This window comes from Trachypithecus francoisi, unplaced genomic scaffold (assembly GCF_009764315.1).
Source record: "Trachypithecus francoisi isolate TF-2019V2 unplaced genomic scaffold, Tfra_2.0 Lachesis_group5, whole genome shotgun sequence".
NCBI classification, from domain to species: domain Eukaryota; kingdom Metazoa; phylum Chordata; class Mammalia; order Primates; family Cercopithecidae; genus Trachypithecus; species Trachypithecus francoisi.
The window spans coordinates 146,257,136-146,534,714 of record NW_022681470.1 but is presented as its reverse complement, the minus strand read 5'-3'; the positions used below and the strand labels follow the sequence as shown (position 1 = coordinate 146,534,714).

Genomic DNA, 277,579 nt, shown 5'->3' with positions numbered 1-277,579 from the left:
CCAACTACTTGGGAGGCTGAGGCAGGAGAAAGGCGTGAACCTGGGAGGCGGAGCTTGCAGTGAGCCAAGATCACGCCACTGCACTCCAGCCTGGGTGACAGAGGAAGACGCCATCTCAATAAATAAATAAATAAATATAAAAATTAGCTAGGCGCCTGTGATCCCAGCTACTTGGCTGTGGCAGGAGAATTGCTTGAACCTGTGAGGCTGAGATTGCATTGAGCCAAGATTGTGCCATTGCACGCCAGCCTAGACAACAGAGCAAGACTCCATCTCAAATAAATAAATAAATATAAAAAAATAAAATAAAATACACCAATTCTACCACTGAATGTCTCCTTAAGAATGAGCGAGGATGTGCTTAGGACAGAGGAACACTAGCTGTGCTGTAAGTGCTCATCTGAGGCATAGACTAAGTGACATACAGGGTGCGTTAGTTAGCTGTTGCTGCATAACGATTTACCCACTCCCCAGTCTGCCAGCTTAAAACACACATTATTATCTGACCTACACCATTTCTGTGGGTCAGGAGTCCAGGACTGATTTAGCTGGGTGGTTCTGGCTCAGGGTCTCTCATGAGGCTGCAAACTGTCTGCCAGGGCTGCTGCATCTGAAGGTTCGACTGGGTCTGGAAGAGCCACTCCCACGCTGGCTCCCTCACATGGCTGTTGGTGGGAGGCCTCAGCTCTCTGCCATGTGTGAATCTCCATAGTGGTGCTTGAGCATCCTCACAACATGGTGGCTGGTTTTTCCTGGAGTGTGATCCAAAAGAGAGAGAGAGAGAGACTGCACTGATTTTTTGTTTGTTTGTTTGTTTGGAGACAGGGTCTCGCTCTGCCACCCAGGCTGGAGTGCAGTGGCACAATCCTAGTTCAGTCCAGCCTTGAAATCCTGGGCTCAGCCAGGCGCGGTGGCTCAAGCCTGTACTCCCAGCACTTTGGGAGGCCGAGACGGGCGGATCACGAGGTCAGGAGATCGAGACCATCCTGGCTAACACAGTGAAACCCCGTCTCTACTAAAAAAATACAAAAAACTAGCCAGGCGAGGTGGTGGGCGCCTGTAGTCCCAGCTACTCTGGAGGCTGAGGCAGGAGAATGGCGTGAACCCGGGAGGCGGATCTTGCAGTGAGCTGAGATCCGGCCACTGCACTCCAGTCTGGGCGACAGAGCGAGACTCCGTCTCAAAAAAAAAAAAAAGAAAGAAATCCTGGGCTCAAGAGATCTCTCCGAGTAGCTGGGACTACAAATGTGTGCGTCACCACATCTAGCTTATTCTTTTATTTTTTATTTTTTTGTAGTGATGGGGTCTCACTCTATTGCCCAGGCTGGTCTTGAACTCCTCGGCTCAAGCAAGCCTCCCCCACTGGGCCTTCCAAAGTGCTGGGATTAGAGGCGTGAGCCACTGTGCCCAATGCATACATTTACTCTTTACAACTCTGGTAGCTTCCTTTCCCCCAAAGCACGCTACAGCCACACAGTAACGCCTTACGTCTATTGACCACCCGCTATGTGCAGCTTGTGATCAACTCTTTTGGTCCTCATCACAACCAACCAGCCAACAATGTAGGTTTCAATTATAATTCTCACTTTGCTGATGAGAAAACAGAGGGGCAGGTTTGTGCAGAGGTGAACCCAAGGCCACACAGTTGGTACATGGTGGAGCCAGGATTTGAACTTGTGCCCCGTTAATCCCTGCCTCGGTTCCCCTCCCTTCTCATTCACTGCAGGGATCACAGTTATAACCCACTGCTTATGTATGGGCTGGCTTGTTTGATGTCTGTCTACCGGACACAACCTTGCGGGTTTCATGACGGGATGGGATGAGTGCACAGTGTGTTTGGTTTTGTTTTAATGTTGTGTTTTTTCCTCCAAAATTGTTTATTATTATTAATATTATTATTAGTTATATTTATTAATTGTTATATTATTTATAATCATTATTTATTATTTATTTTGAAACAGAGTCTCACTCTGTCGCCCAGGCTGGAGTGCAGTGATGCGATATCGGCTCACTGCCACCTCCTCCTCTAGGGTTCAAGCAATTCTCCTGCCTAAGCCTCCTGAGTAGCTGAAAAATACAGGCATGGGTCACCAGGCCCAGCTAATTTGTGTGTGTGTGTGTGTGTGTGTATTTTTTTAGTAGAGACAAGGTTTCACCATACTGGCCAGATTGGTCTCGAATCCCTGACCTCAGCTGATCCACCAGCCTCAGCCTCCCAAATGCTGGAATTACAGGCTTCAGTCACTGCGCCCAGCCTGTTTTTATGTTGAGACAGGGCCTCCTTCTGTCACCCAGGCTGGAGTGCAGTGGCACAATCATAGCTCACTGAAGCCTCCAACTCCTAGGCTCAAGCAATCGTCCTGCTTCAGCCTCCCAAGTGTCTGGGACTACAGATGCATGCCATCACACCTGGCTAATTTTTTTTTTTGATATTTTTTGTAGAGACGGGGCCTCATTCTGTTGCCCAGGCTGGTCTCAAACTCCTGGGCTCAAACGATCCTCCTGCCTTGGCCTCCCAAAGTGCTGGGATTACAGGCATGAGCCCTTACGCCTGGCCGAGTTTTGTTTTTCTGTTCCCTGTTGTCCAGCACATCATACCTGCTTACTCTTAATAAATGCACTAAAAGCATAATGATTGAGTTTAGAACCAGACTGTCCCAGGTTTGAAACCGGGTTATAACATTTAATGGCTGTGTGACTTTGAACCAGCAGCTGAATCCTCTGGGGGTCAGTTTCTCTCTCTCTGGAAAATGAGGCCAATCCAGCCCACAAAGCGTTAATATTTATAAAGTCCTTTCTGGACTGGAGAAAGCACTGCAGAAGTTTTAAAATAAATCAACCCTTAAAAATTCACTTTCCTGGCCGGGAGCGGTGGCTCAAGCCTGTAATCCCAGCACTTTGGGAGGCCGAGACGGGCGGATCATGAGGTCAGGAGATCGAGACCATCCTGGCTAACACGGTGAAACCCCGTCTCTACTAAAAAATACAAAAACTAGCCGGGCGAGGTGGCGGGCGCCTGTAGTCACAACTACTCGGGAGGCTGAGGCAGGAGAATGGCATAAACCTGGGAGGCGGAGCTTGCAGTGAGCTGAGATCTGGTCACTGCACTCCAGTCCGGGCGACAGAGCGAGACTCCGCCTCAAAAAAAAAAAAAAAAAAAAAAAATCACTTTCCGGCCAGGAGCGGTGGCTCATGCCTGCAATCCCAGCACTTTGGGAGGCCAAGGCGGGCGGATCACTTGAGATCAGGAGTTCGAGACCAGCCTGGACAATATGGCAAAACCCCATCTCTACTAAAAATGCAAAAAAATAGCCGGGTGTGGTGGTGCGCACCCGTAATCCCTCGAGAGGCTGAGGCAGGAGAATCGCTTGAACCCGGGAGGCGGCGGTTGCCGTGAGCCGAGTTCCCACCAATGCACTGGAGCCTGGGAGACAGAACGAGACTCTTGGTTTTTTTGGGGTTTTTTTGTTTTTTTAAATCACTTTCCAGATGCTTTCTCCCCAGCGACCAGCAGGGGACAGCAAAGGCCCATGTCTTCGTTCAGGCTCGGTGCCTTGACTTGGAATGTGCAAGCATTTATTGAGCCCGGAGGGAGATGGTAAGGGGACTCCCTGTCTTCTCTCCTGGGACGCAAAAGTTGCCCAGTGCAAACCTTCTAGCCTGCAGGGTGGGCCCCGCGCCTCCTCCCCTATTCTCCCCAGTAACTGAATGTGGTTCGACTGCCAGGGTTTTTTGCATGTGTGGTTTCCCCAGCCTGAAACCCTCTGTTCCCACCCTGGAGGTGGGAGATGCTGGGTTGGGATGGAGACACTCCTGACCTGCTAGGCACAGGGTATAGCGTGACCAAAGACGGGTGTAGAAGTAGGAATCACCGGCCGGGCGCGGTGGCTTATGCCTGTAATCCTTGCACTTTGGGAGGCCAAGGTGAGCGGATCACCTGAGGTCGGGAGTTCGAGACTGGCTAGACCAACATGGAGAAACCCCGTCTCTACTAAAAATACAAAATTAGCCAGGTGTGGTGGTGCATGCCTGTAATCCCAGCTACTAGGGAGGCTGAGGCAAGAAAATAGCTTGAACCCGGGAGATGGAGATTGCGGTGAGCCGAGATGGTGCCACTGCTCTCCAGCCTGGGCGACAAGAGCAAAACTCCATCTCAAAAAAATAATAATAATAATAAATAAAAAAGAAGTAGGAATTACCTAGAATCCAAGTTAGAAAACAGACAGCCCTTCAATCATGGCCTCGAAAACCACACAAAGGACTGAAGCAGGTTGTGTGGGAGTAAAACTGAGGGCCAAATAGAAGCTGAATCCCACGACCAAGGGAGCTGGAGTCACTCACCTCTGGGTCCTCAATATTTGCTGATTGACCTAAGACGTGCGTGCCCTTAAGCCTTGCAGTCTCTCTCCAAGCCTCAGTTTCCTCATCTGTAAGATGGGGCTCATGATATATATATGTGTGTGTGTGTGTGTGTATATATACATATGTGTGTGTATATACATGTGTGTGTGTATGTATATATGTACATATATACATAATTTTTGGTTGGTTGTTTGAGATGGAGTCTCACTCTGTCGCCCAGGCTGGAGTGCAGTGGCATGATCTCGGTTCACTGCAACCTCCACCTCCCAGGTTCAAGCAATTCTCCTGCCTCAGCCTCCCAAGTAGCTGGGATTACAGGTGCGTGCCACCACACCCGGCTAATTCTTGTATTTTTAGTAGAGACGAGGTTTTACCATATTGGTCAGGCTGGTCTCGAACCCTGACCTCGTCATCCGTCTGCCTCGGCCTCCCAAAGTTCTGGGATTACAGGCGTGAGCCACCGTGCGCGGCCGGGGCTCAGGTTATTATGCAAATATCCAGAACTAGGCAGATCAAGATGAAAGATACCAATGATCCTGTCACGTTATAAGGCAAAATAGGATCTCCTCCCCAGTCAGAAAAGTGAACTCTCAGGCGTCACTCCTACTGGATTCCAGGTTTGTTAAACATTTATGAAGCACCTACTGGGTACTAGGAGCTGTTGTAGAAAAGTACTGGGGAGAAAGCGGGGAATGAAATATACAAAAATTCTGACCACGTCCACGGTGCCTCGCCCGCCCCACTACTTGCCCCAATCCTCGCAGAAACCGTTTCCAGCCCCGCCCCCAGCCCCGCCTTCTCTCCCCGCCCTCTCTTTTCTGAACCTACCAGAGCGAGGCGAAGGTGAGGGTAATCTACATATTCATGAAGGATCAGCCAATCCACAGCCTGAACTCGGATCTGTCTTCAGAGCCTAGTTGATTGTGACGTCAAAAGTGATGCATTACGTAGCCGGGCACGGTGGCTCACGCCTGTAATCCCAGCACTTTGGGAAACCGAGGCGGGCAGATCACCTGAGGTCAGGAGTTCGGGACCAGCCTGGCCAACATGGTGAAACCCCGTCTGTACTAAAAATACAAAAATTAGCCAGGTGTGGTGGCAGACGCCAGTAATCCCAGTTACTCAGGAGGCTGAGGCAGGAGGATCGCTTGAATCCGGGAGGCGGAGGTGGCAGTGAGCCGAGATCGTGCCATTGCACTCCAGCCTGGGCCACAGAGCCAGACTTCATCTGAAAAAAAAAAATAATAATAAAAACGTGATGCCTTGTGTGATTTTTAAAGGTGCAGCAGCCTCTCATGGTCTTAGTTTGCATATCTGTAAAATGCAGGTTGGGTCGTCAGGGACATAGAAACCAGTGCAGAACAGTGACGCTGAAATCGCTTTGCCACCCTGGGTGAAATCCAGGGATCCGTTTTGAGCGTTCACTCCATGCCAGGCACTTTACTCCAGCGGGGGCGCCCGAGCTCCTGCTTAGAATGGGAGCTTCAGCACCGGGGGTCGCGGACAGCTCCCGGCTCTGGTCCGAGGGGCTTCCGTGCAGGGATCACTGGGGACAAGGGCCTGAGCTTTTTCTGCCTGTCTGTCCTCCATCAAAGCCTCAAATGAACCCAACCCTAATCTCTGACAGCTAAGGGGTTGCTACTCAGGACAACACTGTCCTTCGTCCCCAATCCTGCTCCTCCCTCGTCGTCTGCATCTCAGCTGATGGCAGTTCCATTCTTCCTGGTGCTGGATCCGAACCTTGATGTTCTCCTGGCTCTTTTGTTTCTTGCTCAACTCCAATCTATCAGCAGGTCCTATCGCCCCTGCCCTCACTATTCCATCCTCAAACGCTCACTTCTTCCTGCTCCTCTGCCTGGGTCCAGCTCCATGGTTGCCCACCTGGACCTGTGCAATTGTCTCTTCCTTGGTCCTAGGCTCCACCCTCTTCCCCACAGTCTATCCTCCCTGCAGCAGCCACCAGAGGGGGGCTGTGAGCACCCGAGTTAGGGCCTGTCCCTCCTCTGCCCACAGCACTCCATGGCTCCCACCTTCCTCTGGGTCAAAGCCTCCCTGTGACCTCTAAGGCCCAAAAGACCTTCCCGGTCTCCTCCCTGCCCTGCCCTCCTCCTCTCCCCTCCTTACTCAATCTGTTGAAGCCACACGGGCCTCCTTGTTTTTCCTCAAAACCTGCAAACTTCTTCCCATCCCCTTTCCACTCACAGGACAGTCAGGGGTGAACAGAGGTGGGAAGTTAGCAGAGGTCTGACTGCACAGGTGTCATAGGCTGCAGGTACCAGGTGAAGACATTGGTCTTTATCTCAAAGGCACTAGGGAGTCATAAGAGGTTTTTTGTTTGTTTGTTTGTTTAGATAAAGTCTCACTCTGTCATGTGGGCTGGAGTGCAGGTGCAGTGGTGTGATCTTGGCTCACTGCAACCTCTGCCTCCCAGGTTCAAGTGATTCTTCTGGTTCAGCCTCCCAAGTAGCTGGGACTACAGGTGCGCACCACCACACCCGGCTAAATTTTTTTGTATTTTTAGTAGAGACAGGGTTTCACCATGTTAGCCAGGATGATCTCAATCTCCTGACTTCATGATCCACCCGCCTTGGCCTCCCAAAGTGCTGGGATTACAGGTGTGAGGCACCACATCTGGCCCATAAAAGAGTTTTTAATTGGAGCAGAGGGGGCAATCACATTTGCATTTTAAATTTTCTTTTAATTTTTTTTTTTATGTTTTAAAGAGATGAGGCCTTACTATGTTGCCCAGGCTGGTCTCAAACTCCTGGGCTCAAGCGATCCTCTTGCCTTGGCCTCCCAAAGTGCTGGGATTACAGGCGTGAGCCACCGTGCCTGGCCACTTTTCTAGTTTATTAAGGTGGAAGTTTAGATTATTGATTTGAGACTTTAAAAAATAAGCATTTAATGCTATAATTTTTCTTCTAAACACTGTTTTAACTGCATCTCACAAATTTTGATGTATAATATTTAATTTATTATCATTGAATTTTAAATATTTTCTTGTTTCTCTTATGAGTTCTTTGATCTAGGTTATTAAGAATTATTTGTTTAATTCCCAAATATTTGGAGATTTTTAAAAACATATATGTATGTAAGTGTGTGTGTGCATGTGTGTGTGTGTGTATATATATATATATATTTGTGTTGTTTGTTTTGAGACAGAATCTCTCTCTGTCACCCAGACTGGAGTGCAGTGGCACAACCTTGGCTCACTACAACCTCCACCTCCTGGGTTCAAGTGATTCTCCAGCCTCAGTCAGACTCCCAAGTAGCTGGGATTACAGGCATGCACCACCACGTCCAGCTAATTTTTGTATTTTTAGTAGAGACGGGGTTTCACAGTGTTGGCCAGGCTGGTCTCAAACTCCTGACCTCAAGTGATCCACCTGCCTCAACCTCCCAAAGTGCTGGGATTGCAGGCATGAGCCACCACACCTGGCCTTTTTACATAATATTTTTGTGATTTTCTTCTTCTTTTTTGGGAGGGCAAGGGGGAGATGAGAGAGAGGACAGAGAGGGTGGGAAGCAGGTGGGTGGGGGAAGAGGGGAGAGGCAAGGGGGCAAGTGGAAGGGGAGGTAGCAAAAGAGAGGATGGAGATGAGGGAGAAGTGGGTGGGAGGGACCAGGAGGATGAAGTGAGGGAGCAGGTGAAGGGAGAAATGGGAGAGTAAGAAAGAGAATGGGATATCTAATTTAATTTTATTTTGGTGGCCGGGCGCGGTGGCTCAAGCCTGTAATCCCAGCACTTTGGGAGGCCAAGACAGGCGGATCACGAGGTCAGGAGATCGAGACCATCCTGGCTAACATGGTGAAACCCCGTCTCTACTAAAAAATACAAAAAACTAGCCGGGCGAGGTGGCGGGCGCCTGTAGTCCCAGCTACTCGGGAGGCTGAGACAGGAGAATGGCGGGAACCCAGGAGGCGGAGCTTGCAGTGAGCTGAGATCCGGCCACTGCACTCCAGCCTGGGCAACAGAGCGAGACTCTGTCTCAAAAAAAAAAAAAAAAAATTTTATTTTGGTTAGAGAACAAAATTTGGATGATTTGAATGCTCTTAAATGTATTAAGGTTTGTTTTCTGGCTTATTTTGGTGAATATAATTAAAGAATATGAACTGGGTACCCATATGGGAGGGCACCCATGGGGAGGTTTCACCTTATTGGCCAGGATGGTCTCAAGCTCCTGACCTCATGATTCTCCTGCCATGGCCTCTCAAAGTGCTGGGATTACAGGTGTGAGCCACCATGCCTGGCCATTTCTTTTACTTTTAACTTATAGTTATCTTTATATTTAAAGTGAGTTTCTTGCTAATCATAAATTTTCTGTTTTTGTTTGCTAAAAAAAGGTCTCCATTTTTCTTTCATTTGTGAATGATTTCATTGGGTATAGAATTCTGAGTTGACAGTGTTTTTCTGCCAATACTTTAAAGATGTTACTCCATTGTCTACTTACTGGCATGGTTTCAGATGAGAATTCTGCTGTTATTCTTTTTCTTTTTTCCTTTCTTTCTTTTTTTTTTTCCCCTTCTTTTTTGGCATTTTAGCATTTTTAGTGTTATAGGAACCAGGGTGGGCAGGGTGGGGGGTGTGGTGCAGACAGAGGATCCTCACAAAGATCCAGGTGCTGGCCCAGCTCAGTGGCTGCTGCAGTTTTGATCACTGAAGTGACCCTCTTGGACCTCAGTTCTCAGAGTGGAAAATGTGGCTGGTCAACTGGGCATCTCTGGTGGGGGCATAGGTTGTGCTACACAGTGGATGGTCCACAGCCCAACCCATTGACTGGGCATGGCTGGGGGTCTTGTTTTTTCCCATCTGTCTTTGTCACTGTCTCTCTAATTCTCTCCAGTTATCCAGTTACTCTAATTCTTGCTCTGTTACCCAGGCTGAAGTGCAGTGGTATGATCACGGCTCACTGCAGCCTCGACCTCCTGGACTCAAGTGATCCTCCCACCTCAGCCTCCCAAGTAGCTGGGACTATATAGGTGCACATCACCATGCCCAGATGATTTTAAAACTTTTTGTAGAGGTGGGGTCTTGCCATGGTGCCCAGGCTGGTCTCAAACTCCTGACCTCAAGCAATCCTCCCACTTCTGCCACCCAAAGTGTTGTTAGAATTACAGCACACCTAACCTGTTATTCTCTCCCAACTCTCTGTTCCTTTTCTGAATGCAGTGGGTCTTTTCTTAGCCCCCCTCTGCTGCCTTCAACAATTTTCTTTTGGCCAGGTGAGGTGGCTCATGCCTGTAATCCCAGCACTTTGGGAGGCTGAGGTGGGCAGATCATGAGGTCAGGAGTTCGAGACCAGCCTGGCCAACATGGTGCAACCCCATCTCTACTAAAAATACAAAAATTAGCTGGCCATGGTAACCAGGCAGGCACCTGTAATCCCAGCTACTCAGGATGCTGACACAGGAGAATCACTTGAATCCGGGAGGTGGAGGTTGCAGTGAGCTGAGGTTATGCCACTGCACTCCAGTCTGCATGACAGAGTGAGACTCCATTTCAAAAACTATTTTTTTCTTTATTTTTAATTTTCTGCATTTTGAATATATGTCTGGGTAGTCTCTTAGAGGATATTTATTCTGTTTGGTGTTTTCTGAGCCTCCTGGATCTGTGAAAATTATTGACCATTCTCTGTGAAAACATTCAGCTGCCCTCCCTATTCTTCCTTCTCCTCTGGGATTCCAATTACACCTGTGTTAGATCACCCACTCTTCACCTGCAGCTCCTGGATGCTCCTAACCTGTCTTTAACACCTCTCTAATTCTTGCTTATCTTTTTTACAAACAGAGCAGGCTTTGGGCTTGGTATTTGGTTAGCGTATGATAAGGTTGAGGAGGTTTTTACTGCATTTATCTTTGGACCTGCCCTCGACTCATGGCAGACTATAGTGCTGGGGAGGCGTTATTCTTTTCTCTTTACATATATCTAAGTCTTTGAAAACGAACAGTTTAATCCAAAGAAAAATCTTCACTAATACTTGGACACAGACAAAATGAGAAGGGTGGTCTGCGAGTGACAGCCTTGACAGGCTGCCCTAATCTGGACTTTGGTTTTTCAGCTAGGGAAACTGGCATGGAGTGGGTAAAGACTTGTAGACCAGGCCAGGTGCCGTGGCTCATGCCTGTAATCCCAGTACTTTGGGAGGCTGAGGTGGGTGGATCACCTGAGGTCAGGGTTTCCAGACCAGCCTTGCCAACAAGGTGAAATCTCGCCTCTACTAAAAATACAAAAGTTATCCACGCATGGTGGCAGGTGCCTGTAATCCCAGCTACTCAGGAGGCTGAGGCAGGAGAATCGCTTGAACCCGGGAGGCGGAGGTTGTGGTGAGCCGAGATCACATCATTGCACTCTAGCCTGGGCATCAAGAGTGAAACTCCATCTTAAAAAAAAAAAAAAAAAAAGATGTGTAGACCTGGGTCCTCTGTCTTTGGTATTGGGGGATAGGACCCAGGGTAGGGGGTACGGCGCAGACAGAGGGTCCTCACGAAGATCCACGTGCTGGCCCAGCTCAGCAGCTGCTGCAGTTTTGATCACTGGGTTGACCCTCTTGGGCCTCAGTTCTCGGAGTGGAAAATGTGGCTGATCAGTTGGGCGTCTCTGGTAGGGGCATAGGCTGAGCTACACAGTGGACAGTCCACAGCCCACCCCATTGACCGGGCACGGCTGGGGGTCTTATCTTTCCCATCTGTCTTTCTCACTGTCTTTCTCTCTCTCTAACTCTCTCCCTGTCTGTCTCATTATCTTTATATCTCTGTCTTTCTCCATCTCTGTTTATCTCCCTCTAAATCTCAGTGTCTCTCCTTGCCTGTGTCTTTGTCTCTGTCTCTCTCTCCTTTGTCTCTCTCTTGCATTCTTTCTGCATGTCTCTGTATCTCTGTCTTTCCCTGCCTCTCTGTGCATGTCTCTGTTTCTCCGCCTCTCATCTCTCTCTTTCCGTGATGTCTCTCTCTGTTTCTTTCTCTTCCTCCCTCCCTCTCTCCTCCTTCTCTCTCTTCCTCCCTCTCTCCCTTTCTCCCTCTCCCTCTTTCCCTCTTCTCCCTCCCTCCATCCCTCTCTCCCTCCCTCCATCTCTCTCTCCTTCCTTCTCACTCTCCCTCCCCCCTCCATCTCTCTCTCCTTCCCTCCCTCCATCTCTCTCTCCCTCTCTCCATCTCTCTCTCATTCTCTCTCCCCCTTCTCCCTCCCTCCTTTCATCTCTCTCTCCCCTTTCCTCCCTTTATATCTCTCTCCCTTTCTCCATCTCCCTCTCTCTCATTCTCTCTCCCTCCCTCCATCTCTCTCTTTCCATCTCTCTCTCCATCTCTTTCTCTCTCCATCTCTCCATCTCTCTCTCATCTCTCTCCATCTCTCCATTTCTCTCTCCATCTCTCTCTCTCCATCTCCCTCTCTCTCACTCTCTCTCCCTCCCTCCATCTCTCTCCATCTCTCCATTTCTCTCTCTCCATCTCTCTCTCTCCATCTCTCTCCATCTCTCTCATCTCTCTCCCCCTTCTCCCTCCTCCTTTCATCTCTCTCTCCCCTTCCCTCCCTCCCTTTGCCTCCCCTCCCTCCCTTTATCTCTCTCCCTCTCTCCATCTCCCTCTCTCATTCTCTCTCCCTCCTTCCCTCCATCTCTCTCTCCCTCCCTCTCTCCATCTCTCTCTGCCTGTCTCCATCTCTTTCTCTCTCCATCTCTCCATCTCTCTATCTCCCTCTCTCTGTCTGTCTCCCCCTCCTTCCCTCCATCTCTCTCTCCCTCCTTCCCTCCATCTCTCTCTCCCTCCCTCTCTCCATCTCTCTCTCTCCCTCTCTCCATCTCTCTCTCCATCTCTCTCTCTCTCCCTCTCTCCATCTCTCTCCCTCTCTCTCTCTCTCTCTCTCTCTCTCTCTCTCCCTTCCCGTTTGAAGGTTGCCTCCCACATCTGCCTTCCGCCAAGGCCCGGGCTCTGACCCGCCGTCTGAATGCCTGACTCCAACCACACATCTGTGGGGTAATTGTCTCCTACAACCACAAGGTACTGAGGCAAATTATAGTGACGAGGCGGGGGCCTCCATGTGGGCGAACTGCGTCCGCTGGGCCGGGCTTTGCTGGCCTCAGCTGGGCAGGATGGCCGAGGCATGGCCCCACTAGGGCCAGGAAAGCTCACGCCAGGCCCTTCCCCTCGCCCCTCCCCACACACGAGCCCATCCTTTGCCAGGCCTCCATCTTTAGTGCCAGGATGAAAATGCCTTTTGTGAAAATCAGCAGGAAACTCCAATATTTGCAAAACCCTGACTTTCTATTCATGCATACATTCGTGCATTCAACAGATCTGTTACTGAGTGCCTACTCTGAGCCAGGCACTGTTCCGGGCACTGAGGCCAAAGCAGTGAATGAGATCAACACAATTCTTGACCCTCCTGAAATCAACACCCCACTGGGGGAGACAGGCAGGAAATAGGCAATGATCATCAGTGCTTGGAAGAAAAAGCAGGAAAGAGATCTCAGGGGCCCGGGGGGGGTATTTTATTTTATTCATTTATTTATTTGTTTGTTTGAGACGGAGTCTCATGCTGACGCAAAGGCTGGAGTGCAATGGCATGATCTCGGCTCACTGCAACCTCCGCCTCCTGGGTTCAAGTGATTCTCCTGCCTCAGCCTCCTGAGTAGCTGAGACTACAGGTGCGCACCACCATGCCTGGCTAATTTTTTTTTTTTTTTTTTTTTTTGAGACGGAGTCTCGCTCTGTCACCCAGGCTGGAGTGCAGTGGCCGGACCTCAGCTCACTGCAAGCTCTGCCTCCCGGGTTTATGCCATTCTCCTGCCTCAGCCTCCCAAGTAGCTGGGACTACAGGCGCCCGCCACCTCGCCCGGCTAGTTTTTTGTATTTTTTTTTTTTTTTAGTAGAGACGGGGTTTCACCGTGTTAGCCAGGATGGTCTCGATCTCCTGACCTCGTGATCCGCCCGTCTCGGCCTCCCAAAGTGCTGGGATTACAGGCTTGAGCCACCGCGCCCAGCCTAATTTTTGTATTATTAGTAGAGATGGGGTTTCACCATGTTGTCCAGGTTGGTCTCTATCTCTTGACTTCGTGATCCACCTTCCCCGGCCTCCCAAAGTGCTAGGATTACAGGTTTGAACCACCATGCCCAGCTATTTTATTTTATTTTTATTTTGAGATAGAGTCTCGCGCTGTCACCCAGGCTCACTGCAACTTCTGCTTCCTGGATTCCAACAATTCTCCTGCCTCAGCCTCCTGAGTAGCTGGGATTACAGGTGTGCACCACCACGCCCGGCTAAGTTTTGTATTTTTAGTAGAGATGGGGTCTTGCCATGTTTGCCAGGCTGGTCTCGAACTCCTGGCCTCAAGTGACCCACCCACCTCGGCTTCCCAAAGTGCTGGGATTATAGGTGTGAGCCACTGCAGCCACCAAGCCACTGCTATTAATATCGATGATTCAAATGATAGGGTCTCTCCCATACACCTGCCCTGTCAAGCATTGTGGGTGCATACTGTGTGCATGGCTGAGTCCCAGGGGACGCTGGGGTCCCGGTGAGGGTTCAGACCTGGGTCCTGCCCTCCAGGAGCTCCCCCAGGCTGGGGGAGGCCATATTGGATCTCAATTCCTCGGGGTTAGGGCTGGGTCTTATGGAAACCTTCCTATCGAGCAGAATGTGGCTGCTAACCCAGGCTTTTCAGGGTGGGAACTCAGAGCCTGTGGTCCAGACAGCGGGTGTGGCTGGGTGTCTTGTCTTCCTCTGTCTGTCTCTCTCCAACTTTCTCCCCATCTCTCTCCCTCTATCTCTGTCCCTCCATTTGTCTCCGTATCTCTGTTTCCCTTAGTCTCTGTCCTCAAGGGTGGGGGCAAGGTCGGGGCTGGGTTTTGATGTATGCATAGGAGTTGCTAGGTTGTGCAAAGAGGAAAGGCGTACCAGGCAGAGGCAAAGGTCCAGAGCTGTAGAAGAACATGGCATTGTTAGGAAGTGGGAAAGTGAGATGCATTAGCGAGAGAGCGGGGATGAGCGGGAAGCTGGGTCCAGTCTCCATTGGGTTCTTATGTTGGAGACCATGAAGGGAGGCTGAGAGAGGAGGGAACCAGCCACAGCTAGCACTTTAGGAAGATCCCCCCCACAGTGCCGGGGACTGAGCAGAGGAGACGAGACTGGGGCGGCCACGTTCCCCAGCACTCCACCCCTTCCTCAGCCCCAACTCCACAGCGAGGCACCTGGTCCTCATTCACGTCCTGTAGCAGCTGCTCTGCCTCCATTTCCCTGCGAGCACTCAGAGTGGACACGGAAAAGCAGAGGCCAGAGGAGTTCTGGGCACGCCCTGTCACTGCCGTTTCAGAGCTAAGGGGCAGTCCCTCCCCAGGGAAGTTCTTCCTGTAGTCTATCTACAGCCCCTCCTGCTGCCTGCGGGCCAGGACATCCAGCCCACACACACACACTGGTGACCAGCCCCTTCTCACCTCGCTTGGGCATACACTTTGTGCTCCATAAATGCACAGCGACTGTTACCTTATGAAATACAAGGAGCTCCCCCGCCCCCCGCCACCCAAACCCCCCAACTTGTCTCTGCTTGGAGGCTGGGAGAACAAAGGAGAAGATAAAATGCCGCCGGGCGCGGTGGCTTGCGCCTGTAATCCCAGCACTTTGGGAGGCCGAGGCAGGTGGATCACGAGGTCAGGAGTTCAAGACCAGCCTGGCCAAGATGACGAACCCCTGTCTCTACTAAAAATACAAAAATTAGCCGGGTGTGGTGGCACACACCTGTAGTCCCAGCTACTTGGGAGGCTGAGGCAGGAGAATTGCTTGAACCTGGGAGGCAGAGGTTGCAGTGAGCCGAGATCATGCCACTGCACTCCAGCCTGGGTGACAGAGTGAGACTCCATCTCAGGAAAAAGCAAAAAAAATAGTGACAGTCACATCCCCTTCTGTGAGGTTTACATCTTGTCCCACCCTTGTTCTCAGCGACTATTTGGTGTTTTCTTTTTTAAATTATTTATACTTTTATTTTATTTATTATTATTTTTTTTATTTTTTATTTTATTTATTTTTTTTTTTTTGAGACGGAGTCTCGCTCTGTCGCCCAGGCTGGAGTGCAGTGGCCGGATCTCAGCTCACTGCAAGCTCCACCCCCCGGGTTTACGCTATTCTCCTGCCTCAGCCTCCCGAGTAGCTGGGACTACAGGCGCCCGCCACCTCGCCCGCCTAGTTTTTTGTATTTTTTAGTAGAGACGGGGTTTCACCATATTAGCCAGGATGGTTTCGATCTCCTGACCTCGTGATCCGCCCAGCTCGGCCTCCCAAAGTGCTGGGATTACAGGCTTGAGCTACTGCGCCCGGCCTATTTTATTTTATTTTTTTTGAGACAGAGTCTCACTCTTGTCACCCGGGCTGCAGTGCAGTGGTGCAATCTCAGCTCATTGCAACCTCCACCTCCCAGGTTCAAGTGATTTTCGAGCCACAGCCTCCCAAGTAACTGGGATTACAGGCGAGTGCCATCATGCCCAACTAATTATTTTGTATTTTTATAGAGATGGGTTGGCAAGGCTGGTCTCGAACTCCTGATCTCAAATGATCTGCTCGCTTCGGCTGCCCCGAAGTGTTGGGATTACAGGCGTGAGCCACCGTGCCCAGGTATACATTTATTTTTTGTAGAGACAGGGGTCTTGCTTTGTTGCCCAGGCTGGTCTCAAACTCCTGAGCTCAAGTGATCCTCCCGCCTTGGCCTCCCAAAGTGCTGGGATTACAGGCGTGAGCCACTGCACCCAGCCTTCTTGTCATTTTCAAGAGAGAGACTGAAGCCCAGAGAGATCTAGCAATTCATCCAAGATCACACAGCCAGAACACCAACACCAGGCCTCCTCTTTCCAAAGCCAGGGGCGTCCTACCTCACCCCCTTCCTGCATGCAGAGAGACCCTTTCCTATCTTCTCTCTCAAGACTTATCCTTTGTACCTTCATTTGACCAGGCACAGTGGCTCACACCTGTAATCCCAGCACTTTGGGAGGCCGAGGCGGGCGGATCACCTGAGGTCAGGAGGTTGAGATCAGCCTGGCGAACATGGCAAAACCCCATCTCTACTAAAAATACAAAAATTAGCCGGGTGTGGTGCCAGGTGCCTGTAATCCCAGCTACCCGGGCGGCTGAGGCAGGAGAATCACTTGAACCTGGGAGGCAGGAGAATTGCTTGAACCTGGGAGGCGGAGGTTGCAGTGAGCCGAGATCGCGCCATTGCACTCCAGCCTGGGTGACAAGAGTGAAACTCTGTCTCAAAAAAAAAAGACTTACCCCTCCAGGGTCCCATGGAGACAGCCGAGCCCTTCCCGGAGCTAACGGAGGCCTTGAAGCATGCTCACAAGGGCACCCTCCCGGCTGGCATCTGGGAAGCGGAGGTGGGTGAGGGGGGGTGTCGGTGGGAGGGGTCCCCCTCCCGCCCCAGGCTGCCGGGTCCTGCGCATCCGTCTGTCCCTGATGGAGGTGGTGGGCAGGCGGGAGAAGCCACGCTCCTTCCGGGGAGGCGGGAGGGGGGATTTTCCAATCAGAGCTTGAGCTTCATTCACAAATCCATGGTCCCGTCTGATTGCACCAACGGCTGCTGCACACACACACACATGCACACACACACACACACACACACGGCCTGTGACAGCCTCCCCGGGCTGTGGGTGGTCACTTAGTTGAGAGTGGCCTGGTGTGTCTCAGATTAACGCATCCCAAGCCCTCCTGCCTCTCTCTCTCTCTCTCTGTCTCTGTCTGTCTGTCTGTCTCTCTCTCTCTCTCTTACTCTCTCGTCTATGCTCTCCAGCTCCCAGTGTCCCTGGCACCCTCCTCCGACTCCCCAGAGAAAAGCCCCTTGTGTGACGGCATCATGGAAGCCTGGTGGCCAGACCTGCATCCCAGGCGGACGGCCCAGCCCACACTCCGATCCCCATAAGGCGATTCGGGGCTGCCCTCGCCGTCCGCGCCAGCATGGAGGTGCCCGGGCCCCCCGTGTCCAGCAAGCCAGGAGAGACTTCGGTCAAATGGCAACTGTGCTACGACACGACGGCTAAAATGTGGTGGATGGTGAGTGGAGCGGGGCCCGCTGTGGCCCGGGGCCGGGGACAGGAGGGGGCGGCCGGCCGAGGAGGCTTCTCCAGCCAGGCCTGGTTGGGTGCGGGGGTGACCCCCTCACTGGGGAGCTGTGAAGTCAGGGAAGGTGGTCAGAGATGGTGAAACCAAGCCCAGACCATGGAAAGGACAATAATTCCTGCTTCTTCCACCTGGAGACGAGTCCGGGGCTGCCCAGGCATGGCCCCCACGAGGGCACCAGGGTGGCCGTTTCCTTGGATGGTTTTGCAGAGGATCAGGGGTCCTGGAGATGCTTGTGCTGGGCCCAGGGCCTATGATGGGATGTTTTGAGGGTGGGGGGGGGCTGGGGAGTGTGAGGCCCAGGGTCTGGGCTGCTGTGTGACCCCAGCCAAGGCCCCGCCTGCCTCTGTGCCCTGTGGTCCCAGAAAACTGGGTGGACACCCTCCCCACTCTGGCTGGATGATGGCCAAGGGCCAAGGGAAGGTAGGGTGGGGCTGTTGCCTGCTTTGGCCCAGAGGAGGACTATGGCATCACCCTTACCAGATTGGGCACCCTTCCGGAAGCTTCCAGTGGTGGTGGTGGGGGGTGGTTAAGGCCACGTCCCTTGAAACTGGGACCCAGCCGGATGGGGTAAGAAGCAATTCCGGGCCAGCTCTGGGTGTAAGACAGGGCACAGGTATGGAGCCTGGCTGGGGGCCAGTGTCCACGGCTCTTGGGGTCCACGCGAGACTGTCACACTGTCTGCCTCTCGGTTCGTCGGTCCGTCCAGCTGTCTGGGAGCTGGCCTGTCATCCATGGGGAACCTAAAAACCTGTCAACACGGTTCTGCATCACACAGACGCGGGTTTGAATCTGGGCTTGCTGTGTGACCTTGGGACAGTGGCTTACCCTCTCTGGTCCGCAAGTTCTCCCACGAGGGAAATGGTGTGCAGCCTAGACTTATCGGGTTTCACGGGCAGGTGCTCTGTGGGTTGCCAAGGAAAGTTAGGCCTCGAGGTGGGACATGGCACCTCATGACCTGCTGTGACCTCTCATAGCTGCTGTCTCTGGGGTGTGTCTGCTTCAGGTGGGGTCAGAGCATCTGTGGCCGTTTCCTTAGTCTCTGAGCACCAAAGTCTTGGGGTTTACAAGGACAGAGAGACCTTTCCCACAGCCCTGCGGATGTCACGCATTGCTTTCACTTTTCATTCCTCATACAACCAACATCTGAGTACTCGCTGTACCCCAGGCCGCATTTCTCCATACAGGGGACACAGCAGTGACCCAGATGGAAAAATGTCCCTGCCTTCTTGGGGCAAATGTCCCAGGGCGGGAGACAGAGGATAAAAATATTTGTGCATGGGCCAGGCGCAGTGGCTCACGCCTGTAATCCCAGCACTTTGGGAGGCCGAGGCGGGTGGATCATGAGGTCAGGAGATCGAGACCATCCTGGCTAACACGGTGAAACCCCGTCTCTACTAAAAATACAAAAAAAGTAGCCGGGTGTGGTGGTGGGCGCCTGTAGTCCCAGCTGCTCGGGAGGCTGAGGCAGGAGAATGGCGTGAACCCGGGAGGCGGAGCTTGCAGTGAGCCGAGATCGTGCCACCGCACTCCAGCCTGGGTGACAAAGTGAGATTCCGTCTCAAAAAAATATATATATATATATTTGTGCACAAAGTAGGAGTGAACTACGATTATAGGAAGAAGCAGTGAGAAGGTGCTGGGGGCCTGAGTGAGCCCAGGCAATCTGGGAGGGCTTTCCTGAGGAGGTGACATCTGAACTGAGATCTGGTGGATGACAGAATTCATTCAGAAAAGACAAATGGGAAGAGAGTTCCAGGCATGGGGCATGGCATGTGGAAAGGCCCTGGGGCAGGACCGCGCCTGGCCTGTTGGAGGAACAGTGAGGAGGCCTGTGTGGCTGGACCAGAGTGAGCGGGGGGAGAAAGGGAGGAGGAGAGGGCAGGGAAGGGATGGGGCAGGTCGTGCAGACCTGATGGCCTCTCGGAGGACTTGAGCTATGATGCCGAGGAAGGTGGGAGCCATGGAGGGCTGCAGGCAGAGGAAGGACGGGACCTATTTTATATTTTTAAAGCTTCTTTGGGCTTCTGTGGGGAAAAGGGGTGGGCTGGGGGCTGATGTGGCAGCCAGAGACCAGGGGAGGCTGGGGCGACTTCTAGAGAGGGATGATGGGGACTTGGAGGTGCAGGGAAGGGAGCAGGTTTCAGATGAAAAGTCTGGGACTTGGCAATTAAACTGAAGGCCTAGAGAAGTTGAGTGATTTGCTCAAAGTCACCCAGCAAGTGAAGAACAGCTGGGAGTGGGAGAAGGGCCTGAGGGCAGAGGGCAGAGGCAGAGGAGGTGCTCCTTAGTGAGCCGAGTGGAACTGGCGTTTGAGAAAAGGAGAACATTCTGTGCAAACTTGAGGTCTTATCAATAAAGGTAGAAGCTCCGGTATAGGGGAAGCTATGGACCCGCTGATTAGTCAAGGGGAGGTATCAAACCAGAGTATGTCTAGACAGGGAAAGTGGATAGGGCGGCCTTCAGGGAAAGCCTGAGAGACTCAGGGCTTTAGCCCAAGAAAAGAAGATGCCTAGGGGTGGAAATCAGTTCAGCTCTCCAAGCTCTCCCTGACACGTCTCTGGCATTGGTTCAGAGCTGGGCCCTCCCACAGCATCAACTGCACATGCAGGGGGTTCCCAAACACAAGAGTGGAAGCAGCAGGACCCAAGATTCAGGTCTCAAAATCTCCCTAGGCAGGGCTGCCCTAGGGCAGAGGATGCTAAAGAGGGCAGAGGGCAGACCAGGCACAGTGGCTCACGCCTGTAATCCCAGCACTTTGGGAGGCTGAGGTGGGCGGATCACGAGGTCAGGAGATCGAGACCATCCTGGCTAACACAGTGAAACCCCGTTTCTACTAAAAAGAGTACAAAACATTAGCCAGGTGTGGTGGTGGGCACCTGTAGTCCCAGCTACTTGGGAGGCTGAGGCAGGAGAATGGCGTGAACTTGGGAGGCAGAGCTTGCAGTGAGCCGAGATTGTGCCACTGCACTCCAGCCTGGGCGACAGAGCGAGATTCTGTCTTAAAAAAAAAAAAAAAAAAAAGAGGGGCAGAGCTGGGCGTCGTCAGGGATCAGCTTGACCTCTGTAAGTACTTTCTCTCAAGTACGTAAAGGTAATGAGGCATCCGTCACAGGAAGCATGCAAGCCTCTGTTGGTGGAAATTCCTTTCTTTTTTTTTTTTTTTTGAGATAAAGTATCACTCTGTTGCCCAGGCTGGAGTGCAGTGGCGTGATCTCAGCTCACTGTAACCTCCACCTCCTGTGTTCAAGCAATTCTCCTACCTCAGCCTCCCGAGTAGCTGGGATTACATGCATGCACCACCATGCCTGGCTAATTTTTGTATTTTTAGTAGAGACAAGGTTTCACCATGTTGGCCAGGCTGGTCTTAAACTCCTGGCCTCAGGTGATCTGCCCACCTTGGCCTCCCAAAGTGCTAATATTGCAGGTGTGAGTCACTGTGCCCAGTCACCATTCTTTTTTTTTTTTTGAGATGGAGTTTTGCTCTTGTCGCCCAAGCTGGAGTGCAAGGGCACGATCTCAACTCACTGCACCCTCCGCCTCCCGCGTTCAAGCAATTCTACTGCCTCAGCCTCCCAAGTAGCTGGGATTACAGGAACCCTCCACCATGCCTGCCTACTGTTTTTGTATTTTTAGTAGAAACGGGGTTTCACCATGTTAGCCAGGCTGGTCTCGAACTCTTGACCTCAGGTGATCCGCCCACCTCAGCCTCCCAAAGTGCTGGGATTACAGGTGTGAGCCACCGCGCCCCGCCCCAGCCTCCATTATTTTAAATAGAGTGAACCAGGTGATTTTCAAAAGATGCCTTGACACTCAGCACAGCCAGGCTTCCAAGAGGAATGAAGGATCCACAGAGGGTTCAAAATGTGGAACTGGACGGAGAGAGAGGATACCGGGCAGGCGTTCAGCCTCAGCCTCCAAATCCCAAGGCAGAGTTAACATCTCCCAGAGCCACAGGAGGCACAGCACAGGGCACCTGAGACCTTTAGCACTCATGGAAATATTTCAAGTTTAATTCCTTGTATAACTATGATAATAATGAATATACGGTTATGCATCCAGCCTGGATTCTATGCATCTGTGTGCCTATGCAGCCATGAAAGATAAGTTTTTTTTATAATTAATTAATTAATTAATTAATTAATGGGTTTTTTTTTTTTTTTTTTGAGACAGAGTCTCGCTCTGTCGCCCAGGCTGGAGTGCAGTGGTGTGATCTCAGCTCACTGCAAGCTCCGCCTCCCGGGTTCACGCCATTCTCCTGCCTCAGCCTCTTGAGTAGCTGGGACTACAGGCACCCGCTACCACGCCTGGCTAATTTTTGTATTTTTAGTAGAGATGGGGTTTCACCGTGTTAGCCAGGATGGTCTCGATCTCCTGACCTCGTGATCTGCCCGTCTCGGCCTCCCAAAGTGCTGGGATTACAGGCGTGAGCCACCGCGCCCGGCCAAGTTTTTTTTTTTTTTCTGAGACAGAGTCTCGCTCTGTCGCCCAGGCTGGAATACATTAGTACAATCTTGGCCCACTGCAAACTCTGTCTCCTGAGTTCAAGCAATTCTCCTGCCTCAGCCTCCTCAGTAGCTGGGATTACAGGCGTGCACCACCACGCCCAGGTAATTTTTGTGTTTTTAGTAGAGATGGTTTCTCGCCATGTTGGCCAGGCTGGTCTCGAACTCCTGACCTCAGGTGATCCACCTGCCTTAGTCTCCCAAAGTGCTGGGATTACACACATGAGCCACTGCACCCAGCCCATAAAAGATCATTTTAAACAATTCTATGTTTTATGAAGGAAAGAGCCCACAGGGCCGGGCGCGGTGGCTCACGCCTGTAATCCCAGGACTTTGGGAGGGCGAGGCGGGCAGATCACGAGGTCAGGAGATGGAGGCCATCCTGGCTAACACAGTGAAACCCCGTCTATACTAGAAATACAAATAAATAGCTGGGTGTGGTGGCAGGTGCCTGTAGTCCCAGCTACTCTGGAGATTGAGGCAGGAGAGTGACGTGAACCCGGGAGGTGGAAGTTGCAGTGAGCCGAGATCGCGCCACTACACTCCAGCCTGGGGAGAGTAAGACTCTGTCTCAAAAAAAAAAAAAAAAAGGCCGGGCGCGGTGGCTCAAGCCTGTAATCCCAGCACTTTGGGAGGCCGAGATGGGGGATCACGAGGTCAGGAGATCGAAACCATCCTGGCTAACACGGTGAAACCCCGTCTCTACTAAAAACTACAAAAAACTAGCCGGGCGAGGTGGCAGGCGCCTGTAGTCCCAGCTACTCGGAGGCTGAGGCAGGAGAATGGCGTAAACCCGGGAGGCGGAGCTTACAGTGAGCTGAGATCTGGCCACAGCACTCCAGCCTGGGTGACAGAGCGAGACTCGGTCTCAAAAAAAAAAAAAAAAAAAGAGCCATAAAAACACAATTTCCCGGGCCTGGGAAAATCATAATGTAGTGAAGGTCATTCATTTATCCGTTCATTCATTCCAAGAACAAGTGGTGGCAGGGTAGCCTCACAATGTAATCCTAACACTGTGGGAGGCTGGAGATGGGAGGACGTTTGAGCCCAGGAGTTTGAGACCAGCCTGGGCAACATGACAAAACCCCATCTCTACAAAAAATACAAAAATTAGCCAGGCATGATGGTGCATGCATGTAATCAAGGCTACTCAGGAGGCTGAGGTGGGAGAATCGCCTGAACTCAGCAGTTCGAGGCCACAGTGGGCTGTGATTGTGCCACTGCACTCCAGCCTGGGCAACACAGTGAGACCCTGCCTCTAGAAACAGACAAAAGCAAAAACAAAAACAAGCCAACAAACAAAAAACAAAAACAAAAAACACACACACAAAGAAGCCAGGCATGGAGTCTCATGCCTGTAATTCTAGCACTTTCAGAGGCCGAGGCAGGTGGATCATGAGGTCAGGAGTTCTAGACTAGCCTGGCCAACATGGTGAAATCCCATCTCTACTAAAAATACAAAAATTAGCTGGGCGTGGTGGTAGGTGTCTGTAATCCCAGCTACTCAGGAGGCTGAGGCAGGAGACTCACTTGAACCCAGGAGGCAGAGGGTGCAGTGGGCCGAGATCCCACCACTGCACTCCAGCCTGGGCGATAGAGCGAGACTCCATCTCAAAACAAAACAAAACAACAGAGGCCGAGCACAGTGGCTCAAGCCTGTAATCCCAGCACTTTGGGAGGCCAAGGCTGGTGGATCACAAGGTCAGGAGATCGAGACCATCCTGGCTAACACGGTGAAACCCCGTCTCTACTAAATACAAAAAACTAGCCGGGCGAGGTGGCGGGCGCCTGTAGTCCCAGCTACTTGGGAGGCTGAGGCAGGAGAATGGTGTGAATCTGGGAGGCGGAGCTTGCAGTGAGCTAAGATCCGGCCACTGCACTCCAGCCTGGGGGACAGAGTGAGACTCCATCTCAAAAAAAAAAAAAAAACAGAAAAAGAACAAGTCACGTCAGCTCTCCATGCCTCAGTTTCCTCATCTGTAAAGCAGGCGGAGGTATACACTGCAGAGTCCCCCCTCCCCCCCATAGGGTCTTTGTTGGAAATCCAATGTGCTGATGACCACGGAGGTATCTTGCAAACGGTGAAGGGCCCTGCCCAGGTCAGGAACTGAGTAATGGTCACAAAGATAAAGCAGGAGAGATTGTGGTTAGATTCCAGAAGGACGTCCGTGGAGGTTCCGCATATGCCCTGAGTGCCTATTACCAGTGCGCGGTGAACCAGAGAGACCCAGCCCTGCCCTTCCTGGGCTTCTGGCCCGGCACGGAGAACCGTAAAAGAGAAAATGAATAATGCATGAGATAATTTTAAATTGGGAGGAGGATGGTGAAGAAATTAGAAGAGGCAGCCAGTGGGCCGGGAAGGTGACGTTGCAGCCTGAGCCATGTCAACTGACCCGAAGTCTTGGGGGCAGAGGGCACAGCCCATGCAAAGGCCCTGAGGCAGGACTGTGCTGGTGCGTTAGAGGAATGGCCAGGAGGCTCTTGTGACTGGAGCAGAGTGAGGAGGGAGAGAGAGGGAGGAGGGAGGGCAGGGAGGGGATGGGCAGGTTGTACAGGGCGCTGTGGGCTCCGGGGTGGATGTGGCATTTGGGACAAGAAACCCTAGGGAGCCATGGAGGGTTGTGGGCAGACAAGGCCTCCCCCATCCACCGAACGGTTCCCTTTGCCCGTCCGTGAGTGCCACCCGCCACCTCCCCTTCTGTGTGCCTGGCGCTGGTGGGGGGCCGCGGGATGCTTCCTCTCCCCAGCCCCCTGGCCTGCGCCCGCCCGGCCGCCGCCCACTCTGCCCACATCTGAGGCGCCTAGGAGCCGGACAGTCTGCCGCAAACCACGGAATGTTTCCCGGAGCGCCGGGCCGGGAATGTCGGCGGTGAGAGGGGAAGGGTGGGGAGGCCCAGAGAGATGGGCCGGGGCGGTGGGCACCGCCACATGAGGGACGCAGAATCATTGTCACCCTCAACTCCAGAGAGGGGCCGCCACGATGCCGCCGCTTTACAGATGGGGAAACTGAGGCACGGAGTGGCGACGCACCTTTCTATGTCCACAGGGTTTGGGAGAGGCAGCGCTGGGATTTGAACCCAGGCTTCCTGGCCGCAGACCTCAGGGGCTTGCCCACTAACCCGCAGCAAAGAGGTCAGCGGGAACTCTCAGTGAACCAATGAATGAATGAATTAATGAATGGGTTTTGTAAGTGAATGAATGAAGCCTCATTCACTCCGCCCAGACAGGCCTCCCATCCTCAGCCACAGACCAAGCAGAACATGTTGAAGCCCACCAGCCCCCATCCTCCAGTTCCCACCACTCCCACTACCATCTGGAAGTCCCTCCTCGTATCTGATCTAGGTCTTTCCTCACTCTTTTCTTTCCCAGGGCAGATAAATGGTAAGGCGTTCACACCCTCCCCTGCAAGCTGCTGAGTCTGTCCCTCCAGGAGAAGGGCAGAGCCCAGCCACTGCTCACCCCAGAAGTCACTGGAGAAGGGATAGTTGAGGCTCAGAGAGGGGCAGTACTTTTCCCAAGGTCACACAGCAAATTCCTGTGACGCCAGAGCCCTGAACAATTCCTGAACTGACTCCCAGTTAGAGTCACAGCCGGCTGAGCCTCCCATGTTGTATCTCCTTCAATCCTCCCAACAAGTTGATGGGGAAGGAACCATTAGTATCGCCATTTTATAGATGGGGAAACTGAGGCTTGGCAAGGGGCAGACACTGCAGGAGGTGGCTGGGAAGTGAGCAGGGTAACGTGGCCACTCTCTGGATTGGCTGAGTAGAGGGACCAGCTTGTTACTCTGCCACCTGTGACGGGGGGTGAGATGAAGCCATGCTGCCGGGGGTCACATCACCTAGGTGTCCTGTGTCCACCCCAGCCACACCCTAAGTCCTCATAGCAGCCTGGCCACGTGGTTTTGCCCACCTTTGCGCCTGGTGGCTTTGCAAGGTTCCGTGAACTCCCTAGCAGGCGGAGATACCTTGTCCTTTGATAGAAACCCATGGGGCAGGGAGAAGCCACTGGCTAGGGGCTCCCTGGAGATGGTAGCATTTGAGCCAGGCCCAGAGGGATGCTAAGCCTTTCAACACAAGAAGGTAGCAGGGAGAGCATTCCTGGCAGAAGGAACTGCTCAGACAAAGGTGTGGTGGTGTGAATGTGCCCGGGTGTGACCGAGCTAAAACGGGGGGCTGGGGTGGGGGGGCAGGTAAGAGAGACATGCAAAGCCAGGCTGTGATGGGTGGGCCTCAAATGCCAGGCTGTGGAGGTCGAGATTTCTCTCCAGGGCAATAGGGAGCCATGGGAGGTGTTTGAGTGAGCAGGACCGGGGGACAGATGGGAGAGAGGATCTAAGGGGAGAGTGAGCAGATGTGGAGATGGACAGACCATGGGGAGCCAGGAGGAGGGAGAAGATGGGGCTGATGGCAGCGATCCCTACCTCAGGGATGGGGAGTAATGGTAGAATTGTCCCTGAGATGGGGACATGGAAGGAGGAGGGGGTTTAAGGAAGATGCTGAGTCTGGAGACCTTGAGGAATGTCCTGGAAGAAGCTGAATAAGGGAGCGAGATCGCTGGAGTCTAAGATAATGACTAGAACATCTGCAATCAGTGACTGCTTGTGAGTTGGATGGAGGGAGGGAGGGAAGAGTAGATAGGTGGGTGGGTTGATGGGTGGACAGATGAATGAGTGGATGGCTAGGTGAGGGGATGGATGGGTGGGTGGGTGGGTGGATGGATGGATGGATGTGGATGGATGGATGGGAGGGAGGTGGATGGATGGATGGATGGATGGATGGATGGGAGGGAGGTGGATGGATTCATGGATTGATATGTAGATGGATGGATGGATGGATGGTTGGATGGATAGAGGGATGGATGGATGGGTGAATGGGAGGGAGGTTGATGGATTGATGGAAGAGTGAGTGGATGGATGGATGGATAAGTGAATAGATGAGTGGAGAGATGAATCAATGGCTGGCTGGCTGGATGGATGGATAAATGGGCAAACAGATGGGTAGGTGGATGGTTGCATGGATGAACGGATGGACGACTGCATGGTGCATGGATGGATGGATGGATAGATGGATAAATGGATGAATGGAAGGATGGATGAGTGTATGGTTGAGTGAGTGAATGGATGAGTGGAGAGATGAATGGATGGGCTGATGAATGGATGCATGGATGGATGGATGCATGGATGGATGGATGGATGGATGGATGGATGGATAGATAGAGGGATGGATGGGTGGACGGGTGAATGGATGGGAAGGTGGATGGATAGATGGATAAAGGGATGAAGGGAGTGGTGGATAGATGGATAGATGGTTGGCTGCATGTGTGGGTGGATCAATGGGTAGGGGGAGCCTGAAGACAGAAGTGGCTGCCCTGAGTGTGAAGGCAAAGGTATAGCCCTGGGAAACCCCCAGGTCAAGGCCAGGAAGAGGAGATCTGGGGAGGGGGCAGGAACTGTGCCAGTTGCCTCCGTAACTGCCTCTCTGTAAGGTCTCTCCACCCAAGTCCTTTCCTCTGCCCCTCTTCCCCATAAATGGCTTTGGGACTTGAAATCCCCGCCCCCCCCGTACCCCACCACACACACACACACACATGGCTCAGCTCTGGGGGGGTCTACCGCAGACAAATCAGTGGAAAATTAAAATAGTGCCTGTGCACTGGTGATCGGCGGCTTCAGCCGGGCACTTAATGACCCCTTTCTGGGGATTGTTACCAGCTGGAGGCGGCGGGGGGGTGAGGGTCTTCACCAGCCACCCAATCTGAGCAGGAGAGGGTGGTCCCTGGGAGAGGGGGTGCAGCCCATGAAGCCAGAGGGTGGCAGTGATGACAAGGCTGGGAAGGGCTTAGGCAGGGACAGGGATGACCTTGAGCTCTGGGGATGAACCCACCTGGACCCCTGCACCCCTGTGGCCCCTGCTGGGACGTTCTTTCTCCCTCAGTTTGGCTAGATGGCTCCAGCTCATCTTGTAGGTCTCAGGTCCAAAGTCACCACCTCCAGGAAGCCCTCCTGGACTAGGTCAAATGCCCTCAGAGGTATCTGACCACCCTTATCTATAATCCTATTTGCCTGGAGGCCTTGAGAGCAAAACCTCACTTTGCCACATTAACTGTGTGTCCTCGGGGAAGTCACTTTCCCTCTCTGTGCCTTATTTTCCTCATTTGTAAAATAAGGCTGTTAAGTGAATTTTTTTTCTTTTTAGAGACAGGGTGTGACTCTGTCATCCAGGCTGCAGTGCAGTGGTGCGATCACAGTTCACTGCAGCCTCAAATTCCCTGGGTTCAAGCAATCTTCCCACCTCAGCCTCCCAAGTAGCTGAGACTACTAGTGCATGCCACCATGCTTGGCTGATTTTTTAGTAGAGATGGGGGGTCTCACTATGTTGCCCAGGCTGGTCTTGAACTCCTGACCCCAAGTGATCCTCCCGCCTCAGCCTCCCAAAGGGCTGGGGTTACAGGCATGAGCCAGATTAAATGAGCAATTGTGAGTAAACTGGTATTTACTAAGCCTTTATTATGTGCTGGGCACAGGGCTGAATCTGGTCCTCAAATTCTCAAAATAAGCCAATCAATGTCAGCAAGATGTTCATCCCCATTTTAGGGAGGGGGTCACTGAGGCCCCCGGGAACGAGGTAAATTCACTTAATACCGTCATCGTGTGCCTGGACCAGTCCAGTCCCCTCTGCTGTCACCTCCACAGTCTGTCCTCCCCATAGCAGCCACCAGAGGATGCCTGTGAGCACCATGATCAGGTCCTGTCCCTCCTCTACCTACAACCCTCCATGGCTCCCACCTCCCTCAGGATCAAAGCCCAAGTCCTCCCCATGGTCCATATGACCTGCCCCGTCCTCTCCCTGCCCTCCCTTCTTTCCTCTCTCCCTACTAACTCTGTCTGCTCCAGTCACACAGGCCTCCTTGCTGTTACTACAACATGCCAGGCAAGGTCCTGCCCCAGGGCCTTTGCACAGACTGTGCCTTCTGCTCAAGATGCCCTTCCACCTCCCCTTAGACAAACTGGCTGTGCCTCCTCCATCTGGCCTCAACTCAAATGGCATCCAGGACACCCCTTCCCCAGCTAAAGGTCCTCCTGCTGTAGTGTCTGCCCCAGCCCCATTCTTGTGAACGTAACAGACACACACACACGCATTGCAATAATTCTGTATGTGACTTTGCAGGCGTCTCTGTTCCCCACTCAACTGCAGGGAGGGAGATACTTCTGTCCTAGCCTTCTTGGGGCCTCCAGCACCCCACATCAGAGGGCATGGCTCATAATTGGCACTGAAGGGCCGGGTGCAATAGCTCACGCCTGTAGTCCCAGCACTTTGGGAGGCCGAGGCAGGAGGATCACCTGAGGTCAGGAGTTTGAGACCAGCCTGACCAACATGGTGAAACCCCATCTCTACTAAAAATACAAAAATTAGCTGGTGTGGTGGTGCATGCCTGTAATCCCGTCTACTCCTGCTGAAGCAGGAGAATCGCTTGAATCTGTGAGGTGAAGCTTGCAGTGAGCCAAGATTATGCTACTGCACTCTAGCCTGGGTGACAAGAGCGAGACTCCATCTAAAAAAAAAAAAAAAAAAAAAAACTCTATCAGTATGGATTTGTACAGATTAATGTTATACTTTGTTTTCTAATCCAATTCTGTGTATACACACACACATAATATATATATATATATATATACCCTAAACAACAGCAAACATTAGAGAAATATTTGCGATGTACTTGCAAAAGAATTGTACTGGGTAACAAATATGTAAAGAGTTCCTACAAATCAATAAGAAAAGATCAACTGAAAAAATATGCAAAGGATATGAACACATCACAGAAAATACCTAAAAGAAATCAAAATGGACTTTAAATCTGTGAGAAAATGGCCAGGCACAGTGCCTTGCACCTGTAATCCCAGCACTTTGGGAGGCCGAGTTGGGAAGACTGCTTGAGCTCAGGAGTTTGAGATCAGCCTGGGCAACATGGTGAAACCCTGTCTCCACAAAAAATACAGGGATTAGCCAGCGTATAGTGACTCATGACTGTAGTCCCAGCTGCTTGGGAGGCTGACGCAGGAGAATCACTAAACTCGGGAGGCGGAGGTTACAGTGAGTTGAGATCATACCATTACACTCCAACCTGGGCAACAGAGAGACACCGTGTCTCAAAAATAAATAATAAAAAATAGATAAGTGAATTAATTAAATTAATTAAAATATATGAGAAAATGTTCACCCTGATTCATAGGAAGGTAAATTCAAGTTAAAACTACAATAAGGTGAGGCGTGGTGGTTCATACCTATTATCCCAGCACTTTGGAAGACTTGACACAGGAAAACTGCCTGGGGCAAAGAGCCGAAGACCAGCCAGGGCAACATAGTGACATCGTGGCTTTATAAATATGGGGCGCAGTGGCTCACGCCTGTCATCCCAGCACTTTGGGAGGCCAAGGTGGGTGGATCACCTGAGATCAGGAATTTGAGACCAGCCTGGTCAACATGGTGAAACCCCGTCTCTACTAAAGATACAAAAATTAGCTGGGCATAGTGGCGGGCACCTGTAATCCCAACTACTCGGGAGGCTGGGGCAGGAGAATCACTTGAACCTGGGAGGCAGAGGTTGCAGGGAGCTATGATTATGCCATTGAACTCCAGCCTGGGTGACAAGAGCGACACTCTGTCTCAAAAAAAATATATATATACACACACACACACACACACACATATGTTATATATATACATATATGTATATATTTATATATTATGTATATATATGTATATATATTAAGGCTGAGTGTGGTGGCTCACACCTGTAATCCCAGCACTTTGGGAGGCCGAGGTGGGCAGATCACCTGAGGTCAGGAGTTCGAGACCAGCCTGGACAAAGTGACGAAACCCCGTCTCTACTAAAAACACAAAAATTATCTGGGTGTGGTGTCAGGCGCCTGTAATCCCAGCTACTCGGAAGGCTGAGGCAGGAGAATCGCTTGAACCTGGGAGGTGGAGGTTGCAGTGAGCTGAGATCGCACCACTGCACTCCATCCAGCCTGGGCAGAGCCAGACTCCATCAAAAAAAAGAAAAAAGAAAAAAGAATATTCAGTGCCACCTAGTTTGTGGTGGCAAAAGACTGCAAATAAGTAGAATAAGCATTGAGAGTTACTTTTCTTTTCTTTTTTTTTTTTTTTTTTGAGGTGGAGTCTCGCTCTGTCGCCCAGGCTGGAGTGCAGTGGCGCGATCTCGGCTCACTGCAAGCTCCGCCTCCCGGGTTCACACCATTCTCCTGCCTCAGCCTCCCGAGTAGCTGGGACTACAGGCGCCCGCCACGTCGCCCGGCTAGTTTTTTGTATTTTTTAGTAGAGACGGGGTTTCACCGTGTTAGTCAGGATGGTCTCGATCTCCTGACCTCGTGATCCGCCCGTCTCGGCCTCCCAAAGTGCTGGGATTACAGGCGTGAGCCACCGCGCCCAGCCTCTTTTTTTTGTAAGTGATGCATCCGTGCAATAAATCGCTGCAGCATTTAAACGCGCTTGAGTATTAGCCATTCTGATGGGCAACCCTCTGAGATTTAAGTGATGAACGGTCGCGATGCCTGTGGTTGTCACTAGAGGGAAGCACATGACCATGAAAACTTCTTCCACGACCGTCTCAAATTATTGAAGGGTTTTATCCTGTTTCATTCTTCGGTTTCTTTTCTCTTTGATTTACCCCATGCATTTCTATCTGTTTTCTTTTTCTTTTTTCTTTTTCTTTTTTTTTTTTTTTTGAGACCGAGTCTCGCTCTGTCGCCCAGGCTGGAGTGCAGTGGTGCGATCTCAGTTCACTGCAAGCTCCGCCTCTCGGGTTTACGCCATTCTCCTGCCTCAGCCTCCCGAGTAGCTGGGAGTAAAGGCGCCTGCCACCACACCCGGCTAGTTTTTTTTTTTTTGCATTTTTTTTAGTAGAGACAGGGTTTCACCGTGTTAGCCAGGATGGTCTCGATCTCCTGACCTAGTGATCCGCCCGTCTTGGCCTCCCAAAGTGCTGGGATTACAGGCTTGAGCCACTGCGCCGGCCTCTTTTTTTTTTTTTTTTGCAATGGAGTCTCACTCTGTCTCCCAGGCTGGAGTGCAGTGGCCTGATCTTGGCTCATTGCAACCCCCACCTCCCGTGTTCAAGTGATTCTCCTGCCTCAGCCTCCCAAGTAGCTGGGATTACAGGTGCGCGCCACCACGCCCAGCTTATATATATATATATATATGTACACACACACATATATATACATACACACATATATATTTATATATACACACACACACACACACACACTTTTTTTTTTTTTTGAGATGGAGTCTTGCTCTGTTGCCCAGGCTGGAGTGCAGTGGTGCGATCTCGGCTCACTGCAAGCTCCACCTCCCAGGTTCACGCCGTTCTCCTGCCTCAGCCTCCCAAGTAGCTGGGACTACAGGCGCCTGCCACCACGCCCGGCTAATTTTTTTTTGTTTTTTAGTAGAGACGGGGTTTCACCGTGTTAGCCAGGATGGTCTCGATCTCCCAACCTTGTGATCTGCCCACCTTGGCCTCCCAAAGTGCTGGGATTACAGGCGTGAGCCACCATGCCCGGCCCACGCCTGACTGATTTCTGTATTTTCACTAGAGACAGGGTTTTGTCATGTTGTGCAGGCTGGTCACAAACTCCTGAGCTCAGGTGATCCGCCAGCCTCGGGCTCCCAAGTGCTGAGATTATAGGCGTCAGGCACCGCGCACAACATATTTATTTATATATTTAGTTTGGACGGGGTATTGCTCTGTAGCCCGGACTGGAGTGCAGTGGCGTGATCATGGCTCACTGAAGCCTTGACTTCCTGGGCTCAAGCGGTCCACCTCAGCTTCCAGAGTAGCTGTGACTACAGGCTTGTGCCACCTCGCCCGGTTAATTTTTGTTTTGGGTTTTTGTTTATGTTTTCTTTAGATACAGGGTTTTGCCATGTTGCCCAGGCTGGTCTCAAACTCCTGACCTCAAGTGATCCCCCCGTCTCAGCCTCCCAAAGTGCTGGCATTACAGGTGCGAGCCACTGTGCCCAGTCCCATATTAATTGTTTTGTTTTGTTTTGTTTTTTGAGACGGAGTCTTGCTCGCCCGGGCTGGAGTGCAGTGGCCGGATCTCAGCTCACTGCAAGCTCCGCCTCCCGGGTTTACCGCCATTCTCCTGCCTCAGCCTCCGAGTAGCTGGGACTACAGGCGCCCGCCACCTCGCCCGGCTAGTTTTTTGTATTTTTTAGTAGAGACGGGGTTTCACAGTGTTAGCCAGGATGGTCTCGATCTCCTGACCTCGTGATCCGCCCGTCTTGGCCTCCCAAAGTGCTGGGATTACAGGCTTGAGCCACCGCGCCCGGCCTTGTTTTGTTTTTTTTAAGATGGAGTCTGGCTCTGTCGCCCAGGCTGGAGTACAGTGGCGCAATCTCAGCTTGCTGAAACCTCCGTCTCCCAGGTTCAAGCACTTCGTAGCTGGGACTACATGCGTGCACCACCAAGCCTGGCTAATTTTTATATTTTTTTAGTACAGACGGGGTTTCACCATTTTGCCCAGGCTGGTCTCGAACTCCTGACCTCAAGTGATCCACCCACCTTGGCCTCCCAAAGTGCTGGGAGTACAGGTGTGAGCCACTGCACCCGGTCCTGTATTAACTTATGGTAGACATTCAACCTACAAATAGGAAAGTGTATCTAGTATAAATGTATAGCTCAAAAATTCTCCCAAACCAAACACATTTATGATTTGTATAATCAGGTCCCTGAACTCATCAAGAAAAATGATATTTCTCCTTCCCCCACCACCCTCATAGTCACCCTGATCTTCCCCCTTGGTCTCTAACTTTCTCATGGTTAAGCACCAGCCCGATTTCTCTCTTCATAAATTAGTACAGGGTACAGTGGCTTACATCTCTAATCCCTGCACTTTGGGAGGCTGAAGCAGGAGGATCACTTGAGGCCAGGAGTTAAAGATCAACCTGGGCAACACAGGGTGACCCCAAAACATAAACATATGTTTATCTCAAACATAAGTAACAAAGTAAATGAATCAATCAGTACTGCCCACGGTGAACTCCATGTACACGAAATCACCATAATGACAGGCCTTTTGTCCTCAACATAAAGCTTGTAAGATTCATCTGTGTTGTTAAAAGTTTTTGTAGATTGAGTGGCAACACATTTTTTCTTGTAAAAGGCCATATCGTAAATATTTTAGGCTTTGTGGACCAGGCAGTCCCTGTTGCAGCTAGTCACCTCTGTCCCTGTAGTCAATGGGCAGCCATAGACTATATGTAAGTGAGTGGGTGTGGCCGTGTGTACCAATAAAACTTTATGTATAAAAGTAAGTGGTGGGCTGTGTATTAATCAGGCTTCTCAAACAGAACCAATGCAGGGTGTTTGTGTGAGAGAGAGAGACAGAGAGAGAGTGATTTTAAGGAATCACTTAAAATTGGGCGTGGTGGCTCAAGCCTATAATCCCAGCACTTTGGGAGGCTGAGGCAGGAGGATCTCTTGAGCTCAAGAGTTTGAGACCAGACTGGGCAACATGGTATCCCCATCTCTACAAAATAGATAAATAAATAAATAAAATAAAATAAATTTGCCAGTTACAGTGGTACACACCTGTAGTCCCAGCTAGTTGGGAAGCTGAGACAGAGTTGAACCCAGAAGCTCAAGGCTGCAGTGAGCTGTGATCACGCCATTGCACTCAAGCCTGGGTGATAGCATGAGATCACGTCTCAAAAAAAAAAAAGAAAGAAAGAAAGAAAGAAAAGACAAAGAAAACAAAATTGGTTCACTTGATTTGGGGGCCAGCCAGTCTAAAATTTATAGAACAGGGCAGCAGCTAGACATTCAGATAAGAGTCAATGTTGCAGCCTGGGCACAGTGGCTCACGCCTGTAATCCCAGCACTTCGGGAGGCCGAGGCGGGCGGATCACCTGAGGTCAGGAGTTCAACACCAGCCTGGCCAACATGGCAAAACCCCATCTCTACTAAAAATACAAAAGTTAACTGGGTGGCTGAGGCACAAGAATCATTTGAACCAGGGAGGCGGAGGTTGCAGTGAGCCGAGATTGCACCACTGAACTCCACCCTGGGCAACAGAGAGAGTCCCTGTCTCCAAAAAAGAAAAAAAAACAGAAAGAGAGTCAGTGTTGCAGCCTTGGGTCCAAAAACTGTAGGGCATTCCTTGCAGGCTGGAAATGAGGACTTTTTTTTTTTTTTTTTTTTGATGGAGTCTCGCTCTGTTGCCCAGGCTGGAGTGCAGTGGCACGATCTCTGCTCACTGCAAGCTCCACCTCCTGGGTTCAAGTGATTCTCCAGCTCAGCCTCCCGAGTAGCTGAGACTACAGGCACCCGCCACCACGCCTGGCTAATTTTTTTGTATTTTAGTAGAGACGGGATTTCACTGTGTTGCCCAGGCTGGTCTCCAACTCCTGAGCTCAGGCAATCACCCGCCTCAGCCTCCCAAAGTGCTGGGATTACTTTGTGAGCCACCGTGCCTGGGAAAATGAGGATTTTTATGTTCCGGTCTTGAGGCAGAATTCCTTCTTCTCTGGGAAACCCTGAATGTTGCTCTTACATCCTTCAACTGATTGGACGAGGCCCACCTATATTACAGAGGGTCATTTTCTTCACTTAAAGGCAACTGACTCTAGGCATTTACCACATCTGCAGAATACCTTCAGAGCAACATGCAGATGCCTGTTGGAGCAAACAACCAGTCACCATGGTCTCTCCCCGAAGCCCCATACAATCAACCATCACAGGCTGGATCTGATTTGGAGCCGTGGTTTGACAGTTCCAGTGTTCACGTGCTCCTTGGCTTATGATGGGACCATGTCCTGATAAACTCATTATATGTTAAAAATATCATAAGTCGGCCGGGTGCGGTGGCTCATGCCTGTAATCCCAGCACTTTGGGAGGCTGAGACAGTTGGATTACCTGAGCTCGGGAGTTCAAGACCACCCCAGGCAACATAGTGCAACCCTGCCTCTCCTAAAATACAAAAAATTAGCCAGGCATGGTGGTGTGCACCTATAGTCCCAGTTACTCAGGAGGTTGAACCGGGAGAATCACTTGAACCTGGGAGGCAGAGGTTACAGTGAGCCGAGATCGTGCCACTGCACTCTAGCCGGGGTAACAGAGTGAGACTCCGTCTCAAAAAAAAAAAAAAATTAGTAACTCAAAAATGCATTTAAGCCAGGTGCAGTGGCTCATACTTATAATCCCAGCATTTTGGGAGGCTGAGGTGGGAGGATCACTTGAGGCCAGGAGTTCATGAGCAGCCTGAATAACATAATAAAATCCCATCTTGGCTGGTAGAGTGGCTCATGTCTGTAATCGCAGCACTTTGGGGGGCCGAGGCGGGCAGATCACCTGAGGTCAGGAGTTTGAGACTAGCCTGGCCAACATGGTGAAACCCTGTCTCTACTAAAAATACAAAAATTAGCCAGGTGTGGTGGTGCACACCTGTAATCCAGGCAACTTGGGGGGCTGAAGCAGGAGAATCACTTGAACCCCAGAGGCAGAGGCTGCAGTGAGCCAGGATCGTCCTGCTTCACTCCAGCCTGGGCGACAGAGTGAGACCCTTTTTTTTTTTTTTTTTTGAGGCGGAGTCTCATTCTGTCGCCCAGGCTGGAGTGCAGTGGCCGGATATCAGCTCACTGCAAGCTCCGCCTCCCGGGTTTATGCCATTCTCCTGCCTCAGCCTCCCGAGTAGCTGGGACTACAGGCGCCCGCCACCTCGCCCGGCTAGTTTTTTGTATTTTTTAGTAGAGACAGGGTTTCACCGTGTTAGGCAGGATGGTCTCGATCTCCTGACCTTGTGATCCGCCCATCTCGGCCTCCCAAAGTGCTGGGATTACAGGCTTGAGCCACCGTGCCCAGCCTTCTATTTTTAAAAAAAACAAAAAAGGAAAAACGTATGTTGGAATCATTGGTCTTCGTTTCCTGGGCCTTCCTTAACAAAGTAGCACAGCAGGAAGGGCTCAAACAACAGAAATGTGTTTCCTGACGGTTCTAGGGGCTGGAAGTTCAAATTCAGCATTGATTCCTTCTGAGGGCTGGCAGGGAGAGTCTGTCGCACCCTTCTCTGTCCTTGACCTGTAAGATGACGCCTTCGTGTACACATGACGGTCTCCCTAAGTGCATGTATGTGTCCAAGTTTTCCCTCTTTTTGTAAGGACACCAGTCAGGTTAGATTAGGATCTGGACTAATGGCCTCATTTTATTTTGATTCCCCCTGTAAAGACCCTGCCTCCTAATAAAGTCACCTTCTGAGGTCCTGGGGGTTAGGACTTCAACATATGAATTTGGGGGGCAGCACAATTCAATGTATAATCACCCTGTTGTCCACGTCGGTTTTTTGTTTTGTTTTTTGTTTGTTGTTTGTTTTTTTCATTGCTGTTTCCACTCATTCTAGTGTGGATGTTCATTTCAATTAGTTCCAGTTCTGGGCTCTTACAAATAAAACCGCTATGAACATTTCCATGCACGTCTTTCAGTATATAGATGTGCCCGTCCTTCCTTCCTTCCTTCCTTCCTTCCTTCCTTCCTTCCTTCCTTCCTTCCTCTCCTTCCTTCCTTCCCTTCTCTCTCTCTCTCCTTCCTTCCTCTCTCTCTCCTTCCTTCCTTTTCCTTCCTTCTTTCCTTCCTTCCTTTCTCTCTCTCTCCTTCCTTCCTCCCTTCCTTTTTTCTTTCTCTCTCTCTTTCCTTCTTTCCTTTCTTTCTTTCTCTCCTTTCTTTCTTTTCTCTCCTTTTCTTTTTCCTTCCTTCCTTCCTTCGTTCCTTCCTTCGTTCCTTCCTTCCTTCCTTCCTTCCTTCCTTTCTCTCTTTCCTTCTTTCCTTTCTTTCTTTCTCTCCTTTCTTTCTTTTCTCTCCTTTTCTTTTCCCTTCCTTCCTTCCTTCCTTCCTTCCTTCCCTCCCTCCCTCTCTCTGTCTCTGTCTTCTTTTTTGAAATAGGGTCTTGCTCTGTTGCCCAGGCTGCAGTACACTGGTATGACCATGGTTCATTGTAGCCTCAAACCCGGGAGTTCAAGTTATCCTCCCTCCTCAGCCTTGCCTCAGCCTCCCAAGTAGCTGAGACCACAGGCATGTGCTACCATGCCTGGCTAATTTTTTTCTTTTTTTTATAGAGCCGGGGTCTCACTCACTATGTTGCCCAGGCTGGTCTGGAACCCCTGGGCTCAAGCAATCCTCCCGGTGGCCTCAGCCTCCCAAAGTGCTGGGATGATAGGCGTGAGCCACCGCACCCAGCCAAATGTCCCCTTTTCATTAGGACACTGGTTTTTGGACTAGGGTCCCACCCTACTCAGGGATGATGTCATCTTAACTAACTCCATCTGCAAAGACATTATTTCCAAATAAGGTCACCTTCTGAGGTCCTAGATGTTAGGACTTCACCATATGAATTTAGGGAGGCGCAGTCCAACTCGTAACCACCCTGTTGTCAATGTAGGCGGTTCTTTTTCTTTTTCTTTTCTTTTTTTTTTTTGAGACGGATTCTCTGTCACCCAGGTTGGAGTGCAGTGGCGCAATCTCAGCTCACTGCAACCTCTGCCTCCCCAGTTCAAGCAATTCTCCTGCCTCAGCCTCCTGAGTAGCTGGGATTACAGGTGCCCGCCACCACGCCCGGCTGATTTTTGTATTTTTAGTAGAGACAGGGTTTCTCCATGTTGGCCAGGCTGGTCTCGTACTCCTGACCTTGTGATCCACCCACCTGGGCCTCCCAAAGTGCTGGGATTACAGGCGTGAGCCCGGCCAGGGGATTCTTTTCCATTGCATCCATCCTCGTGCAGATCTTCATTAAGTTGGTTCCAATCTGGGGCTTTTATGAATAAAGTGGCTATGAACATTTCCATGCATATCTTTTGCTATATAGATGTGCCATTTCTTCTTCTTTTTTTTTTTTTTTTTTTTGACACGGTCTCAATCTGTCACCCAGACTGGAGTGCAGTGGCTCAATCACAGCTCAATGCAGCCTCAACTTCCCAGGCTCAAGCAATCCTCCCACCCCAGCCTCCTGAGTAGCTGGGACTACAGACGCTTGCCATGCATGGCCAATTTTCTTCCCTTCCCTTCCCTTCCCTTCCCTTTCCTTCCCTTTCCTTCCCTTCCCTCCCCTCCCCTCCCGTCCCCTCCCCTTCCTTCCCTTCCTTCCCTTCCCTTCCCTCCCTTCCCTTCCCTCACCCTCCCCTCCCCTCCCGTTCCTTTCCCTTCCCTTCCCTTCCTTCTCTTCTCTTCTTTTTTTAGACATGGGGTCTCTCTATGTTACCCAGGCTGGTCTCGAACTCCTGGGCTCAAGTGATCCTCCAGCTCTGGCCTCCCAACGTGCTGGGGTTACAGGCGTGAGCCACCGTGCCCAGCCCAAGCATTGTCGATAGGGATATATACAACAGAGGTGAAGTTGCTGCACATAGTAGGGCCACAGAGACGCTGTCATCATTTGTGACTGGCGCAGGGAATCAGGCAAGGAATTGCCCATCAGAAGGAATAGAAGAGAGGGAAGAGAGAGATTAAAGGTTAAAAGCCCTGGCGCCGTGGCTTACGCCTGTCATCCCAGCACTTTGGGAGGCCGAGGCAGGCAGATCACCTGAGGTCAGGAGTTGAAGACCAGCCTGGCCAATATAGTGAAACCCTGTCTCTATTAAAAATACAACAATTATCTGGGCGTGGTGGCGGGTGCCTGTAGTCCCGGCTACTCGGGAGGCTGAGGCAGGACAATCACTTGAACCCAGGAGGTGGAGGCTGCAGTGAGCCGAGATTGTACCACTGCACTCCACCCTGGGTGACAGAATGAGACTCCATCTCAAAAAAAAAAAAAAGGCTGGAGGGAGCTGTATGTTGCCTGGCAGGTGCGCGGGGGGCAGAGATCCCTCCTACCCACCTGTTTCCCCCCAGTTCTGTGCCAGTGGGGTTAGCAGGGACATCAGGAGAAGGAGCTGCTGGTGGGTTTAGTTGCTTTCAGTGTGCTGGAGACAGGTGGCTGCAGGGAGAGTGAGTGAACTATGAGATGGACCAATACAAGGGCCACCTTGTGGGGTAGTCTGGGGGCTATCTGGGTTCAGGGAGCCTCCACAGCCCCGTCCCTGCCTCCCAGAGCAGCAGGTACCTGCCAGGGGACAGCAGGCAGCCAGGCCTGGAGCTAGGGGTTTGGGGAATCCAGCTACTCTCTCATCCAATCCCAGCTACTGCTGCTGGCCAAGGCCGTGACCTTTCTCCCAGATCCTGGAGCTGAGTAACAGTTACTGGAAAAATAAGTCGGCCATCTGGGGGTGGCCGCAGCCCCATCCTGTTGGGTCCCCAGCCTGGCTGCTAGAAGTGAGGGTGCCAGGGCTGGGCTGTCTGTCCCATACAGCAGTACCATAGCCACCGATGTGACCAGGCCAGGTACCTCCTCCCTGTCACACTCTATCCCCGCCATGCCACACTTCCCCTGGTGCAAGGACCTGAAGTGACAGCCCCACTCCCATACCCAGACACCCAGGAAGGCCTGATGGGTGGGTGGAGAAAGAGTCCCGGGCATCCCTGGCAGCCCTGAATGTTTCCTCTGGCCCTGGTCTCAGAGACGCCCATGTCTGGGAAAAGCAAGTCAGCAGCTCAGCCCAGAAGGAGGCTTTGACAGTGAGGAGGGCTGCGTTCGAATTTCAGCTCTGTCATTTTTTTTTTTTTTGCAGGGTGACTCTGAGTGGGTCACTCCTTTTCTCTGAGCCTCAGTTTCCCCCTCTGGAAAAAGGGGAATAATGGAGCACCCTACTGGCCGGTTTCGCAATGCTCAAATGTAATACGGTTGTGCTGAGCGCAGAGCGTGGTCCTGAGAGGGTAGTCAATACACACGAACGGTTTAGCCCTCAGCTGCCGAAATATGTTCAAGGCACCCGCTGTGGGTCCAGCTCTGTCCTAGACACAGGAGATCCAGCAGCAAACAAAAGTGACACAGACACCTGTCCTTCTCGAGGGATTGGGACTCCACGGAGAGACACAAACCATGAATTAAAATGTTAATGTCGGCCGGGCGCGGTGGCTCAAGCCTGTAATCCCAGCACTTTGGGAGGCCGAGACGGGCAGATCACGAGGTCAGGAGATCGAGACCATCCTGGCTAACACGGTGAAACCCCGTCTCTACTAAAAAATACAAAAAAACTAGCCGGGCGAGGTGGCGGGCGCCTGTAGTCCCAGCTACTCAGGAGGCTGAGGCAGGAGAATGGTGTGAACCCGGGAGGCGGAGCTTGTAGTGAGCTGAGATCCGGCCACTGCACTCCAGCCTGGGCGACAGAACGAGACTCCGTCTCAAAAAAAAAAAAAAAAAAAAAAAAAAAAAAATGTTAATGTCCAAGAAGGATGAATGCTACAGAGAAATGAAACTATCATTAGATCTTATTACTGTTGTGACTGTTACTGTGGACGCCAAGTTGATCGTGATTATAGCCCCGATTCCAGCTTCCACGGGTATCAGAGGCATGCGATTATTTAGCGCCAACTGCGTACCAGGCTCCAAACACCTATAACCCCACAAATTCATTTCCCAGAAGAGAAACCAAGGTCTCAGGTCTGTCCAAGGTTGTGAGCCGGTTGTGTAGGCAAGCCTGGAAGTGGATTTGCCAGATGGCATGAGTCCCAGACCTGCCCCCACCTCCCAGGGAGAGCTGGCATCCTTCCAGCTGGACCTGGCCCCCCCCTTGGAGCTTCCCCAACCTGGGGATACAACAGGGCCCCCACGGGGAGGGAGGCAGCCAGGGCAGGCAGTGGCACAGACCAAGGAGGGAGCAGAGTGTCTGCCACCCGCCCCCACGGCTGCCTGGGAAACGCCAGGGCCTAATCCTGGCTCAAGAGGACACGTTGTACCAGAGATTATATAAACCGACCTCTCCCTTTGTTTGTTTAATTCTTTCAGGCTTTTCCCCTCATCCTTCTCTCTTTAATCGCTCTGCCAGTGGGGCCAGGGGTGGGGTGCTCCGGGCTAGGCCTCCTCTAGGAGGGAGGGGGCTGCAGACCCAGCACCCCCCCACTCTGGCCACACCCCTACCTGGCTTCCCAGCCACCCTCCCCCTGCTCCTCCCCCCACCACACACACCAAGTCCTGCCAGTGGCAGGGGCATGGGGCTGGACAGGCTTGGCCAGTGGAGTGAGTCTGAGAGGCCAAGGCCAAGGGCACTGAGTCAGGCTCAGACTCTGCTGGGCCCCTGGGATGTGGCTTCTCCACTCAGCACTCAGCTTCCTCTTCCAAAAAAATGGGATCCCTGTGGTCCCAACCCCCAGGTTGTTGAGAACACGCCCATGCAAGGAGTGAGCGTGGCCCATGGTGGATGCCACGTGAGAGCTGCTGCCTGTCCCCAGCCCACACTGCAGACACCCAGGCAACAGTTTCGCCCTCAGACTGGCCCTGGAGCACCGTGACCGTGGTGGCCCATCGGGCCTCCCAGATGTCCATAATACCCAGTGGGTGCTCTGATGTGGAAGGCTGGGCACCATCACCCAGAGAGGGCAACCAGGGGTGTCTGGCTCTGTGCCCACCCACCGCTGACTCTGAGCCAGGCCCTGGACCTCACCAAGACCCGGTATTTCCGTCTGTGTCCTGGGGAGGCCAACATGAACCTCCCACCATCAGGGCAGTCCACCCACAGAGGGGCCTGGGTTCCCCTCCTGGCCCCTCCTTTACCACCTCTGCCACCTGTGCTGCTTGGTTGCTCTGTGCCTCAGTTTCCCCATCTGTAAAGTGGAGATCATCATAGCAGTCAGACCTCCCAAGAGGATTAATCATATTAATCCTTATAATGTATTTATTCTTAATTTATATGAGTTTTTTTTTTTTTTGTAGAGATGGGGTTTTCCCATGTTGCCCAAGCTGGTCTTGAACTCCTGGGCTCACGTGATCCACCTGCCTCGGCCTCCCAAAGTGCTGGGATTACAGGCATGAGCCACCACACCTGGCTATGCATTTTAGAACAGGCCCTGACATACATTAACATGAAAGTATCTGCTAACTAAAGGAAAATAAAATAAATAAAAAATGACCAGGCATGGTGGCTCACGCCTGTAATCCCAGCACTTCAGGAGGCCGAGGCAGGTGGATCACCTAAGGTCAGGAGTTCAAGACCAGCCTAACCAATATGGTGAAACCCCATCTCTACTAAAAATACAAAAATTAGCCAGGCATGGTGGTGTGAACCTGTAGTCCCAGCTACTCGGGAGGCTGAGACAGAAGAATTGCTTGAACCCAGGAGGAGGAGTGAGCTGAGATCATACCACTACACTCCAACCTGGGCGACAAAGTGAGACTCAGTCTAAAAAAGAAAAAAAATAAAAATTAGGCCGGGCGCGGTGGCTCACACCTGTAATCCCAGCACTTTGGTAGGCTAAGGCGGGTGGATCACGAAGTCAGGAGATGGAGACCATCCTGGCTAACACAGTGAAACCCCATCTCTACTAAAAATACAAAAAAATTAGCCGGGCGCAGTGGCAGGCGCCTGTAATCTCAGCTACTCGGGAGGCTGAGGCAGGAGAATGGCGTGAACCCGGGAGGCGGAGCTTGCAGTGAGCCGAGATCGCGCCGCTGCACTCCAGCCTGGGAGACAGAGCGAGATTCTGTCTCAAAAAAAATAAATTAATTAATTAAAAAAAAAAATAAGTAAAGAAAGAAAACCAGGCCCATTGCACACATGGGAAATTGATGTTGATGTTCCCAAAGCAAGTCAGAGGCAGGGCTGGGAGCTGAGAAACCAGGCTGGGAACCCTGCACTCCCATGAAGCCCAGTGGAGGGAGGTTGGGGGTGGGGAACAGAGAACTGAGGTCATGGTGCCAGGTCCCAAGGGGCCCAGGCTCACGTTCCTGCCTGATGGCCACAAGCTCCCAAACATCCCACTCCGAGCCTCTGCTTCCCTTCTCTGTAAGACAAGCCCCGGGGTGGCACAGGGTGGGCGGGGTGCCGGGGTGTCCGGCCACTCCCAGCCCTTTACATAACCTGCGGCATGGCAGGAAATCAAAGTGCCAACAACTGCCTCCTCAGTAACCGACGGGCTCCCTCTGTAACCGACTTCCTGTCTTTACCCACCCACCTTGGGTACCAGCTGCCTGCTCCCTACCTCCAGTGGCAGAGGGATCCCATCCCTGATCCCAGGGCTTCCTCCCCAAGGAAGGGCCCCCGTACCCTACCTAGGCTGTTCCACCATGCCACCCTGAGTGTCCAGCCAGCTCTGGCCTCAGTTCCCCCATCCAGATATGTCCCTGGGCTGCCAGGACCATCACCCTGCTTCTTTCGGCCACTGGCTGGGAGACTGCGTACTGGCTGCCCCCAAACTGAGGCTAGAGGTCAGAGGGCAAAGGGCAAAGGCCAAGGAATTCCCTCTTTTTTTTTTTTTTCTGAGACAGAGTCTCGCTCTGTTGTCCAGGCTGGAGTGCAGTGGCACTATCTTGGCTCACTGCAACCTCCACCTCCCAAATTCAAGCGATTCTCCTGCCTCAGCCTCCCCAATAGCTGGGATTACAGGCATGCGCCACCACGCCCGGCTAATTTTTTTTTTTTTTTTTTTGGTATTTTTAGTAGAGACGGGGTTTCACCATGTTGGCCAGGCTGTTCTTGAACTCCTGACCTCAACTGATTTGCCTGCCTCAGTCTCCCAAAGTGTTAGGATTACAGGTGTGAGCCACCATGCCTGGCTAGAATTCCCTTTTTTAATTAATTTAATTAATTAATTAATTAATTAATTTTGAGACAGAGTATCACTCTGTTGCCCAGGCTGGAGTGCGGTGGTGCGATCTTGGCTCATTGCAGCCTCTGCCCCCCAGGTTCAAGCAACTCTCCTGACTCAGCCTCCTGAGTAGCTGGGATTACAGGCGTGCGTCACCACGCCCGGCTAACTTTCGTATTTTTAGTAGAGATGGGGTTTCACCATGTTGGCCAGGGTGGTCTCGAACTCCTGGCTTCAGGTGATCCACCCGCTTCGGCCTCCCAAAGTGCTGGGATTACAAGCACGAGCCACTGCACCCGGCCAGAATTCCATTTTTTTTTTTTTTGAGACGGAGTCTCGCTCTGTCGCCCAGGCTGGAGTGCAGTGGCCGGATCTCAGCTCACTGCAAGCTCCGCCTCCCGGGTTCACGCCATTCTCCTGCCTCAGCCTCCGGAGTAGCTGGGACTACAGGCGCCCGCCACCGCGCCCGGCTAGTTTTTTGTATTTTTTTTTAGTAGAGACGGGGTTTCACCGTGTTAGCCAGGATGGTCTCGATCTCCTGACCTCGTGATCCGCCCGTCTCGGCCTCCCAAAGTGCTGGGATTACAGGCTTGAGCCACCGCGCCCAGCCAGAATTCCATTTTTAGAGCGAGAAAAGCAGGAGTTGCCTCTCATTTTGAGGGAGGGAGACTCTGGTTTTTCAGGGCTTTTCAAAGCTGTGGGTGGGGGGTGGAGGGTGCCCCCGCAATGGTGCAAAGAGGAGACCCCAGCCCTGCCCTGGAAGGGAGTGTGGGCTTGTGGGGAAAGTCTCTGGGGCAAACTTAGTGACAGCCACAGTCAAGACTGTCCCCATTTTGTAGATGGGGAAACTGAGGCATTAAGCAAGGCCGCCATCTGCCCAAGGTCCCGTGGTCTATAAGTGGCAGAGCCTAGATTTGAACCTCTGAAGACATGACTGCCGGGATGTGGGTGGAGGGGTCAGGCAATGGGACCTCTGTGGACTCTGCAGGGCTGGAAATCACAACATCTCTGCACAGACATGGGTGACTTTCTCTTCCGTGCCGTGACCCCTGCCAGGCATGTTAGCAGTTCCTCTTGGACAGATGGAGAAACTGAGGCTCGGAAAACAGGAGCAGCTTGGGCAAGTTCATTCATGGGATACGGTGAGAGAGGCTGGGCCGGGGAAATACCCTCCGCTGGGAGGACTCCAGAAACCTGTAGACAGCATCGCCACCCTTCATATCGCCCACCTTGTGAGGCCTAGCACCCCAGGCCTCAGTTTCTCCATCTGTGAAGGGATAGAGGCCGGAAGGCTGTGACTGCGACCTCAGAGGCTGGCTGGCTTCCTGGGGCTCTGCCAGGCTGGGCATGAGGGCGTGGAGTGTGTGGGCAGGCTCTGGAGAGCCAGGTGATGTCTGTGCCCACACCCACGGTGCCAGGCCCACGGGGCAGAGGGGCTGGGGTTGACTCTTCTGCCATGCTCTGTGGTCTCCTTCCCCTACTGGGCAGGGCCAAGTTTGGTTCCACGTCTTCATCCAAAGCTGCATAGCACACGAGTGGGAAAACCAGGGCCAGCTCAGCCAGCCTCCAAAGTCCAGCTCTTTCCACAGGATCCAGAGGGTTTCAGAGAACTCAGGGCACCAGCTCCCCGGCCTGAAACTCCAAGGCCCATGGGCAAAGGGCTGAGCCTCAGTTTCCCTGTCTACTCCACAGGGTCCATCATCCGCCTGCTCATTGCCCTGTGTCTTTTTTTTTTTTTTTTTTTTTTTGAGACAGAGTCTTGCTCTGTCACCCAGGCTGGAGTGCAGTGGTGTGATCTCGGCTCACTGCAACCTCCCCCTCCCAGGTTCAAGCGACAATCCTGCCTCAGCCTCCCCGGTAGCTGAGATTACAGGCACCTGCCACCACGCCCGGCTAATTTTTGTATTTTTAATAGAGACAGGGTTTCGCCATGTTGGCCAGGCTGGTCTCAAACTCCTGACCTCAGGTGATCTTCCCGCCTTGGCCTCCCAAAGTACTTCACTTTTAAGAACATGTAATGTGTCCAGTGAGGGAGAAACATTGGGTAGCTGTCCTGCCCCATGGATCGCCACACCCAGGAAGTGTTAGCAGCTGTCTATCCCTCATCCCTCTTTCTGCTGGGCTTCTCCTCCCTACCTGTGTGGAAGATCGAAAGGGAGGGTTCTAGGGGTGAGCCCAAACAGACCCTGAACCACATCCTGAGCAAGTCCCACCTCCTGGGAGGGCTACAGGAGGGGTTGGGGGCTTGAATCAGCAGAAACAGAAGCAGCAGCCTCCACACTTGGGCTCTGAGTCCCACCATGGTGCCCTGCACAGCCTGGGTGCGAGTGTGAGGGGACCTAGAAGCCTGTGTGTTGCATGTGGCCATGGATCCCTGGGACAGACCCCTTTCTTTCTCAGCCTCAGTTTCCCTATCTGTAAAATGGGACAGGCCGGGCGCGGTGGCTCATGCCTGTAATCCCAGCACTTTGGGAGGCCAAGGCGGGCGGATCATGAGGTTAGGAGATCGAGACCATCCTGGCTAATAACGGTGAAACCCCGTCTCTACTAAAAATACAAAAAATTAGCTGAGCATGGTGGCAGGCGCCTGTAGTCCCAGCTACTCCGGAGGCTGAGGCAGGAGAATGGCGTGAACCCAGGAGGCGGAGCTTGCAGAGAGCCGAGATTGCGCCACTGCACTCCAGCCTGGGCGACAGGGTGAGACTCCGTCTCAAAAAAAAACAAAACAAAACAAACAAAAAAACACTGTCTTTGGGGGCTGTGTGTGAACAGGTGGCAAGGACAATCAATCCAGGCTAGCCATGGGGGGCTGAACCAAGGAGGCTATCCCTGCATCCAACCCAGACGCATTGATCAGGTGCCTACCATGGCCTCTTGTCGAACCCAGGGCAGCCTGGAGAGGTGGATACAGGGGTTGCCAGGCAGAGGACAGAGAGCCTGGGGCAGGACAGAGACACTGAAGTAGAGGGAGCCTCAGTTGGCCTCGGACTCAATGTACGACTGTGAGCTGGTGCCTCAGTTTACATATCTGTAAAATGGGGTGAGAAGTGGCTGTCAGGAGTCATAAGATTGGACTCATCTGTGAAAGTGCCTGGCACATGGTAGGTGCACAATAAACCTGTCATTGTCCTCATCTCCCAACACTGTAACGAGGATATTTATTTATTTATTTCAAAACAAGAGTCTCACTCTGTCACCCATGCTGGAGTGCAGTGGCACGATCTTGGCTCACTGCAATCTCTGCCTCCTGGGTTCAGGCCATTTACCTGCCTCAGCCTCCCAAGTAGCTGGTACGACAGGAACCCGCCACCGTGCCCAGCTAATTTTTGTGTTTTTAGTAGAGATGGGATTTCACCTTGTTGGCCAGGCTGGTGTCAAACTCCTGACCTCAGGTGATCCACCCACCTCAGCCCCCCAAAGTGCTAGGATTACTGGCATGGCCACCGCACCCGGCCATGAGGTTAAATGAAGCCTATCCTATACTCAGGAGACTGAGGTGGGAGGATCACTTGAGCCCATGAATTTGAGGCTGCAGGAAGCTATGATCGTATCACCGCACTCCAGCCCAGGTGACAGAGCAAAACCCTGTCTTTACAAAAATTAAAAAATTAGTCAGGCGGGGTGGTGCATTCCTGCACTCCTAGCTACTTGGGAGGCTGAGTTGGGAAGATGTCTTGAACCCAGGAGTTCAAGGCTGAAGTGAGCCATGATTGCACCACTGCACTCCAGCTAGGGCAAGAGAGTGAAACCCTGTCTCTAAAAAAGGCCAGGCACGGTAGCTTACGCCTGTAATCCCAGCACTTTGGGAGGCCGAGGCGGGCAGATCACCTGAGGTCAGGAGTTCAAGACAGCCTGGCCAACATGGCAAAACCTCATCTCTACTAAAAAGACAAAAATTAGCCTGTAATCCCAGCTACTCGGGAGGCTGAGGTAGGAGGATTGTTTGAACCCAGGAGGCAGAGGTTGCAGCAAGCCGAGATCACGCCACTGCACTCCATCCTGGGCGACAGAGTGAGACTCTGTCTCAAATAAATAAATAAATATTAAAATTAAAACATTTAAAAAATGTAATAAAAAGCCAGCCTTCTAAAGGACTGGCCCATTGTAGCAAGTCAATAAATGTATGTTGAGTAAATAACAAAAAAAAATGACGCAGCTCCTTTCCTTCCATGGGCATGTCTTCCCGTTTCCAAAACTGCTAGATTTCTGCAGCTGGGTTCTCAGTACTGTGGACATCTGAGCCAGATCGGCATGTGTGTGCTGGGGAATGCGCTGTGCATGGCAGGAGGTTGCGTAACATCCCTGCCTCCACCTACTGCATGCTAGCAGCAAATCCCCCCACCCACCCACCCCGTCCCAGTCATAACAACCAAATATGTCCCCAGACATTGCCAAGTGTCCCCTGGGGGGCAGAATTACCCCGTTGAAAATCACTGCCCAGCATCGTGGTTACTGTTCAAAGTTCGCGTTTAGCAGAAGAGAATAAAGGCTCAGAGAGGGGCAGGTCTAGCGCAGGGTCACACAGCACAGTGGGGTGGAGCTAGCTTCTGCGCTGGGCATGACTCCGGGCACAGCCAAGCAGGGGTGGAGGCCAACAGCTCTGGCCATGCCAGGATTCCAGGAACTGCCAGCAGTGGCCCAGGACATGCCACTGTTGCAAAATCTGAGGGCGGCATGCCGGCAAGCCTGAGCAGTTGCCACGGCCTCAGCCCCGCAGGCACCGCCAGGAAAGGAAAATGCAACTCACACCTGGGTACCAGGACAACCAGAGGAACCCCAGGCGTGGGACGGCTACCGGAAAGCAGGGCCCAATCAGAGACGGCTGCCTTGCTGTGTGGCCTATCAGAAGATGGCTGCATATGTTCTGGCCAATGAGAATGTCCCAGTGAGGAAGGCCACGCCCCCCAAGTGAAGTCCATTGGCCCCGTGAAACAGCTTTGGTCCTAAAATCCCTTCTTCACTCTGTTGGTTGCAGACGCAGGTCAGCTGATGCTTCCTGATACGTGGGCACTGTGGCTCCATCTGGGAGAGCAACCTTCTCAGAGGTGTGCCCCCAGACTGTTACCACCTAACCAGAGCCAGGATTCTCCTTAACATTTCAATGCCACTTATTAACCCTTTATGTATTTATTTATTAAACAGAGACAGGGGTCTCGCTATGTTGCCCAGGCTGGTCTCAAACTCCTGGCCTCAAGTGGAATTCTCACCTTGGCCTCAAATTCCCAAATGCTGGAAAATTATGGGTGTAAGCCACCACGACTGGCCTCATTAAACATTTATTGAGGCCGGGCGCAGTGGCTCATGCCTGTAATCCCAGCACTTTGGGAGGCTGAAGCAGGCGGATCATGAGGTCAGGAGATCGAGACCATCCTGGCTAACATGATGAAACCCCACCTCTACTAAAAATACAAAAAAATTAGCCGGGCGTGGTGGTGGGCACCTATAGTCCCAGCTACTCGCGCGGCTGAGGCAGGAGAATGGCGTGAACCCAGGAGGTGGAGCTTGCAGTGAGCCGAGATCGTGCCACTGCACTCCAGCCTGGGCGACAGAGAGAGACTCCGTCTCAAAAGCAAAAAAACAAAAAAACAAAAACAAAAACAATTTATTGAGCCTCTGTTATGTGCTAGTCACTGAGGATGTGAAGATGAACAAGGTGGATGTAGAATGTAGAGAAACAGCCACATTGGAGGAAGGGCCTTCAGGCAGAGGGAACAGCCCATGCAAACAGCCTGGGGCAGGACGGCACCTGATGTGTCGGAGGAACAGCGAGGAGGCCCCTGTGGCTGCAGTGCAGGGAGGAGAGGGAGAGAGGGAGTAGGCGAGGGCAGGGAGGGACAGGGCAGGTCAGGCAGGGCTTTGTGGCCCTCAGGGAGGACTCTGTTGCCTGGAGGGCGGTGAGGAGCCATGGAGGGCTTTAGGCAGTGGAGGGATGTGATGTGGGACTGGAGCCAGGTCCTGTCCCTCTCTGAGCCTCAGTCTCCTCATCCGTCAAACAGGGGAATGAGAATGCCTACCTGGGGGCCCGATGCAGAGGGGAGCGAAGGACCTCGCACAGTGGCCGGTACATGCCAGGAACACAGCTCCCACCAAGGTCCAGCCCCATTATAGCCCCCCTGGGCCTGTGACCTTCCCTCAGCCCGGATGCTCCCACTCCCACCCTCACCCCTGCAAGGCCTGTCCTACCTGAAGCAGCCAGAGGGTGCCTGTGAGTCAGGGTCCAACCCTCCTCTGCCCGCAGCCCTCCATGGCTCCCACCTCCGGCAGGATCAAAGCCCAAGTCCTCCTTGTAGCCTACAAAGCCCTGCACAACCTGTTCTGTCCTCTCCCTGCCCTCCCCTCCCCGCTTACTCCCTGTCGCTCACTTTGCTCCAGCCACACAGGCCTCCTTGCTGTTCCTCCACACCAGGCATCATCCTGTCCCAGGGCCTTTGCACAGACCTGGAATGCTCTTCCCCTCATGCTCCCCATGGTCCTCCCTTTCCTCCTTCAATTCTCAGCTTCTTAAAATTGCACCCTCGGCCGGGCGTGGTAGTTCACACCTGTAATCCCAACAGTTTGGGAGGCTGAGGGGGATGGAGCACCTGAGGTCAGGAGTTCGAGGCCAGCCTGGCCAACATGGCAAAACCCCATCTCTACTAAAAACACAAAACATTAGCCGGGTGTGGTGGCGGGGGCCTATAATCCAGCTGCTTGGGAGGCTGAGGCAGAATTGCTTGAACCCAGGAGGCAGAGGTTGCAGTGAACTGACATTGCACCATTGTGCTCCAGCGGCCTGGGTAAGAGAATGAGACTCTGTCTTAAAAAAAAAAAAAAAAAAAATTGCACCCTTAAGCCTGCCCCACCCGCCTCCTTCTTTCCCTGGCCTCCTTTTCCTCAGTAGGACTCAGCAGCACGCTGTCCACTTTCCCTCCATGTCCTGGTCACTGCCTGTGTCCCCCATCTGATTATCAGAGCCATGAGGGCAGGAACTTTGTTTTGTTCTTAGTAGCAGTAACCCCAGAACCCAGAACAGGGCCTGGCACACAGCAGGTGCCCAATAAATGTAGGTACATGAATTGTTGAAAGGTGGTTGTCATTATCCTTATCCCCTCTGTGTTCCGGATCAGTCCCTGTCCCCCTTTTTGGCCTCCTTCTCCCACTCCAGCCACCCTCCCCAGCCCTGGGGGAACCGGGGGGGTGGGAGAGGGAAGAGCGGGTAGGACCAGCCACCTCCAGCAGCCTTCAGCCCCTCATCACGCTGATGGCCAAGCAGGAGTCCTGGTGATTTTCTTGTTGAATCAGAGGAGGGGTCGTAAGCCTGGCAGTGGCCACACTTGTGTAGGGGGACTTCATGCCACAAGGTTGCCTGAGCTCGGTTCTGGCCAGGGGCTGTCCTGTGGGATGGCTTCCCTGGAGATGGTGGGGATGGGTCTATGTGGGTGGGTACAGAAATGCCACGGGGTCCCGACCCCCGGCTCAGCCTGTAAACCCAGCTCAGACCATCTTGGTGGGGGTGGTAGGCAAGGCCCGGCGAGCCCCCTCTTACCCTATTTCTGGCCCAGGGTCCCCGCCTTTAGCTCTGGACTCTCCACCAGCAAAACCCCAAAACTCCACGAGGTTTTCAACGATGAACAGATGGTCACAGGCGGCGGGGGCCGAGCCGAGTCTGAGAGGACCCAGGGTCTCTGGAGCAGTCCGGCTGCCCTCCCAGTGAGGAAACTGAGGCAGGGAGCCCCCCTCCATGCCCCTGTGCCCGGGGCTGGGAAGCCGGTGCCATCCTCGGAAGATCCCCAGAGCGGCCACGTCATAGCTGGCGAGGACAGCTCCGGGGAGGGCGAGGACCGGGCCCACTGCCATGTCAAATTCCTCCCGGAGCGGTGGGGGAAGAAGGAGACGGAGTGCTTTTTTCGTCTTCCCTTCATCCTCACCCCCCCCCCCACCCCAACTCCACAACAGAATCAAAAGGAGGAGAGAGAGCGCTGTTGGCAGGAAGAAGGAATTGGAGCCAAGCCGAGGCTGGGCTCACCCTGAGAAATCACACTCGGGGCGGGAAGAGAGGACAGAGGCTCTTCCACCCCTTCCCAGCATTTTGTAAAAGCAGAGAGGGGGTGGCCCGCTCAAAGGGCATCAGACGTGGCCTTCATGGCCCGCAGCTGGCAGCTGCCACCTCTCCCACGAGTGGCTCGACAGGCTTTCTACCGCCAGACCTTAGCTCGGGCCGTCCTCTCCTCCTGAAATGCCTTTCTCGTCTACCTCAGTCTCCTTCCAGGCACCACCTGGGATCTGGACTTCAAGCCCCATGGACCTACAGGGCCAAGAAGAGTCGTGTTGCAGCCTAAGGCCAAAATAAACCCCAAAATCAGTAATACATAATCCATCTTTTTGTTTGTTTGCTTGTTTTTTTTGAGACAGAGTCTCACTCTGTCGCCCAGGCTGGAGTGCAGTGGCGCAATCTCGGCTCACTGCAAGCTCCGCCTCCCAGGTTCATGCCATTCTCTTGCCTCAGCCTCCCGAGTAGCTGGGACTACAGGCACCTGCCACCACGCCCAGCTAATTTTTTTTGTATTTTTAGTAGAGATGGGGTTTCACCGTGTTAGCCAGGATGGTCTCGATCTCCTGACCTTGTGATCTGCCCATCTCAGCCTCCCAAAGTGCTAGGATTACAGGCGTGAGCCACTGCACCTGGCCTGTAATCAATTTTTATTTAAATATTGGTATTTCATTCATTCTAGATCTTCTGCAGTCACTTTTATTCTTAGAAAGTTTGTGTTAAAACATGAGTTATCAGTTGGGTAAGGTGGCCCCACCCACCCAGCACCCAATGTGAACCCAGCATTTTGGGAGGCCAAGGCAGGAGGATTGCTTGGGGCCAGGAGTTCAAGACCAGCCTGGGCAACATAGCAAGACCCCATGTCTACAAAAATTTAAAAATTAGGCCAGGCGCAGTGACTCACGCCTGTCATCCCACCACTTTGGGAGGCCGAGGCAGGAGGATCACTTGAGGTCAGGAGTTCGAGACCAGCCTGGCCAACATGGCGAAACCCTGTCTCTACTAAAAATACAAAAATTAGCCGGGTATGGTGGTGGGCACCTGTAATCCCAGCTACTCAGGAGGCAGGAGAATAGCTTGAATCCAGAGGCGGAGGTTGCAGTAAGCCAAGATTGCACTGCTGCATTCCAGCCTGGGAGACAGAGAGAGACTCCATCTCGAAAAAACAAAACAAAAAAAGACAGAGAGAGAAAATAAAATAAAAGAACTCCAGGGAGGGGAAAGGGCTATGCATGTCTGAACTCTGGCCCAGACTGTGGAGCTGTGCAGGGACGGAGGGGCCCCAGGCACAGTGGGGCCGGCTGGACTAACCTGGTCATCATTCTTTGCTCCAGGAGCTTCGGACTGAGTTTTCAGGGAAGGCACGGCTGCCTGGGTTCCTTCCTAGTGCCAGAGCCCGCTCTCGGGGGCATGACCCCAGCAGATCCGGCCACGCCAGCGGTCCCATTGTGTGACCCTGGGTAACCCATTTCCTTCATCTGACGCCTCCTCTATCAAACGAGGTAATAAGGGCTCCCCTGCCTGGCCTGGGGCTGTCTGTGCATGAAATGGGATAATTGCCGGAAACCGCGGCCTGACTACCTAAGCTGTTATTAAGGTTGCAGACCTACCTGTGGGCCTCAATTTCCTCATCTATAAAATGGTCTCATACCTGCTGCTGTTAACCTCTCAGGGCTCTGGAGGATCAAGGGGCACTAAGGATGCCTCGCAGAAGAAACATCTGAAGGCCAAGCAAATTCTGCAAAAGTGGCCACAGTGGCTTTTCTTGTGGGGTTGCTTTCCCCCCACCCTCAATTTGTATAATGTCCCTTGCAGAAGTATGGAGAAAGAGGAAAAAATATAACAAACGAACAAGCAAAAAACAGGCAACACAGCCGTTGTTGCATTTTTTTTTTTTTTTTTTTAAACAGAGTGTCACTGTGCTGCCCAGGCTGGAGTGCAGTGGCCAGATCTCAGCTCACTGCAAGCTCCGCCTCCCGAGTTCAAGCAATTCTCTTGCCTCAGCCTCCCAAGTAGCTGGAATTACAAGTGCGTGCCACCACGCCAGGCTAATTTTCGTGGTTTTTTTTTTAGTAGAGAGGGGGTTTCACCATGTTGGTCAGGCTGGTCTCGAATTCCTGACCTCAGGTGATCCACCTGCCTCGGCTTCCCAAAGTGCTGGGATTACAGGTGTGAGCCACTGTGCCCGGCCCATTGTTGCAATTTTAACCTCTTTTCTCCTGTTCCCGAACCCCATCCCTCAGTTTCTTTTTTCTTTCTTTTTTCTTTTTTTTTTTGAGACAGAATCTTGCTCTGTCGCCCGGGCTGGAGCACAGTGGTGCAATCTCAGCTCACTGCAACCTCCACCTCCTGGGTTCAAGCTATTCTCCTGCCTCAGCCTCCCAAGTAGCTGGGACTACAGGCACATGCCACCATGCACAGCTAATTTTTGTATTTTTAGTAGAGACGGGGTTTCACCATATTGGCCAGGCTGGTCTCGAACTCCTGACCCCAGGTGATCCACCCGCCTCGGCCTCCCAGAGTGCTGGGATTACAGGCATAAGCCACTGCACCTGGCCATCCCTCACTTTCTTTTCCTGCCCTTTTTTGCTGCTAAGAGATAGAAGGTAGAGCCATTGGACCTGAAGGAGATGTGCTCTGTGAGTCTACCTGCCCAAATGCAAATCCCAGACTTGATGTTGGCTGTGTGGCATTGAGAAAGTGCCTCAACTTCTCTGTGCCTCAACTTCCTCATCTGTAGACTGGGAATGATACTATTAGTTTGGTGCCAAAGTAATTGCAGTTTTGGTCAGGCATGGTGGCTCACGCCTGTAATCCCAGCACTTTGAGAGGCCGAGGTGGGTGAATTACAAGGTCTGGAGCTCAAGATCAGCCTGGCCAACATGGGGAAACCCCATCTCTACTAAAAATACAAAAATGAGCCCACCGTGGTGGCACGCGCTTATAATCCCAGCTACTTGGGAGGCTGAGGCAGGAGAATCACTTGAGCCCTGGGGGTGGAGGCTGCAGTGAGCCAAGCTCACGCCACTGCACTCCAGGCTGGGCAACAGAGTGAGACTCCATCTCAAAAAAATAAGTAAATAAATAATTTTTGGTAGAGACGAGGTTTTCTCATGTTGGCCAGGGTGGTCTCAAACTCCTGGCCTCAAGTCACCTGCCTGCCTTGGCCTAGTTTTTGTATTTTTAGTAGAGATGAGGTTTCACTATGTTGGCCAGCTGGTCTCAAACTCCTGACCTCAAATGATCCGCCCTTCTTGGCCTCTCAAAGTTTTTCCTTTTTTTTAGTGATGAGTTCTGCCTCTGTGGCCCAGGTTGGAGTGTAGTGGTGTCATCATAGCTCACTGGAGCCTCAGCCTCCCTGGGCTCAAGTGATCCTCCCTCCTCAGCCTTCCAAGTAGCTGGGACAACAGGTGTGCTCCACACCCACAGCTAATTTTTAAAATTTTTGTAAAGATGGGATCTCTCTAGATTGCCCAAGCTGATCTCAAACTCCTGGGCTCTAGCAATCCTCCTGTTTCAGCCTCCCAAAGTGCTCAAATTACAACTATGATCCACCCTGCTGGGTTTTGTTTTTTTACATTGTTTAGTGATTGAAAGAAGTCAAAAGAACACTTTGTGACACATGAAAAGTACGTGTGATTCACATTTCAGTGTGTGTAAAGTTTTATTGGCACATAGCCACGTTTATTCATGACTATGCCGTCTATGGTAGCTTTTGTGCACTAGGGCACAGCTGAGCAGGTGCAATGGGGATGATATGTCCTGCGAAGATGAAAATATTTACTCTCTGGCTCTTTACAGAAAAAGTTTGCACACCCCTGAGTTAATGTATCATGAGCACTTTGAACAATGCTGGGCATAAAATGTGCTGGTATTGTTATTCAAAATGTGTTTCAGGTCAGGCATGGTGGTTCAAGCCTGTAATCCCAGCACTTTGGGAGACTGAGGAGGGCAGATCACCTGAGGTCAGGAGTTTGAGACCAACCTGGCCAACATGGCGAAACCCATTTTAATCTCTACTAAAAATACAAAAATTAGTCAGGTGTGATGGTACGTGCCTGTAATCCCAGCTACTCAGGAGGCTGAGGCAGGAGAATCACTTGAACCCACGAGGCAGAGGTTTCTGTGAGCTGAGATCGTGCCGCTGCACTCCAGCCTGGGCGACAGAGCGAGACTCCATCTCAAAAAAGAAAAATTGTGTTTCAGGTTGGGCGAGGTGGCTCATGCCTGTAAACCCAACACTTTGGGAAGCCAAAGCAAGAGGATCATTTGAGCCCTGGAGTTCAAGATCACCTTGGGCCACAGAGCAGATCCCATCTCTACAAAAAATTTTTAAAAAATTAGCCAGGTGTGGTGGTGCACTCCTGTAGCCCTAGCTGGTCAGGAGGCTGAGGTAGGAGGATCCCTTGAGCCCAGGAAGACAACGCTGTAGTGAACTATTAATGCACCACTGCACTCCAGTCTGGGTGACAGAGCAAGACCCTGTGTCAAAAAAGAAATGCACAAAGGTAAAAAAAATTATATATGGTTCATACAAAAATTATATCCTATGTTGTCCCCTATAAACATCCCATCATCATTATGTCTCCCAGACCACTGACAATTTTTGGAAGCCTCACTGTGCCATCTCGTGAAATGTCCTCCACAGTCCCCTACTGCTGGACACTTAAGCTGTTCCCAGTTGCTAAGATGGAGCTACAGGGACAGCCTCACATTTTAAGCTAGATTTGCTTTTATGTAACAATCACTTTTATGTCATTCACTATGTGTTAAGTCCTGTCTCTGGGCACTTTGCAAATATCAACTTATTTCATGCTCTCTCCAACTCCCATAAACTCCCCATTTTGCAGATGGGAAAACAGAGGTTCTGTAGGTTGAGGTGACTTGCCCAGGATATGAACTCAGGCTGGACAGCTCCTGTCAATGCCCTGAGACGCCTGTCTCCTTCCCTACAGTGGAGACCCAGGAGCCAAATCACTCTGTCAAAGGGGAGCAAAAATTCCTGCTGGGCGCGGTGGCTCACACCTGTCATCCCAGCACTCTGAGAGGCCGAGATGGGTGAGTTACTTGAGCCCAGGAGTTTGAGACCAGCCTGGGCAACATGGTGAAACACCATCTCTACTAAAAATACAAATATTAGCTGGGTATGGTGGTGCATGCCTGTAGTCCCAGCTGCTCAGGAGGCTGAGGTGGGAGGATCGCTTGAGCCCAGGAGTTGGAGGCTGCAGTGAGCCATGATCATGCCACTGCACTCCAGCTTGGGAGACAGAATAAGACCCTATCTCAAAAAGTAATAATAATAATAATTATATATGTACATATAATATGTAATACATACACGAGATTTTTGAAAATTACGTTGTTTTTGCCTAGGCTAGAGTGCAGCAGTATTCATAGCCATAGCCATGATCATAGCACACTATAGCCTGGAACTCCTGCGCTCAGGTGATCCTCCTGCCTCGGCCTCCTGAATAGGTGGGACTACAGGCCTCTGAATTAGGTTATTTATTTATTTAAGACAGAGTCTCGGCCGGGCGCGGTGGCTCAAGCCTGTAATCCCAGCACTTTGGGAGGCCGAGGCGGGTGGATCACGAGGTCAGGAGATCGAGACCCTCCTGGCTAACACGGTGAAACCCCGTCTCTACTAAAAATACAAAAAACTAGCCGGGCGCGGTGGCGGGCGCCTGTAGTCCCAGCTACTTGGAGGCTGAGGCGGGAGAATGGCGGGAACCCGGGAGGCGGAGCTTGCAGTGAGCCGAGATCGCGCCACTGCACTCTAGCCTGGGCGACACAGCGAGACTCCGTCCCAAAAAAAAAAAAAAAAAAAAAAAAAAAAAAAAAAAAAAAAAAAAAGACAGAGTCTCACTCTGTTGCCCAGGGGGGAGCGCAGTGGCACAATCTCGGTTCACTGCAATCTCTACCTGCCAGGTTTAAGAGATTCTCCAGCCTCAGCCTCCCAAGTAGCTGGGATTACAGGCACCTGCCACCATGCCGGCTAATTTTTTTTTGTACTTTTAATAGAGACAGGGTTTTGCCAGGTTGGCCAGCCTGGTTTCGAACTCCTGACCTCAAGTTATCTGCCTGCCTCATCCTCCCAGAGTGCTAGTAGTATAGGCAGGAGCCACTGTGCCCAACTGTTTTTGCCTTTTGCATAGCACAGTCATGAATATCCTGGGTCATGTTTCCTGTGGATATTTATCTAGGAGAGCAAAGGCTATGTTATTTGGCACATGTATGTTCAGTGTTGTGGCTAATGTCAGTCTGTTTTGCAGAGAGACTGCAGTGTGGAAGAGCTTTGTGTACCCGTGGCTTCTAACACTCGGTATTGTTGGACATTTTATACTAGGGGACAGTGAAATGGGAGTAAAATGGGGCCTGTGACTTTATCATACATGTCCTGGATTCCTAACAACGTTGGACATCTCTTCATGTATTTGTCAGATGCTTGTGTTTCCTCTTTTGTAAAATGCCTTCTCAGGCTTTGCACTTTTTTTTTTTTTTTTTTTTTGAGGCAGAGTCTCGCTCTGTTGCCCAGGCTGGAGTGCAGTGGTGCAATCTCTGCTCACTGAAAGCTCCACCTCCCGGGTTCACGCCATTCTCCTGCCTCAGCCTCCTGAGTAGCTGGGACTACAGGCACCCGCCACCAAGCCCGGCTAATTTTTTGTATTTTTTAGTAGAGACGGGGTTTCACTGTGTTAGCCAGGATGGTCTTGATGTCCTGACCTCGTGATCCGCCTGCCTCAGCCTCCCAAAGTGCTGGGATTGCAGGCTTGAGCCACCGCGCCCGGCCTGCACATTTTTCTTTTGAGTGATTGTCTTTTTCTTATTGGAACTTCATTCTTTTTTTTAAGTGATGGGGGAGTGGGGGGGTCTCACTATGTTGCCCAGGCTGGTTTCGAACTCCTGGCCTCAAATGATCCTCCTGCCTCACCCTTCTAAGTAAGGAACTTGATTCTTTTTAAAAGACTGTATGAGATTCCATCGGAAGGTTTTCCTTTTCTTTATGGCATGCATTCTTTTTTTTTTTTTTTTTTTTTTTTGAGATGGAGTCTTGCTCTGTTGCCCGGGCTGGAGTGCAGTGGTGTGATATCAGCTCACCTCAAGCTCCGCCTCCCAGGTTCACGCCATTCTCCTGCCTCAGCCTCCCGAGTAGCTGGGACTACAGGTGCCCACCACCTCACCCGGCTAGTTTTTATTTATTTATTTATTTATTTATTTATTTATTTATTTATTTTTGAGACAGAGTCTAGCTCTGTCGCCCAGGCTGGAGTGCAGTGGTGCGATCTCGGCTCACTGCAAGCTCCGCCTCCCGGGTTTAGGCCATTCTCCTGCCTCAGCCTCCCGAGTAGCTGGGACTACAGGCGCCCGCCATCTCGCCCGGCTAGTTTTTTGTATTTTTTAGTAGAGACCGGGTTTCACCATGTAGACCAGGATGGTCTCGATCTCCTGACCTCATGATCCACCCGTCTCGGCCTCCCAAAGTGCTGGGATTACAGGCTTGAGCCACCGCGCCCGGCCTTTTTTTTTTTTTTTTTTGTATTTTTTAGTAGAGACAGGGTTTCACCATGTTAGCCAGGATGGTCTCGATCTCCTGACTTCGTGATCCACCCGTCTCGGCCTCCCAAAGTGCTGGGATTACAGGCTTGAGCCACCACGCCCGGTCATATGGCATGCATTCTTAACAAAGGCAAAATTGGTTCTTGGCGGGGGAGGGTGTGAAAAAATCTTACTCTTTTAATATACTAAACACAGCAAAACAGAGATATACATATAGTATATAAGCAAATATACAGGATATCTATGTTACTAAATTTTCATGTGGGGTGATGAGGAAAAAATGTCTGAAAAGATCTATAGGTGATAATGACAAACAAGGTTTTTTTTTTTTTTTTCTGGAGACAGAGTTTTGCTCTGTCGCCCAGGCTGGAGTGCAGTGGCATGATCTCGGCTCACTGCAAGTTCTGCCTCCCGGGTTCACGCCATTCTCCCTGCCTCAGCCTCCAGAGTAGCTGGGACTACAGGCACCCACCACCACGCCCAGCTAATTTTTTTGTAGTTTTAGTAGAGACGGGGTTTCACCGTGTTAGCCAGGATGGTCTCAATCTCCTGACCTTGTGATCTGCCTGCCTCGGCCTCCCAAAGTGCTGGGATTACAGGCGTGAGCCACCGTGCCCGACCAACAGACAAGGTATTTTTATACTAATTTTCATGAGTATATGGCAACAAACATTTTTAGGGGCATACATACCTTTTCTTTTTTGTTTTTTGTTCTTATTTGTTTGGTTGGTTTTGGGTTTGCTGGGATTTTTATCTAGTTTATTTCTTTATTTTGAGAAAGAGTCTCACTCTGTTACCCAGGCTGGAGTGCAGTGTTGTGCTCTCAGCTCACTGCAAGCTCTGCCTCCCGGATTCAAGCGATTCTCCTGCCTCAGCCTCCCGAGTAGCTGGGACTACAGGCACCCGCCACCACACCTGCCTAATTTTTATATTTTTCATAGTGAAGGGGTTTAGCCATGTTGGCCAGGCTGGTCTCGAACTCCTGACCTCAAGTGATCCACCCACCTCAGCCTCCCAAAGTGCTGTGATTACAGGCGTGAGCCACCACACCCAGCCCCTGTTGGTTTTTTGAGACAGGATCTCACTCTGGCGCCCAGGCTGGAGTGCAGTGGCGTGATCACAACTCACTGCAGCCTCAATCCCAAGGCTCAAGCAATCCACCCACCTCAGTCTCCCACGTAACTGGGACTACAGGTGTGTGCCACCATGCCCAGCTAATTTTTAAAATGTTTTGTAGAGATGAGTTCTCACTATGTTGCCCAGGCTGGTCTCAAACTCCTAGCCTCAAGTGACCCTCCCACCTCTGCCTTCCAAAGCACAGGGATTACAGGTGAGCCACTGAGCCTGGCCCATATATGTGTTTTCTTAAGTTTAGAATAAGCTCCCAAAATTTAGACAGTAAAATCTGAGCCTGTCTTAGGCCTGTGCCACACAAGCCAAACTGCTTTTACAATTCATACACCCATTCAAGCAATGATGAAAATGCTTGTTTCAACACATCCTCACCAGCACTGGTGACTTTGAGGAGTGCCAAAACATGGTCGATTCTTACTGTTTTTCCACCTTTCTTTGGTCTCTGTAAGGCTGAACCTTTTCAATATGTTTGCTAATCACGCTGTCCCTGGGGAACGTTCTAGAATAGAACATCGTGTTGACTCCTATGAAAAAAAGGGGGTCCCTTCATGTGGAGGGGCAGAAATTTAGCTGTGATGTAGCCTATGGTTATGCAGAAAGCAGAATTTGCAAGCAGTGAACTTGGATATGTAGCCTAGGGGAATTTCCAGCAAAGTGTTGAAAGCGCAGGCTGGTTTCTTCTCTCTGCTTGTTATAAAATGTGAGAGGAAATAGACAGATTGAGGGAAGAAGTGTGAAGTAAAAAGGAACCAGGACTTGATAATCTGGGAAATTCTAAGCCCATTGAGATCACAAAAGATGCTAAAATTAGATGCTCCCGACCATCACCACTTCTCAGCTCGGTGACCTCAGGCAAGTGTCTAAACCTCTCTGAGATTCAGTTTCCTCATCTGTAAAATGGGCTTGATGGTAATAGCACCCACTTCAGAGGGCTGTGGTGAGGGGTAAGTGAGTAGGTTCATGTCAAGCACTTCACGCAATGCCGGGCAGGTGCAGGGGTGATTTCGTAGGGAAAATGATAGGTGAGAGGCGCTGCGTCAGTGCTCCACTGTCTCTACGCCCCTCTTTACTTCCTGGCTGCTATCAACCCATCCCTCCTCTCCTCTCCTCACCCACAGGTACCTAATTCCCCGAGGCAGGGGAGGGGGTGAGAATTCAAGCTGAGGATTAGTAGAGGCCGATTAGAGACGGGCGGGAGCAGGAGGGAGGAGGGAGGGTCTCTAACCCACTAATCCTTCCCTTGCCGGTCCTGCCTCAGGTTTGCGGGAGGGATGGGGGCCTGCAGAACCTTGGTACCTGCCACACCCCTGGATAAAGCATTAGGGTCCCTGCTGGTTGACCCCAGGTTGACCCCTCTCTGGGCCTCATTGGTTCCTTCTGAACTATGGGGTGAAGACTGCAGAAATGAAATGGGAAAGCCTCAGCGTCTGAAGATGAGGGCACAGGGTAAATGCCTCGGGGCTGGCTGAGACATCCTTCGGGTAGACAACACTTACTGAGCACCTACCATGTGGGCAGAGCTGCTGGCATCACTGTCGCCTAGAACTGCTCAGCTCCCAGAGTGCCAGACTCAACTTCCAGAACCCCCAGACTCAGCCATGGCTCCGGAGGGGCGCTCCGGGGCCTGGTTCCCCTCCTGGGGTGCCGCCTGCTCCCACCCTCACCCTGGGCGTCCTCCCTGGGGGAGTAGGGAACCACTCCCCCAAAGGGGTCCCTGAAATCCTGGATCCTCAGTGTGTGTGTGTGGGGGGGGAACTGGGGAAAGACAGAAGGACCACAGCAGAACCCCTTTCACCAGTCACCCCCTGCAACCTCCCCCAGCTGCGCCAGACGCAGAGCCGGTGGGGGGGAGGGGGCGGTGCCTACTCTGCGGCTGTCAGAGGAGGGGGACTGCGGGAGAGCGCTTGGGGGGGCGCTGCGGCAGGCGGTCCCAACCCGCAGCGACTCGCGCGGCAGGGGCGGGGGCGCTGACCCACCTCGGCCCGGCCCCTCCCCCGCTGCGGAGGCCTCGCCATTAATCCTGATCGGGGGAGGGGGCGCCCCCACTTCCTACGGGGGCCGCTGCGAGCACTCCCCTGCCGCCCCCCGCCTGGAGCCCCTGCGGGACCCCCAGGGGACCCCCGCCCCCAGGTCTGTCGCCCTCGGTGTCGGAGTCTCTGTCTGTGTCCCTGTCTGTCCCGTTTCCCTGCTGTGCGTGTGTGTAGCCGCGTGTCCCCCGAACACCTGCAGTCACCGGCCAGGGCGGCTGGGGGAGGGGTCCTGGGGGTCGCGCGTGGGTCCCTCTGAGGTCTGGGTGTCTTTCTGGGACTGTGCGCCGGTGTGATCTCGGGGTGGCAGCCCCACAGGCTGCGAGTGTGCGTCCGTGTTGGCCTCCTGCAGAAGGTGTGTGTCCCAGATGCCTCCCCGGCTTCAAGCGTGGGTCCCCGTGTGCCCGGCGGACACCCACGGGCGGTGTGTCCGTCACACGCTGTAGGTGCCGCGCGTGGGGATCTCTGCGCGTGTCCGTGTGTGGTGTGTATGTGTCCGCGGCTGAGTCGAGGAGGCCCGGCCCGCCGGTGTCCCCGAGTCGCCTGCGCGCGAGTGTGTGTGTGCGCGTGTGTGTGCGCGCGCGCAGCGGCGAAGGTGGATCCGCTCGCTCCGCAGCGAGCCCGGCCGGGGCCCCTCGACCTGCAACAGCCGCCGCCGCCGCCGTTCCCCGGGCCTCCCCTCGCGCGGGCCGGGCCGGGGATGGAGCCGCAGCCAGAGCCGCTACAGCCGGAGCCGCGGCGCGGAGCAGCCTGAGGCGCGGGCGGCGCGCGGGACCGGGGGGAGGGCGGGCCGAGGGGTGGGTCCTGCGGGCCGGGGGGGCGGGCGCGGCGCGCCCCCTCCCTGGCGCGCTCGCTCCCTCCCCCGCGCGCCCTCCCTCGCCGCCTCCTCCCGCCGCCTGCGGCCCCCCCTCGCCGGGGACCGAGCGCGCTCGCTTCGGCGCCGGCCTCGCCTCCTCGCAGCAGCGCCATGGTACGTCGCCGCACCCACTTTCGTTTTCGCCCGGGGACTTTTTGGGGTGGTGCGTGGGCTCCGGGCGAAAGTTACAAGGTCTGGGGGGACAGGGGGCGGGGGCCACCCGGAGGAGGGGCTCAAGGCGGGGACCCCCAGTAGCCCGTCGCCACGGGACCCCTACCCACGATCCCCCCGACCCCGGCTGGGGGCGGAGCTGGCGCGCGGGGCGCCGCGAGAGACCCCAAGTGGGGGGCCCCTAGCGGGCGCCGCGGAGTTGGCGGGGAGGGCGGGGCTCCCCGGAGAAGGCCCCTGCAACCCCAGGCCGGGCCCCCGCCCCCTCCCCGGGCCAGACCCCAGGCGGGAGGGCGCGGCTCTGGGCGCACGACCCCCGAGCGCGCAGTCCATAGGGGAGCCCAGGCCAAGGAAGGGGCGCACGGCGGGGCGGCGCGGGGGGCGGGGGTCGCGGCGGCCCCCGCGGGGTGCCCCGGCCCGGGCGAGCGCGGCGCGCCAGCTAGCGGAAAATGGCCGCTGCGGAGAGGGGCGGAGAGCGCGCCGCGGCCGCCGCCGGGCGCCTTGAACTTGGAGCCGGGCGGGCGGCCGCGCTCGGCGCCGCGCAGGAGCAGCCGCCCCTCCTGCTCTCGCACCGCCCCCGCCCCGCCCCTCGGCAGACCCCGGCCCGGCTGCCGCGCGCGCGGGGTCCCCAGCTGGGAGGGACCCCCGGGTCTCGGCCGAGCGCGCCCCAGGCCCGGGAGCAGCGGTGGCTGCACTTGGGGTTCCGGTGTCCGGTCGACTGGCGTCTGTGTCGTGCGCACCTCTAGGGGTGCGTGGGAGCCCCTGCGCTCCTTAACGGGCCGGCACTGGCGCCTGGGGGAGCGTCCGGGGTGCGCGCGACTCGGTGGTCGCGTACCTGCCGTGGGGCCGCGGGTCCTGGCGCGTCGGTTCCGCCGCTTTCTGTGTCCGCGTGTGTCTGCACATCCACGTGCTGGCGTGTGTTGTTGTGAGCGCCGCCCGCATTGTGAGGCTGCGGGACACTCTTGTGTCTTTGGATAACTGGGCGACTGTGCGCGCGTCCCTGCGGGGCGGTGTCGTGAAACTATGGCTGGGCTGTGTGTCCGCGGGGCCGCGTGTCCCTGGGTGACCGTGGGGTGTCCCCGTGTGGGTGTGTGGCGGTTGAGGGGGGTCGCCAGGGAGTGGAGAACTGTCGAGTGGCCGCGTTCCAGGGGACAGTTGGGTGCCGCTCGCTGTGTGCGAGTGACTGGCGCTGAGTGACCCCCCAGGGAAGGGTCTGCCTTCCACTCCTGGCCGCGCCTCCCCCAGTTCCTTTTATCCTGTAACTGGGGACTGCCTGAGCGGCGGGGGAAGAGCGCTCCCTCTACCTTTTCAAAACTGTGTCCCTTTACCTCCCCCCTAAGTCCCCTCCACTTCCCCCAGCCTTCGGGGTCCCCCATCCGCTTGACCTAGGGGGTCCTGGCTGGAGGTTCGGGCGCGAGGTGGCGCCGGGACGCGATCACTCGGCGCGCAGACGTCGCTCGCCAGGGGTTGCGCTTGCGCGGGGACCTGCCCCAAGGGGGGCGGGGCGGCAGGGGTTCCCCCCTCCCTGCGCGGCCGTGGAAGTCCCGAGGGGTGGGTGGTTACAGCAGAACAGGGGTTAGGAGGGGCCCGGTAGGTGGCTAAAGAGACCCCTCTTATCCTATGCTGGGGAGAGCCCAGGGACACCCGGACTGGTCCCGCAGTCCCGCAGTGCCGCCTCTAGCACTTGCCCCCAATGGACCAGAGGCTGTGGGCACAGAGAGCTGTTTTCTCACCTCCAGGGGAATCCCCGCCGCTCCCCACCCCCACCCCGCCCCCAGTGTGTTTGATATAATTTTCTAAATAGAAAAACCCCAAGGCCGGGCTGGTGTCTCTCCTGTTCTTCTTGGCGTCCCATCATGGGGGGCTGTTTGGGGTTTGAAGAAGGAGAGAAAACTCATCCCACAAAGACACGGAGACCTCCCCCCACAACACTCAAGGTCACACTTGGGTTGTCACCATCCCCCACACCCACTCCCAGTCTCAGACTCAGCGCTCTCCCTCCGCACTCCCGGATCGGACAGTGGGATGCCCTGGCCTTCAGCATGCGGCATGCACCTCTGTCCCCATTTTCTGTCCTGTGCACAGTGGGACACACGTGCATGCAGTCATAATTACACACACACACCCCCACAGCACTCCCTCACGGTGCCTGTGTCTGTATGACTATGCACACACAACCACACAGAGACTCATGTAGACACACAGGCCTGTCTAGAGACAGATGTCACACACACAGGCGTGCACGGACACACACGGGCAGACGCACTCACGGACACAAACACCGCACTTGTGGGGGGGAGGGGAGGACAACCATGTCGCCCTCCTGCCCTTCCCTGTCCCCACTGTGCTTCTGCAGGGCCAAGAGCCCAGCCCCGGGGAAGAGCTGGTGTGGGAGAAGCAGGGAGGTGGCGTGCTGTGTGTCATTGTGATGGTGCGTATGTGACTCTGTGTGTGCCTGTGTGGGAATACCAGGAGGGTTCCACTTGTGGGTGTGTGTGTGCTTGTAAGAGTGTGTGGTCTGTGCGGAGTGTGTGTGTGATTGTGGACAAGTGCCCACATGTTTGTGGTTGTGTCTGCCCTTGTGTGGGGGCAGCCGTGTCCCTGTGTTGTGCTTGTAAAGGAGCGTCCTGTGGGCAGTTGGGAGGGTGTGTTTGTGACTGTGTGTGCCATGTGGGCCTGTGTGTTTGTGTGTCTCTGCTCGCCCCTCTTTGAGGAGGTATTTGAGGTCAGGTGTGGGGAAGGCTGTGATCATGTATGTATGGGTCTGTTTTTGTGTGAATCTGTGTGCGTATGTTTGTGTCTTTGTGTGTAGGTGTATGTCGTGTGGAGTCTGTGTCTGCAACTGAGTCTGCACAGTGTGTGTCTGTGTGTCTCTGTGGGTTGTAGTGTGTGGTGTGTGTGACTCTGTGTGGTATGTGTCTTTATCTGTACCAGCCTCAATGGCCTATCTGACTTTTAACTCACTTGACCTTAACATCCCTTTCTACAGCCTCAGTTTCTCATCTGTAAAATGGGACCATATGGGACACTTGCAAGGTTCATGGGGAGCTGACATTGTGGGCCCCTTGCTGAGCAGGTGCGGGGCAGGGGGAGGCTGAGTGCACACTGCACTGCTGTATAATCATTTGCCTGCAAGATTTATGTCCTTTATTCTCTGGGTGTGGTGGCTGTGGGGTTACCATGGGGGGCTGGGGTTCCTATCTACCCTGCCTGAGCTGCTCTATGAATTGCATTCAACTTTTTAAAAGTTTTCCTTTAATTACTGAAGCCATTAGTGATCATATGAAGACGACACAACTGTATCCAGAGGAAAAAAATGCAGTCTTTCTGATGACCCCCATTTCTGGGTGGAACCCCTCTCCAGAATGTTGCCATCTATAGTTGGAGCATTTGCAGGTGTCAGAAATAATACATTCTTACAGAGGATACATGTGCATATGTGTATATTTCCATAAAGGATGTACTTGTGGAAATACTTGTGTATTTCCATAAAGGAGATATGTGTGTGTGTGTGTGTGTGTGTGTGTGTATTTTTTTTTTTTTTTGAGACGGAGTCTCACTCTGTTGTCCAGGCTGAAGTGCAATGGCACGATCCCAGCTCACTGCAACCTCTGCCTCCCGGGTTCAAGCGACTCTCCAGTCTCAGCCTCCTGTGTGGCTGACATTACAGGCACCCTCCACCATGCCCGGCTAATTTTTGTATTTTTAGTAGAGACAGAGTTTTGCCATGTTGGCCAGGCTGGTTTCGAACTCCTGACCTCAAGTGATCTGCCTGCCTCGGCCTTCCAAGGTGTTGGGATTACAGGCATGAGCCACTACACTCGGCCAAAGGATATATATACGTATGTGTGTGTGTGTGTGTGTGTGTATATATATGGATACTGTATATATTTTTATAAATACATGTGTACTCTTTAAAACCCTAAATGAGATCTTGAGTTTCCTTGCTGGGTCTACAGCAGTGGGGTCTCAGCCAGGGGTGATTCTGTCCCCAGGGGACACTTAGCTATGTTTAAGGACATTTGTGGTTGTCACGACTGGGGGGTGCTCCTGGCATGGAGTGGGTTGAGGCCATGGACACTGCTCAGCACCCTGCAATGCCCTGGATCGCCCCAACCCAGAGAGTGATCCAGCTCCAGTGTCACAGTGCCAAGGGGGAGAGCCTGGTCTACAGCTTCCTGTCTCCCCGCTTGTCGCTTGGAGACATCACCAGTTGGGAGCCACTGGTTTTACTCAGCTGCATAGTGTCCCGGCCTGTGCCAGGATTACTAAACTGGTCCCCCACACATGGACAGCATGGCGGCTTCCAAACTGTAGGCATTAGTTTTATAGGTGGCAGTCAACTCTTTTGTGCTTCTGTATCTGGGACAGTTGCAGAGATGCCGAAGAGTGAAATAACTGTAGAGAGAGTGCTTTAAAAAAAAAAAAAAAAGAGCCAGATTGTGCTGGAAAGTACCAGGAGCTAAATCGTGCACCCATCTTCCAGGCCCTCCACACACAGGTCTAAATCCACCAACTGCCTTTTTAAAGAAACTACGATGTACGGTTCCCTGCTGTAACCAGGGGCAGGTATTTGCTGACTCGCCTACAACCCAGAGAGTTAGAAGCTGGCGTCGCCCCATTTCACAGAGGGGAAAGCCGAGGTGCAGAGAGATGAAGCTGCTGGCTGGAGGAGACATAGACCCAAGTATGGAGCCCGAGCTGCATTGGCCTGCTGTGTGGATTTAGGGAACCAACTGTGTGTGCTGCGGGGGGGGGGGGGGGGGTCCCTTCCCACTCAAACTGGGATATAGGCTGCTGTTCATACACTTGCAGAAGCTGCTCCCTGCAGCCACCACTAATAGTGTTAACACACCCTTCCCACAGGCTATCTAAAGACTCCAACCTTCCCCACCTTCCGAGATGCGTCCTGTTGCCATAGCCATTTTACAGATGAGGAAACCCAGGTTCCTAGAGGGGCAGTCTGTGGTCTCTAAACGTCACCTTCCAAAGGATTCTAAGCTGCTGAATGAAGGTGGCAGGCAGGGTGGGCTGTGCAGGGGAGGGAGGGTGGAAGGCACGGGGTCTGGAAGTCTAGGAGGATTGTCTGAAGTCAACCGCAACTTTTAAATGTCTGTGAATTTTAGATTTCACCCTATACGTGTCCCTAGCGTGTTTTAATAAAATACTGCTTCACGTTATATTGGTAATGTGGATTTCCAGATACACTTCTCACCATTTAATTCAAATGCTCCCCACAGCTGCACGGTGGGTTTAAAACACAGACACACACACACACACACACACACACACACACACACACACACATTTATGGCGTGTTCGTGATGTGCTAAGCACTGTTTAAATAATGTCACCCTCACGCAGAGAGGAGTCTGGGGGGGGGGGCCAGGGAACCTATGCTCCAGGAATTCTGCTGCCTCCTAGTCTACCTGTCGGACCCTGGGCAAGTGGCTTCCATTCTCTGGGCCTCAGTTTCCTCTCCTGCAACACCTGAGGATAATGGGTGCTGGTATCTTCTGTGCCCCTGGTCCTGGGGCACCTGCCCCAGCTTGGTGAGAGGGTATCATTTGTCCTTGGGAAGCTCAGAGAGATGAAGCGAAATGGCCAAGCTTTCTAAGAATGTCTTTAGTGGACATTTGACTGAAGGTCAAGGCTCTGCTAAGGTCATTGTCCTTATCCCCAGCAGTCCTACAGGATGGGCACCTGTAAGCCACTTTATAGGGGAGAGAACCCTTGGGGTGGGAATGAGAGACACAGTAACCTCTGAACAAGCCTGGGAGGATCCAGGGAGTGAACCGGGGGAGTGTTGGGGCCCTGTCATCAGATGCCCTAGGGGCTCAGACCCAGGCAGGCCAGGTCTCTGCCCTGTTATTCTAGAAGGAGAACAGAATGTGGGCTCGGGGGCCAGATGGCCTAGCTCCAAGCCCCCCTCGCCATACCTCAGTCTTGAGATCTGTGAAAAGGGCACACCCCTGAGGCAGGTGGAAATTATTGGATACCCAGGGGGAGGCTACAAGGGTTTATCTGGCCAGCTGGAGAATCCGCCTGGGCTCCGTCCTCCTGGGGTGCTGGAGAGACACGCAGGCGAGGCCACCCCGTCCCTGCCCCTTGGGTGCTGAAGAGAGCAAATTCTGGAGCCTCCTGTGTTAGCCTGGGCCCTTCTCGCCAAGGAAAGGACGGCTGCACAGAAGCCCCTCTAGCTGGGAACCCGCAGTCCCTGCCTGGCTCTGAGGGGAGAAGGGAGCGAGGGTGCTGTGGGACCAGCAGCTCACCGTGCACCCAGAGTCGTACATCTTTAAGGGGAAAGAGGCGCGCTGGCCGGCCCCTGCGCACGTCACTTCTTCATTCCTTCCCTCCCCCCTGGCTCGTTCATCCAACTTCCCGGCCAGCTCGGGGGTGATGGGGGGGGGTGGGGAGGGGGGGGCCTTAAAAATCCACCTCTGGCCCCTCAATGTCCAGAAACAGCCCAGTACCCCCTCTCCGCTTGATCCGAGTGGGGGTCGCCCTGCAGTCCCGGGGTCCGGTCTAGTGCTCCGGGGCACTGCGTAAATACGGGAGTGGGGGGTCCTGAGACGTCGGGGGAGGCTCTCCTTTCTCGCTCGCGCCCTTTTTTCCCTCGTTTCTTTGAAAGTTGGGTGTTGAGAAGTGGGAGGTTCGGGGTGGGAGGGGAGATAAATGGGGGGTGGGAGGGGAGATAAATGGAGGAGGGAGGGGGAGGGTGTCAGAGGGTGGAGAGAGAGAGACAGAGACGGGGGAGAGAGGAAGAGAGACACCGAGAGAGACAGAGGGAGAGAGGGACAGCGAGCGAGGCGGGCGGCGCGAGAGAGGGAGAGCGGGAGGGAGGAGGAGGGAGACCGAGGGAGGAGGCGGCGAGGAGAGCGCGCCGGCCGCGGGAGGGGGGGCGGGGGGGGTGGTTTGGAAAAATGACTCAGTAACTTCAGCGCGCCCGCTCCGGCCGGCCCTGCGCCTCCCGCCGCGCCCGGGATGTATTCGTCCCCGCTCTGCCTCACCCAGGTACGGTCCTCGCCCGGCCCCCGCCCGCGCCCCCCGCGCCCTGGGCCCTGCGCGCCCCCCACATCCCAGCCCCGGAGTTTTGAAGCCGGAGGAGGCGGGACGAAAAAGGCGCGCGTCCCTCCCGCCATCCCTGCCCGGGATGCCCCCGGCGCCAAGGGCTGGGGTCCGGTGGGGGGATGGGTCAGGCTGAGGGACCCCCCCACACACACCCCTACCTACCCTGAACCCCCTACGCGGGACTCTCGCCCAGCCTCCCCACCCTCGACTCTTGGGACCTCTCCCGGATGTGGGGGCTTGGTCTGCCGATTTGCGCTCCCCCCTACTCCGACGTACTCCCCCCTGACACTCGGAAAGGTCGAGGTGGGGGCTGGTTCCCCTCCAGCAAGGGCTCTGCGGGAAGCCCCCCGCCTGCCTCTGAGAGGAATCTAGGGGGTCATGATTGGACCCTGGGTCTCCCCAGCTGGAGAGAAGGGGACCTCTCATGTGTCTCCTCTATGTCCCCCCACCAAGGTTGTACGGCCGCCCTGGCCCTGGGCCGCCTTTCCCCCGTTATTGGCCCACGTGTGCGTGGAGGGGGAGGGGGCACGAGAAGTTGGAGGCCCAGGAGGGGGAAGGGTGCTCTGGCGGCCCGGCTCGGTCCCCCGCTTTGCAATCCCCCCAGCACCATCCCGGTATTTTCGCTGCATCGATTCTGGATTCTGTAGCCGCCGCCGGGAGGAGCGGGAGGCCCGGCGCTCCGGGTCTGGCCTGGGCACTGCAGCGCTGCGGACGCCCTCGCCAGCCCGGCACCTGCCCCTGCCCCCTCCCCCTCCGTAGCCTCTCACCCCTGGCCGCACTCCCAGACTGCCCCGGGGCCCAGCCTTGTGCAATGGCTGAGGGGGTGTATGGGGAGGGGGCGGCCCCCCCCAACTCCTTCCAGCCCCAGACTCCCCGGGGACCCCGAGGTCTGCAGGTTCCGTTTTCTAGATGGCTGCTTTCCTCCTTATGCAGTGTGTCTTTAGGCTGGAGAGGTTCTGGCCTCAGTTTCCCCTGAAGTGATGTGCGGCTAAGGCTGGTTCTGGAGAGAGGGGCGGTATGGCGGGCAAACTGTCAAGTCTGGGCATGTGGGGGGTGCGAGTCCAGCGAGGGCCAGGCCAGTCTTAAGGAGCACTGTGTGGGGAGTCTGTGAGTGCCCGGCTTCCGCCCCAGGGCATGGTGCAGTGAGGGACCCCCCACGCCAGGCATGGCTCTTGTTAGGGTGTTCCTCTCCAGCCCCCTGCAGCCGACAGGGAATGTGGGGGCTGGTGCTGAGGGGGTCTGAGGCCTGTCCTACCTATGATCCCCTGAGTGACCTTGGGTAAGTCCCTGTCCCTCTCCCAGCCTCAGTTTCCCTTTCTGAGCAGCTTTGGGGAGGGGTTCCCGAAGACGGCATCTCTTTGAAGCTCTCCAAGAACAACCAGGGTTGAGTGGGCATGCTGTGTGACCTTGGGCAGGCTTTGAAGTCTCTGGGCTTATGGGGAGACCGAGGTGTCCCCGCTTTGTCCTCGCCAGCTGGAAGGAGCCATTTGGGAGGGCTGAGCGGAGGGGAGGCTGTTCCAGGCTGGGGAGGTTGGAAGGCTGCCTGTGCACCCTGGAATTCCCCCATCAGGGCTGGTTGGGAGCCATCCTGGTTGCTGGGATTGGGGGTAGTGAGAACCCCAGTCCAGGCGTTGCTTCAGAGAATTGCTAACTCGGCCTCAGTTTCTCCAGGAACAGGGCAAGGACCAGCCAGGAGGGCTGTCTGTGGAAACCGAAAAATGGAGAGGCTAAAAGCTAAAAACAAAAGCTCTCCAGGGTTGCTGCGTGTAAGAGACAGAGATGAGAAGACAGAGAGGGGCAGAGAGACAGAGGCAGAGAACTCCTAGGCCAGGGTGGGGACAGCAAGTCCCAAGTGCAGGGGGCTCCCTCCTCTCCTGTGATTCTCCTCTCTGCCCCTCCCTCCACCCCAGCCCCAGAGTGGAGCTGGGGACCCCCTTTCGGGTTTCTCTTCAGCCTGAATGTAATCCCCACTGCTCCCCCAAGGCCCAGCCTGGTCTGGGGTAGCCAGCGGGGCGGGCTGAGGGACTCAGAAGGACCCTGAGTGTCCCATGCAGGACCCTCCCACCCAAGTCCTGGCTGCCTGACTCAGTTTCCCAAATCATATCCCCTCCGTTTCTGTCATCTTGGTCTATTTTTGTCTGTCTCTATCTCTATCTTTCTTTCTCTCTGTCTCGCTCTGACACTCTCTCTGTGTCTCTGTTTCTCCCTGTCTCTCCATCTGTGTTTCTCCCCGCCTCTGTTTCACTCCCAGTCACTATTGGTCTCTTTCTGTCTCTCTTTCTCATCCTCTGTCTCTGATGTCTCAGTCTCTCCCTCTGTCTCTATCTCTTCATGTCTATCTCACCATCCCTTTCTCCTCTCTTTGCCTCTGCATGTATCTCTGATGTGTCTCTGTCTCTGTTTCTCTGTCTCTGTCTCTCTGCCCCCTTCCTCTCTGTCTCTGTGTGTCTCTCCCATATGTCTGTCTGTCTCTTCATCTCTGTCTCTCCATCCCTTTCCCCTCTCTCTGTCTCTGCGTGTCTCCCCTTGCCCCCTCTCTCCCTGTCTCTGCATGTCTCTCCTTACTCCTATCTCTCTGTCTCTCTCTGTCTCTGGGCCTCCCTCTCCCCCCTTTTCCCAGCTAATTTTACAACCTGAGCCCAACCGAAAATAGCTCCCTTTTAGCTGATCCGACCCGGATCCTTCTCGGGAGCCGAGGCTGGTGGAGGGTGGGGGGGCGCCTCGGTGCCAGCCCGCTCTGTGCCACCCAGGCCCTGCCCGCTGAGGGGGGAGCGGGTGCTGGCGGCCCTGGGGCATTCTGGGAGCCCCGGGCCAGGCTCAGCGGTGACTCAAGCTCTTTTTCACTTTTACTCTTAAGAGGAACTGTGTGGAGCCCGTGGCTCCCATAAATCCTGCCGGCGGGAAGGCCGGCCTCCCCGTGTCTGCTCTGGGCCTCCCTCCCTGCCTCCCTCCCGTCGGCGCCACCGCCACGTTATTCTGGGTTTGGGGCCAAGTCCCTCTTGGCTGCAGCGTGGAGGATTCCCCGGGCCACCTCCACCCTGCCACCCGGTCCCTGCCTCATTCATTCATTCTTTCCTTCATTCCCTCGTCCCATGCCCTCTCAGAGTAGAGCATGCTTTGCTGCCATTTCTCCAGTGGGGAAACTGAGGCTGGGAGGGGCTGTCCTCCCACCCCAGACCCCCGACCTTTGTTGGATTTTCTAGATCTTCCTTAAGCATCTCCTGGGCCCCGGGGATAGGAGAGGGTGGGGGAGGCAGCAGGGCGCAGGCCGAGTGTGGGTTCTTAGAGGGAGCTTGGGGGGTGCCTACCAGGAGCAGGGAGCCTGCAGCCCCTCAGGGCTGGCAGAGGGGCTAAGAGTCAGAGAGGGCCAGGGCCTGCCTGAAGCGGCACAGCGGAGCTGGCAGAGCTGAGGTTCAGGCCATTGTCCATCTGGCGGCTTGGGCAGGTGGGTGCTGTCTCCCTGTGTGCCCCCGACCTGGGGCCTGGTGCCCCCTGATTTACTCTCTACAAGGCGCCACCTCTCTCCTGGTGTCTCTCCCTGTCTCGATTTCTCTGTGTGTCTCTCTCTGTTTCTCCCCCTCCCCTCTCTGCGACGGAGGTGCCTCTGCGTGCCAGGGCCAAGCGCCCTGTAAATCACCAAAGCTGGGCTTCTGGCAGAGTCAGCATTCTGTCTCTCTCTCTCTCTCTCTCTCCCCACCCATTTCGTTCTCTTCTCCTCTCTCCTTCTCTCTCCCTCTCCTCCTCTCTCCCTCCTCCTCTCTCCCCACTTCTATCTCCCTCTCTCCTTCTCTCTCCCTTTCCATCTTTCCCTCTTCCTCGCTGTGTCTCTCCCCCCTCCCCCTCTCCCTCTCTCTTTCTTCTCTCTCTCTGTCTCTCTATTTCTCCCTCCCTCCCTCCTTCTCTCTCTCTTCCTCTTCCTCTTTCTCTCTCTCTGAGCTGGCCTCCCTCCCTGTCTCACACCAAATGGATGGGAAGCACTGCCTGGGCCTCCTGCCCCTGGCCACGGCCTGCCCCCCACTCTCCTGCCTGTGTCCACACCCACCTCACCTGGGTGCCGGTCTGCCTTGCAACACTTAGTGTGCAGGCACCCGTGTCCTGACCAGGACATATCCATGACCACACGCTGGGCGCACACGCGTGCACACTCCCTGACACCCACATGGACGAGGACACAGCTCTGCCTGCCTCGGATCTGCCCTAACGGGGGTCACCAACACATAGATCTAGAGTGCCCCTCAGATCTGCCTGAAAATCTTGCTCAGGAGGCTCCAAACCCAATATAGTACCTGGTATACAGTAGGTGCCAAATAACTGCTATAGAGTGGTGCCAAATAAGTGTTGCTGTGCTTGTGATTGTTGCTAAACTAATTCTCCTCTTCCCTGACTCTGGGTGGGTGACCTGCCCCCACCCCCCGCCCGACCCCAGACTGTTTCTCGCCCTGAAATGAAGTCAGCAGAAACCCCCACTTCCTCAGGACTGCTGCAGATTCAGGGAGGCAACGCAGTTCTTTTCGTCTGTTTTTTTTTTTCTTTTTGAGATAGAGTCTCGCTCTGTTGCCCAGGCTGGAGTGCAGCGGCGCGATCTTGGCTCGCTGCAACCTCCGGGGAGGCAGAACATTTCTGAGGTCCACGGTGCAGGGCTTGGTACTCAGTCGGTGCCCAATAAATACCTGTTTCATGAATTAATGAATGAATGCTTTTGGTTGAGAGGCGGGACTTTGGTCTTCCCCAGCCTCCCGTTTCTCTGCCAACATAAAATAAGAAACATAATGGCACTTTCCTCAGAGACATCACCTTAGTTCAACGCCTGGTACACAGTAGGTGCCAAATAAGCATTGCTGTGCCTGTGGTTGTTGCTAAACTAGTAATTGCATTAAACACCCCAGAGGCATTTTCCAATTTCCCTCCCTTCCCTCTGTGTGTATTTACGCAGCGTAAGCCGGGCTTTGGGTTGGGTGACAAGGACAACGGTGACTTGGAAAGGCACAGGCTTGGACCCTTCTCTACTGTGGCATTTCTGTTAGTCTTTCTTTCTTTTTTCTTTCTTTTTCCTCCTTCCTTCCTCCCTTCCTCCCTCCCTCCTTCCTTCCTTCCTTCCTTCTCTCTCTCTGCCCCTCTCTCTCTCGGAATCTTGCACTGTCTCCAGGCTGGAGTGCAGTGGCGTGATCTCAGCTCACTGCAACCTCCGCCTCCTGGGCTCAGGTGATTCTCCTACCTCAGCCTCCCAAGTAGCTGGGATTACAGGTACGGGCCACCACGCCCGGCTAACTTTTGTATTTTTGGTAGAGACGGGGTTTCACCATGTTGGCCAGTCTGGTCTCAAACTCCTGACCTCAGATGATCCACCTGCCTAGGCCTCCCAAAGTGCTGGGATTACAGGCGTGAGCCACCGCGCCCAGCTAATTCTGGTGTTTTTAGTAGAGATGGGGTTTCACCACGAGCCCGGCCTCTGTTAGTCTTTTCTCCCTGCCCAGCCCTGTCCAGGGTCTCCCTGAGTATGACCAGCCCTGCATGGGTACCAGCCTTCTTTACACATGGGGGTGCATGGACTTGGCGGGGGGGATCCCAGAGGCAGAGGATGAGAGCATTGCTTCAGTGGTCTGGATGCTGGAGATGCTAACAGATCAAAGCTATGCCCTCGTGGGACCGACAGTCTAGGCCGGGTTGGGGGCAGGCAGGAAATGAGGTGACCAGGACTCCTTGAGGATGTGGCGTGCAACAAACAAGGGGAAGGGAACCACGTGGGACTTGCAGAGTGTGCACAGTGCAGACCAGGTGTCACTGGACACTCTGGCCTCAGACTGTTTGCTCAAGGGGCCCAGGAGTGGGGTGGGGTGTCAGGAGGCCCAAGGACCGGTCCCAGCTCAGTTCCTTCCCGACTGTCTAGAGGATTTCATGCCTCAGTCTCCTCCTCCAGGCAGTGGGCGCAGTGATAGTCCCCACTTCATAGTAGGCTTTTTTTTTTTAATGGAGTCTTGCTCTGTCGCCCAGGCTGGAGTGCAGTAGCATCATCTGGGCTCACTGCAATCTCCACCTCCCGGGTTCATGCGATTCTCCCACCTCAGCCTCCCAGGTAGCTGGGATTACAGGTGTGCGCCACCGTGCCCGGCTACTTTTGGTGTTTTTAGTAGAGACGGGGTTTCACCATGTTGGCCAGGCTGGTCTCCAACTCCTGACGTCAGGTGATCTGCCCGCCTCGGCCTCCCAAAGTGCTGGGATGACAGACATGAGCCACCGCGCCCAGCCCCCATTTCATGGTAGACTTGATAGCTCATCAAATGCTAGCTCATAAAATGCTCAGCCTCTAAGAGGCACAGCCTTGCTCCCTGCCCCTCTCCCCCACCTCCTGGGCCCTGTGGCTCAGCCCTCATTGTCCTCCCAGAACATCAATGCACAGAGGGAAGTAGGGGACCCAGGGTTCATTTTGCTGACTCATTACCTTGGCAGGGAGTTTGAACCCTGTGGACTCAGTTTACCCAGATTCCTCACTGTGGCCCACAAGGCCCTGCCCAGCCTGTCCTTGTCCCCTCCCCAACTCTCCCCTCCTCTCTCTTTCCCCCTTGCTCATTCTGCTCCAGCCACATGGGCCTCCTCGCTGTTCCTCTGACACACCAGGGGTGGTCCTGCCCCAGGGCCTTTGCATGACCCATTTCTCCCTCAGAAAATTTCCTGGCCTGGAGTGCCGTCTCTCAAGACTTTGTTCAGGTGTCTGCTCCTGCAAGAGACCTTCCTGGACCACCCCAAGCTAAAAATCACCCCCCACCCCAGAGATTCTCTGGTCCCTCAAACTCTTTTAAATTTCTTCAGAGCACTTTGCCCAATTTGACGTTTTATTACATATTTTGCTGCTTTTAACCATCCGTCCCTGCCTCAGATCTGGATCCAGGTGAGGGCCGAGGCCAGGTCCCTGCCAAGTCCTCAGCACCATGCCTGGGGCAGGCATGCAGCAGGCACTCGCTAAATGTTTGTTGAGATAGTTGAACGGCCTCTCTGGGAGCTGCTCACATGTCCACAGGCTGTGATTCTCTGAGCTGGGGGAAGGAACGGCCCAAGGTTAGAGCCTGATGCTGCTGCCAGATGGGCCTGGGATGGTCTGTGTGACCACGGACGAGTCATCTGACCTGGAGAAGAGGGCATTAGAACTAGGGCTTTGAAGGATGCATAGGAATTTGGGATAAGTGCTAAGTACGTAATGAGCAGATTCTCACAAAGGATTGTTGCGTCACTTTCACCTGGAAACTTTTGGTTTGGAAATTGGAGTTTCATGTCCTGGTTTGCTGGCCTGGACTTTCAGAGTGGGAGGAGCACAGGGAGGTGAGTGAGGGGCATCGCCCAGTGGATGGCGTGGTCGTTCACCAAGGGCTTGGATCCAGATGTCTCCCTCCCAGCTGCTGCTGCTCTCTTTGGCCAGGAAGTCCCAGTGGACTAAGCTGGGGTTTCCAGGAAAGACCTGGCCTTGTTCCCCTTCTCCCCATCACCTTGCAAGGAACAAGGTCACCAGGGCAAGGAACGAGCTCCCCTTTCTCCAGCAGGCTGCAATATCCCTTTCTGCCCATCGTACAGAATAAGAGACTGAGGCCTATCTGAGGTGATCTGTTCCCTAGCCATTCAGACAATGAAAACAGACATTACTGTCACCCAGCCACCTTCTCTGACAGTGGGTGCCTCAACCATGGGCCTCAGGATTGGAGATGGGGAGGTGATAGAGCTGGATGGTCCTGGCTAGATCTGGGAAACCCTGGGTTGAGAAGGAAAGGCTGCTTGAAGGAGGGGACACTGGAGATAGGGTGTTGAGGGATGTGTAGGAGTTTGGGAGGATTTTCAGCATCTAGCTTGCCTTGGTTATCTCTTTTGCTGGTTTGGGCCTCTGAGGGCAGTGGGAGGTCCCTGGGGAAGAAGCCCTGGTTATTGCAGGTCACGTGGGACAAACAGAGTGACAACCGGCCAACCGGGCCCTGCCTCTCACCTGGTCTGATCCCCTGGGGAGGACAAGGGAGGATGGGGCAGCAGGTCCATGACCCAGTTACAAGCTGTTTGTCTTCCTGCCTCTGTAACTAGCCGGGGTCACCACTGACGTGGGCCCCCACCCCTGCCCGCCTCCCTGGCACCTGTCCCCGGAAAGGGCACGGAGAGGGGGAGGAACATAGAGAGGGGAGGGGCAGTTAGGGAGGAGGAAGGGAACTCAGATCTAGGAGGGGCCAGAATGAGAAAAGGAATTCGCAGGAGGGGGGCTCGGAAGTGGGAAGAACTCAGAGAGAGACAGACGTTGGGGAGAGAAGGAGTTGGGGGGGCAGTGATCCCTGCCCCCCTGGCGGACGCCTCCCCTGTCCCTTCCAGCAACCTCTTATCACCGAGCCCCAGTAAGCGCCAGAGCTTGGGTGGCAGCCATGGCCCAGCTGGACACCATTGTCCGGGCCTCCTGCCCTCCTGGCATCCCCTCCACGGGCAGGTCCTGTGCCTCCATGGATCCTCTCTGCCGCGTCCCACTGTCACCCCACACACCGCCCCCACCGCCCGGCTTCCCTGGCCAGACCATCTGGGCTCTGGTCCCGGCTCTGCTGACCGGCTGTGTGACCCTGTACAAACCGCTCTGCATCTCTGGGTCTCATCCAGGCAGGGGCAGGGACGAGGTTGGACAGGGCCTGGGCCGGGCCCCCTCCATCTCCCCTTTGCCTTAGCAGGTTGGCTGGGGAAGCGGGGGCAGCGGAAAAGGGCCCTGAGGTCCGGTCCCTGCTGCAGCTGTTATGGTGACTCACGCTTCGGGGGACACTGGGGTGGGGGAACTTCGCTGGTACAAGCTGACTCTGGTCTTGCTGGGTGGGAGGCTATTTTCAGAGCTTCAGTAATAGGTGAAATCTGATGTCCCGCCCCTCCCCCAAAGCACCCCATGGCCGGAGGTGGCCCAAGGGGATGTGGAGCACAGAGCAGGGAGGGTGATCTGGAAGCGGCTGCTCTGCCCATCCTGGCCTGGAAATGGGACCGAGTCCAGCCACATCCGCTGGCGCACACAGTGGGAGTGCAGGGTGAACATCTCCCTAACTTCCTGAGACCCCAGCCTCACAGAGAACAGGCTGTTCTGAGAAAGGGACCCATGGCCTTCCAGGGGGTCAGGGTCCTGGTTCTTATCCTCACACCGGCCCTGAGACCCTGTGGGACCTCAGCCAGGTCTCCACCCCTCTCTGAGCCTTAGTTTCCATGCCACAGAACACGCGGCGGGGCCTCAGGCTGTTCCCTGCTTCCTGGAAGATTGTCTGCAATCAAATGATCACGGCAATCGTGTCTGTAGTAATGAAAACACTCCAGTGTCTTGGAGAGGCTGAGGTGGGAGGATCGCTTGAGCCCAGGAATTTGAGACCAGCCTGGGTAACATAGCAAGACCCCCATCTCTAGTAAAAGTACAAAAATTAGCTGGGCATGGTGGCGCTCCTGGAATCCCAGTTACTCGGGAGGCTGAGATACGAGAATTGCCTGAACCCAGGAGGTGGAGGTTGCAGTGAGCTGAGATCATGCCACCACCTTCCAGCCTGGGCAACAGAGTGAGACATTGTCTCAAAACAGAAAAAAAAAAAGAAAGAAAGAAAATACCCCAGTGCCTTGAGAGGCCGAGGTGGGAGGATCACTTGAGCCTAGGAGTTTGAGACCAGCCAGGGCAACATAGTGAGTGAGACCCCATCTCTGCAAAAATAAAAATAAAAATTAGCCAGGCATACTGGTTTGTGCCTATAGTCTCGGCTACTTGGGAAGCTGATGTGGGAGAATCGCTTGAGCCTGGGAGTTCAGGGCCCAAGTGGCCTAAGATTGCGCTACTGCACTCCAGTGAGACTCCCATCTTTTTTTGTTTTGTTTTGTTTTGTTTTGAGATGGAGTCTCGCTCTTGTCTTCCAGGCTGGAGTGCAGTGGCGCGACCTCGGCTCACGGCAACCTCCGTCTCCCAGGTTCAAGTGATTCTCCTGCCTCAGCCTCCCGAGAAGCTGGGATTACAGGTGCCGCCACCACGCCTGGCTAATATTTTGTATTTTTAGGAGAGATGGGGTTTCAACATGTTGGCCAGGCTGATCTCAAACTCCGGACCTCAGATGATCCACGCGCCTCAGCCTCCCAAAGGGCTGGGATTACAGGCATGAGATGCCCATCTCTTACACCAGGCTGAGATGCCCATCTCTTAAAAAGATTTTTAAAAAGTAATAAAAATCACAATAGCCCCAGCACTTTTTGGGAGGCTGAGGCGGGCGGATCACAAGGTCAGGAGATCGAGACCATCCTGGCTAACGCAGTGAACCCCTGCCTTTGCTAAAAAAAAAAAAAAAATACAAAAAATTAGTCGGTCGTGGTGGCAGGTGCCTGTAGTCCCAGCTGTTCGGGAGGCTGACGCAGAATGTCATGAACCCTGGAGGCGGAGTTTGCAGTGAGCTGAGATCGCGCCACAGCACTCCAGCCTGGGTGACAGCGAGACTCCCGTCTCAAAAAAAAAAAAAAAATCCCAATAGCAATGTAAATTGTAATGACAACAATAATCGCAGCATTAATAACAATGTAGCCCTTTGAGAGCTAGTGGGAGGAGCTAGGTTTCTGTGCTAGGAAGGGATCACCCCTGTCCGAAATGCCCAGCCCAGCCTGGTCAAGGCAGGGAGATGGCAAGTCAGTTTTGCTTTTCTTTCACTTCTTTCTCCCTGAATTTATTCCACCTTGAGGCTGAGAAACCAGGTCCCAGATGTTTTACATTTATTTTATTTTTTATTTTTTTAGAGACAGGGTCTTACTCTACCCCTAGGCTGGAGTGCAGTGGCACAATCACAGCTCACTGCAGCCTCAACCTCTGAGGCTCAAGTGATCCTCCCACCTCAGCCTCCTAAGTAGCTGGGATTACAGATGTGCACAGCAGCAATTACGCCCAGCTAATTATTTTTGTAATTTTCAGTAGAGACGGGGTTTTAACATGTTGCCCAGGCTGGTCTGAAACTCTTGGGCTCAAGTGATCCATCTACCTTGGCCTCCCAAGTAGCTGGCACTACAGGCACGCACCACAAAAATTATGCCCAGTTAATTTTTGTAATTTTTGTAAAGATAGGGTTTTGACTGCTGGGCACAATGACTCACACCTGTAATCCCAGCACTTTGGGAGGCTGAGGCAGGTGGATCACCTGAGGTCAGGAGTTCAAGACCAGCCTGGCCAGCATGGCAAAACCCCATCTCTACTAAAAATACAAAAATTAGCTGGGCATAATGGTGCGTACCTGTAGTCCCAGCTACTTGGGAGGCTGAGGCAGGTGGATCACCTGAGGTCAGGAGTTCAAGACCAGCCTGGCCAGCATGGCAAAACCCCATCTCTACTAAAAATACAAAAATTAGCTGGGCATAATGGTGCGTACCTGTAGTCCCAGCTACTTGGGAGGCTGAGGCAGGAGAATCGTTTGAACCCGGGAGGCGGAGGTTGCAGTGAGCCGCAATTGTGCCACTGCACTCCAGCCTGGGTGATAAGAGTGAAACTCCATCTCAAAAAAAAAGAAAAAAGAGATGGTTTTTTGCCATGTTGCCTAGACTGAGAGTGAACTAGACTCAAGTGATCTGCCCACCTCTGCCTTCCAAAGTTCTGGGATTACAGGCATTAGCCACCGTGTCCAGCAGAGATCCCAAATGCCATGCAGACTCAATTTCCCTTGCTGGAAAATGGGAAGAATGGGAAGGGTCTCTCCACACCCAGACAGGGAGCCGGGGGCCTCCCACTGCCCCACATTGCTCTCCAAGAGGCTGCCGTTTTTTTCGTGGGGAAGTCAGATGAGTGCAGGTTCCAGTCCACCTCTGCCCCCCAATGGCCAGGTTCCCCCTCAAGGCCTCAGTTTCCTCATCTGTAGCATGGATTTTGTGGCTGCCGTCAGACACCGATTCATCATGATTTGGGAGTAGGTTGAAGTCCCAGCTCTGGCCTGGTCTCAGCGTCTCCCCAGCCCTCAGACTTTCTGTCTCCAGAATGGGTCTGCAGGGAACGGGGTGGCCCCTCTCCCAGCTCTGAACCTTCGTGGCAGAGTCTCTGCTTCTCTGGTCTCTGTTTCTGTATCAGCACAGTGGGTTCATGGAAAGGGGAAAGGAGGGAGAGGACTCCACCTGGGATCTCTCCTCCCTCTGATTAATCCTGGTACCCTTTAATCTCGTATCTTTTGATGCAGAAATCCCCCATCCTTCCATCAGGCCCTGACCTCCAGGCGGGCCTCGTGTCTGCCTGTGGACCTCAGCCAGGCCTGTCTGTACATCTGCTCTATAGGAATAAACTTTTGTATTCATTTTTTGTTTTCCCAAGACGGAGTCTTGCTCTGTCACCCAGGCTGGAGTACAGTGGCATGATCATCTCGGTTCACTGCAACCTCCGCCTCCCAAGTTGAAGCAATTCTCCTGCCTCAGCCTCCCAAGCAACTGGGATTACAGGCATGGCACCACCATGCCTGGCAAATTTTTGTATTTTTAGTAGAGACAGAGTTTTACCATGTTGGCCAGGCTGGTCTTGAACTCCTGACTTTGTGATCTGCCTCCCTCGGTCTCCCAAAGTGCTAGGATTTTTTTTTTTTTTTTTTTTTTTTTTTGAGACGGAGTCTCGCTCTGTCGCCGGGCTGGAGTGCAGTGGCCGGATCTCAGCTCACTGCAAGCTCCGCCTCCCGGGTTTACGCCATTCTCCTGCCTCAGCCTCCCGAGTAGCTGGGACTACAGGCGCCCGCCACCTCGCCCGGCTCGTTTTTTTGTATTTTTAGTAGAGATGGGGTTTCACTGTTAGCCAGGATGGTCTCGATCTCCTGACCTCGTGATCCGCCCGTCTTGGCCTCCCAAAGTGCTGGGATTACAGGCTTGAGCCACCGTGCCCGGCCTTTTTTTTTTTTTTTTTTGAGACAGAGTCTCACTCTGTCACCCAGGCTGGAATGTAGTGGCGAGATCTCGGCTCACTGCAACCTCTGCCTCCTGGGTTCAAGCAATTCTCCTGCCTCAGCCTCCTGAGTAGCTGGGACTGCAGGCATGAGCCACCATACCCGGCTAATTTTTTGTATTTTTAGTAGAGATGAGGTTTTACTATGTTGGCCAAGCTGGTCTCAAACTCTTGACCTCAAGTGATCCGCCTACCTCAGCCTCCCAAAGTGCTGGGATTACCGGCATGAGCCACCGTGCCTGGCCTCTTTTTTTTTTTTTTTTTTTTTTGAGTCAGGGGTCTCACTTTGTCACCCACTGGAGTGCAATGGTGTAATCTTGGCTTAGTGCAGCCTTGACCTCCTGGGCTCAATCGATTCTCCCACCTCAGTCTCCCAAGTAGCTGGGACTACAGGTGTGTATCACCATGCCCAACTAAGTTTTGATTTTGTAGAAATGAGGCCTCACTGTGTCATCCAGGCTGGTCTTGAACTCCTGGGCTCAAGCAGTCCACCCACTGTGGCCTCCCAAAGTGCTGGGATTACAGGTGTGAGCCACCATGCTTGACCACCTACCCTAGTTCTTTTTTTTTTTTTTTGAGACAGAGTTTCACTCTTGGCACCCAAACTGGAGTGCAGTGGCATGATCTTGGCCCACTGCAACCTCTGCCTCCTGGGTTCAAGCAATTCTCCTGTCTCAGCCTCCTGAGTAGCTGGGATTACAGGTGTGCTCCACTATGCCTGGCTACATTTTTTTGTATTTTTAGTAGGGATGGAGTTTTGCCATGTTGGCCAGGCTGGTCTTAAGCTCCTAACCTCAGGTGATCCACCAGCCTTGGCTTCCCAAAGTGCTGGGATTACAGGTGTGAGCCACTGCACCCAGCCTTTTTTTTTTTTTTTGTGACAGTGTCTCACTCTGTCGCCCAGGCTGGGGTGCAGTGGCACCATCACAGCTCACTGAAGCATTAAACTCCTGGGCTCAAGTGATCCTCCCAGCTCAGCCTCCTGACGAGTTGGGACTACAGGTGCAAACCACGCCTGGCTAATTTTTGTTTTTTGTTTTGTTTTGTTTTGTTTTGTTTGTTTGGGGTTTCACCATATGGCTCAGACTGGGTCTCAAACTCCTGGACTCAAGCAATCTTCCCTCCTCGGCCTCCTCAAGCGCTGGGATTACAAGTGTGAGCCATTACACCCAGCCCAAGCCTAGTTGCAATAGGTGGAGAATAGGTCCACGACATCTTTGTTCTCCCAACCTCAGTTTTACCCGTCTGTACAATGGGTCCTCCAGGAGCTTCCACTTGGCCCCCTTAGCTTGCTCTGTCTATGTACTGGGGTTCAAGATAGGTCCTCCGTGGTCGGGCAGGGTGGCTCACACCTGTAATCCCAGCACTTTGGGAGGCTGAGAGCCAAGGTGGGCGGATCGTGAGGTCAGGAGATCGTGACCATCCCGGTCAACGTGGTGAAACCCCATCTCTCCTAAAAATACAAAAATTAGCTGAGTGTGGTGGTGGGCACCTGTCATCCCAGCTACTCGGGAGGCTGAGGCAGGAGAATTGCTTGAACCCGGGAGGTGGAGGTTGCAGTGAGCCGAGATTGTGCCACTGCACTCTAGCCTTGGCGATAAGAGCAATACTCTGTCTCAAAAATAAAAAAATAAAAATAAAAAAGATGGTCCTCCACAAACTTCCGCCTTGATTTGTGCCTCTCACGTAGTCTAAGTCTCAGTTTGCTCATCTGGGCGATGGGTTCTTGCAGGTCCCTGATAAACTTCTCCTGGGTCCTCCTGGCCTTCTGTGTGCCCCCGGTGGCGTGCACTGGTCTGCAGCAACCCCCTGCCCACTTCTGCCCAGCCCCTCCCACTCTGCGGGTCTGTCCAGGGCCCCTCCGACCTCAGGCTTTGGGGCCGGGCAGTGGGTCCGCCCTCCGCGTCCCTGGCACCCCTGACCTCTCGCCTCTCTGGCCTGCAGGATGAGTTCCACCCGTTCATCGAGGCCCTGCTGCCTCACGTCCGCGCCTTCGCCTACACCTGGTTCAACCTGCAGGCGCGGAAGCGCAAGTACTTCAAGAAGCACGAGAAGCGGATGTCGAAGGACGAGGAGCGCGCGGTCAAGGACGAGCTGCTGGGCGAGAAGCCCGAGGTCAAGCAGAAGTGGGCGTCGCGGCTGCTGGCCAAGCTGCGCAAGGACATCCGGCCCGAGTGCCGCGAGGACTTCGTGCTGAGCATCACCGGCAAGAAGGCGCCGGGCTGCGTGCTCTCCAACCCCGACCAGAAGGGCAAGATGCGGCGCATCGACTGTCTCCGGCAGGCGGACAAGGTGTGGCGGCTGGACCTGGTCATGGTCATCCTGTTCAAGGGCATCCCGCTGGAGAGCACCGACGGCGAGCGCCTGGTCAAGGCCGCGCAGTGTGGCCACCCGGTCCTGTGCGTGCAGCCGCACCACATCGGCGTGGCCGTCAAGGAGCTGGACCTCTACCTGGCCTACTTCGTGCGTGAGCGAGGTGAGGTGCAGCGGCCTGAGCGGGGCGGCCAGCGGGGAGGGGGTCTGATGGCAGTGACGCGGCGTGAGGAGGGTCTGAGGGAGGAGGCCAGTGCCTGTGGAGGTGATGTGGTGGTCTGAGAGGGGACGTGGGCCTTGGAGAGCGTCTGATGGGGGTGACACGGGGCCAGGAGGGTCTGAGGGAGGAGGCTGGTGGGTATAGGTGTGATGTGGTCTGAGAGGGGAGGCGAGTCTAGGAGAGTATCTAAAGTAGGTGATATGGCACAAGGAGAGTCGGAGAGAGGAGGCCGGTGCATATAGATGTGATCTGGTGGTCCAGGCGGGGCAGCAGGCCTGGGAGAGCGTCTGAGGGGGGTGACATGGTGCAAGGAGAGTCTGTAGGAGGAGGCTGGTGCATATGCCTATGATGTGGTGGTCCAAGCGGGGAAGCGGGCCTAGGAGAGCATCTGATGGCGGTAACATGGTGCAAGGAGGGTCTGTGCGAGGAGGCTGGTGCGTGTAGATGTGATGTGGTCCAAGGGGAGAGACAGGCCTGGGAGAGCGTCTGACGGGGGTGACACGGTGCAAGGAGTGTCTGAGGGAGGAGGCCAGTGCATGCAGGGCCCAGGTAACTGCTGATGGGATGTGGAGGTCAGATGGGGGAGGCAGGCCTAGCAGAGGTCTCAAGTGAGAGGGTACAAGGAGGTTTTTTTTGACGGAGGAGGCAGGTGGGCTATGGTGCTCCAGTGGTAGAGGCAGGGTCTCACCCTCACGTCTGAGGGAGGAAGCAGGAAGGCCCTTGAGGTCTTGGGGGTGAGAATGTCCTGGAGGGTCTTGGGTGCAACTGACGGCCTTGCTGGAAGCAGGGATGAGGAGAGGAGCGGGACAGGCCATGCCAGCCCTCCAGGGAGAGCCGGGAGAGTCCAGGCACTGCTTCCTGTGAATGTTTGTTGGTTGATCAACTCTCAGACCACGCCAGCAGAGAGGCCTGATGAGGCAGGCCCTGCCAGCGGGCTGTTTGCCGGTGGTCAAATGCCTGATGTTGAGACCAGCAAGCTTTGCAGGGGTGAGGAAATCCAAGGCGGCTTCCCAGAGGAGGAGGCGCAGCTGAGCTCAGCTCTGCAGGATAGCCAGGCTGCAGTGAACAAGGGGATGCCCCAGGGGGCCTGGCAGGATCGTGGAGATGGGAGGCCTGACGCCTGTGCCTCTGGTCCCGGTGCTAAGAGCAGGGTTGGTCCTGTAGCTTCTTGGCTGTGTGGCCCGCTTGGACTTCAGTTTCTCCTGCCTGCCAAATGGTGGAGATGATCAGAGTCCATAGCTGGATGGGGCTATGGGAGGTTCCAGAAGATCATGCGTGTAGCCACGTGCAGGGTGTCAGCTGCACCCCAAGACCTGAGTGGGTGCACAGCACCCCTGCCATGCCCACCCAGGCTGTGTCTGGAGCACGCGTGAGCACCCACGTACCCAGGGGCTGCCAGAGCATGTGGGATGGGTGACGCCAGACGCAGACCCATGCAGGTCACCAGCCCAACCCCAGCCCAGGCCTCACTCTATAGAAAGAGGCAATTGCACAGCCTGAGAGGGAGGGGCATTTGCCAGAACAAGGGGGCCTCTGGGACCAGACTGCCTGTGCTCCAGACAAAGCCCTTCTTTTCCCCAGCTGTATAGACACAACCCTTTTCTGTGCCTCAGTTTCCTCCTTGGTGCAATGGGAGTAACAGCCATGCCACCTTCTAGAGCTGGTGCAAGAGTGAGACAGGGTCATGGGCTCCCAGGCTCTATGGTGTGTGGAAGGAGAGCAGGGCAGAGTTACCCAGTGTTTTTTTTTTTGTTTTTTTTTTTCCTGGAGACAGGGTCTCGCTCTGTCCCCCAGGCTGGAGTGCAGTGGTGTCATCTCGGCTCACTGTAGCCTCAACCTCCCAGGCTCAAGCGATCCTCCTGCCTCATCCTCCCAAGTAGCTGGGACTACAGGTGCACACCACCATGCCCAGCTAATTTTTTATATTTTTTTAGAGATGGAGTCTTGCTATATTGCCCAGGCTGGCCTCAAACTCCTGGGCTCAAGCCATCCTCCCGCCTTGGCCTCCCAAAGTGTTAGGATTATAGCAGGCAAGAGCCACTGCACCACACCAGTTACCCAGTCTTTTTTTTTTTTTTGGGAGATGGAGTTTCACTCTTGTTGCCCAGGCTGGAGTGCAGTGGTGCGATCTCGGCTCGCTGCAACCTCCGCCTTCCGAGTTCAAGCGATTCTCCTGCCTCAGCCTCCCCAGTAGCTGAGATTACAGGCACCCGCCACCACGCCTGGCTAATTTTTGTATTTTTAGTAGAGACAGCGTTTCACCATGTTGGCCAGGCTGGTGTTGAACTCCTGACCTTAAATGATCCACTGGCCTCATCCTCCCAAAGTGCTGGGATTACAGGCGTGAGCCACCATGCCCGGCAGTTACCCAGTCTTGATCTTGATTCTTTGACCTTGACTTTAGCATCTTTCTCCTCCCCCACCCCCACCAATGAGCAACAAACCTACTGGGGCTGGCTGTGAGGGGGCATTGGGGACGGTGGGGGGCAGAGAGGTGGGCCGGGCGACTGCCTGTTGGGGGCAGGAGGCAGGGGCCACCGTGGGGGCGGGGGTGCTCATCGCCACGCAGGGCCAGACCTCTCTGCCACCACACATCTTCCTCGCCCGGCCCCGCCCCCACCTCCTCCACGCTGAGCTGATAAAATTTTGAAGCGAGCTTTCTGCTGCAGTCAGCACAACCTCTGGGCACCTCCCCACCCCCACCCGGCCCCTCCCGCCTCTGCTCAGCAGGCAGGCCTGTGCCCCGGGTCAGGTTGGCCTCTTTGAGTGAGGGCTGCACCCTCCCTCGCCCCCAGCCTGCCCCCTTCATCCCCAAGGGAATCCCTGCTTCAGTTGACTCCAGCAGGCCACACACCCCCCAAATTGGCCCCAGCAGGCCACAACCCGCCCCCAGTCATACCATCTGCCCACTGCGAGTGCTCCAGCTCCTCATGGGGGCGAGAGCTGGGCCTGGACTCCAACCCCAGCTCAGCTGCCCACTGGCTGGGTGATCTGGGGCCAGTCACTCACCCTCTCTGTGCTTCATTTTCTTGTCTATAAACTGGGGGGCTCAAAAATGGTTGCCTTGTGGGAAATGTCACGTGCCCAGGGTGAGGGCTCAGTAAACCACCAGGAGGCACCGTGAAGACCAGGCATTAGGCATGGGGCTAGGGCCTTCCATGGTTATCGTTACTAACGTTATCCTCTTCAGGATTGGTTTGTTTATTTGTTTTTGTTTTTGTTTTGAGATGGACTCTTGCTCTGTCGCCCAGGCTGGAGTGCAGTGGCACGATCTCGGCTCACTGCAAGCTCCGCCTCCCAGGTTTAAGCAATTCTCCCGCCTCAGCCTCCCGAGTAGCTGGGACTACACATGCCCACCACCACGTCCGGCTAATTTTTGTATTTTTAGTACAGACGGGGTTTTGCCATGTTGGTCAGGCTGGTCTCCAGCTCCTAACCTCAGGTGACCCACCCACCTCGGCCTCCCAAAGTGCTGGGATTACAGGCGTGAGCCGCCACAAGTGGTCTTTTTTAGTTTTTGCAGAGATAGGGTTTCGTCATGTTGGCCAGGCTGATCTCGAACTCCTGGGCTCAAGTGATCCTCCTGCCTCGGCCTCCCAAAGTACTGGGATTACAGGCGTGACCCCCTGCGCCTGGCCCATCCTCCTCATTCTGATTATCATCTCCCACTGCCAGGCCTTTCCTTATGCTGTTCCTTGAACATACAATGTCTTTCCCATATGGAAAACCCCAACTCTGGCTGGGTGTGGTGGCTCACGCCTATAATCCCAGCACTTTGGGAGGCCATGGCAGGTGACTCTCCTGAGCTCAGGAGCTCGAGACCAGCCTGGCCAACATGGCAAAACCCCATCCCTACCAAAAATACAAAAAATTAGCCACCTCCCTGGCTAGAAATTCTTTCCCATTCTCACAGCTGCCCTGTGAGGCAGGGATCATTGCTGTATGCTTTTTTTTTTTTTAGATGGGGTTTCACTCTGTCACCCAGGCTGGAGTGCAGTGGCACGATCTCGGCTCACTGCAACTGCTGCTTCCTGGGTTCAAGCGATTCTTGTGCCTCTGCCTTCCGAGTAGCTGGGATTACAGGCAAGTGCCACCACACCTGGTCAGTTTTCGTGGTTTTAGTAGAGACTGGGTTTTACCATGTTGGCCAGGCTGCTCTCGAACTCCTGGCCTCAAGTGATCTGCCCGCCTCGGTCTCCCAAAGTCCTGGGATGACAGGCGTGAGCCACCATGCCCGGCCTGCTGTATGCATTTTACAGAGGAGGAAACAGAGGCTCAGAGGAGGGATCTGACCTGCTGAGGTCACACAGCCGAGAGTGGGCCAGGTGGGATTTGGACTCAAGCAGCGTCTACCTCTGCCCTGTCCTTGACACCAGGCTCATCCTCTGTTAATGTCGGAAGAGGATGGGCAGAAATTGTGGTGCGTGAGGGGGCAGTCTGCTGGCATGATGTGGTCACCTTCTGGCACGGTTGTGTGAGGATCCCACAGGCTGAGGTCTTACATAGGGTCCCCAGGCTGTGGCTGGCCTCAAGGCCTCCACGCTGATCCGGGCGATTGTCACCTTGACAGCAGGAGGACTGGCCACCAGCTTCCTTTTCCGAACCGAGAGTCCCCTTGGCTGTGGAGCGTCCTGGCCCAGCCAGAGTGCAGCGTCTGGCTTTCATCAGCCCTGCTGGGCAGCTGAGGCCCTGGGATAGATGCGGAGGGAGGGGTGGGCATAGAGCCTTGGTTGGCCTCTTGGGGTATGCAGGGTGGATGTTGGTGGAGGGGCACCTGCCACGGGGCTGAAAGCAGCCACCACTTGCAGTGTCACAAGCGAGAGAGGGAGTCAGGCGAAGTGGCTCTCTCCTGTCATTCCAGCACTTTGGGAGGCTGAGGCGGGTGGATCACCTGAGGTCAGGAGTTCGAGGCCAGCCTGGCCAACATGGTGAAACCCCATCTCTACAAAAAATACAAAAATTAGCCAGGCGTGGTGGTGGGCATCTGTAGTCCCAGCTACTCGGGAGGCTGAGGCAGGAGAATGGCTAGAACCCCAGAGGTTGCAGTGAGCCGAGATCACGATACCGCACTCCAGCCTGAGTGACAGAGTGAGACTCTGTCTCAAAAAATAAAAATTAAAATTAATAGGAAGAGGGTGTCAGGGAGCAGCAGGAAAACAAAGCAGGGAGGGGCGTGGAGAGGGGCTGGGGGCCACTCTGGATGGGGAGGGCTTCTCTGAGGAGGCATCTTTGAGGTGAGGCTTGAAGGGGGTGAGGGAGCCTGGAGAGGCTGGAGGGAGGGGCACTGGGTGGGTTGTAGCCAGTACGAAGGCCTGGAGCCCAGGAACAGCGTGTGGAGCTGGCTGGATGTTCAGGGGGTAGTGAGTGGCGAGGGCTGCTCTGTGGCCTCCCGGTGAGGGTGACCAGCCGGGGGTGGGGCGGGAGAGGGTGACCCGGGTGCTCTCTGACCTGCCACGTGCTGGTGAAGGAGGCTGCAGGAACCAGGGCCCAGAGAGGGAAGCCGCCTGCCCGCCCAGGGACTAAACCCAGCCAGGCCTCCCCGCCCCCTCTGGCAGCCCAAGAAACCTGAGGCGCGGGCGGGCACCATGCCAGGGCTGGGTGGAGGAGGGGCTGCCAGGCCCGCCCGCCCCAGCAGCTGCCAGCCCGCCCCAAGCCGCCAGCCCAGATGGTGCCCATCTGCTGACGCCGCCATGGGCCAGCCTCCCATTCCCGCCTTGCATCGTGCCAAGCTCCTGCAGTCCAGCGCCCGGAATGGCGCGGTGGGCAGAGCCCGGCCTGGGAAGCTCACAGCATGCCAGAGAGGCTGCCCTGGGTGCCCTGGAGAGGGTGGCAGGAGAAACGTAGAAAGGGGACGTCCCCATCACTTCCTGGGTGGAACTGGGGAGCAAGGACCCTAACGGGGATGATGATGGCGGCAAACATACATGGAGTTCCCTCTGTGTGCCAGGCTCCAAAGCCACTGTCACCCTAACTGGTTTAATTCTCTCCCCCATCCAAGGAGGAAGGGACTTTGACCTTCTGTCGTGTTCTAGTGGAGGAAGCAGAGACCCAGAGATGGTCAGTCACTTGTCCAAGGTCACACAGCTCCTCAGGGGCAGAGCCGGATTGAGTATCCAGAACCCCTGTGAAAAAGGGATTGCGGCCAGGCGAGGCAGCTCACACCTGTAATCCCAGCACTTTGGGAAGCTGAGGCAGGAGGATCACTTGAGGCCAGGAGTTTGAGACCAGCCTGGGCAACACAGCGAGACCCCCCCAACACACAACTTTTTTTTTTTTTTTTGAGACGGAGTCTTGCTCTGTCGCCCAGGCTGGAGTGCAGTGGCCGGATCTCAGCTCACTGCAAGCTCCGCCTCCCAGGTTCACGCCATTCTCCTGGCTCAGCCTCCCGAGTAGCTGGGACTACAGGCACCCGCCACCTCTCCCGGCTAGTTTTTTTTTTTTTTTTTGTATTTTTTAGTAGAGACAGGGTTTCACCTTGTTCGCCAGGATGGTCTCGATCTCCTGACCTCGTGATCCACCCGTCTCGGCCTCCCAAAATGCTGGGATTACAGGCTTGAGCCACCGCGCCCGGCCTACAACTTTTTAAAAAATGAACCAGGTGTGGTGGTGTATACCTGTAGTCCCAGCTACTCGGGAGGCTGAGAAGGGAGGATGGCTTGAGCCCAGGAGTTGGAGGTTGCAGTGAGCTGTGATCCCATCACTGCACTCCAGCCTGGGTGACAAAGCAAGACCTCATCCCTAAAAACTGTGTGTTTATTTTTTTAAGGGGTGATTGAGGCCAGTTGTGGTGGTTCACACATGTAATCCCAGCTACACAGGAGGCTGAGGCAGGAGAGTCGCTTGAACCTGGGAGGTGGAAGTTGCAGTGAGCTGGGATCGCGCCACTGCGCTCCAGCCTGGGTGACAGAGTGAGACCCTGTCTCAAAAAACGGAGGGGGGGGATTGAAAACCCTTAAACCTCTTTTCAAAAACAAACTGAAAGTGCCCTTTGAGGTTATCTCGTGGAAGCCACAGCCTCTGAGTCATCTGGATCATACAGTACAGGCCGTGCACACCCAGGGAGTGAAGCAATGAATGAGTGAAGGAAGGAATGAATGAAGGAATGAATGAATGAATGAGGTGAACCCTATGGAAGGGGACCAAGCCCGGGGCCACGGTGTCCATGAAACTCACTCTGAGCTTGACGACAGGAGAAAAGGGTCTCAACCTGGGAGTGAGGGGCCTGGGTTAGCCACAGTGCCGCCCTGGCTTGCTGTGTGGCTTTGAGAAAAATCCTGCCCTCTCTGGCCTGGGGTCGAGGGGAGTGGAGGGTAGGAATGGGCAGCCTTGTGGGCCACGGACAGGAGCAAGCCGGGTCCTCACGGAAAGCCTCCCGGCCTCTTCCGCTTTTATTGATCTTCATCCCGGCTGTGGGTTGCCGCGCTGGGGAGACAGAGAGGCCATGAGCGTGGGTGACAGTGCCTGTTTATTTGTACAGTGGACAGAATTTGTGTTTTCGTGTGCTCCAGGCGGCGTGGGGCACATTTCTCCTCTTTGAGCCTCTGTAGAATGGAGAGAATCAGAGCTGTGCCCAGTGCATTAAGGATTGGAGTCAGTGGGCCGGCGCGGTGGCTCACGCCTGTAATCCCAGCACTTTGGGAGGCTGAGGTGAGCGGATCACAAGGTCAGGAGATCGAGACCATCCTGGCTAACACGGTGAAACCCCATCTCTACTAAAAATACAAAAAAATTAGCCGGGCGCGGTGGCGGGCGCCTGTAGTCCCAGCTACTCGGGAAGCTGAGGCAGGAGAATGGCGTGAACCCGGGAGGTGGAGCTTGCAGTGAGCCAAGATCACGCCACTGCACTCCAGCCTGGGCGACAGAGACAGACTCTGTCTCAAAAAAAAAAAAAAAAAAAAAAGGATTGGAGTCAGTGGTCTCTGAGAAGCATACAGAAGGCACTCAATAAATGCTCATTTCCTCCCTGGATCCTCTCCCCAACCCCAGGAGGGAAGGAGGGAGGCCCTGGTGCTGCCGCGAAACCCTAGGCCTCCTTTTACCACCCCAGTGAGCCAGTGGGGGTTGTTGCCAGAAGCTGTCACCCTCTCCAGGTGTCTGGACAGCAGAGGGGTTCCTGGCAGCAGCAATCTGGTATCCCCCCAGGGCCGGACAGCCAGGTGTGCCAGCCGTCTGTCTTTGCAGAGAAGGTGGCTGCCGGGTGTGAGTCGCAGACACCAGCTGATGGTATATTTATAGCGATGGCAGGAGTCCGTGGGGCACACGTCAGTGGTAAAGAGGGGCGGGCAGGTGGGGTCCAGCTCCCACAGCAGACGAGAGCCCACTAGGACTGGCCAGGGAGCTGAGCAGAGTGTCAGGGAGAATGAGGGGTACACTCTCCAGTTGGGAGGCCCAGGCTCACACCCCTCTGCTCAGGAACTGCGTGATGTTTGCCAAGCGGCGTTGTAGCCGCAGGCCTCAGTTTCCTCCCCCATCGAATGGGGATGATAATAGTGCTGCCCACCTAATAGGGTGGCATAGGATCCAGTTAGTGCATGAAAAGCGTGAGGACAGGGCCAGGTATACAGTTAGCACTCAAAAGTGATTTGTTGCCTGGAAAAGGGAGGGAATCCCGACATGGGCTATAATGTGGATGCACCTTGAGGATGTCACACTCAATTAAATAAGCCAGACACAGAAGGATAAATCCTGTGTGGTTCCACTCCTAGGAGGTCCCTGGAGTTACCAGATTCACAGAGACAGAAAGTAGGATGGGGGATGCCAGGGGCTGGGGAGGGGGCTGACGAGACAGAATGTTTCATGGACACAGAGTTTCAGTTTGGGAAGATGAGAAGGTTCTGGAGAGGATGGTGGTAATGGTTGTACAACCCGGTGAATACACTTAATGCAGGGTTAATGCCGCTGAACTTAGAAATGGTTAAAAGAGAGGCAGGAGGATTGCTTAAGGCCAGGAGTTCGAGACCAGCCTGGGCAACGCAGCGAGACCTCATCTCTACAAAAAATGTAAAAATTATCTAGGCGTGGTTGCACACACTTGTGGTCCGATCTACTCAGGAGGTTGAGGCAGGAGGATCGCTTGAGCCCAGGAGTTTGAGGCTGCAGTGAGCTATGATCATACCACTGCATTCCAGCCTGGGCCACAGAGCAAGACCTTGTCTCAAAACCAGAACCAGTCCCCACAAAAAAATGGTAAATTGATGTTATCTAGATTTTACCGCAATCTAAAAATGTAGCTCTAGTTGTGAATAAGGACAATAACAAGTAATAATGTTATATATATGGCCAGCTGCAGTGGCTCTACTAAAAATACCAAAATTAGCTGGGCATGGTGACGCAAGCTTGTAATCCCAGCTACTCGGGAGGCTGAGGCAGGAGAATCATTTGAACTCGAGAGGTGGAGGTTGCAGTGAGCCGAGATCGTGCCACTGCATGTCAGCCTGGGGGACAGACCAAGACTCCATCTCAAAAAAAAAAAAAAAAAGAGAGAGAGAGATATTATCTCATTTAAATTGCTAGGCACCCCCTATGCTCAATTCACAGATGAGGCAGTAAAGCACAGAGTTGGCAAGAAACTCACCCAGGGTTACACAGCTGCAGGGCAGAGCTGGACGAGAACCACAGTGATGATGGTCATGATAATGACAATTATAACTACTGTGCTGTCACTGCAGACACTATTTTTTTGTATTTATTGTTGCATGATTATATATGACATGTTGCTAATTATTACATTGTAACATATGTAACTTTTTTTTTTTTTTTTGAAACCGAGTCTCACTCTGTTGCCCAGGCTGGAGTGCAGTGGCGCAATCTCAGCTCACCACAACCTCCGCCTCCCGTGTTCAAGTGATTCTCCTGCCTCAGCCTCCCAAGTAATTGGTACTACAGGTGCCCACCACTACGCCTGGCTAATTTTTGTATTTTTAGTAGAGACTGGTTTTCGGTATGTTGGCCAGGCTGGTCTCGAACTCCTGACCTCGTAGTCCACCTGCCTTGGCCTCCCAAAGTGCTGGGATTACAGGTGTGAGCCACCGTGCCCGGCCTACGCCTGGCTAATTTTTGTATTTTTATTAGAGACAGGGTTTTACCATGTTGGCCAGTTTGGTCTCGAACTCCTGACCTCAGGTGATCTACCTGCCTTGGCCTCCCAAAATGCTGGGATTACAGGCGTGAGCCACCGTGCCCGGCCTAAATGAGATAATATCTATGAAAAAACTAACCCTTTGCACGTGATGAGTGCTGGGAACTGGTGGGCTCTTTGAGGAGTAGGTCCTTCCACCACCCCGCAGATGCCCTCACCCAGCAGAATGCTGGTTTCTGCATGAATGCATTTGTGTGGAGACTCCTGAGATAGCCCCTGAGGGGCCCTCATTCACCCGGGTGGGGCCCAGCCCTCCCAGAGCCAGTGGGAGGGGGAGGCGCCTCGTTGCACCTGTGATACCCCCCGTTGTGACTGGGCTGCAGTTGTCACCCTGGCCCCGTGCCCGGGAAGCCAAGGGGAGGCTGAGGGCAGCTAGGGACAGCTCCGTGCCCATGGCCCCTCCAGCCAGCTGCCAGGCCAGCCCCCTCCCTCCAGCTGGGTGTGGGCAGGAAGTCACAGGTGGTCAGGGTTGGTAAGGGGTGAAGCAGGGGGCAATTGGGGACACCGGATGTCTTGTCCAGATGGGGAAACTGAGGCCCAGAGAGGGGCAAGGCATTGCCCAGGGTTGCCCAGGAAGGGTCTTGGCTCTTATCCCTTCTAAGTCCCATCTTTATTTTTATTTTTTATTTTTTTTGGAGACGGAGTTTTGCCCCGTTGCCCAGTCTGGAGTGTAGTGGTGTGATCTCGGCTTGCTACAACCTCCGCCTCCTCAGTTCAAGCGATTCTCCCACCTCAGCCTCCCAAGTAGCTGGGATTACAGGTGCCCGCCACCACGCCCGGCTAATTTTTGTATTTTTGGTAGAGATGGAGTTTCACCATGTTGGCCAGGCTGGTCTTGAACTCCTGACCTCATGATCCACCCGACCTAGCCTCCCAAAGTGCTGGGGTTACAGGTGTGAGCCACCACACCCAGCCTAAGTCCCATCTTTAGGTCCACTTGGCTGTTCCAAGGCCACCTGGAGGGGTGGTAGGGACAGCAAGGAGGGACCCCAGTGTCTTAAGGCAGAGGATCTGCCGGAGGGGAGGGAGAAGCAGATTCTGAGGGGAGGGAGGCGTGAGAATCCTGATGCTGAAGTGGTTTCCAGATTCTCCAGGGCATGAGTCCTGAAATCCCCAAGGCCTGAGTTCTAGAGTTTCTTCTACTGGGGTCCTGACCACACAGGCGATTCTAGAATACTCCTAGGTGAGTTCCAGACCCAGGGGTCCAGGAGAAATAGAATGTTGGCCGGGCGCGGTGGTTCACACCTGTAATCCCAGCACTTTGGGAGACCAAGGGGGGTGGATCACTTGAGGTCAGGATTTCGAGCCCAGACTGGCCAACATAATGAAACCCGGTCTCTACTAAAAATACAAAAATGAGCCGGGCGTGGTGGCACGAACCTGTAATCCCAGCTACTCGCCGGAGGCTGAGACAGAAGAATTGCTTAAACCAAGGAGGCAGAGGTTGCAGTGAGCTGAGATCGCGCCACTGCACTCCAGCCTGGGCAACAGAGTGAGACTCTGTCTCAAAAAAAAAAAAGAATTGCAACCACACATATAATTTAACATTTTTCTGGTCCTCACACTTAAGCATGTAAATTTAAATATACTGGGAGAATTCATTTTAACATTATTTTTTAACATTATTTTAAATAACGTTAATTTTTTTTTTTCTTGAGATGGAGTCTCGCTCTGTCACCCAGGCTGGAGTGCAGTGGTGCAATCTCGGCTCACTGTAACCTCCACCTCCTGGGTACAAGCAATTCTCCGGCCTCAGCCTCCCGAGTAGTAACATTAAAATGTTTAATTTTAACATTATTTTATTTAACGTAGGGCATCCGGAATATTACCATTGCAATCCGTAAACAATAGGACAAATTATTAACCAGGCACAGTAGCTCATGCCTGGAATCCCAGCACTTTGGGAGGCTGAGGTGGGAGGATTGCTTGAGGTCAGGAGTTCGAGACCAGCCTGGCCAACATAGTTAAGACCTTGTCTCTACAAAAAAATTTAAAAATTAGCCAGGCGTGGGGCCGGGCGCGGTGGCTCAAGCCTGTAATCCCAGCACTTTGGGAGGCCGAGACGGGCGGATCACGAGGTCAGGAGATCGAGACCATCCTGGCTAACACGGTGAAACCCCGTCTCTACTAAAAAAATACAAAAAATTAGCCGGGCGAGATGGCGGGCGCCTGTAGTCCCAGCTACTCGGGAGGCTGAGGCGAGAGAATGGCGTAAACTCGGGAGGCGGAGCTTGCAGTGAGCTGAGATCCGGCCACTGCACTCCAGCCTGGGCGACAGAGCGAGACTCCGTCTCAACAAAAAAAAAAAAAAAAAAAAAAAAAAAAAAAAAAAAAAAATTAGCCAGGCGTGGTGGCGTGAACCTGCAGTCCCAGCTACTCAGGAGGCTGAGGTGGGAGGATCGCTTGAGCCCAGGAATTGGAGGTTCCAGTGAGCTGTGATTGCGCCACTGCACTCCAGCCTGGGTGACAGAGCAAGACTTCAACTCAAAACAAAGTTACCGAGGTATTTTATGGTCTTCTCTTTTTTTTCCCCCTACACGAAGTCTGAAATTTGGACAGACCACATTTCAAGCACTGGATGGCACATGTGGCCAGTGGCTGTTGCATTAGGCAGGCTGTGCTAAGACATCTGAGTTCTAGAGCAGGGGTTCTCGACCTCCGGGCCACAGACGGGTACCAGGCCTGTGAGGAACCCGGCCACACAGCAGGAGCTGAGCTTCCGGCAAGCGACCATTCTCACCTGGGCTCTGCTTCCCGTCAGATCAGCGGGTGGCTTTAGATGTCATAGGAGCGTGAACCCCATTGTGAACTGCACGTAGGAGGGATCTAGGTTGTGTGCTCCTTATGTGAGTCTGACTAATGTCTGATAATCTGAGGTGAGGCAGATTCATCCCAGAACCATCTCCCCACTCACCCCGTCCCTGGAAAAAAATTGTCTTCCATGGAATCGGTTCCTGGGGCCAAAAAAGGTTGGAGGCTGCTGTTCTAGAGAATTCGGAAGCAGATCTCCAATCTCCCAAGTTGGGTTCTTGAAAATGTGAGGGCAGGTTCTAAACCTTCCAAACTGGTTGCTTGAAAATCCAAGGAGGCCAGGCGCGGTGGCTCACGCCTGTCATCCCAGCACTTTGGGAAGCCGAGGCAGGCAGATCTCTTGAGGTCGGGAGTTTGAGACCAGCCTGTCCAACATGATGAAACCCCATCTCTACTAAAAATACAAAAATCAGCCAGGTGTGGTGGTGGGCGCCTGTAATCCCAGCTCCTGGGGAGGCTGAGGCAGGAGAATCACTTGAACCCAGGAGGTAGAGGCTGCAGTCAGCCAAGATCACACCACTGTACTCCAGCCTGGGCAACAGAGTGAGACTCTTAACTCTTTTGCCCAGGCTGGAGTGTAGCAGTGCGATCACAGCTCACTGCAGCCTTCAACTTCCAGGTTCAAGCGATCCTCCCACCTTAGCCTCCCAAGTCACTGGGATTACAGGCGCACACCACCACAGTGGAATTTTTTTTCTCTTTTTTTTTCAGTAGAGATAAGGTCTCACTATGTTGCCCAGGCTGGAGTGCAGTGGTGGAATCATAGCTCACTGCAGCCTCAATCTCCCAGGCTCAAGTGATCCTCCTGCTTTAGCCTCCCAGGTAGCTGGTAGTACAGGTGTGCACCACTATGCCTGGCTGATTTTTTATTTTATTTTATTTTATTTTATTTATTTATTTATTTATTTATTTAATGAGATGGAGTCTCACTCTGTTGCCCAGGCTGGATGGAGTGCAGTGGCGCGATCTCGGCTCACTGCAACCTCCACCTCCCAGGTTCAAGCGATTCTCCTGCCTCAGCCTCCGGAGTAGCTGGGATTACAGGCACTCGCCACCACGCCCAGCTAATTTTTGTATTTTTAGTAGAGACAGGGTTTCTCTATGTTAACCAGGCTGGTCTGGAACTCCTGACCTCAGGTGACCTGCCTGCCTCAGCCTCCCAAAGTGCTGGGATGACAGGTGTGAGCCACTGCGCTCGGCCTTATTTTTATTTTTCATAGATAGGAGGTCTCACTATGTGGCCCATGCTGGGATTTCAGGCTCTTTGAGGTTTCTTCCATATTGGCTGGGGCTGGAGCAGGACTCCACTGTGGCGGGAAGTATTTGGGCGCAAGGGGAGCAGTCGTGGGGACTGGTAGTGACCCCAGTTACTGTCTGTTGTGCTTTGGATGCCAGGCACGGGAAGCCTGGCTGTGTGTGTTTCCAAAAGGTTGTTATGGGGCCTCAGGCACACCCTCACTGGGTCTGGATCCCAGCCCGTCTACCACCAGGCATCCCTTCCGGTGGGCAGAGCTACGTGAGAACTTCCCACAGGGATGCCATGGCTGCTCGTAGCCCAGAGCTTGCGAGCTTTGTTTAAAGGCAGTGGCTGGGGCTGAGTGCAGTGGCTCATGCCTGGAATCCCAGTACTTGTGGAGGCCAAGGTCGGCGGATCACCTGAGATCAGGAGATCGAGACCAGCCTGGTCAGTGGCTCAAGCCTATAATCCCAGCACTTTGGGAGGCCGAGACGGGCGGATCACGAGGTCAGGAGATCAAGACCATCCTGGCTAACATGGTGAAACCCCGTCTCTACTAAAAAAATACAAAAAAAACAAAACAAAAAAAAAAACTAGCCGGGCGAGGTGGCGGGCGCCTGTAGTCCCAGCTACTCGGGAGGCTGAGGCAGGAGAATGGCGTAAACCCGGGAGGTGGAGCTTGCAGTGAGCCGAGATCCGGTCACTGCACTCCAGCCTGGGTGATAGAGCGAGACTCCACTTTAAAAAAAAAAAGAGACCAGCCTGGCCAACATGGCGAAACCCTGTCTCTACTAACCATACAAAAATTAGTTGGGTGGTGGTGGCACACACTTGTAGTCCCAGCTACTCGGGAGGCTGAGGCAGGAGAACTGCTTGAACCCGGGGGGCGGAGGTTGCAGTGAGCCGAGATCATGTCATTGCACTCCAGCCTGGTCACAGAGTGAGACTCCATCTCAAAAAAAAAAAAGCAGTGGCTGTCATGATCGGTTGTGGCATCTAGTGGGAGGCGGGGCTGTTTGCGTGTGTGTTTGGGGTACACTGCGGAGGGATTGCAGGCATATTGAGGGCTTACCAAGTGCCTGGCTCATCTGAGCCCTCAGGAAACTACACTGTTGGAAGCTGCTTCACCGTCTCACAACGACCCACTGAGGTTGGAGTGATCATTAACGGCATTTAACAGATGGGGAAACTGAGGCCCAGAGAGGCAAAGTCACTGGCCCAAGGTCACATAGCTAAGGAGTAGAGTCAGGATTTAAATCCAAGTCTGGGAAATCCCAGGGCCCGCAGTGGGCACCAGATAAAGGAGCTGTTTGGGGTATGGCAGGGACTGCCCTGGAGCATTCTGGATCCTGCCTTTGGGCCTACAGGGCTTTGGTGCCGGTGAGCAGGCCGCAGGTTCAGCTGGCTCAAGGAGCAGCTTCGGGGCTGTAGCTGGGCTGGGGGCTGGGCGGGCCTCAAACCCCTGGACCTGGGGAATCAGGGAGGTGTGAGCTGCATCTGAGGTCGGGTATCTCTTTGTCTCTGTCTCTGTCTCTCTCTCTCTACCTCTGATTCTCCCCAAGCTGCTTTGTCTCAGTCCCTGTCTATTCCCACCCCACCCCACTGTCTCTCCCGGCCTGGCCAGTCTCCTCCCAGCCCCCCATCCCACCCAGTGGGCTGCCCGGAGGTGGAGGCAACAGGCAGCTGAATGGGTTTCTTGTTCCTGGCCACACCCGCCCCTCGGGGTCACCCTGGGACATGCCCAGGCAGCGTGGCTGCCTTAAAGGGCCAGTGCCCAGAAAGCATGCGGGCAGGGGAGGCTGTGTCCACTCCCAAATCCCACCGGCTCCCAAAGGTGGACCACTCATGTGTCTGATGGTGGTGGGGAGCTCTGTACCTAGACACCCTCATGGCTTGGGGGAGGCCTGTCTGGAGAAGGAGACGTGATGGGGTTTGGGTTTGACCTTGGATAAATCTCTTCGTCGCTCTGTGCCTCAGTTTCCCTATCTGGATCAGGGGGCTCCTTGGAGCCACCCCTGTGGGCTGCTGGGCAGATGGCATATTATCCGGGATTCTGCACACAGTTGACGCTCTTCCTGTGCCCACCGTGCCTTGATAGAGCACCTGCTGTTTCAGCCCAGCATTCATCCGCTGTGCAGACTTGGCAATTCCTTCTTCACTTTGCTCCGTGCCTCAGTTTCCCCAAATGTAGAATGAGGCGATGGCTGTCTTAGCTTCACAGAGAGCTACGCAAGGATTTAGTCGGTTCATGGAATTAGAAGGTATTAGAGAGAAGGGCCTGAAACACTGCTGAGTGTCACCTCCACTGGTGCACTTATTGAGCACCAGCTGCATACCAGACCTTGCTGAGGAAGCTTCAATGCAGAGGTTGCAGTGAGCTGAGAGGGGAAGGCCACCCAGCCTGGATCTCACTCTGGTGTCATCGCCTCCTGCTTCTGCTCGGGGCTGTGCAGCCTCAGGCTGCTCCCCTGCCCTCTCTGGGCCTCAGTTTCACCTTCAGAGCAATGGGAACAGCCCCATCCCTTCACACACTGGAAACCATCACCTTCTGCCTGGGAGGGGGTTGTGTTGTCTGTGGGAATCGCAGGCATCCCCTAGACAGGAGCCAACCCAGAGGCCCTCGGACCTGGGCTGCACCCTGTGACCGCTCCTGGTGGCTGCGGCGCTCCCATGCTCCAGGCCGGCCCCACAGACAGCCTGGGACAGGTTGCTGCCGGACGGACAAGCCTGTGCCTCACTGCCTTATGTAACCAGTTTATGCAAGGGCAGCCGGCCCGCTTACATAAGGGGAGGCCGGGCCAGCGCCCAGCTGGGGAGGGGGAGGCTCTTAAAGGGACCGGCGTCCCCCGCGGCTCCCTCCACGGGCACTGGTGTGAATTCATGGGCGAGCTGTGGACTCCGCTCTCAGTAAGGCCGCCATTAATGTCATTATGATTATCTTTGTGGATGTTGTTTATCATTACTATATTCTTTCCCCAGGGCGGGGGTTCAGCTGAGCGGGGGATCACGCCCAGCCCTTGGGCAGAGGGCTTGGACCGTGACGCTGGCTCTGGGTGCCACTTGGTTAAGTCCCTCTCTCTGAGCCTCAGCCTCCCCTTCTGCACAGTGGGGCAGTGCAGGAAGGCATGGGGTCCTGGAAGGTCCTGGCCCTGCTGCCTGTTTACTGTGTGGCCTCAGGCAGGTGGCGTCCCCTCTCTGGGCCTCAGTTTCCCCATCTATAAAATAGCACCTGCTCCGTGGAGATGCTGAGGGAGAGTTGATAAGACACATTAAGAGTTTACATGCCCGCCAGGCATGGTGGCTCACACCTGTAATCCCAGCGCTTTGCGTGGCTGAGACGGGAGGATCGCTTGAGGCCAGGAGTTCAAGACCAGCCTGGGCAACATAGTGAGACCCCCATCTCTACAAAAAATAAAACTTAGCCAGGTGTGGTGATGTGTGCCTGTAGCTCCAGCCACTCAAGAGGCCAGGGCAGGAGGATTGCTCAAGTCTGGGAGGTTGAGGCTGCAGTGAGCTGTGATTGGGCCACTGCACTCCAGCCTGGGTGACACAGCAAGACCTTGTCTCAAAAGATAAAAATAGGCCAGGCATGGTGGCTCATGCCTGTAATCCCAGCACTTTGGGAGGCCGAGGCAGGTGGATCACTTGAGGTCAAGAGTTCCAGACCAGCCTGGCCAACAAGGGGAGACTCTGTCTCTACTAAAAATACAAAAATTAGCTGGGCATGTGGTGGGAGCCTGTAATCCAGCTACTGGGGAGGCTGAGGCAGGAGAATCACTTAAACCTGGGAGGCGGAGATTGCAGTGAGCCAAGATCGTGCCACCGCACTCAAGCCTGGGTGACAGAGCAAGACTCCATCTCAAAAAATAAATAAGTAAATAAAAATAAAAATAGGCTGGGCACAGTGACTCACACCTCTAATCCCAGCCCTTTGGGAGGCTGAGGTGGGAGGATTGCTTGAGCCCAGGAGTTTGAGACTCGCCTGGGCAAATCCCTGTCTCAAAAATTTTTAAAAACATAAAGAGTTTAGGACAGCATGGAGCACAGACGCTGTCAGCACTCATCCAGTGGAACCATTTTGCAGCCAATAAATATTTAGTAAGCTCCTACTGTATGCCAGGCACTGCTCCAAGTGCTGGGATACTGCAGTGAACAGCACAGATAAAAATTCGGCCCTGGCCAGGCGCGGTAGCTCATGCCTGTCATCCCAGCACTTTGGGAGGCCGAGACGGGCGGATCACGAGGTCAGGAGATTGAGGCCATCCTGGCTAACACGGTGAAACCCTGTCTCTCCTAAAAATACAAAAAATTAGCCAGGCGTGGTGGCAAGCGCCGAGGCTGAGGCAGGAGAATGGCGTGAACCTGGGAGGCAGAGCTTGCGGTGAGCCGAGATCACGCCACTGCACTCCAGCCTGAGCGACAGAGTGATGTCTCAAAAAAAAAGGCCGGGCTCGGTGGCTCATGCCTGTAATCCCAGCACTTTGGGAGGCCGAGGCGGGTGGATCACGAGGTCAGGAGATCGAGACCATCCTAACACGATGAAACCCCGTCTCTACTAAAAAATACAAAAAATTAGCTGGGCGTGGTGGTGGGCGCCTGTAGTGCCAGATGCTTGGGAGGCTGAGGCAGGAGAATGGCGTGAACCTGGGAGGCGGAGCTTGCAGTGAGCTAAGATCACGCCACTGCACTCCAGTCTGGGCAACAGAGCGAGACTCTGTCTCAAAAACAAACAAACAAAAAATTCCGCCTTGGTGGAACTCACAGTTTGGTTGAGGTGATGGGCAAAGAACAAGAAATAAATGTCAGTTTAGGCCGGGTGCGGTGGCTCACGCATGTAATCCCAGCACTGTGGGAGGCCGAGGCGGGCCAATCACCTGAGATCAGGAATTTGAGACTAGCCTGGCCAACATGGTGAAATCCCGTTCCTACTAAAAATATAAAAAATTAGCCAGGCATGGCGGTATGGACCTGTAATCCCAGCTACTGGCAGGGGCTGAGGCAGGAGAATCACTTGAATCCGGAAGGTGGAGGTTGCAGTGAGCCGAGATTGTGCCATTGCACTCCATCCAGGGCCACAGAGCGAGACTCTGTCTCAAAAAAAAAAAAAAAAAAAAGATAATAAAAAGAAATAAATGTCAGTTTAGTGATAAGGACTATCAAAAAAATAAAGGTCAGAGGAAAAGAGAGGAATGGGCTGTGCTGGGGAGGTCCCTGAAAGGCTGTCTGAGGACCTGCCATTTGAACTGAGACCTGAGGGGTGAGGAGGGACCAGTTATATGAAGAACTGGGGGAAGGCGTTCCAGGCAGAGGGCACAGCCTGTGCAAAGGCCCTGTGGCAGGACACACCTGGCACTTTGGAGGAACAGTGAGGAGGCCTGTGTGGCTGCAGCAGAGTGAGGAGAAGGAGAGGAGGAGGACGGGAAGTCAGGGAGGGTACAGGGCAGTTTGTGCAAGGCCTGGTGGGCAGTAGGAAGGACTTGGGCTTTGACCGCAAAGCAAATGGGAGTCATAGAGGGCAATGGGCAGAGGAGGGACCGGCCTTGACTCACGTGCTCACAGGCGCCCTCTGGCTGCTGCAGGGAGGACAGACTGGGGGGCGAGGGCGGCAGCTGGGGACCAGAGCAGAGTGGACCGCCCTGGTGCAAGCAGGCAGCAGCAGGGGCAGAGGCAGAGGAGGGGGCAGAACCCAGATCAGCTCCGGCGGTGTGAGGATTCAGTTGCTCACCTGGGTCGTTTATACCTGATCTGAGTCTGGCTCTTGCTCTCCTTGCCCCATCTCCTGCCTGCAAGCCGCACCTGCCTGGGCACATGCAGAGAAGGGACGGGGTTCTGGGCTCCTGCCAGGGTCCCAGCCCCAACCCAGGCACACCACCCACATGGCAGGGTTATTCTCATTATTTTTTTTTCCTTTTTTTAGACAGTCTTGCTCTGTCGCCCAGGCTGGAGTGCAGTGGCGCGATCTCAGCTCACTACACCCTCTGCCTCATGGGTTTAAGTGATTCTCCTGCCTCAGCCTCCTGAGTAGCTTGGACTACAGGTGTGCACCACCTCATCCAGCTAAGTTTTGTATTTTTAGTAGAGACAGGGTTTCGCCATGTTGGCCAGGCTGGTCTGAAACTCCTGAACTCAAGTGATCCAACCGCCTTGACCACCCAAAGTTCTAGGATTACAGGTGTGAACCACCGCGCCCAGCCTGTTCTCATTTATTTTCTTTCTTATTTCTTTCTTTTTTTTCTTTTTTTGAGACAAAGTCACCCAGGCTGAAGTGCAGTGGCACAATCTCAGCTCACTGCAACCTCCGCCTCCAGGGTTCAAGCAATTCTCGTGCCTCAGCCTCCCTAGTAGCTGGGACTACAGGTGTGTGCCACCATAGCCAGCTAATTTTTGTATTTTTAGTAGAGATGGGGCTTCGTCATGTTGACAACCAGGCAAGTCTCGAATGCCTGAGCTCAGGTGATCCGCCCGGCCTCAGCCTCCCACAGTGCTGGGATTACAGGCGGGAGCCACTGCGCCCAGACGTTCCTTCCTTTTCACGTCTCCTGCTTCCACTCTCCCATGTACCATCTCTCTCTCTTTTTCTCTCTGCTTCATCCCTCCCTCTCAACTTTCTGTCTACAAATGTTCATTGAGCACCTAGTCTATATCAGGCCTTATTCTAGCCACTGAGGGCACAACAGAGATCTAGACAGACAAAGCCTCTGCCCTTGAAGAGGTGACGTTCCACTGGGGAGATGAGCAAACACCCATGCAGTCACTAAGCAACTCAGCAAATCCATAGGCAATCACTAACTTCCTCTGAAGGAAAGAAAACAGAAGACTGAACTGGCCGGGGGCGGTGGCTCAAGCCTGTAATCCCAGCACTTTGGGAGGCCGAGACGGGCGGATCACAAGGTCAGGAGATCAAGACCATCCTGGCTAACACGGTGAAACCCCGTCTCTACTAAAAAATACAAAAAACTAGCCGGGCGAGGTGGCGGGCACCTGTAGCCCCAGCTACTTGGGAGGCTGAGGCAGGAGAATGGCATAAACCCAGGAGGCGGAGCTTGTAGTGAGCTGAGATCCGGCCACTGCACTCCAGCCCGGGCAACAGAGCAAGACTCCGTCTCAAAAAAAAAAAAAAAAGAAAAAAGAAGACTGAGATTGAGGGTGGCCAGAGGCTGCGTGAGGTGAAGGAGCTCCGGGTAGACCTCTCTGAGAAGGGAGCATTTGAGCTGAGACCAGGAGAGATCCCAAGAGAGAGAGCGAGCAGTTAGCTGTTTAGACAGCGGGAACAGAATGTACAAAGGCCCTGAGGCAGGACTGGGCCAGGTGCATTGGAGGGACAGCGAGGAGGCCCCTGTGGCTACAGCAGAGTGAGTGAGGGGGAGAGAGGGAAGAGGGGAGGGCAGAAAGGGGACAGGACAGGTTGTACTGGGCCTGTGGTCCTAGGACTTCACTTTGAATACTCCCCCAAATCTCTTAAGGTTCCTCAGGTTCCTTTCCCTGACAAGCATTTATTTTGCACCTGCTGTATACCAGATCCTATCAGGAGAATCCCAAATATTCATGCAACAAGTTCATATTGGGTACCTACCATAGCCCAGGCTCTGCTGGAGTAATCACACTCATTTGACTGCAAGCTTTCATTGAGTGTCAGCTGTGTACAAGCATTTATCAAGCACCACCTGTGTACTAGGCTGTGGGGAGCGAGGCCACATGAAAGCTTGGGAAGGAGAAAAGGTTTCCTTCCACTCCCTTTCAGGTTCGTGCCCTCTGGTTTCCAGCCCCCTCCCACGTTCAAGGCAACACTTAAACCTCTGGGTTCCAAGTTCTGTTGTCCACTGCGTGGCCGTGAGACCCAGGGCAAGCCCCTTCCCCTCTTGGATCTTCCGTTTCCCCCTCTGTAAAGCAGGGCACTCCACAATCTGATGTGTTTACAACTCAACATCTACTTTTTTGCAGCAAGGGAAACTGAGGCACAGCAGAGTAGAGATGTGTCTGTATCTCTTCCTCCCCAAGCAAGACTGGCATGGAGCCCATTCTCCTGACCCACGCCAAAGCCAGGGCGTTTAGCATTTTGTTCTTGGAGGCCCAGAGAGGGGCAGGGCTTGCCTGAAGCCACACAGCACCGGGCAGGCCTCAGGATTGCGGAGAGCCCTCCCCTCGGTGCCTGCCCGGGCTCCCGTGGCTTCCTCCTGCCTCCTTTGGCTGGGCCGCCAGCCTTGCCTCCTGTCCTCCAGACTCCCCAGGGGCTGCCCAGTTGGAGACGCGGCCCAAGAAATATCAGAAGGAAGGGGAAGCCAGGAGGGGCCCCCGCCTCCTCCCGCCACCCCCCGCCGCGCCCAGCTGCCCCCACCCGGTGCCCGACATTGGCAGAGTGTCCTCGGGCGCTTCCGCCTGGCCCTGCCTGCCTCGTGTGGCCACTGATCCCTTCCGGAGCCTCTCCATGGGGACGCCCGTGTGTGCGCTCAGCCCGTGGGCACATGTGGTTCCCGGGGCTCCCCCCTCCACCCCCTAACCCCCTGCCTGCCCCTCTCCCCCCAACCTTTCCGGAGCCTCTCCATGGGGACGCGTGCGTGTGCGCTCAGCCCGTGGGCACATGTGGCTCCCGGGGCTCCCCACCCAGGCCTGCCCTTCTCCCCCCTACACAGCCGCCCAGCCAGGCCTGCCAGGAAGATGTTGGGGGGGGGTGCGCGGGGAGGCCTCGGCTTGGCTGCTGGAGAAGCCAAGAATTTGCTCCAAATGTAAACAGCGAGTTATTTTCAGTCCACTCCCCCCCACCCCGGGTGGCGTTGACACATTTGACATTGGCGGGACCGGGAGGGGGTGGGGGTGAGGGTGTGCGTGCGGGTATTTTTAACCTTGCTCCTCACATCCCTGGAGTTTGGCTGGTGCCGAGTGGCGTTTAATGGGGAGGGGGCGCGGAGGCGTGGGGAGCCCTGGGTGGCCGTGCGCGGGTGGGCGCTTGGCAAGGCCGCCCTGCTGTTGGTGCCACGTGTTTAACCCCTGAGAGGCTGCAGAGGGGCTGGGGGAGGCGGCCCAGGGTCCAGGGGTGCCCCCGAGGCTCCCTCGTCACCTTCTCCTGGTGTCCCCCCCTCAATGCCACCCAGGAGGGCAGGGCCGGGTGCCTGAGCCGGTGCCAGCCCGCGCCACCCAGACCCACAAAATGGCCGCCAAGGCCGGAGAAACATCTGGAACAGGGGAAGGGAGAGGCGAGAAAATGGCCGCCAGAGGGATGATGTCATGGGCGGCGTGGCCTCCCAGAGCGTCCCCAGCGCGGGGCGAGTCCCTGCCCTCAGGCCTCTGAGCAGGGCCCTGCGGCCTCCAGGGGCCTCCGGACCCACTGCCCAGGCCGGACACCCTCAAAGAGTGACACCGGGGTCCCCAGGGGTCCCCAAAGGCGGCCCTGAGACCTGGGGGAGGGTGAGGCCAGCACTGGGCCTCCAGTCCCAGCAGCCCGATGCTGGGGACGGTCCGGGGGCGGTGGTGGCCGCTGACCTGACCCGCAGGACACGGAGGCGTCCACTAGCGCCCGGGAGGGCCCGGAGCCAGGCCATGGAGCTGGCGGGGGCCGGGTGGAAAGAAAAAAGAAACTTTTCTTTGAAAGTGATTCCGAAGCAGGTTGGCTCGGGCCCAGGCGGCCCGGCGGCAGGGGAGAGGGAGATGGAAAGTATGGGCCAGACTTGAGGAATGCAGGAAGGACGAGGACGGGGAGGCCCGGGGTGGAGGCCGGCATCCCGAAGGCCACCCCGTCCACGCCTCTCTGCCTCTGGGGGCCCCCCAGGTCTCATCCAGATTTTCCTCCCTGTCCCTGGGGTGGGCGCGGAGTGTGGAGAACATCTATGGGCTTGTGTTTTCTCTTCCTTTGATTTATCCAGACAGGCTCCGGACAAGGGCTGGGCAGGGGTTTTAGGTCATCTGTACTGCCAGGATGTGGAGGCTCAGAGAGGGAGAGTGCTTTTAGTGAGGTCACACAGCACTGACAAAACTGACAGTTGCTTCTCTCCTTTGAGCACCTTGGGGAGGAGGAAGTTCTCTCTGGAGGCTCAGGGTCTGTATTGGAATTCCTTTCTATTTTTATTTTATTTAATTAATTAATTTATTTATTTTTGAGGCAGAGTTTCACTGTTGTTGCCCAGGCTGGAGTGCAATGGCGTGATCTCGGCTCACTGCAACCTCCGCCTCCTGGATTCAAGCGATTTTCCTGTCTCAGCCTCTTGAGTAACTGGGATTACAGGCGTGCTCCACCATGCCCAGCTAATTTTTTTCTTTTTAGTAGAGATGGGGTTTCACTGTGTTGGCCAGGCTGGTTTCGAACTCCTGACCTCAGGTGATCCACCTGCCTCAGCCTCCCAAAGTGCTGGGATTATAGGCTTGAGCCACTGCACCCGGACCCTTTTTCTTTCTTTCTTTCTTTCTTCTCTTCTTCTTCTTCTTTTTTTTTTTTTTTTTTTTTAAACAGAGTCCTGCTCTGTCACCCAGGCTGGAGTGCAGTGACTCGAGGCTTACTGTAGCCTCGACCTCCTGGGCTCAAGCAGTCCTCTCACTTCAGCCTCCTGAGTAGCCGGGACCACAGGCATGCATCACCATGCCCAGCTAGTTTTTGGGTTTTTTGTTTGTTTGAGACAGAGTCTTACTCTGTTGCCCAGGCTGGAGTGCAATGGCACGATCTTGGCTCACTGAAACCCCCGCCTCCCGGGTTCAAACAATTCTCCTCCCTCAGCCTCCCAAGTAGCTGGGATTACAGACACCCGCCACGATGCCCTGCTAATTTTTTGTGTTTTTAGTAGGGACAAGGTTTTGCCATATTGCCCAGGTTGGTCTCGAACTCCTGACCTCAAGTGATCCGCCTGCCTCAGCCTCCCAAAGTGCTGGGATTACAGGTGTGAGCCACCATGCCTGGCCTATTTTTTTTTATTTTTTGTAGAGATGGGGTCTCACTATGTTGTCCAAGCTGGTCTTGAACTCCTGACCTCAGGTGATCCACCCACCTTGGCCTCCCAAAGTGCTGGGATTACAGGCATGAGCCACCGTGCCCTGCCTATTTTTTTTTGTAGAAATAGGGTCTCGCTATGTTGCTCAGGCTGGTCTGGAACTCCTGGGCTCAAGTGATCCTCTTGCCTTGGCCTCCCAAAGTGTTGGGATTACAGGCATGAGCCACTGCATCCAGCCAATGTCTATGTGTTTTTCACTGCTCTGTCCCCAGTACCTGGGACAGGGCCTGGTACACAGTAGGTGCTCAAAATGTGTGTTGGATGAAAGCATCACAGTTTTCTCCTGAGACTGGGGTTTGCACAGATGCTGGCACAGGATGGGGGCAGAGGCTCAGGAAACGCAAAGCAGGTTGCAATGTAACTGGATGCACACGGGAACCCTGTGGTCACATTTCTCAGGAGGGACATGAGGAGGCGAAAACTCAAACTTGCCTCACTTCAAGCGCAGATTCTGTGCCAGGAGCTGTGGACGATAAACCACATTTGAACAGAAGTCTCAGTAAAGCGGAAGAGTGAGCCAGGCAGGCATTTGCAGGGATGGTGTTCCAGGCAGTGCTCACAGCCTGTGCAAAGGCCCTGAGGCAGGACCATGCCTGGTGCATTGGTGGAACAGCAAGGAGGCCTGTGTGGCTGCAGCAGAGTGAGCGAGGGGGAGAGAGGGATGAGGAGAGAGGAGAGAGGGGGCAGAGGCAGGCTGTGCAGGGCCTTGAGCACTGTGGGGAGATGGGGAGAACTTGGACTTTTACATATTTGTTTGTTTTTGTTTTTGTTTTTTGTTTGTTTTGTTTTTGAGACGGAGTCTCCCTCTGTTGCCCAGGCTATAGTGCAGTGGCACAATCTCGGCCCACCACCTTGAACCCTCTGCCTCCTGGGTTCAAGCAATTCTCCTGCTTCAGCCTCCTGAGTATCTGGGATGACAGGCGTGCGCCACCACGCCTGGCTAATTTTTGTGTTTTTTTTTTTTTTTTTTTTTTTTTTTGAGGCAGAGTCTCGCTCTGTCGCCCGGATTGGAGTGCAGTGGCCAGATCTCAGCTCACTGCAAGCTCCGCCTCCCGGGTTTACGCCATTCTCCTGCCTCAGCCTCCCGAGTAGCTGGGACTACAGGCGCCCGCCACCTCGCCCAGCTAGTTTTCGTATTTTTAGTAGAGACGGGGTTTCACCATGTTAGCCAGGATGGTCTCGATCTCCTGACCTCGTGATCCGCCTGTCTCGGCCTCCCAAAGTGCTGGGATTACAGGCTTGAGCCACCGCGCCCGGCCAATTTTTGTGTTTTTAGCAGAGATGAGGTTTCACCATGTTGGTCAGGCTGAGCTCGAACTCCTGACCTCAAGTGATCTGCCCGCCTTGGCCTCCCAAAGTGCTGGCATTACAGAGGTGAGCCACCGTGCCCGGCCGAACTTTTACGTATCTGTAGACCCAGACACAGTCCAGGGTGCTGGGGACTAGAACAAAGGTTTGGAGAAAGGGCTGGGGAGGGTGTTCCAGAGAAGGAGACGTCAGAGCTGGGCTGTGAAGTATGGCTGGAGGTTTCCTGAGAGAGAGAGGGGCAGGGAAGACGGCAAAGCCGGAGCTCAGGGGACTCAGGCCCAGGTCACGTGTATATTCCATTGCCTTCCAGGACAGAGAAAGTGGAACCTTTACCGGGTAATGTTTAAAAATGGCCGGTGACGCCCAGTAGCTGGGAATTCCAGGCCCTGGCTTTGGTTTTCTCTTTAGCTGGCTGAGGTTAGGAGGCGGACGTGGCAGACGGCAGAGCCAGCAAAATTTGGAAGCTGGCTAACATTGGAAAATCAACCAGGCGAACTCACGGTGGCAGCCGATGCTGGAAACCTGGGCTCCGTGAGGTCCAGCAGATGCCCTGCTGGGGCCCAAGTGGACATCCTAGGCCTTCTGACAACCCGCCAGGTTTTTAAATAAGTGTGATTATGGTTTCAGCAAGTCCTGTCCTTTCTACAGCCAAAAGATCAATTCAATATGGCCACTCTGTGCAATGCCGGGCCACCCTGCTGGGCCAGGGTATTGTGTTCAAGCCAAGATTCGCAACACCCGAGAGTCCAGAAGTCACTCAGCAGCCAGAAATTACTTTAAAAATTGCTTTAACTGTGGTAAGACACACATCACACAATTTTTTTTTTTTCTTGAGACACGGTTTCACTTTTTCACCCAGGCTGGAGTACAGTGGCACTATCTATTATAGCTCATTGCAGCCTCAAACTCCCAGGCTCAAGCAATCCTCCCACCTCAGCCTCCTGAGTATCTGGGACCACAGGTGCAGTACACACCACAACACCCGGCTTATATATATATGTGTGTGTGTATATATATATATGTGTGTATATATATGTATATATATATTTTTTGATACGGAATCTCGCTGTGTTGCGTCATCCCGGCTCACTGCAACCTCCACTTCCCGGGTTCAAGCAGTTCTGCCTCAGCCTCCTGAGTAGCTGGGACTATAGGTGCACACCACCACACCTGGCTAATTTTTGTATTTTTAGTAGAGACGGGGTTTCACCATGTTGACCAGGCTGGTCTCAAACTACTGACCCTGCGATCCCCCTGCCTCGGCCTCCCAAAGTGCTGGGATTACAGGCGTGAGCCACTGTGCCTGGCTGACACCCAGCTAATTTAAAAAAATATTTTGTAGAGATGGGGTCTTGCTCTGTGGTCCAGGCTGGTCTCGAACTCCTTGCCTCAGGCGATCCTCCCATCTCAGCCTCCCAAAGTGCTGGGATTCCAGGCGTGAGCCACTGTGCCCAGCCCAGAGACTTTTGAAAGTCTAAAATGGATTGTATCATAGGCCACATCACTCGTCGTCAGGCTGTAGGATAAAACCCAGGCTTCTCACTGCAATGCACATGGCCCTGAGTGGTCCCGCTCCCCTCGTCATCCCTTCCTCTTTCCTTTGCCTACCACGCTGCAGCCTGGGGTCTGTCGCTGCCCCTCTCACGTCCATCTTCATTCCTGCCCTGTGGACCTTGCCCTTGTCACCGAATCTGCCTGGAACGATTTCACCCCAGCTCTCCACACTGCTGGGCTCCTTCTGCTGGACAGCCACTGTCACATCCTCGGAGAGGTTCTCCCTGAGTCCTCCCTCCAACGCCGCCCCCAAAGCCATTCCCCCTTCGGCCGGCCTCATCGCTCCCGTAGCACCTAGAACCGTGTGAAATGATCTGAGGCATCCTCTGTGTGCTGGTTCTGCCCTTCTCCCTCCTCACTTGCTTCTCTGCCATCCCCCCAAGGTCTGGCGAGTAGTAGGTGGTCGTAAACACCTGCTTCGTGAATGCCGGGTGTGCGTTGACCTCCTAGTCACCAACGGCGGAAGCTTCAGCCACCGGACGCAGGGAGTTGTCCCTCGCAAAGCGGGTGGGTGCTCCCGGGCGGGAAGGGTGGGGCCGGAGCCCACGGCGATGCCTTTGTCATGAGCTAGGACGGACCGAAATTGGGCTCGTGGCCACGGACAGGAGAGAACAGTTTGTCCGCACGGTCAGTGCCATCCAGCGTGCATGGCTGTTGTTGTGCCTCGTGTGTTTGCTTGAGCAAAGGCTACAGGGTGCAGTGACATTCCTGGCTGTCCTTGACACCCCATGGACTGGGAAGTCAAGAGAACTGGCTCTCGGCCAAATGAGGGTGTCATTCGAAATACAGTTTGCTGGCTGGGTGCGGTGGCTCACACCTGTGGTTCCTCCAATTTGGGAGGCAGAGGTGGGAGGATTGCTTGAGCCCAGGAGTTTGAGACCAGCCTGGGCAACATAGCAAGATTGCATCTCTAATTTTTTATTTTTATTTTTATTTTTTTGAGATGGAGTCTCGCTCTGTCGCCCAGGCTGGAGTGCAGTGGTGCGATCTCGGTTCACTGCAAGCTCTGCCTCCCGGGTTCACTCCATTCTCCTGCGTCAGCCTCCCGAGTAGCTAGGACTACAGGTGACCACCATCACATCTGGCTAATTTTTTGTATTTTTAGTAGAGATGGGATTTCACCGTGTTAGCCAGGATGGTCTCAATCTCCTGACCTTGTGATCTACCTGCCTCGGCCTCCCAAAGTGCTGGGATTACAGGCGTGAGCCGCTGCGCCTGGCTGCATCTCTGTTTTTTTTGTTTGTTTGTTTTTTTAAAAAAAAGGCAGCCAGGCAGTGTGGCTCATGCCTGTAATCCCAGCACTTAGGGAGGCCAAGGCAGGTGAATCACTTTGAGCTCAGGAGTTTGAGACCAGGCTGGGCAACCTGGCAAAATCTCATCTCCTGAAAATACCAAAATTAGCCAAGTGTGGCGGGCACCTGTAATCTCCACTACTTGGGAGGCTGAGTCAGGAGAATCGCTTGAACCTGGCAGTCAGAGGTTGCAGTGAGCCGAGATCACATCACTGGACTCCATCCTGGGCAAGAGAGTGAGACTCTGTCTCAAAATAAATAAATAAATAAATAAAAAGTAAAGTAAAGAAAGAAATACAATTTGCTTTCCAGAAGCAGGGCCTCTCTTACACTAGCATGTGTGTGGTTATCCATGCTAAATGGTGCTGAAAGAGCCGTTTGTGTCTCTCTGAGGAGATATTTGAGGAAAGTCCTGAATGAAGGGAGAGGATGAGCCATGTAGATAGCTGAGGGAACAGTGTTCCAAGCAGAGGCACAGCCTGGGCAAAGGCCCTGAGGCAGGACCATGCCTAGTATGTTGGAGGAACAGTGAGGAGGCCCTCGTGACTGGAGCAGAGTGAGGAAGGGGAGAGAGGAAGGAGGGGAGGGCAGGGAGGGGACCGATCGGGCCACGCAGTGCCTTGTGGGCCACGGGGAGAAGACGGGATTTTCCCCGCAAAGAAGGTGGGAGCCATGGAGGGCTACGGGCGGGGGTGGGGGGGCAATGGTCATTTAACTCCTGGAGCTTGGCAAAATGCTATCATCAAAACAGACTTTAACACAAAACCTATAGCTATCCCCTTCCCCTCCGCAAGCTCCTCTGAGCATAGCCACAGAACTGTAAAGTAAGGCAGCGATTGGAAATGCCCGCTTTATAGATGGGGAAAACCAAGGCTCTGGCAGAGGAGGTGACTGGTCCAGGGCCACATGGCCAGATTTGTGCTGGGGCTGGGCTCCATCGAACTCAGGTTTCAGGGTGCAGCCCTCGTTTCCATGAGATACTTTGAAATCAGACAAGTCTGAGACTTGCCACCTCTTCTTTAAAACCCCAGTGCTTTTTTTTTTTTTTTTTTTGAGATAAGGTCTTGCTCTGCTGCCTGGGCTGGGGTGCAGTGGCACAATCATAGCTTACCCACTGCAGCCTCGACCTCCTGGGCTCAAGCAATCCTCCTGCCTCAGCCTCTTGAGTAGCTGAGACTACAGGTGTGCACCACCACACCCAGCTAACTTTTTTTTTTTTTAAGTAAAGATGGGGTCTCCTGTGTTGCCCAGGCTTGTCTCGAACTCCTGAGCTCAAGTAATCCTCCCGCCTCGACCTCCCAAAGTGCAGGAATTACAGTTGTGCGCCACCACGCCCAGCCCTCCAGTGCTTTTTTATTATTATTTTTATTTATTATTATTATTATTATTATTATTATTATTTGAGACAGAGTCTTGCTCTATTGCCCAGGCTGGAGTGCAGTGGTGCGATCTCAGCTCACTGTAACCTCCGTCTCCCAGGTTCAAGCGATTCTCCTGCCTCAGCCTCCCGAGTAGCTGAGACCACAGACACCCACCACCACGCTCGGCTAATTTTTGTATTTTTAGTAGAGACGAGGTTTCACCATGTTGGTTAGGCTGGTCTCGAACTCCTGACCTCCAGTGATCTGCCTCCTTGACCTCTGGGGATTACAGGCGTGAGCCACTACTCCCGGCCCTCCAGTGCATTTTTTTTTTTTTTTTTTGAGACGGAGTCTCGCTCTGTCGCCCAGGCTGGAGTGCAGTGGCCGGATCTCAGCTCACTGCAAGCTCCACCTCCCGGGTTTACGCCATTCTCCTGCCTCAGCCTCCCGAGTAGCTGGGACTACAGGCGCCGCCACCTCACCTGGCTAGTTTTTTGTATTTTTAGTAGAGACAGGGTTTCACCGTGTTAGCCAGGATGGTCTCAATCTCCTGACCTCGTGATCCGCCCGTCTCGGCCTCCCAAAGTGCTGGGATTACAGGCTTGAGCCACCACGCCCGGCCCCTCCATCCAGTGCATTTTAAAGGTTCTGAAAAGTCCTACGTTGTCCTGAAAACTCCTCCGCGATGCTGAACCTTTTTGACCTGCGAACCCCAGGTTTGGGTAAAGTCTGCTCACGTCTGGCGGCACACCCATAGGAAACCCCCAGCCCGGCTGTGAGAAGCGTGAACTTTATTCACCAGGTCCTTGGCCTGGCTGTAGTTTCTCCGGTGTCTGTGTTTGCTTGTGCAATCATGAATGTATATTGACCAGCACCAGGTGCCAAATTGAACGTCTGGACTGAGCTCAACTGCAGAAAGCAACAAATTGGAAAGAGTGTCTACCAGGCCAGGAGAAAACACACACAAAACGCAAACATTTGAAAGCTTGCAGTCGACATCGTATAAAATTTGAAAAGATGTTCATTTGTATGTTTTGTTTTTGTTTTCTTTTTTTTTCTTTGAGACGGAGTCTCTATCTGTCACCCAGGCTGGAGTGTAGTGGTGCGATCTCAACTCACTGCAACCTCCGCCTCCCGGGTTCACTCCATTCTCCTGCCGAGGAGCTGGGACTACAGGCGCCCGCCACCACACCCGGCTAATTTTTTGTGTTTTTGGTAGACGGGGTTTCACCATATTAGCCAGGATGGTCTCGATCTCCTGACCTCGTGATCCGCCCGCCTTAGCCTCCCAAAGTGCTGGGATTACAGGCATGAGCCACTACGCCCAGCCTGTTTTTGTTTTCTTAAGACAGGGTCTCAGTCTGTCACCCAGGCTGGAATGCAGTGGTGCGATCATAGCTCACTGCAGCCTCGAGTTCCTGGGCTCAGACAATCCACCCTCCTCAGCCCCCAGAGTAGCTGGGACTGCAGGCACAGGCCACCACGCCGGGCTAATTTTTACATTTTTGTAGAGACAGGGTCTTGCTCTGTTGCCCAGGCTGGAGTGCAGTGGTGTGATCTCAGCTCACTGCAGACTCCTGGGTTCAAGTGATTCCGCACCTCAGCCTCCCAAGTAGCTGCAACTATAGGCACGTGCCACCATGCCCAGCTAATTTTATTTTTATTTTTATTTTTGGTAGAGAGGGTGTCTCTTTATGTTGCCCAGGCTGAATTCCTGAAGCCAAGCAGTCCTCCCACCTCGGCATCTCAAAATGCAGGGATTACAGATGTGAGCCACTGTGTCCAGCCCATTCAGATGTTTTAAAGATAGGTGCAGACAAAACTGGGTTGGTGCCTCCACGTCCCTCTCTGTGTGACGTTGGGTAATTTTCTTACCCTCTCTGGGCATCCTGGAGATTGTTGGCCCCAGCCAAGGATGGTTATAAGGCATTAAACAAGACCTAGGGCACAGCCTGACATCTGGAGCTCGTTAAACCATCTGTACATGCAGGTGTCGTTGTATTATTATCAGTGCTATTCTCTCAGTCCACACCCCGACTCACACCTCAGTGGCCCCAGGTCGGGGTGCTCTGAAATTTCTCTGACCTGGGCAGTAGCTGAGCAGGAGGGGCCGGGGGTTCTGCTGGTATAAAGCACAGAGGAGGAAGCTTTGAAGGATTTGTTCTGTCCCAGCTGTCCCCAGTATCACAGTTAGCCACGTGGATGGCAGAAGAGACCTTTGACAGTGGGCACAGGGGCCGGAAGGTCCCAGCCTGGGGCTCACTGCAATCTCCGCCTTCCAGGTTCAAATGATTCTCCTACCTCAGCCTTCCGAGTAGCTGGGATTACAGGCGTGCGCCACCACGCCCGGCTAATTTTTGTATTTTTAGTAGAGATGGGGTTTCACCGTGTTAGCCAGGCTGGTCTTGAACTCCCGACCTCAGGTGATCCACTCACCTCGGCCTCCCAAAGTGCTGGGATTACAGGCATGAGCCACCGCGCCTGGCCTTGGGGCTTTATCTAACCGGCCAGAGAATGGGATTCAAACACCGGGAATCATCCCAAACCGCCAACAAGGAGGAGTCCTGGAGTGAGGGGAACCGAGACCCTCCTAAAAGGATTCGCGAGGTGTCACAGAATCAATATTACGGCAAGGATTCCTGTGAGACCCCAGGGTGCCCGCTCATTGGTTCTAGACCCACCAGCTGTTGTTCTGTGAATTTGACGCCATTGCTGTCTCGCTTTGTGCCTCAGTTTCCCCAGCTGGCGATTACCGTCCCCATATGGGGACGTGTCTGCTGCAGAGGAGTTAACGAAGATTTGTGAGGCAATGGAGGCAACATTTGCAGCCCAACCTAGTCAAAGGAATTACTCACTGTGCATTAATGTGTTGTTGTTGTTTGAGACGGAGTCTTGTTCTGTCGCCCAGGCTGGAGTACAATGGCACGATCTCGGCTCGCTGAAACCATCCCCCAGGTTCAAGCAATTCTCCCATCTCAGCCTCCGGAGTAGCTGGGGTTACAGGCGCGCACCACCACGCCTGGCTAATTTTTGTATTTTTAGTAGAGACAGGGTTTCGCTATGTTTTCCAGGCTGGTCTCAAACTCCCGGCCTCAGGTGATCCTCCCGCCTCGGCCTCCCAACCTCCCTAGCACTTCGACGATCCGAAATGACCCTCTTGATTTATTTGCTGACTTGTTCATTTCCTGTCGTGTTCCCATTAGAACATCAGTGCCTCGAGGGGAGGGATTCTTGTGCGTCTCTGTCACCCGGCGTCTGGCATCCGGGTGGCTCTCTGCAATCCGTTTGCTGAGTGATCAAAGGAAAGAACTAATGGCAATGTAGTGCAGCTCCAATGTACAGATGAAGAAATCCAGCCTCAGAGATGTGGAAGTACTTGCCCAAGGCCACACAGCCGGAAGCCCAGCCAACTCTTTTAGTAAACGCCCAGTGACACTGTAAACATTTTAGGCTTTTAGGCAGGTCACACGTGGTCTCTGTTGCATCTTTTTTCTTTTGTTTATAACCCTTTAAAAATGGAAAAGACAGGCTGGGCGCCATGGCTCACGCTTGTAATCCCAGCACTTTGGGAGACCGAGGCGGGCGGACCACGAGGTCAGGAGTTTGAGATGAGCCTGACCAACATGGCAATACCCTGTCTCTACTAAAAATACAAAAATTAGCCAGGCGTGGTAGCGGGCACCTGTAGTCCCAGCTACTCGGGAGGCTGAGGGAGGAGAATCACTTGAACCCGGGAGGCAGCAGTTGCAGTGAGCCGAGATCGCACCACTGCACTCCAGTCTAGGAGACGGAGCGAGGCTGCGTTTCAAACAGAAAATTTAAATAAATAAAATAAAATAAAATAAATAAAAATCTTCTAGTTTACCCATCTTTTTTTTTTTTTTTTTTTGAAACGGAGTCTCGCTCTGTCGCCTGGGCGGGAGTGCAGTGGCCGGATCTCAGCTCACTGCAAGCTCCGCCTCCTGGGTTTACGCCATTCTCCTGCCTCAGCCTCCCGAGTAGCTGGGACTACAGGCGCCCACCACCACGCCCGGCTAGTTTTTTGTATTTTTTAGTAGAGACGGGGGTTTCACCGTATTAGCCAGGATGGTCTCGATCTCCTGACCTCGTGATCCGCCCGTCTCGGCCTCTCAAAGTGCTGGGATTACAGGCGTGAGCCACCACACCCGACCTAGTTTGCCCATCTAATGTCAGTACTCACAGACTGATTCCAAAACCCTGCACCGAGAATCTAAAATGCTGCCAACCCCAACTCTGATGCTGGGGAGCTAAGGTGCTTGGTTTTTTGTTTTTTGTGTTTTTTGTTTTTGTGTTTTTTGAGACAGAGTCTCGCTCTGTGGAGTGCGAGGCTGGAGGGCAGTGGCGTGATCTCAGCTCACTATAACCTCCGTCTCCTGGGTTCAAGTGATTCTCCTGCCTCAACCTCCCAAGTAGCTGGGACTACAGGTGCCCGCCACCACACCCGGCTAATTTTTGTATTTTTAGTAGAGATGGGGTTTCTCCATGTTGGCCAGGCTGGTCTGGAACTCCTGACCTCATGTGATCCACCCGCCTCTGCCTCCCAAAGTGCTGGGATTACAGGTGTGAGCCACTACGCCCCGCCAAGTGCTTGGTTCTTTAGGCTGGAGTGCAGTGGTGCGATCTTGGCTCACTGCAGCCTCCAGCTCCCAGGTTCAAACAATTCTCCTGCCTCAGCCTCCCGAGTAGCTGGGACTATGGGCGCACGGCAGCACACCCAGCTAAATTTTTTTTTTTTGGTATTTTTGGAGAGACAGGGTTTCACCCTATTGTCCAGCCTGGTTTTGAACTCCTGACCTCAAGTGATCCGCCTGCCTCGGCTTCCCAAAGTGCTGGGATTACAGGTGTGAGCCACCGCGCCCCACCGAGTGCTTGGTTCTTTCTCGACTCAATCCCGTTTTCTTCTACACAGATCGGGTCTGCCTCTACTCCCCCCACCCCATGCCCCATTTCACCCATTGACCTCTGAAGCCCAGAGATGGGCAGGGGTTTGTCTGAGACCACACAGCAAGAGGGGCAGCAGAGGAGGATGGGAACCCAGATCTGCTTCCCTCCCAGCCTACACCCCTGCAATCCCCTGGCCCCTGCAAACTTGTATTTAAGCCTCCTCATTACAGGGGTTTGGAGCCGAGGAAACCCTACTGTCTTCTAGTAAATGCTCTCCCTAGACGGCAATCTTTGATGGAGGCTCTGGGAGAAGTTGTTCAGGCCCGTGCATTTATTGAGCGCCTACTGTATACCTGGTGCAGGTATAGGGTTGGGTGGAAGGGTCTTGTCCACTACAGTGTTTCAGAACCCTTTTTTCTCCCCCATTATTGCCTTCCCTGGCCAGGCAAGGTGGCTCACACACCTGTAATCCCAGTCCTTTGGGTGGCTGAGGCAGGAGGATCGCTTCAGCCTTGGAATTTGAGTTCAGCCTGGGCAACATAGTGAGACCTCATCACTACAAAAAAATGTTTTTAAAAAATTAGCTGGATGTAGTGCCACAAGCCTGCAGTCCCAGCTACTTGGGAAGCGAAGGCGAGAGAATCGCTTGGGCCCAGGAGGTCGAGCCTGCAGTGAGCTGTGATGATGCCACTGTGCTCCACCCTGGGCCACAGAGTGAGGCCCTGTCTCAAAAAAAAAAAAAAAAAAAATCAAGACCATAATTTCCTCCCCCTAAAGAGCCCTTTTAAATATTTTTTTCCCTAATCACTCCCCTGTGAAATTTTAATGGCATAGGTACATTTTATATACCTCTCTATATATAATGTACATACGCCATTAAATATATATTATATATAATATATAGGTATATAAAGTATACCTATTTGCCATATAGGTAGGTATATAAAATGTACCTGTATGGCATGTAGATATGTAAAATATGCCATATAGGTATATAAAATATGCTTATGGCATTAAATATGTATATATAAGATACAAATATACTATATATGTTCTCTTCTATACTGTAACTGTATGTCTGTACATTATTATTATTATTATTATTATTATTATTATTATTACTGAGATGGAGTTTCACTCTTGTTGCCCAGGCTGGAGTGCAGTGGTTCGATCTCGGCTCACCTCAACCTCCGCCTCCTGGGTTCAAGCGATTTTCCTGCCTCAGCCTCCCGAGTAGCTGGAATTACTGGCATGAGCCACCACGCCCGGCTAATTTTGTATTTTTAGTAGAGACAGGGTTTCTCCATGTTGGTCAGGCTGCTTTCGAACTCCCGACCTCAGGTGATTCACTCACTTCGGCCTCCCAAAGTTCTGGAATTACAGGTGTGAGCCACCGTGCCCAGTCTGCATTTTTTTAAAAACACAAAATTCTGGCCAGACATGGTGGCTCACACCTGTAATCCCAGTGCTTTTGGAGGCCTAGGCAGGAGGGTCACTTGAGAGACCGGCCTGGGCAATATAGTGAGACCCCCATCTCAAAACAAAACAACAACAGAACTTCTGAGCTAGGCAGACAACTTTCCTTTGAATCTGACACCAGCTTTGGGAAATACGCTCTGTGCACTGGGCCTGGGTTGACCAATCTCACAAATTGAGCAGATTTAATCAGATGGGGCCAGGAAGTGCTATTTCAGCACAGTAAAAACTCAGCAGATGGAAGCTGCCCGCTGGGGTCTGGGGAATCTTGGGGCCTTGGAAGTTAGCCAGCCTGAGACAATATGCACTTATGCACATCTGCTCAGACCGAAAGAAGGTCCATTTTAAGGCTGGGTGTCTACTAAGTAGGTGGAGGAGGAGGAGGAATTATCTGTGCCTCTTTTTTTCTTTTCTTTTCTTTTTTGTTTTTGTTTTGTTTTTTGAGATGGAGTCTTGCTCAGTCGCTCAGGCTGGGGTGCAGTGGTGCGATCTCGGCTCACTGCAAACTCTGCCTCCCGGGTTCACGCCATTCTCCTGCCTCAGCCTCCCCAGTAGCTGGGACTACAGGCGCCCGCCACCACGCCCGGCTAATTTTTTGTATTTTTCGTAGAGACGGGGTTTCACCGTGTTAGCCAGGATGGTCTCGATCTCCTGACCTCGTGATCCACCCGCCTCGGCCTCCCAAACTGCTGGGATTACAGGCGTGAGCCACTGCGCCCGGCCCCTCTTTTCTTTTCATGGAAGCAGCCAGGGCAACACAGTGCGCTAGAATGTTCCTTGCTGATGGCAAAATATTCTGTGCTGTCCAACTTGGTCACCACCAGCCACATGTGGCTCTTTGGTGCTTGAAATGTGATTTGTGCAACTGAGCAACTTAAAATTTAATTTTCTTTCTTTCTTTTTTTTTTTTTTTTTTGAGACATAGTCTTGCTCTGTCACCCAAGCTGGAATGCGGTGGCTCCATCATAGCTCACTGCAACCTCCACCTCCCAGGCTTAAGCAATCCTCCCACCTCAGCTCCCCGAGTGGCTGGAGCTACAGGCATGCCGCTACACCCAGCTAACTTTTGTATTTTTTGTAGAGATGGGGTCTCGCCATGGTGCCCAGGCTGGTCTGGAACTCCTGGGCTCAAGTGATCCTCCTGCCTCGGCCTTTCAAAGCACTGGGATTACAGGCATGTGCCACCACGCCCCGCCTAATTTTATTTCAGTGTAGCTGACTTAAATGTAAAAAGTCATATGTGGCTGTGACGCTCATACCAAGGGCGCTAGAACATGGGGAGTTTTCAGGAGCCAAGTGATGGAAGAACGGTCAGCAGGTGGTTGGGAAATATTCCCAGGTTTTAGAGATGATTTAAAATGAGACGGCCGGCTGGGCGCAGTGGCTCACGCCTGTCATCCCAGCACTTTGGGAGGCCAAGGCAGGAGGATCACTTGAGGTCGGGAATTCAACACCAGCCTGGCCAACATGGCAAAATCCCGTCTCTACTACAAATACAAAAATTAGCTAGGTGTGATGGTGGGAGCCTGTAGTCCCAGCTACTCAAGAGGGTGAGGCAGGAGATTTGGTTGAACCCGAGAGGCGGAGGTTGCAGTGAGCTGAGATCGTCCCACTGCACTCTAGCCTGGGCGACGGAGCGAGATTCCATCTAAATAAATAAATGCATATATACATAAAGTGAGACAGCCAAATAAAAAGGAAGGAGATTCTGACCAGGCTGCCACACGGATGAACCTTAAGGGTATTAAGCTCAGTTGAGAAACGCTGGACACGGAAGAGCAAATCCCGTGTGGTTCCACTCCTAGGAGGTCCCTAGAGTCATCAGATGCGTAGAGACAGAAAGGAGGTTGGGGGGTGGGGGTGTCGGGGCTGGGGAGGGGACGGGACTAAGTGTTTCATGGGGACAGAGTTTCAGTTCGGGAAGATGAGAAAGTTCTGGAGAGGATGGTGGTGATGGCAGCATAGCTGTTGGAATGCATTTAATGCCACTAAGCTGTGTGTAAAGATGGAATGGTAGGCCGGGCGCGGTGGCTCACACCTGTAATCCCAGCACTTTGGGAGGCCAAAGCGGGTGGATCATGAGGTCAGGAGATCGAGACCATCCTGGCTAACACGGTGAAACCCCGTCTCTACTAAAAATACAAAAAACTAGCCGGGCGAGGTGGTGGGCGCCTGTAGTCCCAGCTACTCGGGAGGCTGAGGCAGGAGAATGGCGTGAACCCGGGAGGCGGAGTTTGCAGTGAGCGGAGATCACACCACTGCACTCCAGCCTGGGCGACAGAGCAAAACTCCGTTTCAAAAAAAAGATGGAATGGTAAATATTATGTATATTTTACCACAGTAAGAAATTAAATTAAAAATTAAAATGCGATGGCATATATTTATAGCATATTATTTTAAAACTACACTAATTTTGCCCAGGCATGGTGGTGCTCACCCATGGTTCCAATTACTCAACAGGCTGAGGCGGGGGGACTGCTTGAGCCCAGGAGGTCCAGGCTGCAATGAGCGGTGATTGTGCCACTGCACTGCAGCCTGGGTGACAGAGCAAGACCCTGTCTCAAAAACAAACAAACAAAATTAGGCCGGGGGCAGTGGCTTACACCTGTAATCCTGGTACTTTAGGAGGCTGAGGCACGTGGATCACTTGAGGTCAGAAGTTCAAGACCAGCCTGGACAACTTGGTGAAGCCCCATCTCTACTAAAAATACAAAAATTAGCCGGGTGTGGTGGCAGGTGCCTGTCATCCCAGCTACTCAGGAGGCTGAGGCAGGAGAATCGCTTGAACCCAGGAGGCAGAGGCTGCAGTGAGCTGAGATCGTGCCATTGCACTCCAGCCTGGGCAACAGAGCAAGACTCCGTCCCCCCTCCAAAAAAAATTAAATTTAAAAACACATAAATTCCTAGGACTGTAGGAAAAGAAGAAAACTTCCTTAACCCAAGAAAGGGAGCTACAAAACCCCACAGCTAACCCTGTACTTAGTGGTGAGAGACTGGATGTTTTCTCCTGAGATCGGGAACAAGATAAGGACACCACTCTCACCATTTCTATTGAACATTGTACTGGAAGTTCTGCCAGACCAATAAGGCAAGAAAAGAGGTGGGACGTGGTAGCTCACACCTGTAATCCCAGCACTCTGAGAGACCAAACCAGTGGATCGCTTGAGCCCAGGAATCCCAGACCACCCAGGGCAACATTGCGAAAACCTGTTTCTACAAATAATACAAAAATTAGCCAGATGTGGTGGCGTGCACCTGGGGGCCCAGCTACTCAGGAACCTCAGATAGAAGGATGGCTGGATCTCAGCAGTTTAAAACTGCAGTTAGCTGTGATTGTGCCACTGCACTCCAGCCTGGGTGACAGAGCAAGATCCTGTCTCAAAAACAAAGAAGAAAAAGAGATCATCCTGGCTAACATGGTGAAATCCCATCTCTACTAAAAATACAACAAAAATTAGCTGGGCGTGTGGGTGTGGTGGTGGGCGCCTGTTATCCCAGCTACTCGGGAGGCTGAGGCAGGAGAATTGCTTGAACCTGGAAGGCGGAGATTGCAGTGAGCTGGATCGTGCCACTGCACTCCAGCCTGGGCAACGGGAGAACAAGAGCGAGATTCCATCTCAAAAAAAAAAAAAAAAGATACAAAATAACACCATGGAAGACAGTAACAACAGGGATATTAATCAAATAGCTATAGTAGTGAAGCCACCCTCTGCCTGGTGAAGCGCTGACTATGGCAACCATGGTTCTGGGAGTTTTATTAATAATTCATTTATTGGCCGGGCGCGGTGGCTCACGCCTGTAATCCCAGCACTTTGGGAGGCCAAGACGGGCGGATCACGAGGTCAGGAGATCGAGACCATCCTGGCTAACACGGTGAAACCCCGTCTCTACTAAAAAAAAATACAAAAAACTAGCCGGGCGACGTGGCGGGCGCCTGTAGTCCCAGCTACTCGGAGGCTGAGGCAGGAGAATTGCTTGAACCTGGAAGGCGGAGATTGCAGTGAGCTGGATCGTGCCACTGCACTCCAGCCTGGGCAACGGGAGAACAAGAGCGAGATTCCATCTCAAAAAAAAAAAAAAAAGATACAAAATAACACCATGGAAGACAGTAACAACAGGGATATTAATCAAATAGCTATAGTAGTGAAGCCACCCTCTGCCTGGTGAAGCGCTGACTATGGCAACCATGGTTCTGGGAGTTTTATTAATAATTCATTTATTGGCCGGGCGCGGTGGCTCACGCCTGTAATCCCAGCACTTTGGGAGGCCAAGACGGGCGGATCACGAGGTCAGGAGATCGAGACCATCCTGGCTAACACGGTGAAACCCCGTCTCTACTAAAAAAAAATACAAAAAACTAGCCGGGCGACGTGGCGGGCGCCTGTAGTCCCAGCTACTCGGGAGGCTGAGGCAGGAGAATGGCGTAAACCCGGGAGGCAGAGCTTGCAGTGAGCTGAGATCCGGCCACTGCACTCCAGCCTGGGCGACAGAGCGAGACTCCGTCTCAAAAATAAATAAATAAATAAATAATAATAATAATAATAATAATAAACCATTTATCACCTTTTTTTCCTTTTTTTTTTTTGAGATGGAGTCTCCCTCTGTCACCCAAACTAGAGTGCAGTTGGTCCGATCTCGGCTCACTGCAACCTCCGCCTCCTGAGTAGCTGGGACTATAGGCATGCACCACCACACCCAACTAATTTTTTTTTTTTTTAAAGACAGAGTCTCACTCTGTCACCCAGGCTGGAGTGCAGTGGCGCAGTCTCGGCTCACTGCAAGCTCCGCCTCCCGGGTTCACACCATTCTCCTGCCTCAGCCTCCCCAGCAACTGGGACTACAGGCGTCCGCCACCACGCCCAGCTAATTTTTTTGTATTTTTAGTAGAGACGGGGTTTCATTGTGTTAGCCAGGATGGTCTCGACCTCCTGACCTCATGATCCACCCGACTCAGCCTCCCAAAGTGCTGGAATTACAGGTGTGAGCCACCACGTCCGGCCCCAACTAATTTTTTTATTTTTAGTAGAGGTGAGGTTTCACCACGTTGGTCAGGATGGTCTCGAACTCCTGACCTCTTGATCCACCCACGTGGGCCTCCCATAGTGCTGGGAATACAGGCGTGAGCCACTGCGCCTGGCCAATGTTTCATTCATTACCATCTTGTCCCTCATAAATAGCTTCCAAGAGAGGGTGCTATAGCTGTGTCCATTTCACAGATGAGTAGAGTGAGGCGTGGATGCATCTGAGACCCCACTCCCTGGCTGCCCAAATTGGAAGCTCATGCTGGGAGCCACCGTGGGGGCCTGGCACTTAGTAGGTACCCAAGAAACATTCTCGCTTCCCAGGGAAACATCCGGACGCCAGCTGGACACTGCAGCCTGCTGAGTCCATGTGGGCTCTGGTTCCAGAAGAGGGTCCTGTGCCCACAGCCTGGAGCCCAGACGGCCGGCTGCCCAGGCTGGGCCCTTCCCAACATCATGGCCACCGGTGCCCAGCCTTGAGGCAGTCCAAACGGAACTGGCCAGCTCCGAGGGGCCGCTGGCTGCCCCAGCCTGGGATCGGCTGCAGGGCTTGGGGCCGAGCTGGGCACACTCCCCTCGGCTGCTGTCTGGCCCAGTTGGCCACGGCTAGGGCAGCCTCGCTGGAGGAAGGGCTTCTCATCTGCTCCTGTTTCCTGATGAGGAAACTGAGGCACCGGGCCTTGCTCCTGTGCTGTTTATGGCACCTTTGGTCGTGGCAATAGTGGGTGCTGGACACACAGTGTGTGCAGAGCCATTAGCACAGTGCCAAGCTAACTCCAGAGGCTCCGTGCACCAGGAAATATCATTGCTTTGATCATTCCCACGGCAACCCTGAGAGTGGTCTCCATGTATTTTCTTTCATTTATTTATTTATTTATTTATTTTTGAGACGGAGTCTCGCTCTGTCACCCAGGCTGGAGTGCAGTGGCACGATCTCGGCTCACTGCAAGCTCCGCCTCCTGGGTTCACGCCATTCTCCTGCCTCAGCCTCCTGAGTAGCTGGGACTACAGGCGCCTGCCACCACGCCCAGCTAATTTTTTGTATTTTTAGTAGAGACGGGGTTTTACCGTTTTAGCCACGATGGTCTCGATCTCCTGACCTCGTGATCCGCCCGCCTCAGCCTCCCAAAGTGCTGGGATTACAGGCGTGAGCCACCGCCCCCAGCCGATTTATTTTTTTAAAACAAGGTCTTGCTCTGTCACTCAGGCTGGAGTGCAGTGGCATGATCACAGCTCACTGCACCGTCGACCTCCCAGGCTCAAGTGATCCTCCTGAGTAGCTGGGACTACAGGCATCTGCCACCATGTCCAGCTAATTTTTTTCTTTTTCTTTTTTTATGAGATGGAGTTTTGCTCTTGTCGCCCAGACTGGAGTGCAGTAATGGCACGATCTCAGCTCACCGCAACCTCCACCTCCCAGGTTCAAGCAATTCTCCTGCCTCAGCCTCCCAAGTAACTGGGATTACAGGCATGCGCCACTATGCCCAGCTAATTTTGTATTTTTAGTATAGACAGGGTTTCACCATGTCAGTCAGGCTGTTCTCGAACTCCTGACCTCCAGTGAACTGCCCGCCTCGGCCTCCCAACATGCAGAGATTACAGGAGTGAGCCACCGTGCCTGGCCTATTTTGTGTGTGTGTGTGTGTGTTTTGTAAAAACGGGGTCTCACTGTGTTGCCCTGGCTGGTCTCGAACTCCTGGGCTCAAGCGATCCTCCTGCTTCGGCCTCCCAACGTGCAGAGATTACAGGCGTGAGCCACTGTGCCACTACCCCTGGCTTAATCATCATCTCATTTTGTGGATGAGGAAACTCAGGCCTTGAAAGGAAAGTGACCTGCTCAGGAACACAGAGACCCGGGGGGCTCTCAGAGACAGTACTGGGCTCAGGGGTCTGATCCCAGCACAAAACTGGATAAAATAACCCTGGTGAAGAAGCCCATCACAGGGCCTGGGAGGGAGAACACTGCTCATGGTTCTCACCCGTAGCTTTCCTTGTCTATGAAATGGATACAGCCAGGCACGGCGGCTCCCACCTGTAATCCCAGCACTTTGGGAGGCCGAGGCAGGTGGATCACTTGAGGTCAGGAGTTCAAGACCAGCCTGACCAACATGGTGAAACCCCGTGTCTACTAAAAATACAAACGTTAGCCGGGCGTGATGGCAAATGCCTGTAATCCCAGCTACTCTGGAGGCTGAGGCAGGAAAATCACTTGAACCAGGGAGGCAGAGGTTACAGCCAGCTGCGATCGCACCACTGCACTCCAGCCTGGCAGACAGAGTGAGACCCTGTCTCAAAAAAATTATCAAAAAATAAAAGAAATAGAAGAAAGTAATAACAGGGCGGATTCTCTCGTGATTGAAGTCTCCAAATGCCCTCAAGTGCCTCAGGAGTATGCTCTCCTCACTACCTCCCAGCTCTGATAAGGCCTGGGCAATGTTTGTGCCATGTGGAAGATGAGAAACAGGCTCAGGACAGTTAGGCAACTTGCCTGAGGTCACACAGCAATTGCATCCTGGCCTTGGGGTCTGGGTGGTGGGCCGGAGGAGCATGTCACTTCCTGCGGCCTTCGATGTTGGTTCCTGCCACCTTTGTCTTTGACCTGGCTGATGCATGAGTGGGGCTGGGGAAGGGGGTCTGCCTGGCTGGGCTTGTCCACCTGCCCCCCAGCTTCAGCCCTCCATGGAGGGGTCAGGGCTCCAGAGGGGGCGGATGTGACTCGTCCTGCATCCAGGCTGCCAGAGCTGATAACGCTGAGCTCAGCGTCTGTCTGCCTGCGCGTCTGCCAAGGAACCTGATTATTTTTAGATAAGATGGAGGGGCAGGCGCCGGGGCAGAGGGACACCCAAGCCGGGCGGGCAGTGGGGGCGTCGCCATCACAGAGACCACCCCTCAGCCTCTTCTCTCCGGGGTCTCTGAATGGCAACCCAGAACTAACAGTCGGGTCCCTGGGACTACAGGGGCAGAGGCTGAGGCTAAGGGACCTGACGTCTCCAGGACTCACCTCTCTGGTCCTCAGTTTCCCCATCTGTAAAACGGGCACAGTGATAGACCTCCTGCATAGGGCTGAGGCGGAGCTGAATGACTGAACCTCATTTTATTTTATTTATTTATTTATTTATTTTGAGATGGAACCTTGCTCTTGTCACCCAGACTGGAGTGCAGCAGCATGATCTCCACTTGCTGCAACCTCTGCTTCCCGGGTTCAAGTGATTCTCCTGACTCAGCCTCCGCAGTAGCTGGGATTACAGGACCGTGCTACCACGCCCAGCTAATTTTTGTATTTTTAGTAGAGACGGGGTTTCGCCATGTTGGCCAGGCTGGTCTCGAACTCCTGACCTCAAGTGATTTTCCTGCCTTGGCCTTCCAAAGTGCTGGGATTACAGGTGTGAGCCACTGTGCCTGGCCATTTTGTTTTTTGTTTGTTTGTTTGTTTAATTTTATTTTCTGAGATGGGGTCTTGCTATGTTACCCAGGCTGGCCTCCAACTGCAGTCGCCGAGACTAGAGTGCAGTGGTGCAATCTTGGCTCACTGCAACCTCCGCCTCTGAGGTTAAAGTGATTCTTCTGCCTCAGCCTCCCGAGTAGCTGGGATTACAGGTCTGTGCCACCACACCTGGCTAGTTTTTGCACTTTTAGTAGAGATGGGGTTTCACCATGTTGGATAGTTTGGTCTCAAACTACTGACCCCGACCTCGGGTGATCCGCCTCCCTTGGCCTCCCAAAGTGCTGGGAATACAGGCATGAGCCACCATGCCTGTACTGAACTTCATTTTACAGATGAGGCTCAGAGAGGGCAAGTGACTTGCTCAGGGTCACACAGCAAGAAAGCAGCAGAGCGGGGATTTGAACGTCGGTCTGTTAAGACTCCAGGTGTCTAAGTTCTTACCCATGACTGAGCCACCCCTGCAGAAGCAGAGGGCTCACCCCAGCATACAGGGGCCTGGCTGGTGTCTGCAGGGTGCCTGGCCAGATGTCCGTGACCCTCTAGGGCAGCAGCCAAGGGAAGGGCCCAAGCAGAGACCCCGGGGCCTGGGCATGTTTCAGGGCCACTGTCTGCACAGCACTGGCCCAGCCCAGGACTGGAGCACCGGCATCAACACCTCATCTGCTCCTGGGGTGGGGTCTCTGTGACGTCACCAATGTTTCTTCCCTCTCTTTGCAGATGCAGAGCAGAGCGGCAGTCCCCGGGCGGGGATGGGCTCTGACCAGGAGGACAGCAAGCCCATCACGCTGGGTGAGTCTGGGGGCATCGTGGCGGTGACGGGTGGAGGGCACAGCCCTGTCCTTGTCTTTTATTTAGGAATCATTTGCTTGGCACCACTCATTTTACAGAGGAGCAGACTGAGGCTCAGAGAGGTTAAGGGGCCTGCCCAGAGGCGACCAGGGAGCTGGGTTGGAACCCACGACTCTGAGCTCCCAGCTTCTGGGCTCTGAGGTGCTCAGCCCATGGGAGACCTCGGAGGGTTCTATAGTCCCATGGGATGTTTGGGGGTTTTTGTTTGTTTTGTTTTGTTTTGTTTTGTTTTCATTCATTTATTTGAGAGGGAGTCTCACTCTGTCACCCAGGCTAGAGTGCAGTGGCGCGATCTCAGCTCACTGCAACCTCCGCCTCCCGGGTTCAAGTGATTCACCTGCCTCAGTCTCCCAAGTAGCTGGGATTACAGGTACGCGCCACCACGCCCGGCTAATTTTTGTATTTTTAGTAGAGACGGGGTTTCTCCATGTTTGCCAGGTTGGTCTTGAACTCCTGATCTCAGGTGATCCACCCACCTCGGCCTCCCAAAGTGCTGGGATTACAGCATGAGCCACTGCGCCCGGCCTGTTTGTCTTAGAAACAGTCTCACTCTGCTGCCTAGGCTGGAGTGCAGTGACACCGTCCTAGCTCACTGCAGCCTGGACCAGCTGAGCTCAAGCAATCCTCCCATCTCAGCTCAAGTAGCTGGGACTACAGGTGTGCGCCACTGTGCCTGGCAATTTTTTTTTTTTTTTTTGAGATGGAGTCTCGCTCTGTTGCCCAGGCTGGAGTGCAGTGGTGCGATCTCAGCTCACTGCAAACTCTGCCTCCTGGGTTCACGCCATTCTTCTGCCTCGGCCTCCTGAGTAGCTGGAATTACAGGTGCCCCATCACCACGGCTGGCTAATTTTTGTATTTTTAGTAGAGATGGGGTTTCACCATGTTGGCCAGGCTGGTCTCAAACTCCTGACCTCGTGATCCACCTGCCTGGGCCTCCCAAAGTGCTGGGATTACAGGCGTGAGCCACCGCACCTGATTTTTTAACATTTTTTTGTTTTTGTAGAGACAAAGTCTCACTATGTTGCTCAGACTGGTCTCAAACTTCTGAGCTCAAGTGATCCTCCTGCCTTGGCTTCCCAAAGCGCTGGGATCATAGGTGTGAGCCGCCATACCAGCCCTCATGGGATGTCTTCATAGATGGGTAGGACAGTGTAATTCTATGTTGTAGGGATAGGAAGTGGGTAATTTTAGCTCACCTAGACCAGAGCAGTCACTTCCATCCTCGCCCCCAGCTCCTGCCCTTGTCTCCCACGGTTTGTCTTTCTCACTATGGCCAGAGGACGCCTGTGAGCCCCCAAGTCAGGACCCATCCCTCTTCTGCCCACAGCCCTCCACAGCCCTCCACGGCTCCCACCTCTCTTGAGGTAAAAGCCCAGGTCCTCCCTGTGGCCCACAGGGCCCTACACAACCTGTCCCCACCCCGCCCTGTCCTCCCCTCCTCCCTTTCTCCCCCTCGCCCACTCCCAGCCACACAGACCTCCTCGCTGTTCCTCCAGTGCACCAGGCCCAGTCCTGCCTCAGGGCCGTTGCACATTCCATTCCCTCTGTCTAAACAGCTAACTAACTGCTCACTTGCTCTCTCCAGATCTCCCCTGGTATCAGCTCAAATGCCCCCTTCTCAGAGAGGTCTACCCTGAGCTCCTTCACCTCACGCAGCTTCTGGCCACCCTCCATCTCAGCCCTCTGTTTTCTCTCCTTCAGAGGAAGTTAGTGATTGCCTATGGATTTGCTGAGTTGCCTAGTGACTGCACGGGTGTTTGCTCATCTCCCCAGTGGAACGTCACCTCCTCGAGGGCAGAGAGGCTTTGTCTGTCTAGATCTCTGTTGTGCCCTCAGGGCTTAGAATGGGGCCTGGTACAGAGTGGGTGCTCAATAAATATTTGTAGAAAGAAAGGAAGGAGAGGGATGAAGCAGAGAGAAAAAGAGACAAGAGAGGATGTGTGAAGACAGGAAAGAGGAGAGATGAAAAAGAAGGAAGGGGCTGGGCGCGGTGGTGGCTCACACCTGTAATCCCAGCACTTTGGGAGGCCGAGGCAGGCAGATCACCTGAGGTCAGGAGTTCAAGACCAGCCTGACCAACATGGCGAAACCATGTCTCTACTAAAAATACAAAAATTAGCCGGGCATGGCGGTGCACACCTATAATCCCAGCTACTCGGGAGGCTGAGGCAGGAGAATCGCTTGAACCCAGGAGGCAGAGGTTGTGGTGAGCCAAGATTGTGCAGCCTGGGTGACACAGCAAGACTCTGTTTCAAAAAAAATAGGGGGGGGCAGGGTGTGGGGGCTCACACCTGTAATCCTAGCACTCTGGGAGGCCAAGGCGGGTGGATCACCTGAGGTCAGGAGTTTGAGACCATCCTGATCAACATGGAGAAACCACGTCTCTACTAAATATACAAAAATTAGCCAGGCGTGGAGGCACATGCCTGTAATGACAGCTACCCAGGAGGCTGAGGCAGGATAATTGCTTGAACCCAGTGAGCTGAGATCGCGCCATTGCACTCCAGTCTGGGCAATAAGAGTAAAAACTCCGTCTCAAAAAAAAAAAAAAGAAAAAGCAGGAAGGGGCCAGGGTGCGGTGGCTCACACCTGTAATCCCAGCACTTTGGGAGGCCGTTGGGCGGATGACCTGAGGTCAGGAGTTCAAGACCAGCCTTGAACGTGGCGAAAGCTTGAATGGTTCAAGCTTGGCGAAACCATCGCTTGAACCCGGGAGGCGGAGGTTGCAGAGCCTAGATCACGCCACTGCATTCCAGCCTGGGGGACAGAGTGAGACTCTGTCTCAAAAAAAAAAAAAAGGAAAGGAAAGGAAAAGAAGGAAGGAAGAGAAAGCGAGTGGGTGAGGCGTCCTTCTTGGAAGGACCGGAACAGGCGTGCACAGGGAGGCTGAAAGGTTCCCGGAGGTTCACAGGCCTGAGGCCACTCCTCACTGGCCCCTGGTGACTCCTCCGTCTGTGACCCGGGTCCTCCTCGGCCTCCTGTGATCCCCAGACGCCTTTCTCCAAGCCAGATGTTGGAGGGAGGTGGGGGGCAACGGCGCTTGGCCTGGTCCCCTGGGGAGCTTGGGCGTCTGGTAGAGGAAATCACGTCCTCCCAGCTCGCCAGGGAGTCCCCCAGAGATGGAGCATAGCAGGCGCTGCACAAACAGGAAACCCCGGTGGGGGGAGGCGGAGGGGGCGTGCTGACACCAGCTGGCCAGCTGGGTCAGCAGGAAACGGCTCTGGCCACTTCTTCTGGACACTTGGGGGCCACTGCTCTGTCCTCCTCAGAATGTGTGGCCCTGAACCTCCCAGCACGGGGCAGGGTTCACTGTCTTCACTCAGCAAATGACTGTAACAGGGGGCCGGGTGTGATGGCTCACGCCTGCACTCCCAGCACTTTGGGAAGTCGAAGCGGGAAGATCGCTTGAGCCCAGGAGTTCAAGACCAGCCTGGGTAGTATAGCAAGACCCTATATCTACCAAAAAAAAAAAAAATACAAAAATTAGCCAAGCATGGAGGTACATGCCTGTAATCCCAGCTACTTGGGAGGCTGAGGCAGGAGGATCACTTGAGCCCAGGAGTTTAAGACCAGCCTGGGTAACACAGCAAGACCCTATCTCTACAAAACGTAATAATAATAATACAAAATTTAGCCCAGCATGGTGGTGCGTGCCTGTAGTCCCAGCTACTTGGGAGGCTGAGGTAGAAGCATCGCTTGAGCCCAGGAGTTTGAGGCTGCAGTGAGCTATGATTGCACCACTGCACTCCAGCCTGGGCAACAGAGCAAAACTCTGTCTCTAAAAAAGAAAGGAAAGATTGTACCAGGGGGACTGGCGGGGGTTTGGGTCTGCAGAATTGGACACAGCCATGAGCTCCCTGCAGCCCGTGCTGCCCCCTGGGGGGCGGGAGAGGAACTGCTCCCACCGCCACCCAAAGGCCAAGAGCCTGTCCCACCTCCAAACGGACCAGACTCCCTGGCTCTTTCTGTTCCAACCCTGCTGGCCTGCAACTTGCCAAGTGCGTTTCAACCCGGGGGCCTTTGCACGGGCTGTTCCCAGTGCCGGGAACATCGTGGCCCTCAGGGAGGTGATGAAACATCATCCGCATCAGAGAAGCCAACAGTCACGGGGCGGTTGCCAGGCGCTGTTCTCGGAGCTTTGCAGATTTTAACAAGTTCCTTCCTCTTATCCAGTCTCATCTTGAGGTCTTTGTAAAATGCTACCATCTCGGCCAGGCTTTCTCTGAGCCCTGGGTGTAAAATAGCCTCCCTCCCCACCCTAGCTGGTTCCCCACCGGCCGCCTGCCTTACCACAGGCTGATGCACCTCGCATTTGACTTAATGAACTTTTAATTTGTAGTAAAATGTGCATAATGTACAATGTATCATTTTAACCATTTTTAAGTGTCCAAGTCAAAGTGCACTAAGTACATTCACCTCTATCTAATTCCAGAACATTTCTTTTTCCCCCCAGGCTGGAGTGCAGTGGCGCAATCTCAGCACACTGCAACCTCCACCTTCCTGGTTCAAGCAATTCTTATGCCTCAGCCTCCCGAGTAGCTGGGATCATAGGCACATGCCACCACACCCAGCTAATTTTTGTATTTTTAGTAGAGACAGAGTTTCACCACGTTGGCCAGGCTGGTCTTGAACTCTTGATCTCAAGTGATTCTCTCACCTCAGCCTTCCAAAGTGCTGGAATTACAGATGTGAACCGCTGAGCCCGGCCTAATTCCAGAACATTTCATCCCCCCTAAAAGAAACCCTGTCCCCATCAGCCACCACTCCCCATCTCCTCTCCCAGCCCTGGTGCCCACGTATCCCCTTCCTGTCTCTGTGGCTTGGCCTGTTCTGGATATTTCAGAGAAATGGCTCACACCTGTAATCCCAACACTTTGGGAGGCCGAGGCGGGTGGATCATGAGGTCAGGAGTTTGAGACCATCTGGACCAAGATGGTGAAATCCTGACTCTACTAAAAATACAAAAATTAGCCAGGTGTGGTGGCAGGTACCTGTAATCCCAGCTATTTGGGAGGCTGAGGCAGGAGAATCGCTTGAACCTGGGAGGCAGAGGTTGCATTGAGCCGAGATTGCACCACTGCACTCAGCCTGGGCGACAGAGTGAGACTCCATCTCAAAAAAAAAAAAAAGAAAGACATAGCATCACACACTGTGTGGCCTTTTGTGTCTGGCGTCCCTCATTGAGTGATGTCCTCAAGGTGCATCCATGTTGTACCCTGTGTCAGAGCCTCGTTCTTTTATTTTTATTTACCTTTTTTGAGACGAAGTCTCATTCTGATGCCCAGGTTGGAGTGCAACGGCGTGATCTCAGCCTGTAGCTGGGACTACAGGCACCCGCCACCATGCCCGGCTAATTTTTGTATTTTTAGTAGAGATGGGGTTTCACCATGTTGGCCAGGCTGGTCTTGAACTCCTGAGCCCAGGTGATCCACCCACCTTGGCCTCCCAAAGTGCTGGGATTACAGGCGTGAGCTACCACTACTGCGCCCAGCCCAGGTCCTCATTCTTTTTCCCTTTTTTTTTTTTTTGAGACAAGAGTCTTGCTCTGTCACCCAGGCTGGAGTGCAGTGGTGGAATCATAGCTCACTGCAGCCTCGATCTCCAAGGCTCAAGCAATCCTCCCACCTCGGTCTCCCAAGTAGCTGGGACTACAGGTATGCACCACCATGCCCGGCTAATTTTTGGACTTTTTGTAGGGATGGGGTTTCGCCATGTTGCCCAGGCTGTTCTCAAACTCCGGGGCTCAAGTGATCCACCCACCTCAGCTTCCCAAAGTGCTGGAACTACAGGCACACGCCACCATACCCAGCTAATTTTCATATTTTTTGTAGACACAAGGTTTCGCCATGTCGCCCAGGCTGATCTCAAACTCGTGAGCTCACGAGATCCGCCCACCTCAGCTTCCCAAAGTGCTGGGATTACAAGCATGAGCCACCACACCCAGCATCCTTTTCACAGCTGAGTCCTATTCCAGTGTGTGGATAGACCACACTGAGTTTCTCTCTTCATCTTTTGAAGGGGTATTTGGGTGGCTTTCCAGTTTGAGCTGTGAAGAGTGCTGCTAGGAACACTCGTGGACTTCTGCTGACCTATTCATCTTGGCTGCTGTCTGTCGCTCACCCTGGACTTTGAGTCTCACGGAGGCGGCTGCTTCCGCCTGTATTATCTCCTGCTGTGTCGGGGCCCCGCTCAGAACCAGACACTGTGGATGCTTAGTAAACACCTGTTGAGTCCATGAATCCCTCCTACAAGGGCGTCCGAAGGCAGGACAGGGCTGTCCCCAAGCTATCTGAGGTTGGCCAAGGCTCCCGACCTCTTGGGGACAACTTTGATTTCCAAATCTGTGAAATGGGTCCAAACCACTCCAGTTAAGAGAGGACGATCTCCCTTCTTTTGACATTAGGTAGGAGCGGTGCTGGGGACACGGGGTGGGGAGTTTAACTGTGGCTTGTGGACCCCCATTCGGCTCCGCATTTTAACTGACCCATTGCTGGGTGCCAAGCTCTGGTCTAGGTATGAAGGACACTGCAGGGTTGGGGCACAGAAATCCCTGCCCACACAGACCTCCCAGTCTGGAGGGGAGAACAACAAGAAGCCAGAGTATCTCGGAGGGTGACCGTGTGCAAAGCAAGCCAGTCGCCCCTCCCAGGCAGTTGGATGCAGACCTCAGGACAACCCCAACGGTGGGATCGATGGTTTCCACTTCTGCGATTAGGAAAACATGGAGGCTGAGAGAGGGAAAGCGACCTGCCCCAGATCATACACCGAGGTGGGTGACGGAGCCGACGGGAGCCCAGGTCTCCGCTCTCCACTCATTTTGGAGTGCAGTGGCCGGATCTCAGCTCACTGCAAGCTCCGCCTCCCGGGTTTACGCCATTCTCCTGCCTCAGCCTCCCGAGTAGCTGGGACTATAGGCGCCCGCCACCTCGCCCAGCTAATTTTTTGTATTTTTAATAGAGACAGGGTTTCACTGTGGTCTCGATCTCCTGACCTCGTGATCCGCCTGCCTCAGCCTCCCAAAGTGCTGGGATTATAGGCATGAGCCACCATACCGGCCTCCACTCATTTTTTTTTTTTTTTTTTTGAGACGGAGTCTCACTCTGTCGCCCAGGCTGGAGTGCAGTGGCCGGATCTCAGCTCACTGCAAGCTCCGCCTCCCGGGTTCACGCCATTCTCCTGCCTCAGCCTCCCCAGTAGCTGGGACTACAGGTGCCGCCATCTCGCCCGGCTAGTTTTTTGTATTTTTTAGTAGAGACGGGGTTTCACCGTGTTAGCCAGGATGGCCTTGATCTCCTGACCTCATGATCCACCCGTCTCGGCCTCCCAAAGTGCTGGGATTACAGGCTTGAGCCACCGTGCCCGGCCAATTTTAACACTTTTTGTAGAGATGGGGTCTCACTGTGTTCCCCAGGCTGGTCTTGAACTCCTGAGCTCAAGCGATCCTCCTGCCTCGGCCTCCCACGGTGCTGGGATTCCAGGCGTGAGCCACCACGCCCGGCCTGCTGTCCACTTGAAGGCAGTGTTCCACAGCGTGGGGGTCCCGGATGAAGGCTGTGTGAAGGCCCACGCGGGACAAGGGCCCCCCCATGGGGCCTTCCCCATCGGACTGGAGCTGTCATTCCCCCACTGCAGGAGATAGACAGGGTGAACACCCAGGCTCGGGCCAGCCCCAGGAGTCCAGGCAGCCCTGGAGTGTGGAGAAGGGAAATAGGCCTGGCTCAGCCCACTGACCCCACTGTCTTCCTGTTCCAGACACGACCGACTTCCAGGAGAGCTTTGTCACCTCTGGCGTGTTCAGCGTCACTGAGCTTATCCAAGTGTCCCGCAGTGAGTGTTCCCGTCAGCCCAGAGCTGGGTCCTGGAGAGGGGAGGGGGGCCGTGGGGAGGATGGAGCCCACCCCCTCACCCTACTCCTTGTCCTTTCCAGACACCCACTGTGTTACCAAGCCAAGGTTCCTAGAGAGGGAGGGGGCCAGGCCCTTCCCAGAGCCCAAGGTCAGGGCTCCCTCCCACCTCCCCAGGAAACAGAATCCAAATGCTGGATGGTAACTAAGGAACCTTCTGCCCCAGCATCCCTCCTCCTCCCTGGGGCCTCCACTGTCCTGTCCCAGGAGACCCCAGAGGACCCCCCCACTCCTCCTGTCCCCTTGCTTTCCCTGCTGACCTGCTGGGGACCCAGCGCATTCCATCCCACACTGTCTGAATCCCACCCCAGCAAGTCCTGGGCGCTGTCCTCCTTTAGCCCTGACTGACACTCCCTGTCCAGATCCACAGAGCCTGGCCTTGAGCTCCGGCTATGCCTCTGCCTCACCGTGTGCTCTTGGCCTCTCCCAATGACCTTGGTCCTCTGATCCATAGAATAAAACTGGTTTCAGCCACCCTAGGAACTGGGCCATTATGGGAAGGGGGTCCCCCTTTGGACTGCACCCAATGGCTTGCCCTGCCTCTAAAGCAAACCGCAGCACAGGGCACTGCTTCCTGCCTCACTCTCCTCTCTCACCCTCTGCAGCACCCGTGGTGACCGGAACAGGACCCAACTTCTCCCTGGGGGAGCTGCAGGGGCACCTGGCATACGACCTGAACCCAGCCAGCACTGGCCTGAGAAGAACGCTGCCCAGCACCTCCTCCAGTGGGTAAGTACCCAGGTCCCCACCTCTGGGCATTTCACAACCCCATTCATCAGCCCATCCCCTCTGGTCTGAGCTGACTCATTCCTCTCCCTGGAATACCTCTTTTCACAATTCACCTGGCCTGAGAAACTCCTATTCATCCTTCAAAACCCAGCCAGCCCCACGTGCCTCTTCCTCTAGCCCTGACAGCCCACCGTGGGCTCCCCCAGCTTCAATTCCTGCTGGCTCAGCCAGCCCTTAGGACCCCCCCACCCCAAGAGAATGCAGACACAGGTTCTTGCTGAGATATGCTGTGTGACCTCGAGCGGGTCACATTGTGCCTCAGTTTCCCCATCCATAAAATGGGATCATACCCCTAACAGGCAGTTCTGAGAACTACAGGTGGTCAGGGGATTAGCCAGGCTGCCTGGGTTTTGGTCTCCACCATGCTAGCTTGGTGTCCGACCTCTGCTGAGACCCTCCCTGCCTCTGGCCTGGGTGTCCCACCCAAGCAATGGACGGGTTGGAACAGGCGTTCATTGGGAACGGGCTGAACGCCCGCGGCTCCCGCGATGTCTCGCGGGACTACCTCCCTCGCCCTGCCCACTTAAGGACCGGAAGTAGCAAAGCCCGCGGCCGCGCCCCCCGCCCCGCGTCTCCCTGGTAACCAGCCTCTCCCCCTCCCTCGCCCATAAGGAGCAAGCGGCACAAATCCGGCTCGATGGAGGAAGACGTGGACACGAGCCCCGGCGGCGATTACTACACTTCGCCCAGCTCGCCCACGAGTAGCAGCCGCAACTGGACGGAGGACATGGAAGGAGGTAGGGCTGGTGGCGGGGGCGGAGCCGGCCTTCCGGTCGGGGTTACCGCGGTGGGAACTACGTCTTCCGGCAGCCACTGCGCGGGCGCCGCGGGGCAGGAAGCCAGCCTGGAGCCGCGGGGCCTCCTGGGAATGGTAGTCGCGTCGAGCTGCGCGTGGCTGGAAGTGCGGTCCGGGCTCGCGTTCTCGGATCTCTGGTTCTGCTGAAGCTGGGGAGGGCAGAGACTGTCCCCTGTCTGATTTTCCTGCCCTCCATCCGTGAAAGCCACATCTCTATGGGGTCCCCGAGCTACAGGATGGACTAGTAGTTACTCTGATCAACAGGGCATCTCCTCCTGGGATCTGTCATAGAATCCCTCGTCTGCAGGGACCCTGTTTGTCCTCTTCCCCGCTAGAAGATCCTGAGATGCTGGATCCCTTCTCATTGGGGTCCTTCTTGAAGTTCCTTTTTTTTTGAAGTTCCTTTTTTTTTTTTTTTTTTTAAACCAGGTTCGCATCTCCATGGGATCTTTCTCCGTGTGGTTCTGTAGGAGACTTGTCTCTTTTCTGTAGGGTCTCCATTCCCATGGCATCCTTTTCCAGGAAGATTTTATCCTCTTGCTTTTCTGTCTTCAGAAGGGTCCTCTCTGGAGTGTCTTTCTTTCTTTCTCTCTTTCTTTCTTTCTTTCTTTTCTTTCTTTTCTTTCTTTCTTTCTTTTTTTTTTTTTTTTTTTGAGACGGAGTCTCGCTCTGTCACCCAGGCTGGAGTGCAGTGGCCGGATCTCAGCTCACTGCCAGCTCCGCCTCCCGGGTTTACGCCATTCTCCTGCCTCTGCCTCCCGAGTAGCTGGGACTACAGGCGCCCGCCACCTCGCCCGGCTAGTATTTTGTATTTTTTAGTAGAGACGGGGTTTCACCGTGTTAACCAGGATGGTCTCGATCTACTGACCTCGTGATCTACCCGTCTCGGCCTCCCAAAGTGCTGGGATTACAGGCTTGAGCCACCGCGCCCGGCCCCTTTCTTTTCTTTTTTCTTTTCTTTTCTGTTCTTTTTCTTTTCCTTCCTTCCTTCCTCCTTCCTTCCTTCCTTCCTTCCTTCCTTCCTTCTTCCTTCCTTCCTTCCTTCCTTCCTTCCTTCTTTCTTTTCCTCCCTCTCTCTCTTTCTTTCTCTTTCTTTTTCTTTCTTTCCCTTCCTTCCTTTTCTCTCTCTCTCTCTCTCTTTCTTTTTTTCTTTCTTTTCTTTCTTGTTTCGCTCCTGTTACCCAGGCTGGAGTGCAGTGGTGCGATCTCCGCTCACTGCAACCTCTGCCTCCCAGGTTCAAGCGATTTTCCTACCTCAGCCTCCCAAGTAACTGGGATTACAGGCACGCACCACCACGCCCGGCTAATTTTTTGTATTTTTAGTGGAGATGGGGTTTCTCCATGTTGGTCAGGCTGTTCTCGAACTCCCGACCTCAGGTAATTCACCCGCCTCGGCCTCCAGAGTGCCGGGATTACAGGCATGAGCCACCGCTCCCAGCCTCCTCTTTTTTTTTTTTTTTTTTTTTTGAGACAGAGTCTCAGTCTGTTGCCCAGACTGGAGTGCGGTGGCACAACCTCGGCTCACTGCAATCTCTGCTTCCCAGGTTCAAGGGATTCTCCTGCCTCAGCCTCCTCCTGAGTAGCAGGGATTACAGGCGCGTGTGCCATCACACCCGGCTAATTTTTGTATTTTTAGTAGAGACGGGGTTTCACCCGGTGGGCCAGGCTGGTCTTGAACTCCTGACCTCAGGTGATCCGCCCACCTAGGCCTCCCAGAGTGCTGGGATTCCAGGCATGAGGCACCGTGCCCGGCCTGGGGTGTCGTTCTTATAGGGTTCCTGTTCTTTAGGGTCAGCAGCTTCACAGGGTCTTTCTGCCATTGAACACCAGCTCCTTGGGATTGTGTGTATTTCCTGTCTCCCCAAGCGCTTTCTCTAAAGATTTCTCTTATTTGGGGTCCCCATCTCCACTGCAGTTCTCATCTAAAGAATCGCTTTCAGTCTAAGGTCCTGCTCTCTGGCCAGCCGGCACCTGTGACTTTCAGGAAACTGTGCAAAATGGCCTGTGGACTTGTGTTACGCTGAAGAGAGTGTCCCTGGCATCCATCCTCAGATTCTCAGCCGACTTTGTGCCCCTAAATTTTGCAAGCATTGCTCTGTGCAGTACCTTCTCCTCAAGGGCCCCGGAGGCAGCCCAGTGGATACATGCGTGGGGTCCGTAGTCCACCTACGGGGGTCTGTAGCTCAGCCCTTGCAGCTTCCTAGTGACTGCAGGTTTCTGAGCCTCCCTCGCCCTGTCCACTTAGGGACTGGGTTTCCTCATCTGTAAAATGGGTGTGTTAATACCTGCAGTACGGCTTGCCTGGGGTTGTCATGGGAATTAAGTGAATTAATGCAGCTCATGTCCACAAAACAGGCCTGGCACATAACACATAGGCACCTGATAAATGTGGAAATTTGTGACTTTATTTTTGAGACAGTCTCACTCTAGCCAGGCTGGAGTGTGGTAGCACGATCATGGCTCACTGCAGCCTCAACTTCCCAGGCTTAAGCGATCCTCCCACCTCCGTCTCCTGAGTAGCTGGGACTACAGGTAAATGTCACCATGCCTGGCTAATTTTTTTCTTTCTTTCTTTTTTTTTTTTTTAAGAGATGGAGTCTCACTCTGTTGCCCAGGCTGGTCTCAAACTCCTGGGCTCAGGTGGTTCTCCCGCCCCAGCCTCCTGAAGTTCTGGGATTATAGGCATGAGCCATTGCATCCAACCAGATTTGTTTTGTCTCCCTTCTTCCTCTCTCTCCTCCCTGTACCCATGGGGCCTACTTTATTTTCATTTTTGAGACAGGGTCTTCCTCTGTCACTCAGGCTGGAGTGCAGTGGTACAGTCAGTCACAGCTCACTGGAGCCTCGACCTCCCAGGCTCATGTGATCCTCCTGCCTCAGCTTCCCAACTATCTGGGACTACAGGTGTATACCACCATGCCCCGTTAGTTTTTTTAAATTTTTTGGTAGAGATGAGGTCTCACTGTGTTGCCTAAGCTGGTCTTGAACTCCTGAGTTCAAGTGATCCTCCTGCCTCTTCCTCCCAAAGTGCTGGGATTCCAGGTATGAGTCACCATGCTGGGCCCTTCTTTTTTTTTTTTTTTGAGATGGAGTCTTGCTCTGTCACCCAGGCTGGAGTGCAGTGGCGAGATCTCAGCTCACTGCAATCTCTGCCTCCTGGGTTCAAGCAATTTTTCTGCCTCAGCCTCCCAAGTCGCTGGGATTACGGGCATGCACCACCATGCCCGGCTAATCTTTATATTTTTAGTAGAGACAGTGTTTCACCATGTTGGCCAGGCTGGTCTCAAACTCCTGACCTCAGGTGATCCACCCACCTCGGCCTCCCCAAAGTGCTGGGATGACAGGCGTGAGCCACTGCACCTGGCCACCTGTAGGATTTTTAGAAGCACTATAACATTAGGACTAAGAGGTCAGACTCAGGCATTGGAGAGACCTGGGTTCACATCCCAGCCCTGCCCGTATCTGGCTCTGTGTGCTATGTAACCTGGGGCACATCATTTAACTTCTCTAAGCCTCAGTTTCTTCATCTCCACAATGGGGGTGATGTGAGTAATTGTTCTTTAGGAACTACAGGAGGAGGAAGGGGTAGGACATGTGTGAAGCAACCTTCTGGCCCATGCAACATACCCAGGAAACGGGAGGTCGTTGTTGTCCACGTCTTTATAACATTCCTGTCTCTTTCTGGTGCTCTCAGACGCATCTGGTTGTGACATTTCAGGTGCAAAGGCCCCTCCTTCCCACAGTGTGGGCTCCCAGAGCAGGAACATCCCTAGAGGGTCTCCATCTCTGAGGGGACCTGCCTCAGTATTTATGAGGTTCTTTTGTTTGTTTGTTTGTTGTTTTTGTTTTGAGACGGAGTCTTGCTTGTTTTGAGAGATCACACCAGTGCACGCCAGCCTGGGCAACAGAGCGAGACTATGTCTCAAAAAAAAAAAAGGCCGGGCGCGGTGGCTCAAGCCTGTAATCCCAGCACTTTGGGAGGCCGAGACGGGCGGATCACGAGGTCAGGAGATCGAGACCATCCTGGCTAACATGGTGAAACCCCGTCTCTACTAAAAATACAAAAAACTAGCCGGGCGAGGTGGCGGGCGCCTGTAGTCCCAGCTACTCGGGAGGCTGAGGCAGGAGAATGGCGTGAACCCGGGAGGCGGAGCTTGCAGTGAGCCGAGATTGCGCCACTGCACTCCAGTCTGGGCGACAGAGCGAGACTCTGCCTCAAAAAAAAAAAAAAAAAAAAAAAAAAAAAAAAAAAATTCACTTCTGGTTTTTTTGTTGTTGTTGTTGAGATAGAATATCACTCTTGTCACCCAGGCTGGAGTGCAATGGTGCGATCTTGGCTCCACCTCCTGGATTCAAGTGATTCTTCTGACTCAGCCTCCCGAGTAGCTGGGACTACAGGCGCGCACGACCACAACCAGCTAATTTTTGTATTTTTAGTAGAGATGGAGTTTCACTACGTTGGCCAGGCTGATCTTGAACTCCTGACCTCAAGTGATCCGCCGACCTCAAGTGATCTGCCCGTCTCAGCCTCGCAAGGTGCTGGGATTACAGGCGTGAGACACACCACGCCCAGCTATCACTTCTCATTAACTCTGGAATTGATGAGGCTGTTGGAATGTAAACTGCACACCAATTAAAGTGAAAGACCACCTCTGTGATGAGCCAAAGCATCCCTGAGAGGAAAACTCATAGCTTTAAGTCTATTTATTAGGAGAGGAGAAAGGTGGAAAATAAAGAATCTAGCTTTCAACTGAGAAAACTCAAAAAGAAAACATTTCAAGAGAGAGGAAATTAAAGTTGGAGTCTCTGGAGCTCCGTCGGACTTTTCTGCCCGGCTGTTCGCCGGCAACCCCTTCCACTGGGGAAAGACGAGGTAGCAATAGGAGAGGACAGAGAGGAAGCCTCCACCAGCTTCTGCTGTGTGATCAGGAATCAGAGAGCTAGCAGGGAATGTCAGAGGAGGTCTGTGCTCCTGCAGCTTCCGCTTGATTACCTCAGGGGATGGCAAACTCACTCCCTCTTGAGGGTTTCATCCTCAGTGTAAAGCCCTCCTGTGTACTGGCCTCCTATAATCCCAGCTACTCGGGAGGCTGAGGCAGGAGAATTGCTTGAACCTGGGAGGCAGAGGGTGCAGTGAGCCGAGATCGCACCACTGCACTCCATCTCAGAAAACTCTGGCTCGATATCCCAGTGAAGAGAAAACACTGGAAGAATTTTTTTTTTTTTTTTTTTTTTTGAGACAGAGTCTCACTCTGTCGCCCAGGCTGGAGTGCAGTGGTGTGATCTTGGCTCACCACAACCTCTGCCTCTTGGGTTTACGCCATTCTCCTGCCTCAGCCTCCCAAGTAGCTGGGACTACAGGTGCCCACCACCACGCCCGGCTAATTTTTTGTATTTTTAGTAGAGAAGGGGTTTCACCATGTTAGCCAGGATGGTCTCGATCTCCTGACCTTGTGATCCGTCCGCCTCAGCCTCCCAAAGTGCTGGGATTACAGGCATGAATCACTGCGCCCGGCCAAACACTGGAAGAATTTTAACACCCGTGGCCCAGGGCTGGACGTAAAGCACGCACTTGGGGTGTGAGAGCTGGGTTTATTATTAATTCGTGGCTGAGCTACACCGGGGATGATTTAAGTGGATTTATCCGCAGGGAAAATGATGGGAGGGCATTCCCAGAAGGGAGGATCGTGGTTTCCGGAGTTGCACTGTGGATGTTTGGGGCCAGATCATCCTCTGGGGCGGGGCCGTCTTGGGCACTTGTTGGGTGCTGTGCAGGGTTCATGGCCTCCACCCTCTCCGTGTCAGGAGCACCCCCCAGTGGTGACAACCGTAAATGTCCCCAGACCTGGCCAAACGTCTTTTGAGGGCAGAATCTCTCCTATAGATGGCCCGTGGCATATGCAAAGGGCCTAAACGGAGCAGGGAGAAGGTGCGTGACCCCTGGTCTGGGCCACTTTTTTTTTTTTTCTTTTCTTTTCATTTTTTTTTTTGAGACAGGGTCTCTCCCTGTCGCCCAGGCTGGAGTGCAGTGGCACAGTCTTGACTCACTGCAACCTCCGCCTCCCAGGTTCAAGCGATTCTCCTGCCTCAGCCTCCCCGGTAGCTGGGATTACAGGCGCCTGCCACCACAACTGGCTAATTTTTGTACTTTTTTTTTTTTTTTTCTGAGACGGAGTCTCGCTCTGTCGCCCAGGCTGGAGTGCCGTGGCCGGATCTCAGCTCACGGCAAGCTCCGCCTCCCGAGTTCACGCCATTCTCCTGCCTCAGCCTCCCGAGTAGCTGGGACTACAGGCGCCCGCCACCTCGCCCGGCTAGTTTTTTTGTATTTTTTAGTAGAGACGGGGTTTCACTGTGTTAGCCAGGATGGTCTCCATCTCCTGACTTCGTGATCCGCCCGTCTCGGCCTCCCAAAGTGCTGGGATTACAGGCTTGAGCCACCGCGCCTGGCCTAATTTTTGTATTTTTAGCAGAGGCGGGTTTTCACCATGTTGGCCAGGCTGGTCTGGAACTCCTGACCTCAGGTGATCCACCCGCCTGGGTCTCGTCTCCCAAAGTGCTGGGATTACAGGCGTGAGCCACTGCGCCCGGCCTTTTTTTTTTTTTTTTTTTTCCCAAATAGCGACTTGCTGTGTCGCTCAGGATGGAGTGCAGTGGTGCAATCACCGCCCGCTGGGCTCAAGCCATCCTCCTTCCAAGCCTCCCAAGTAGCTGGGACTACAGGCACTCACCAACGCACCTGGCTATTTTTTGCATTTTTTTTGTAGAGGCAGGGTTCCCTGTGTTGCCCAGGCTAGTCTTACACTCCTGGGCTCAAGCAATCCTCCTGCCTCTGCTTCCCAAAGTGCTGGGATGGCAGGTGTGAGCCACCACACCCAGCTGGCTCTATGTCCCTTCCCAACATTTTAGTCCCAGACAGCCCTGCGGAGGTGACTGGCAGGCTCCTCATTTTGCAGAGGGAAACCCCGAGGCTCAGAGAGGGGACGTCACCCGCTCCAGGTCACCCCAGCAGCAAGCAGGTGCACAGGGACACAGAACCACATGGCCGTTCCCAGCGCCCCCACTAAGGGCACCTTGCTCTCTTTGTTTTATGGGACATCTGCGATGTCCTCAGATGGGTTATTTTCCCTCCTCGGCAACACTGAGATCAGGGCTGCCCCGGCCATCAGTTGACAAGTGGGGAAACTGAGGCCCAAAGGTCCCACAGCAAGAAAGGGGCAGAGAGCCCTGAGCTTATGCCCAGTGCTTCCTGGGCCTCTACCCATCGCTGTGGCCTGCATCGATAAACATTCTGCAGCCTCTGAAGTCCCAAGGAGGGTGCCTCAGAACAGGCCTGGCCCCGGGCTGGAGTGGAGTTCCTGAGGTTCCCAGCTGTAACCTCGTTGCTGGACTGAGGCAAGGGCCAGGGGGCCCAAGGGAAGAGCCAGAGAGGCCGGGGGCATGGAAGGTTCAGGCTTATTGCTGCAGCCTGCGAGGTTGTCCCAAGCCGGGAGCTTCTGCAGAGGGAGGACACAAAACAGGAACCCAGGCAGGCAGGGTCTCTCCCGAAGGTGCCCTTGGCCCCTGGCCACCACCCTGGGATGTTCCTCCTCCTCCTGTGCTTCCTCCCCCTCCTCCTCCTCCTCCCCGGCCTTTCCAGCTTCCTGTCTAGACAGTCCCCAATTAGCCGCTCATTAAGGGGGTTAAGCTGATTAGAGTAGTTCTCCCTTCCTCTGGCAGCGTTGGGGCCTTTTCTCCGGGCAGTGCTCAGCCAGGCCCCCACCCTGAGGCTCACAAAGGCCTGGGGTGGATCCTGCCAGCTCCATGCCAGGCAAGACTCCCACAGCACGCCTCCAGGCCCCACATTCCAGCCTCTAGGCTTTGCCCGCTTGGGGCCTGGGCCAGGAGTGCCCTTTCTCCTGGCCGCCTCCCCCTGAGGCCTCCCTGCTTACCCGGCTGCGTGGGGTGGAGGGAAGGCATCTTCGAGCAGCCCCCCGGTGCTTTGTTTTTGCTGCTGGTGTAGCCCCCACTTGAAGGCGACACAGGCCCCATCCACAGGCAGTTACTACACAGGGCAGGGCAGGCAGCCCCCATCCATGCCTCTCCTCTGTCACCCCAGGCTTCCCCCATCCCTTTTTTTTTTTTTTGAGTCAGAATCTCGCTGTGTTGCCCAGGCCGGAGTGCAGTGGCATGATCTCGGCTCACTGCAACCTCTGCCTTCCAGATTCAAGCGATTCTGCTGCCTCAGCCTTGCAAATAGCTGGGACTGGGACTACAGGCACCCACCACCACGCCCAGCTAATTTGTGTATTTTCAGTGGAGATGGAGTTTCACCATGTTGGCCAGGCTGGTCTCGAACTTCTGACCTCAAGTGATCCTCCCGCCTCGGCCTCCCACGGTGCTGGGATGACAGGTGTGAGCCACCGAGCCCGGCCTGCCCATCCCTTTTGGAGCGTGGCCTGGGGAGGGACAGAGTTGGGTTCCAACTCCACCTCCACCCGCGCTTGGTTCTATTGCTTTAGGTGAGTGACTTCTCCCATCAGGCCTCAGCCTCCACATCTGTGAAATGGGTGCAGCTCCTGTAAGCTCTGCGCAGGGCAGCTGTGAGGACCACATTATGAGAGGAGGCTAGTGCCTTCACAAAAGGTCCTCACCCAGGGCAGTGCTGCCTCACCCCCAGGGACACTGGCCGGTGTCTAGAGACATCTGTGGTTGTCACAACTGGGGGTGCTCTTGACGTGGAGTGGGTGGAGGCCAGGGACACTGCTCAGCACCCTGCAGTGCCCAGGACAGCCCCTCCCCAGAGAACGAGCCAGCCCCAATGTCTATAGTGCTGAGGCTGAGAAACCTGTGTTAATTAATGTGGAAAAAAAACTGAGGCTGGGCGCGGTGGCTCATGCCTGTAATCCTAGCACTTTGGGAAGCCAAGGCTGGAGGATCACTTGAGCCCAGGAGTTTGAGAACACAGGGAAACCCTGTCTCTACAAAAAAATACCAAATGAGCTGCACGTGGTGGTGTGTGCCTGTGGTCCCAGCTACTGGAGAGGCTGAGGTTGGGAGGATCTCTTGAGCCCAGGAGATCAAAGCTGCAGTGAGCTATGGTTGCCCCACTGCACTCCAGCCTGGGCAACAGAGCAAGACCCTGTCTTAAAAAAAAAAAAAAAAATCTGCCCCCGCTCACACCAGAATAAACTCTCAGTGGGGCAGACGGTGTAAACCAGGGGACCCCCAGCTCCTGGGACTCACCTCCTCTCTCCCTCCCACTCACGGTGTGGATTTCAATATGTTCAGCCTCCTGTGACCTCAGCAGGGCTGAGGATCATGGGACGCAGAGTCTCTTGAGGATCCATGGAATCCTCTAAGCCGGGGGGTTTACCTAGGGGTGATCCTGCCCCCAGAGGACACTGGGTGACATCTGAGGACATTTGTGGTTGTCACGACTGCAGGGTGGTCCTAGCATGGAGTGTGGGTCCAGGGACACCTGGGAGGCCAGGGACACCGCTCAGCACCCTGCAGTGCCCAGGGTGGCCCCACCCCAGAGAACGATCTGGTCCCAAATGTCCACAGAGCCTAGAGGAGGCCTTGGTGCACTGTCAACGCCCAGTGGTCACCGCTGTCCTCAGCAGATTCATGACCTGCCTCGGTGCCTCTGTCCACTCCATTCGCCCTGTGTAGGGCCCCCTCCTGACCCCAGACCCTAGAGGCCCAGCAAGAGTGTACCTTGGCTCCCTTGGGGAGCAGGCATTTCAGTGGGAGATGGGCTTGTTTGTTGAGCAAACAGATGGCTGCCCCGACAGGGGTGATGAGGGCCTTTCGTTAAATACAGAGAGGAGGTCAGATGGGCGTGTGTGTTAAACAGACATGAAGAAACTCTGATGGAGGAGCCCGTGGGCCTGCGTGCTCCCTACAGTCAATATGCTCAGACGGGGCATGCAGGATGCGGGGAGGGGCATACGGATGTGTTCCCTGAGAGGAAAAATGGCCACTGAGATGGGTGGGAGACGCACAGGCCCGCTGGCTGAACAGGGAGGTCCCACCGGGGTCCCAGGCATGCCTGCTGAACAGACGGAGGATGCTTGGAAGCAGGGTGCAGAGTCAGTGTCTGCAGAGCCTGCCGGGAGCATGCTGGGTTATTCTTTCTCGCAGTGCCTGGGCTGGGCTCCCCCCTCCTTCCTGCCCTGCCCTGGCTCCCGCTGGCCCCATCTCAGGAAGCTCTAGCGGTGTCTGCAGGGATGTGGCGGCGGGGGGTGGAGTCTGAGCCAGACTATTTCCATCCAGGACAAGCTGTTCTAGGAAATCCTCCTAAGTGAGCGTCTGACAACCCTAACCTCATTCCCGCCATGGCCCTGCGCCTGCAGGGAGCTGCCAGCCCCTACACACACTCATACACACACGCTTGCACACATGTGCATGCTCATCCATATATGCACACATCTGTGCAAGGCATGCACACACGTGTATGCACGCATGCTTGCACACGTGTACATGTGTGTGCGTGCGTGCACACATACATAGACGTGAACATGCAGGTGCAGGTATACACGTGTGTGCATGTATTCACATGCACACATGCACACGCGTGTGTGCATTCACATGCATAGACATGCGCAGACATGCACACATGCAAACACATATGTGCACACACAGGCATGCACACATACACAGACATGAACGTGCATATGCAGGCATGCACACATGCACAAACGCTCACATGCGTATACACACGTACACAGACATGCACGCATGCACGCATCTGTGCACATGCATGCAGGCATTACACACATACATGCACACACATGTATTCACATGCACACACACGTGCACAGGCATACACACCCACACGTAAGTGCCAACAGGACCAGCCCGGCCTCCCTGCCTCCAGGCCACTCTCATTCCTGCCACATCCTCCTGCCCTGGAAAAGCCCGGGCCTGGCTGCTGGGGCCCAGCTTCGTCACAGACTTCCTGGCATCCCAGTGAGCAGTGGGGCCTCTCTGGATGGCTCCGCCTCCATGCCCAGGGCCTCCGGAGTGTTCCCCCGTGAGTGTTCACAGACTGGGCATGAGTGGAGGCGTCATCCTTCCTGCCCCCCGTGTGGGTGTCCTGGGTGCCAGTCTCCTCCAGAGCCAGGTGTTCCCGGGTCCCCGCGAACTGCTGACCTGCTTCTGGGATGTGTCCCGGCGACACCTTCACTCCTCACAGCATGATGTGTGCAGGGCCATGGGACAGCTGGTTCCATAACCACAAAAGCAGATGAAGAGCTGCGTGTCCCCCCCGGCTGGGTCCTGGATCTGGGCTCCCTCCGGGCTGCAGCCATCAGAGAGGACAGAAGTTCCCTGAGTGGTAACCCCATTCAGGGAAGGATACAGCGATGCTGGGAGGACAGAGGAGGTGGGGACAGGGCTGGGGAGGGGCTGTGCCACACAGATGCCTGGAGGTACCTATGGAACCATCAGCAGGAGACCCAAAACACGGTGACACCCTCACCATTTCTAATCAGGGCATCACCCAGAGACACCACGTCACATTTGGGGACATCCATGGTTGTCACCACTGAGGGGTGCTCCTGGCATGGAGTGGGTGAAGGCCAAGGATGCTGCTCAGCACCCTGCAGTGCCCAGGACAGCCCTCCACAGAGACCGATCTGGCCCGCATCAGCAGTGTCGAGACTGAGAAATCCTGTGCGAATTATTTGGAAAATATTGAGTTATGTCACTACTCACACCAGACACCAGGAGAAGCTCCTGACAGGGCAGACGGTAGAAACCAGGGGGACCCCAGCTCCTGGAATGCACCTCCTCTCTCCCTCCTCACTCCGTGTGGATTTCAATGTGTGCAGCCTCCTGGGACCTCAGCAGGGCAGAGGATCATGGGACACAGTCTCATGGAGGGTCCATGGGATCCGCTAACCCAGAGGGTCTCACCCACAGGTGATTCTTCCCCAGGGTACTTGTGGTGATGTCTGGGGACATCTGTGGTTGTTACAACTAGGGGGTGCTCCTGGCATGAAGTGGGTGGTGGCCAGGGACACTGCTCAGCACCCTGCAGTGCCTAGGAGAGCCCCACCCCAGAAAGCGATCCGGCCGCAGTGCCCACCTGAGACACCCTGGAGGTAAGGAACTCCAAGGGCCAGGTCGAAGGGAAGCTAAACTCATCATCCTGTTTGGATGGTCTCAGTAGATATGTTTTACCTTCAAAGAAATGTAAAAATCCCTTCTAAAAATGTGGCTCTCCAGGGCATGCCTCCCTGAGATTCCATTTCCAGGGATAGGGTAGGGCCCAGGACACTGCATTTTTCAGGCATATGTGATCCTTAGCCCTCACTTAAAAAGCTCCCCTGGGGCCAGGTGCTGTGGCTCATGCCTGTAACCCCAGCACTTTGTAATCCCAGCTCACGCCTGTAACCCCAGCACTTTGAGAGACCAAGGGAAGGGGATCGCTTGAGGCCAGGAGTTTGAGACCAGCCTGGGCAACATAGCAAGCCCTTGCTCTAAAAAAAATATTTCCTGGACATGATGGTGCATGGCTGCGGTCCCACCTACCTGGGAGGCTGAGGTGGGAGGATCACTTAAGCCCAGGAGGTTGAGGCTGCAGTGAGCATGATCATGCCCCTGCACTCCAGCCTGAGTGACAAATAAATTGGCCGGACGCAGTGGCTCATGCCTGTAATCCCAGCACTTTGGGAGGCCAAAGTGGGCGGATCACCTGAAGCCAGGAGTTGGAGACCAGCCTAGCCAACATGGTGAAACCCCGTCTCTACTAAAAGTACAAAAATGACCTGGCCATGGTGGCGGGTGCCTGTAATCCCAGCTACTCAGGAGGCTGAGGCAGGAGAATTGCTTGAACCTGGGAGGCGGAGCTTGCAGCGATCTGAGATCACGCCATTGCACTCCAGACAGGGTGACAGAGCAAGACTCTACCTCAAAAAAAAAAAAAAAAAGACACTGCCCCGGAAGGCCAGGCATTTCCGCTCCAGAGCCGGGACTCCACCCCAGCCTCCTGGAAATACCCAAAATGGCCCTCTTTGGGGCTCTGTGTTCCCACTTCATTTTAAAGACAGGGTGCAAGTGTCAAGGGGCACCCTGACATCTCCCCACTCACCCCAAATAGCAGCAGCAGTGGCTCCTGCAGTAACTAACATTTTTCAAGCTGGGTGGCTGACGTTCCCTCAGAAAGCTGGGCTGAAGGCATCCTCAGAGAATGCCCTGATGCCCAGGGATCCGGGACGGCCGTGGGCTTCACCCACACAGGCACCCCTGGCGCAGTCCTCACAGCTGCCACTCCCACACTGCTCCCGATGGAAATTCCAGAGCTTTACAGAATCCCCCATTTTATGAAAAGGGGTGGATGTGGCGGCTCACTCCAGGTCGCACAGCCCCATGGCCAGCCGGGGTTTGAACCGTGGGCCACCTGCTTCCCCCACACCCAGGGGCTTTCCAGGGGGGTGCCTGGAGCGGGAGGGAAGCCAGCGTTTAGTGGGTGAGCCTACCTGAGTCCATCCATCAGTTTTTGGTTTGTTTGTTTGCTTGTTTGTTTTTGAGACAGAGTTTCTCAGTTTCGTTCTTGTTGCCTGGGCTGGAGTGCAATGGCGCAATCTCGGCCCATTGCAGCCTCTGCCTCCTGGGTTCAAGTGATTCTCCTGCCTCAGCCTCCCGCGTAGCTGGGATTACAGGTGCCCACCATCACACCCGGCTAATTTTTGTATTTTTAGTGGAGACGGGGTTTCACCATGTTGGCCAGGGTGGTTTCAAACTCCTGACCTCGTGATCCGCCCACCTCAGCCTCCCAAAGTGCTGGGATTACAGACGTAGCCACCGCGCCCGGCTATCCATCTGTTTTTCTGTGTTTGAGACGGAGTCTCGCTCTGTAGCCCTGGCTGGAGTGTAGCGGCGTGATCTCGACTCACTGCAACCTCCGCCTCCCAGGTTCAAGCAATTCTCCTGCCTCAGCCTCCCAAGTAGCTGGGATTACAGGCGCCCGCCACCACACCCACCTAATTTTTGTATTTTTAGTGGAGACGGGGTTTCACCATGTTGGCCAGGCTGATCTTGAACTCCTGGCCTCAAGTAATCCACCCACCTCAGCCTCCCAAAGCACTGGGATTACAAGCGTGAGCCCCCATGCCCGGCCTCCATCTGTTTCTTCATTTGTTGATTCACTGAGGAAGGTGTGAGGGGCTGAGCTGCTGAGCTGGGGGCTGTCGCGGCTTCTGTCCCAGGCAGCCCGGGAGGTAGTAAGGCCCCTGTCTGCAGAGTGATGCCAGCAAGGCACTGCAGAGGGTGGATGCACCTCACTTCAGCTCCCGGGAGGCTCCATTCCTTCGTCCCGCATGGATGAGGGAAGGCAGAGCTGAGCTGGGGCTTGTCTGTGCGCATTTAGCCAGTCAGGGTCTAACTGGGCTTCGGATCTGACTGTCTCTGCCCTCCCTGCGCCTTCTTTAGGGCTTGGGTGACTTCTAGGTGATGGGGCAGTCCTGAGCCTTCCCATTTCACTGGAAGGAGAGTAGGCAGCAGCCGGGAGCCAGGCCCAGGGGCACATGCTGGTACCCAGCTGTCCATCCCCCAACCGTGCCGCCTTGGCCAGCCCCTTCTCTGCTCTGAGCCTCCGTTTACTCCTCCGTGTAATGGGCTCACATCCTCTCCCCTTCAGGATTCTGGGGGAAGAGAAGGCAGGGTGATGAGGCTTCCTATCCCTTCGGAGGCTGGCTTTGGGGAAGGTCCAGGGCTCCTGGGGTGTGACCAGCCTGTGACTCTCTTGTCCCATCCCCTCCACAGGCATCTCGTCCCCAGTGAAGAAGACAGAGATGGACAAGTCACCATTCAACAGCCCGTCCCCCCAGGACTCTCCCCGCCTCTCCAGCTTCACCCAGCACCACCGGCCTGTCATCGCCGTGCACAGTGGTGAGCGCCACAGGCCCCTGGCGGGGAGGGGCAGCGGGCCCTGCGCTCAGGCGTCTCACAGCCAGAGAAGTCCCACTGGATGTCTGACCATGAGTCATATTGCTGTAGCCTTCTAGGTGGATAAAAAAACCACAGAGGTGCCATAGTGGACAGCACCCGGGGCCTTGTCCCAGCCCAGCTGAGAGATTGGATTCAGTCTCTTTGGGCCTCAGTTTCCCCCTTTGTATAAGAAGAGGCTGCAACCCAGGGCTTACCCTTCACCTCACTCCTCTCACCCACTGTCTCAATCTAATCCCCGCATTCCAACCCCAGACACTGATGGACAGGCAGGATCAGAAGATGCCAATGAGGCCCAGCGCAGTGGCTCACGCCTGTCATCCCAGCACTTTGGGAGGCCGAGGCAGGTGGACCACGAGGTCAGGGGTTCGAGACCAGCCTGTCCAACGTGGTGAAACCCCGTCTCTACTAAAAATACAAAAATTAGCCAGGCACAGTGGCACGCACCTGTAGTCCCAGCTACTTGGGAGGCTGAGGCAGAAGAACTGCTTGAACCCAGGAGGCGGAGGTTGCAGTAAGCGGAGATCGTGCCACTGCACTCCAACCTGGGTGACAGAGTAAGATTCCATCTCAAAAAAAAAAAAGGCTAGGCTCGGTGGCTCACAACTGTAATCCCAGCACCTTGGGAGCCTGAGGCAGGTGGATCACAAGGTCAGGAGTTCGAGAGCAGCCTGTCCAACATGGTGAAACCCCATGTCTACCAAAAATACAAAAATTAGCCGAGCATGGTGGCGGACACCTGTAGTCTGAGCTACTTGGGAGGCTGAGGCAGGAGAATCATTTGAACCCAGGAGGCAGAGGTTGCAGCGAGCCGAGTTCACCCCATTGCTCTCCAGCCTGGGCAACAGAGCAAGACCCTGTCTCAAAAGAAAAAAAAAAAAAAAGGCCAGGCGCGGTGGCTCACGCCTGTAATCCCAGCACTTTGGGAGACCTAGGCCGGTGGATCAAGTGGTCAGGAGATCGAGACCATCCTGCCTAACACAGTGAAACCCCGTCTCCACTAAAAATACAAAAAATTAGCTGGGTGTGGTGGTGGGTGCCTGTAGTCCCAGCTACTCGGGAGGCTGAGGCAGGAGAACTGCTTGAACCCGGGAGGCGGAGGTTGCAGTGAGCGGAGATCATGCCACTACACTCCAACCTGGGTGACAGAGTAAGATTCCATCTCAAAAAAAAAAAAAAAAGGCTGGGCTCGGTGGCTCACGACTGTAATCCCAGCACCTTGGGAGCCTGAGGCAGGTGGATCACAGGGTCAGGAGTTCGAGACCAGCCTGTCCAACATGGTGAAACCCCATGTCTACCAAAAATACAAAAATTAGCCGAGCATGGTGGCGGGCACCTGTAGTCTGAGCTACTTGGGAGGCTGAGGCAGAAGAATCACTTGAACCCAGGAGGCAGAGGTTGCAGCAAGCAGAGTTCACGCCACTACTCTCCAGCCTAAGCAACAGAGCAAGACCCTGTCTCAAAAAAAAAAAAAAAAGAAAAGGCCGGGCGCGGTAGCTCAAGCCTGTAATCCCAGCACTTTGGGAGGCCGAGACGGGCGGATCACGAGGTCAGGAGATTGAGACCATCCTGGCTAACACGGTGAAACCCTGTCTCTACTAACAATACAAAAAACTAGCCGGGCGAGGTGGCGGGCACCTGTAGTTCCAGCTACTCTGGAGGCTGAGGCAGGAGAATGGCGGGAACCCGGGAAGCCCGGAGCTTGCAGTGAGCTGAGATCCGGCCACTGCACTCCAGCCTGGGCGACAGAGCGAGACTCTGTCTCAAAAAAAAAAAAAAAAAAAAAAAAAAGGCCAGGTGCGGTGGCTCACGCCTGTAATCCCAGCACTTTGGGAGACCTAGGCCGGTGGATCAAGTGGTCAGGAGATCGAGACCATCCTGCCTAACACAGTGAAACCCCGTCTCTACTAAAAATACAAAAAATTAGCTGGGTGTGGTGGTGGGTGCCTGTAGTCCCAGCTACTCGGGAGGCTGAGGCAGGAGAATGGCGTGAACCCAGGAGGCGGAGCTTGCAGTGAGCCGAGATCGCGCCACTTTACTCCAGCCTGGGCGACAGAGCAAGACTCTGTCTCAAAAAAAAAGAGAGAGACATCTCCACCTCGGCCAGGCACAGTGGTTCACGCCTCTAATCCCAGCACTTTGGGATGCCAAGGCAGGCGGATCACCTGAGATCAGGAGTTCAAGAACAGCCTGGACAACATGGTGAAACCTTGTCTCTACTAAAATACAAAAATTAGCTTGGTGTGGTGATGCATGCCTGTGATCCCAGCTATTCAGGAGGCTGAGGCACAAGAATTTCTTGAACCTGAGAGACAGAGGCTGCAGTGAGCCAAGATCATGCCACTGAACTCCAGCCTGGGCAACAGAGCAAGACTCTCATCTCAAAAAAACAAAACAAAACAAACAAAAAATCACCTCCCATGGTTGCCATTGGGATTAAGCGGGGTCAGTTGTAGGAAGCCTCAGATATTGCTTACTATCCCACGTTCTAGTCATAAAATATTTAGTTCTTGACGCAGTCATGCACACAGAGAGGCGGGCCCAAATCAAAGCAGTCATTTGGCCCAGGGGTCAGCAAACGCCAGCCCCCCGGCTGCCTGTTCTTATGAATAAAGTTTTATGGCACACAGCCACGACCACATCTTTGTATATGTCCCGTGGCAGCTTCCACCCTGCCTTGGCAGAGCTGAGTAATTACAGCAGAGACCACGTGGCCAAAAGCCAAAAATATTTACTATCTGGGCAGAGGCTAGGGAGACGGGGGAGTGACTGCTATAAATAGTGAAAATACTAAAAATCACTGAACTGTTTAGAAAGAGGAAAAGGCAGGCATCACAATAGAATATGACTCAGCCATGAAAAGGCACGAGGCTCTGACGCAGGCCACCTTGAGGACGTCACGCTCAGTGAGAGAAGCCAGACACAAAAGGCCACACAGCATGTGATCCCATTTCTATGAAATGTCCAGGACAGACCCAGCCACAGAGGCAGGAAGGGTATGTGTGGGTGCTGGGGCTGGGGGAGGGGGTGAGGAGTGATGGCTGATGAAGACGGGGTTTATGTGCTGGAATGAGGCCGGGCACGGTGGCTCACGCCTGTAATCCCAGCACTTTGGGAGGCTGAGGCGGGTGGATTGCTTGAGTCCAGGAGTTGTGAGACCAGCTTGGGCAACATGATGAAACCTCATCTCTACTGAAAATACAAAAAATTAGCCAGGCGTGGTGGCACATGTCCCTGCTACTCCGGAGGCTGAGGCAGGAGGATCACCTGAGGTCAGGAGGTCAAGGCTGCAGTGAGCCATGACCATGCGTCTGCACTCCAGCCTGGGTGACAAAGCGAGATTCTATCTCTTAAAAAAAAAAAAAAATCACTATTCAGGTATTTGCAGAAAGAGCTTACCAACCTCAGGTTTATAATATAGACCATGGGGCCAGATAGTCTGGGTTCAAATTCCTGAACTGCCACCTGATACCGTGTGGCCTCAGGCAGGTGACACATACCCTGAAGGTCACCCTGTCATCCTCTGTTTAAAAAAAAAAAAAAAACCGGCCGGGCACGGTGGCTCAAGCCTGTAATCCCAGCACTTTGGGAGGCCGAGACGGGCGGATCACGAGGTCAGGAGACCGAGACCATCCTGGCTAACACGGTGAAACCCTGTCTCTACTAAAAAATACAAAAAAATTAGCCGGGTGAGGTGGCGGGCGCCTGTAGTCCCAGCTACTCGGGAGGCTGAGGCAGGAGAATGGCGTGAACCTGGGAGGCGGAGCTTGCAGTGAGCTGAGATCCGGCCACTGCACTCCAGCCTGGAGGGCAGAGAGAGACTCCATCTCAAAAAAAAAAAAAAAAAAAAAAAGATGGGGCCGGGCGCAGTGGCTCACACCTGTAATCCCAGCACTTTGGGAGGCCGAAGTGGGCAGATCACCAGAGGTCAGGAGTTCGAGACCAGCCTGGCCAACACAGTGAAACGCCATCTCTACTGAAAGTACAAAAGTTAGCCGGGCGTGGTGGTGTGCACCTGTAATCCCAGCTGCTGGGGAGACTGAGGCATAATTGCTTAAACCCAGGAGGTGGAGGTTGCAGGGAGCTGAGGTCATACCACTGCACTCCAGCCTGGGTGACAGAGCAAGACTGTCTCAAAAAAAAAAGAAAAAAATAACCCGGGCTTGGTGGCTTACACCTGTAATCCCCGCACTTTGGGAGGCCGAGGAGGGAGGATTGCTTGAGCCTGGGCAACATAGCAAGACCCCAACATCTACAAAACTAAAAGATTAAATTAAAACACAGGATAATATCACAGCCCCGTTGGGGTTGCCATGGGAGTCAGGGAATTTGGGTGTAAATGTGGTCAGTGCGGCTGGGGGGTTTTCTGGTTGTTATTAAACGCACTGAGATGCAGCAGGAATCACAGCCACAGACACACAGTCACACGGTCACAGAGCAGACCGGCTGGAGCCCCCAAGTAACCCCCGCTTCCCACTGTCTCCGCAGGGATCGCCCGGAGCCCCCACCCGTCCTCCGCTCTGCATTTCCCTACGACGTCCATCCTTCCCCAGACGGCCTCCACCTACTTCCCCCACACCGCCATCCGCTACCCACCTCATCTCAACCCCCAGGACCCGCTCAAAGATCTTGTCTCGCTGGCCTGCGACCCAGCCAGCCAGCAACCTGGACCGGTGAGTCGGGCGGGGCGCATTCGGGCCTCTCCTGGCAGCTCCGGGTGACCTCCCGGGGGCCACGTGCTCACACGAAGGCACAACTTCTGCTTTGAAGGGTCTTGGGGACTCGGCTCTGAAGTCCCCTCCTCTGTCGTGCTGGGAAGCAGCTGGAGTGGGTCAGAATTGAGATGCTTTCGGATGCCAGGGTTTCAGACATGTCACGTCGCACCCTATGGGGTCTGGGTAGCACCCATAGGTCCCAGCAACTGCGTGAGTGCTACTCGTGTTAACACAAGGCAGGGAGGGACTGGGCATAGCGGCTCAGGCCTGTGATCCCAGCGCTTTAGGAGGCCAAGGTGGGAGGATTGCATAAGCCCAGAGTTCAAGACCAGCCTGGGCAGCATAGCATGACCCTGTTTCTACAAAAAAAAATACTTCAAAATTAGCCAGGCATGGTGGCAGGCGCCTGCAGTCCCAGCTACTCAGGAGGCTGAGGTGGGAGGATCGCTTGAACCTGGGAAGTCGAGGCTGCAGTGAGCTCTGATTGTGCCACTGCACCCCAGCCTGGGTGACAGAGGGAGACCCTGTCTCAAAAAGGAAAAAAGATTTGGGGCGGGGGGTAGGAAGAAATTGATTGCAAAAAACCCACCAAACTCAGTTCAAGTGAGACAGCGTTTGCCAGACTCCATAGGAAGCTTTGGGTGTTCAGAGCTTTTCGGACTTTGGAACCACGGGCCGGGCCGTGGGTGATGGTGGATGATGGCGTGCTCCTGATGAATTAGGAAAAACGCAGACACCCTGCTGTTAGGAGGTGGTGGCACTGTTTGGAAGGAACTCAGGCGAGTTGGCGTGCAGGGGATTTACAAAGGAGACGCAGTGAGCGTGGCCCCAGCAGTGCCGGGCTTTGAATGACACCAGTAAGCGGGCATCCCCAGGCCCCTCCACCTCCAGCCGTCCTCAGACCCACCAAACCCGCCATGGTCACACCCACGCTCTGGCTCCCCCAGCCTGCCATCCCGCCCGGGGCCGTGCACAGAGCCGGGGGCGGCCGGCGCCAGCAGCCCGAGGTAGAGGGGGAGCCCACCCCTTAACCACGTGTCTCTCTGTTCCCCCAGTTAAATGGAAGTGGTCAGCTCAAAATGCCCAGCCACTGCCTTTCTGCTCAGATGCTGGCACCTCCGCCCCCGGGGCTGCCACGGCTGGCGCTCCCCCCTGCCACCAAACCCGCCACCACCTCCGAGGGAGGAGCCACGTCGCCGACCTCGCCTTGTAAGCACGCGGGAAGTGGTGCCCTGGTGGGGCGGATGTCTGCAGGGGGACCTGTCCCCTCCCCAACCCCACTGCCAGGTCAGAGGTCAGGCCCGGCCCTGCGGGGCCTGGCGAGTTTGGTGGGTCTCTGGAAAACAGCCCAGGGGCCACATGGTTGGGTCCGTGTAGGGCTGAGGCAGCCTTAGGGGCTGACCGGACCAAGCCACGGGCCAGGGTGAGAGTCCAGGGTCTGTCCCCTTCGCCGAGTCGCCTGGGGGACCCCGGTGCCCGCCATGGGCCATCAAAAACACTCCCTGGTGTGTCAAGCAGCTGACGGTGGACATGGATCTCACAGTGGTGGCCCGAGGGCCAGACTGCACCCCCAGACTGGTCTTTTGTGGAAAAGGAGAACGGTTGTTACCATTTTAAAATCAGGACGTTTTACATAAACATTTCCAGAGTTCCGGCTTCTTGGGGAGAAAGGAGCTACACCAGGCGCAGTTCCTTTGGGTGATCTGGACTGGACCACACCTTTAGATGGGACCCTCTTTGCCTGTCCACCTGACCCAGAAGCCCCTGGGTTGCTGGCCACTGCACCTTCTAGACTTTTCCGCTCTCTGGATGTGGTTCTGGGTGGCCGCTGGATGGCCCCTCGGTCCTGGCATCCTCGTCCTGAGGTCCACCCCGTTCGTCCGCAGTGGCTCTATCCCCAGACTGTCCTGTGACCCCCATGCAGGCTTGGGTGGGTCACTGGCTTGGCTTGGAACCCAGAGACCTCTCCCCTCGGACTCCATCTGCCCCCATCCCCCTTTTTGAGCATCTCTGTCCCTCACTCTCCAAATGAGACCCCCCACCCCACCCCACCCAAGCAGTTGGTGGCTGTGGTTCCTTCTATGCGCCCTCAGCTCCTCTTCCCCCTGCCCCGGCGTTCCTCCCCCCGGCCCCACTGCCTGCCAGAACCCGGGCTGCCTGCCCATGAAAACCGGCTTCTTCTGAGCACTGGCTGGAGGAGATCAGCCCCAAATCCACCCTGAGCTGGAATCCCGCCTCTGCAGCTCTCTCCCTGTGTGACCTCAGGCAGGTGTCTTCCCCTCTCTGAGCCTCAGTTTTCTCAGCTGCAAAATGGGTTCGCCTTGGTGCCCAATTCACAGGGCAGTGGGGAACAAGCCGGTGACGTGGGTCAGGGAGACAGGGAGGACGTTCCACGTTCCTCGTGGCGCCTGACGCTGCGTGGTGTCAGGCAGCTGTGGTCATTCTTGCCAGCTGTCCCTGCCTGTTCATCTGTGAAATGGGAGCGTTGACTGCATAGGATCCACTCAGGGCTCAGTGGGATCAGGCCCAGAGCCTGGTATACAATAGACACTTAATAAATGCAGGATCCTGCATAGGATCCACTCAGGGTTCGGTGGGATTGTGCCCAGAGCCTGGTATACAGTAGACACTTAATGGATGCAGGATACTGTGTAGTATCCACTCAGGGCTCAATGGGATTGTGCCCAGTGCCTGGCATACAGTAGACACTTAATAAATGCAGGATAGGCATGGATTCCACCCCTCTTTCTCTGCACTGGGGCTGTTAACTGCAAATCTACTCCTACTTCTCCCCCTAAGCCTCACTGCCTCCAGCTCCCCCAAGCCCCAGCCAGGACAACTTGGGGACCCCACCTGTTGCAGCTTCTTCTCCCCCTACCTGGGTCCCGGCCTGTGTGAGGCCCCCATCCCCACTGTAGCAGCAGGCTGTGAGTTACTCACACGCCGACAGAATATAATCGCTGAGACTGAAATATAAATATGCACATCTGTATGTATGCACACACCCAACCCTCCCTCTGCCCTCTCCGGGAGGAAGATTAATAAATAAAACGCCCTTAATAATTCATGCACCCTGCGCGGAGGCAGCCCTCAGTGGCAGGACCGGGCGGGCACTGCACACCCTGAATAATTCACGGGCGTTTTTGTGAATTACGGAGCCATCCTGCTTTCCTTCTCAGCAGACACCCCGCCCAACTGGGCGATCTCAGCCGTGACCCCCGGGCTCCTTGAGTCAGGATCCCCGCCTCCCAAGGACCTCGGGCCTTTCAGGGGGGCTCGGTTCAGCCGAGGGTGGGCGGCAGGCTCGGAGGCCCCAGGCACCGGGTGCGGAGGCCCGGCTGTGTGGCGCCTGGCGGTGGCCACCGTCTCTGGGGCCAGGGCTGCCCCGGCTCCCGCAACCCCTCGCTAATGGGCTCTCGGTCTCTCTCCTCCCTGCAGCCTACTCTCCGCCCGACACGTCCCCTGCAAACCGTTCCTTTGTGGGATTAGGACCAAGGGATCCTGCGGGCATTTATCAGGCACAGGTAGGGGCCGAGAGGCCGGCTGGGGGGGCGGGAGGGGCAGGGCAGTGGGGCCGGCCCGGGGGGCTCAGGGCGAGGAGGGCCTGCTGGGTCCCACGCCACACCCCCGGCACAGGGGCACCAGCCTCCCACACCCCACCCGGGCCTCGAGCCCCAGCCTAGCCTCTCCCTGAGGCCAAATTTCCCTCCACCTTGGTCCTGGGGGGATGGGGTATGGCCCGAGACTCAGCCTATGGGGTCCCCAGGGGCATCTCCTGGAGACCGTCATGGGAGAGCTATGGGCCAGTGTCGCTACCGTTTGCTTACCATTGCACAGATGGGAAAACTAAGGCCCAGAGAGCCAAGGGGATCTGCCCAGGGTCACACAGCGCATCACCCCCCCCCGCCCCCAGCCTCCATCCCCCATCCACACCAAGGCCTAGAGGGACCAGCCGGGGAAACCGAGGCAGCCCATGGCAGGGCGTGGGGCCTCCCAGGACAGCATCCGAGCCCCCACCCCAGGCTCCAGCCCACATCAAAGCCAGTGTGAGGGCTGGGGGTGGAGGGGCTTCGTCAGTAGAACAGACAGGGTGGGGCAGGGGCCGGCGTTCGTGTCCATGCTGACATTCATGTTCAGGCGGCTGCAGCTGAGTGAGCATGGCCGGGGTCCTACCACCCTCAGAAAGCAGGCGGGCAGGCAGGCAGGTGGTGGATAGAGGAGGTTCAGAGAGGGGAACTGAATCGCCTGAGGCTGCATAGCCATCTAGGGAGTGGGGGCATGGGAGGGCAGCCTTAGCCCCACGCCCAGGTGTCCCTCACCCCCCACCCCCGTTAAGAGGCTCTGTGCAGGCCAGGAGTGTGTGAGCGCGTCTGCGGGTTGTGGGTGAGCAGCTGAACCTTTGAGCCTCTGCTGTCTCCCCGGTTTGTGTTGGGGAGAGGGTTGGAGGATGTAGGGGCGGCTGCCGCAGGCCTGGGAGGTCCAGACGTGGAGAGAAATGAGCTCTGGGCTACCCAGCAGCCAAAGAACTGCAGAGTGTGGAGATGTGTGGGGTCCCCAGGGGCCGTGTTCAAATCTTCCAGGACTGCGGGAGGTTTCCTGATGCAGAGCGCACAGGCAAGGGTCAGGGGGCCTCTCCCCTGGACCCTGCGGGGCTGCCCTGGCTGAGCGGATGGGATGGGGGAAGGAACATGGCATTCCCCCTCCCTCCCTGTGCTGGGTGCCCAGGACGCCTGTAGACAGCCCCTCCCTCTCTTCCCAGGCTCCACAAAACCAGCCAGAGAGGAAGCAGGGATTGAGGCTGCTTCTGAGTCCAGAGGAGACCCGCGTGCCCTGGGTGTAGGGAATCCTGGGTCAGGATCTAGGGCTCCAGCCCAGCGCTGGCTCGGAACCTCTGTCTCCTCCTCTGACCTTGGGCACCCACACCGGGAGCCTTTGAAGGGCACTGGGGGATAGAAAGGGCACAGATAGGTTCAGACTTCCCCACCCCCCTAAACATTAAGCACCCTGCCTTGCACCCACAGAGCCCCGGTGGGGGCAGTGACTTGGTCAGGTCCCCCTGCGAGCAGACATCCAGGACTCCTCGCTTTAGGATTTGGGCCACCTATGACCGACCACCCCCTCCCCCGCCCGGTGCTGATGGAGCCTGGCGGCGTTACCTCTGCCACCCCCACCCCGCATCTCTCCCTGCCCGTGCAGGAGGCTGGGAATGTCTTAAGTGGTTCAGAACCCAAAGCTAATAAAAGCTGCGGCGGGAGGAGGCCCAGCCCGTTAACCCTTCCCCAGCCTCTGCGTTGGACCAAACTCTGACCGGGACCCTTCTCAGACTGCGCTGGCTCCAGCCCCCCCCCGCTCGAGCCTGGGAGGGGAGGGAAACTGAGGCAGGCAAGGGCGGCATCTTTCTTAGCATCCCTCTCTTGACTGGCTGGACCCCTTTGGGGACCCAGAAGGAATGGGACCAGGGCTGGCGGAATGGGGCGTGGGGGGGCACTGGCAGGGGGCTCAGCATAGGCAATGTTGTTGCAGGGGGAATGTGGGAAATGGCTGGAATGTGAGAGACCTCCGATGGCAGGCGCCACACGGATGACCTGGGCTGGGCTTTGCTCTGGGGTAGTGGGGAGCCATAGAAGGGTTCAGAGGGAGGGAGTGGCCACCCACCAGGCCTAGGAGTCAGAACTTTCTGGGGCACAGAGGGGAAAGTGACACATTGTCAAGAGGCTCTCAGGGGAGCATGGGTTGGGGGGAAGGTGAGGTCCCCAAAGTGGGTGTCAGGGGAGGGCAGGTCTGGGGAGGACCCCATCGCTGCTGCCCTGACTGGACTAAGAGCACCCGGGGTGAGGCCGGGCACCACTGCCTCCCTGCAGGCCCCGGAGACAGGGAGGGAAGAAGCAGTGAGAGCCCGCTCTCCCCTCTCCCCGCTCCCGCTCAAAGGACCCTGAGCTCAGAGGCCTCCCATTTCCGATTCTGGCCAGTCAGCACTTCTGCCTCCGCCTCCTCTATTCCTGGCAGGGATTCGCTTCCCTCTGCCCCCTCCTCCCTCGAAGCCTGGGTGGGCGCCCCTTCCCTTCTGCCTCTCGGGCTCCCGACACCCCCCAGTCCACAGACTCTCCCCCGATCAATATCCCTCCCGTGATCAATGCTAATTGATCTCGCCCTGGTCAGTTACCCACCCATCCCCCCATGTCCTTCCCCATTAATCCCCCCACCGTGAGGCTGAGTGGCTCTGATGCCCCGGCCCCTCCCCTCTGTGATGCCCTCCACACCCCTACATGTCTCCTGCACGGGGCACACGTAAGCAGGTGGGTAAACCGAGGGTGGGGGGCGAGGCAGGCGTTGAGCCACATGTCCAGAGCCACACAGACGGCTGCAGCCAGGCCAGCAGGATACCAGAGCCCGGACCTCACCCTTCACACCCGCTGCCTCGGTCTCCCCTCAGCTGAGTGGGAGGATATGGAGTTGAGGTTACCTCCCCCGCCACCATTGCTGGGGCCAGAGCCAGGCAGGAAGGGGAGGGGAGGGAGGAGGGGGAGCAAGGGCTGAGGGGAGGCTGGTCCACCACGGGAGGGTCACGCCCAGAGTCTGTCGGTTGCCAACAGAAACCAGACATGAGGTAATGGCCAAGATGAACTTGAACTTGGCTGGAGGTGGGGCGCTGGGAACCATGGTGGCGCCAGTTCGATGGGCTGGCCCAGCGGTTGCCTGGTTGGAGGGGCTCTGTTGAATGATTTGCCACAGGGGTGGGGGGCAGCCCCGCCTCTAACCTCAATGGGGGAGTGAAGGGGTCTCCCCCAGTCCAGAGGCACAGCCCTCCCGTCACAGTCCACACTGGATGCTCCATCGGGGTTGGAGTCTGCATTTCCAGCACAGGGGTCTGGACAGCAGCTTCTCTACAGAGACTGAGGCCAGAGCTGTCCCCAAATTACATGACCCTGGGTACAGCCCCATGCAGACCTCCCTCCCTGAGCCTCGGTCTCCCACCTCTGGTAGGTTGAGAGCCATCCTCAGCTCCCTATGCTTAGTGAGCTTCTGTGGGGTGAGGGGGGCCGTCCGGGGGTCCTGTGACAGGATGGGCCCTGAACGCCCAGGACAGTGCTCAGAGGGGTCCCGAGAGGCAGGCGAGGGGGCTGGCCCTGGGCAGGAGCAGAAATAAGAGCCAGAGTCAGACAGGCCTGAGTTCAAGCTCCCACTCTGCCACTTCCATGCTGGTGACCTCGGGCAAGTTCCTTGACTTCTCCGGGCCTCACTTTCTTCCCGCAAAACAGAGCAGTGGAGGGAGACCTAGTCCCTCCTTCGTGGGGGGGCTGGGATCATCATTAAAGGGGAGAAATTTTTTCGTTTTCTTTCGTGTTTTTTTGTTTGTTTGTTTGTTTGTTTTGAGACCATCTTATGCTGCCCAGGCTGGAGTGCAGTGGCGCGATCTCGGCTCACCACCACCTCCACCCCAGATTCTCCTGCCTCAGCCTCCCAAGTAGCTGGGATTACAGGCACTTGCCACCATGCCTGGCTAATTTTTGTATTTTTTAGTAGAGACGGGGTTTCACCATGTTGGCCAGGCTGGTCTCGAACCCCTGACCTCAAGTGATCCGCCCACCTCGGCCTCCCAAAGTGCTGGGATTACAGGCGTGAGCCACCACACCCAGCCTCTTGTTTACTTTTTTTTTTTTTTTGAGACGGAGTCTCGCTCTCCACCCAGGCTGGAGTGCAGTGGCCGGATCTCAGCTCACTGCAAGCTCCGCCTCCCGGGTTCACGCCATTCTCCTGCCTCAGCCTCCCGAGTAGCTGGGACTACAGGCGCCCGCCACCTCGCCCGGCTAATTTTTTTGTATTTTTTAGTAGAGATGGGGTTTCACTGTGTTAGCCAGGATGGTCTCGATCTCCTGACCTCGTGATCCGCCCGTCTCGGCCTCCCAAAGTGCTGGGATTACAGGCTTGAGCCACCGCGCCCGGCCTTGTTTACTTTTTAAAAACATTCTCAAGGCCGTGCGCACTGGCTCATGCCTGTAATCCCAGCACTTTGAGTGGCCAAGGCAGACGAATAACCTGAGGTCAGGAGTTTGAGACCAGCCTGGCCAACATGGAGAAACCCCGTCTCTACCAAAAATACAAAAATTAGCCAGGTGTGATGGCGCATGACTGTAATCCCAGCTACTCGGGAGGCTGAGGCAAGAGAATCACTTGAACACGGGAGGCAGAGGTTGCAGTGAGGCAGGATCGCGCCACTGCACTCCAGCCTGGTGACCAGAGTAAGACTCTGTCTCAAAAAATCAACAACAAAAAAACTCTTTATAAAGTAAACAAGGCAGCTGGTGTGGTGGCTCATGTCTGTAATCCTATCACTTTAGGAGGCAGGAGTTCAAGACCAGCCTGGTCTACATGGTGAAACCCCATCTCTACAAAAAAAAAAAAAAAAAAAAAACCAGTCAGGTGTGGTGGTACGTACCTGTGGTCCCAGCTACTTGGGAGGCTAAGGTGGGAGGATCACTTGAGCCCAGGAGGTGGAGGTTGCAGTGAGCTATGATGGCACCACTACACTCCAGCCCGGGCAACAGAGCGAGACCCTGTCTCAAAATAAAATAAGATAATAAATTGGCCACAGTGGCTCCCACCTGTAATCCCAGCACTTTGGGAGGCCAAGATGGTGGATCACTTGAGGCCAGGAGTTCAAGACCAGCCCAGCCAACATGGAGAAACTCAGTCTCTACTAAGAATACAAAAATGAGCTGGGTGTGGTGGGGCATGCCTGTAATCCCAGCTACTCTGGAGACTAAGTTACAGGGATCACTTGAACCCAGGAGGCAGAGGTTATAGAGAGCCAAGATCACACCTGCACTCTAGCCTGGGCAACAGAGCAAGACTCTGTCTCATAAATAAATAAAGATAAATAAAAAAGAAAATGATTTTTAAAATATAAAATAAAGGCCAGGCGCGGTGGCTCACGCCTGTAATCCCAGCGCTTTGGGAGGCCGAGGTGGGCGGATCACGAGGTCGAGAGAGTGAGACTATCCTGGCCAACATGGTGAAACCCCGTCTCTACTAAAAATACAAAGATCAGCTGAGTGTGGTGGCACACGCCTGTAATCCCAGCTACTCGGGAGGCTGAGGCAGGAGAATTGCTTGAACCTGGGAGGCGGAGGTTGCAGTGAGCCGAGATCATGCCACTGCACTCCAGCCTGGCAAGAGAGCAAGACTCTGTCTCAATGAATCAATGAATCAATCAATCAATCAATAACATGAGTTCCAGGCTGGGAGCGCTGGCTCACACCGGTAATTCCAGCACTTTGGGAGGCCAAGGTGGGTGGACCACTTGAGGTCAGGAGTTTGAGACCAATCTGGCCAACATGGTGAAACGCCATCTCTACTAAAAATACAAAAATTATCCAGGCATGGTGGTGGATGCCTGTAATCCCAGCAACTCGGGAGACTGGGGCAGGAGAGATGCTTGAATCCAGGAGGCTGAGGTTGTGGTAAGCCAGTATCATTCCATTGCACTCCAGCCTGGGCAACAAGAGTGAAACTCCATCTCAAAAAAGAAATAATAAATAAGTAAAATAATAAAATATAAAATACAGTTCCAGATAAATGGATCTTTTTTTTAAGTATAAGTATATCCCCAATGTCGCATGGGCTAGACTTATACTAAAAGAGTTCTGTGTTAACCAGAACTCCGGTTTCACTGGGCATCCTGTACTGTGTCTGGCAGCCTTCCTCAGAGACAAAGTCACTTCCCCTGGGTCACCCAGCAGGTTGTTAGAGCCTGGGATGGGGAAACTGAGGTCACAGGGTTGCAGGAGGTAGGGGGTGAGCATGGGAAGAGGTAAAACATGTCTGCAACAGAGTCTGACCCCTCGACTTCTCTCCTTTTTTCTCTCTCTCTCTCTCCCCCTCTTCCCCTCTCTCTGTCGCCACTGGACCACTCAGTCCTGGTATCTGGGATAGCAAAGGTCTTCTTCCCTCGCCCCTTCTCCATCGTCCTGGGAATCCCAGGGGGCAGCGCAGCTGGCCCCCGGCCCACGTTTTCGGTGGAAAATTAGAGTGAACAAGAACACCCCCGCCGACTCCCAGCCCGGCCGGAAAGACAAAACACACAGACGCACACACGCAGGAGGAAAAGAAAAAACAAAGGAAAAAGAAGAAGAAGAAAAAATAACCCACCCAAGCAAGAAGACAAAAGGTAAAGACGCAACGTTTGCAACTCTCGGGACGCCAAGGCCACAGGACTGGAGGGTCAGGCCCCGCCACCCCACGGGAGACCCGGGACAGGGGCGTCTTCCTAAGTTATTCATCTCTCCGCCTGCTGCTCGGGAAGGACAGATGCCTGCCACCCGCCCGCGCCCCGGAGGCCCTGGCTCTGTCCGGAGACCAGGTGAGCACAGCCTGGAGCCTGTGCCCAGGGCCGACAGGCGCGACACCCAGCAAAGCCACCTCTCCCCGGGCCCCCGCGCCTCTGCCGGACACGGACCGGCCCCCACCCTCCCCACCGAGGACGCAGCCACTGGGGGGAAAGGGAGACGCAGCGGACCCCGGCCGGGCAGCAGAGACCGCGGAGGCGGGCAGGGTGGGGCAGGCGCGTGGTGATGTCACGGGGGTGTGTGGCGCTTGCTAGCCCTGGCCAGGGGAGGGAGCGAGGCCCAGGCACCTGCTGGCCCTCCAGGGGGCCCTGCCTGCTGTGGGGCCTCCCCATACGCCCCTCCCAAAGCACCGGCCGACTCGCTGTCTCGCTGGGGACTCTTCCAGCCCTCGCGCCCGCCCGTTTGGGAGGAGAAGTCTATGCAATTGATCCCGGCCCCCCCACTCTCCCCCCCCACCCCCGGCATAGGAGGCCCCCCCGCACCCCACCTCGCCCGGCTCACACCCCCAAAGGGAGGGACCCACATTGCACACACTGTAAGAAATGCACTTTCCGAAGAAGCGGATGGGGGAGCCGGGACATCCAGAGCTCCCCGAGTTGGGGGTGCCCGTCTGGAGCCCCCCATCAGCCCCTGGCGGTGGGAGGTGAGAGCGAGTGGTTTAAGTGCCTGATTCCCACCACCCGCCCCCCCCCCCTTTGTCCAGCTGGGACACGGAATGGCCACGGGCCTCCTCCCCCTCCCCTCCAGCCCCTCCACCAGCCCCTCCAGTCACCCCTCATCGCCGTGCCCTCCCAGAGCTAGAGAGATGGGGCCCCTCCGTGGCCCAAGGGGCAGAGCTGGGTGTCACCTCCCAAGCATCCTGCCCTGCCGGGGCGCGGGGATGGGCTCTGGGGAAGCCGGTGCGCCCCCCACGCCTCCGCTGCCAGTGCCTTACATTCTGGAGCGACCCCCCTCCCTGGTGCCTCCCAGCGAAGGGGGACTGCCGTTTGCACTTTCATCGCCCCCCCAAGCGGGGCCCAGCCGGGGGACGTGCATAACGGCTGGGCCCCCAGAGGAGAGAGGAGGCCGACGCCAGCGGTCCCCGCTCGGGACGGGGAGGGTTCTGGGGGGGTTCGGCGTCGCACCTCGGGGCCCCCTCGCGGCCGTGTAGGGGGCCTCCCATCTGCTAAGCGTTTTTCCGTTGAGCCGCTCCAAAAACACTAAGCTGGGGACGCCAGGTGCCCCCTACCCCGGCTCCCTGGCCCCATCCACACCTCCACCCCCACCCCAGGATCGCCATCTTTAGGGGAGGCCTGGGAGGGGGTGTTAGGTGTTTTAGGGCCACCGAGCTCAAACACAAGGACCCCTCCCCGGCTCACCCAGCCCAGCCCCAACTGACCTCCATGCCTAGGGAGAATCTCCCCCCACCACGGCCCCCTCCCCGCACCCAGGCCAAAGCCAGGGCAGGTCTCCGGGTCTCACCTGCCCTTAGCCTCACCCCCCTGCCCCGGAAATCCAGACTCTCCTCCCAAACTAGCCCCAGGAGCTTGGCGACCCCGCTGGCTCCTGAAGAGAAAGACCCAGGACCCTTCCCCATCACCCCCAAGAGAGATTCGCCATCCTCTGGCCTCAAACCCTTGGTCCGTCCGTCCGTCTGTCTGTCCTCAGGGCCCCGCCCCCCGGTGGCCCTTGGGGACCAAAGTGTGGGCCGCTCTCCAGGAGGGCGGGCCGGGGAGGGGGTGGTAGGGTTGTGCCATTGGGGTGTCCGGAAGCTTCTCAGCCAGGGTGGGGGTCGTGGGGTTGGGGAGGGGGGCCAGCCGGGCTCCCGAGGGTCAGGGCGCGACGAGAACCAACTCTTTACCTAACTTTGCATGGTGCTTAGTCAAGGACTCCTGCGACCTGGCTCCCGAGGTCAGCTGGCGGCGCTGACACACATGCATGGCAGATTATACCTGGCTCTATCTCCCTCCCCCTCGCCCCCCCTGCCCCCCACTTCCTCTTTAAAAAAAAAAAGATACAAAAAAAAACCTTAAAAAAATTCCATGTTTCCTAATTTGCACGAAATTTTCTACCACAAGATGTGCCTTGCCTTCCGAGAATAAGTATTACCTTTAAACAATATCAGCGCACACACATAGCTGCATGTTCTGCTCGTGTAGTTTAAAAAAAAAAAAAAGACAAAACAGTGACATGAAATAAAAAATAAAAATTGAAAAGGGATGTATTTCTATTTGTAAAAAAAAAAATAAAAAATAAGAAAGTGAGAATCTAAAAAAAAAAAAAGAAGAAGAAAAACCACGCTAAAAATCAAGCCACTGAAAACAATTGCCCCCAGGTCTACCCAGTTCCTGGCTGTCCTTGGTCCTGTCTCCCCTCCTGCTGTATTCAGGGGTGCCCCCTGGTGCTCAGCCTCTACCATCCCCAACCCTGCTCTCGGGTACCCAGAGGGGTCATTTCTGAACCCCTGCCCAGAGGACAGACCTCTAGGGCCCACCTTGGCCCCGGGAAAGGGTTCTCCTCTCTAATTGGTCCCTGGGCCACAGGCCGGCCCCCAGACACCATTCACTGACCCACTGCAGGCTGTCCCCTCAACCATGGGGTGGCTACCCCACCTGCAGCCAGACTCCCCGCTCCCCACTTTTCATGCAGACTGGCATACCCCTGGCTCAGGGTCAAATGCTGTTCACACCCACCTCAGAGGCACCCCCTCTCCCCTGCCCTGTGCACCCCCACCCTTCTTGCCAAAGGACCTCTTTTCCCCTATCCAGAGACCACCCCGGGTGGCATTCTCTCCCACCCTCTCCTTTGTCCCCCATCCCCTGTCTCTGTCTTCCAGCTGTGAATATGAAGGGTATCCGGTATGAAACAAACAGAAACAAAACCTGATATATGCAATATCTGTCTGTCTGTCTGTGTGTCTACCCACGGGCCTGACTCAGCCATTGGAGGCCCAGCCGAGGGTCCGGCAGGGCGCAGGGACAGCCAGGCAGCACCAAGTCACAGGCCGTGGTCCGGTGGCTGACCATGCTGTTGTCTTGTCCTTGATTTTATTTTCTCTTGTTCTTTCTTTTTCTTTTCTTTCTGTTTTTAACTCCAGCTTCCTTTGCTTTTTACTTGACCAAAGATAAGACAATAGCCAGATGGTTAGTGGGGCAGCCAGGCAGGGAGGACCCAGGGCTGGGATTCTCCAACCTTAGGCCATTCCTGCAGCCCTAACCACCTCCGGCCCCTCCCGGGCCCTCCAAGCATCTCGTGTAGGGACCCACGCAGATGGTCCCGTTCATTCACCATGGCCCCCCACCCTGGGGTTTCGGGTGGTCTCCACAGCCACCATCACTCATCCCATGTTTTCTTCCAAAAAGTCACCTCAGCAGTCTCCCCAGGTGACACAGAGGGAGAGCCCAGACCACCACAGCTGGCCACGACTTTGCCCTTAAGTATATCCATTGGCCAGAGAGCGTAGGCTGGCTGTGCACAGCATCCATGTAGCTGATTTCTGGCTTTTTTTTTTTTTTTCTGCCCCCCTCCTGCGCAAATCTGTCTTGCCAGGGAACTGGGAGCAACCGGTGGCAAAGGGAATGGGTGGCACCATGACTATCGGGACCATCAAGCCCCTGCGCAGCCCACATCTGGGGGCCCTGAGTCCTGGGCTGGGCGCCACCTTTCTCGCCCCGAGCTTGCCTCCTGGGCTCACTTGGCACCTTGGCCGAGTACAGCAGGCAGAAGCCCATGCGGGCAGCATATTGTGGCTGGTTTAGTTCTCCCCGCCTCCCCCCATTTCTTGGAAAAGATACAGGGTCCCGGTAGGGCAAAATTCCCAGGCACCTTGCTGCAGACAGAATAAGACAAAAACACCAGGAACCAGGATTCCATGCACACCTCTGCAGTGTGGGTTCACAAAAGGGGGTGCTGTCATCCCTGGGTGGAAGAGAGAGTTGGTTTGGGGTTTGCTTTTCTTTTTACATGTATGAAACTGACATCTTCTCAGACCTTGTCCCACCCCCCTCCCAAAGCCCGGATCACCCACCCCTGCTGTGGACACCACACCCACGCCAGGCCCCCCGAGTCCCACTCTGGGGTCTGCCCATTCTGTGGGAAAGAATAGGGAGGCCTCCCAAATATATGCAAATTGTCCCCATTCCATGGGGGCACCTGACACCGACCCGGGTGGAGATGGGGCATGGAGGAGTAGGAAGACCCAGCCCTGTTTGTCTGGGGAGAAGGGGTCTGGAGTCCTTCATGCCCAGGTCTGGAACCCAGGTTCTGACCCCAGAGCCCCACCCTGGGCTAGACAATCAGATCCCAAAGGAATGCCAAAGGGGACTTTGTTGGGAGATCCGCTTAGGGGCCAGAGCTGGGTCCCCCTGCAGGTCCCCAGGCAGCAGGCCATTCCACCTTCCGTGCCCCAGGACCTTCAGAGGGGCCAGAGCTGGGTCCCCCTGCAGGTCCCCAGGTGGCAGGCCATTCCACCTTCCGTGCCCCAGGACCTTCAGAGACAGCGGCATCCCAGGCACAGACAGACTTGGCTGTACCCCACTGTCCCTTGCAAGACAGGTCCTGGAGCCGGGAGCAACTGTCCAGCCCTCCAGAAGAGACAGCAGGCAGGCCCCCTCTACACCCTGACCTCCCCGATGGTACTTCGACCTCCAGTGTAGGGCTATACTATACATATATATAATTTTGGAATGTGTTTCTCATAATACAGAGTATACAGTGGCTACCTTTTATCTTGGTCTGGATTCTCTCTCTGAGACCCCGGATTTTACTTTCTCTTTGGAGGGCGCTGGGACAGTCTGTCAATCCAGCTTCCTCCGCATCCTCCCATCTTTCCCCATTTCTGCCCTATCAGACACTTCCTGAGAATCTCACCTCCAAACTGACACCACTGCCCATCCATCACTCAGTGGTACAGAGTGTGGGGTCAAGTCCACCACCCTTGATCTCCCCACAGGGCGAGGGGAGGAGGCGGACCCAAAGCACCACCAGCAGGACTTGTTGCCAGTGATACCAAAACAGACTTTTCCCCAGCAGTGCCTCACATGTCTACTGGTGTAGCTTTGGGATTCTCCTGCCGCCCCCCACAGTCCCTGGCAGCCCCCTCCCCAAGGCTTTGCTCACACCTGAGACAGGAAGGAGGAAGGGGATCCAACAGGAATAAGGGCCCCAGAGAGGAAGGAAGTCATGCACCCCCAAGCCACCACCTCCCAGCCGCCCACGCACACCTCCTGGCTGGAAGAGAGCCCTCTGAAAAGGGGACATGGGCTGCCCTGGCCCCTCGACTGCATCCACACCCCATCCTCTCATCCTGAGTCCCAGCCAGCCCCCCCCAAAACCAAAGCCCCCTCAAGTCTAGGAGTCCCAGCCTGTGCCCCCAGCTTCCTACCCACCTGGCCCCGAGCATCCCCACACAGAGGAAGAACAAGCAAAGGCTCCGGGGGGACAGGATGGGGCAGGGCATACAGTGGGGGGTTGGGGGGCAGCAGGAAGGAGGGAAGAACAAAACAATTTTCTTTGGGTTTTTCTTTTCTTTTCTTTTCTTTTCTTTTCTTTTTTTCCCCTCCTTACTCTTTGGGTGGTGTTGCTTTTCCTTTCCTTTTTCCTTTGAGATTTTTTTGTTGTTGTTTCCATTTTGTATTTTACTGATATTACCAGGATAGTTTACTCTCCTTCTAGCTTTCTGCTTACCGCACACCGGATAACACACACGTACACACCCACAAAAATGCTCATGAACCCAATCCGGAGAAGGTTCCGGCTGGGTCCCCCACCCTCCCCACCTCCTGCTACTCCTCCTCCCGACGGCGAGGGCAGGATGGGGACAAGGGGACACCTGGGCAGACCCGCCGGCTCTCCCCACCCCGCCCCACCCCTCACATCATACTCCAATCATAACCTTGTATATTACGCAGCCCTTTTGGTTTTCGCGGACGCGCCTACCTAAGTACCATTTACAGAAAGTGACTCTGGCTGTCATTATTTTGTTTATTTGTTCCCTATGCAAAAAAAAAAAAAAAAAAAAAAAAGAAAAAAGGGGGATTCCATAAAAGATTCAATAAAAGACAAAAAAAAAGAAAAAAGAAAAAAATGTATAAAAATTAAACAAGCTATGCTTCGACTCTTTCTGGCTGTCCCGGGTCCTCTTTTCCGTGTCCCGTGTGGGTTGCTATGTGTCCTTTGGAAAAGTGAGAGGCAGAGGCTGCAGGGAGCTGGTGGGGGGACCCCGAACCCTGTGGATGGGCAGTCTGGGATTCTGAAAGCTTCAGATCAAGTGTCCCCCGGGGGCATTAGACAATGTCTGGGGACATTTGTGGTTGCCATGACTGGGGGATGCTCAAGGCATGGAGTGGGTGGAGGCCAGAGACACTGCTCAGCATTCTGCAGTGGCCAGGACCAAGATTCATCCACACAAGACGTCCACAGTGCCTGGCGGGGAGAGACTTGCTTTGATTATTTGGAGGAGAAAAAAAAATCAGATTTGCTCCCTGCTCACAGTAAACACCAGGGTAAGCTCCCAATGGGGTGGATGACGGAGACCAGGGAGACCCCCAGCTCCTGGGATTCTCCTCCTCGCCCCCTCAGGGTGTGGATTCCAATGTGTGCAGCCTCCTAGGACCTCAGCAGGGTGGAGGATCATGGAACGCAGTCTGTTGAGGGGTCCATGAAATCCACTAACCCAGGGAGTCTCACCCAAGGGCAATCCTGCCCCCCAGAGGACACTGGGTGATGTCTGAGACATCTGTGGTTGTCGCGACTGGGGCGTGCTCCTGGCATGGAGTGGGTGGAGGCCAGGGATGCCGCTCAGCACCCTGCAGTGCCCAGGACGGCCCCACCCCAGAGAGTGATCCAGCACTCATCTCCACAGTGCCCGGGGGTGGGGGAGACCCACTTTAGATGGTGGCTTTGAACGAGCTTCTGAGGCCAGACCTGTCCCAGCAACGCCCCTGGTGGCTGTAACCTCTTCGCCTTTGTAGGACGGGCTGTGTCCCATACCCCTGGGCCTTTGTTCATTCCTGCCTCCCCGTCTGTGCAGACCTTTTCACACGGGTGTCCTCCTCCGCCAGGAAGCCTTCCCAGCTTTCTCCAGCCTGGTTCCCTCCCGCAGCAGTCTCAGAGCTATCAGTGAATTCCACGAGGCATCTATGGGGCACCCACTGCATGCCAGGCACAGGGGATTCCGCCCCCTCCCTTACGCCTTGGAGTCGTCCAAGCCTAGCACACAGTCAGTGCTCAATAAATGCACAAAATGCCTTCTCTTGCCACCTGGCAAATTCCCAGTCATGGAGCAAAGACTTCCTGGGTGCAAGCACTGAGACCCAGCAGCGAACAAAACACTGAAAATCAGCTCTCCTCTTGGAATCTACAGCTTCCTCCAGGTCAGGAAGAACAGGAAAGAACAAACAGAAGTGGCCGGGTGCAGCGACTCACACCTGTAATCCCAGCGATTTGGGAGGCCAAGGCAGGAGGATTGCTTGAGTCAAGGAGTTCAGGACCAGCCTGGGCAACATAGTGAGACCCCCTCTCTGCAAATAAACTTAAAAAGTTAGCTGGGCGTGGCGACACACCTGTAGTCTCAGGAGGCTGAGGTAGGAGGATTGTTTGATCCCTGGAGGTTGACGCTGCAGTGAGCTGTGATTGCACCACTGCTGTCCAGCCTGGAGTGCAACAGAGCAAGACCCTGTCTCCAATCAATCAGTCAATCAATCAATAAAACAGAAGTAAAAGATGTCAGAGGAGGTAAGTGATGAGTAGGCCAATGAGCAGAGGAAGGGTGGGGAGTGGTCCCATCTAGACAGAGGCCCGGAGGGAGGGAGAGAAGGAGCGTCCTCAAATTCTGGCAGAAGTCACAGCCCCTGCAAAGGCCCCAAGGCGGGACCATGCCTGCTTCATTGGAGGAACAGTGAGGAGGCCTGTGTAGCTGGAGCAGAGTGAGGAGAGGGATGGAGGGACGACTGGAGGTTGGCGGGTGGGGGGACAGGGCAGGTCATGCAGGGCCTTGTGGGCCACAGGGAAAACTTGACTTTTCCTCTGAAGGAGGTGGGAGCCATGGAGGGCTGGGGGCAGAAGGATGGGCCCCAACATGGTTCCAACACGCCCTCCTCCAGGAAGCCTTCCCCACCTGCCCCAGCAGAGCTTCTGTCCCCGATCCCTCCTGACCCAGCCCTGACCACTCAGGGGCATGACCGTGTCCAGCTCTGTCCCCTCCAGCCCGGGGGCCCCTCCCACACTGAGGTCAGAAGGGGAGGGAGGCTGGGGCCTGGGAGAATCAGGAGTGTGAGAGGGGCTGGGTGCGGTGGCTGACACCTGCAGTCCCAGTACTTTGGGAAGCCAAGGCATATGGATCCCTTGAGGCCAGGAGTTCGAGAACAGCCTGGCAACTTGGTGAAACCCCATCTCTACTAAAAATACAAAAATTAGCGAGGCGTGGTGGCACGTGCCTGTAATCCCAGCTACTCGGGAGGCAGAGACACAAGAATCACTTGAGCCCAGGAGGCAGAGGCTGCAGTGAGCCAATATCTCACCACCGCACTCCAGCCTAGGGAACAGAGTGAGACTCAAAAAAAAAAAAAATGTGAGAGGGGACAGGTGTGGTAGCTCATGCCTGCAATCTCAGCACTTTGAGAGGCGGGCAGATCACTTGAGGTCAGGAGTTTGAGACCAGCCTGGACAACATGGTGAAACCCTGTCTCTACTAAAAATACAAAAATTAGCCGGTGTGGCGGTTCACCCCTGTAATCCCAGCTACTCAGGAAGCTGAAGCGGGAGAATTGCTTGAACCTGGGAGGTGGAGATTGCACCACTGCACTCCAGCATGGGCAATGGAGCAAGACCCTAACTCAAAAAAAAAAAAAATTAGCCAGGCATGGGAGTGCATTCCTGTAGTCCCAGCTACTTGGGAGGTGGAGGTGGGAAAATCCCTCGAGCCTGGTAGGTAGGTAGAGGCTCCAGTGAGCCAAGATCGCGCCACTGCACTCCAGCCTGGGCGACAGAGCAAGACCCTGTCTCAAAAAAACAAAGAGCGTGAGAGACTATTTCTTGGGGAGCTGAGACGGGGCCCTCCATTCTATCCCCCACTCCAAAACCCCAGGTTGAGCCAGAAAAGCTCTTTGCCCCATGGGCTGCTTCCATCTTACCCATAAGACTGCAAGGCAAGGATGATCCTTTTTTGCAAATGGGGAAACGGAGGCACAAAGAAGCGAGGTAAGGTGCATTAACAGGGCAGCAGGCACACAGATACACAGCCCCACGCCTTCCTGGTGACAGGCACCGAGGACACTGAGGATGGGGGGGTCCCAGGCCCCTTCCCACGTCCCCCTCCTAACTTCGGTGGCCCCCACCACTCTCAGCAGCGAGGTTTTGGCGCCCCCTTGTGGGCAGACCGGGAACCCCACCCACCTCCCCCATCCCTGCTCCTCTCTGCAGCGGGAAAGGGGGGCTCCAGCCAGGTCAGAGGAAGCTTCTTGTAGAGCAGGGGTTGAGCCGAGGTCAGGGGGTCAGCCGGGGCTGGGGTGGAAATTCAGAGGGGTGGAAACCTACCCTCCTTGGATCTTACGGAAAACCTCGGTCATGTCCAGCCTTTGGCTTCTGAGTGATGAGATTTCTGGCAGGGAAGTGGGGGCCGTCCCAGCACTGCAGGCTGCTGGGTTGATCACCCCGATTCGCCACCCTAAACCGGGGGCAGGCTTGTGACAACCCAAAATGCCCCCGCAAAAAGATTCCAAATGCAGCCGGGTGCAGTGGCTCATGCCTGCAATCCCAGCAATTTGGGAGACCCGAGATGCGAGAATGGCTTGAGGCCAGGAGTTCGAGACCAGCCTGGGCAACATAGCGAGACTCTAGCTCTATCAAAAATAAAATTAGCCGGGCACGGGGGCTCACGACTGTAATCCCAGCACTCTGGGAGGCCGAGGAGGATGGATTGTTTGAGCCTGGGAGTTTGAGCCCAGCCTGGGCAAGACGGCAAAACTGCCTCTCTACTGAAAACGTGTAAGTTAGTCGGGTATGGTGGCGGGCGCCTGTAATCCCAGCTACTCAGGAGGCTGAGGCATGACGGTTGCTTGAACCTGGGAGTTGGAGGTTGCTGTGAGCCAAGATCGTGCCACTGCATTCCAGCCTGGGCAACAGAGGGAGACCCCGCCTCAGAAAAAAAAAAAAAAATTAGCTGAGTGTGGTGATGCGCGCCTGCGGTCCCAGCTACTCAGGAGGCTGAGGCAGCAGGATTGCTTGAGCCCGGGAGGTCAAGGCTGCAATGAGCTATGATGGAACCACTGCACTCCAGCCTAGACAAGAGAGCAAGACCCTGTCTCTACAAAATATTTTATTTTTTTTTTAATTTCCAAATGCCCCCTAGTGGAGAAGTCCTGACCCCTGCACTCCAGCCTGGGAAACAGAGTGAGACCTTGTCGCAAAAAATAATAACCATTGGCCAGGCGCAGTGGCTCAAGCCTGTAATCCCAGCACTTTGGGAGGCCGAGACGGGCGGATCATGAGGTCAGGAGATCGAGACCATCCTGGCTAACCCGGTGAAACCCTGTCTCTACTAAAAAATACAAAAAACTAGCCAGACGATGTGGCGAGCGCCTGTAGTCCCAGCTACTCGGGAGGCTGAGGCAGGAGAATGGTGTGAACCCGAAAGGCGGAGCTTGCAGTGAGCTGAGATGTGGCCACTGCACTCCAGTTTGGGCGACAGAGCGAGACTCCGTCTCAAAAAATAATAATAATAATAATAATAATAACCACCATCCTGGCTAACACGGTGAAACTCCATCTCTGCTAAAAAATACCAAAAAAACAGCCGGGAGTGGTGGTGGGCCCCTGTAATCCCAGCACTTTGGGAGGCTGAGACGGGCGGATCATGAGGTCAAGAGATGGAGACCATCCTGGCTAACATGGTGAAACCCAGTCTCTACTAAAAACACAAAAAACTAGCCAGGAGAGGTGGCGGGCGCCCGTAGTCCCAGCTACTCGGGAGGCTGAGGCAGGAGAATGGCGTAAACTCGAGAGGCAGCGCTTGCAGTGAGCTGAAATCGCGCCACTGCACTCCAGCCTGGGCGACACAGCGAGACTCCGTCTCAAAAAAAAAAAAAAAGAAAGGAAAAGGAAAAGATCCTCATTAAGAAATGGTCATTGTGGCCAGACTGAGGATGGAGAATTGCTTGAACCTGGGAGGCAGAGGTTGCAGTAAGCCAAGACCACACCATTGCTCTCCAGCCTGGGCGACAGAGCCTGGGCGACAGATCACTCCATCTCAAAAAAAAAGAGAGAAATGGTCATTGTTCAGGGCAAGGTCCAGGGCCCGGAGAAGGTGAGGGGAAACGGGAGAATAGAAACTGGGAAAAGGAAGTACTAGTCCCTTTCCAAGATATTGCAGGGCCCTGGGGCACCCCCACCCTCCAAGATACAGCTCCCAGGAACAAAGTCACGTGCCCCAAACATGGTGGAGTGGGGGAAGGAGCAAAGATTTCTGTGGAGACAGCGCTCGGGGCTCAAAGTCCAGGGCTCAGAACAGCAAAAAACCAGATTGCCGGGGGAGTGTTTAATCTGCCCAGGGCATCTGGGCACCTGTGCAGCCTGAGCCTCCTTATCATCTGGCCAGCTATCATCCCCAGCCCCCAAAGCAGCCTCCTTTCCCAGAGGTAAACTGAGTCCCAAGAGATGACAGGAGCCATTCCAAAGGGCTCTTATGAATGCTTTAATGCAGGCCATCGGGAAGCAACTCTCAGCTGGGAGTGGGTGCATGGGAGAGGGGAAGTTCTGGCCAGTAGACATCAGGCAGAAAGAAAAGAAATCAGGCAGTGGGTAGAAGCAGGTGGAGCCATGAGATGGTGGAGGATTGTGGGTGTCTCAACCAGGGATGCTCTCCAAGTAGAAGAAGAATCACCAGGCAGGGACCAAGCTCAGGAAAAGGGGTGCATGAAAACCATGTTTGCCCAGATAGCCCCCATTGAGGGAGGTGGGGTGGGTTCCAAGCCTTCCTCACTTGAGAACACTGTATTCTGAATCCCAGATGGAGTCATTTCACTGGATTAAAATCCAGGGCATTGCTTGTAGGGGGCAGAAGAGGCATCTCTGGGGGACTGCCTGGAAGAGGCAGCCGGGAATCTTCACCTGGCTGTGTTCTTTGCTATCTCATGGTATCTGGGCTCTTTTTCCTCCAGCTCCAGTCCCAAGTTGCTCTCTCCTTCCTTCCCTGCCTTTTTCTCCTTCTTCCTCTTCTCTTCTTTCTCCTTGGCCACTTTCTTCTCTCTCTTGTCTTCACTGTAGGGATACAAAGGCCCCAAACCATAATAAGAAACAGAGACACTCCTATTTAATGGCCACTCACTTGAACCAGCCCATGTGATGAGTGTTTTACAAGCGGTATCTCAGTGAATCTTCAAAATAACCGTAACTACGCAGCCTCACGATTTCCATTTCACAAAGACAGCACTTATGACTCAATTGCTCCATGGAGGGAGGGATGGATGGATGGATGGATGGACTTAAGCCAAAGGGCCCCGTTGCCTCTTGGGACTCAGTTTACCCCTGGGGAAGGAGGCTGCTTTTGAGGCTGGGGGCAATGGCTGGGCAGATGATATGGAGGTTCACACTGCATATTCATCATTGCAACTAAGACTCAATTTCTCCATGAATGGATGGATAGATGGGTAGGAGGGTAAAGAAGTTGGGGAATAGATGGGTAGATGAGTGGATGGCTGGCTGGATAGTGGGTGGGTGGATGGATGATCAATGGGTGTATGAATGAGTGGATGAATGGGTGGATGGCTAACAGGGTGAGCGGTTGGAAGGATGGATGGATGGGTGGGTGGGTGGATAGGTGGATGATAAATGGATGAGTAGACAGATGAATGGGTGGGTGGTTGGATGGGTGAGTGGATAGTTGAGTGGGTGGATGGATGATAGATGGATAGGTGATGGATGGATGGTGGGTGAATGGATGGGTGGGTGTGTGGATGGGTGAATGTGTGGGTGGATGGGTGAATGGGTGGATGAATGGATGGATGAGTGGGTGGATGAATTAATGAATGGGTGGGTGAACAGATGGGTGACTGAGTGGGTGAGTGAATAGATGAGTGGGTGTGTGGGTGGGCGGATGATGGGTGGATGATGGATGGATGGTGGATGGATGGATGATGGGTGGGTGGATGGATGAATGAATGGGTTGGTGGATGAATGGATGGATGAGTGGGTGGATGGATGAATAGGTAAGTAGTTACGTGAGTGGATTGCTGCATGGAGGTTGAATAAATGAATTGGAAGATAGATGCATACATTGCAGGAAAGAGAATGATGGAGGGATGGAGAATGGAGAATGGGTGGATGGGAGTATAGATGGATGTATAGATCAATGAACTAATGTATAGGTAGATGGATGGATGAGTAGATAAGCAGTTAGGTGAATTGATGGTTGCATGGAGGGAGGGACAGATTAATAAGTAGATGAGAGGATGAATTGGAGGAAGAGAATAACTTATCAATGGATAGGTAGATGGAGGATGAATGATACTGTACGTGGGGGGATGGATCAATGAGCTAATGGATAGGTAGACTGATGGATGGGCAGTTGGAGAGTGAAGACTGCATAGTTTGATGGATGCATAGGTGGGTGGGTGGGTGTGTCAGTGAGTGGACAGATCAATGGGCTAATGGTGGACTGATGGATGGGTGGTTGGAGGGTAAGGACTGCACGGGCAAACCAATAGATGGATGTACTGGTGGATGGTTTGGTGGATGGATGGAGGAATGAACAAGGCAGAAAGGAAGCTACAGGTACAGGTGTACAGATGGGATCCAGATCCCCCAGTACATCCTGGGAATAGGAATCAGATTTTACTGGGGCTGAACCAGGTTTTAGACAAAGCCACCACTCAGGTCCTCTCCCTCAGGCACGTCTTGGACTCAGCTGAGACTCTCCCAGCCAGGCTGGTCACCTCCCAGCGGAAGGTCACCCCCAGCCCTGGATGGATGGATGGATGGATGGATAAATGGATGGGTGGATGAGTGAGTGAACAGATGGGTGATGGATGGATGGATGGATGGATGGGCGGATGGGTGGGTGGGTGGATGGATGATGGATTGATGGGTGGATGAATAGATGGGTGGGTGGATGGATGGTGAATGGATGGGTGACGGATAGATGGGTGGGTAGATGGATGGGTGTGTGAACAGATGAGCGGGTGGGTGGATGGGTGAGTGAGTGGATGGGTTGGTGAATGGATGGGTGAGGGGGTGGGTGAGTGAATAGATGGGTGATGAATGGATGGATGGATGGATGGATGAATGACGGATGATGGGTGGATGGATGGTGGGTGGGTGGATGGGTAGGTGATGGATGGATGGGTGATGAATGGATGGGGGGTGATGAATGGATGGGTGAGTGGATGGATAAGTGGTGGGTGAATGGATTAGTGGGTAGCAGGTGGGTGAGTGAACAGATGGGTGATGAGTGGATGATGGATGGATGGATGGATGGGTGAATAACTGAGTGGGTGAATGGGTGAGTAGGTGAATGGATGAGTGGGTGGATGAGTGGGTGATGGGTGGATGGATGATGGATGTCTGCATCCCTGAGCTCTTTGTGGGCAGTCAGAGTCATAGGAGACACTGAGTCCAGGCGGGTCACCCATACCTAGGCCTTGTACAGACACCTACACAATCCTACACCACAGTCTTCTTCAACAGGTATTTATTAAGCACTTCCTGTGTTCCAGGCCCAATGCTGGGTATGAGGACACAGCCAGGACCAAAGCTAAGTTGCCTACACAACTGGAAGGCACCACATAATGTCTCAAAATTAGTGAACGACTGGCCGGGCGCGGTGGCTCAAGCCTGTAATCCCAGCACTTTGGGAGGCCGAGACGGGTGGATCACGAGGTCAGGAGATCGAGACCATCCTGGCTAACACGGTGAAACCCCATCTCTACTAAAAATACAAAAACTAGCCGGGCGAGATGGCGGGCACCTGTAGTCCCAGCTACTCGGGAGGCTGAGGCAGGACAATGGCGTAAACCCGGGAGGCGGAGCTTGCAGTGAGCTGAGATCTGGCCACTGCACTCCAGTCCGGGCGACAGAGCGAGACTCCGCCTCAAAAAAAAAAAAAAAAAAAATTAGTGAACGACTAAGACCATTCTGCTGGTGATAAACGTGAATGAGACATGGGGCTGGGGATAGCGTCAAGAAGGCAGGTGGCCAGGCCGGAAACCCCTGAGTGGGGACTGGAAGAGGAGGAGGAGCTGCCAGAAGATACAGGAAAGGTGAAGGTCCCAGGGCAGTAATGTGCTTGAAGGATTCAGGACAGTAAGGTCATCAGTGCACACCTGTTCCCTCACCCCGAGGAGGGGCTCACACAGACCCCTGACACCCGCCCGCATGCGTAGTACCTCTCTTCCTGGTATGGGTTGAACTCCATTCTTAACGTGGTCTCCTCATCCTCAGCCCTGCAGAGATAAAGGGAAGGATGGGAGGGGGTGGGGGGGGCGGTAAAGGGAAGGAAGCGGTGTGACAGCCTCAGCCTCTGTCCCAACCTCCAGCCGGGGCTCACGAATCCCAGGACGCAAGGAAGGGCTGGGCTGCCGGGCTGGTTATCTTGGGGAGAGAGGCGAGGGTGCAGGCCCGGGGTCTGGGCTCTGAGAGTAGGGGTTGGAGGAGCAGCAGGGCAATGGGAGACCTTTGGACACAGAGGCTGGTGATGGGGGGACCAGAGAGGGTTGGGAAGCTGGGGGCGGGGGCAGCGCTTTGGGCAGGGCTGTGGGGGCAGCGGGGTGGGGCGGGCACCCACCTGGCCTTGGAGCACCAGAGGCGGTTGGCCAGCAACACCACATAGAGGATGAACAGGAAGCCGACTACTGCAGCCAGGCCCACGAGCCACGGCTTCAGGCGACGCTCCGTGGCTGCAGGAAGTTGGGGAAGTTCGACTCAGAGGAAGGACAGGGCAGAAGACCCCCATTCCCCCACCACCCTAGCAAGGAGACACAGAAGGGCACTGGGGGTGCTCCAACAGAGCGGGTATTGGAAAGGGACGGAGCTTCAGAGACCGGGATGGCGTAGGGGGGTCGGCGGGGTTTAGAGAGGGAGAGGGTACCTTACCAGAGTGGGAGGGAGCCTGAGGGCCCAGAGAGGGGAGGGGCTCATAAAGAAGGGGGGCTCAGAGGGGACTGAGTTTACAAATCAGGAGGGCTCTGAAGGGGCGGGGCTTATAATGCAGGAGGAGGCTCGGGGGGAGGGGCTTCTAAAGGAGGAGCTCAGAGGGGAGGGGCTTATGACAAAGGAGGGGCTCAGGGGTGGGGTTTACAAAGGAGGAGGAGCTCAGAGGAGGGGCTTATGAAGGAGGAGGAGGCTCAGATGGGTAGGGGCTTGTGAAGAACAGGGTCTCAGATGGGGAGGGGCTTATAAAGAAGAGTCTGGGGGGTTGGGCTTACAGCAGAGGAGCTCATGGGAGGGGCTTATAAAAGGAGGCAGAGGCTGAGAGGGAGGGTCTTATAAAGGAGGAGGAGCTCACAAGGGCGGGGCTTACAACAGAGGAGGGGCTCAGGAAGGGGTTTATAAGGGAGGAGGAGTGAGGCGGGGCTTACAAAGGAGGAGGGGACTCAGATGGGGAGGGGCTTGTGAACTAGGAGGCTCCGAGTGGGAGGGGCTTAGAGAGGAGGCAGCGGCTCTGGGGAGGGGCTTATAAAGGAGGAGGCGCTCAGAGGGGAGGGGCTTGCAGAGGAGGAGGGACTCGGGGAGGGTTTATAAAGGCGGAGAAGTGAGAAGGAGGGGCTTACAAAGGAGGAGGGGGCTCAGATGGGGAGGGGCTTGTGCAGGAGGCGGGAGCTGAGAGTGGGGCCGAGCTCAAGCGGGGCTCAGCCAGGTGTGCTCAGAAGGGCTGGAGAAGGGAGATGCTCAAGGGGGCAGTGGGGTGGCCCTTACAAAGGAGGGCAGAGCCCAGCGAGGGGGAGGGTGGGCGGGACTGCGGGGTTTGAGGAGGGCCCCCAAGCCACCCTTCCTCTTCTTCTTGCCCCCTCTCCTCTTTCTTGCCATGGAAAGTTGGGAGATGGTGATCACCTGACCAGCTCCCACATCCCACGACGACGCGCCCTCCCGCCCCCCTGCACCTACCCTGCTGGGCCTCCACCGGGGAAAGGAGCAGAAACTCCAGCACCAGAAGGACCCCCAGGGTCTCCATGACGGTCGAGCGAGCCAGCAGCCAGCCAGCGGCGGTCCCGGGTCGGCGTCCACAGGTTTGGTGTGGGTGAGGCCCTGCCTCCCCGTGATAAGGCACAGGTGGTCCCGGGGCGGGGGATGCCTGACACCTGGGAACGGGGCCCGCCCCTGGCACCATCTGGTTGGGCATCCTGCCCTCCCCTGCCAGCTCCTGCCCCATTGCTCTCCTTTCGGGAGGCCAGACTCTGGACCTGTGTAACAATTAACTGAGGGAGTCCCTCCTCCCTGCACCCTGCCCTGGGGACCATCAGCCTCAGCGCCACCCCCTCGCGATCCCTGCTGCAGGGGCGGAACTGAGATGACTGCGACCTCCCGTCCCGGCCCAGGCCCCTGCCACTCTGTGTACAGGGGGAACTGACAAATACAACTAGAATATCTTTAAAAGGGTGTGCCCGCCCGGTGCCTCACGCCTGTAATCCCACCACATTGAGAGGCCAAGGCGGGCGGATCCTTGAGCCCAGCTTGGGCAACTTAGTGAAGCCCTATCTCTACAAAAATAGAAAAATCAGCCAGGCGAGGCGGGCGCCTGCAGTCCCAGCTACTAGGGTGTGCTGAAGTGGGAGGATCACTTGAGCCCAGGAGTTTGAGGCTGCAGCCAGTTATGGTTGCACCACTGCACTCCAGCTTGGGTGACAGAGGAAGACCTTGTCGCAAAAGAAATAAAAAGAGTCACCAAGGCCGGGTATGGTGTCTCACGCCTGTAATTCCGGCACTCTGGGAGGCCAAGGTGGGAGAATCGCTTGAGGCCAGGAGTTCCAGACCAACCTCCTCCTGTCTCTAAAACAAAAAATATAAAACTTAGCTGAGCATGGTGGCCTGTACCTGTAGTCCCAGCTACTCAAAGAGACTGAGGTGAGAGGATCGCTTGAGCCCAGGAGTTCGAGGCTGCAGCGAGCTACCACTGCACCACTGCACTCCAGCCTGGGCAACAGAACAAGACCTTGTCTCTAAAAACAAAATTAATTTGAGAGTCGGCTTTTGTGTTCTCAGAGTACACACAAGGCTCCGTGCCCGGCAATTTCACAGATCGCATTTCCTTTCTTAACACCCCGCGACATGGTGCCAGTCTCATCGTGTAGAGCCCAGGAAAGTCAAGGTCACACAGCAAGTCTGACCTGGGATTTGAAGCGGTGTCTGCCTTGCCCCCAGCTTATCCTGCCTCGCCCAGGTTCTTGGCCTCTGGGGACCCACAGGCAGCCGTGGGAGCACACGGGGACAGGAAAGGTGTGCAGAGGCCACATGCCCGTGGTCCACCTGCAAACCTGGAAGCTCTCAAGGGGGGATGCCCCGAAGGGCTGATGACTCAGGATCCAGGCTTTCCTGTCCTCAACTTTGGTCCCTCAGCTGATTAGATAGCAGGCCCTGCCCAGGCGAAGGGTGACCCCACCCCAGCTGACACGGGAGCAGCCACGGCCCAGGTGAGTGGTAGGAAGGCCCAGCGTCATCGCACGTGTGTTTATGAGCGCCTGCTGAGTTGCTGCCACTTCCTGCCTTCCAGAGGTCTGTGGATGACCGCTGAGCAGACAGGCCACTCAGCAGGACAGGGCTCACACATCCCAGCCAGAGGACGGCCACAGGTCTGCTTGAACCAGCCAGGCAGGCATCTGTTAAACTCTTACTGTGTATCCCATCTTGTGCAGGGCTTGAAAGGGAAGGAGGCCTTGCTGCTGTCTGAGAGCTCTCAATCTGGTTAGGAAGTCAGGACCACCCCTCAGAGACAAGCCCACCCAGCAGCCAAGGTGGGGCTGGAGAAGATTTGGAGGTAGGGAGCACAGCAGAGGGGGTGGGGTGGGACCCGCCTAGGAGATCCTGCCCTGCAAAGTCAGTCAGTTGCCTGGGCTTTTTCTGAGAAAAGCACTCCGTGCTCTGAGACCTCGGCGAAGCCATTTCACCCCTGCGTGCCTCGGTTTCCCCCATCTGTTAAATGGGGGCGATCAGTTCTACCTTGGAGGACTAAATGAGATACTGCATAGAAAAAGCCTGCTCTGCACAGCAGCAGATACGCACTAAGCGCTAGGTAAGGTTGGCCCATACTATTACCATGTTTTAAATCGCTCTAGTGCTTCTAGTTCATAGTTTGCTGATAGCTTGGCTGAGGCTGAGCCGAGCAGGCTCTGAGAGTGTGAAAGTAGCCAGCGTCCAACCCCCAGAACCTGCCGGCTGGGAAGGAGAAAGCCGTCCGCTGCGACCAGGGAGCTCAGGATTTGCAGAAAGGGCCCCGGTGCGCACAAGTTCTGTCTACGCGACCGCCAAAGCGTCCAGAACCCGTATTCAGGATTCACGTTCACATCAGCTTCCAGAAGGAGCTTCCGGATGGGGGATCCTTGAAGGCAATGGAGGGGCGGCGGGGCTCCGGGGGAGGCAGGGGTTCAGAGGGGGCTCCCCCGCCGCCCCCGCCGGCGTCCTCCTCGCCCTGCCAGGCCAGGGCCAGCTGCAGGTCCAGCCCCTCCAAGTCCTCTCCGGTCAGGCTGGGGCGCAGCTCCCGGGATGCGGCCTCCTGGTCTGGCTTCGGACCAAACACCCAGTCTGCAGCAAGGGGGGCTCGTGAGGCAACTCCCCGGCCCCAGCCACCCTCCTCTGTCCCCTCCCCAGCTAGGAGAAGCCCTTGGATCCCCTGACCACCCACCCAGGGTGGTCCAGCAGCAGCCCAGGCTAGCTTTCGGTGGGGGCAGCTCACCGGCCAGGTCATGGGCGAGGTCTTTGATGAGGTGCCCGACGATGGCGTAGGCGACGGCCACCACCACCAGTGCAGCCAGGAGCAGGTACAGCACGTACCTGGGCAGACGGATGGTGTCCAGGGGCGGCGGCCGGTACTCCTCGTACAGCGGCGGGGACGGGCTCCAGCCCTCGGCCTCCCCCTGGGCCGCCAGCCCCGGCATGGTGTCCGCCCGGCACAGGGGAGGCCCGGAGGTGACCCACGCAGCGGAAGTATTAAGGGGCTTTGCGCTAAGAGGATTGGGAGGCTGCCCCGTGGCCACCATCTGCCTGGGGTTCATCACATTGCAAATCACTTCCGCCCACTGGCAACCTACCTGCTCAGCTCCAGCCAGGACTCTGCCCAGCCGTCCCCATCTCGGGGCCTCCGCACTGGCGCTTCCTCCCCAGATTTCCTTGGCCGGCTCACTCTCTTCATTCATTCATCTTTTTAAGTCATCATTTTATTTAATTTTTTTTTTTTTTTTTTTTTTTTTGAGACGGAGTCTTGCTCTGTCGCCCAGGCTGGGGTGCAATGGCTGAATCTCAGCTCACCGCAAGCTCTGCCTCCCGGGTTTACGCCATTCTCCTGCCTCAGCCTCCTGAGTAGCTGGGACTACAGGCACCCACCACCTCCCCTGGCTAGTTTTTTTGGTATTTTTTAGTAGAGACGGGGTTTCACCGTGTTAGCCAGGATGGTCTCGATCTCCTGACCTCGTGATCCGCCTGTCTTGGCCTCCCAAAGTGCTGGGATTACAGGCATGAGCCACCGCGCCTGGCCTTATTTAATTTTTTTTGAGACAATTTCACTCTTGTCGCTCAGGCTCGAGTGCAAAGGCGAGATCTCAGCTCGCTGCAACCTCTGCCTCCTGGATACAAGTGATCCTCCCACCTCAGCCTCCAGAGTAGCTGGGATTACAGGTGACCGCCACCACACCTGGCTAATTTTGTTGTTATTTTTGAGACAGGGTCTTGCTCTGTCGCCCTGAGTGCTGGAGTGCAGTGACCCAATGATAGCACACTGCACCCTCAACCTCCCGGGCTCAAGGGATCCTCCCGCCTCAGTCTCCCTAGTAGCAGGAACTGCAAGTCCTCACCACTGTGCCTGTCTGTTCATTCATTCATCGAATATATATTGAGCAGTGACTAAGGCTGGGCACTCTCTTAGGTGCTGGAACACAGCTATGAGTAAGAAAGACTGGGCCGGGCGGTGGTTCATGCCTGTAATCCCAGCACTTTGGGAGGCTGAGGTGGGCAGATCACTTGAGACAGGAGTTCGAGACCAGCCCAGCCAACATGGAGAAACCCCATCTCTACTAAAAATACAAAAACTAGCTGGGTGTGGTGGCGGGCGCCTGTAGTCCCAGCTACTCGGGAGGCTGAGGCAGCAGAATAGCTTGAACCTGGGAGGTGGAGGTTGCAGTGAGCCGAGATCATCCCACTGCATTCCAGCCTGGGCAACACAGCGAAACTCCGTATCAAAAAAAAAAAAAAAAGGAAAAAATTAAAAAAAAAAGGCCAAAACCTGACATTCCAGGGAAGGAGATGGATGCTAAGAAAGAAATGTAACCTTAGAGTAAATGACATATTAGGTGAGAAAGGGAGGTGTGGCTGGGTGCCGTGGCTCATGCCTGTTGTCCCAACACTTTGGGAGGCTGAGGCAAAAGGATCGCTTGAACCAGGAGTTCAAAACCACCCTGGACAACATAGCAAGACCACATCTCTACAAAAACTTTAAAAACTAGCCAGGCGTGGTGCGTGCCTGTGGTCCTAGCTACTTAGGAGGCTGAGGCAGGAAGATTGCTTGAGCCCAGGAGTTCGAGGCTGCAGTGAGCTGTGATTGCACCACTGCACTCCAGCCTGGGTGACAGAGTGAGACTATCTCAAAAAAAAAAAAAAAATTGAGCTGCCGAGGCATCACTGAGGAGGTGACATTTGAGCAAAGGCCTGGAGGAAAAAGGGAACCAGCCATGGGAGAACCAGGGGAAAGAGAGTTCCAAGCAGAGGGCACAGCCCCTGCAAAGGCCCTGGGGCAGGACTGTGCCTGGCATGTTGGAGGAACAGTGAGGAGGCCAGTGTGACTGGAGCAGAGCGAGCTGAAGGAGTGGGGAGGGAAGGACGGGGAGCTGTCAGCGCAGGTCCTGCAGGGCCGTGTAGACTGTGAGGAAGACTTGGGCCTAGACCCTGAGGAAGGTGAGAGCCATGGAGGGCTGTGGGCAGAGGAGGTACCGGTCCTGACACAGGTGCTCACTGGTGCCCCCTGGTGGTTTCTTTGGGGGAAACAGGCTGTGGGAGCCAGAGGGGAAGCCAGGAGGGGACTGAGCTCCTCCTAGTGGAAGGAGAGTGGGCAGATTTGAGATGGACCTTTTTTTTTTTTTTTGAGACGGAGTCTCGCTCTGTCACCCAGGCTGGAGTGCTGTGGCTGGATCTCAGCTCACTGCAAGCTCCGCCTCCCGGGTTCACGCCATTCTCCTGCCTCAGCCTCCCGGGTAGCTGGGACTACAGGCGCCGCCACCTCGCCCGGCTAGTTTTTTGTAGTTTTTAGTAGAGATGGGGTTTCACCGGTTAGCCAGGATCTTCTCGATCTCCTGACCTCGTGATCCTCCCAAAGTGCTGGGATTACAGGCTTGAGCCACCGCGCCCGGCCTTTTTTTCTTTTTTTTTTTTGAGACAGGGCCTTGCTCTGTCACCAGGCTGGAGTGCTGTGGCTGGATCTCAGCTCACTGCAAGCTCCGCCTCCGGGTTCACGCCATTCTCCTGCCTCAGCCTCCCGGGTAGCTGGGACTACAGGCGCCGCCACCTCGCCCGGCTAGTTTTTTGTAGTTTTTAGTAGAGATGGGGTTTCACCGGTTAGCCAGGATCTTCTCGATCTCCTGACCTCGTGATCCTCCCAAAGTGCTGGGATTACAGGCTTGAGCCACCGCGCCCGGCCTTTTTTTCTTTTTTTTTTTTTTTTTTTTTTTTGAGACAGGGCCTTGCTCTGTCACCCAGGCTGGAGTGCAGTGGTGGGATCTTGGCTCACTGCAGCCTTGACTGCCCACGCTCAAGCGATCCTCCTACCTCAGCCTCCCGAGTAGCTGGGACTACAGGTCTGTGCCGCCACACCTACCTAATTTTCTGTATTTTTTATAGAAACAGGGTCTCACTCTGTTGCCCAGGCTGTCTTTTAACTCCTGGGCTCAAGTGATCCTCCTGCCTCAGCCTCACAAAGTGCTGGGATTATAGGCATGTGCCACCGCACCCAGCCTTGGGACAGGCTTTTCATTAACCAAACCTGTGTTTTTAGACTAAATGCCTGCGATGATGGTGTCGCCATTTTCTGAGTTAGGAACACTGCAGAGGAGAAACCTGGGGAGAAACACAAGGAATTCCAAGCAGCCGGGGGCCAGGGAGCTAGGACAAGGCAGTATGAGGTGGTGGTGAGGAAGACCTGGGTTCAAATCCCAGCTCTGCCCATCACAGCATGACCTTGGTTCTCCGGGGTTCCCTGGCTTCTCTCTACAATGGGGTGGGTAAAGTTTCCTGGGGTTTTGAGAGGAGGAGATGCAATGATGTGTAGAACTGTGTAAGCATTCCCGGGCGCAGTGGCTCACATCTGTAATCCCAGCACTTTGGGAGGCCGAGGAAAGCCGATCATGAGGTCAGGAGTTCAAGACCAGCCTGACCAACATGGTGAAACCCCATCTCTACTAAAAATACAAAAATTAGCCAAGCGTGGTGGCATGCGCTTACAATCCCAGCTACTCGGGAGGCTGAGGCAGGAGAATTGCTTGAACCCGGGAGGCGGAGGTTGCAGTGAACTGAGATCGCGCCACTGCACTCCAGCCTGAGTGATAGAGTGAGACTCCATCTCAAAAACAAAACAAAACAAAAAAAGTGTGACCCTTGCCAGGCACAGTGGCTCATGTCTGTAGTCCCAGGGACTTGGGAGGCTGAGGCAGGAAGATGGCTTAAGCCCAGGAGTTGGAGGCTGCAGTGAGCTAAGATTGTGCCACTGTACTCCAGCCTGGGTGACAGAGCGAGATCTTGTCTCTACAAAAAAGGGGACAGCTTTTTATTATATTTGAGTTTTGTTTGTTTGCTTTTTTTTTTTTTTTTTTTGAGATGGAGTCTTGCTCCGTCACCCAGGCTGGAGTAAAGTGGCCGGATCTCAACTCACTGCAAGCTCTGCCTCCCGGGTTTATGCCATTCTCCTGCCTCAGCCCTCCGCGTAGCTGGGACTACAGGCGCCCGCCACCTCGCCCGGCTAGTTTTTTTGTATTTTTTAGTAGAGATGGGGTTTCACCGGATTAGCCAGGATGGTCTCCATCTCCTGACCTCGTGATCCGCCCATCTCAGCCTCCCAAAGTGCTGGGATTACAGGCTTGAGCCACCGCGCCCGGCCTTGTTTGTTTGCTTTTGAGACAGAGTCTGGTGGTGTCACCCAGGCTGGAGTGCAGTGGTATGATCTCTGCTCACTGCAACCTCCACCTCCCAGCTTCAAGCAGTTCTCCTGCCTCAGCCTCCCAAGTAGCTGGGTCTACTTTCCAGGGTTTTGTTTTTTGTTGTTGTTGTTGTTTTAAGTCTCAGTCTCCCTCTGTTGCCCAGGCTGGAGTGCAGTGGGGCAATCTCAGCTCACTGCAAACTCCACTTCCCAGGTTTAAGCAATTCTCATGCCTCAGCCTTCCAGGTAGCTGTGACTACAAGCGTGTGCCACCATGCCCAGCTAATGTATTTTTAGCAGAGACAGGATTTCACCATGTTGGACAGGCTGGTCTCTAACTCCTGACCTCAAGTGATCTACCTCAAGTGAGGTAGATCAGCCTCACAAAATGCCGGGATTATAGGTGTGAGCCACTGTGCCCAGCTGTTTCTTGTTGTTTTAAAAAATCACAGCTGGTCTGTGCTGATGGGTAAAGAGAGGAAACCAACGAGGCAGGAGAGGAAAAGGGGGAATGGCTGAAGTGACGGCTGTGAGTTGATGAGAAGGACCAGGAGTTGGTGAGCAAAAGAGGTAGCTCAGAAGGCCAACGTCACGTGGGAAGGCACTACTTTGGAAGTGGCTCCTTCGGTCCCAGTAGAGCCTTCAGATGAGGCAGCCCTGGCCGACAGCTTGACTACAACCTCGTGAGACACGCAAAGCCAGAAACATCCAGAGAAGCTGATCCCAGACTCCTGACCCACAGCAAAGGTATCCGTCTTCTTTCCTCTATTTCTGGGGGGTTTCTTGCCTTTTTTTTTTTTTTAAGATGGAGTCTTGCTCTTGTTGCCCAGGCTGGAGTGCAATGGTGCGCAATTTCGGCTCACTGCAACCTCTGCCTCTTGGGTTCAAGTGATTCTCCTGCCTCGGCCTCCTGAGTAGTTGGGATTAGAGGCGTGCACAGCCAAGCCCAGCTAATTTTTGTATTTTTAGTAGAGATGGGGTTTTACCATGTTGGCCAGGCTGGTCTCGAACTCCTGACCTCAGGTGATCCACCTGCCTTGGCCTCCCAAAGTGCTGGGATTACAGGTGTGAGCCACTGCATCTGGCCTTGTCTCTGTTGTTGTTGCTGTTGTTGTTTTTTAAGAGATGGGGGTCTCACTATGGTGCCCATGCTGATCTTGAACTCCTGGGCATAAGAGATCCTGCCTTGGCCTCTAGAGTAGCTAGGACTATAGGCATGTGCCACCGCGCTCAGGTCTACTTCTCTGTCTCTATAAGGACACTGATATTGGATTTAGGGTCTACTCTAAATACAAGATGATTTCATGCTGAGATCTTTAAGAACTAATCTGCAAAGACTCTAATTCCAAATCAGGTCACATTCATGGGTACCAGGGGTTACCACCTGGGCAAGTCTTTTGGGGGGACACGATTCGACCCAAGTCCAGCTGTTTGAAGTTGCTAAGTTTGGAGGAATTTGTTGTACAGCCATAAGGATCTTAAGTAAGACTTGGCTAGCAGAACCAACAGTTCACCAGCCAGCATTAGCGGGCAGGAGGGGAGGCAGCATGCCCGGCACGGGGGCAGGCAGGTGGGCACAGCTGTTGGTGGGGGTGCACGGAAGGTCTGTTTGATTTTCTCACCGAAGCCGAAAGCAAGGTCATCAGCTGAGTGAGGATGAGGGAGGTTAGAGGCCAATAAGAAAGTGACAGAGAGGACAGATGGCAAGAGAGAGAACCTCACGGAACCACAGTAGAATGGATGCTGGCTGCTCAGGAGGCTGAAGTGGGAGGATCACTTGAGCCTGGGAGGCAGAAGTTGTAGTGAACTTAGATCAAGCCACTGCACTCCAGCCTGGGCAACAGAGCAACACTCTGTCTCTAAAACATAAACAAGATGGCCAGGCACGTGGCTCATGTCTGTAATCCCAGCACTTTTGGGAGGCTGAGGAGGACGGATCATTTGAGGCCAGGAGTTCAAGACCAGCCTGGCCAACATGGTAAAACCCTGTCTCTACTAAAAATACAAAAATTAGCCAGGCGTGGTGGCACGTGCCTGTAGTCCCAGCTACTCAGGAGACTGAGGCACAAGAATCGCTTAAAGCTGAGAGGCAGAGGGTGTAATGAGCCGAGATTGTACCATCGCACTCCAGCCTAGGCAACAGAGTGAGAGAGACCCTGTCTCAAAACAGAACGAAACAGGCCGGGCACAGTGGCTCACACCTGTAATCCCAGCACTTTGGGAGGCCGAGGAGGGTGCATCACGAGGTCAGGAGATCGAGACCATCCTGGCTAACACGGTGAAATCTCGTCTCTACTAAAAATACAAAAAATTAGCCGGGTGTGGTGGCAGGTGCCTGTGGTCCCAGCTACTTGGGAGGCTGATGCAGGAGAATGGCGTGAACCAGGGAGGCAGAGCTTGCAGTGAGTGAGCCGAGATCATGCCACTGCACTCCAGCCTGGGAAACAGAGCAAAACTCTGCCTCAAAAAAAAAAAAAAAACGAAAAAACAAAACATACTGAGACCCCGTCCCTACAAAAAATACAAAAATTAGTCAGGCATAGTAGGGCAAACCTGAGGTCCCAACTACTTGGGAGGCCAAGATAGGAGGATCGTTTGAGCCCAGAAGGTCGAGGCTACAGTGAGCTGCAGTGATCCACCACTGCACTACAGCCTGGGAGGCAGAGCAAAACCCTCTCCATTAAAAAAAAAAAAAAGGGCCGGGCGCGGTGGCTCAAGCCTGTAATCCCAGCACTTTTGGGAGCCGAGACGGGCGGATCACGAGGTCAGGAGATCAAGACCACCTGGCTAACACGGTGAAACCCCGTCTCTACTAAAAAAATACAGAAAACTAGCCGGGCGAGGTGGCGGGCGCCTGTAGTCCCAGCTACTCGGAGGCTGAGGCAGGAGAATGGCGTGAACCAGGGAGGCAGAGCTTGCAGTGAGTGAGCCGAGATCATGCCACTGCACTCCAGCTGGTGACAGAGCGAGACTCCGTCTCAGAAAAAAAAAAAAAAAAAAAAAAAAAAAAAAAGACGGGCCAAGCGCAGTGGCTCACGCCTGTAATTCCAGCACTTTGGGAGGCCAAGGTGGGTGGATCACAAGGTCAAGAGTTCCAGACCAGCCTGGCCAACATGGTGAAACCTCATCTCTACTAAGAATACAAAAATTAGCCAGGCATGCATGGTGGCACATGTAATCCCAGCTACTTGGGAGGCTAAGGCAAGAGAGTTGCTTGAACCTGGGAGGCAGAGGTTGCAGAGAGCTGAGATCGCGCCAATGCACTCCAGCCTGGGCGACAGAGCAAGACTCCATCTCCAGGGGAGGGAAAAAAAAAGGGCTGGGCGTGGTGGCTCACTCCTGTAATCCCAGAACTTCGGGAGGCCAAGGCGGGTGGATCACCTGAAGTTAAGAATTTGAGACCAACCTGACCAACATGGTGAAACCCCGTCTCTAGTAAAAATACAAACAGGGCAGGTGTGGTGGCTCACACCTGTAATCCCAGCACTTTGGGAGGCTGAGGCGGGCGGATCTTGAGGTCAGGAGATCGAGACCATCCTGGCTAAGATGATGAAACCTGTGTCTACTAAAAATACAAAAAATTAGTCAGGCGTGGCAGTGTGCGCCGGTAGTCCCAGCTACTCAGGAGGCTGAGGCAGGAGAATGGGGTGAACCCGGGAGGCGGAGCTTGCAGTGAGCTGAGATAGCGCCACTGCACTCCAGCCTGGTGACAGAGCGAGACTCCGTCTCAGAAAGAAAAAAAAAAAAAAAAAATTGAACTGGGCATGATGGTGCCCGCCTATAATCCCAGTTACTTGTTAGGCTGAGGCAGGAGAAATGCTTGAGCCTGGCAGGTGGAGGTTGCAATGAGCTGAGATTGCGCCATTGCACTCCAGCCTGGGTAACAAGAGTGAAATCCCATCTCAACAAAAATAATAATAAAATAAAATTAAAAACCTATAAGCAAACGTGACTTTCAGGCAGGTGTCTCAACCTCTGCACTCATTTGGGGCCGGATCATTCTGTTGTGGAGACTGAGTGCTGGAGGGTGTCTTCCAGCATCCCTGGCCTCCCCCGACTCTCTGACTAGATACCAGCTACACACCCCCACCCCCCACCCCATGACAAGCGAAACCGCCATCCCGGAGGCAGGACCGGGCGCTGCGGCAGAGAACACTGCTCAGTGGACAGTCGGTTCCCATCCGTTCTGCCGCCTGTCTTCTGGTTTTGGCTTCTCTGGCTGCAGACCAGGAGCTGTGCACCTGTGATGCTACGGCTTTGCCCATTTTACAGAGAGGTAAGTGGGCTGTCCCTGGCCACACGCGGAGGAGCTGGGAGAAGATGGGGGTCCGGGAAGGGCGAGGCTGGAGGACGGTTTCCCCAGAGCCCCCTTGGAGGGAGTTGGCTGGACACACACTCTCGGGCAACGTTTCCTGAAAGCCCCCACCTCTCCCTCCCTCCCACGCTCCCCTCACCCAACACACTCAGGAGTCAATGTTCAGCAAAAATAATTTAATATTCCATCTGGGCAGCACTGTGGGGTCTGCTTGTCCCTCCCTGGCCCCTGTGCCCTACCTGACCCACTCAGGGACCACCACCCCATCCCTGCCCAGGCCTGGGGGTGCGGGAATCAGAGGCCCCCAGACCCTGGGCTTCATTCCTAGTGAAGCTGAAGCCGCCATAATGCCAGCCTCCTCCAAGAGTCCCAGCTCTGCCCCTGGCTTCCCTGGCAATCCTCCCCTGTCCTGAGCCGGGCATCCCAGAGCCTCCCGCAGAGTCGCACCCCTGAACCTGGAAACTTCCACGCTACAGCCCTGCACTAGGCCCCGGGGAGCTGCCAGTGGACTCGGAGTCACAGCACAAAGGCAGCTCCTCGGTCCCAGAGAAGGAGGACAGCAACTGTGCACCCAGCAAGACACAAGCGATGACACCGATTCACACACACACCCAGTTTAGACGCCAAAGCCCTGCGGGGGAGAAGCGGCCCTCAAGAGTCCTCAGGGAGCCCCAGGTGAGGGCGGGGCCCTAGGAGGGGGCCCCCCGTGTAGCTGCTCCAGGCCGTCCGCGTACTGGAAGGCTCGCCCGGTCTCGTGCTCATACATGTCCAGAGCCACCTCGCAGCTCTCACGCACCACGCGCTCTGGGTCGTCCGCGTGAGCCTGCAGCGCGGCCAGGCAGGCGGGCCGGGCGATGGCGCCCAGGGCCTCTGCGCACTCGTGCCGCACCATGGGGTTCTCGGCGCACCGGGCCAGGGCAGCTGCCAACTGGGGCACCGCCGCCTCATGCTGCAGCTGTCCCAGGACGTAGCCGACCTCATGGCGGAAGAGGGCGCTCCCACAGTGCAGGCCTGCAGGGGAGAGGGGCACTCGCTGGGGTCAGGAGAGGTGGGAAGGGGAGCTCTGTCTTTTCTTAAGACATGGGGTCTTGCTATGTTGCCCAGGCAGGTCCCAAAGTCCTGGCAATCTTCCCACCTCGGCCTCCCAAAGTGCTGGGACAACAGGCGTGAGCTACCATGCCCAACCTGGAGTGCTCTGTCTTGAGGACACCCCTGCCCCCAGCCCCAGTGATTAGGGCTGTCCAGGGGAACTGACTGCAGCTATGGGGGCGGGAAGAGCTGGGAGCTGTGGGGACCCAGGGACGCTCGCACGGGTTCTTAACAGGCCCCATGGGAAATGTTTGGGGCCAGCCCCGGTATGCCGTTCCCTGGGGCAGGCGGCGGCCCCACCGCACAGATGCCATCACTGAACCTCACAGCGAGGCACTGCCCAGGACCCCACCCCAGGAGCCCCTCCTCACCCTCGGCCAGCGCCAGGGCTGCCTCTTCGCCTCCCGCGTTGCGCAGGGCGAACATGGCGCGGTATCGCTCGAAGAGCGGCCGGGACTCGTCCAGCAGCGCCTCCCGCAGGCGCCCCACATCACGCTCCTCAGCCGGCGGGGCAGGGTCCACGGAGAGGTAGGGTCCTGCCGTCGGCTCCCTGCCATGCTGCTGCAGCCACTCCAGCCTGCGCACAGCCAGCTGGCAGGTCTCGGCCACCTGCGGGGAGGGAGTAGGCAGACAGACAGCAGTTGGTCCTGGGGGGCCACGGGGGCCCTTCCCCATCCCCCCGGGATGGCAGCTTAGCAGGGGAGAGAGCCACTGGCAGGGTAACTAACCGATCCTTCCAGGCAGGAAGTAAGCCAGCAGGGGTGGCTGACTTGTAAGTGATAGGGACAGCTGGAGGGCTGGGGAGGGCCTCAGGGAAGTGATGTGGGCGCAGAGACCTAAACCAGCTTAGGGAGGGAGTCAGGTGGAGACCCGGGGATGGGGAAGCAAGTGCAAAGGCCCTGAGGCAGGACCCTGCGGGAGGGATGAGGTACAAGGGGACACGCCGGGCCCAGCCTGACTAGGTGAGGCCTATGGGCCATGGCGAGGGCTTGGGATTTTGTTCTAAAGGTGATGACACACGGTGAGAGCTTTAAGCATGGAACAGAACAGCAGAATTGAGTGTCACACGTACCCACTGCTGCCCCGGAGGAGGAAAGACTGAGGGTCAGGGTGGGATGTGGACGAGAAGTGGCAGGAGAGAAAGGAACACGCATGTCCACACAAACACGTGCACACGCATGTCCGTGGTGGAATGACTCATAATGGCTAAAAAGCAGAGATAACCCAAGCATCAGCCACAGTGAGTGGACTGACAGGGCATGAGCCGTCTACACCACGGAACGTGACTCAGCCACAGAAAGGAACGACGGGGCCGGAGGGGGTGGTTCATGCCCATAATCCCAGCAGTTAGGGAGACCCAAGGCAGGAGGATCGCTTGAGCCCAGGAGTTCCAGACCAGCCCGGGTGACAGAGTGGGACCTCGCCTCTATAAAGAAAAAACTAATAAAATAAAAATTTGTTTCATTATTTTTTTTCTTTATAGAAATAAGGTGTCCTGGGTGCCGGCCTCTACTATGGCGGATGCAAGTAGTAGCAGGAAAGAGGGGGGAAGGAGTCAAAGTTGATGTTATTTATGCGGGGGAATGCCATGTCAGGAGCACCAATTATTAGGGGCACTAACCAATTCCCAAAGCCCGCTCTGTCGTCCAGGCTGGAGTGCAGTGGTGCGATCTCGGCTCACTGCAACCTCCCCCTCCCAGGTTCAAGCGATTCTCCTGCCTCAGCCTCCCAAGAAGCTGGGACTACAGGTGCCCACCACCTCGCCAGGCTAATTTTTTTATTTTTAGTAGAGATGGGGTTTCTCTATTTTGGCCAGGCTAGTCTCGAACTCCTGACCTCAGGTGATCCACCTGAACATAAAAGAATAGGCTAGGTGCTGTGGCTCACGCCTGTAATCCCAACACTTTGGGAGGCCAAGGTGGGCAGATCACCGAAAACACAAAAATTAGCCAGGCGTGGTGGCGGGTGCCTATAATCCTAGCTACTGGGGAGGCTGAGGCAGGAGAATCGCTTGAACCCAGGAAGCGGAGGTTGCAGTGAGCGGAGATTGTGCCACCATTGCACTCCAGCCTGGCGTTGCAGCAAGACTCTGTCTCAAAAAAAGAAAGAAAAAAAAAGGGGGGCGTGGTGGCTCAAGCCTGTAATCCCAGCACTTTGGGAGGCCGAGACGGGCGGATCACGAGGTCAGGAGATTGAGACCATCCTGGCTAACACGGTGAAACCCCGTCTCTACTAAAAAAATACAAAAAACTAGCCAGGCGAGGTGGCGGGCGCCTGTAGTCCCAGCTACGCGGGGGGCAGGAGGCTGAGGCAGGAGAATGGCGTAAACCCAGGAGGCGGAACTTGCAGTGAGCTGAGATCCGGCCACTGCACTCCAGACTGGGTGACAGAATAAGACTCCCGTCTCAAAAAAAAAAAAAAAAAAAGAAGGCTGGGCGCAGTGGCTCATTCCTGTAATCCCAGCACTTTGGGAGGCCAAGGCGGGTGGATCATGAGGTCAGGAGTTCAAGACCAGCCTGGCCAAGATGGTGAAACCCCATCTCTACTAAAAAGAAAAATTCAAAAATTAGCCGGGCGCAGTGGCAGGTGCCTGTAATCCCAGCTACTGGGGAGGCTGAGGCAGGAGAATCGCTTGAACCCAGGAAGTGGAGCTTGCAGTGAGCCGAGATCACGTCACTGCACTCCAGCCTGGGGGAGAGTGAGACTACGTCTCAAAAATAAAAGAAAGGAAAAGGAGGCTCTGACATAGGCCACAGCATGGATGCACCTTGAGGACGTCATGCTCAGTGAGAAAAGCCAGGCACAGAAGGCCACACGGTGTGCAATCCCATTTCTATGAAATATCCAAGACAGCCCATCCAGAGATAGGAAGGGAATGCATGGTTGCCGGGTGCAGGGGCCGGGGCAGGGGATGTGGAGTGACTGCTGATGGGGGGCAATGGGTTTACTTTCGGGGTGATGAGAACGTTCTGGAATTAGACAGTGGTGATAGCTGCACGAGTCTGAACGTATGTAAAACCACTAAAGGGCACACTATGGAAAGGTGAATGGGAGGTGTGTGAATATCTCAATAAAGCTAATACTTTTTTTTTTTGAGACAGTCTCACTCTGTCACCCAGACTAGAGTACAGTGGTGCAATCTCAGCTCACTGCCACCTCCGCCTCCCAGGTTCATGTGATTCTCCTGCCTCAGCCTCTGAGTAGCTGAGATTACAGGCGCACACCACCACACCCAGCTAAGTTTTGTATTTCTAGTAGAGACGGGGTTTCACCATGTTGGCCAAGCTGATCTCGAAGTCCTGACCTCAGGTGATCCACCCGCCTTGGCCTCCCAAAGTGCTGGGATTACAGACGTGAGCCATAGCACCTGGCAATAAAGCTGTTATTTTAAAAAACAAGAAGAAATGTTGGAAGGAAGCCAGGGACCCCTGAAGAGGTCTGGTGGGCCAGGGCAAGGTATCAGAGGTATAGGGCACTGGGTGGGTTCAGAGGGGTCTTGACAGAGGGACTGGACGTGGGGGTTAAGAGAAAGGGGGTCAGGCCAGCTCAGGGGCTCAAGGCCCAGGATGGAAGCGGGTGAGCAAAGCTGGTTGTCGCCGTTTTGCCAAATGGGGCTCAGCAAGTGTCTATCCGCATTGTTGCCCTGGCCTCCCTCATCCCTGGGGCATCCTTGGCCAAATGGTCGCCCTGGCAACCAGAGATGGGGAGAGTTTGAGGCTGCTCCAGGCCAGGGCTGGGGCAGGGCTGGGTAGGGCTTCCCAGGGACCCGAGACTGGCAGGGAGACAAGCGGGCGCCTGGTTACCTCGATGACGGGGTCCGAGGAATATTGCTTCAGGAGCTCCAGAACCTCCGGGTCCCCGATGGCCCCCAGGGCCTCCCCTGAGAAGCAGCAGCCAGAGAGTTCACGTTGGTGGGATGGATGTGTGGAAAATGCCCGGCTACCTGGGCGACCAGGGGACACCCCTCCCATGGCTCTGCCCCTGTGGGGGAAGCCCCGCCTCTGGCCATGGCTGATTGGAGCAGCAGTGGGTACAGGCTCCTCGCTGGACCAATCAGCATCCCCTCTCCAGAGCCAGGCATTGCCTGGAACCGCACCTGGCTGCCGCTCAGAGCAAAACGGACCCGATCCCGGCCCGCACCATGAGACAGGGAGACAAGTACGTCCCTGCAACTCGGGATCACAACTGACAAGCAGTTCCAAGAACCCAGGAGGTCAGGGTTGCAGTGAGCTATGATCACACCACTGTACTCCAGCACGGGTGACACAGTGAGACCCTGTCTCAAAAAAAAAAAAAAAAAAAAAGCCCCAAACAGGCCAGGCCTGCCGGCTGGAGACTCCACTTTGGGGCCACTGGGGCTGCACTTGGGTGGGTTCGGGTGCAGGCGCAAGCGCAGGCGTAGCAAGCCCAGGTCGGAGCTAGGCTGGCGGCGGCTCCCTGCAGAGCCCTGGGTGCAGATGTTCGTTTGATTTTTTTCAGAATCGAGTTCAAGGGCCCTGCCTGTGAGGCAGCTGAGCTGGTGGTTTTTGCCTTTCCTGAAGGCTGCAGTTTGCATTTGTGCACCTGCCTGGCAGGCCCCCTCTGCCGGGAAGAGTCAGTCCCGTGTGCGCCAACACACGCTCTTTGTCAGGCACCTCCCACGCGCTGATTGCAAATGAACTCACTGGTTACAGAAACACAGGAACACAATCCCAGTGACACAGACGCACCAGCTACCTGACTCACTGGCGTCCTTTGCTGTCTAGGGCCCTTGCTACAACAGTCTTTTTTTTTTTTTTTTTTTTTTTTTTAGACAGAGCTTTGCCCTTGTGGCCCAGGCTGGAGTACAATGGCGTGATCTCCACTCAAGGCAAACTCCGCTTGCCGGGTTCAAGCGATTCTCCTGCCTCAGCCTCCCGAAGTAGCTGGGATTACAGGTGCCCGCCACCACGCCCCGCTAACTTCTTTGTGTTTTTAGTTGAGACGGAGTTTCACCATGTTGTCCAGGCTAGTCTTGAACTCCTGACCTCAGGTGATCCACCCGCCTCAGCCTCCCAAATTGCTGGGATTACAGGCGTGAGCCACCACACCTGACCTGAACAGTCTTTTTTTTTTTGAGACAGGGTCTCGCTCTGTTGCCCAGGCTGGAGTGCAGTGGTGCGATCCTGGCCCACTACAGCCTCAACCTCCCTGGCTCAAGTAATCCTTCTGCCTCAGCCTCTTGAGTAGCCGGGACCATAGGCGTGAGCCACAATGCCTGGCTTGTATCTGTCTTGTCACTGTTTTGTCTCTCACATACGTGACAGAGCCTGGCATACAGTAGGTGCTCAAAAAGGTATGTCCAATGAGTGGAGTAAATCTAACATACATTAGGAGTGGGGATCTATGGCTTGTCGCCTGTTTTTATATGAGCAAAAACTGGTTTTTAAAACACTTTTAAGGGTTTAAGGCTGGGCGTGGTGGCTCACGCCTGTAATCCCAGCACTTTGGGAGGCCGAGGCAGGTGGATCACTTAAGGCCAGCCTGGCCAACATGACAAAACCCATCTCTACTAAAAACACAAAAATCACCCAGGCGTGGTGACACACACCTGTAATGCTAGCTACTTGGGAGGCTAAGGCAGGATAATCACTTGAATCCGAGAGGCAGAGGTTGCAGTAAGCCAAGACGGCACCACAGTACCCCAGCCTGGGTGACAGGGCGAGACTGACTCAAAACAAATAAATGGTTTAAAACAAAAAATTAAAGGGATAATACTTCCTGATGGATGGAATTTATATGAAATTCAAATCTGAGCATTTACAAATGAAGTTTGTTTTTTGTTTTTTTACAGACAGGATCTCACTCTGTTGCCCAGGCTGGAATGCAGTGGCGCGATCACGGCTCACTGCAACCTTGACTACCCGGGCTCAAGCGATTCTCCCTCCTCAGCCTCCCAAGTAGCTGGAACTACAGGTACATGCCACCGTGCCTGGCTAATTTTTGTATTTTTTCTAGAGACAGGGTTTTGCCATGTTGCCCAGGATGGTCTTGAACTCCTGAGTTCAAACCTTCCTGGGCCTCCCAAAGTGCTAAGATTACAGGCCTGAGCCACCGCCCCTGCCCCCCACCCAATTGGGATTGTCTGGGCACGCAACCTTAGCCATTTGGTGACAGACGACCTATGCTGGCTTCACTGAATCGCTGTCTGGCTGCAGAGCTGCAGGTATTTACTATCTGGTGCCTTATGGGGCAGTTGACCACCCTGGTATTTATCACCTGAGTGAGAACAGGGACACGTGGGGTCATGAAGAGGTCAGGCAGGAGGGAGCAGGTGCCCGGGACACAGACAGGTGCTCACCTGCCTCATGGCGCACCATGGGCTCCTGACGGGTGTCTTGCAGCACGTCCACCAGCACGGGGATGGCACGGGCATCCTGCATCTGGCCCAGGCAGTAGGCCAGCTCATGCTTGAGCAGGGCGGAATCGTCAGCGAAGGCCTGGCTGATCCAGGCAATGGCGCCTGGGCCGCCGAGCCCGCGCAGCGTGAACAGCGCCCGGAAGCGGGCCTGCAGGGGCTGCTTAGGGTCCACCAGCGTCTGCCCGATGGCATCCACCTCCTGCTCCGTCACCATCGTACTGTCAGTGGGCCCCGGCCTTCCACAACCCTGCTCAGGCTAAACCTCGGGGGGGGGGGGGTGTGAGAACCTACGGCAGAAAAATGAGAGCTCAGGTTAGAAGCCCCCTTCACCAGTTCGTTGGCGTGTTCCTAGGAACTGGGCGAGGCAACTTCCTACCCACTGACCAACCTGAGCATCTGGGCTGAAAGCTCAGCTCCAACCCCCCTACTAGCTGTGCAGCGTTCCATAAGTTGCTTTCTCTCTCTGGGCCTCAGTCTCTGCACTGCCTCTCACCTATGGGCCTATCAGAAATGACCTCCACTGTTTGCTCTCCACACAGCAGCCAGAGGGACAGATGACCCCCAAAATGTCCCTAGCAATCCCCACCCAATATTCATGGCTTTATATTTTTGGTAAAGATGGGGTTTCTCCATGTTGGTCAGGCTGGTCTCGAACTTCTGACCTCAGGGGATCTGCCCATCTCGGCCTCCCAAAGTGCTGCAATTACAGGCTTGAGCCACTGCTCCCAGCCAATAATGAAGGAATTCTTAACGGGACCCGTTTAGGATTAAACAAGTTTTACTGGGTGTCTGAAGAACTCCCCAAACCTCCATGATTTAGCAGGAGACAAGTTAAGGGTGATTACCCCAGCATCTGGACCCATTCAGATTAAGTAAATTTACTGAGGTTCCAAAGGAAGGTCTTCAGGATTCAGATCTCATAGATTGTTAGTCACTTATGTCTTTAAATGAATGCACACTTACATGTAGATGTATAGCTTAGAGGGTATATAAGCTCTGGAAAACTTTGTCATTTTGAGTTGGTCTGGCGATATTTTCCAGGCCTTCTCCCTGTAGCTGGTTACAGAAATAAAAACTCTCTTCCTCCCCAGTTAATCTGCATCTCGTTATTGGACCATGAGAAATAGCACTCCGACCCTCAGTTTGGTCCAGGAACACCCATGCTCCTCTCACGTTCCTGGGTTTCAAATGTCAGTTCCTCATGGAAACCTTCCCTGATCACAATGGACAATGTTCTCTTTCATCTCTTTTCGCTTGTTTGGCTTTATTTTTCTCCATGGCACCGAAGACTCCTAGATATCATATTGGAAATTATTGGTTTAGTTGCTTGTGGTTGATCTTATCCCTCATCAGAATAGAACTCTGAAGGCTGGGACTGAGTCTATCTTAGTCACTGTTGTATTCCCAGCACTTAGTGCAATGACCAGCACGCAGTAGGACTCAATAAAAACAATAACCGGCTGGGCGCGGTGGCTCCGCCTGTAATCCCAGCACTTTGGGAAGCCGAGGTGGACAGATCATCTGAGTTTAGGAGTTCGAGACCATTCTGACCAACTGACCAACATGGTGAAACCCCATCTCTACTAAAAATACAAAAATTAGCTGAGCATGGTGGTGGGTGCCTGTAATCCCAGCTACTCGGGAGGCTGAGGTAGGAGAATCGCCTGAACTCCCGAGAGGCGGACCTTGCAGTGAGCCGAGATCGTGCCATTGCTCTCCAGCCTGAGTGACAGAGCAAGACCCTGTCTCAAAATAAATAAAAACGATAACCATGACAATAGCCACTGACACTCACGTAGCATTTGCTATGCGCCAGGCACTCCATGCTCTTTACATTCATTAATTCATTCAATCCACATCACTACCCTATGAGGTAGTTACTAAGATTGTCCCCATTTTACAGGTGAGGAAACTGAGGCACAGTTTGGGACTGTGCTTGGGAACTTGCTTGGGAGCAGCCTGAAGAGTTAGGAATCCAGGAAGTCTGGCTCCAGAGTCGGGCTCTAAACCACCAACGCTTTGTTGAATGACTTAGGATGAAAGAACACAGCCAAAGAGGGGAGAAGGGACCCCTCTCTTTCCTCCAGATCGGCTGAGAACCTGGAGGACGCTTCATCTCAGGACAGGCAGGCTATGGCATGCCGGCAGCCCTCGCTGGTTAACAGTGGCATCAGCAAGGCTGCCTGGGCCTGACGAGGGCGGTGTGGCCACCTAAGCACAGGTGACCATCACTGGAGAGTGACACCTTTAAAGAGGGGTCATCAGAAACCACAGAGGCCAGGCCTGTGCGAGCTGGCAGGGCACTGGGGACCATCGAGACCCTGCCGTACGACATAGGAGCCTCAGGACGTGAGGCAGGCACTCTTTCATGTAAAAAATCCCAGAGAAAAGAGATTGCCGGGACTCGAGACCCCTTAACCCGCCCTATCCACAGCCAGCGAATCCCTGAGAACGGATTCCCTAACGAGGCGCTCCCGGTGCCACCGTCCGCCAGACCCGGGCCCCGCACCGTGATCGCCGCCTCTGGGACGCCTCACCGAGCTCTGGAGACTCAGGGCCCGTCGGCCCGGCCAGTTCCCGCGGACGCCTCCGCCACCACCGCTTCACCTGCCGCGACGCTCGCAGTGCGGTATGGGGGCCGCCATTTTCTCCCCCACGTGACCGTGCCGGACTGCACCAACGCAGCCCCGGGGGAGACCTAGCGAGAGGCTCCCGTGCAGAAGAGAGGCCCGGAAGCCCGAGTCGGTGCTGGTGCCATAGCTCATGCAAGGACAGGAACAGTATTCCTAGTGCATTCCTCGGGGAACGGGACGGGCAACGTATGCCCTTTCACGGGAAAAAATTATCACCAACCCCCCCACTGCGGTACGAGAAGTGAGAATGGTTTCTGCCGATTCGGCGCCGAGCCTGGGCTGGCTACCGACGGAGCATGCGCAGTGTTTCTAGGCGTGGTCAGACTCCAGAGGCGTGGCCAATGGGCTCAGGGAGCTCGAACCCTAAGTAGATGAGGAATAAAAAAACGAAGAAATGTAGTCGTTCATTCATTCACGTATGTAATAAATAGTACATGGACCTTAAGGACAAGACAGCCTGCAGCCCTTACCCTCGTATGCCTCACAGTGTTGTTACGGAGACAGAAAATAACAGGATAAGTAAACGCAATACCTATTAGATAGTGGAAAAGGCTAACGAGAAAAAAAATTCGGTAGCCAAGGGCGGTGTATGTATAGGGGGAGCAGTTTCAGGAAGGGTGGCCAGAATGTGAGGTGGTGACATTTGAAGAAAGACCTGAAAGAGGGCGGGTGCGGTGGCTCACACCGGTAATCCCAACACTTTGGGAGGCCGAGCTGGATGGATCACCAGAGGTCAGAAGTCTGAGACCAGCCTGGCTAACATGGTGAAATCCCCGTCTCTACTAAAAATACAAAAATTAGCTGGGTGTGGTGGTGCGTGCCTGTCATCCCAGCTACTCAGGAGGCTGAGGCCAGAGACTCGCTTGAACACTGGGGGCAGAGGTTGCGGTGAGCCAAGATCACACACCATTCCACTCCAGCCTGGGTGACAAGAGTGAAACTCCATCTCAAAAAAAAAAGGAAACAGACAACGGAAGAGCAAGGTTAGAAGCAGAGAGAACAAGGACGGGTGCGGTGGCTCACGCCTGTAATCCCAGCACTTTGGGAGGCCGAGGCAGGCCGATCACCTGAGATCGTGGGTTTGAGACCAGCCTGACCAATATGGAGAAACCCCGTCTCTACTAAAAATACAAAATTAGCCAGGTGTGTTGGGGCATGCCTGTAATCCCAGCTACTTGGGAGGCTGAGGCAGGAGAATCGCTGGAACCCAGGAGGCAGAGGTTGCGGTGAGCCGAGATTGTGCCATTGCACTCCAGCCTGGGCAACAAGAGCAAAACTCCATCTCAAAAAATAAATAAAGAAGCAGAGAGAACAGAAATATGCAGGTGCCAGATTAATTCTGAAGAAGAAACAAACAGGATTTGTAGATGCATTGGATGTGGGAATTTAGAAAAATGATCCCAAGGATGAGTACAAGGTGTTGAGAGGAGCCTCTGGAGAGATGAACCCCATCTCACCTCATCATCCTATCCATCCACGGTCCTGTAGACTCTCCCTCTTAAACAGAGTCAGAATCCAATCAGCTTACTCATCTTTACTGCTCCCGTGAGGATCGGGATCCAAGCCCCTACTGGTGTCACCAGAATGCTGTCTAGACAAGAAAAGCAGGAGCTTTTTTAGGTATTTATGCTTTTGATCTTTTCTTTCTTTCTTTTTAAAGTTTTTTAAAATTATTTATTTTTTAGAGACAGAGTCTCTGTCACCCAGGCGGAATGCAGTGGTATACTCAATGCTCATTGCAGCCTCAAATTCAAGCGATTCTCCCACCTCAGCTGCCCTAGTAGCTGGGATACAGATGCATGCCACCTCGCCTAATTTTTTCTCTTTCTTTTCTTTTTTTTCTTTTTGGAGACAGAGTCTCACTTTGTCACCCAGGATGGAGTGTAGTGGTACGATCACGGCTAGCTGCAACCTTTGCCTTCCAGGTTCAAGCGATTCTCCTGCTTCACCCTCCCGAGTAACTGAGACTACAGGCACCTGCCACCACACACAGCTAACTTTTTGTATTTTTAGTAGAGATGGGGTTTCACCATGTTGGCCAGGCTGGTCTTGAACTCCTGACCTCAGGTGATCCACCTGCCTTGGCCTCCCAAAGTGCTGGGATTACAGGCGTGAGCTACCGTGCCCCGCTTGCAATCTCTCATTTTTTAAATGTGGGCGATTGCCAGGAGTGGTGGCTCGTACCCGTAATCCTGGCACTTTGGGAGGCTGTGGGGTGAGAGGATGATTGCTTGAGCTCAAGATTCCAAGACCAGCCTGGGCAATGTAGTAAGTCCCCGTCTCAACAGAAAAACAATTTTTTTTAATTTGGCTGGGTGCAGTGGCTCAGCCTGTAATCCCAGCTACTTGGGCGGCTGAGGCAGGAGAATCTCTTGAGCCTGGGAGACAGAGGTTATAGTGAGTTGAGATCCTGTCACTGCACTCCAGCCTGGGCAACAGAGTAAGACTCTGTCTCAAAAAAAAAAAAAAAAAAATCAACTGGGTGTGGTGGCTTATGCCTGCAGGCCCAGCTGCTCAGGAGGCTTGATAGCTTGAGTCCAGGAGGTCAAGGATCCAGTGAGCTGTAATCACACACACCACTGCATTCCAGCCTGGGTGACAGAGCAAGACTCTGTCTCAAAAAAAAAAAAAAAGTGAGCAATTAATAAAAAAATATCGCTGGGCACAGTAGCTCACGCCTGTAATTCCAGCACTTTGGAAGGCCAAGGCAGGTCGATCACCTGTGGTCAGGAGTTCGAGACCAGCCTGGCCAACATGGTGAAATCCTATCTCTACTAAAAATACTAAAATTAGCTGGGCGTGGTGGCAGACGCCTGTAATTCCAGCTACTCAGGAGTCTGAGGCAGCAGCATCAAGACTGAGGCAGGAGCATCGCTTGAACCCAGGAGGCAGAAGTTGCAGTGAGCCAAGATCACACCACTGCACCCCAGCTTGGGCAACAGAGCGAGACTCCATCTCAAAAAAAAATTAAATAAAAATTAATGAAAAAACATAAAATGCTGTGCATAGCAAAGAAATCCCTTTGGAAGGCCAACTTCTAGGTTAAGACAACTTTCACAAATATTTATTGAGCAACTACTGTGTGCTGGACAGTGTCCTGGGCACCGAGAACACAGGACAAAACAGACACAGTGTCTGGCCTCATAGAGCTGACACTCCCTTTTTTTTTTTTTTGAGACGGAGTCTTGCTCTGTCACTCAGGCTGGAGTGCAATGGCGTGATCTCGGTTCACTGCAAGCTCTGACTCCTGGGTTCATGCCATTCTCCTGCCTCAGCCTCCCTAGTAGCTGGGACTACAGGCGCCCACCACCACGCCCGGCTAATTTGTTGTATTTTTTTAGTAGAGACGGGGATTCACCCGTGTTAGCCAGGATGCTCTCGATCTCCTGACCTCGTGATCCGCCCGTCTCGGCCTCCCAAAGTGCTGGGATTACAGGCTTGAGCCACCGCGCCCGGCCTTTTTTTTTTTTTTTAATTATTGCATTGCCTTCCTACGTGTTGGAAAGCTGACTGCAGATAACAGCCCTCAGCCGCCTTGCGAGGACGTCATCTCAACATGTTTGTGGCTCGGGGTGTTTACGGAGGACTTCCCGTGGACCAGGAGCTGTGCTGACTCAGGAAGGCTACAAGGGTGGGGTGCCAGGTGTGACTGGCCCCAAGGATGCTCCCTGGGAGGAGATAATCCCGGGGTGCAGGACACAGATATCAAAGCCTCAGCCAAAAGCAAGGCCTGTGTAAGTCAGAGAACTGGGCATCTGGCCACTGCAGACCTGTGAGAAACTGATAGCAAGGAAGAACCAAGCCTGTGCTTTCTGTTCTGTGCGTCCTCTGGGATTGAGCGAGTTCCTGTGAGCCAGAAGTCTGGAATCCAGGTGTCTGCAGAGCTGTGCCCTCTCTAGAGGCCCCAGGGGAGGATCCTTCCTGCCTCTTCCAGCTTCTGGGGGTGGCCGCCAATCCTTGGTGTTGCTCGGCTTGTGGCTTCGTCACTCCAATCTCTGCCACTGTCATCACCTGGCCTTGACCCCTGTGTGTCTGTCTCTGTGTTTCTGGGTCAGAATCTCCCTCTCCTCTCTTTTATTTTATCTTTATTCTTTTGAGACAGAGTCTTGCTGTGTTGCCCAGGCTGGAGTGCAGTGGCACGATCTCAGCTCACCATAACCTCCACCTCCCAGGTTCCAGTGATTCTCCTCCCTCAGCCTCCTGAGTAGCTGGGAATACAGGGGCCTGCTGCCACGCTTGGCTAATTTTTGTATTTTTAGTAGAGATGAGGTTTCACCATGTTGACCAGGCTGGTCTTGAAGGCCTGACCTCAAGTGATCGGCCCACCTCGGCCTCCCAAAGTGCCGGGATTACAGCTGTGAGCCACCGCGCCCGGCTCCTCTTTCAGATCTTTATTAAAACATCATCTTTGCAATAAGACCATCCCCGAGCACTGCATCTGAAACCGTAACCTCTTGCCTCCTCCTATTCCCTGTTCTCTTTTCTCCTTAACTCAGCTCCAGACAAAGGGGAATTTTTTTTTTTTTTTTTTTTTTGAGACCGAGTCTTGCTCTATTGTCAGGCTGGGGTGCAGTGGTGCAATCTCAGCTCACTTCAACCTCCGTCTCCCAGGTTCAAGTGATTCTCCTGCGTCAGCCTCCCGAGGAGCTGGGATTACAGGTGCACGCCAGTACGCCCAGCTAATTTTTGTATTTTTAGTAGAGACGGGGTTTCACCATATTGACCAGGATGGTCTCGATCTCTTGACTTCATGATCCACCCGTCTCGGCTTCCCAAAGCACTGGGATTATAGGCGCGAGCCACTGTGCCTGGCAAGAACTTTTTAAATAACAGCTGTATTGAGATATAGTTTACATACTGTACAATTCATCCGTGTAATGTGATAATTGAGTGGTGTTTAGTATATTCAGAGTCAGGCAGCCATCATCACATCAATTTTTTTTTTTTTTTTTTTTCCTGAGACGGAGTCTTGCTGTGACGCCCAGACTGGAGTGTGGTGGCATGATCTGGGCTCACTGCAACCTCCACTTCCCGGGTTCAAGTGATTCCCCTGCCTCAGCCTCCCAAGTAGCTGGGACTACAGGTGTGCGCCACCACACCTGGCTCATTTTTGTATTTTTAGTAGAGACAGGGTTTCACCAGATTGGCCAGGCTGATCTCGAACTCCTGACCTCAAGTGATCTGCCCACCTTGGCCTCCCAAAGTGCTGGGAATACAGGTGTGAGCCACGGTGCACGGCCATCACATCAATTTTAGAACATATCCATCAACCCCCCAAAATAAAGTTCATTCCAGTCACTCCTGATCCCCCCTTCCAGCCCCTGGCAACCACTAATCCACTTCCTGTCTCTATGAATTTGCTTATCTGGACATTTCATATCAATGGAATCACTCACTGTGTTGTGTCTGGCTTGTTTCACTGGGCACAATGCTTTTGAGGTTCATCCAAGTTGTAGCCTGTGTCAGAGCCTCATTGCCTCATATTGCAAAATACCGTGTCATTGTATGAATGGAGCATTTTCCATTCATCTGTTGATGCACATTTGGGTTGTGTGTACTTTGTGGCTGTTAAGAATAAAGCTGCTATGCACATGGGCGTGTGAGTTTTTGCATGGATGTTACATGTTTATTTCTCTTAGGTAGATACCTAGGAGTGTTACTGCTATGTCATGTGGAAATTCTATGTTTAATTTTTTTTTTTTTTTTTTGAGACGGAGTCTTGCCCTGTTGCCAAGGCTGGAGTACAATGGCGATCTCAGCTCACTGAAACCTCTGCCTCCCTGGTTCAACCAATTCTCCTGCCTCAGACTCCTGAGTAGCTGGAATTACAGGCACCTGCCACAATGCTCGGATAATTTTTTGTATTTTTAGTAGAGACAGGGTTTCACTATGTTGGCCAGGCTGGTCTCCAACTCCTGATCTCAGGTGATCCACCTGCCTCCGCCTCCCAAAGTGCTGTGATTACAGGCGTGAGCCCGGCCCAGAATTTTTTTTAAAACCTGTGTTTTTTTTTTTTTTCAAGGCATAGCCTTGCTCTGTCGCCCTGGCTGGAGTGCAGTGGTGCAATCTCGGCTCACTGCAACCTCCACCTCCTGGGTTCAAGGGATTCTCCTGCCTCAACCTCCCGAGTAGCTGGGATTACAGGCATGCGCCACCACGCCCGGCTAATTTTTCTATTTTTAGTAGAGACGGGGTTTCACTGTGTTGGCCCGGCTGGTCTTGAACTCCGTACCTCAGGTGATCCGCCCGCCTCGGCCTCCCAAAGTGCTGGGATTACAGGCCTGAGCTACCGCACCCGGCCTAAAAACCTGTTTTGTTTCCTGCTGTCTCACTGGGGCCTGGAGGAGCAGCACTTAGTAGGAGCGCAATGCATGCTTGTTGAATGAATGAATGACTCTCAGCTGTGACGTTTCTACGTTCGGCACATGCACCTGGTGTTGGGTCCTATCTGCGCTAGGTAGGCGCAACGTCAATGCCGCACTGTGGTGTGCCTGGCTTCGATCTACCCTAGGAAGGGTCCGCCCTGGGGCGCCCTATTCCGCTGCTGTCCTCAATGGGAACCACACCCTCCACCTACAAGAGCCATTTCTGCAACGTATGGCACCCCGCCGGTCCTCTTCCGGTCGTGGTTGCCCTGGGCAACGCGTGGAGCCGCGCTTCCTGTATTGATTCGAATCGCGGGAGACGTCACGTCCTCCCGAGATGCCCAACGCGCGCAGGCGCAGCCACTCGGATTGGGCAGAGCCTGGCGAGGTGTGGGGCAGGCGGGGGGCGTGGCCGCGATTCGCCGCGCGCCGGCGTGGGGGAGTGGCCGGGTTGCGGGGGTGCGCGCGGCCGGCCGGGCGCGCGCGGCGGAGGGAGGGAGCCGGGAGGCAGCGGAGGAGCTACGGCCGCCATATTAGGGACCGCGGAGCCCGGGATCCCGTCAGCGGCGGCTGCGGCCGGGCCTGCGGGAGCTGCGGGGGCCGGAGGCGGGCGCTGTGCGGTGCCGGGAGAGGCGGGGTCGGCGGGAGCCAGCGAGCGACGGGAGCGAGCCAGGTGAGGCGACCGGGGTCGGGGACCCGCCCCCCGGGCCCTAAGCGGCGGAGCTCGACTACGACCCCCCAAAACCGAGACGGCGGGACGGGCTGCGACCCCCACCCCAGCTCAGGCCCCTCCAGGAGCCCCCAGTCCCCTCAAATGCCGCCTCCCAGGCCGAACTAGGCCCGGGTGACCTCAGCATCCCCGTCTCCCGAGTTAACACCCGAATCCCAGCGTCCCTCCACGTCGGGGCCTGCCGTGACCCCCACTCCGAGCCACCTGCATGTCGTGACCTCCCCGCAGCCGCAGTCAGCGTCCACCATTCTTTTTAAAATAGGCTGAACTCTGCGCCCCCAACCAGGGGACCCCACTGCGCACCCCTAGAACAGCAGACCCCGCCTCCTAACCCGGCTGATTTCTCCCTGGCCTGTCATCCCCGGGACTTCCCAGTTCAGACCCTCCCAGCTTGGGTCCTGCCCATATGAAGCCGCCCCCCGTCACTGAGCCTGTTGTGTGCCATGACTCGCCCAGGCCCCAACCAGCCCCTCGCCCCAGTAAAATGCAGTCCCAGCCCGGGACACCCGGAAACCGTGTCTGGGGTCACTGTAGTGTCCACCAGTCCCCGCAGGTACGGGTTGAGTGCATGGATGTCCCCGTTTCACCTCGTCTCTCTGATTTCTGCTCCCTCACCCTCCCAGCGTGCCCCCTGCCAGCCCCCATTCCCCCCAAATCCAGCTCTCCCACCAAAGCCTCAGACGAGCTCTCCATGCACAAGTCCTCCCTCCTCCAAACTGAACCTCCGTCCTGCACCGTGTCTTCTTCCAAATGCAAGCCAGGCCATCTCGGATCCTTAGAATATGGAGTGTGTCCCCTATTCAGAGCCATTTTACCCCTCCTCAAACCCGTGACACCCCCTACCCCCCTTCCAACTTCCGGACCTGTCCCCACCCCATGGCCTGAGACACCCCCCCAATGTGCAGATGTTCAGTCTAAACCTGTTTTTGTTTTTTCCCCGGTTTTCTCCACCCCAAACGCATTCTCTGGTTCAGGGAGCCCCTCTCGTTCAGCTTCCACCGTCCTGCCCCAGTCTACTGGGCGATGACCTCATGCCTCCCCGTGGTGAGGCCCCCACCCCAACCTCTATGCTTTGAAGGAGGGTGATTTACCTAAGGGAAAATCATCCACCCAGAACACACACCCCGGGCGTGAGGGCAGCCTGTGGGGCCTTTGAAGGGAAGGCCAGGTGGGCTCTCTGGGCATGGGGGTGGGGATAGAAGCTGATGACATCGCCTGGGTTTGGTGCCTGGAGTGGATGTATCTGGGGCCGTCTGTCATGCGGAATTCCACGTGGGCCTCCTTCTGTGTCAGGTGCCGTGTGCTTCGGAATCCCAAGTGGAGGCAGGTGTGCTGGCCACTGGCTGCTGCCTGGCGCCTTGCGCAGCGAGCGGAGTTGGGTTGCAGAGAGTTTTGCTAAGGGTGCAGACATTTGCTCAAAGTCAAGCCTGGTACTTTACTGGGGAGGGGTATCTTGGCAAGGTGGTGCCCGCCAATTTGCCCCTGTGACTGCTTCCCAGGTCAAATGTCAGAACCTGTGCCCTGGCTGCAGGCAGTGGTGGGGGTGGAGGTGGGGGTTTGGAGTTTGAAGGAGGAGTTGCTAGAAACAAACAAGCCTGATTGGTTTCAAGGTGGGGCTACATTGATTTTCTTTTATTATTTTTTTCTTTTTTCTTTTTTTTTCTTTGACACAGAGTTTCACTCTAGGTTGGAGTGCAGTGGCGTGATCTCAGCTCACTGCAACCTCTGCCTCCCGGGTTCAAGTGATTCTCCTGCCTCAGCCTCCCGAGTAGCTGGGATTACAGGTGTGTGCCACCATGCCCGGCTAATTTTTATATTTTTAGTAGAGACGGGATTTCACCATGTTGGCCAGGCTGGTCTCGAACTCCTGACCTCAGGTGATCTTCCTGCTTCGGCCTCCCAAAGTGCTATGATTACAGGCGTGAGCCACCGCACTCGGCCTTATGTTGATTTTCAAACCACCTACTGTTTAATGGGACTTCTGGTGAGGGGGTTTTGTAGACTGAGAACTTCTGGGTTTGGGGGGCCCGGAATGGAATTGGTTCTGAGGACCTTTTGTTTGGTGTCACTTAGAGGGGAGAGGTTGGAAAGTCTGTGTGTGAAGGGCTGCTCCCGGGACTCCTGGCAGAGGTGAACATCTAGGGGCTTGGTCTTCTAGGAACTCACCGGTCCCAGCCCTGTCATTCACTGATCCCAGCCCTGTCACTCCTTTCTCCTGGAGCAAAGCTCTCCACCGCACGATTCTGTCCCCAGGGGACACTTGGCTGTGTTTGAGCCACGGGTGCGGCTCAGTGCCCCAGTGTGCCCAGGACGGCCCCAGTACAGAAAGCAGCCTGTCCCCAGTGTCTGGACTGTGAGCCCCATGAGGGCAGTGAGTGTGCCTGCCTGGTGCCCGCTTTGCCCCCGGCCTGTGCAGTGCCCTGGGCCAGGTGCTTGCCAGCAGCGGATCCCCTGCTGGCACTGCCACAGGGACCCGGGCACCTGCCAGCAGGAAAGGGAATGTTTGACCTCATCTCTCTTCTGCCCCCAACACCTCCCTATGGTCACCAGTGACCTGCTCGTCAACTCCACCTGTCACTGCCTTGCCCACATGTCACTATTCTCCCCAGCCACTGGACTCAGCACAGAGCCAGAGCCCCTTCCTGGGCCATTTAGGTTCTCGTCCAGGGACGTTCATGTCCCCAGCGGCCCCAGGTCCCTGTGTGCCTTGGCAGGTGACTGCCTTCCTCTGCCTCAGTGTCCTCATTCATGGACGGGATGAGGGGCGCACAGGCAGCCTGCCTGGCCGCGCCTCATTCAGTCACGCAGCCACCACTGACCACGAATGACACGCCACCCCAACAGTGAATGCCCCCGCTCTCTCAGCTTCCTACTCCGTCTGGTTTTTCCTTCAGGCTTCTTCACTGGCCCTTCTTACTTTCTTTATTTAATTTTTGCTCGTAGCCGCTTTATTCGGATACACTTCTCCTGCCACATGATTCACTGCTTTAGAGCACGCAGTTCCCTGGTTTTTATATGTTCACAGGCTCGGGCCGCCATCCCCTCTGTCCAATCCCAGAGCATTCTCATCACCCCAGGAAGGAACCGGCCTTGACCCCATCCGCCGCCACCACCTGTCTCCCCTGTCTCTGTGGCTGGGCCTATCCTGGACATTTCATAGAAATGGGATCCCACGTTGTGTGGCCTTTTGTGTCTGGCTTCTCTCACTGAGCGTGAGGTCCTCAAGGTGTCTAGGCTGTGGCCTGAGTCAGAGCCCTGCTCTTTTTCATGGCTGAGTCATGTTCTGTGGTGTGGAGGCACCGGGTTTTGTGCGTCTCCTTATTCAGTGAACACTGGTGCAGTTTCCAGTATCTGCCTGTTGTGAGTCGAGCTGCCACAAAGAGGCAGGCGCTGGTGGTTGTGTGGCGACCGTCCTTGTTGCTCTGTGACTGAGGCGCTGGTGCCTCCTCTCGCCGGCCGATCGTGTCTGATGGTGTCACCCCCATGAGCCCAGCTCAAGAGACCTGCCGTCCAACCTTCCCACCTTGTCCTCCTGGCCCCAGCATGTCCCTTCCACCCCAGCCTTCCCAAATTGCTGCACAGTTCTGATTTTTTTCTTTTGAGATAGAGTCTCGCTTTGTTGCCCAGGCTGGAGTGCACTGGCGCAGTCACAACTCACTGCAGCCTCGACCTTCCAGGCTCAGGTGATCCATCCACCTCAGTCTCCAGAGTAGCTGGGACTCCAGGTGCGCCACCATACCTGGCTAATGTTTGTGTTTTTTGTAGAGACGGGGTTTTACCATGTTGCTCAGGCTGGTCTTGAATTCCTGGGCTCAAGTGATCCTCCTGCCCCAGCCTCCCAAAGCTCTGGGATTACCGGCAGAGCCAGCATGCGCGGCCTCACTGCTGGGTTCTGGAGAGTGGCAGGCCGTTCAGATTCCTGTGCCGTGTTGCACACGCTCCCTTCTGTTGTGAGTCTTCCTCTCTCCCAGATCAGAGTTGGCCTGGGAACCTCTGTATTCTCATCCCCACCAGGCTTGCAGGCCGCTGGGTCCGTGGTGGAAGGATGATGGGAGCAGAGAGAGGGTGGGCAGCGGGCATCTGTCTGCTTTCAACAGAGGGCTGAGGAGTGTGGGAGGCCAGTTGCTGATCTGTTTGCCCTAGGGAGCAACTCCTCCACCTAAGGATCCCCTCATCCATGCATTCCCCACCTGAGTGACTCTGCTCTGCCCCCACTGGACACTGGGCAACATCTTGGGACCTCTGTGCATTGTCACAACTGGGGGGCGCTCCTGGCATGGAGTGGGTGGAGGCCAGGGATGCTGCTCAGTGCCCCACATAGCCCAGGACTCCCCACCATGGACGTGATCCGGCCCAGGTGTCCGCAGTGCTGAGGTCGGGACCCCTGCCCTGAACTCACTGGACTGGGTTTTTCCTGCTGCCGCGTCACCTCACCTGGGAGCTGTGGGTGGGAGCTGCATGACACAGACAGAGATGCAGAGACGTACAGGCCTCGGGAACCTGATGGGGCTCCATCCAATCCTCACAGGCCGCAGGCTTGGTGCCGCGCTGCCTTCCTCCTCGCGTGGGGCACTGCAGTCTTCTGTGCTGCTGCAGACCCGGGTGTCTTTTAGGTCTGAAGGTGTCACCAAGTCAGACAGGGCTATGGGTACTCAGTGGTACCAGGAGGCTGGAGATGAGAGACCTCGGGTCTTTTATCGGCAGGCACCATTTGGAAGTGTGGAGAGCAGTTCTCACTGGAGTAGGCCGGATGTGGCAGCTGCCCCCACACAGGGAAGAGGGTGAGGGCTGCTGGCTGAGAAGACCCTGGGGATGCTTCTCGTCCACTCTAGACTGCTGTTCACTCTAGACTGCCTGCCAGCCAGGTGCAGAGGCTCACACCTGGAATCTCAGCACTTGGGAGACCTCAGCAGGAGGATTGCTTAATGAGCCCAGGAGTTCGAAATCAGCTTGGGCGATATAGGGAGACCCTGACCCTCGTCTCTGTATTTTAAAAACAAGAAAAATAGACTGCACACCCGGGGGGACAGCAGCTCGGCTCTGCTTTGCAGCGCCTGGGTCAGCACCTAGAACCCACATGGCGCGTGGCTGGTTGGTGGGGAGGCGGCGGCTGGCAGCTGGCGGTGTGAGTAAATGAATGACGCGTGCGGGTTATGGTCCCGGGGCCCAGGCACCGGCCCCCAGCAGTAACTGGCCTTGCCGTGGCTCACACAGGCACCCTGGAAGGCGCACTGTCCCTCGCCGAGGGTCTGGGCCCCACCCTTTTTCCCTGGCTCCTCCTGGCTGTATCTTTGCGTATGTAGAGGTCAGAGGCTGCCAGCTCAGCTTGTTCTGTGGGTGGGGGTTGCTCCCTGCAGAGATCTCTGTGCCTCAGCGGTCTCTCCGCTAGGCCCTGGCTCTGGTTCTGGTTCAGAGTCCACCTCTCCCCTGTGTCAGTCCACCCCTGCAACCACGGCTACCTGCCCCAGGAGCCCCATTTCTCTGATGTTCTTCCTCTTCTCTGAGACTGACGAGGGCAGCATGGGAGGAGATAAGTGTTGTGGTCTGTGGCCAGGAGGTCACTGGGGCAGCATCCTGGCTGCCAAGGCACCTCCACGCCCAAGGATGAAGGAGCAGGGAGCAGTCTGGGGACCTTCGTGCACCTGCCATGAGTCCCGGGCCCAGCCAGCATCCACTGAGCTCCTCCGGGGCCCTGTGTGCAGCTGGGAGTCCTGGGCCCAGCCAGCTCTCGCTAAGCACCTTCTCTGGATCAGGCTGGATGCCTGCCGCCCCGTAGACCTCGTGCCTGAGTTCGCAGCTTCCTGGGTGCACAGCGCTATCCCTGCTTAACTGATGAGGAGACTGACCTCCCAAGAGGTGAAGCTGCCCAAAGCTTCGTGGCCAGGAAGGGTTGAAATAGGGACTCAAAGCCTGGGCTGGTGCCGTCGAAAGCCCACACTCTTTCTGATGGACCCTGCTAGAACCTTTTCACGGGACTTGGTTTACTTTCGTGGGAGGGCACAGGGAGGGCTGGCGATAAGGGTGTCTGGGTGCTTCGCCTGCCTTGGGCCCCTGGAGCTGCAGGGCCGAGGGCCTCGTGTGCTGGGTGGTGTGGTGCTGGTGGGGGGCTCACGTGCTCTGACAAGGCCATCTGTGTGGCTGGCACGGCTGCCCCCTTAATTGCATCATGACACCGAGGGCATCCAAATGGGACCCGAGAGAGCCGTCTGGAGCCCTCTTCTGAGGAGCGGCTGGGAATGAGATCAGTGGGATGAGGTGATGCTTGTGAAGCCGTGTTTTATGAAGGACACTCCTGGGTGCAGGGCAGGAGGCAAAGCCCCCCAGAAACTCCCAGATCCAGTGAGAGGGGATAGCTGGGCCACCCCCCATTTTTCTTTGAGGGGTCTTTCTCATCTGGTGCTTCTCCCCACCCTGCAGAGGATGGCTGGACGTCACGCGCAGGCGCCCAGCACAGTCCCTTGTCTTTCACACGAGGAGAGGGCTCCCTGAGAGGCAGCTGGGCCAGGGCCTCACAGGTGGTCTGGGGGCACCTGGGACCTCTCAGGCAGGAGCATTTTGCAATTTTGCAGGGGTTGGGACCTGCGAGGGGCTGTGAGCCGGCCCGCCCCCCAGCTCTGTCACCACCATCCAGTGATCCTTAGTCAGACGTCTCCTGCCAGAACCCCTCTGCGGAGACCAGCAGGAAGCAGTGCCTTGCAGCTTCCCTGTGGGCAGGGCCGGGCCAAGTGCTGAGTCTGGGACACTTTGCATCATGGGGCAAGGGTCAGGGAGTGGGCACAGAGCCAGGCCCAGACTGGCTGGGTTCACATCCCAGCTCTACCCTCACCAACTGCACAGGGACCTTGAGCAGAGGGTGCTGTCGCTGTCCCCGAGATGCGGTGGCACCTGCCCACCTGCTGTCCCAAGGACATTCAGTCAGGCATACTGAGTGCTTGCAGCTGTGCCAGCCGGTGGGCACGGGCAAGGTTCGCCTCTGTCCTAGCCCCATGTGTGTTCCGATGCTCTGCCCCTGGGCCAGGAACCCGCACGGGACGTGGCGGCACCCATGAGGCTCTGGTCGGTGTTCCCTCCTCCCTTACCTGCTGCATGTCCCCTGTGGGTAGCAAGTGCCACCCACCTGCAGGCTGGAGTTACCCTTACCCAGGGAGGTCCTGCCCAGTGGTCCACGGGGCCGGGGTGGGGGTGCCCTGGTGTTCGTCATAGGCGGCCTGTCCAGACCGTAGTCAGCCTCAACACATGAGCCATCAAAGATCCGTCCTTGGGACGCTTCCATTCCTTTTATCCATTAAAGAGCCTGAAAAACAAATATGACAACGGTGGGGACCCGTTTTTCCAGCCGAGCAAAGCCTTGCAGGAGCAGGAGCTGGGCTGAGCCTCCAGGAGTGGAGAGCTGTGTCCTGAGGAAGACTCAGCACCGGGTGAGACCTGGGGCTTGCACCAGTGGTGTTCCCAGGCCCTGTCTACATGACACACAGCCCCTCATGCTTTGCTTCCCCACTCGGGGACGCCGCAGAGTCGAGCCTGGAGACAAATCGTGCCACGTCATTGGCCCCCACAAACAGTGCCTTATCGGCTCCCTTTCCTCGTCTCCCCACTGGTGCAGTGGGGGTGGGGCTGGGGGTTCCCGGCTACACTCTCCAGGTCTCACTCATTCAAGTCACTTCCCTGGTCTTGCCCTAGAGCAGGGTCTCTGCCCCTGCACCCTGTGGACATTGGGTCCGGATCGTTCTCTGGGGTGCGATCATCCTGGGCACTACAGGGTGTTGAGCAGTGTCCCTGGCCTCCAGCCACTCCACGCCAGGGGCACCCCCAGTCATGCCAGCCGCAGATATCCCCAGACATCACCATATATCGATACCCTGGGGGCAGAATCACCCTGGTTAAGACCCCCTGGGTTATGGGGTTCCACGGACCCCAAGAGACTCTGCATCCCATGATCCTCTGCCCTGCTGAGGTCCCAGGAGGCTGCACACATTGAAATCCACACCCTAAGTGGGAGGGAGAGAGAAGGTGAATCTCAGGAGCTGGAGGTCCCCCTGGTTTGTGCTGTCTGCCCCATCAGAGGCTTATTCTAGTGTCTGGTGGGAGCAGGGGCCGACTCCATTTTCCCCACATTTACCCTAGGGCGCCTCCCTCTGTGCAGGGGCCCTGTCACTGTGTTGTCAGGTGACTGGGTCATGCCCATTTCCCAGGGGAACAGGAAGAAGCTTGGACACGGAAGGCTTGCCCGGGGCAGTGGCAGCAGGGGGGCCTCCTGGCTCTTCATTCTGGGGCCCAGCGGGTGAAAGGTGGACCTTTCCTAGGAGTTGGCCCAGTGGGTTTGTAGGACCCACAGGGCAGTGCCCTGCCAAGGGGATGGGCAGCAGGAACCCCGGTGGCCCAGGGCCCGGGTCCACCACCCAGACCAGGGCAACCAAGTTGCAGGTGTCGGCCACACAGGCAGAGCCACAGCAGCGTCCCCACCAGGCACCCCTGGGCCAGGGATGAGAACCTCTGCAGAGCCTGGCAGAGCACGTGTCGTTCACCGATTCACTGCTGATTGGCAGCGAGGGTCCAGGTTGCTGCTGAACTCCTTCTATCCGGTCTGAGCCTTTCCACACGGCCACGCACGTTGTCAGTGCTCAGGAATTACTTAATAGCAACTTAAGATCCTGATTTCTCTCTCCTCTAACCTTTTACAATGAAACCTTCCGAGTGTCCAGCAGAGGAGTGAGAACGTGGTGGTACCCGGTCTCATCCGGAGTCCGCCTGGCCTATCTCTGCCCACTGGTTTATTTTTTTGAATAGCTCACAGTTCATGTGATACAGAATTCAAGAAGTACAAAATGGGGTGCCAGGAGAAATAAGGCTACCTTCCTCCCTGGTCCCCGTCCTCTCCTTCCTCTCCCCACCTACCCCATGACTCGTCGATTTTTGAACCTTCTGGGAGCAGTGTGCTCTGCATGGTCCGCTTTTCTGTGCAGTGGGTCTTGCAGCCTCTTCCACCCCATCTGGTGGCCTTTTGTGCCTTCCACTATGACAAGCTGCTGCAGTGACTCCATCTCTGCACACACACGCGGAATTTCTAAGGATAAATTCTTGGAAGTAGAAATACCACACCACAGAGAATGTACATGTTTTAAATTTTGGAAGCAATTGCCAAATTGCCTTTCTTTGAAGCCGTAGCAGTTTGCGGCTTCTGCCAACCGTGAGTGCGTGTGGCTGTGTCTCCCCACGCCTGGGCTGGCGAGGCCGAGTCCCCCAGCCTGCAGCCTCCCCCGTCTGACCGAGTCCCCAGCCTGCAGCCTCCCCTGTCTGACAGGCGGGAGGGTGGTGTCCTCGGCTGGACTGGCGGCTCCCAACTGCGAGGGGACTGGTCCTTCCCCGTGTGGTGTGTTGGTGGCCTTTGCTGCTTTGGGCTCTCCTGTGGGTGGCTGATGCCTCCCCCAGTTTGTCATCTCTTTTTTAACTGTGTTGATGGCGTGTCTGCCCTGCGGACTCCCAGTTTTCCCGGTGTTGAATTCCACAGCTATGTTTCTTATGGCCTCTGGATTTTGTTCTTCCTGCAGCGCGGCTGAGCGAGGGGCTTGGAGGGGTCGCTGGGGGTCCCAGAGCTGAGCTGAGTGCCACTAGCAGCACCGGGCAAGTGTCCAGGTGAGGTGCCCTGGGAGGCCCCAGGCCCGGGACCCAGGACCCTCTAGATGTCGGAGATGGGAGGACAGTTTGCACGCCCGCCGCGTGCGCCCCGGCCTCACTGCAGGGACAGACAGGAGCTGGGTCTCAGGCTGCTGGGCAGGCCTGGGCCCTGTGGTTTTGCCCACCAGCCTTGGCAGCATGAGTGAGTTGTGTGGCCAGTACACTGTGACGGCTGCCGCCCGCCTGCCAACATCTGGGCCATTGGTTCACAGCATCTCTGTTGCCCAGGAGGGCTCATGAGGTGCAGCCGTGTGCTGCTGGGCAGCGATGTGTGCCAGGGGCCGTGTGCAGCTGCAGCTGGCGTCGTGTGTACTTGCTTTCGGTGCTGACTTCAGGGCAGCATCAGTGTTCCGGGAAAGTGGGGGATGATATTTAGCCAATCTCAACCAGACTCTGCCAGCACGTACCTCAGTGCACGCAGTTCCCACCGCTGCTGCTGGTCACATTTGTTTACATTCTCTCATTCTGGAAAATTGCTGGCCAGGTGCGGTGGCTCACACCTGTAACCCCAGCTCTCTGGGAGGCCGAGGTGGGCAGATTGCTTGAGCCCAGAAGTTCAGGACCAGCCTGGGCAACATGGGAAGTCTCCATCTCTACAAAAAATACAAAAAGTGACTGGGTCTGGTGAAGTACGCCTGTGGTCCCAGCTCCTCCAGAGGCTGAGGCGGGAGGATCACCTGAGCCTAGGAGGCAAAGGCTGCAGTGAGCCATAATTGCACCACTGCTCTCCAGCCTGGGCAACAGAGTGAGACCCGATCTCAAAAGTAAAAATTCTGGTCAGGCACTGTGGCTCACAAAGTGTAATCCTAGCACTTCGGGAGGATGTGGCGGGTGGATCACCTGAGGTCAGGAGTTTGAGACCAACCTGGAAAACATGGTGAAACTCCCTGTCTACTACAAATATAAAAAAATAGCCGGGTGTGGTGGCGCATGCCTGTAATCCCAGCTACTTGAGAAACTGAGGCAGGAGAATTGCTTGAACCCGGGAGGCAGAGGTTGCAGTGTGCCGAGATTGCACCACTGCACTCCAGCCTGGGCAAAAAGAGTGAGACACTGTCTCAAAAAAATAAATGAATAAAAATTTTAAAAAGATAAAAATTCCAAGGCGCTTCTGTTTGTGCAGTGTTTACCTGAAGGACTCACACTTAGGTCTCTGGAAATGAATTGCATCGCTAAGGTCTCTGTGAAACAAGATAAACAAAAAAGGGTCATCTGAAATGCTGTGATTTGTAACTAAACTCTTTAAGTTCTTTTTTTTTTTTTTTTCCTGAGACACTGTTGCCCAGGCTGGAGTGCAGTGGCACAATCTCGGCTCACTGTAGCCTCCACATCAGCCTCCTGAGTCCTGGGACTACAGATGTGTGCCACCACACCCAGCTAGCTGTTTGTATTTTTTTTTTTTTTTTTTGAGACACAGTCTCACTCTGTTGCCCAGGCTGGAGTGCAGTGGCGCGATCTCTGCTCACTGCAACCTCAGCCTTCCAGGTTCAAGCGATTCACCTGCCTCAGCCTCCCGAGTAGCTGGGACTACAAGCATGTGCCACCATGCCCAGCTAATTTTTATTTTTTAGTAGAGATGAGGTTTCACCATGTTGGCCAGGCTGGTCTCGAACTCCTGAGCTCAGGTGATCCGCCTGCCTCAGCCCCCAGCAGTGCCTCTGTCTGTACTTTGTGTAGAAACGGGGTCTTGCCATGTTGGCTGATCTCGAACTCCTGGTATCCTCCTGCCGCGCCTGGCAGCTAAGTTCTCTCATGAACAAGATTTGCATTGTGAAGTTTTTCCATTCTTGGAGAAGGCCTGGCCAAGGGTGCTGAAGGTACAGAAGCCGGAGCGGTTCCCACCAGGACAAGGGAAGGGCTGGGCCTCACCCCCGAAGTCAGATCTGGAGCAGGGGCGGTGCTGGCATGGAATGCAGTTCTGGAGCTGTTCCACTTGTACCCGCGCTCCCGTGCCCATGGGCCCCTCTGCGAGATGCCAGGTCTTGGGGAGACTGTCCTGTGCTGGGGTTTGGAGTCTGCTGGTGCTGTTGTCCATCTTCCTTTTCCTTTGGCAGCTGGTTGTTGGGGGCCACTTTTACAAATGTGCTTTCTTTAGCAGGCGTGGTGGTGCATGTCTCTGGTCCTAGCTACTCAGGAGGCTGAGGGGGGAGGGTAGCTGGAGCCCAGGAGGTGGAGGCTGCAGTGAGCTATGATCAGACTACTGCGCTCCAGCCTGGGCACAGAGCAGGAGACCCTGTCTCCATTAAAAAAGCGTTTCCTGGGTTTCCTGGCAGCACAGCCGCTGCCGAGAACACTGCTCCACCAGCTGGATTTTCTCCCACCGCCCCTCCCGTAGGGAGCTCACTCCAGTGGTTGGGTGGGTCTGTGGCCCTCTTGTTGGGAGGGCTCCGTTCGTGTGTGTTGGTCACTGAATGACCCTCCCCACCACATCCAACACAGTATGGGGCTGTCAGAAGTCAGGGGCCGTGGGGGCACAGAGAGGAAAGAGAGAAGGCAGGGCACCCTTCACGGGGCTGGGCAGAGAGAGGGCCTCCAGGACCGTGGGGAGCGTAAGTGTCTCGGGAAGCCCCGTCCACACCTGCCACCCTCTGAAACGTTCCGTGGCACCTGCAGAGTCCCTGCTGCTCTGCAAGGTGGCCTAAGCACAGGTCCTGGGGTCAGGACCCTACGCCCCTGGGCAGTCCGGATCATCTCTGCCCTGCGGCAGCCAGTGAGTTGCCTGCTGGCTGCATGGGGCCTGTGAAGCCGTCAGTGCTGGGCGACCTGCATGGAGCCGATGGTGGTGGCTGATCTACCCCGAGGAGGGCGGAGGGCTGGCCTCCCTCTGGCCTCGGATTTGCTAGACTTGAACAAGTTCCTCGCCTCTTGGCTCTGGGATTCCTGGAGTCTGAGCAGCGGCTCTCTCACCCCCGCACTGAAGCTCAGTGTTCAGGTCCTGCCTGGTTTTTGGTGTGCCAAGGGGTACAGGCTGCTGTCTGGGCGCTGCTGCCTGTGAAGCAGATGTTTCCAGCTGTCCTCCCCCGGCCGCGGCTGAAGTCCTCTGTGGCTGCACGCACCACCTCTGCACGGCCTGTGCGTCGCCCTGCGCTTCCGACGGAGACCCCCAGGAGCCCCTGCCCCAGCGTGCGGTTTTCATGCCACAGCACTGCCTTTGAAAGTGGCCTCTGCTCCGCCGCTTCCTTTCTGTAAGTGCTGGAGGATCTGTGTAGATCCCCCTTCATCTGCGAATTGGTCCCGGGGGGCCACACCCACGGGGGCTCAGGATCTGCACAGATTCCCTGTTCATATGTGAGTCAGTTCCTGGGTCCCACACCCACCGCTCTCCTGGGGCTCAGGTCTCTGTAGTCCCTCTGGCTCCACGCTCGGGAAATTGTCCCCCAGAGGCTGTCTTCACTGGGGACAGATGCTTAGGCCTCTCCTCGTCCTGGAATGGCCAGTGCTGGCCCAGGAGTGATTGGGTGTGGTGGGGACACGTGGGCCTTTGGGGCTGCGGGAGGCGGCTGTGCCCTGTGGAGAACCGGTGGGGAATGTGGGTTGGGAGAGGCCAGTCTGGGTGAGGGAGAAGGGGGTGGGGAGGAGGCTGGTGACGTGATCTGGCCCCGGTCGGGGGGGGCAGGCTGGAAGGTGGGAGAGCTACTGGCCACTGCTCTGTGGCCGCGTGGACCACCCGGTGCGTTGGGCTGAGCCACGTAGGGAGCCCTGAGCCTTCTATGTAGCCATGGGCATTGCTGCTCTGCACTCTGCCTTCCTGTCCTCATCTGCACAGGCGGCGGGCGCTGGCACCCCGTCCATGAGGCCTTGCAGAGGGGACATGAGATAAGCCATGAAAACCCACTAACACAGGGCTGTGGGCTGCACGCTCCTGTCCCTCAGAGCCTGCCTGGCCCCATGTGACCGAGCCAGGGACCCCATGTGTCCCGTGACTGCAGGCCCAGGCAGCGCTGCCTGCGGGCTCTTGCAGAAGAAACAGCCCTGCGGTTGATCCTATCTCCAGCCCCAGGCCGGGAGCTCGTCAGAGGCCTCCTGGGGCTGTGGAGGTGGCAATCAGGCCCACCGCCTCAGTATTTCAGGACAGAGTGGTGCTCAGGATGACAGGAGCAGCACCAAACCCGCATGGGTCTGTCCATACCTGGTGACGCAAGCCAGTGCCTGCCTCTGGTGTCTGTTTCCTAAAAAGGCAGGTGTCGCCTCCGCCCTCCTGGTCTCTGTGAGTCGGCCTCCTCCAGGGCCCTCCCAGGTCTTGTGTGTCTGGTGTCTCTCACAGGGTGCAACATCCCCAGGGCGTGTCCACGCTGTGGCCTGGGTCAGAGTCTTGCTCCTTTCATGGCTGGGTTGTGTTCCGGCGTGTGGAGGGCCGCGCTGGTTCGTCCCTCACCTGTTGATGCGTATGTAGGATTTTGCCGTATTTTGGCTGTTACGAATTGTGCGTCTGTGAGTGTCTGTGTACCAGTTCCTGTGCCTTCCCCGTTCTCCTGGGTATGTATCTAGGAAGTGCTGGGTCCTATGGTAACTGTGGGTTTCTATTCCTTAGACATAACTTTATCATCACTTAATGTCAGTAGCAGAGTGGGACACAGCTTTCGTCACTGACAGAGCCTCTGTGTTTAATGGTTGAGGAACTTACTTGCCAAAGAAGTCACCAGGGACTGGGGAGAGGGACGGGGTGAGTGTTCCAGGGGGACAGAGTTTCAGTTTGGGAAGATGAGAAAGTTCTAGGGATGACGGTGGTGGTGGCTGCACAACCACGGGTATGTGATTAACGCCATCAAACTGTCCTTTTTTTGTTTTGTTTTTGCTTTTTTGAGATGGAGGCCTGCTCTGTCACGCAGGCAGGAGTGCAGCGGCACAGTCTCGGCTCACTGCAAGCTCCTCCTCCCGGGTTCAAGTGATCCTCCTGCCTCAGCCTCCCGAGTAGCTGGGATTAAAGGCATGCGCCATCACACCCGGCTAATTTTTGTATTTTTAGTAGAGACGGGGTTTCACAACGTTGGCCAGGCTGGTCTCAAATTCCTGACCTCGTGATCCACCCGCCTCGGCCTCCCGAACTGTTGGGATTACAGACGTGAGCCACCGCACCTGGCCAGAACTGCACACTTAAACGTGGTCAAGATGGTACACTTTAGGTAAATTTTTTCACTTTTTTTTTCTTTTTTTTTTTGAGACAGAGTCTTGCTCTGTCACCCAGGCTGGAGTGCGGTGGCGTGATCATAGCTTACTGCAGTCTGAAATTCCCAGCCTCAGGCGATCCTCCCACCTCAGCCTCCCAAGTAGCTGGGACCACAGGTTCGTGCCACCACACTTGAGCCCAGGAGGTTGAGGCTGCAGTGATCCGTGATTGTGCCGCCTGGGCAACAGATGGAGACCCTGTCTACAAAAAGAACCACTGTATTTACAGACCAGCAGCCTGCATATGGCCTCGGGCTGTGGTTTGCTGGCCCTGGTGGAAAGAGCGTTGTTTCTAGGCTACCTTCTATCTCCATTGCCTACACGGACCTTCACTTTGTTCTTGTGCAAACCCCCTTCCTTCCTCGGGCTGTGCATCTCTCTCTGGAACGTCCTTTGCTAGTCTCCTCACTGCCACTTTTTTTCACACCTCAACATAAACGCCGCCCTCTTAGAGGGGCCTTCCTGGTTTGGCTGAGCCTGGTCCTGTGTGGGCTCTGCATGGGCCCCTGGATGTTACCTTGGTTGTAGCTGAATGCGGATGTGGCTTGTCCACAGGAGGCAGATGTCCCCGGAGCCGTGGCCTGGTCTACCTGGGCCTGGACCCACATGGCTGGCCCGGGGTCTGTGCATGGCCAGCTCTTGCACACTGCCTTAGGGCTGGTGTGGCTTGTCGAACCCCCTTGCACACGTACACGCACGTGGGTCCCCGTGGCGCCTCGAGACATGGAGGCTGCCCACGCTCAGGGAAGAGTCCTTGCTGGGACCTCCAGGATTCTTCCCGGGCCCCGCCTCCCTACCGGGGCCTCCAGGGCAGAAAGCCCCTTTCCCGGGCAGGAGGACAGGGTGTGGGATGTACTGGCTGGGAGGGTCTGTCGGCAGCAACCAAGACCAGGGTTAGGGGAGCCTCACCCAGAATGAGGCTGGGGCTGGCAGGAGGTCCCCACAGAGGAGCCAGGAGGAGCCCACAGTCACTCTGGCTCCCAGGGCCTGGAGGTGCAGGTGAGCCCGAGGTCCCCGGGCGACTGGCCCTGCCCACTGACTTCTCCTGCCCTTCCCACCACAGGCTAACCTTGCCGCAGGCCGAGCCCTGCCTCACCATGGACCAGGACTATGAGCGGCGCCTGCTCCGCCAGATCGTCATCCAGAATGAGAACACGATGCCACGCGTGAGTGCCCTTCCCCGCCCGCCACTGTGGCTCCCCCTCCCCCAGCTGCCTCTGCCCTGGCCGGCAGCCTCAGGTGCTCCCACTGTCACTAGAGCCCCATGAACCACTCAGGTCCCAGTCCCTCAGGTCACATGGGGCCTCCGCCTCCGGTGCTGTCGGGGTTGCTGCCACCCCCAGGGCTGTAGTCAGAGCCCAGCAGGGCTTAGATGGACGAGGAGGCTAAAGGCCCGGAGTGGTGGAGCTGGGGTGGCCTGCAGAGCCTTTAGGTTTACCTGTTCCTGTCTCCTAGCCCCAGGTGCATCTGGAACCCTGTGGGATTTGGGGGACCTGGCTTTGTCCTTCCTTGTGCTCCATCCCTCCTCCCCAGCCCAGCTATGTTTCCCTTGCCCTGCGCTCCAGGCACTCCACTGGCCACACAGGGTCTCAGGGCTGGCACTCGGGGCTGGCGCCTGCTGTATGACAGCCACATCCCTCACCTGCCTCCCCACGCAACTCCTGCCGGGGGCTGAGGGGCCAGACTCCCGTTGCCGTCAGTACAACACGAAGCCTGGGTCAGAATAGCATGAGGCTTAGCCTGGACAGCCACCAGCCCCTCCCCGTGACAGACGCCTGAGCCATCATTCTCAAAGACTAAGTTGCCGTCGTCCCGAGTCCCTCCCCCATGGGCTGACCTGCACAGACGGGTCTGGGGGGCATGGGCCTCTGGGGAGGGGCTGCCCCATTGCGGCTCCCTCAGCACCGGCACCCTCTGTGCCCAGGCATTGGGTGGGCCTGGGGCAGGCTCACCTTCAAGGTTTAGTTCAGCTTCAGACCCCAAAGCCCGGGTCCCAGGACCTGCGGGAGCCTACCACAGCCGCCTTCGCCCCTGTGCAGCGAGATCCCCGCAGGGCAGAGTCAGGGAGGCGGATCCGGGATCCTGCGTGGTGTGGCAGGGTCCCTGTTGGTGAAGGGACAGGGCCACTGCAGAAAAAAAGTGGCGTAGAATTAGAGGGGTCTTTGCAACCTCAGAGATTTCAGAGAGAGGGGCGTGAATACAGGGGTATCTGTGCACAGAGAGGGTCTGGGCACCACAGCGCCGAGCAGCCCTAGTGCTGGCCCTCGACCTCTGGAGCGCGCTCGGGGCTGCTGGGAGGACAGCGGGAGCCTGAGCACCCTGTGTGCCTGCGGGCCCAGCAGTGCGTGGAGGGTGGGGTGCAGTGCGAGGACCCAGCACTCTCCACCCCAGTGCACTGCGAGTCTCACGGATGCAGCCAGGCCAGGGTGTGAACGGGAGATGGGTGAGGAGCGGGCATTTGCAGTGTGAGAGAGCTCCCCACGCACCCGGCCCGCCCTGCCGTCACCCAGCACAGCCTGGACTTTATGACACAGAACCACCTTCAGACCCAGACGGAGTGCCAGGCTGTGGAGAGACAGCCCTGGAACCCTCCAAAGTGTCGGGGCCATGACAGCGTCACAGGCTGGGGGCAGGGAGATGTGACAGCAGACGGGACATTATCCTACACAAACCTGTGTTTCCTGGGGCTCCACCAGAGAGGCCGCAGACAGGGCCTACGCAGCACTCGCAGAACCTCTCCCAGTCCTGGGCAGCGGGAGTCGGGGGTCATGGTGTGGGCAGGGTCACACTTTCCACTCAAGGCTCCAGGGGAGGACCCTTCCCGCCTCTCCCAGCTTCTGGGGGCTCCTGCTATCCGTGGCTGTGTCCACCTCGCTCTGGCCTCTGCGTCCGTCCCGGAAGCGTCTCCCTGTGTCTTTGTGTCCGTGTGTCCCTCTTTCTCTGAGGACGCTTGTCCTCAAATCAGGCCCATCCTAATGATTTCCTCTTGAGTATAATCACCTCTGCAAGAAACTCGTGTCCACACGGAGTCCCATTCCCAGGTAGCAGGGCTCAGGATTTCACACTATCCTCTTTGGGACACTGGTCAGCTCATAACAGACCCCTCGTAGAAAAAGGACGGCACGGGGCAGTCAGATGGGGTTGGAGGGTTAGACGGGTGTTGTGGGTGGCACGGGGCAGTCAGATGGGGTTGGAGGGTTAGACGGGTGTTGTGGGTGGCACGGGGCAGTCAGATGGGGTTGGAGGGTTAGACGGGTGTTGTGGGTGGCACGGGGCAGTCAGATGGGGTTGGAGGGTTAGAAGGGTGTTGTGGGTGGCACGGGGCAGTCAGATGGGGTTGGAGGGTTAGACGGGTGTTGTGGGTGGCGCGGGGGCAGTCAGATGGGGTTGGAGGGTTAGACGGGTGTTGTGGGTGGCACGGGGCAGTCAGATGGGGTTGGAGGGTTAGACGGGTGTTGTGGGTGGCACGGGGCAGTCAGATGGGGTTGGAGGGTTAGACGGGTGTTGTGGGTGGCACGGGGCAGTCAGAGGGGTTGGAGGTTAGACGGGTGTTGTGGGTGGCGCGGGGGCAGTCAGATGGGGTTGGAGGGTTAGAAGGGTGTTGTGGGTGGCACGGGGCAGTCAGATGGGTTTGGAGGGTTAGACGGGTGTTGTGGGTGGCGCGGGGGCAGTCAGATGGGGTTGGAGGGTAAGAAGGGTGTTGTGGGTGGCACGGGGCAGTCAGATGGGGTTGGAGGGTTAGACGGGTGTTGTGGGTGGCGCGGGGGCAGTCAGATGGGGTTGGAGGGTTAGACGGGTTTGTGGGTGGCGCGGGGGCAGTCAGATGGGGTTGGAGGGTAAGAAGGGTGTTGTGGGTGGCACGGGGCAGTCAGATGGGGTTGGAGGGTTAGACGGGTGTTGTGGGTGGCACGGGGGCAGTCAGATGGGGTTGGAGGGTTAGACGGGTGTTGTGGGTGGCGCGGGGGCAGTCAGATGGGGTTGGAGGGTTAGACGGGTGTTGTGGGTGGCACGGGGGCAGTCAGATGGGGTTGGAGGGTTAGAAAGTGTTGTGGGTGGCACAGGGCAGTCAGATGGGGTTGGAGGGTTAGACGGGTGTTGTGGGTGGGCGGGGGCAGTCAGATGGGGTTGGAGGGTTAGACGGGTGTGTGGGTGGCGCGGGGGAGCAGTCAGATGGGGTTGGAGGTTAGACGGGTGTTGTGGGTGGCGCGGGGGAGCAGTCAGATGGGGTTGGAGGGTTAGACGGGTGTTGTGGGTGGCGCGGGGGAGCAGTCAGATGGGGTTGGAGGGTTAGACGGGTGTTGTGGGTGGCGCGGGGGCAGTCAGATGGGGTTGGAGGGTTAGACGGGTGTTGTGGGTAGCAGGAAATGGGGATGAGGGGACCACACTCCCAGGTGGTTCTGGGCACAGCTGTTCTATGTCTTGTGCCATCAAGGCCAGCATCTTTTAGAAACAGTGAATGCGTGGCATCTGCGCAGCGCTGGGAGGGCAGTCGGGTCTTGTGCTCCCTGGCTCTGTCCCCTCTGCCATGGCCCCCATTCCTGCCGTTCCATCCCGTCCCATGGTCCTGCCCTCTCCACCCTCCTGCCTGGCAGCGTTGGGAGGCCGAGCCTGCCTGTGGGCCTGGCACCTCTCGGAGGCTTCTGGCACATAAATCCCTGACCAAGAGTGACTGTGTGGCTCCACTTGGGTTTTCAAGATCAGAGCCCTCTTTGCTCAGTGGCCAGAGGCTGAGAGAGGCTAGCTTGGGGGCGCTCTCAGCGGGGGCTCTCAGTGCTGAGAACAGGCCCTCCACTGATGCCCTTCAGGTCACGGAGATGCGGCGGACCCTGACGCCTGCCAGCTCCCCCGTGTCCTCGCCCAGCAAGCACGGAGACCGCTTCATCCCCTCTAGAGCCGGAGCGAACTGGAGCGTGAACTTCCACAGGATCAACGTGAGGGGCCGGCCGGGCAGGAGATGGGACCCCCCGGGAGGCCCAGGGCCCCTCCTAGCCTCCTTGCTCTAGGGCCAGGAACAAGCAGGCACCTCACCCCTCCCTCTCTGCTCTCCTCCCTGCAGGAGAATGAGAAGTCTCCCAGTCAGAACCGGAAAGCCAAGGACGCCACCTCAGACAACGGCAAAGGTGAGGGTCCCATCCCATCCGCCCTGTAGGCCCCACCCTGCCCTGCCCTGCCCTGCCCCACCTCACCTCACTGTGCTTGGTGCCCGCAGATGGCCTGGCCTACTCCGCCCTGCTCAAGAATGAGCTGCTGGGTGCTGGCATCGAGAAGGTGCAGGACCCACAGACCGAGGATCGCAGGCTACAGCCCTCCACACCTGAGAAGAAGGGTCTGTTCACGGTGAGCCTGTGGCACCCCCCCAGGAACTGGTTCCCAGTGGCAGCCTCCCCAGCCCCCACCTCCTGGGCACCAGCTCTGCCTCCCCGAGCCTTTCTTGGGCCCGGCCACGGCCCAGCTTCCCACCCTCGGACCCTGACCCTGCTCCTTAGCCAGGCCAGCGGCCCTGGTCCTCTGGGATCTGAGGCTGGAGGCCCAGCAGGTAAGCTGGGAAGTGTGGGTGCAGGAGGAATCCAAGCTCAGCCTCTTGGGCTTTTTGTCCCCACACCGATGCTACCTGGGGTCCCGAATACCCGAGACGGTGGGGTCCTGCCCGCAGGAGGCAGCACTGGGTGCTCCTGCAGGGCCGCACTCTGTCCACCTGATCCGGGAGCCCGAAGGCAGAATCACACAGAGCCTGGCTTGGTTGCCTCGAGAGAGGGCGGAAGGGGTGGGGGCCCACAGTCCCTGCCGGGAAGGCGCCTTCCTGTTCACAGCTGCTCTGCACAGGGTCTTAGCGCCTACCTTAGGGCTACGAGCTGTACCAGGAGTGTGGGCTGCTGGGGTCCAGCTCTGAGGGTCCTACGGCCTGGGCGTCCGCTCAGCTGGCGTGTCCCCCACTCTGCAGTATTCCCTCAGCACCAAGCGCTCCAGTCCCGATGATGGCAATGACGTGTCTCCCTACTCCTTGTCTCCTGTCAGCAACAAGAGGTGGGTGTCCCTGTGGGTCCTGGTGGGCGAGGCTGAAGGGGGCTTCCCAGGACATAGTGGCCTGGAGCTGTGATGTGTCCTCCCCCAGAGTCCTTAGAGTGGAGGGGGCCCAGCTCCCTATGAGGCCATAGTCAGTAATAGAAGTGTACACCAGGCCTGGAGCGGCCCAGAGACCTCCTCACCAAGGGCACACCATGGCCTGGCAGTGTTGTCCTCAGACGGGGCAGTATAGTCAGGAAGGGCTGCCTGGAGGAGGTGTGGGCAGCAGAGCCAGCACAGCTGTGGAAGGGGGCCCAGGGCAGCCAGACACCTGAGGGTGAAGGGCTGTGGGGCCGTCCCCGGGTTAGGATCACGTGGTGGTGGTGGTGGTGGTGGTCGGAGGGGCCGGGCTGGGCTCCGGGGACTGGCAGGGAAGGAGATACTTCCCGTGCGTTTGCAAGAAGTCACCCGAGTGCGGTGGCTGACGGACGCCACGTGGCCGCCTCTGCAGCCAGAAGCTGCTCCGGTCCCCACGGAAACCCACCCGCAAGATCTCCAAGATCCCCTTCAAGGTGCTGGACGCGCCCGAGCTGCAGGACGACTTCTACCTCAACCTGGTGGACTGGTCGTCCCTCAACGTGCTCAGCGTGGGGCTGGGCACCTGCGTGTACCTGTGGAGCGCCTGCACCAGCCAGGTGGGTGCCGCGTGGGCTGTGCCTGTGCACGGGGTCTCCCCAGCTCCCAGGAGACCTCAGTGTACCCACCGGGGCCCGGGGAGCAGCCGTGTGAGCCAGGCGCCTGCCATGGCCCTCCCAGCCCCAGCCCTCCCAGCCATGGCCCTCCCTGCCAGCAGCGGCATCTGCAGCAGCATGGGGTGCCCACTGGAACCACAGTCTCTGTTCAGCTCCATAGAGGAGAAGCGACAGGTGTCGCAGCCTGGCTGAGCCCAGGGGCCACCATAACCACTGAGTGGTCACTGTCCTGGAGTGGCCTCTGGACGCACCGGGCCTGCTGGTCCCTAAGGGGAGCCTGGGTTGCTGGTGCAGGGCAGCAGCAGACACTGCTGGGGGGGAGTTTTGGGGATGACGCAGGCGAGTCGTTTTGGGAGAGCAAGGGTTGGTGCTTCCTCCCATCACCCGCTCGTCCCGTGCAGGCCTGTGTCCCCTGCGTCTGTGTCTTGTCCACATCCTGCTTGAGCCTGCCAGGTCCCAGTAGTGAGCAACCCAGAGACCCCACGGGCCTGGAGTGATGAGAGAGTGAATGAGTGGACGGGAGAGTGGACGGGTGGGAGAGTGGATGGGTGAGCAGGCGGGTGAGTGGGCGGGAGAGTGGACGGGTGAGTGGACGGGACAGTGGGTGGGAGAGTGGACGGGTGAGTGGACAGGAGAGAGGGTGGATGAGTGGGTGGGTGAGTGGGCGGGAGAGCGGACGGGTGAGTGGGCGGGAGAGCGGACAGGTGAGTGGATGGGAGAGTGGACGGGAGAGTGGGTGGGTGAGTAGACGGGTGAGTAGACGGAAGAGTGGACGGTTGAGTGGGTGGGAGAGTGGACGGGTGAGTGGACGGGAGAGTGGGCGGGAGAGTGGATGGGTGAGTGGACGAGAGAGTGGGTGGGAGAGTGGACGGGTGAGTGGACGGGAGAGAGGGTGGATGAGTGGGTGGGTGAGTGGGCGGGAGAGCGGACAGGTGAGTGGACGGGAGAGTGGACGGGAGAGTGGGTGGGAGAGTAGACGGGTGAGTAGACGGAAGAGTGGATGGTGAGTGGACGGTTGAGTGGACGGGAGAGTGGGCGGGAGAGTGGATGGGTGAGTGGGCGGGAGAGTGGACGGGTGAGTGGACGGGAGAGTGGACGGGAGAGTGGATGGGAGTGGTTGAGGGAGTGGATGGGAGAGTGGACGGGAGAGTGGATGGGAGAGTGGACGGGAGAGTGGGTGGGAGAGCGGGTGGGTGAGTGGGTGGGAGAGCGGACGGGTGAGTGGGTGGGTGAGCGGACGGGTGAGTGGACGGGTGAGTGGGTGGGAGTGGTTGAGGGAATGGATGGGTGAGTGGATGAGAGTGGACGGGAGAGCGGACGGGTGAGTGGACAGGGGAGTGGGTGGGAGAGTGGACGGTTGAGTTGGTGGGAGAGTGGACAGGTGAGTGGACGGGAGAGTGGGCAGGAGAGTGGATGGGAGTGGTTGAGGGAGTAGATGGGTGAGTGGATGAGAGTGGACGGGAGAGTGGGTGGGAGTGGTTGAGGCAGTGGATGGGTGAGTGGATGAGAGTGGACGGGAGAGCGGACGGGAGAGTGGGTGGGAGAGCGGGTCGGTGAGCGGGTGGGAGAGTGGACGGGAGAGTGGGTGGGAGAGCGGGTGGGTGAGCGGGTGGGAGAGTGGATGGGAGAGTGGACGGGAGAGTGGGTGGGAGAGTGGACATGAGAGTAGGTGGGTGAGACAGTGGAGGGGTGAATGTACGCATGGATAGACTGGGACTTTGAGACCAGCGACAAAGCTCACACTGACCTCTGCCTCCAGGTGACGCGGCTCTGTGACCTCTCGGTGGAAGGGGACTCGGTGACTTCCGTGGGCTGGTCTGAGCGGGTGAGTGCAGAGGGCTTGGCCCCCACCTGGGAGATCTGATAGGGCCCTTGACCATGTTGGGAGCCTTGGAAACCCACAGGGGCTATGTGTGGCCTGAGGTCGCCTGTGTGCAAGCATAGGTCTGTGTCCCCCACTGTCCCCGGCCTTGGTGTGGTCCTGGTGGAGGGAGTAACAGGGATGAGCAGGCACCGCCAGTCCCCCAGAAAGGATGGCAGGACCAGTGGGGAAACAACACCCCGGCTCCTTCCATGGGACCTGCCCACCTGGGACTCACTCCCCTGGAGCTCCAGTTTCCACTCAGGGTTGATGAAAACATCCCAGCAGCAGCTTTGAAGTATGTCATGGGGAGGGTCTGTGCCCCCTGCCCAGAGCTGCCCAGGGCTGCCCCTAGTGCTCGTAACTGCTCGCTGTGTCCAGCTGTACATTCACCCTCCCTCCATCCACTTGGATTTTCATGCGCCTCAAAGTCAGTTGCAGACAGCCACACGTGCTGCCCAGCTCCTGGGCATGTGTGGAAACTGGAGCTCGGTGTCTGCAGTTTCTCCTTCCCTCTGTGTGAAACGTCCCTGTGGGAAGGTCCACATACCCTGAGTCTTGGCTGGACTCTGACAAACCCAGGCGTCGCGTGCGTGCGGCGTGCCCGCCACCCCAGCATGTGCTGAGGGGGTTTAAGCTGCTTCTGAAGAGACGCGCATTCAGGAGTGTTTAGGGAAACCATCCCAGACCCCGGTGAGGAGAGAGCCTGGCGTGACCAAGTCCAAGCCGGGCACCGTCCCCGGGCCAGACCTGACGCTGGTGCTCTGCCCGTGCCTTCGCTCCTAGGGGAACCTGGTGGCGGTGGGCACACACAAGGGCTTTGTGCAAATCTGGGACGCGGCCGCAGGGAAGAAGCTGTCCATGTTGGAGGGCCACACGGCACGCGTCGGTGAGGTGCCCGGGTCCCATGGCTGGTGAGCTCCCCGAGGCCCCAGCTCCCCGAGGCCAGGAGAGGCTCACCCCTACTTCCGCCTGGCCTCCAGGGGCGCTGGCCTGGAACGCTGAGCAGCTGTCGTCCGGGAGCCGCGACCGCATGATCCTGCAGAGGGACATCCGCACCCCGCCCCTGCAGTCAGAGCGGCGGCTGCAGGGCCACCGGCAGGAGGTGTGCGGGCTCAAGTGGTCCACAGACCACCAGCTCCTTGCCTCAGGGGGCAACGACAACAAGGTACCCCTGCTCTGAGCCTGGACTTCCCCTTCCCCAGGAGCCGCTCCCCTCAGGCTGGCAGGAACGGCGAAGCCTGGGCTGGGGGCGGGCGCGGGGCCCACGCCACAGCCATCAGCAGGGCCCTGGGCTTGTCCTTCCTGCTTAGCCAGTCCTGCCCTGTGGCACAGGGTGACGAGGGTGTGCCCCCAGGGGTCCTTGAGGGAGCAGCAGGAGGGGTGGGGGTGGGGTACCAGGGCAGGTTATCACCCCTGTGAGGACCGGCCTATGGGACCCCAGGGCTGGGACAGCCCTGGCCTCACAGCCCCTGTCCCCCAGCTGCTGGTCTGGAATCACTCGAGCCTGAGCCCCGTGCAGCAGTACACGGAGCACCTGGCGGCCGTGAAGGCCATCGCCTGGTCCCCACATCAGCATGGGCTGCTGGCCTCGGGGGGCGGCACAGCCGACCGCTGCATCCGCTTCTGGAACACGCTGACAGGACAGCCGCTGCAGTGTATCGACACGGGCTCCCAAGTGTGCAATCTGGCCTGGTCCAAGCATGCCAACGAGCTGGTGAGCACGGGTGACCCGGCCTCCCACCAGGCCCAGGATGTGTGTCCTGCCGGCCCCTCGCCTGCCATCTGAGAGCGGCCTGTGGGGAGATGGGTCAGAGGCAATGAAGGGAGATGGACGAGGGAGGCTGGGCAGGGAGGCAGGGAATTGTCGGGGCGGGGGGTGGGGGAGGGAAGCAAGGCCCCTGGGCCCCATCAGGGCCTCACCTGGGGCAAGACTTGGAGCCTCTGGGCCCTCGTCGCAACCACACCTGGCAGCTCTGTGAGGAGCCGGGGAGCTCCCACAGCTGCTTCTGCTGAGAGGGGAGGCCCAGGACGAAGTGGGCTCTGTGGAGCACCCTGGCCTGCTTCAGCCTCTCCGGGCATGCGTCACCAGGAGAGTCTCAGGGATGACTTGCAGGCGGGGCAGAGGGGCTGTGGGCCCTGTGTGGGTCCTTGTTGGGCTCCAGCCTCTGGCGGTGGGTGGAGGGGTACACCTGTGGCCTTCACACCTCCCAGACGGACTCAGGAGGCAGAGCCACATCCCCGCATCGCCTGCTTCTCCCGGGCTGGCTGGCGGCTCCGAGCTCTCACGTGGGCTCGGGCGGGTACACAGGAGGCAGCAGGCACAGCGCCTGGCCTCGTTCCCCTACCGACCGCACGCCCCTCCACCCTCCAGGTGAGCACGCACGGCTACTCACAGAACCAGATCCTTGTCTGGAAGTACCCCTCCCTGACCCAGGTGGCCAAGCTGACTGGGCACTCCTACCGCGTGCTGTACCTGGTGAGTGCACGCCAGGCACTTCAAGGTGCCCCGGGATTCTGGACAAACTGCCGTGGCCGCCCCAGAGCACCTGTCCTGTGTTCTTAGGGAGGATGCTGTGCAGATGTGAAACCCCGCGGGAGCCAGCACCAGGGCTGGCTGTCGGGGCATCCGGTGCTGGTTGTATTGCCAGCGTTGGAATGGGCTTTACTGAACTCCCCAGCCCTGCAGGTGTTGGGCCCTGTCCTCCTGGAGGACCTCAGCCTCTTCATTTGTTTATTTTCCCCAAAAAGAGGGGTGAAGAGGAAAGCCAAAAATACCTCACACCTGACCACTCAGATGACCCCGTGGCCATCCTCGCAGTCACTGTGTGCATGTCACTGGAAGGGGGCCAGGAGGCGTCCTTGACCCCACGTGCCCTCACTGGCCAAGGTTTTGTTTCTTCCCTGAAAAACATGTTCTGTGCTTTCATCCCCACATCTGACAGTCCCTCATCTACTCAGAGTGGATGGCCCCACCTTGCAAGGGGGTGTCCTTTATGTTTTTGCAAAAATGCTCCAACCTTGGCCAGGTGCGATGGCTCACGCCTGTAATCCCTCCACTTCAGGAAGCCAGGGTGGGAGGATCGCTTCAGCCCAGGAGTTCAAGACCAGCCTGGGCAATGTAGCAAGACCCCATCTCTACAAAACATTTTTTTAAATGAGCCAGGTGTGGTGGTGTGCACCTGTAGTCCCAGCTACTCAGGAGGCTGAGATGGGAGGATCACCTGAGCCCAGGAGATCAAGGCTGCAGTGAGCCAGGATCGCCCCACTGCACACTCCAGCCTGGGTGACAGAGCCAGACCCTGTCTTAAAATTAAAAAGAAAAACAAAAAGGCTCCAACCTTGGTTTCTGCCTGTGGTGGCCCCGGCCTGCCCCTCCCTCCTGGTCCCAGAGTCTGGGCTCTGCCCATGCAACCTGGGTTGGGGGTCCCAGCCACCCCACACCTTGCTTCCCTCTCCTTCAGTCCCCCAGCACTGTCCTGAGGCACCTAGAGGCCCAGTGACATGGGCCTGCTTCCCTTCTGTCCACAGGCAATGTCCCCTGATGGGGAGGCCATCGTCACTGGTGCTGGAGACGAGACCCTGAGGTTCTGGAACGTCTTTAGCAAAACCCGTTCGACAAAGGTAAAGTGGGTCGGTATCAGCGCCACTCGCCCCCGCCCCAGCTTGTCCCAAGGTCGTCCCTGTCCCCACTGTGTCCTCTGGCGTACCCTCCCCTGGGTCCCCCCACCTCCGAGCTTCCCGTACCTCAAATTCCAGGTCATGTGTCAGGGGCAGTGTGGCAGGCCGAGGCTGGACCGGCACCTCCCAGCCCCTCAGGACTAAGCCCCACAGCCTCAGGTTCCCTCCAGGCAGCTTCTTCCCTGGGGTTGCAGCTCAGCGCGTCTCCCATCCCCATGTGTCTGCAGGAGTCTGTGTCTGTGCTCAACCTCTTCACCAGGATCCGGTAAACCTGCCGGGCAGGACTGCGCCACGCCAGCCATCGTCAGAGGACCCCAGCTCCTCAGCTTGCATGGACCCTGCCTTCCCAGCGCTTGTCCCCCGAGGAAGGCGGCCGGGCGGGCGGGGAGCTGGGCCTGGAGGATCCTGGAGTCTCATTAAATGCCTGATTGTGAACCATGTCCACCAGTATCTGGGGTGGGCACGTGGTCGGGGACCCTCAGCATCAGGAGCTCTGTCTCCCTTCCTAAAGGGCAAGAACCACATTGGACGGTCCCGGCTCAGACCGTCTGTACTCAGAGCAATGGACGCCCCCTGGGACCCTCACTGCCTCCATCGGTTCATCACCTGCCCACCGGCGCCACTTGCTCTTCCTGGAATCGCCCACGTCTGCACGGAACAGACCACCAGGCACCAGGGCTGATTGCTGGGGGCCTCAGACCCCCGGCTGCCCGCTCACGGCTGCAGGCCCACCATGTCAAACCCAAGACCAGACCCAAGGCCACACCAAGACATGGAGGCCTGGGCAGATGGCTCAGGGCCACTGGCGGAACCGGCCTGTGGATCCAGGAGACAGTCCCCGCCTGGGCTTCACGGTGTCCTTGCAGCCACCTCTGCTGTCACCGCTCGAAGTAGTAGCCTCTCTCTGGATGCATCTGTGTCACGGCCATCACCTGGCAGGCCGTGGGCTTCAGACAGGCTTGTGCCTCCTGGCTGAGCGCCACCCTCACACCGGAGGAGGACGTCTGCTCTGGACTCGTCACCCCAGGAGAACTGAACACGGGTCTGCTCACTGCCCTGGCTGGAGAGGAGCACAACAGATGCCACGTCTTCGTGCATTCTTCAACACGTGCCCTCACCGGGCCAGCGACCCCCTTCCCCGCGCAAGACTTGCATCCCCCGTGCCTGCTGGGTGGCTGGGTCCTGTGGAGGCCAGCGGCGGTGTGGCCCCCGCCCCTAGGCTGCCCGTGTCTTCGCCTGTCCTGTCCACCAGTGCCAGCGGCCGTGGGGAAGCCAAGGAGACCCAAGGGGTCCAGGAGGTGGGCGCCCTCCGTCCTTCCAGAAGCTTCCCGGGCTCCTCTGTTCCTCTGTCTCATGCTCCCAGGCCGCACAGCAGGCGGGGAGGGAGGCAAGGCTGGGAAGTGGGGCCTGAGCTGAGCACTGCCTGCCCCCTGCCCCTTCCCATTTCATTGGTGGAGACGTGGAGAGGGTGGGGCGGGCTGGAGTCCGAGGGTCCCACCTGCCACCCTGCTGTGCTTGGGAACCCCCACTCCCCACATCCCAATAGCCTGGTGTCCCCAGTGGGGTTGGTGTGCATGTGTACATATGTATTTGTGACTTTTCTTTGGATTTGTTTTGTGTTTTTGTTGAGCAGTCCTGGAAATGTTTGAGGCTAGACGGGGAGGGGCCGGGACCCACCCACTGCTCCTGGGGGACGGGGTCCTGGTTTTAAAGCCCCGTCATTTCAGGCGGGTCAATCTTCCACATTCGCTGGAGAGTCTCCCCACCTCTGTCCGGGCAGATGCAGACTCCTCTCCGCCCGCCCACGCAGGGGGAGCCGGTGCACGTGGCAATGTGGATTTTCCGTGGTCAAGGTCTTACTGTTTCAGGTTTTTTAAATAGGAAAACGAACCCTGCCTTCGCCTGTGCCCGCCTTGCCCACAGCGGCCCCTGCAGTTGCCAAAGAGCCGCCTTGTCACTGTGGGCCTCAGGGCTTGGCCGGCTCAGGGCACAGCCCATGTGGGCCTCCAAGGCTCCTCCTGGGACCGGGAGCCGCCGCAGGGCCAGAGGAACGGTGCGAGATTTGTGTTGGGGCTGGTTCTGCCCATGCTGGGGTGCGGGGGACCTCTCAGGACAGGTCAGCCGTCTTTCTCATGTGATGCAGTCACGCTGTCATTAAACACGTGGATTCATGTGTGGCCGGGCTGGCTGGCTCTAGGTCCCGGCTGGGGTGGGGTCACACGGTCCTGCTCTAGAGCCCCCATCTGGTCCTGGAGCTGCAGAAGCAACGTCGGAGGGGCTTCCCAGCCCCGCATTTCACAGATGGGGAACTCAGCCCTGGAAGGCCGCAGAGACCCCTCCCGGCCTGGTCTGCCGGGGCACCGGCCACAGTCCGCGGGGCCAAGGACTGGATTCCAGGCGAGTCCCTGCGCTCCAGCCCGACGGCCCTGTTCCCGGGAGGAGGTGCTCGCCAGACCCCATCAGGGAGGGAGGGTGGGCGCTGCAGGGCTGAGCTCACCCCTAGGGCTGGCCAGACCAGGAGGGACAGAGCAAGTGGGGTGAAGGCCGTGGTGGGAGGGGCCCATGATGACGGGCCAGGGCTTGTGTGGAAATGGGGGCTTTAGTTCCCCATGGCCCAGGACAGCCCAGAAGGGGTGGAGGGGCCCCAGGGGAGTGTCCGTCAGGCCTTGCGGGGCACAGGGGCCGCTCAGCAGCGCTGGGGCAAGTGCCTCTGCTGTCAACTCCAGCTGACAGACCAAGGCCAGTGGGGCCATCACTTCCTGGGGCAACCCTGGCAGTGGCTGGGAGATGCCTGGATGGAGCGGGAGGCTGACCAAGGGCCCCGCAGGGCGGTTTGTGACTTTTCTGTTGATCCTGGAACGTAGCTGGTGCAGTGAGAGGGAAAGAATTGAAAAACTCAGGCTGCTGCAGGTTCTGCAATGAGGTGCAGGAGGCAGGAGCCTGGCCCAGGGGATGCTGGTGCCTCCCCGGGGTCTGGGAGGAGAACAGGAGGAATGGCTGGGAAGTGGTTGGGGGAGCCAGGAGGCCTGGGGGCCAGGGGCTGCAGGGGAGGCTGTAGGGGGTGCCTGGCAGCCAGGAGGCCCCAGGTGGTTTTGAGGCTCGCTCTTGTACGGTGCCTGAGAAGACGGTGAAGGAGCCAGGGCAGGTCCCCTCCTGGGCATTGGAGATGATGAAACCGAGCAGACCTGGCCCATGTGGAGCTGGCCTGGGGGGCACAGCCCAGAGACAGAGGAACTTACGAGGAAGGGAAGCGGTGGCGTCACAAGGGTGCGGAAGGGGCCCTGGGAAAGGGCGACCTTGGATCAGGGGCTCACCGCAAGCCTAGCATTTCAGCCAGGGCTCGAGGCAGGGACACCTGAGTGCGAGGCAGAGGGCACCGCCATGCAAAGGCCCTGGGGCAGGACGGCATCTGTCCTGCAGGAGGAACAGAGTGAGGAGAGGAGGGCAGGGCCTTGTGGGCCTCAGGGAGGACTTTGGCACTTACCCCAAGGGAGTGGGGCCCCTGGGTGCCTGTCCAGATGGGAAAGGCAGGGTCGGCTCTGTGGGGACCCGACGCAGGGGCAGGGGAAGCCGAGACCAGGGTGCAAGCTCTGCCCCCACCCAAGCCGGATTCTACCCGCGGCCAGGCCCAGCCAGGAGGCAAGGCAGGAGGTTTCTGGATGTTTGTTGGGTTTTGGTTTTGTTGTTTTTTTTATTGTGGTAAAATACAAAATCTACCATCTTACAGTGAGGTGGCGTTCAGTACCTTCACCACGCCGTGCAGCCACCACCTCTGATTCCAGAACATTCTCATCACCCAGAAGGCAGTCCTGTCCCCGTTACATCACCTCGTCACCCCCAGATCCCCCTCCCCAATTCCAGCACCCACGAACCCTCTGCCTGCCTCTGTGGACCAGCCTGTCCTGGACATTCGCAGAAGTGGGACCACAGCATGCCCTTCTGGGTCTGGCGTCTCTGAGCGTGACAGCCTCAAGGTGCGTCCACACTGTGGCCTGGGTCAGAGCTTCGCACCTCCTGGTGGCTGAATCTCATTCCAGCACGTGGCTGGCCACGCTGTGCTGGTCCCCTCACCCTCACTGGGTGTTCGGTGTTCTCCGCCTCGGGTTGTCACAAATTGTGCTGCTGTGAGGCCCCGTGTGCGGGTCTCATCCTGGGTGTATTTTACAAATGGACTGGGTGTGAGCGGGTGAGGAGAGAGGAGCTGGGGTGCCAGGTGCCTGCGCCTGTGACTGGGTACCGCCTCCTGCGATCGAAGGTGCAAGGGGAAGACAGAAGCCCCTCAAGGGGGTGTGGAGATGGAGAGGCCAGGCCCCAGGTCGGGGGTGCGTAGAGCTGGGGCTCACAGCCACGGACCCCACCTGGCAGTGGCCCTGGCCCTGCCCACCCACACTGTGTCACCCCCCGTTGTTAAATACTCAGAAGGACTCTCCAGCCCTCCCCTCCCTTGAGGCCACCTCACCCCGCTGCTGGGAGGAGGGAGCGGTCAGCGCTGTTGCCGGAACACTGGGTGGCCTTTATGCTGTCAACAGTGGCCTCGGAGGCCTTCCTGGCAGGAGCCCCAGGGACCCAGGCAGACATGCAAACCCTGAGGCAAGAGGCTGCCCGGCCCTATGTCCCCTTGGGGACCCTCGAGGCCAGCTTCCCAGCACCCCTCTACAGGTGAGCCCCTCCCTCCCTGGGTGTCAGGTCACATGGGGTTTGGTTTGGGGTCTTGCATGTGTCACTCATTATTCCTAAAAGGCTCACATGTGTGACGTCCCCTCCAGCTCTTCCTGTTCCCCTCCAGCCTGTGGCCGCTCACTGTGGGGGCCATAGACCTGAAGACAGGCGGAGAACAAATGTGTCTGTAGCCATTTCCAAGGGCTGCAAACGCACTGGGAGCTTCGGCCGCAGAAATATCCACCCTCTGAAATCCAGGCGTGTGCGGGCCTGGGCCCTTCTGTGGCTGAGGGCGTCTGTCCCACGCCTCTCACAGCCCGTGGTGGCTCTGGGCAACCCCAGGCACTCCTTGGCCCCCAGTCTCTGCTTCTGTCTTCACCCGGCCTTCCTGTCTGCATCCAAGTTTCCTTCTCCTTATAAGGGCGTCAGGCACTGGATTCGGGGCCATCCTAACACGGGGTGACCTCATCTTAGCTGCACCTGCTAAAACCATTTCCAAACAAGGCCATGTCCTGAGGCTCTGAGCAGATGCAATTTTGGAGGTATGCAAGTGACCTCAATACAGTGTCTATTAGCAATTGTTTAAACAATTACAGAATACTATGCAGCCATGAAAAAGAAGAGTGAAAGTGCTTTGCTCTATTTCCAAGGAAAGAAATTAAGCCAAGATGGTGGCCGGGCATGGTGGCCCACTGTGATCCCAGCACTTTGGGAGGCTGAGACAGGAGTTCAAGACCAGCCTGAGCAACATAGTGAGACCAGCTTTTTGTTTATTTTTCTGAGACAGAGTCGCACTCTGTTGCCCAGGCTAGGGTGCAGTGGCACAATCTTGGCTCACTGCAACCTCCGTCTCCGAGGTTCAAGGATTCTCCTGTCTCAAGCCTCCTGAGTAGCTGGGAGTACAGGTGTGTGCCACCATGCCCAGCTCAGTTTTGTTTGGTTTTTTTTTTTTTTTTTTTTTTTTTTAGGAAACGGAGTCTTGCTGTGTCACCCAGGCTGGGGTGCAGTGGCCGGACCTCCGCTCACTGCAAGCTCCGCCTCCCGGGTTTACGCCATTCTCCTGCCTCAGCCTCCCGAGTAGCTGGGACTACAGGCGCCCGCCACCTTGCCCGGCTAGGTTTTTGTATTTTTTAGTAGAGACGGGGTTTCACCGTGTTAGCCAGGATGGTCTCGATCTGCTGACCTCGTGATCCGCCCATCTTGGCCTCCCAAAGTGCTGGGATGACAGGCTTGAGCCACCGTGCCCGGCCTCAGTTTTGTATTTTTTTTTTGTACGGAGTCTCGCTCTTGTTGCCAGGCTGGAGTCCAGTGGTGCACTCTTGGCTTACTGCAGCCTCTGACTCCCTGCTTCAAGCCTTTCTCCTGCCTCAGCCTCCCAAGTAGCTGGGATTATAGGCATGTGCCACCATGCCTGGCTAATTTTTGTATTTTTAGTAAAGACGGGGTTTCACCATGTTGGCCAGGATGGTCTCGATCTTCTGACCTCATGATCTGCCCACCTCGGCCTCCCAAAGTGCTGGGATTACAGGCGTAAGTCACTGCGCCCAGCTGTGAGACCCCATCTCTATAAAAAAATTAAAAAATCAGCCAGGCTGCCAGGTGCAGTGACTCACGCCTGTAATTCCAGTACTTTTGGAGGCCGAGGCAGGCGGATCACCTGTCAGGAGTTCAAGACCAGCCTGACCACCATGGTGAAACCCCCATCTCTACTAAAAATACAAAATTAGCTGGGCATGGTGGCTCATGCCTGTAATCCCAGCTACTCAGGAGGTTGAAGCAGAAGAATCGCTTGAACCTGGGTGGCAGAGGTTGCAGTGAGCTGAGATGGCACCATTGCACTCCAGCCTGGACAAGAGCGAAACTCTATCCCCCCCCCCCCAAAAAAAAAAGGCTGGGCACACTGGCTCACAGCTGTAATCCTTGCACTTTGGGAGGCCGAGGTTGGTGGATCACAACTTCAGGAGTTTAAGATCAGCCTGGCCAAGATGGGGAAACCCCATCTCTACTAAAAATACCAAAAAAAAATCTGGGCGTGGTGGCAGATGTCTGCAATGCCAGCTACTCAGGAGGCTGAGGCAAGAGAATCGCTTGAACCCAGGAGGCGGAGGTTGTAGTGAGCCAAGATCGCACCACTGCACTCCAGCCTGGGTGACGAGCAAGATTCTATCTGAAAAAAAAAAAAAAATCAACCAGGCATGGTGGCATGTGCCTGTAATGCTAGCTACTTGGGCGGCTGAGGTGGGAGGATCGCTTGCACCCAGGAGGTCAAGGCTGCAGTGAGCCGAAATCGTGCCACTGCACTCCAGCCTAGGCGACGGAGCAAGACTCTGTCTCAAAAAAAAAAAAAAAAAAGGGTCTCACTCGGTTGCCCAGGCTGGAGTGCAGTGGCGTGATCTCGGCTCACTGCAACCTCTGCCTCCTGGGTTCAAGTGATTCTCCTGCCTCAGCCTCCCCAGTAGCTGGGATGACAGGCACCTGCCACCACACCCGGCTAAGTTTTGTATTTTTAGTAGAGATGAGGTTTCACCATGTTGGCCAGGCTGGTCTCAAACTCCTGACCTTGTGATCCGCCTGCCTCAGCCTCCCACAGTGCTGGGATTACAGGCGTGAGCCACCGCGCTGGGTGCGAGACCCTATTTCTATTTAAAAAAAAAAAAAAAAAAAAAAAAAGATGCGGTGGACAGGCTCCTGGAAGTGTGTAATAATGGAGGTGGGGGCTGGGCGCGGTGGCTCAAGCCCGTAATCCCAGCACTTTGGGAGGCCGAGACGGGCGGATCACGAGGTCAGGAGATCGAGACCATCCTGGCTAACACTGTGAAACCCCGTCTCTAATAAAAAATACAAAAAACTAGCCAGGCAAGGTGGCGGGCGCCTGTAGTCCCAGCTACTCGAGAGGCTGAGGCAGGAGAATGGCATAAACCCGGGAGGGCGGAGCTTGCAGTGAGCTGAGATCCGGCCACTGCACTCCAGCCCGGGCGACAGAGCGAGACTCCGTCTCAAAAAATAAATAAATAATGGAGGTGGGTGTACGTACCACCTGGTCCTGGAAGGAAACACCAGAAAGTAGTGAGTGGCAGGCGGGTACAGGGCCAACAGCAGTGGTGAGGGGGCTCATTTCTCATCAGATATTATTCTGTGCTGTTTTAATTACTTTTTGTCGGTTTGTTTTGAGACGGAGTCTCTTACCCAGGCTGGAGTGCAGTGGCGCGATCTCGGCTCACTGCAACCTCCGCCTCCCAGGTTCAAGTGATTCTCCTGCCTCAGCTTCCCGAGTAGCTGGGACCACAGGTGTCCATCACCACTCCTGGCTAATTTTTGTATTTCTAGTAGAGATGAGGTTTCACCATGTTGGCCAAGCTGGTCTCGAACTCCTGGGCTCAGGTGATCCACCCGCTTCAGCCTCCCAAAGTGCTGGGATGACAGGCGTGAGCCACTGCGTCCGGCCAATTTTGTGCTGTTTTAATTGCGTTTTAAAAGCTACACGTGTTTTGCAATTCATTTCAAAAGGGCGAGGTTCCCCAGATCTTGAAACTGCCTTTCTAGTGGAAAAGCCGAGTCCATGTGGTATCCCTCAAACAGGCTCCGTAACTGGCCAGGCTGCTCCCATGTTCTGTGGGCACCTGGGAGTCTAGTCAGGATTCAAGCCGAGTAGCTGCCATGAGACCTGGAACCAACCGGGCTTTCCCTGCAGGGCCCAGATGAGATCGTTCTGAGCCCTGCCAGACTATCTTGGGGCCAACAACCTTGTTCTCTGGGGTGACTTCCTTGGGACATATTCCCAAGAGCACGGTCAAAGCATAAAACATCTTTGAGTCTTTTTTCTTTTTGTGTTTGAGACAGTCTCGCTCTGTCGTCAGGCTGGAGTGGAGTAGCATGATCTCAGCTCACTGCAACCTCCACTTCCCAGATTCAAGTGATTCTCCTGCCTCAGCCTCCCGAGTAGCTGGGATGGCAGGCACCCCCAACCACGCCTGGCTAATTTTCGTATTTTTAGTAGAGATGGGGTTTTGCCATCCTGGCCAGGCTGGTCTTGAACTCTTGACCTCAAGTGATCCACCTGCCTCAGCCTCCCAAAGTGCTGGGTTTACAGGTGTGAGCCACACACCTGGCCTAGTGTGTCCCCCAGTCCTCCCTGGGCCATGGCTCAGTGCCAGCCCCAGATCACTTCTTCCTGGTGTACCTCTAGGCCAGGAGGGGGCTTCCCAAAGGAAGGGACTTGCAGGTCTTGAAGGCTGGACAAGGACTATAGGAACCCAGGAGTAGCCAGGGCCCTGGTCCTCTTCCCCTCCCTCTTCTCCAGGCAAGAAAAGCTCAGAACAGAAAGGTTTAATGCTGACTTGGGTGCCTGGGGTGGGACGTGTGGGGAGAGGGGGAGTCAGCCTCTCTCCTCTGCCACCCACTCTGGGGTGGGGGATCCAGGGCTGAAGGACAGACACCAAGTGGCGAGGGAGGAAGGCCCCACGCCGTGGGCCAGGCCTCTACATCCTCCACCCTGGCAGACATCACAAACGGGTCAGAGCACTCGCTGTAGAGACGAGCTCAGTCTCTGCCCCCTGCCCACTCTCAGCGATGACTACCTGTCCCTGGAGGGTCCCCCCTGGCCACTGGCCATCAGGCAGGCCTCACGCTGGAAGTACACACCCGTGGGACGCGATGCAGCTGGCCAGCTGTGGTACACAGGCCTGACCAACTTGGACACCCGGGAAGCCTGGTACAACCTGCCGCTGGACCCGGCCATCCCCTTCCACAAGGCCTACAACGGCTGGCATGGCTGCTACCAACACCGCGAGCACAGCATGCCGTCGCGTGAGTGCCTGCCCTCCCCGCCCTGGGCACCGGGCCTGCTGGAGGGGGACAGAAATGACCGCCAGCCCCCACCCCACTGCAGCCTACACCCAGCACCTGCGGGAGACCGCCTGGCACGACCCCATCACCCCTGCCCAGTACCAGGTCCCCAGCACCCGGTGGGGGAGCGCGCTGTGGAAAGACAGGCCGATCTGGGGCAAGGAATATGGTGAGGTCAAGTGCGGGGCAGGTCCCCGGGAAGCCTGGGGGACGAGGCCACCTAGGCCAGGGTGAAACCACCAGGGAGGTCTGGGAACCCCTTGCTGGCCAATGGCGAGGAGGTGGGGGCAAAGGGTGACCCGGGTCCCATCTACAGTGATCAACAGGAACCGGTACAGGGTGGAGCCGCTGTGGAGGGCATCAGACTACGTGCCCTCCCTGTCGGCGCCCCAGCGCCCGCCTGGCACCACCCAGAACTACCGGGAGTGCGGTCTGGAGCCATACTGCCCCTCCACCTGCCAGCGGCCCCTGCCTTCCTCCACGCCCCGATAAACGCATGCTGCCACGACGCACCCACTGTCTTTCTGCACCCAGATGAGGGGGCACTAACCTCGTCCCAGGAGACCAGAGGCTCGGGACAGAGGCAGATGGTGGGCTCACTGGCCGCCCACAACTAGGGCAGGACTGCGATGCCCTGCCCAGGGCCCCCCCAGGCAGCAGGAGCCAGGCCGCCGTCATCTCTTTATTTGCTGCCAGCAGAGTCCACCAAGCCTACTGGGCAGTCCTGCTGCCCACCACCCCGTGACGGGGCCTCCTCTAGGTTCCAGCCGTCCTGATGGGGCCCTGGCAGCATCTGGAGACCCCCAGGCCAGAGGTGTTTGTTCCCCCAGATCCTTCTGGGATTCCTTCCTGCTGAGAGGGGCACCCCAAATCCTCCAGAGGGCTGGGCTGGATTAGAGAATGGGGCACCCTCAAAGCCCAGGGGTCTCTGCAAGCCCCTGGATTCACAAGGCCCTGGCGGGCATCCCTGCTGTCCTCACCCGACCCCATGGCCGGGAGCTGGGCGAGGATGGAGGGTGGGGGTCCAGAGAAGAACGAGGGGCAGTGGGGGCTTCTCCTCTGGGCCCTGGGGGGTGTCCCCGTGCATCCCCGCGGTTCCCTTGCACAGGTGCAGGAGATCATGAGGAATCAGGGCCGGGCATCAGGGTGCCCTGCAAGGGAGGAGTGGAAATGGCATTAGGGAGGGTGGAGTGCAGCGCATGCCGCCCCCACCCCCACCCTGGTGTGGTCAGTCTCTGGGGAGGGAAGGGTGCGCCGGGACTCACAGCGACGCAGGCGGATGGGCCACAGCAGGAGGCTGCAGAGACACAGGGCAGCGGCCACGCCCACGCCGCCCGTCACAGCCACCATCGCCCAGTGGTAGAAGCTCACGCAGGCCCTGCAGCAGAGCTCCGAGCTGTGGGAGGAGGGGGGGGCTGAGTAGGCACCGCGAGGACCCCCCCCCCAAGCTGAACCTGTTCCCCTCCTCCCACCCGAGGGCGGCTCCTTCCTGTCCGAGCCAGGAGCTGGGGTCCCCGCAACTCCCTCCCTCCTGTCCCACACCCAGCAGTTCGGCCAGTCCTGTCGGCCCTGCCTCCAGCGTCCATCCCGAATCCACCACGTCTCCCCGTCCCTGTCTCCCCACGTCCAGCTCCAGCACGGCCCACCTGCACCCGCCCAGTCCCCTGCGCCCTGGTCCCAGGCTCCACCCTCTCCCCCACCAGCTGTCCTCCCGGGAGCAGCCACCACAGGGCGTCTTTGAGCGCCTGGGTCAGGGCCTGTCCCTCCTCTGCCCACAGATCTCCATGGCTCTCACTGTCCTCGGGGTCAAAGCCCAAGTCCTCCCCATGGCCCACCAGGCCCTGCACGACCTGCCCCGTCCCCTCCTCCCTCTGCTCCAGCCACACGGGCCTCCTCCCCGTTCCTCCAACACGCCAGCTGTGGTCCTGCCCAGGGCTTTGGCCTGGAACGCTCTGGCATCCTGCAGGTGTCAGGTCCATGTCACCTCCTCCAAGAAGCCCTCCCTGGCTGGCCAGGCTTCTCTGAGCGTTCACCTTTACACACCACCCACGCCAGTCCCGACCACACGTTCACCTGTGGCTATTCACATGGCTGGCTCTGCCCCAGGCCCTGAGCCTCTACAGGCGTGAATGCTGTGATGCCGTGGTCTAGAACCATCCGTGTCTGAACCCTGAGTTCTATGGGTCTGGTTTACACAAACTCGGGGCTCCCTTCCAGCTGGGTCCACCCCCGATATATTTCTGTACAGTGTTTTCAGCACTGCACACACAGACCTAGCATTTGTTGAATGAATACATGAAGTGCTCAGTGGAAGAAACGAGAGGTCTCCCCGGTCTATGACTCCCATTGGGGCGGGTGTCTTTGGTCCACAGCTGGATGCCAGACCCAGAACTGCTGGGCACACAGCAGGTGCTCAATACCCTCTTACTGAACAAAAGAATGAAGGAACAGCGGCACTCACGGGCAAGGATGCAGGCTCTGGATGGCCATGACTGCCAGTCCGTTGGCCACCTTATCCGAGAAGCTCATGGAGCCGTACACGAACGCTCCGCTGTTCTGTGGAGACACAGGCAAGGTGGTCAGCGTGCATCCCGAGATCTAGGCCCCGGCCTCCCCAGCCCCAGCCCGGCTTCCAGCCCTACCGTGTGGGGACCGATGAGGTCAGCCGTCATGGCCAGCGAGGTGACGAGGATGGTGGCACAGCCAGCACCCAGCAGCACAGCCGCTGCGTATACAGCCACACCCAGCCCCTCCGCCAGCGCCACCCAGGCGGCAAAAGCCAGGATCACCAGGAGGCCCAAGAAGTAGGTCATCTGTAGGGACAGCCCCGGGGTCAGGCCAATACCACTGGGTGGCCCCAAGCCTGGTGCTGGCCCTCTCTGGTCTTCAATCTGCCACCCCTACCTCCAACCCCAGCAAACAGGGGGCATGAGCTGGATGGCCCCTCAGGAGCCTGGGCACTAGCCCTAGACAAGTCTGAGGCTCGGCAGACCCTCCACGCTGGAGCTGTGCTTTCGGTCCACGCCGCAGCGGCTGCAGACACCTGGCTAATCTGCCTAAAGGCAGGTCAGTTACAACGAAAGCAAATGACAGACTCGGCTCAGTCCCCACGGCCACATTTCACGCCTTCAGTAGCTGCACAGGGTGGACAGAAAGCACCAGAGCTCTGCAGCTGCGAGAGTATGAACCTGAGACACGCAGAAGCCAGGGTCCCAGAATTCCTCGTTCCCAGATCTGGGGCTGCTTTTTTTTTTTGAGATGGAGTCTCACTCTGTCGCCCAGACTGGAGCGCAGTGGCCAGATCTCAACTCACTGCAAGCTCCGCCTCCCGGGTTCACGCCATTCTCCTGCCTCAGCCTCCTGAGTAGCTGGGACTACAGGCGCCCGCCACCACGCCCAGCTAATTTTTTGTATTTTCGGTAGAGATGGGGTTTCACTGTGTTAGCCAGGATGCTCTCGATCTCCTGACCTCGTGATCCGCCCGCCTTGGCCTCCCAAAGTGCTGGGATCACAGGCATGAGCCACCACGCCCGGCCTAGATCCAGGGCTTCTACAAGGCGGGAACTCGGAGGCCTGGAAGCATCCAAGGCTGGAACCCAGAGTGGGTGGGATCTCGGCTGCAGGGCACCCCGTCCTCCGCCCCGGTCCCTGTGCACTCACGTTCCGCCCAATTCTCTTGTTGATGGGCTTCATGAGGAAGGAGGAGAAGAAGCCACTGAGGTACATCACCAGGGGAATGGTCGCGATGAACTTCTGCGGGGGCAGAGCCAGGCACAGCGTGTCAGTCATGGCTCGCTAGGCTGGGGCCGTCCCATCCCAGCGTCCCCACCCCAACCCGCTCACCTTGGGTAGGTGGAGGGAGTAGGTGAGGTACATGGCCATGTAGGTCTGGGACAGGTTCACAATGAGCCTGGTAGTCATGTACAGCATGCCCACCTGTGGGCAGACAGACAGAGGGACTGCCAGGGATCAGGAGGGCCTTCTCCACTCCCACCAGCAGGGGGCACCAGGGCCAGGGTGGGCGCGCCCTGCAGCTGGCATTTGATCCACTGGTAGTGACTGCCCAGTGGGGTGGGCCGGGGAGAGGAAGCGGCGCTTGATGAGTGATGTCTGCCCCGGATGTCTGGACGCAGCTGCCCCGCTCAGCAAAGGCCCGGTGGGTGGGAGAGGAGGTCCACGCCAGCCCCGCCGTCCCCAGCACGCACCTGGTAGAAAGCCGGCTCCCGGAGCCAGTGCTTCCAGAGCAGCAGGGGCTGGGTGACAGCGGGGGCCAACAGGGGGGTGTGCTCGCCCGGCTCCTCCACGTGCGGCCGTTGCCTCTCCCGGGTGCCCAGGTGGAACAGCAGTGAGAACACAGCGCCGACACCCACCACCAGCAGGGACAGGTTCTGGGGACCCGGCGGAAGCGGTCAGTGGCGGCTGGCCCAGCCCCTATCCCTGGCTTGAGGACTTCAGGCGACCCACCCGAGCTCCAGCTCACCCGGAACATAGGCACGTCCTGGCCCCCCAGCTGGTTGCTGATGTCGATGTCCTGGGCGGGCTCCACCCGTGACGAGCCCTGCAGGTGCAGCAGGAGCCAGGCGGCGCCATAGACGGTGATGTTGGCCACCACAGTGAATGCGTACCTGGCGGGCAGGCGGGCAGGGACTCAACGAGACGCCAGGACCCCGGGCCACTTCCTCCCCGCGTGGCCGCACCGTCAGAGCAGCCTGGGGAACCCCTGACTGATGGGTGATTCTAGCCACTGTTACACTGCGGCCTCCAGGAAGCCCGTGCTGGCCTCTGTTTCCCCAGCCTGCACATTATCTAACGCAGGACAGCTGTGACCCGCAACTCCCCGCTTCGTGCCTAGGACCAGGGTGCAGTGACTCGGCCAAGCAGAGTCCACGCTGAAACCCAAAAGTCTGAGAACCCAGAGACTCAGAAGCCGAAATTCGAGAATTCTTCTTCCCCAGATGCTGGGCGGCTACAGGGTGAGGGCTCCCTGGTCTAGAAGCATCCAGGCCGGCCCCTGCCCGCAGCCCGGCCAGGCACGGAGCCCCCCAGGGGGGCCTCGGAATCCCACCACGAATCAATCTCTCTTTCTGAAAGTGGGAACCATGTCACCTCCAGAGGCCACGTGAGCACAGCAGGAGGTCAGCTGGCAAAGCAATGGCACGTAGGAAGTGCCTGGGGTCTGGCCCCGGTCAGCTGGGGCCCTCAGGGGCCCTGGGCATTGGGCAACCCGTGTCGTTAGCGCCTGCACCTGTCTCATGGCCATAATGGGGAACTCAGATCTGGGGGTGGGGAGGAGGCCAGAGTGGGCGGAGCTGGTGATGCACGGTCAGACGTGGAGACAGCGAGCTCCCCAACACAGAGGCGCTGTGTGGATCCTAGCTTTGGGCACCAGCTGGGGCCGAGCCCTCCTCTGGAGTACTTGGGAGAGAACAGTTCCCACCTCCCACCTCACAAGGAGGGTTAAGGAAGTTGAGATTCATGTTAAGGGCCTAGAACTATGCCAGGCACACAGCAGGTGCGCAATACGTCATCCTCATAACCAGAAGAACCTCTTCCTGTGCCTCTAGCAAGTGAGTGGATAAGCCGGGCACCCGCCGCACCCAGGTGTAACAGAAAGAATTCTTTTTTTTTTTTTGACGGAGTCTCGCTCTGTCGCCCAGGCTGGAGTGCAGTGGCCAGATCTCAGCTCACTGTAAGCTCCACCTCCCAGGTTCAGGCCATTCTCCTGCCTCAGCCTCCCGAGTAGCTGGGACTACAGGTGCCCGCCACCTCGCCTGGCTAATTTTTTGTATTTTGCGTAGAGACGGGGTTTCACCATGTTAGCCAGGATGGTCTCGATCTCCTGACCTCGAGATCCACCCGCCTCGGCTTCCCAAAGTGCTGGGATTACAGGCGTGAACCACCGCGTCCGGCCCACAGAAAGAATTCTAAGGCAGCCCCAGAGAGGCCTGCCTGTCCCATCCCCTCCTCGTGGCAGCAGGAGCTATAAGTCCGCCATGGACGTTACTCCCAGGATGTAGCCAGGGCTAAGTGGCGTTCTATGGCAGAGGGAAAGGGACTTTGCAAATGTGTTCTAACCGAGGACCTTGGTCAGCTCAGACGCATCCACAGGGAGATTATTGGTCAGACGCGGTGGCTCACGCCTGTCATCCCAGCACTTTGGGAGGCCGAGGCGGGCAGATCACTGAGGTCAGGAGTTCGAGAACAGCCTGGCCAACATGGTGAAATCCCATCTCTACTAAAAATACAAAAATTAGCCGGGTGTGGTGGCGGGCACCTGAAGTCCCAGCTATTTGGGAGGCTGAGGCAGGAGAATCGCTTGAACCCGGGAGGCAGAGATTGCAGTGAGCTGAGATCGCGCCACTGCACTCCAGCCTGGGTGACAGAGTGAGACTCTTACCTCAAACAAAAACAAAAACAAAAGGCCGGGCACAGTAGCTCACGCCTGTAATCCCAGCACTTTGGGAGGCCAAGGCAGGCAGATCACCTGAGGTCAGGAGTTTGAGACCAGCCTGGCCAACATGGTACACGGGGAAACTCCGTGTCTATTAAAAATACAAAGAAAAAAAAAATTAGCCGAGATCGTACCACTGCACTCCAGCCTGGCTGACAGAGCGAGATTCTCTCGAGGGAGACTACCGTGGGTGGGCCTGGCCAAATCAGGCCATCCTTTGGGAGAGAGGACTTAGGACTTCTTGGGATCAGAGAGTCCCCCTGCTGGCCTCAGAAGCAGCAGCCGGCCACCATGATCTGCGCAGGTGCAAGACGGCAAATTCCGCCACCAACCACGTGCGCACAGAGGAGGGACCGCCCCCAGCCTTCCCTAAGACCCTAACCCTGGGCAACCCCTTGAATGCAGGCTCGACAGACCCTGAAGCACAACACCCCTCTCCCCCCAGCTCAGCCATGGAGACTCCTGACCCCCAAAAACTGTGACAGGAGAAATGTGTGATGGCCGAGTGTAGTGGCTCACGCCTGTAATCCCAGCACTTTGGGAGGCCAAGGCAGGAGGATCGCTTGAGCCCAAGAGTTCAAGACCAGCCTGGGCAATATAGTGAGACCCCATCTCTACAAAACCTTTAAAAAACAGCTGGGTGTGGTGGCATACTCCTGTAGTCCCAGCCACTCAGGAGGCTGAGGCAGGAGGATCACTTGAGCCCAGGAGGTGGAGGCTGCAGTGAGCCGAGATCACACCACTGCACTCCAGCCTGGGCAACAGAGTGAGACCCCTCTCTCCAAAAAATAAACATAAAAGACTGCCTGGTCTCGAGCTGCTGAGTCTGTGGCCACTCGTTACATGACCCCACTGACTGATACGCTGCGCCAGGGCCCACCCTGCCCACGGGGGAGGGTGCCCAGGCTCCCACCTGAGTGCTGTGAGCTCCACCTTCTCATGGTCGTTGGTGACAAGCTCCGGGATGAGGCTGAGGTGGGAGATCTGCGTGGAGGCCCAGCCGAACTGGAAGATCACGATGAACGGGCCATAGTAGAGGAGGGCGGCCCACTCAGGCGTGGCCACCCCGCAGCCCAGGCAGGGGCTGAAGATGAAGGGGAAGGACAGCAGGACGCAGACGGTGCCTGTGGACAGGTGGGGTGGTCAGTCCTGGGGCCGTCCCGCACCAGCCAGGGCTCCCGAGGTGGGGACACGGAGGGAGAGAAGGAAACCGAGGCGCAGACGGAGACGCCCCCCTCCATGCACAGTCACGCAGGAGCGAGGGTCTGCAACCGGGGTCCCCCAGGCTTATGGCCGCAGGAGTGAGGGTCTGCAGCCAGGGTCCCCCAGGCTTATGGCCCTGGTGACAAAAGGGGAATCTGACACCAGGTACCTGGGCTCAGCCTGTAAGTCAGAAGAACCCGGGCGCAGGGGGTCCCCCGGAAACCTGCCCCCCACAGGTGCCCCGGTTACAGCCACAGCCTCCCCCGGCTCCTCCCCCTTGGCCACTATCAAGCCTCCCATGGGGCCTCGGGGAGCGGGAGGCCCAGCTAGGGCTGGGCGGGGCTGGGCTGGACCCTGCCCTCCTGGAGCTCCGCTGTCCCCGTCAGCTCCTCAGGTGACCACTCCCTATAACGCTGTGGCATCCAGGCCTCCAGCGACATTCTGGAAATAGCAGCTGCCCCCAACCCAAAAGCTGCTGTGCCAAGCCCTGGCTCTTCACAGCCTCAGAAAAAACCCCTAAGATACCCTGGAACAAATATAAGATCCTCCCTGCAGCCCACGGGGCCCTTTGCGACCTGCCCTGTTCCCTCTGTGGCCTGCCCTGCCCTGCCCTCTGTTCCCCTTCTCTCTCTGCTCTGCTCCAGCCATGCCGGTCTCCTCACTGTTCCTCCAACACCCCAGGCGGTCCTGCCCCCGGGCCTTTGCATGGATGTGCCTCTGCCTGGAGCTCTCTTTCTCTCCCATCTTAGCAAGACCGGCTCCTTTTCACCTCTGGGCTCAACAGGAATGTCACCTCCTCAAACACCTCTCTCCTGGCCCCTGCGGCTCCTACTTCACCCTTCAGCGCACCAGGGAATTCTGTCTGTCTGTCTGTCTGTCTGCCAGCTTCCTGCCGGCTTTCCTCTGCAGACAGCAGCTTCTGAGGGGCCTGGGGAGACCCAGCATGGAACTCAGGCACTTCAATATCTCCGTTTTTTTAGAGAGAGAGTCTTGCTCTGTCACCCAGGCTGGAGTGCACTGGCGAGATCTTGGCTCACTGCAACCTTTGCCTCTGGGTTCAAGTGATTCTCCTGCCTCAGCCTCCTGAGTGGCTAGGACTACAGGCACCTGCCACCACGCTCAGCTAATTTTTGTATTTTTAGTAGAGACAGGGTTTCACCATGTTGGCCAGGCTGGTCTCCAACGCCTGACCTCAGGTGATCCACCCACTGCGGCCTCCCAAAGTGCTGGGATTATAGGAGTGAGCCACTGCACCTGGCCTTTTTTTTTTTTTTTTTATTGAGACAGAGTCTCACTCTGTCGCCCAGGCTGGAGTGCAGATCTCAGCTCACTGCAGCCTCCGCCTCCCAATCTCAGCTTACTGCAGCCTCCGCCTCCCGGGTTCAAGTCATTCTCCCACCAAAGCCTCCCATGTAGCTGGGATTACAGGCGCCCGCCACCATATCCAGCTAATGTTTGTATTTGTGGTAGGGACGGGGTTTCACCACGTTGGCCAGGCTGAACTCGAACTCCTGGCCTCAAGTGATCCACCTGCCTCGGCCTCCCAAAGTGCTGGGATGACAGGCGTGAGGCACCGTACAGGCTGTTCCTTTCCTATCTTCTGAGCAGTGAAAAACAATAGTGGCTCTGACACAGCCTGGAGACGTGGGTGTCATTATCCCCATTTTCCAGATGGGAAAACTGAGGCCCCTAGAGTGAACCGGAGCCAGGCTCCTTCCCTGCAGCCCTGTACTCTCCTCCCAGCCTGGGGCACCTGGAAGGGCCTCTGTACCACCAAGTCTGGTGGCTGGACCTCCTTCCTCCCTCCAGGCTCCAGAGATGACCTCATCCCCAGACGCTAGGCCAGCCCCCAGAGAACTGGAATCGGGAAGTGAAACCAAAGCCAGCCTCTCTTGCTGGCTTCCCTGGAACTAGGGTCTGGGAGGGTTTGTGTGGATTCCTGGGGTCCTGGCGGGGTCATCCGGGGGCAGAGCACGAACTGTGGACTCCGGTGAGAAGGTCCCTTCCTGGCTGGACTCCCTGTTCCTGCTGGCCAGTCTGGGTTAACCATTGCTGGGGCGAGGCTGCCTGGCAGGGGGAACTTGGGCAAGTGACTGTGCCTCTCTAGGCCTCAGTTTTCGGAAAGCAGGGATCGTGGCCAGGAGTGGTGGCCCATCCCTGTAATCCCAGCACTTTGTGAAGCTGAGGTGGGAGGATCGCTTGAACCCAGGAGGTCAAGGCTGCAGTGAGTCATGATCGTGCCACTGCACTCCAGTCTGGGTGACAGAGCGAGACCTTGTCAAGAAAAAAAAAAAAAAGAAAAAGAAAAGAAACAAAAAGAGAAAGAAAGGAAAAGAAGAGGCTGGGTGCAGTGGCTCACGCCTATAATCCCAGCACTTTTGGGAGGCCGCGCCGGATAGATCACCTGAGGTCAGGAGTTCGAGACCACCCTGACCAACATGGTAAAACCCTGCCTCTACTAAAAATACAAAAATTAGCCAGGTGTGGTGGCGGGCGCCTGTAGTCCCAGCTACTCGGGAGGCTGAGGCAGGAGAATCGCTTAAACCCAGGAGGCAGAGGTTGCAGTGAGCTGAGATCGCGCCACTGCCTTCCAGCCTGGGTGACAAATCAAGACTCCATCTCAAAAAAAAAAAGAGAAACAAAGGTAGTGAAAGTTCCTGCCCATGGGGGCATGGTGGCTCACACCTGTAATCCCAGCACTCTAGGAGGCTGAGACAGGCAGATCACTTGAGGTTAGGAGTTCAAGCCCAGCCTGGGCAATATGGCGGAAACTTGTCTCTACTAAAAATAAAAAAATTAGGCGGCTTTGGTGGCACATGCCTGTAATCCCAGCTACTTGGGAGACTGAGGCACGAGAATCATTTGAACCCGGGAGGCGGAGGTTGCAGTGAGCCGAGATCCCGCTACTGTACTCCAGCCTGAGCGACGGAGTGAGACTCTATCTCAACAACAACAAAAAATAAAAAGACAGTTCCTGCCCCACAGGCTGCTGTGGGGATAGAGTTCACGTGTGGCACCAGCAAAAGCTCCGTCTACTATGAACCACTTCCTGCTTCCGCAGCTTCAAAGTGAGGACTGGTCCTACCTTTTCCACAGCTGTTTCTACTTGGAATGCGCCTGTCTACACACTCCTAGCCATCCTTCGGTACCTCAAAACTAATGTCCTTCCTTCTGAAGCCCATTTGTGCCATCTGCCCACCCACAGGAGTGTTTGTGTCTGAGTCTGAGGGTCCTCTCAGGATGGGGGGAGCCCCCCAGGACTTGTTAAGGGGCAAAGCGAGTCCTTAGCCACCAGCCCCAGACTTGGGGGTCAAATACAAAAGTGGGTGCCATTGTCAGGGTGACCTTCACGCAAGTCACCTGCTCAGGCATCAAGAGCGGCTGCCTGGGCTTTTCTGCTCCCAACAGACCCTCCTGACCCTCCAGGCCCACCCAGGTGGCCACCGACTCAGCTCCCGGGGCAGGTGCCCCCTCCCCAAGGCGGGGAAGAGGGATGACGTTGGAGGCCTTGGTGTCCGATTGGAACACCCGTTCCCAAAGGCCTGCTTTGGAAAAACATAAAGCCTTCAGCTGCTTTTTCTGTTTGTTTTCTTGTTTTGGTTTGTTGTTGTTGTTTGTTTGTTGTTTTAGACAGACTCTCACTGTGTCTAGAGTGCAGTGGCGCGATCTCCGCTAACTACAGCCTCTGCCTCCCAGGTTCAAATGATTCTCCTGCCTCAGCCTCCAAAGTAGCTGGGATTACAGGCGTGCGCCACCACACCCAGCTAATTTTTGTATTTTGGTAGAGACAGGGTTTTGCCATGTTGGCCAGGTTGGTCTCAAACTCCTGACTTCAGGTGAGGAGGCCTCCCAAAGTGCTGGGGTGACAGGAGTGAGCCACCGCACCCGCCCTGCCCAGAAATTATCTTGTGCATCTGTCAAAAAGCTTATCCAACTATTATGATCAAAGAGGAATTTGGAGCCCTGGGCTCCACTCAGGGGAAGGGAGAGCCGGTCCCCTCCCTGTCTGCCACCGCCTCAGGTGACCCAGGAATAGCCCAGATATAGGAAACATGAAAATCCAGTCCCCAAGTTGTGCCTCCTGCCGGGCCTGCGCCCTCAGACCACTGGAGATCCACTGCCTCTTGCAAAAAATGTCAACACCCAGAGCCTGGGTCCAACCACCCACCTCAGTCATTGTTTCCAAGGGTGAGGAGGCACCCGCCTGCCCCTCCTGCAGCCTGGAATTCCTGGCCCTGCCTCCTGAAATGCCCTGTGTGTTCCAAATGCCAGGACACAGCCAGCACTTCTGTGAGGGCAAGAAGAGCAGGGAAGGAGGCCGGCTAATCTTCAGGCTCAGGGTCCGGGCGGGGAGAGGAGGGCCGCTGGGAGGCAGTCCTGCAGTCTTATCGATGGGCACCGGAGCAGGGTGACCCAGCCCACGACGCCGGCCTCCTGCCCTCCCAACAGCCCTCTCTAATCAGGGCACCTCCCCCAGACCTAGGGGGTCCCTGACCCTGGCCGGACAGATAGAGGCAATGCAAGAACAGGGCAGAGACCCCTGACCCTCCAGTCCCACCCAGGCGGCTCCCAACTCTCAACTCCCAGGGCAGCACCCTCAAACCGCCCACGCACCAGGTTGCCCTGGCAGAACAGAGAGAGGAGGCTCTAGGCAGACTGACTGTCCCTCAGTGATAGCTGTCCCGGTGGGTCACCCTAATAGATGAGCTCAGGCTGGACAGACTGTGAGGAGGCACCACCAACCCTCCAAAGGGTTCAGGGTGGCTGGGGGGGGGTCAGACGGACAAAGGCATTGACACTAGAAAGTCATGTAGTCAGATGGTGAGGGCCCTGCAGATCAGAGAGCAGCTCTGAAGCAGACAGACAGGGGAGGCTGGGCCAAAGGACAGACAGGGGATACGGGGCAGTTAAGCAGACAGATAGGGGAGGCTGACAGCTCAGGCAGATAGAGAGGCCCTGCACAGCTGGACAGACGGGGGAGGCACTGCATAATCAGACAGATGGGGGAGGCTCAGGCCATTGGGCAGAAAGATAGACGGGGAGGCTGGATGGTGGGATAGGCAGGGGAGGTTCAGGAGTGACACCAGAGGGGGCCACTGGGTAGTCAGACAGAGGTGGGAGGCTCAGGCCACAGAACAGACAGAGGAGTGAAGACTCAGCTCATGGAGCAGACACACAGGGAAGACTTAGGCCCCAGGCAGGCAGACAGAGGGGACTGGGTGGTGGGACTGATGGAGGAGGCTCAGGCCATGGGCACAGACAGACAGGTAGGGAAGGTTCTGGCCAGGGGACAGACAGAGGGGTGAAGACTCAGCTCATAGGGCAGACAGACAGGGGAGGTTAAGGCCGTGGACAGACAGTGCAGGGAGGCTCGGGCCACGGGACAGACCGAGGGGAGACTCCGATCCCGGGCAGGCAGACAGTGGGTGGCGGGTCAGAGGGAGGAGGCTCCCGGGTCGCGGAGTCTCGGAGGGGCTGCCCCACAGGTGGCGTGGCCGGGACGCTTACCGACCAGGTGCCAGGCCTTGCGCGGGCCGTAGCGGGGGCAGCAGCCGGCGGCGCGGTCGGCCTCGTAGCCCACGAGGGGTGTGCACAGCCCGTCGGCCACCTGGCCCAGCAGCAGCAGCAGCCCCGCGCCGCGGGAGCTGTAGGCGCGCACCGAGTGCAGGTAGAGCAGCAGGTAGGTGAACCACATGGACGCGCACAGGTCGTTGAGAAAGTGGCCCACGGCGTAGCTCAGCCGCGCCACCAGGGACAGCGGCCGCGGGGACGGCGCCGCTCCGGCCGCTGGGGGTCCCGGGCCCATGGCGGCGCCTGGCACGCGCCCCCCACCCCCGGGCTCCGCGGAGGGTACCGGGGCCAGGCCTTCTGGGGTGCCGTTGAGGGAGGCGCCGGGGACGCCCACCACGCGCCGCGCACTCCGCACCCCGCGCCCCGCTCTCCTCCGGCCGCGCCCGTACCGGCCTCTGCCGCGTCCGCCCCACGCTCGACTCTACGGCTGCCGGGCCCCAGAGCCGGGAGACTGCGCCGGGCGGGGCGGGGCGGGGCGGGGCGGTTCCGGCGCCTGAGCCAATCGGAGCCGCGCCCCGGGGAACCGCAGCCAATCGCCAAGGAGAGCGGAGAGGGGCGTGGCCGCAGGGCTGGTTCCGCCTCTACGCCGGGCGCCCTTGCGGTCCTAGCGCCCGCCGGGCCTAAGGGAGACCCCCCCTCCCCGCCCCCCGACCGCTCCGCGTCAGTGGCCGGCACCCCCATAGACTGGGGAGGGAAATGTACCAGGGGGCACCGCCGGCTCCCACCCAGACCCTGCCTCCAGGCCCGCGCCACCCCAGTCCACCCGGAGCTGGACGGCCCACTACGGGCTGGGGTGGAGCGGGTGGGATGGGCTCTGGGTTTGGGGTCGGGAGTAGGTCTGAGCCCGAGCTGGCCTCGGGGTCCGCTGACTTCCCGACCTAGAGAGACGCGATAGGGAGAGGACGCAACAACACTAATTAATTGGTTACTAACGGTAATAATGGGGGTAATCAACATAATAGTACCAGCTGGCCTTTAACGAGCGTTGCCTGCCAAAAGCCCCACGTGGTGGAGCAAATTTTACTCCCATTTTACAGGCGAGGAACGGAGTTGCCTGAAGCGCGCAGTGAGTCAGGCGCCCGTCACTCCGAGGCCTGTGCGCGCGACCCTCCCCCTCCAACCAACGTCCTCCCTCGAACGGGTCACCGGACTGAGAGTTTCAAGTTCCTCCAAGGAGTGCGGGCGGTTCCCACTACCTCAGGCCCTACTCCTTCCAGCGGCATTTTCTCCTTTCCTCTTTTTATTTATTTTAGAAACAGGGTTTTGAGGCCGGGCGCGGTGGCTCACGCCTGTAATCCCAGCACTTTGGGAGGCCGAGGACGGCAGATCACGAGGTCAGGAGATCGAGACCATCCTGGCTAACACGGTGAAACCCCATCTCTACTAAAAATACAAAAAACTAGCCGGGCGCGGTGGCGGGCGCCTGTAGTCCCAGCTACTCGGGAGGCTGAGGCAGGAGAATGGCGTGAACCCGGGAGGCGGAGCTTGCAGTGAGCCGAGGTCGAGCCACCCCACTCCAGCCTGGGCGACTGAGCAAGACTCCATCTCAAATAAATAAATAAATGGCCGGGCGCGGTGGCTCAAGCCTGTAATCCCAGCACTTTGGGAGGCCGAGACGGAGGGATCACTAGGTCAGGAGATCGAGACCATCCTGGCTAACACGGTGAAACCCCGTCTCTACTAAAAATACAAAAAACTAGCCGGGCGACGTGGCGGGCGCCTGTAGTCCAGCTACTCGGGAGGCTGAGGCAGGAGAATGGCGTGAACCCGGAGGCGGAGCTTGCAGTGAGCCGAGTTCGCGCCACTGTACTCCAGCCTGGGTGACAGAGCGAGACTCCGTCTCAAAAAATAAATAAATAAATAAATAAATGCGACTGAGCAAGACTCCATCTCAAATAAATAAATAAATAAAATAAAAATAAAAATACAAATTCAAATATTAGCCGTACATGGTAGCAGATGCCGGAAATTCCAGCTGACCCGGGAGGCAGATGTTGCAGTGAGCCAAGACCAGGCCACTGCACTCCAACCTGGATAACAAGAGCGAAACGCCGTCTCAGAAAAAAAAAAAGAAAAAGAAACGGTCTTGCTCTGTGGCCCAGGCTGCAGTGCATTGGTGCAATCATGGTTCACTGCAGCCTTGATCTTCAGGGCTCAAGTAATCCGCCTCCTGTTTCAGCCTCCTGGGTAGCTGGGACTACAGGCATGTGTCACCACATGTGGCTAATTTTTGTATTTTTAATTTTGGAGAGACGGGGTCTCACTATGATGCTTAGGCTGACCTCAAACTCCTGGTCTCAAACAAGCCTCCCACCCTGGCCTCCAGAAGCTCTGGGATTACAAACATGAGCCTCTGCATCGGGCAGGTCTCCAGCAGTTTTCTTTTTTTTCTTTTTGTTCTCTTTCTTTCTTTCTTTTCCTTCCTTCTGTCCTTCCTTCTCTTTCTTTTCTTTCTCTCTCTTTCTCTTTTTCTTTTTCTTTTTCTTTTTGAGATGGAGTCTCCCTCTGTCACCCAGGTTGGAGTGCTGTGATGCGATCTCAGCTCACTGCAGCCTCCGCCTCCCGAGTTCAAGCGATTCTGCCACCTCAGCCTCCCGAGTAGCTGGGACTACAGGCACCCACCACCACGCCTGGCTAATTTTTGTATTTTTAATAGAGATGGAGGTTTCACCATATTGGCCAGGCTGGTCTCAAACTCCTGACCTCAAGTGACCCACCCGCCTCGGCCTCCCAAAGTGTTGGGATTACAGTCATGAGCCACCGTGCCTGGCCTACAGCAGTATTTTTAGACCTTGCAGTCTGAGTGAGGTATGATTGTACCACTGTACTCCAACCTGGGCAACAGCAAGACCCCAACTCCAAAACAAAACAAAACAAAACAAAACAAAAGGCCCTTGCAGTCTGGAAGGGGAATCGTTGGATCCATACTTGGTTCTACTGATTCTCAAGTCTTGTGTTGTTTTTTTTTTTTTTTTTTTGAGACAGAGTCTCTATCTCCCAGGCTGGAGTGCAGTGGCGCGATCTCAGCTCACTGCAACCTCTGCTTCCTGGGTTCAAGAGATTCTCCTTCCTCAGCCTCCCGAGTAGCTAGGATTACAGGCGCCCGCCACCACACCCGGCTAATTTTTGTATTTTGAATAGAGACAGGGTCACCATGTTGGCCAGGCTGGTCTCAAACTCCTGACCTCAGGTGATCCTCCCGCCTCGGCCTCCCAAAGTGCTGGGATTAGCCTGAGCCCCTGCACCCAGCCTGGGACAAGTCTTTTAACCTCTTGGAGCCTGGGTCTCCCCTGATCTAGAACAGGTACAAGAGTTACATAACTGGCCTGGCACAGTGGCTCATGCCTGTAATCCCAGAACTTTGGCAGGCCGAGTTGAGAGGACTGCTTGATCCCAGGAGTCCAAGACCAGCCTGGGCAATGTGCTAAGACCCTCTCTCTACAAAAAATTTTAAAAATTAGGCCAGGTAGGGTGGCTCAAGCCTGTAATCCCAACATTTTAGGAGGCCGAGGTGGGCAGATCACTTGAGACCAGGAGTTTTAGACCAGCCTGCCCAACATGGTGAAAACCCATCTCTACTAAAAATACAAAATTAGCTGGGCCTGGTGGCTGTGCCTGTAATCCCAGCTACTTGGGAGGCTGAGGCAGGAGAATCACTTGAACCGGGGAGGGCTGAGGTTGCAGTGAGCCGAGATTGCACCGCTGCACTCCAGCCTGGGTGACAGAGCAAAGCTCCGTCTCAAAAACTAAACCAAGGCCAGGCGCGGTAGCTCAAGCCTGTAATCTCAGCACTTTGGGAGGCCAAGGCGGGCAGATTATGAGGTCGGGAGACCGAGACCACGGTGAAACCCTGTCTCTACTAAAAATTAAAAAATTAGCCGGGCGTGGTGGCGGGCACCTGTAGTCCCAGCTACTGGGGAGGCTGAGGCAGGAGAATGGCATGAACCCGGGAGGCGGAGTTGGCAGTGAGCCGAGATTATACCACTGCACTCCAGTCTGGGCGACAGAGTGAGACTCCGTCTCAAAAACAAACAAACAAACAAACAAAACCCAAGGCTCAAACAGCCAAGGGGTCCACAGCCCCGGCCACCCACGCTGATGCAGGTCACAAACTGTTTTCTGTTTTATGAAAACCAGACTGAAAATGGGTGAGAGAGGTAAAGGAGGTCAAGAGACAGAACCTAGAAAGGAAGGAGGAGAGATAAGAGGCAGACGACTCGGGGAGATAAAGGCATGAGGAGAGATAAGAACCCCAATTCCTTCCTCTCTGTGTGGCATGTTCCCCCTTAGAGTCCTCCTGGCACGTTCCCCTTTAGCCCTCTGAGGAAAATGAAAAAATGATTTTTGAAGTATTAGCCTAGGGACTGGGGGCCCTGGCTCCCACCTGTAATCCCAGCACTTTGGGAGGCCCAGGAGAGGGGATCACTTGAAGTAAGGAGTTGGAGACCAGCCCGGCCAACACGGTGAGACCCCATCTCTACTAAAAATACAAAAATTGGGCCAGGCGCGGTGGCTCACGCCTGTAATCCCAGCACTTTGGGAGGCCAAGGAGGGTGGATCACCAGGTCAGGAGTTCGAGACCAGCCTGGCCAAGATGGTGAAACCCCATCTCTACTAAAAATACAAAAATTAGCTGGGCGCAGTGGTGAGGGCTGATAAGCCCAGCTACTTGGGAGGCTGAGGCAGGAGAATCGCTTGAGCCCGGGAGGTGGAGTTTGCAGTGAGCTGAGATCATGCCACTGTACTCTAGCCTGGGGGACAGAGCAAGATTCAATCTCAAAGAAAAAAAAAGAAAAGAAAAAATTAGATTAGCAGAGAGTAGTGGTGGGTGCCTGTAATCCCAGCTACTCGGGAGGCTGAGACAGGAGAGATGCTTGAACCCAGGAGGTGGAGGTTGCAGTGAGCCAAGATTGTGCCACTACACTCCAGCGTGGGTGACAGCGCAAGACCCTGTCTCAAATAAATAAATAAATAAATAGCCAGGTGTGGTGGTGCATGCCTGTAGTCGTAGCTACTTGGAGGCTGATGTCGGAGGATCGCCGAAGCTCAGGAAAACAAGGCTGCAGTGAACTATGATCGCACCACTGTGCTCCCACCTGGGTGACACAGTGAGACTCAGTCTCAAAACAAAAATAAAAAACTAGCCTAATGTTTTTCCCATTCCTCATCTCCTTTCATCCCACAAGATCCCTAGGAGATCTTACACCACTTCATGCTCTATTATTTTACTTTATTATTAATTTTTTTTTTTTTTTGAGACGGAGTCTCGCTCTGTCGCCTAGGCTGGAGTGCAGTGGCGCGATCTCGGCTCACTGCAAGCTCCGCCTCCTGGGTTGACGCCATTCTCCTGCCTCAGCCTCCTGAGTAGCTGAGACTACAGGCGCCCGCCACCATGCCCGGCTAATTTTTTTGTATTTTTAGTAGAGACGGGGTTTCACTGCGTTAGCCAGGATGGTCTTGATCTCCTGATCTCCTGATCTCCGGATCCGCCCGCTTCGGCTTCTCAAAATGCTGGGATTACAGGCGTGAGTCACCACGCCTGGCCTTAATTATTAATTTTTATTTTTAGAGACAGGGTCTTGCTGTCACCCAGGCTGGAGTCCAGTGGTGCGATCATAGCTCACTGTAGCCTCGGCCTCCTGGGCTCAAGCGATCCTCCTGCCTCAGCCTTGTGAGTAGCTGGAACTACAGGTGCATGCCAGCACACCTGGCTAATTTTTTCAGAGACAGAAGTCTTGCTGTGTTGCCCTGACTGGTCCCAAAGAGATGGGATTACAGATGTGAAGCACGGTGTGCAGCCTTCCTGCACATCCCCCTTTTGTTTTTGTTTTTTGTTTGTTTGTTTGCTTGTTTGTTTTGGGGATGGAATCTCACTTTGTTGCCCAGGCTGGAGTACAATGGCGTGATCTCAGCCCACTGCAACATCCACCTCCGGGGTTCAAGTGATTCTCCTGCCTCAGCCTCCTGAGTAGCTGGGATTACAGGCGCCTGCCACCATGCCCAGCTGATTTTTGTATTTTTAGTAGAGACAGGGTTTTACCATGTTGGCCAGCCTGGTCTCGCAACTCCTGACCTCAGGTGACCTGCCCGCCTCAGCCTCCCAAAATGCTGGGATTACAGGCACAAGCCACCACGCCCGGCCCTTCATGCCCCTTTTACAGATAAGGAAACTGAGTTTCACACAGACGCATCCTGCGGGCGGGCATGGGACTAACAAGAGGCAGATGTGGGATTTGAACTCAGCTCCACGTGACCTCTTTGAGTTGTTTATGGACTGGCTGTGGAATGCCACCTGAGTGCAGGAACAGGGCCTCACTGGACACTGGTTTTTCAGCCTCCTTTGTAGGTCAAGAAGCAGGCACAATCCCGTCTCCCTTTGGGCCAGATCCAATGGGGGAGGCAGGGTGTGGTCAAAGCACCAACACATCTCTGCCTCCTTGTCATTTTGCTGTTGTGGTTGTGGTTTTTTTTTTTTTTTTTTTTTTTTTTTTTTTTTTTTTTTGAGACGGAGTCTCGCTCTGTCGCCCAGGCTAGAGTGCAGTGGCGCCATCTCAGCTCACTGCAAGCTCCGCCTCCCGGGTTCACGCCATTCTCCTGCCTCAGCCTCCCGAGTAGCTGGGACTACAGGCGCCCGCCACCTCGCCTGGCTAGTTTTTTGTATTTTTTAGTAGAGACGGGGTTTCACCGTGTTAGCCAGGATGGTCTCGATCTCCTGACCTCGTGATCTGCCCTCCTCGGCCTCCCACAGTGCTGGGATTACAGGCTTGAGCCACCGCGCCCGGCCCGTTGTTGTTTGAGACCGAGTCTTGCTCTGTCGCCCAGGCTGGGGCGGAGTGACATGATCTCAGCTCGCTGCAACCTCCACCTCCCGGGTTCAAGCGATCCTCCTGCCTCAGCCTCCTGACTAACTGGGATGACAGGCACCTGCCACCACGCCCAGTTAATTTTATTTTCAGTAGAGACGGGGTATCGCCATGTTGCTGGTTCACCATGTTGAGGGTCGGTTCTCGAAATTCCTGGCCTCCCAAAGTGCTGAGATTACAGGCATGAATCACTATACTCAATGTAGTTTGGTTTTTGTTTTTGTTTTTTTAAGACAGAGTCTTGCTTTGTCACCTAGGCTGGAGTGCAGTGGCGCAGTCTCTGCTCACTGCGACCTCTGCCTCCTGGGTTCAAGCAATTCTGTGTCAGCCTCCCGAGTAGCCGGGATTACAGGCGCGCCCGCCACCACCCCCAGATGATTTTTGTATTTTTAGTAGAAATGGGGTTTCACCACGTTGGCCAGGCTGGTTTCGAACTCCTGACCTTAAGTGATCCACCCGCCACAGCCTCCCAAAGTGCTAGGATTAGAGCCGTGAGCCACTGCGCCCGGCCACCCAAAGTATTTTTATTTTTTATTATTTTTGTTTGTTTGAGACGGAGTCTTGCTCTCTCCCCCAGGCTGGAATGCAGTGGCGTCATCTCAGCTCACTGCAAGCTCTGCCTCCCAGGTTCATGCCATTCTCCTGCCTCAGCCTCCTGAGTAGCTGGGACTACAGGCGCCCGCCACCACGCCCAGCTAATTTTTTTTTTTTTTTTTTGAGACGGAGTCTCACTCTGTAGCCCAGGCTGGAGTGCAGTGGTGTGATCTTGGCTCACAGAAACCTCCGCCCTCCAAGTTCAAGTGAGTCTCCTGCCTCAGCCTCCTGAGTAGCTGGGATTATAGGTGCCTGCCACCGTGCCCGGCTAATTTTTTGTATTTTTAGTAGAGACGGGGTTTCACCATCTTGGCCAGGCTGGTCTTGAACTCCTGACCTCATGATCCACCCGCCTCGGCCTCCCAAAGTGCTGGGATTACAGGTGTGAGCCACCACGCCCAGCTAATTTTTTATATTTTTAGCAGAGACAGGGTGTCACCATGTTAGCCAGGATGGTCTCGATCTCCTGACCTCGGGATCCGCCCTCCTCGGCCTCCCAAAGTGCTGGGATTATAGGCGTGAGCCACTGCGCCCGACCTCACTCAAAGTATTTTTAAATTTTTTGTAGCTATGAGGCCTCATCATTTTGCCTAGGCTGGTCCCAACCACCTGGCTTCAAGTGGTCCTCCCAGCTCAGCCTCCCGGTGTTGGGAGCCTCGGCACCCAGCCTCCATTTTGTCCCTGGAAGCTAGCTACTATTTCCTAGCCCTGACTTTGTAGGGTGAGCAGGAACTAGGTCTGACCTTGTGCCGAGGAGCCCCAAAGATTCCGAAGCCCCTGGTTTTGAGGGGAGACAAGGATGACCCCTCCCAGTTCCCCTCATCAGGGACAGGGCTGGAGGAGTCAGACCAAGAAGCGTGGTTATGTGGTGGGTGAGGAGTTGGGACATTACCCTGAGGTCACGAGGGAGCCATGGTAGGGGTTAGAGGGAGGGTGGGGCTGAGATTAAAAAGTCCAGTGGGAGATGAGCAGCTTCTTCCAAACGAAGGCCTCAGCTGTGTGCGTGGGGAAGCCACAGGAGATGACAAGCCTCAACAAGATGGGGGCCTTGGACGTGGGGGTAAAGATCAGAGAAGGCCCTGTCGGGAGATGTCAGGAAGGATGATGAAAGCTCAGGCCTTCAGGGTAGGACAGAGGAGTCAGCAGAGATCCTCACAGCCTTTGATGTCCCCAGCCCCTCACCCGCAGCCCCCTGACGCCAAGCCTGCGTCCCCCCTCCCCTGGCCGGAGATCGGATGTCCTGATGGCTGCAGTCCAGCCTCCGGGTGGAGTGGAGAACGTTAAGTACCAGAGGCTTCCTTGATCTTCTGTGACCCAGGCCTGGGATGACAGAGGTGGGGGGCAGTAAGGGTTCCTGAGGCTGCACTGAAACTTCCTTAGATCTGAGGGTGGCCATGGTGGAGGCGGGGGAGCAGGGGAGCAAAGCCAGGATCATATCCGGGCAGTCCCTGACAAGCCAGCAAACCTCAGTTGCCCTCTCCATAAAATGGGGGTGAGAGTAACCGAATCAAATAGAATACCAGGAGGCTTCAACCACACAACCTGGCCAGGTGCGGTGGCTCACGCTTGTAATCCCAGCACTTAGGAAGGCTGGGGCGGTCAGATGGTTTGGACCCAGGAGTTCAAGACCAGACTGGGCAACATAGGGCAACCCCATCTCTAC

General features: G+C 55.5%; 6 protein-coding genes, 2 long non-coding RNA genes, 1 other non-coding gene and 1 pseudogene across 25 annotated transcripts; 5 read left to right on the top strand and 5 right to left on the bottom strand.

The window, feature by feature from the left end:
• Positions 1 to 63,980: 63,980 nt before the first annotated feature.
• On the top strand, positions 63,981 to 174,822 carry NFIC (nuclear factor I C). Of its 7 annotated transcripts, none has more exons than XM_033199572.1 (11): positions 63,984 to 64,367; positions 86,347 to 86,878; positions 133,174 to 133,245; positions 141,058 to 141,132; positions 141,815 to 141,938; positions 142,611 to 142,735; positions 157,543 to 157,668; positions 162,214 to 162,398; positions 163,496 to 163,649; positions 165,879 to 165,964; positions 172,356 to 174,822. In XM_033199572.1, the coding sequence occupies exons 1-11, from the start codon at positions 64,365 to 64,367 to the stop codon at positions 172,371 to 172,373; spliced, it is 1,500 nt and encodes a 499-aa protein (XP_033055463.1). In that variant the 5' UTR covers positions 63,984 to 64,364; the 3' UTR covers positions 172,374 to 174,822. The 7 variants fall into 7 exon arrangements, with proteins under 7 accessions (XP_033055460.1, XP_033055463.1, XP_033055462.1 ...); XM_033199571.1 differs by lacking the exon at positions 63,984 to 64,367 and adding an exon at positions 71,284 to 71,435; XM_033199570.1 differs by lacking the exons at positions 63,984 to 64,367; positions 165,879 to 165,964 and adding an exon at positions 71,284 to 71,435.
• Positions 173,465 to 174,999, top strand: LOC117076267 (annotated as a pseudogene). Its single transcript, XR_004434299.1, has one exon. The product of XR_004434299.1 is annotated as a myosin-K heavy chain-like (transcript).
• A 9,419-nt stretch (positions 175,000 to 184,418) lies between these two features.
• Positions 184,419 to 190,022, bottom strand: SMIM24 (small integral membrane protein 24). Its single transcript, XM_033198216.1, has 4 exons — positions 189,860 to 190,022; positions 188,541 to 188,652; positions 188,143 to 188,199; positions 184,419 to 185,020 (listed from the first exon to the last, which is right to left on the bottom strand). Exons 1-4 carry the CDS (start codon positions 189,924 to 189,926, stop codon positions 184,867 to 184,869), a joined length of 390 nt encoding a protein of 129 aa, XP_033054107.1. The 5' UTR covers positions 189,927 to 190,022; the 3' UTR covers positions 184,419 to 184,866.
• An 11,535-nt stretch (positions 190,023 to 201,557) lies between these two features.
• On the bottom strand, positions 201,558 to 211,889 carry DOHH (deoxyhypusine hydroxylase). Of its 2 annotated transcripts, none has more exons than XM_033197049.1 (5): positions 211,374 to 211,889; positions 208,805 to 209,151; positions 206,289 to 206,365; positions 202,857 to 203,094; positions 201,558 to 202,407 (listed from the first exon to the last, which is right to left on the bottom strand). In XM_033197049.1, exons 2-5 carry the CDS (start codon positions 209,076 to 209,078, stop codon positions 202,058 to 202,060), a joined length of 939 nt encoding a protein of 312 aa, XP_033052940.1. In that variant the 5' UTR covers positions 209,079 to 209,151; positions 211,374 to 211,889; the 3' UTR covers positions 201,558 to 202,057. The 2 variants fall into 2 exon arrangements, with proteins under 2 accessions (XP_033052940.1, XP_033052939.1); XM_033197048.1 differs by having other exon boundaries at positions 211,402 to 211,889.
• Positions 211,890 to 218,322: 6,433 nt separating this feature from the next.
• Positions 218,323 to 247,338, top strand: FZR1 (fizzy and cell division cycle 20 related 1). Of its 2 annotated transcripts, none has more exons than XM_033196511.1 (14): positions 218,323 to 218,535; positions 234,497 to 234,599; positions 238,239 to 238,364; positions 238,490 to 238,553; positions 238,643 to 238,770; positions 239,375 to 239,457; positions 239,948 to 240,131; positions 241,948 to 242,013; positions 242,836 to 242,938; positions 243,033 to 243,217; positions 243,533 to 243,766; positions 244,424 to 244,528; positions 245,581 to 245,673; positions 245,958 to 247,338. In XM_033196511.1, the coding sequence occupies exons 2-14, from the start codon at positions 234,531 to 234,533 to the stop codon at positions 245,997 to 245,999; spliced, it is 1,482 nt and encodes a 493-aa protein (XP_033052402.1). In that variant the 5' UTR covers positions 218,323 to 218,535; positions 234,497 to 234,530; the 3' UTR covers positions 246,000 to 247,338. The 2 variants fall into 2 exon arrangements, with proteins under 2 accessions (XP_033052402.1, XP_033052401.1); XM_033196510.1 differs by having other exon boundaries at positions 245,581 to 245,682.
• LOC117074748 lies at positions 229,852 to 238,801 on the bottom strand. 3 transcript variants are annotated; one of them, XR_004433689.1, is made up of 4 exons: positions 236,106 to 236,624; positions 235,386 to 235,559; positions 232,397 to 232,642; positions 229,852 to 231,774 (listed from the first exon to the last, which is right to left on the bottom strand). It is a non-coding gene; the product is annotated as an uncharacterized LOC117074748 (long non-coding RNA). The 3 variants fall into 3 exon arrangements; XR_004433688.1 differs by lacking the exon at positions 229,852 to 231,774 and adding an exon at positions 238,620 to 238,801 and having other exon boundaries at positions 232,244 to 232,642; positions 236,106 to 236,178; XR_004433687.1 differs by lacking the exon at positions 229,852 to 231,774 and having other exon boundaries at positions 232,244 to 232,642.
• LOC117077038 lies at positions 232,791 to 232,859 on the bottom strand. The gene has a single exon (XR_004434630.1). It is a non-coding gene; the product is annotated as a small nucleolar RNA SNORD38 (small nucleolar RNA).
• A 617-nt stretch (positions 247,339 to 247,955) lies between the features above and the next one.
• CUNH19orf71 (chromosome unknown C19orf71 homolog) lies at positions 247,956 to 257,551 on the top strand. 4 transcript variants are annotated; one of them, XM_033196509.1, is made up of 5 exons: positions 247,956 to 249,704; positions 250,260 to 250,389; positions 254,957 to 255,195; positions 255,278 to 255,403; positions 255,551 to 257,551. In XM_033196509.1, the coding sequence occupies exons 2-5, from the start codon at positions 250,307 to 250,309 to the stop codon at positions 255,724 to 255,726; spliced, it is 624 nt and encodes a 207-aa protein (XP_033052400.1). In that variant the 5' UTR covers positions 247,956 to 249,704; positions 250,260 to 250,306; the 3' UTR covers positions 255,727 to 257,551. The 4 variants fall into 4 exon arrangements, with proteins under 4 accessions (XP_033052400.1, XP_033052396.1, XP_033052397.1 ...); XM_033196505.1 differs by having other exon boundaries at positions 250,150 to 250,389; XM_033196506.1 differs by lacking the exon at positions 255,278 to 255,403 and having other exon boundaries at positions 250,150 to 250,389.
• LOC117074747 lies at positions 253,025 to 254,204 on the top strand. The gene is made up of 2 exons (XR_004433686.1): positions 253,025 to 253,099; positions 253,410 to 254,204. It is a non-coding gene; the product is annotated as an uncharacterized LOC117074747 (long non-coding RNA).
• Positions 255,904 to 268,901, bottom strand: MFSD12 (major facilitator superfamily domain containing 12). 3 transcript variants are annotated; one of them, XM_033196512.1, is made up of 10 exons: positions 268,397 to 268,900; positions 262,599 to 262,809; positions 259,715 to 259,859; positions 259,440 to 259,622; positions 259,078 to 259,170; positions 258,895 to 258,987; positions 257,877 to 258,047; positions 257,696 to 257,790; positions 256,500 to 256,630; positions 255,904 to 256,385 (listed from the first exon to the last, which is right to left on the bottom strand). In XM_033196512.1, exons 1-10 carry the CDS (start codon positions 268,692 to 268,694, stop codon positions 256,363 to 256,365), a joined length of 1,443 nt encoding a protein of 480 aa, XP_033052403.1. In that variant the 5' UTR covers positions 268,695 to 268,900; the 3' UTR covers positions 255,904 to 256,362. The 3 variants fall into 3 exon arrangements, with proteins under 3 accessions (XP_033052403.1, XP_033052404.1, XP_033052405.1); XM_033196513.1 differs by lacking the exon at positions 257,877 to 258,047 and having other exon boundaries at positions 255,905 to 256,385; positions 268,397 to 268,901; XM_033196514.1 differs by lacking the exon at positions 259,440 to 259,622 and having other exon boundaries at positions 255,905 to 256,385; positions 268,397 to 268,901.
• Between the last annotated feature and the right edge of the window lie 8,678 nt (positions 268,902 to 277,579).

Excerpts from the sequence above, each read along its gene's own strand:
- NFIC (XM_033199568.1), top strand. The coding sequence starts at position 71,406 with ATGTATTCGTCCCCGCTCTGCCTCACCCAG. Across the intron at positions 141,133-141,814 it reads GCTTATCCAAGTGTCCCGCA|CACCCGTGGTGACCGGAACA; the intron begins GTGAGTGTTCCC and ends CACCCTCTGCAG. Across the intron at positions 141,939-142,610 it reads CCCAGCACCTCCTCCAGTGG|GAGCAAGCGGCACAAATCCG; the intron begins GTAAGTACCCAG and ends CTCGCCCATAAG.
- SMIM24 (XM_033198216.1), bottom strand. The coding sequence starts at position 189,926 with ATGGAGACCCTGGGGGTCCTTCTGGTGCTGGAGTTTCTGCTCCTTTCC. Across the intron at positions 188,653-189,859 it reads CCCGGTGGAGGCCCAGCAGG|CCACGGAGCGTCGCCTGAAG; the intron begins GTAGGTGCAGGG and ends AACTTCCTGCAG. Across the intron at positions 185,021-188,142 it reads AACCCATACCAGGAAGAGAG|TGAAGACAAGAGAGAGAAGA; the intron begins GTACTACGCATG and ends GTATCCCTACAG.
- DOHH (XM_033197049.1), bottom strand. The coding sequence starts at position 209,078 with ATGGTGACGGAGCAGGAGGTGGATGCCATCGGGCAGACGCTGGTGGAC. Across the intron at positions 206,366-208,804 it reads CATGGTGCGCCATGAGGCAG|GGGAGGCCCTGGGGGCCATC; the intron begins GTGAGCACCTGT and ends GCTGCTTCTCAG. Across the intron at positions 203,095-206,288 it reads CCTCGGACCCCGTCATCGAG|GTGGCCGAGACCTGCCAGCT; the intron begins GTAACCAGGCGC and ends CCCTCCCCGCAG.
- FZR1 (XM_033196510.1), top strand. The coding sequence starts at position 234,531 with ATGGACCAGGACTATGAGCGGCGCCTGCTCCGCCAGATCGTCATCCAG. Across the intron at positions 238,554-238,642 it reads CACCTCAGACAACGGCAAAG|ATGGCCTGGCCTACTCCGCC; the intron begins GTGAGGGTCCCA and ends TGGTGCCCGCAG. Across the intron at positions 239,458-239,947 it reads TCTCCTGTCAGCAACAAGAG|CCAGAAGCTGCTCCGGTCCC; the intron begins GTGGGTGTCCCT and ends CCGCCTCTGCAG.
- CUNH19orf71 (XM_033196505.1), top strand. The coding sequence starts at position 248,923 with ATGTGGAGCTGGCCTGGGGGGCACAGCCCAGAGACAGAGGAACTTACG. Across the intron at positions 249,705-250,149 it reads CTGAGCGTGACAGCCTCAAG|AAGGACTCTCCAGCCCTCCC; the intron begins GTGCGTCCACAC and ends TTAAATACTCAG. Across the intron at positions 255,196-255,277 it reads CGAGCACAGCATGCCGTCGC|CCTACACCCAGCACCTGCGG; the intron begins GTGAGTGCCTGC and ends ACCCCACTGCAG.
- MFSD12 (XM_033196512.1), bottom strand. The coding sequence starts at position 268,694 with ATGGGCCCGGGACCCCCAGCGGCCGGAGCGGCGCCGTCCCCGCGGCCG. Across the intron at positions 258,048-258,894 it reads ACAAGAGAATTGGGCGGAAC|ATGACCTACTTCTTGGGCCT; the intron begins GTGAGTGCACAG and ends CTGTCCCTACAG. Across the intron at positions 256,386-256,499 it reads GCCCATCCGCCTGCGTCGCT|GGCACCCTGATGCCCGGCCC; the intron begins GTGAGTCCCGGC and ends CCTCCCTTGCAG.